The sequence below is a fragment of the Anoplopoma fimbria genome, chromosome 10 (assembly GCF_027596085.1).
Source record: "Anoplopoma fimbria isolate UVic2021 breed Golden Eagle Sablefish chromosome 10, Afim_UVic_2022, whole genome shotgun sequence".
NCBI classification, from domain to species: Eukaryota; Metazoa; Chordata; class Actinopteri; order Perciformes; family Anoplopomatidae; genus Anoplopoma; species Anoplopoma fimbria.
Window position 1 is genome coordinate 407530 of NC_072458.1, and position 288358 is coordinate 695887.

A 288358-nucleotide genomic window follows, 5' to 3' on the forward strand; every position below is an offset into this window, starting at 1 on the left:
ACGGAAGAACATCACCAGTAACATGCCTTTGACTCTGAATGGGCTATTTTATATCGATCAGCGTGAGGCCTTTGTGCTTGGGTTGTTGAGGATCTGATTCATGCCCAGCAACACCAACATACCATGGGCTATTTATATGTATTGAAAAGGAAAAGGACGTAATGTGGATAATAACAAGTTGAAGATAACAAACGCACATCTCAAAGGAGTGTTTGAACACGGTACATGCTTGTGCAGTTTTAGAGATGGGCTGAAATTGTGTGAAAGTGTGTGGGTGGCTTTTTTTCGGGGGGAGTGGGTGGCTGTGTTGCAGGTCGTTTTGGCTGGCATGATCATACTGCTGGTTAAATATGACCCAGCTGGAAGGAAATGCCTGGCTCCCTCCCTCTCTTCCTCCCTGTCTGAGAGAACACATGCTCAATTGTGCCTCTTTTGCCAGCCCTGACAACAGGAGGAATGTGTGCATGCGCTCATGCAAGAGTGCGTTTCTGCATGCGCGCCTCCTCGACGTGTTACCATGCAGCCGCTTGCTTTGACGCTTTAATCTTTGGCTACATGTTTGCGCGTGGGTGTTGTTTATTTCCTAACCTACACATTTCACCTTCCGGCGATTTCGCTGTGACAATTTATTTTTGTGCATGAGTGCATGTGTTAACTATTCTTCGCCGTAGGAGTCTACAGACCCTTGAAAGGAATGGCAGACCCTGAGATGCGGCAAATGCTTTTACGTAAGCGTTCGCCTGAGTGCCCTCTCCCTTTGTGTTTACACAGATCAATGTTTCATACCACACATGTATGCAGCAGGAAGCATTTCCAAGCTTCATTTGTGCACCATTATGGAAATGCAAGCTCCATTTTTCTGCCCCTTTTTCAGGAAACGGCTTTTACCATTCAGCCCAGTGGGCTAAGTGGGAGCAAGCCTATCGCAAGTGCCTTCCACTGCATTTGGCTTGTCTGTAATGGCAGACGGTGTCGTCCTGGCCCGGGCATTAGCCTAATGTATGGAGGCGAGCGTGATCGCTGAGCTCATCCATTTCCATTTTAATGGCGGCCATCTAGAGGTTAATTCGGATATGATGCGGTCAAGGCGCGCCTATGCGCTGACACGTCAAGAGACAAATAGTAGTGCTGAGAGGGATCTATGGGGCGGAAGAGTTTATCTTGCCACCAGGGAGGCAGTTAATGGTACACACACACACACACACACACACACACACACACACACACACACACACACACACACACACACACACACACACACACACACACACACACACACACACAAACATTTGGTTGTTTGAAGTTTACTCATGGGGTAGGTTATATGTGATGGTTGATATCTTTGTTACTCGATAAACCCAAAGGGACGCACTCATTTGGTTTGAAATTATTCAGTGTTTGTTCCGATGGGATGCTCATTTTGGATATAGGCCCTGATGGACCACGTGTACGGAGGCTTTATGGTTTCTCTGGAGAGTGAGGGAAGAGCGGAACTCTGTATTTTAGCTATATGATGGGAGAGACATGGAGGAGGTAGTTTATGGTCCAATTTAATGGATGAGCGCGTGGTTCTTGTGACCTAGGTTTCCTTAGATGAACTGTATATCATTTCAAAATTTTCCAAGCTGCATCCTTACTTTTATTAACAGTTTCATAGACACCGTGCCATGCTAAGAAATGTTGTAATTCTGGAGGGCCTTTCTCAAACATCAAACAAAAAAGTTTTGTTCTCGTCAGTTGTTTTCATTATGCGCATAATGGGACGTAAAGCATCTCTATTATTGACTGCAAGAACAGGATGGTCCCTGCCTCTTTGTCTCTTGTCCAAAGGCATATTTGAACTGATATGAAGAGATCAGACAGAGGCAGGGGGGATAAATAAAACAGGAACCAAAAAATATTGGAGTCCAGCTAGCAGATTTGCAGTTTTGTATTGCAAGTATTGTTTGTGTCTTCATGGTATTATGTGAATGTGATGTTGGGATTATGTTCGCCAAGATGAAATTTTTCTGCCCCTTGAGAGTTGCTGGAGTTGTAATTGCATCTCAACAGAGGAATTACATGCAGATATGTGACACTATACCCACACAGGGTATAGGGATTACATGTGTACATGTGCAGACAACTGAGACCTCCATGCACAGACATGTGTATCTGACTCCACACTTACATACACAACATACACACGTACAAATGTACTGATTAAGCATCCCTCCAAATAGACCTCTAATTTCGCTAACATTGCAGATTTAGCGCTATCTTCCTGTGAAAGTCACACCGGCTCAGCACAGAAGGGCAACAAGATGCAGAAAATAGCTAAAAAAAAAATCACTCCCCCCTATATACATTGTCTCTCTCCTATTGGTTGTTAATCTTCCTCTTGGTGCCCCTCTAACACACTCCTTTTCACACACTTTCATTCCTTCCACTCTTTGCCCTCACCTCACCGTTGCCTCTATTATTTCTCACGTCACGTCTTCCCGATCTATTTTCTCATATGTCCATACATTCAGTCAGCCAGTCAGCCTACTTTGTGTCTGTCTTGGGTCTCTCACTGTCTCCTTCCTCCGCTCTGATCGTTTGCTGTCCTGCTCCAGTACAGCACAGTGACCATCGATTCATCAAAGTGTCACAGCGCACTGCCGCAGCTCTGTATGCCCGCTACTAAACAACTGCCCTGGCAAAGCAAACAATAGCTCCCCCTCACACACACACACACACACACACACACACACACACACACACACACACACACACACACACACACACACACACACACACACACACACACACACACACACACACACACACCTGCATGAAGAAGCTGGAGTGATGCCCCGGCAAGGTCATACCTCTCCCTGTACACCCATTTGGCAGCGTTCACACCGGAGTTTGTTAGAGCCAAACGGACGCTGCCAGTGGCAGAGCGGGCTAAGCAGCGGACAACGTATCTGTTGAACATCCACAGATATCAAGCATAGTTAACACTCCGGTACAAGCCAGTGCAAACAGTTCCCATAAACATGCCAAGGGATAAAATACACTATCCACTAGAACCAGTTGGCAATTTTCCTAATTGCTGAACCAGCGTATTTCCTATTACCCTGATATTCATAATGGTTCACCTGAGCAATATGACCTTCTACTTTACTGGTGGACTACTGGGCCAAAACGGCCCGGCCAGCAGTCTCTTTATGGGGTCTTTATGGTGTGTCAGTGGGGTCAACTGCAGGATGGGCTCTTCCCTACAGATTTACACTGAGGGGCTTCAAAAGGGGTCACCAGCTCCCAACAGCTCCAAACAGCTAATTTCATAATGCACCCTGGGCGAGGCTTTAATAATTCAACCGAGCCCAGAGTGAAGGATCTACTTAATCAAAGGACACAGAGAGTAGACTCACAGCAGCTCGGTTTACCTCAAACACACTTGTAAGACTACACAGTGCAGTAAAACCATCTGGCAAAACATGCCCGTTATTACTGAGTAATGCAACAGTCAAACTTGATGATGTTATATATCGGTCCTTAATGCCCACAAAAGTGCATTCTCAAGTGAACTGTGATGTGTCTGCTTTGTGTCCAATTCAATTCTGACCATCTATTTTTTTCTTTTTTGGCTGCAGCCAAAACGTCAGGCTCTCTAAAAGCATTATTTTGGTCTTTTATCCCAGATTGTGTGCGTCATTATCGATTTAAGAGTTGGTCACTTGGCACAGATGCTCACACTTCAAAATAGCATTCAGTCGAGCTCTGGCAGACTCAGTGGGCTTATTCTCTGTCATGATGTTTTCGCTTAATTGTGCCCATAAAAAACAGAGCCTGCTTTCCTGACTGGTTGATCACCTGTCATAAATCAGTCTGTATATAGCGTCTTCCGTCCACTAATAACACATGCACTATGATGATATGAAGCGCTTTAATTCAGCTGCAAAGACTCACTCCTTTGGTAATTCTTTACATTTAAGCTGCTAATGAACACGCTGATACCTAACATGATGGATTTGTCCTTTAAATCCTAGCATTTGGAGTGAACAATTTAGCCACTTGAACCCCCCTGGTATTGTTTGGTTAGTCATCCTAGCCGACACATTCTAACCCATTGCATATGTTCATGAGGCTCACAGTCCACTCTGACCCCTATCAAGCTCTGACATTAGCAGCTGTATGAGCCATTGATTGGCATTTGTCTGATAGAGGCCTGGTAATGAAGGAGATGATGAGGAGATTATTGACCAGGCTGTAGGTGTGAGAATCAGGTGGGAGAGGTTGGATGTGGAGGTTTTACCTGGATATTAGTATCGACCTGAAGGTAATTGGGAGGGTGGATGCTCAGTTGCTGGGCCTATTTAAAGGCGTTAATGAAAAATCAGATGGAGATAGCTTTAGCTTGGATCCTTTTTTTTTTCTTCTCTGTCGTTACTGGTTAAAGATAATGACTGAGAGAAGACACAGGAAAAATAAACATAAATACACACTATGTTGCAGAGTTATTTTCAGCATTCTATACAGTATATAGGTCATATTTACTTCATGTTCACGTCACATTTTACACTATTTATATTCATGTCTTCCCACATTTTTTTCCAAAGGATTCATTGTAACACTTGCAGATCTCCATAGCAAACAAAGAGCTGAACTCAAAGTGCATCATTATACAGCTTGCTAAAGTGTATTCAAGTGGCCAGGGTTCAAGTGCACAGACATTAGCATCTTTTGGAAGACATCGAGTGCTTATGAAGTGCTGAAAAGTGACAGCTGAAAAGAGATTTTTGTTAGGGTAGACAGGCCCCCGGGGAGTAAACAGTGGCATGATGACTGGGGACGCTATTATCATTCCGCTCCTACTGATGCCATTCAGACAGTCTGGATCTTTACCTCCTGACACTATAACCCTTTTTTCCCCAACTCAAGACACATATTGTGATACTGTGTTGTTTTGCTGCTTGAAAAAAAAGAAGCTAATATTGGTTTTGTTTGTGTGCGTTTGTGTGTGTCAGCTAGTGTTCTCCAGCGGCATTTCAGAATTCATAAACACCCCGATGTGGCATGAAGCCCCTGAAATCTTAAACACCGGACTCGGTTATTGTTGTAAAAACACATGCAGCATTCCCTCGTCTGGCTAACCAGGGATTATCCCTCTCCATGCATAATTTTGGGCAATTTATTCTCTTTTTTTCCCCCTGTACCTTACTTAAACAAACATGTTTTATTTATTTTGTTTGATAGTAAGACTGAGAGGAAGGCAAATTGCCCATTTCTTTTTCTTTCTTTTGTCTTGTGTTGATGCGTGGTGCCTTATTACCTGTAAATCCCTGCTGGTTTTTCAGACATGAGGCACTTTCAGAGTGAACATTTGGACAGAATTTTAGCTCTGGGATTGCTCTTCCCATCAGAGAGCGCATACAAAGTAGCACAGAATCTGTATGTTTCACAAGCATTGGATAAAGGATACACATTCCCCCCCGGAGTGATTTACATGTTAGGAAACTGCAGTGTGTTTACTCAAGATTCTTCTTTTCTTTTATTGCCCTGTCTTAATGCAATTTACACCATTAAGAGTATGGATGCAAATGAACCAAACACAAAAATCATATCTCATGCGTGTGTTTGTATTGTTGCATAATGCGGGTTATGCACATAACAGATGTCTCGTAATTATATTTTAATCAGGCTGCATTATCATTCAGGTTAGTGGCTGAAGAAAACAATACACATCATTTGTATAAATAGCCTGTATTCTTGCACGTTATTGTAATTCAGTCCCTCTATAAGGATATGTATTTATGCAGGGTCATTTTGTGTGATCCTAAGGTTTCTTCTGCAAAGGGAAATTAATTCAGAACATGTTGCATTCCTGCTGTCTTGGTTTAAAAGTTCAGCACATTAGGCTACTTATATGGAGTGTGATTGTCCAATGTATTCACATGTTATTCACTTGGGATCCTGCCACTGACAGCTGATGTCTGGAGGACGGAAATTTACTTTAACATTCACCTTTTTTCATTGGAGGAGATAAACTATTAATTGAGTGTGTTATGATCTGCAGGGTGACATCCATACATCCATACACATACAGACACCAATTAGTACATCAACACTTGCAACAAGCTACACGAAAATATAGCTGTGATCACACGTCACTCCTCTTCAGCGATTAATTACAACAAAATCTTTACAACATACTTAAAAGTCCCGGGTGTGCTCAGATCAATCGAAGACAGGCCATTTTAGCTGGGGGATTCAAAAAACACACTCATGGCTCACACTCCACACATCCACCCCGAGCTCAGTTCTGATGCATGGCAACATACACAATTAGAATTTAAGATCAAAGGCAGTTTGAGTGGCTGCTGGCGGAAATGCCCGATGAGTAGAATTAATGTAGTACCCATGTGCGCGCTTCCTCTCTCCAACTATGTCTTATATTGGGACCTATTACCAATGTGCTGATAGGGCCAGTGAGTGAACAAGTGTGTGATGTCGGAGGTGGTAGAGGTGGAGGAAAAGCTGGGATAGGGTGAGCCATTTAGCACCGCAATACTAATGGCTCAGGCTGCACGCTGTAGGTGATAATGGATGTTGCAGAAATCGGTGCTGTTTGACTGTGCGTGTGCATTTAAGTGTGAGTGTTGATTTATATAATTTCTATTCTTAGATGTAGAGGCGTATCTTTTATTTGGTTTAATACTTTCCACACTCTGCTAGGAGTTCTAACACGCCTTACACCCTTTTAATAACTGCCTGTTTCTTTTTTTCTCTCCGCAGCTCAGAACTGCAGTTACACACTACACAGTCCCAATGGGACGATAGAGAGCCCCGGCTACCCTTACGGGTATCCTAACTATGCCAACTGTACATGGGTGATCGTGGCGGCGGAGCACAACCGGATTCAGCTGGTGTTTCAAGGCTTCGCCCTAGAGGAGGACTTTGACATCTTGTCTGTATATGACGGACCACCCAGCCCGGGGAACCTGCGGACAAGGTAGAGAAAGCCACATTTTTCAAATGCGTCGTCAACCATTTGACATTTGAAGGATAGTATGCATAATTTTCTAGGATGCAGCATGTTAAAGCAACAAAGGGTAAGGCTATGGCAAATGTCAAGGATGATTCAGGATTATTATAATATTTTCCTCTTGTGGAAATTATTCTTATTGGTAGTAATGACAATGTACTCAATAAATTAACCTCCATCCCAATTGCAATAAATGACATGAAGTATTTACTGCATTGTTGGCCTGCCAGTATACGTTGAAGCTCTGGAAACACTTTATTTTTTTGAAGGTTTCAGTTGTATACTCTGCTACTGGATTATTTTAACTCAGAGGGCATTCATTTTTATAATAATCACTAAGATCAAAAAGAAGAGAGTGTAGTCTTGTAAAAACATGTTAAGTCTACATATTCAGATTCAGACTTTTTGCAGCGCTAGCAGTTCCTGAAAGTTCTACATAGTGCGTGAGTCCCACAGGCTGAGACAGTCCAGAGAGAGGGTAAAGGGATGAGATCTGGGAACGCTGTGATCTTGCCAGTAAATAAGCAGATAGGCCAAGACACATGAGGATTCAGACAGTCAGACAGGTTTCAAACAAAACCCCCACAATAGCAAAAAAATTGACGAAAGAAAACATTGATTTTTTCAAACCGTTTGTTGCAAAAATCCATCAAACTTAAGAGATAAACATCCTGATCCACAGAAGCTGAGCGTGCACATAATTTAAGCTTATTAGTGATATTTTCATTCAGTTTTGTTTGTGTCTCCATAGAAAGTGATGACTAATCTGACACAAAATCCCCACTATCAGTTTGTTTTAGTGAGGTCAATGTTTTCCCAAATCTAATTGATTACTCTAGTGACTTCTTGTAACCAATAAAACAGACTGCCAAAACCTTTCAATTAAGACCCAATTTGTATTAAACTGAAAATGTCGTTTTATATCGTTGTTTGGAACAGAAGCAGTACTGTAAGCAAAACTGTAATAAGTGGTGCATTCAGACGCGGTTGAAGCAGATCTTCCGCTGACAAATACAGGGCTGACTCTGCTGACACTGTGCAGCACCCAAGGTTACGCACCGACTCTGAATCAACAGTCATCAACAGTTAATTCACCAGCCTCAGAGAGGGCTGCCTATGTGCTAACATCAAATACTGAAACACGCTCTCTGGTTCGCATTTTTATCTATTTTCACATAAATATTGTTAGGCTGAATGGCCATCTAAAGAGACATACTTCTATTTGTAATAGCTGCAAATATTAATATACAGCCACCGAGCTGCTATTCACTGATGCATTTATGTAATTCCGGATATTATTGCTTGGAGCCTAATATCTTTCAGACCTCTTGGCAATCCCTCACTTACAGGCTAACTTAATTAGTGGAAATGTCTGCATCTGATCAGTTGCAACTCTAACAAAGCTGCTTTTAATTCCTGGCACCTTCTGGTCAAATCTCAGCGCTTGCAAATAGTGAAATAGTGTAAGTGATGTGTTATGCGAGCCCTCCAGAGACAGATGAGAGAAATATTCGCACAGGCTTTTGTTATTGAGACTGTTTTGAGTCTCTCCGACGGCCTCTGTTTCTCCCCGCCGACACCGCTCTCTCTCTCTCTCTCTCTCTCTCTCTCTCTCCCTCTCTCTCTCCCTCTCTCTCCCTCTCTCTCTCTCACCTCATCTATGCCCCCTCCTCTACCTGCGTCTCTCATTCTGTGCCAGCGGTCCCTGCAGAAAGCGAATGAAAGAAAGAAGAAAATCCATTATGGATTTGTGTTGCGCTGCTCTCCTCAGCCTTTCTCCTGTTTGGACCTCTGGGTATATTGATGCTCCAGCGGGACAGGGGGAAGCGTTCCACTCTCTCTGTCTAAGCGCTTTGAGAATCAGTGAGGGGAAAGAAGATGAATTTTAAGAAAATGGGGGGGGGGGGGGGGGGTTGTAGGGGAACACAGATCTTCTTTAGTCTTGCTAGTGTAGTCTTTGACAAGATTTCCTCTCTTTTCAAAGGAGGCTTTTTTTTGCATTGTCTATCAGAGAGTTTGGAGATGCTGGGAATAATCTGGAAGCAGCTTTCACCTGCCAACAGCAGTCTGTCAGGACATGCATGTATATTTACATTCACACCCCCATCTACACCACAGACATATTTTTAGAACATTTTCCAAGATGAAAGTCTGATAATTCTGCCTTACCTGTGCTCTCGTCAGCCACTTGTGTCAAAAGTATTTTTTTTTCCATCTCTCTTGCTCCTCTTCCTCCAATTTCTCTCAACCTCCTCTCATTTCCTTCTCACCTTTTTTTTTGTGTCTTATCTCTTCTGCCTGTTCTCCATTTATCGTCCCGCATGCTGCTTTTGCTGAATTTGATCAGCCTTTCATGTATACCAGGCTATAGGTTGTAGAGCTTGGAATATTTCGTTTAATCTCAAGCAGTCATTACAATTGAAGCGATTCCTCTCTTTACATTCAAATCATCACCTTTGATTTCTTTTTCAAAGCAGTCACTTTTCTTTAGATTTGTTTATTCATCCATTCACTTATTCCTTGCTGTCACAGCTAATTTGTTGTTATCAGGTGAATGCTGGCTTACAAATCAGTTCAGCTCTATATATACGTATGTGTTTTAGCTTCACAGTATCTATATGCAGCGGTCTGTTAGTTTGTGTGCTCCTGCAGCAGTTGCTTTATGAGTCACTGTCACTCCTTGGGAAATGCTTATCTGAGTCAGTCTGTTGCTGCAGCACTTCATTAAACTGCAGATCCCGACTGACGCCTGGGAAGCAGAGAGAGAATTCGACAGAAGTTTTAACTGTTTGAAATGGAAAAACAAGAAAATGTATATGCAGTGATATATGTTCCATATTGCGAGCTTGAGCCGCTGCCGGTATTTGATTGCTGTTAATTAAGCCTGGCATTTCAAGCAATGGCGTAGTGATTAAATGGTTAAGTCCATCTTGCTCCCTCAGTGCTGTGGGAGCTATCAGTGACTTCACACCGTGAGAAGTTGAACTGCAGCGGAACTAACCGCAGGGTTAAATATTTTTTGCTGACCTAAATTGTTCATTCATCTACGTAAAAAAAAAAAAAGGCTTATCCATTTTTCTGCAAAATGATATTATGTATATATGAAATTATTTTTTCTTTTTTGCCAATGAGAAATTGTTTCTGATGGCCACGGTCCTTTCTGACACACTCTTGAGTCTGGATGTAAAATCAAACCTAATAAACTTATCTGGATCATTCTCACTTACCCAGCCTGGCAGCCTCACTGTGACAACAGAACTCAGTGAAGGTCACACTGTGCCTGGCCCTTGTTCATCAGCACATCATTTTCTGTTATGGCGTTTATGATTGTCTACGGCAACTTGTAAATTGGATTTTGAGAAGTTTTGGTCATTGTATTCAATTTCCCCTGTGCCCAGTCATTACACTAAACTAAACTAAAAAGCTTACATATTTAAGTTACTCAAGAACATGAGAGCCACATGGATCTTGTTATCTAACTCTCAGCTAGAAAAGCTATTTCATATTTCTTTAAGACCCTTTCATGCATAAATTATGACAACCTCAGTCTGGATTTTTGAAGTTTTTTTATTCCTCTTTAGCCATTAAACAAATTAAATTTTATTTTTGCATTAATCAGAAAGTTTTTCATGTATCCACTTGGATGGACAGCTTGCGTTCGAGTTTTCAACCGAAGAAATATGTCTTTATTATTATTTTATGATAAATGATGTGTAAAATATAAAATAATACATATTTTGAATGCTGTTATACTAGTGAGTTCAGATATATATATTTTTTTTTCAATACTGTTCAATGCAATGCAAACATGTTGATCCTGGTTCCTGACTCCTCCCCCTCTCCCCCTCTCGCTTTTTATTATCTTCTTCACAAATGCCATGGAATTGCTTAATGTTTGTCCAAATGGAATAATTCTACAACATACAGCTTATGAATGGGATGATGGGGTATCCTTGAATGCATCACTGGAATAGACCGTTTAAAAAGAGGTCCAACTGCACCACATGACAATAGTGCGAGCATACAAAATTTAATTTTCAAAAAAAATAGTTTCTGCTAGATGATTTTAAGCTATGGAGATGTGGGCATCTTTAAAAAAAAATAAAAGTCAGTAAAGTATTGAATTGAATTAATTGTAGTTGCAGATTCTTGTTGCAAATCCCTGTTGTGGTCCTAAATATTTCCTCCTTTCAATTTCCCCTCTAGCATTTTAATATTTTTACTGTCAAAATTGTTATTGCTAGCAATAGTTTCTGATAAAATGATGTAGTAAAATGATTATCTAGTCGTAGTAAAAATGAACTTCCTCTGAGACACCAGTAACCCCGGTGTAAACAGGGCCTGTGGTGTAACAGCAGTCAGACAGACTTCCCATGACTAAAGCAACAGCCAACTTGACCTAAAGCGAGACACTGAACCTCTACCAGCTTACTCACTCTCACTCTGTACAAGAGCGCACATTTCTTACTTATTTTTATTTTGTGTCACATTTCACCTTGTAACTGCCAATTGGGAAACACTTAGTACATTTCAGCAGAGGGAAAAAGCTGTTGGAGTGTGTGAAGGCATCTTTCTTCACATGCCTTCCTCTCAGTAATGGAGTGATGGAGTGATGGAGTGATGGAACGGAGGGACTTAAGGCCTGGCAGTCTGGCAGGGGCGGGGAAGTGAGAGAGGGAGGAGGAGGCGTGAAAGGGACAGATTTTCAGCCCACGGGCTCGACAGGACCTAAATAAGGAGCACTAGTGCATGGTGCTGGGAGTGGCGTTAACACTACAGCCGGCCGTCAGTGCTGTGAGTGTCACAATATGAGTTTGTGTGTGGAGGAGGAAGAAGAGAGGCAGTGTGTATGTGTGTTCGGCTACGCTTACAAAAGGGGATCTAGAATAGTGTGCAGGCAATCCCAGCGAGCTGAATCAGTGTCAACAAAATCAAGGTTTATTGGAATACAGATAAAATGAAGAACGCACTCGCAGACACACAGATAAACACACACTTTTAAGCATGGATTAAAAGGCAGTGGGCTGGAAAACTGTAATTTTTTTCAGACACATAAGGTTTCGGAGAGGTGTTTGCTTTTTGGCAAGCACTGTGGTTGTACAGTATATGCATGGGAGGGAAAAATAGTATTTATGTGCTTTCATATTGCTTCTGCTTCACAATTTCGATTTGAGCCGGGCAAATAGGCATTCCACAAAACAGACCTTGAAAGCAGATTGTAAAGGAATACTCACAAATGTTGGGAAGATTCTTTGACTGGCCAGTTGAACCTTAAAGCAACAAAAACATAGACACCTGCAAATTTCCCCGCAGCGGGACTAATAAAGGATTATTATCTTATCTTATCTTGTCTTATCTTACACCTAAATGAGACTTGGATGATAGTCGATTAGTCCATTGTCAGAAAGTTGTTTGAAAAAAAGACTATTGTTTTAGATATTCAAGTGAAGATGTCAGACATTATCTGGATACAGCTTCTGAAATGTGAAGATTTGCTGATTCACTTTGTTTTATATATATATATATAAAGCAAAATTGATTCTTTTTGGATTTTGGACGTCAAGCAAATCAGAGATTTCAACTTGATAGGTGAGATGCGATGGGAGTTTGTTTATGGGAGCTATGATTTTGTATTTATTCACTTTTAAGTTAAGTTCATGCCAGTCTTTTTCTACAGATTATTATTAGTAATGACTGGATGGATCTAAAATCATATGAACTCAGTTTCCAGTCTCCTTCAGCATTTGGTATGCATGTATCATACTACATGTGTGAGCGGTACAGTGTTAGTTAATGAGTCAAGCTTGTAAAGAGCCAAAGTCTGCTGCGGATCATGGTGAGATCGGGTGACGTACAACAGCACTTCCTGCCTGAACACTTGTCTCGGCAGTGATTCTTCATCAGTGACAGCATCGGCCATCAATCAACACATACTTGGCGGAATGACTCCAATACGTGAACACTGTGGTGAACATACATGTTTCTTCTTTGTCTGTTCATCCTGAACTGCACGTACTTATATGTTAGCTTATATTTTTTGTGCGATATCCTTTCAAAGAGCACATATCCAAATGAGTAGAAGGAGTGTTTGACTGTTTGTGTGCAATAATTTATGGCTTGTTTGCGCTGCTCTCGTTTGAGCATCTTATTAAACAGCATCGACACACACATGTAGATACACACCCCCAGACATGTGCAAGCAGACACATTCACACATCCACACACACAAACACATACACACACACACACACACACACACACACACACACACACACACACACACACACACACACACACACACACACACACACACACACACACACACACACACACACTGTAGGATTTATGGTCCCTGTGAGTCTGGGTTGTTAATGGAGAGACTGCCACTTATCAACGCCAGCTTTAACGACAGTCTGCTAAAAACAGGAGGAAGAGTGATAGTTTGTTTTTCATCATCTCATGCTGGGAAAAAGTGAAACGATGTTGAGATTTATGGCACCAACTCACCTGTGAGGCAGAATTATTAGGCCCTGTAACCCCAGATTAGAGAAATAATCAACTAGATGGCTGTGAATTTATACTCCACATCCTGTGTATCACTCATTGTGTGTGTTGCTTATTGACATTCCTCCATCCCCGGGCCTATCAATGTTCTTAACAGGATCCACTTCAGCAGCGGCATGAAATGAAATGTTTTCCTGCCCAGATAAGAGATTGAATATGCAGCGCAACACTTCTAAAAGGATGTGTCATTTTTAGCCCTTCTGGGCTTGGCGACCCACTTGAGTCAAAAGGCAATGCGGCAAATATTTGGGAGGCGAGCCTGTTGGGTCCGTTTAAACCTTCAGGGATGAAAACATAATCACTAAAAATAGACATATGACACGCCGATGTAGTGCTCCCTGCTATTTTTTTAACCAATGTGTGTGCTCAAAAAAAATAAATAGTCGAAAACATATTATAAACGAGAACCTCTTTTGACTGTTAAGAGATTTTAAGTGTTAAGAGCATCATATGAAAAGAGAAAATATCAGAATTAAGCAAATTAATCTTAATTTATGACAGCAGGGCAGTGCAAGAAATATTATACTTAAATCTAATTTAACTTTTAATGGTTAACGGTTAATACTTGCATAAGTAAACACAAGGTCATCTTTAGCATTAGTCCTGTAAACAATAAAGCCTATGACGTTATTTATCTCTCAAGTTAAACAATTTATATTGTTTAACTTGAGAGGTATTCAATGTACAGAGCACTAGCACATGCTGCATACTGTACTATGACAGGAAATAAGCCAAAGCCAAGCATTTCATGATAGGAATTGATGAACACCACCTAACAAAGGGATGGTGGGAGGCGGATGTTATGCTTTTCTTACTGCAGGGAATTCATTTTGTTGATTTGCCTGACAACTTATGCAAATCAAGTCAGTCAAAATTTAACAATTGCAATACCTAAGGCGCAGTACAACTCATTAGTATGTATGTGCAGCTATTTTAACATGTAGGGCATGTCTGGATTTAACTTTGTGGAGGGAGAAGAGCAGACTGGGAAGCAGGTGTGGCATAGGTTTTTAACTCGCATGATGTCCCTTTGTTCCCTGTCATTTTGGATTGATCGAGCTGTAATAAAATGTATCATTTTCAACAATGATGATAAACATTTTTTTTTATGAGAGAGAGAGAGAGAGCAATTCTAAAATGAAAACTGTGTCTGCTGTGCGTCTGAATAAATTTGCACGGTAGCCAGCAAACCGTGCGTAAACACCATGTTCCATTTTTTACATTTTCACATTTCACCTCAGTGGAGGTTGATGCAATTCAGAGATCTTATTTTTATTATGTGATGCTATGGAGCTACGATAAGGGCTACAGAAGGTTTCACTGCCAATTAGATCCCAATTTAATCAATCATGGACAACCTGTTTTAACTAGAATCCCAATACTGCAGGTTAATGATGATTACATGGTTAGGTCAATGCCTACTAGTTGAATGCTGCATTGCAAAATTAGTGATTGTTTAACAAAATAGTACACAAAAGTACACAAAATGTTTAAGTTCTTGCAGAAACACATTATTGTGTGTTTGCTGTTCTCTCCATAAATCATAATACCAAAGCAGTCGTTTAACCATTGCTCTAAGATGAAGCACCCGTATCTACAGTTCATCAGGGTGATCAGCATATCAGATAAAAAAGGTACTTCTTTGCTTTTTTGTTTTCTGCAGGGATTTATAGTTCTGGGTTTGATATTCAAAGATTTAAACTAAAGTTAGAGGTAATATGCTTTTGCTGTTTATATTTAAATGCTTTCCCTCATTCATACTCATTTCCCGCAGCACTCATGTCCGGCAGCATATTACTTTATATTACTTTTTTTTCTTTATTACTTTTTCCAAATAATATGACAAGCATGTATGATTTTTTCCTTTGAAAAGTGTCTCAAATATCTGGTGCTCTGATAACGGACAACATCATTGTGTTCTTGTTTTTGCGTACGACATTAGTAAGGGAACCGTAGTGACTGGTTCAAATAGGGTTTGCCTTCATGAGACAACATTCAAATTTAACATGATACATCGATACAATGAGGACGTGTCTACCTGCTGGGCAATTTCAGTCTTGATGGAGGGACTGCTTGCGGACCTGCAGCCCACTTCCTGTTTGTCTTCACTGACGACTTTGTTACAGCCAAACAGGGTAAAATAAATGACATAAATCCACAAAAAAACCTGAAACTTTGCTGAAATTGACAATTGACCTAAATAACTGTAAAACCATTGATATGGCAAACATCCTATGGCAAACAAGACTTAATTGCCAAAATCTGAATTGACATTTGTCCTTGTGTTGCTCCGTCTGTGTTTGTAGTAGATATGAAAAACGTGTTTATTCAAACTACCAATTTTCAAAAACATTTGGTTCTTTGGGCTGCCACAGACCCTCACTGGAGGAAACAAAGAACAAACAGAAGCAGAAAGACAACAAACAAACCCAACACGGGTTGCATGGTGTTTGCCCCCCTTAACCACAAGGCCAAAAACCAGAAAGAATACATTCCCTTTAGCTGCAATCTATGGGACTGTGAAGCACAGGCGTTCTCCTTGTGTGCCATTTGTTTCCTGGCTTAAACAAATCCCTGGCATATTTTTTGTAGCTTGTGTTGATTTCGCTGTTTTTATTATTTTTTTCCCCAGTGTTGCTGCAGTCACGTTTTTATTCCTTGATTTCACCCTTTCCCTTTGTTTTCTCTTGTTCATCCCTGGGAGACACGGAGCATAGCAGTCGAATTAGTTATCCAAACACCTTGTGAAAAGTGATAAAGGATAAAGCGCACGTATCGTGCACACACACACACACACACACACACACACACACACACACACACACACACACACACACACACACACACACACACACACACACACACATACACATAGACACTAGCCAGGCTGTGTCAAAAGGATTTGCCTGGCATGTAATTAGACACTTGTTGCATGTGACCAGTTGCACTCGTGCTTATTCAGTTGTTGGAAAGGTGAAAGTTATTACTCTATATTCTGCTGTAAACATGGTCATGGATTCCATCATAAAGGATGTAAATTATATAGAAATGACATACAGGACAGAGCAGAGAAAATAGAACAGATTGATCTGTTCTCCATACCAAAAAAAAAGGCCATAAAAAAGAGATGGGCATTAAAGACGAGCTCAACAGGCAGAGAGGGACTGAAGGAGATGACAGTATGCAGAACAAGACAAATGGAATATGAGTAACTGTGTGTTTGTGAGAGCCTGCAGCTAATTCTAGCTCAGTACCAGCGCTGTACTTCAGTAACACACACACACACACACACACACACACACACACACACACACACACACACACACACACACACACACACACACACACACACACAAACACACACACACACACAAAAACACATCGTCGCCATCCTCCCCTCCTCTTCCTCTCTCCCTTCCCCTCGCTGTCTCCTTCCCTCTGCTGCTCTTTGATCATCATTGCCACAGGAATGAAAGAAGATCGACGGGTAGAAAGTAAACGGTATTGGTTGGGCGCTCCATCGGTCACTGTGTCCCTGCTAGCCCTGCTGGCTAATCAGATCTTCTGCCCAACCTTGTTTTGGAGTTTATTAGTGGCATCCCTCAGAGAGAGAGAGAGAGAGAGCGAGAGAGAGAGAGAGAGAGAGAGAGAGAGAGAGAGAGAGAGAGAGAGAGAGAGAGAGCGCGAGAGATGTCAGTGCAAATGATGAAATTTTGAATTTAGACTCAGAGCCTTGTGCTGTGTATTGGGAAGAAACCTCAATGGTGTAGATTTTGCATACATGCAAACACGCTCCTTACCCATAGAGACATTAAATGAACAATCAAAACACTACACAGTATATGACCAAATGCATGTGGACACCTGAATATTACAACATCTGGGATTCATGAAGATCTCATTCCCCGAAAAATTAGCAATAATATTCTGCCATGAGGTGTAGGATCTGTACAGGACAGGCCTTCAAACCAAACTCAAAAACCCATTTCTGTATGGACCTTGCTTACCACCCTAACAGAGAGGACAGCCTGATTCGTGAAACAGGTGCCTTCTCAAAACTGTTGCTAAACAATGAATCCCTGCTACTGTCTAAATTGTATGCTTTGGTATTTACATTTCCCCTTACTGCAAGGAAACACTAAACCATGGTCCTAGACCTTTGAATTGCTCCCCACATCTCAGATTTATTCTGTGACCCAAATAGATATGTTGATGTGCCTATTAATGACTATTTCCCTCCAGATGGAGAAACAATATTCTAATCAGAGCTTTGCAGGCAGGGTTTCGTTTCTCAACGTCATCTTTCTACGTTGCTGGACATACTTTTGTCTGTCAACAGTCATTGAGAGGGCAGAAGGCGGAGAGGATGAGTCAGAGAGGAAGATACAGTTTCACAATGAATAGCATCAACTGGTGAAAGAGGGATTGGGTGTGTGCTTCACTAATTGGCAAATGGCTGCACTTGAATAAATGACAAATCTATTCAATCTGAGGGATTCTGGGAACTCAGCCGTTACATTAAGTGTACATTAGTGGTTTGTTTGTTTGTTTCTCCATCGTGCCACACTCCTCCCAAGACTGCCTTAAGCCAACTCTGTCTGTTACTCATCAAAAAGTGTAAAGCTGACTCATCAACACATTCTTCATTCTACTTTGTGGTTTGTGTTATAAAAACCTGTTTATTTAGTCATAACTGGATTTTCGGACGACTGTTGCTAGTATTATTTTTGCAAAGATTAGTCTACACAACAGCTATGATTACTGCTACAACTACCAGTAGGAGTGGTAATTATTCATCTGTTCAGCACACTAAAACTAAAACCAAACACCCTCTAACCTTTATTAATATTTAGAGATAATAGACATAAGTTTCAAGGTAATATCAATAGTAGACACCTTTAAATACAACATATATCTTGTACATAACTAAATATCTAAAATGTATGGCAACTTTTTTTAATATTTGTACTCATTCTTGTCGGATTTATTTCGCCTTGTTTCCTGTTCGCTCACAATCGTCTCTCTTACATCCGTCCTTCTTCTCTCCTTGATCAATGACTACATCCTTGTGTGTCATAATTGCTACTCTCAACACACATACACACACATACACACAAACAAACAGACCGACCAGCACACAGTGCCCCGAGTAAACAACGGCATATCTCACGGCTGCCATTTAGCTTTGTCACTTTCCTAGGGCCGAGAGGCACGACATTGAATTACTTTTATTCTATCCCTAATTGTTTTTCTGCCCGAGGATTATTGCAAAGCGATTTGAGCGGAGCAGAGGGAAGCACAGCGGACTTGTGAACGTCACCTTGTTTAATTTGTCAGCCTTGATTTGTTGGCTGTAAGTGTAATTGACTTATGTCTCTACAACGGGGGAACAAATGAACAAAGAATGCAGCATTTGTTTCACTTCCTCGCCTCCTTCTGTCTGAGCTGTTATTTTGTTCATATGCACATTCTATATCGAGACATCCGATTATAAAACTTTTTTTTTTGTTATACATGTACATACAAGCATATCGGTCATCAAAACCATCATTGTCAAGGATTGAAGTATTTATATTGTAATTCAGGCGCTATGTATGGATTAACACTCTAGCGTTATCGGCTGAATATTCTGTGTGTAATCCTAAACCAGGGGGATTGTGAAGCCCTCTGTTTTGCCTCGCAGGTATCTATGGCATTGATGCAGATAGCATCATGTCAATGTAGCACACTGTTAATGGAGTGTAGATAGCCTTAAGATAAACCAATCACATCACTCACTCACTCACTCACTGACCGGCAGACACTCTGGGGGGAAATAAAGTTGTGTGCAAGCGTGTGTGTGTGTGTGTGTGTGTGTGTGTGTGTGTGTGTGTGTGTGTGTGTGTGTGTGTGTGTAAACCATGACTCCATACTTACTCCAACCCTTAGGTAGAAATTGATTGCTGTAACAGATACGATTTAAGAATATGGAGCACTTATCTCTGGTAAAGCCATTGGAAGTGTTCCAAAGCTCCTCCACTCATTCACATGTACACATCCCTTAATTCTGCACAGCAAAAGACAGCTGTAACAAAATGAACACAGCTGATGAGTAAGGCATTTGATCACTGTTTTGGATACAGTGTATCATCAATGCGTTGGTTTTCTCTCTGTCACCGTTGTTTCTCCGTCCACTCAGAAGTTCATGTTCCATTATTTTGCTGTTTAAGTTTTCACATATTTGTGTTTTTCACAGCTGTTCTTACTTTCTCTGGAGTTCTTCTTCCGTTCAAATCTCCTCAAGTCACTGCTCATAATTTCTCCTCCCTCCTCCCTCTCTCACCTTCCCTTCCACTCTGCCACTTTCCCTTATATCTGCCTCCCTCTCCCTCTTCCTCTAGAGACGTTGGTTTGTTAATGACTTCACTGCGGTTTGTCTCTCAGTTGGCGCTGACTTGCGGTTGATTATCCCACCATCAGCATTCAGCATCAGTGACATCTGAGAGACTCTCCCACACATGCTGTTCAGCCGCGATGCGCAAATACTTTGTGATGTCACACACGTATGAATATTAACAAGCAACTGCACGCCACCGCCAGTTTTTTTTCTTCACGAGGCAGACATAAATAATTAGCCCGTTCTATTCAAAAGGGATGTCAGTTGTGTTTGAAATATTGTTGAGTTCTGGGATCTTCGTGGAAGCTTTGTACAGTATGAGATTTGCAAATTGCTGCTGCCTCTGGTTTCGCCTTTGTTGTGGAATTCCATGCTATTTGGACAATGTGGAACAGCTGAAACTAGCAGATATATGTTAAAAATAGGCAAATGGTGCCACATTATAAAGTGCACATTTGCAGTTATACACTATATTAGAGTTTGCAATGTCTTCTTCCCCTGCAAGACCACTAAGATTACTGGTAACACGTTTGCAGGCTTTCAGATTACACAAATTTAAACTGAAATTGAGAGCACTGAAGGCTTACCATAAAACTCCATCAAGGCCAGATCACGCCCTTGGGCAAAGTGACGCGGTACATTACAGCTTACCAAAAGTAGAAAGGATAAGACGGCTGATAGATACACAGTCTAATTGCTTGTGAAAGTCTCTCCCTATTAGCTGGAGGAATCAAATCATGTGTGTGGGAATGGAGTGACATTTTAACCCCCACTAGGCAACACGGTCAGCTTTTTTCCCTGTGTAAGTAGAACCAGCGATGAGTCATACACAGACACACACACACACACACACACACACACACACACACACACACACACACACACACACACACACACACACACACACACACACACACACACACACACACACACACACACACACACACACACTCTGAACAGCAACAGTTTATATCCAAATGGTGCATTTTTTTTATATACAACAAGAAAAAGAGCCTTAGCAATATAATAATATTTTCCGTTTGCCAAAAATACACTGAAGAGCTGGAACTGGAACAATATGTGTGTGTGTGTGTGTGTGTGTGTGTGTGTGTGTGTGTGTGTGTGTGTGTGTGTGTGTGTGTGTGTGTGTGTGTGTGTGTGTGTGTGTGTGTGTGTGTGTGTGTGTGTGTGTTGCAATGACTGGGCAATAGTTCTCAGTGTAACTGTAAGTATGATAGGCAGTCAGTGGAGAGTTGCAGCTTGCAGAGCACAACGGAGCATCAGCCCCTAGCCTTGACCACTGACAAGTTATAGCTGCAAAGGGTTCTTATAAAAAGAGTGCTCACACAAAAAACACATGAAATACACACATAGTTCTCAACTCTGCACTTCAACTCCCTCTCTTCCTGTCTCTCCCTTACCACCCATCATTTATTGGCTAATGTCTCTCCTCTACTCAGCCATCAAAATCTTGCTGCTGTATCTATTCCCCCCCCCACACACTCCCCCTCCCTTCCCTCATTCTGGGGGAAAATCAGCTGCATCAGCACTGTGCTTACCTTCCAACCCTGAGAACATCCACACTCTCACACACACACCTACACACACACACACACACACACACACACACACACACACACACACACACACACTCCACACACACACATGCGCGCAAACATTCACTGAATAAGATTAAAGGATGAAATGACCTGATTTAGTCTGTGTCTGTTTACAGCTGTAAACACGCATACATTTGGTGGGAGATCACAAACACACGCGCACGGAAAACTGAATAAAACCGCGCGTGTGTGTGTGTGTGTGTGTGTGTGTGTGTGTGTGTGTGTGTGTGTGTGTGTGTGTGTGTGTGAGCGTGAGTCCCATATAGCCCTAATGAAGTGGTTTCTCAACGTGACTCATCCTCACTCAACTAAGGCTCATGGTTGGAGTTGTTACCTTCCCACGTACTGATGTGTCTCTCGCACCTCCCTACTTTTCATAGTCTGCCCCTCAACCTGCTCTTCAACACCGCCATCTCATCATTACAATATCTCCACTCTTTTCCAATACAGTCATCTGTCTGCACATATGCTTCGTGTACCTCTCTGTCTGTCTCTAACTCTCTCGGTCCCATGGGTAGTGGTGGGATAATTGGAAGCAGAGGTTCTGCATTGAGATGATGCTGAGGCCAGTCAGGTGGAAAGCCCTCTTAATAGACCTATGCTCTCCCCATGCACACACCATGCTTATGCAAACACTTGCACACGCATAGACTGTTCATTGTGGATGCAGCCATGCACACCAACGCCCATTCTTCTCCTCAGAGGCCCTCATTCCTGGGATTACGCTGCTTTCCATACAGAAGCGACAGCCAATGATTTCCCATAACCGTGCTATTCTTCTTAATTTCTCTATCTCTCTCTTCCTTTCCACTTCTGTCCATCACTCTCTTTCATCCTCCCTCCATCAATTCCCCCTCGAGACACCTACCCTGCAAATCCATTTTTTTGTATCGTTCTGTCGCAATCATAAGTCACATCTTTTTCCTTGATAACAGGCAATCGCCCAGCTGGCTTTTCCACAATACCAGCTGCACGCCTCAGATTGCCACAACCCATATCACATTGCAATATTTAATCTCTCTTCGCATGTGAAGACAGTTTCTGTGTGTCTTCTGAAAGTATCCATTTTGTTTTCTCCTAGCCTGGAAAAATGATTCGAGCCGGTATTATAATTTGGATGCAGAAAGAATCCCTCCCAGTTTGTGGACCCCCGTCACTGCACTTTTCAGACCCTCAATCATACCCTCTATCAATCCCCCACTTCCCTGCAGTGCGCTGCTGAACCAAGATGGCTGCCTTCCAACTCAATTTGTGGTCAGCGAAGGGGCTATTTGCATGAACATGTGTCCCATAGTTTAGCTGATATCCCACCGTGACAATCTCACAGAGTGGAGGGAAATCATGCATATATTGAAGTCGTCTTCCCTTTTTCGGTCAATTCATCTTTCCCGTTTTGGTGTTTTGCAATTTTCCTCACCTCCACTGTGGTACTTAAGGATTAAGTGAAACGCTGAGGCCTCTCTTAACACTGAGAGATAAAAGGGAGGGAAGTAATAGATTGTAAAAAGTGGGATACACATGCAGTGAGTGAGTTCATGGGGGAACATAAAACGGAAATTTAAGTGGCACTTGGGAAGGGAAATTTTAAGTATTAGATAAAAGTCAGGTGAACAACAGTGTCCTTTATTAAGATCAGTAAATCAGAATACTTTAGCGTGGACACACATTTGTGTCTATGCACTGATGAATCAACCTGTGGAGACTGGCAACAAATGATAAGTGGACACCTGTTTTAGTACTGCCACTATGCGTGACGCAAACATGTTAAATGGATTTATTAGCTAGTAAAGCTGCTGCTAATAGCTGGCACAAGGCATTAAGACAAGGCTCTATACTCAAAAGTATTGTCGTGGACCAAGCAGTCAAGGCACAAGGAAACAGGTTTTAAATTCAAAAGTGGGTTCATTTCCCCCAAAAATTATTCAATGACAATCAACTACAAATAAATTAATTAACAGAGTTATAGGGTCCCTATAAAAGAAGTCAACAAAACATAACTCTATTAAAGAATAAGGCTTAAATAACAAGACGTTAACTCCATTAACAGACCTCTCAGAATGAAACTGAGGGAAACCTATATACTAGCTGACCAAACCAACAAAAGCATAGGAAAACACAGACAAGAACTAAAAGGTAACACAAAACGCCCAGTTTACTTTGTTAGAAGCCCTATTAAATGTACATGCGCCTTGGCACAATGACAGTCTAATTTAGGCACTGCTTTAGTGCTGCCTTTGGTCTGCTGTCATAGACTGGGGGTGTCTGTGTGTCATGTGCACCTGGGCCACTTGGCCACAACATCAAAGATCATGCATGCATAACCAATGTGTGGTGATACTGTGGTATGGATTAAATAAGCAATTGTTCTCTTAACCAGTGCTCGAAGTAATATTCCAAGACAACCACCACATTGCATACAATGATTTATTTTACATTCATTTTTAAAATGAAGCCATTTTTAAACATCTCTGTCAAAGGATCTTCCGTTTGCAGAAAAGACAGTTGTAGTGTCCCAACTAATCACTGCTGTAGCTGTACTGTCATGTTTTCCACTGAGTGAAATTGCAAAAATACATTTTCCTACAGAGTGGCTGCATTTTTATGGATTGACCTTCAATCAGGTGATGTTTGAATGTTAGTATCTTTGAAAAAGATCATTTATATTTTAAACCAAAAGTCTCAATTTCGTATTCCCACACCTGTAGGAATGTGTTTAGATGTTTCTCCTAACATTGTTCACCTGTTGGACACTCTCTCCAAAATCTTAAAAGAGTTGATCCTAATTCCAAGTCTAAGGAAGCTGCACAACTATTTGTACCGCTATGTCTAAAAGTAGGATCAAATATGTGGTTATCTGATAATTTGGGGGAAGTTGGGAGCAATTGCATGCTCTTAGATGTTTGATAAATACAGGACCAGATGAGAAACAATTAATTTTTTTATTGATTTAAGTCATAGTAAGTAAAATGGAAAAATCCACAAAGGAAAATTGCCCTCATTAAGAACTGTGTTAGACTGATGGTCAAACAAGCCATAATGACCTCCAACATAAAAAAGAACATTGAGTACCTAAGATACCTTTAGACTGATAGATGGTGAGATGGAAATAACAGGTATGAGTAGAAAAACTAATGTTTTCTTGTAGCTGCTTGTTCATTCGAAACACTGGCTGCTGCGTTTCTAATTTACTATGGATACATAACTGCAGTTACTCTGTCTGTTGCTGATGGAGAAAAATCTGTTGAAGGTTTCCTGTACCGTTGAGGTCTTGGCATTTTAATAATTTGTGGATGATTCAGAGCCTCGTTATACAAAAAGTTATCCTTGAATGCTGAAGGGAACAGCTGGCTTGATGGAAGTGGGCTTCATACCTGACCTTGCAACCAACTGTGCTGTTGATTGGATCTTTTTTTTTTGACTGACCGTTATTGTCCTTCTGTCCGTTTGTTCTCAGGTTAACGGGATTCCAGCTGCCTTCACCCATTGTGAGTACAGGCTCCAGGCTCACACTGTGGCTACTGTCTGACTACGCCGTCAGCGGGCAGGGATTTAAAGCCGTCTATGAAGGTAAGACAACTTTCATGTTGTGACATACTTTTTTCCTACGGCTAAAATGTGGATGTGATGGATTCAAGCTCATTCTCAAAGTGCTTGTGAAGAACGCCACATGTCTCTTCTGAGATTGTCAAATCTTCGTCAATTAATTTCCACATTGCGCTTATGACAGTTATTAATGCCATTTATTTTTCACATGGTTGGATCTTCCAACCACTCTTGGTGGCCGCTGTTAGTGTTGCAAAGGTTAATGAGAAAGGGCTTCAGAAGCTACTGAAGAAAATCTCTCCAATTCCCTAACAAATGGCTGAAAACAAAGCGAAGAGGAGAGGATGCGGTGTATACCGTGACTCATGTTACAATAGAAAAGTAACTAGTGTGCACTGAACTATTCCAGGACGGTTTAATTTAAAGCCATTATATCCAGCTTGGGTTATCGTCTCTCCCTTCCCAGGCCAGGACTGGGACCTTTATCATGGTGACATGGAATGCTTTATGACCCATGGCGTGATGATATTAATGATGGCACTCATCAAACGCACGCAGGAGGAAAGACGAGCCTAGGGAGGGGAAAGAAATACATGGGAGTGACTAATTAGGCTAATTACCTGACAGGAGTTTGTCAGTCTTTTTGAGATATCGTGAATGTGGGGAATGGGGATGTGGCTCGATGAAGGCACATCAAGCGACTCGGGAGGCATAAGAGCACGTTGCGTGACTAGATAAAACCAAAGACAAAAGAGCAAAGGGACTGTTTGTTAATTCCACTTCCACAATTAGGGCATCGTGTCTTTCTTTCTCACTAGTGGAAACAAAACTGTCATACTTGTCTAGCTTCTGATCTAAGATGAGGTAACTGGTTCATGCTTCAAATATGTTTGCAAAAACTTGCAAAGCTATAGTAAATAACACTGTAAAGGATCATTTTGGGGGTTTGAAAACTTTTATACTTTGGGCTACTACTTTAATTAAATTTTTTTGTGCTACATGCAGTCATACACTCGTGTATACACTGTGCAGTCACACATATACATCAATATGGCTAAGTGACCAATGGAAAATAATGTGAATCTCTACTCTTGCGGTGACTTTGGTACCATAGAGACATTGTCAGGTGTATAAAGCCTGCTGAGCACCATGGGAAATGAGTGCAGGGCCATAATTACCTGCCATAATTACCTCACATGATAGTAGTCGGACCAACTACAATGACCCAATTCACATGGGAAAAGAGAGAGGCCCCGTTGTGCTGACATGTTGCGTTGCCCTGTAGGTTAGGGTGAATTTTAATTGTTGAGTGAGAGGTACAGGAGAAATCACACAATGTGACCTAATGGATGTAAGATCATCCTCAGATGGCCTTTATACAATGATCAGAGTATGCACACAGGACACTCTTGTAAAGGAGATTTTTAATCTGAATGAGGCTTTTCCTGGTTAAATACATTTTAAATAAAAAGAAAATCTTAGCTCCACATTACTTATTCTTCAGACGAGATGAAACTGCATCCCTTTTCTACTTCTCTTTGTTCTATTTTCTTATATTTCATTCTGCTCTTCCCCTAAAACTCTTTTCTCATGCCACACATGGGTTTTTTGACCTCTCTGTGTCACTGAAATTCCACGAGGGCTTCCTGGCACGGACGCCAGAGATAATGAAACTTCACCTTTTGGCTATTGGTTGGAAATATTTTATCTGGTTACTGGTTAAAATCAACACAATGCTTAAAATGTGTTTGATGGTAAGAACAGCCGAGGTAAACAAACAAAAAAAATAATTCTGTGTAAATTTCATGCAAGCCAAAGCAAAACAAATATGCCCCTCAAGCCTTTTTCCATGATGTCGGAAGCATTTAGGGAGGAGATCAAATTAGATTTAAAGTTTCAATTTAAGATTTGCCTCATTAGGTTCCAGAATATATCTTATCTCATTACTTGTTTTATTTGGCTTCCTCATACCTACTATCATTAGGAGAATGGGGATGTTTCAAATATCTTTTCTGGTATTGAACTACCCAGCAAGTCGAAAACACCAGGGAGATGTTGCAGAGGCTGACACACTGCTTTGTGCTGCTTTGTTTGAAGTCAGTTTGACCAGAAACCGCTGGCAAAGAACCACTGTTCTGCTTTGATTTGATTAGTTCACAGTTAGAAATTGTGCACAGTCGTCGGCAGGGGACAAGTTTAAGAGGAGGCAACAACCAAAGATTATACATAATCAGAGATCCCACTGTGTATCATCTCAAGAAGATACAAGTATCAGGGTGGCACTTTTAAAGCTTGCTCATGTAGAAACTGAAATTGTCCTGTATTAAACCCTTGGGTTATTTGCACAATAGTAATTGTTCAAAGCTGTTTGTTGTACTTAATTTGAGCCAAAGATACTCATGAATAAATAACTTGGCACATGGCCAATCTTAGTCATCTTTTTCTAACTCTGCAGAAGTCATCCTTTTTATAGCAGTACAATGTGATGGACACCCACAAGACTAGGGATGACTAGAGATGAACTGTTTTTTGCCATTTCTGTGGTTATATAACGTCAACATTTCATAACCTTAAGAATTTAAGAAGCAACAATATCTATGGTGTCATGGTGACTGCATTGTTGCTCCGTTAAAACGAGTCTTGCGAGACACTTTGTTTGTGTCTGCAGTGAAATCTCCTCCCATGTGAGTCACAAAACTTGTGTATGTGTGTGCACCGGTTTGTTTTGTGTGCGTGCGAGTCCTGCCACTCATTATTAAGAAGAAGAGCTGCAAAAATGGCAGAGGGAACCGACATTCCAGCCTTATATCCTCCCAAAAAGTGCTTCAAAATGGTTAGTATAGGAGTATTTTGGATAAAGAAAATCACCAAGGTGTCATATAAACTGCAGATAATTTACACAGTTAAACAATCATAGTGTGATTTGTTTTACTGCCGACCATTATTTGCCTATAATCACCAGAAAATTGCAATATGGAGCTTGGCATTAAATCTTCCTAGTTGCACATCCCTAAAAATGCTACATTGTGGAATCGGCAGGAGGAGAGCTAGTAAACGTTGGCAGCAACAGAGGTTCCAGTTCGTCGAATTATGGTGCGTTTATGCTCCATTCAGTAAAAATGGCAATTGGAAAAATGTAAATTATAAAATAATCATAACGTGTACAAATTTATTCTTGTGAATTGAAGTTTTGGTGAGACACTTGAATAAATACGGTTGTTTGAAGGGGATACTCTGAATATAATACATTATAAAAACTGCCAATGCCAAGATTTTTTATCATCAAAAATACCATCTTTAATTTACTTATCACTTAAATTGTGTGTTTTTATGCAAGTAACCACTATTACTAGATGACTTAATCAAAGTATAAGGAAATAGTTGATGATAATTAATATTTAGTGTGTATATGCCTATTAGAAATATTCTGATCAATAATCGTGAAAACATGAAACTGACATATCTTCCCTCTGACAATAATCGTAATTTCAAATATTCATATCATGACATCCCTACAAAAGAAATTATGCATTATGCCATTTCACATGATCTCATTTTATCGTCTGACAGAAATCACTCTACTGCATGCTAATAGCTCATCTGGCATATATCTGCGGTCCTTAATGGACCAAGTTAAACCATAACCAGCCTGTCAAGTGACTTCATTTGTTGATTTATTGATATTTTTTAATGCTATTTGGTAGCAAATGCTTTCCACTGCCAGATTTTGTTCCTTTTTCCCCACACAAAACAGTAAGGAAAAATGGAGTGTGTTATGTTTACCTCAGGGGAAGTATACTCGTTAATATTATACTTTAAAGTATAGAATGCCAGCTGTGCGTAGGTGGGCATTTCCCAGTATGCAGATTGGTTGTGTGACAGATGTGGTGCAGCTGTGTCCTGCCTCCACCATGGTTCCAGTGAAAGTGTGACAGAAATGAGTAGCAAGATGTTCAGTTTTGCTCATTTTTATACATCGGCTTGCATCTTTTCGAATTCAATTGTGAATATATACACATGCCAAAGATTAAATATTAGTCAGTATAACTTAATGTAGTTCAGGGGACATTCCAGGGTTCTCACTTTAAAATGGTGTGTGGGATCCATACTAAAACGGTGTGCACCAAAAGAAAAAAACCAGAGTAAATCCTTGATGAATTGAAATTAAATGTGGTCCAGGTTTAACAGCAAAACTCAATCAAAAACTCTGTTAACAAACTCTCACACATTGTGTACAGCATAATCCAAGTCTCATTTTTCTAGTTGTGGATGTGACAACTGGACCCTGATCAGGATTTCAATTCATTTCAATTCATCAAGGATTTGCCCTCTTTTATTTCCAATTCTCCTTTCAACATGGAGGCCTGCAAGAAAACCAATTCAAGGTAGCGAGTGGTTATTAATCAATATACAAATGGTAATTTTATGGGAGAAGTATTTGTTGAACTGAAATTGAATCTGTGAGAGGCATCATTATTCAATCTGTTATCAATTCACCACCACACTGTCTGACGCCAATTTACCCTGTCTCCAAAAGTCTCCTGTCCAAATTTAGATTTTTTATCGATCACAACCGTTGCTTGGGAAGTGGAGTCTCTTTCAGGCCCCGTTTTGTGCATATGTTATGGTTATAACCAAATATTGTTTCTTAATTTGGATCTTGCTCCTGTTGTATTATGCTAATGGTAAATAATAAAACTACTGTCCTATCTTTAGCTGTTGTTAGGCCTGCTCCTTACATATGACCCACTCCCCAGCCAATGATATCAACTGTTGTTCTTGGCCTTGTATTCATAGAGTTGTTGTACTTCGCTGTAGTGGGAGAGGATCAATATAGCCGTGATTCAGTTTTTTTGAACAGCTGTGCATACTGTGTCTGTGTGCCTTCGTATGTCTCTCTAGACGTCACTGGGTATGTGTTTTAAGCTTTTACTCTCTTGTTGTCCTTCCATTTTCTCAAATTGGATAAATGTCTTTTTCATGATTGGCTTTTCTCAGCACAGCTTTTGGCTGTTAAACCTCAGTATTCCACAGCCTCTTTTTATTTGGACTGTGCTTAACCATCCACCATTTTGGTGCGAGCCCATCTCGTCTATATTAGATATCTGTTCTGTTTCAGCCCACACTGCAATAAGCCTAAGTGCTGCACAGTCCATCTCCCCAACACACTGCGTAATGGCTGAGACCACTTTGGAATTTCTCCCCTCTCATCACCATGGCAACCACCAGACTCCTTTTTCCTGTCTTATTCCTCTTTTTCTCTTCCTTATCGCTTTGCGAACTCTTCATTCATGTTTAATCGGTAGCTATGGAGAAGGAGTCTAATGGAGGCAAAGGGAATTAGAAACATTTGCAGAGCCTCTGAAAATATCTACTGGGAATAAAAGAGAGCTCCTATCTCTTCATGTCTTACTGCATTCCTCCATCTTTGCCTGTTTTCTCTCCATCTTCATTCTCTTCTCTCTTACTCGTCTTCACCCTTTTTGTCTGCTCTGCCGCGAATCTCAACCTGCATGGCCCCCTCATATTTCGTTGCCTCTTCCTATCGCTCTTTCTCCCCCTTTCTTGAATATTAAAGCGCTGTGGTGTTTCTCTTCCGTCTGTGTCTTAGTTGCATATTCAATGTGCCTACCAACTGGGTCAGCCTAAAAAAAAAGAAAACAGGCAGCCCTGCCGCACGACTCACTCAGCCTGCCTCCTCAGCATTAAGTCACTGCAGGTGTCTGAAATAGGAAAAAATGTCATGCACATAATCTTTCACAAATTCATTTAGTATTCTTTTTTTTTTTTTTTAACCGGTTTTGCGTGTATTCATATCTCCCACTTTAGAGACATTGCTTACTACCTAAGATCTGCGTCTGAGTCTAAGGTGAATTATGAACACATATGGGCAAGAATTTGGAAGAATTGCATTACGAAGAGGGGGGGGTTCAAAACAGAAATCAGTCAGTCAGTCGATTGATAAATGAGGGGTTTTGTGCATCAATTAGTCATAATAAGCAATCACATGTTTTTCCGAAAGTGAGTAGAGGAGAAGCAGAGGGAGTCCTTCCAGCAACACAGCCTTCTCCTTCTGCATCCATCAGAGCTCATCTACAATAGCGTCTCTATCTACTCCCCCTCGACCACCCCGCAGCCCTCCTCCCCTGCTCCTTATTAGCATGAGAGAGGGAGGTGGGGGCAGAGTTAGATGCGGGTGATGCGAAAGCAGTGAAGCATGAGTGAGTCTAGTGCCTAATTGAAAAATGAGGCTCGTCCCCTTAAGTCGGGGAGTCGGCCAAATGAAAGTGTGATGACAGAGGCGAAAGACGAGTACAGACCTGGATCAAATCCTACAATCCTAATGTTCTCTTTTCCCCTTCAACAGGGACTAAGACACATTTTACCAAGGGGTACATTATGTCCCCTGTTTGTGTGTTTGCATCTGTAATTTAAAGGGAGGGGTTGAGGGGGTTTATAACCTGCTAGACTCCTAAGGGATACTTTCCTTGGATGTTGTTTGTTGCTCGCTCTGGTAAAATTGGCTTTGATTAGGACAAAAGCACAAAAGTAATTGTTTGCCAAAGAGCAATTTACATGGATTGTTTGAATGATTTTGATTACATATTCAGCATTATTCAGTAGCGTTATTATATTCCTGTCCTTCTCTATTGATGTATTCTGCCGACTCGCAATATTAGCAATGCAGTCTGCTATTAAGAGATTACTTTTTGGCTACAAACAACAGTCCATTTATTTGATTAAATGACCAGAAGCCTCCAGCATGAAAAAAAGCAATCATTGTGTAAGATAAACAAATAACAGAAACAAACATAAAGAACATGCTGGTAACTCATGTAAACAAATAAATGTACCAAAAGTCAAAAAGGCTTTCAGTTCAGCTGCTAATGGCTTATTTCTTGTTTCTTTAAAAAGAAAAAATGTACAGTTAAGTATTTAAAAAGTGTAAATATTAAGTTCTTCTTGCTTGAGTTATTCTGAAATTTGAGGAGCAAAAGGACTTAAGGATTACCTTATGTGTCTGAGTGACATTGTCTGTTATTTGTCTTATCAACGCTCCTTATTGTAAAGCGACTCAGAGTTCTTGAATTGCGCACTGTTGAACACTCTGGCACACAACAACATAGCGCTGAATTTCTAACTTTTGATAGGCAAGTCGCCGTTCTTTAACTCAAACACACTCATACTGCTCTTCAAAACAAACTTGTGTTTTGACGCTCTATACAACAAATCTCATTTAATATTATTATAATAATTATTGTTGCCATTACATTTTAAAACCGGTAAACTTGTCCCTGTCTTATGTTAAATGTCTAATAACACTGTTATACATCACTAAGATTACAATAGCCACAGTTGGAAATATGATATATTAATTAGGGATTTACCAATATGTCTCTTTTTCAGGCCAAGTGCAAATACTTACATTTGAGTACTAGCTGATACAGAGTACCCATATGAGTATTTAATAATAACATACAGTTTTAAGAACAACTTTGAAAGGATGGTTTAATTTCATCAGATGTTACTCACTTTCTAGCTTTAACAAATTAAACATAAAGCGTGATGCTTTTGCTAACATTTTAAAACTCAATGTTTACCTTCAATTTGCCTTAAATATCTCATGAGAGCTTGCTGATGTTGGGTTTAATGGCTTGTAATGGAGAATAATTGAGAATAGGCTGACATCACATTGTGAGCTATATTATTATATATAATTGAAACATTGCTTTTTCACTGCTTAGTACAGCAATTTCTGTATACAGAGCTGTGCCTATAATATAAGAACATAAACTAGTCGAAAGTAGTAGTTTACCCAGGTCAGTACATTATTTGTGCTAAAAAAATTGCCTTAACATTTTTACGGTATGCGAGCGTGCTCTGGCAGAAGGTCAGGTACCGGGGAAGGCCACTGACAGAATTTAAATGTCAACATGGTTTCAAACTGCTGGAAGCCGCATTAGACATGGAGTCTGTTCTGATGCTCTACAAATATTGGTGAATCTATGCCGTGGAATATCATCTATAATAGAATAGATATGTTCAAAAGCTATCTTCGTCAAGCTTTGATATCATTTTCAGCTCAAACATCGCTGTCTGCTGACTGTCATTTTTCCGGTCTGAATACCTTTACTGCTCTGTCGGCTGGGCTGGTTATGAATGCATTTCATCAGGTAAATGTGTATGTGTGTGTGTGTGTGAGAGCACTTACCTTCCTATCTAACATTGGACTTTGGCTCTGTTATACATTCACCAACGGGAGACTCCTTAGTGAACAGGGGACATTTTGGAATTCCCCTGTTGCTCATGCTTTAAATTATGCTGAAACCATTGACTTAGACATTTTTTTTCTGACTGAATATGGTACAGGCTTAGTGAAGATAACCAGTCTTTATGAAACATGATTTGTTAATGCTTTTGTAACAAAACTTAACGGCTCAGCTTAGTGTGTATTTTGAGTTTGCTTAAAAGCTTAAAATGGTTTTAAGTGTAGGGCAGGGTAATACACAGTATTATAGAATCTAAAATAAGGTAACCAAATTTGAAAAAGTGACAAGTTTGTTAGCACTGCCTAGCGCTTACTTTAATTATTTCTGGTCTAACTACCTTGACTGCTCTCTGGGTTGAGACGGTTATGAATGCCTTTTATTTGGTGTGTGTGTGTGTGTGTGTGTGTGTGTGTGTTGTGTGTGTGTGTGTGTGTGTGTGTGTGTGTGTGTGTGTGTGTGCGCATAATTCACACATGCACATCAATCTTTCCTCAGCTGTGAGGGGCTGATGTATCTGCATGCTAGCCAGTTTTTCTCTCTCCCTCTTTCAGTCTCTTTTTCACACATTGTAGCAATATTTTCAAATGTAGGTTTGCTTTATCACATTAACTTGAATGTTTCCAAGGAGTCTTTTTTGTTTGTTTGTTTTACCTTCAACTCAGTATACAGGCATTGCAGAAAAAAATAATCATTTATTGGTCCATTTGATTGATTTATCTCTGGTCATAAAGTTTACATTATATATTATTAATAAGAAAAGACATTAGACCATGAGCCCAATGTACGTACCAGGACCCTGTCACTGGAACACCCATCTATCATTGATATGATTCAGTCAAAATGTCTACTATGTGATAGGTCTGTGACTGTGAGTATGTGTTTTATCCCAGGTAATACCAAATGGCAGAACATGAATAAATAATAATAATCAACTCTCCTAACTTTTTGTTTGTATTGTAAATGTCAACCATGCAAGTGTTTGATAGAGCCTTCACCAGAAACCTACTGTAAGAGATAAGGGCCATGTAGCCTGGATGCCTCCAGACTTGGTAACGGATCAGTTGTGTTTTTGCAGGCATATTAAGATTCATTTTTTTCTTTACTGTTGTCAACTTTACCACAAGTAGTGACACCATATGGTTGAAAACCTGACCTAACCTTTCAGCAAATAATACGAGTTTTCTTTTGTGCATTTGTGTGTCGTTGGTGACCAACCAGGTCCAGTAAATCTCAATTCTGTATTTTGCTCAATTATATGTGACAAACCCAGGCCTTGTAAATTACTCTCATCAACTCCCTCTATAATTTTCTTTAGAGTATTATTTCAACAGGGGAACCTTGCAAGCCTTCTGTTAAGCTTCATTACAAAATAGTTAATGACAGTTATTATCTGTGAATGTGTGTGCGTGTGAAGTAGTGATGGAAGTTATAAAAGGTATAGAAAGTACACCTGTATGAATCTGTCCTACGGTATAAATATTACTATACTTTGCTCACCAGCAGAGACGCAAAACGGGATAGTTTTCAGCTCATCATGACCGGCAGATCAGTTTTGTATTTCCATTTTCTTTGTCACAAAATGTGTGCCGCCATTGAATGATAGATTTAAGATGGCACATGGCGGTGCAGAGTTAAAGTTCACAATTTGTCACCAAGTCCAAAAAAGACAATCCAGATTTTCCTTTTCTTAGAATTAGACAGCAAAGCTCCAGGCTTACTTTTTCGCTTCCATCCTGAAATATAATTTCAACCATCCAGTAGTTAGTTTAAACTATCAAAAATGATCCTTTTTACTGTGTAATGGTGGGACTGTTAATTACACACCTGCCATCACAACAGCAGAATGCGTTTCTAATTTTGTCCTAGAGAATGCATGTCAAATGTAGCTGCTCCATAAATCTGCACCTGCTCATAGCAACAAATGATTCCCTTATTTATATTGGATTTATTTGTTGACGCGGTGCAGCTTTTGCTCCATGGAGAATACCACACTGACAGGCAGAGACATTGTAAGTGCTTCTTATTATAGTGGGGTTTAAGAGCCTGAACTTCCTGAATGTTAAATGGATGCCCAGCTATTATGGCTGTAATCTTAATGAATGTATACTAATTTTCTTGGAAAATGTCTGCTGTCTGGCACGTCAGGGTAAGCACAGCTTCTTCTCTGGCAGATTGTAGCTGTTATTAGAGTCTGGCATGGGATTTGGCCACCAGCGTGTCTGACCGTTAAATGCTTCTGACACTTAATTAATGGATGATTGTTGTGCGGCAGTTCTCCGTCAGCCTAATGAAGACTGTTTCTGCTCACAACCACTCTCATATACTCATATACTCCCAAATATATTACTATGCCTGGCATTCACACTGACTTTCACCAACAAACACTCAACATTCATATTCCAGTGCACCAGAAACATTTAGACTACACTCTAGACGTGGTGATGGAGTTTGTGCAACTTACTCATAGTGCATTAGTTATTTTTTTAAGCTTTGTGATTCATCTTAACCACTGAATTAGTAAATTGCCTTTTTTACCCCAATAATTTGAGATGATTATTAGGAAGAAAAAAAAAATCCTGGCTCCGTCACACTCAATCTTGTTTTCTCCAGAGACGGTTAAATGTGTTTGACTTCTGAACAATTTTAATTATTTGCCCAGCTCTTTAGAATGTATGAATGCATTATATTGTTCTTAACTTAAAATGACTTGTGCCCTGATGTAGTTGTGAAATCCTTACAGCAGTCACTTTCTTTGCTTCACATTATGTTGATATTTTATACTGAATCCCACATCTAAGCCTTTTTTGGATTATTTTTCATATTTTTCTTTTTTTAATTTTCTCTCTTTTTACAGAACTGACATGAGCTGAGAGAGCTTTTGACAGTTCCCGTTGCCCTACAAGTCATTGCCAGGCACGTGTGCTTTGCAAAGCACAGCGAGACACACTCATCTTTTGGGGTCTCTACGCACATTCCGTCTTGCCCTCTATTTGTTTTCTGGGTGAATGAACAGCAAGACAGGGTCTAGTCTGCAGTCAGGACATGTTGTTGTTTTGCTCTCCGGATCAGGAGTGGAAAACAACACTCCCACACCATAGTTGCACACAGACACATCTGCACAGAAGATATTCAAGCGTACACATTCACACAAGTGGACACAGGAGTGCACACTCAAACCTAGCATGATGCATCCGCTGTGCAGTGGAGCATGTACAGAAAGGTCAAGCTTCCCTGTGAACCCACTGCTGAGGTTGAGTTTGTTTGCAGTACCTTAAAGCAGCCCAAGAAGTGTGTGCATTTGTCCATCTATAACACCACTATATAGCTGTCTGCGTGGGCGACTGCATCTGCATTTCTCTTTTGGGAGGAAACTCTGACAAAAGTAATAATTAACTCACCAAAAATAAAGGCTGTTTGCAAGGTGCAGGCTGTTTTTATATGAATCATAAATTTATTTTGTTATACTTTCCCCCCTTGAGCTGTTCTTGAAACATGTTATGCAAATGTTCCTTTTTAGACCATTTATCTTGCAGACCTATGCATCCAGTTATACAAAACTGAATATCATTTACATTGTAAGGAGCCTCTAATGAAATATATACACCTTTTATAGAAAAGACAAGTTGATGTGTGATAAAACAAGAAAAGTAAGCTCTTGAACAATGTCAAACTCAATAATACAATTTTTAATAAATAAAATAAATCAATTATTCCAGACCTAATTATTCAACTACTGTGATTTTGATTTGTTGGGTATTAGATTTTCAATTTGGGAAACTGTGATTGTTTTCTTTTTTTTTCTTTTTTTATGACTTCACAGATCAAGCCAATCCTCTATTTATTTTTCAAGGATTGCGTGGTTCTCTGTATTGTTTTGATAGAAATGATCCATATACAAGTAAATATATAATATTGACGTGTTATTAGCAAAGCTGTGACTGTAATTGGGCTTTATTTTAGAAATAAATCTTGCTCTCCATTATTTAAAGGGAAAAGAAATGTTGAAGCAGTTTTTTCCCCTGTATTGGACCTCAGGGATGTTATTTATGGGCGGGCGGCCAGTTCCAGTTACAAACCTTCAGATGAAGATTCATCACTGGATCCAAACATTTATCAATTACACCCAGTTTGTTGTTTTAATTGCAGTCTTCTTTATTGCTATTTGATTTTAGTTGTGTCTCCACAACTTTCCGGTGTTTTAAATAAAAAATAAAAATAATGAAGATGATAATGATCATGATGATGAATATACCGAGGCAACCCTTCCCCCTAAAGCTTTGAAAATTTGCTGTTTCTCTGGTGTCCAAAAAATGCCGTCCCTAAAAGCAATCCACGTAAAGAAATGAGCTAAATTCTAAAGATGACTAAAATCAATTGTTAAAAACATGCAATCTCCATGGAAATGTGATTATTAGGATGATTGACTGAGTGCTCTTGAGCAAACAGCCTCTGTGGGTGTGTGTTTTGCCTGTATCAGAGTGCATATGTGTGTGAATTAGTAACGAGTTGAACACATGTTGGTGGATCGCAGCACAGGGAGCCTGTCCCTCTGTGGGGAATCGGCAACGGTGTGAGCGGTGTGACAATGGCACAAAGTGACAGACGGACTGCGGCGAATACTAGGGCAGTGGGCGGGATGTGTTGACAGTGTTGTGTATCTGTTTGTGGGTGTGGTTTCTGTGCATTTCTATAAGGCACATACACACAAAGTTGTCTGTTTTGCAGTCAGGAAGAGTGGACCTGGAGGTGTTTCTCCCATGCCTGTCTTTTATTTTGGCTGCTGTGAAAGGCTCTCTGTGCTCCCTCCTGCTTCCACACTGACAGGCTACATACGCAGTGGCAGGGCCTACCCTCACTGCATCCTAACAAAGGGAGAGGGAGATTGTGTGGAAGACAAGGGGGGAGACACAGAAAGGGAGACGTCAACTGGTGGAGAGGGGTTATCCACAGAAAGAAGTGAGAGAGAGATGAGACAGATAGAGCATTTTTAATAGGAGATGAGAGGAACAATAGGAATAGACTAATAGACATAAAATAAGAGATGATGAGGGATAGAAAGACAAAGATGACTCACAGCTGTGAGGTAATGGATCAAGATACGAGGTAATCTTCCTCCAAAAAGCAGGACAGAGGAACACAAGGAATGCCACATGGCACATTTGCTGCACTGTTACTCATGCACAGTGCTCATCCTCTCCAAAAGCCATGCATTTTTTAAGTGAGTGAGCTCATCTTCCCAAAAAGCACCAGGAACTCAAACTGCTCTCACTTCTCCTCTGACATCACACGTTATTGGGTTTTGACCGCATGAAATGTCATCCAAAACACTTCCTCCTCTCTTTACTTGTTCTGTTTGACTTCTCCAAAAAGTTTACTAATGTTGTTATTCCTCCACTGTTTGGGTGTGGTACCAGCTTTGCACACTAATTTTGCCACTTTATGAAAGCATGTAATTAAGTGCATTGGTTGGCCTCTTGTAAATGTCATCTGTTCAGTCCTCTGGATCGTGGACTTTGATGAAGCCTAATTAATTCCGGCCTCGTGTAACCCTTAGCAGTGAGGGGTATTAGGTTAAATTATATTCTTTAATTGTATGTATGATGTGCACACTAACTTTACTAACAATAAGGTTAGCAATGACCGTTTTTTTGACTAGTTTGACCATAATTATTCATTCTTTTGCGGTTTTGCTTTTTCCTTTCTCATGCTAACGTAGCTGAGCAAGATCTTGTTCTGTTATATCAGATAGGTGATGTTGTTTTGCCCTGATTGTTCTCTGGGAAGTTTGCTCTAAGTAATTGAATTTGGCCTGGGGCATTTATGTAGAGTGAGCACTGTGCCAGATTATTTATTTACAAAAAAATACACTTTTAAATGCTACTTTGCTTGTCCTTTACCAGTCATAAAATAATTTGGTCCTTGTGTGCCGTCATTAATCTGGCATGCAGGTAACTCATCCTTCTTTCCAGTCATGAGGGGGAAATCAGCAATCCACAGGTTTTTCAGCCTCAGCCAGCAGCCATTGACTTTGAAAAGGCCATTGACATTGGTAGGTTTCATCAGCTGTTGCATATTTGATTACTCCGTGAGTTGAACAAACAACTAAATCAAATGTTCTTGTCTATTATTGTTGACCATATATCTCTGAGCTTTATCTCGTCCCTCTCCTTTTTCCATACTTCCATTCTCCGGCTTTCATTTAACTCTATCTGTCTTGCCCTCCCTCACAGTCATTTTTATCCCTCTCTCCCATCCTCTATCTCTCATCAGGATTAGCCTCCTTTGCTTGTTAGCGTGCTGACTCTTTCTCTCCCTCTCTCCCACGTTTGTCTCTTCATACAATCCCTGTTTTGTGTGGATTAATGCCCGTATTGTCCTTGGATTAGGGTGTCATTGTTTTCTGATCTGGGATGAGTTAGGAACTTGCTTCTGAATATGCGTATGAGTGCGTGTGTACAGTATGTGCAAATGTGTATCCCCACTTGAGACCGCGCTGATGAATCTCCTTTTGAACGCGGAGCTTTTTTTACCACATGCAAGCAGCACAAAGTAGGATGCTTTGTAGTGCCTGATGCAAAGCTCCATGATTTATGTGCTTTGTCTTCTTCACTGCCAAGAGTCTTTGCAAGAGTATGTGCTAGGTGTAAGCAATAAGGTTGATAAAACTTAGGGTAAATTAGTGTTCACTTATGCTTTGGTAATTGAAAGTCAGACTGACTGGAAAGGGAGCCCTTGAGAGTGTAGGGAAGAGGAGATGTGCTGGTAGTGATGTTTTCATGTCACGTTCAGTCACTCATCACAGACAGGCAGAGAGGGAAAGGGAGAGATAGTATAAAACTGTTAAGGGAGATATCTGTATTGATCGCATAGTGGGGTTTCTGCGTTAGCTTGGTGTGACAGAGACACTCAGCGGGTGGGAGGCAGTGGGGGTCTGTGGATATGCTGTGACTATCGAGATTGCACAAGAAATTTCAGTTGGTATCATATCAGACTTCTCATCTATTGTTTGTTACAGTATAGGATTTATTGGCCTTTTTATTCTCTCCTCTTGCAGGTAAATTGATTTAACAGTTTATTGATCCAGAAAAAGTTCAGCTGTTGGAGTTAAAAAAGTTAAGAATGTATCGTCATCCTAAATCCGTTGCGTCGGGTATTTGGTTCTCCTCAAATGCTTCTGACCCAATTACTGTGATTGGAATTCAAGGTTTAACAGCATTAAGTGTATTTACTGAAGTCTCACGTATAGGCAACTTCAATAAACCCAAATTAATCATTAAGCAGTTGTGTAATCTAATGCATCATTAAGATTGCCTTGCATGCGTGCTACCATTCATGATGAAATACTCAGCGACAGTTATGAACAGTAACCATTGCATTCTCTTCCATTTGCTTTAATTGATATCAACCAAGCAGCTCCCTCTTGGCTGCTGTCTTTAATCATTTCTCCGTTTACTAGGCTGCCCTAATGTGCAGCCATTCATCAGACCAGGCCATTGACAATTGCCTCCACTCATCCCTTTCAGATCTTATCAACTGTTGAGTATTCACTTGTTAGCCACCTAAATGTTAAAGGTCAGGTTTAAGGTCTCTGGTTAGTTGTGACTGTAGTCGAAGCTTTGTTGACTCGGTCTTTGTAGATATTTTTCAAGTACATTTTTTTAATCTGTCAGTGTACAAATGTTAATATACACATATATTTGAAGTCATGGTCACTGACTGGGTATAGGATTGCTGATTGTTCTGCATCGTGATGAATCGCAGTGCTGAATCTTTTCAAATAGTCGCAGCAGAAGGGATGGGAATCCCCAGAGGCTCCACAAAATCATAAAAGTGGTGATTATCTTTCTGAACAAAACATGTAAATATTTTAAACTTGTTTTTGCCACAGAGCCCATTTTCTTGAATAATCCAAACTCCCATAGAAAAATCCCCCGTCCGTTGTTTTCGAGTGAACCAGTGCGATGCTAACTTCCTTGGTTCGCCCACGAAAAATACGTCATCCCTGCACCACTCTACTCCCTTTCACTTCCATTTCATATTGCTGGTAAAACGTCTACTGTATTTATTCAGGTTTCTTGACAAAAATACATTTTAAAAGATTAAATTTGAACACACCACGATAGTGTTGCGATTACCATGGTAATAACTACAATAAGTGTCTGAATAAGTTATTTGTTTCAAATGTTTTTGAGGTTGTTCTTCCACGGCTGCTTCCAGCGACGTTACTGTCTGTGCCTCTGTGTGTTTCACATAAAACCAACATGTGGCACTGGCAAGTGTGTTTAAATGTGACAGGCAAAAAATCTGAAATCTGAAACTGACCAGCTGGTCACCGGTTATGTCCAATTGGCAGCTGATTGATTGACAGTGCATCTCTGAACATAAGCCAGGAAGAAGTGGCCAAACATACAGAGTTATATACACGCACAAACACTGCATAATATCGTTCCCTAAAACACACAATCACATGGGTCAACTGTTTGTTCTACTTCTTCTTCACTTATAAAGAATCAATGTTTGCTGTACTCAGTTGGATTTCCAGTGTTTCGACACCAACAGCGGAGTAACTGGCCTGGCCACGTACGGTTGATTTACTGGAGAGAAGAGGTGTCATGGAGAAATATAACCTTCCTGCCCAGACTGCTTTGAAGGAGACAAATACCTTCACAAGTTACACAGAAACTGGGCTTTTAGCTGATTTGTGTTTACCCTTGTGTTGATGTTTGTCCCTCTCTCACTGCCTGACTCCGTTTGTGCCTGACGAGCTCTTGCTCAAGCCCACGGTGCAAACTCGCCGTCACTGAGGCGTAAAGTGAAGGCACACCTGCTTGTTTTGTGTTTGTCTCTTACCCATCATTTGGCATTGCTGTGTGCTCTATTTGAGGCCTTAATTCACAGCTGCAATTCAGTGTAATGAGGCAAAGACTGGGAACAAACTGAGGTGTTCTGTCGAAGGGAGGAGCTGGTAGATATTTTTGGGGCGAGCGATCTCTGTATGAGTGGGTGGGGAGTAAAATTGCATCTTTTGTGCAAGATAAGAGTGGGAGTGTTTCCTTTATACTCTGTATGCACTGTTGTGTACTTCCTGAATGCGTTTTGACTGACAAATTACATGGTTATGTGCTTTACTTGGATCACCTCCAGATGCCACTTGATTTAGCTGCAGCATTGAGAACGGAGCTTTCTTTATAGAATTGTATGTGTATGAATTTTCAGCACTGTTCATTTTCATTGGAGTTTGGTGGGTCTAAATAATGTATTTGATTATAATATTTCCTTCTAGACCAAAGTTATTGGTGTCTGTTACAAAACAATCATCTTTTTAAAGACTGGGCAAGATGGCTTATAAATAGTATGTCTACTTTTTTAGGTCATGGCGCACTTTACCATATATATCTTAATATTTCTTATTTCCTCTAAAATAACAACTGATTGAATTAATCCTTTATTGCATTATGTTTAGTGTGATCATTCCAGTCAACTAATCTGAATTAAGAGGAAACACAGCTGGTATATTACTTTTTAGAAGGCTTTAATCTTGAAATTTCACATCAGAATGTCCTGATATTATCAAAGTGACACTCCGAGGTGGCCGACATTCAGACAATCTGAGGGGGCCTGCTATCCTTCTGAAATGTAATTGGTCTTTTAAATAAGAGGTTTCACTCAGATACTCTGAGGTGGTGTATTGTCATTTTAAATTGTATTTTCTATTCCTTATCAAGAAATTTGGAGCATTAAATAGCAAACTAATATTTTCTATGTGAAGATAAAGTGGAGTAATGGTGTCCTGAGCAGCAAATTAAGTCACTGTTTTAATTATTGTTTCTGTCCAATGGAATGAAATCCGTTAACTATAGGGGACTAGTAACTGCAGGAAGCATCCGCGGTGCGGAGCTCCGGTCTAGTGGCGCAGCCTTTGGCCTCGTTGTCAGCGGCCTGGGCTGAACCCTTGGTGGGACTACGCTGACATGCGAGAGCTTAACATTCTGCTGCACTATGTTCCCCCAGGACTAGGTTATTTTGATTTCGCTTTTGTACAGTGGGTGGAAGTGGAGACGGGTAGTTCATCTGTACATGCAGTAAGAGAAGTCAAATGCGGAAGCACCGACATGAGAATCTTATAGGTGAATGTAAAAGTTTGTCCTTGATGTTCACGATAAAGTCACTTGCTACATCCCATGTGGAACATGTCGCAATGTATACAGAGTATATCTGATATATCAACCACCCCTATTTCTTTTCGGTCCTTAAGTTGAAAGAAAACATAAAGGATGAAGATAACATTGACTATAGGATGGTACATCCCTTGGGCACTGTACCCCTCCGGAAGGGCTGGAATCAAAAGAAGAGACTAGCTTGGGGAATAACGGGTAGGATTTGAAGGAATGAAGGAAGCAGTAATACCAGGAAACTTCTGCTTTAACATGAAGTCACCCTGACTCTTTTGGGGCTGGAGGAGGTGGAGACATAAAAGGAACACTACAGGGTATTTAGATAAGATGATTGCATAGTATGCAACTTGTAGAAAATGCCTGAAATTTAGAATACTAATACAAAAGTTACAGATCTTTGGGGGAAAGAAGATACAATGTTGAACAGAGGGGAGGAGGGCTTGTTCTGATGGATTTCCTCATTGTGATAATAATAGTGAGTTTGCAACAGACCACTAGGCATGTACTGGAACACAGCAATTTATGATTGCATGGTTCATCTATAACTACAGTTAAATATTTAGCCACATGTTACTAATTATATTGCAAAGGATCTAAATGTAAATGAATTGATGATAATTGTAGGCTGCTAATGGAACAGAAGATCTGAATGGAACCAGTCAAAGCACATGTATTGCAGGTAGAGCAGTCCGTTCAAAATGGGAATCTTCTCAGAAGCTATATATAACAACATATAACGTATTGATTTAGAGGTCTTTTTACAGAGCCAGATTTTTTGCTAATTTATTTTATGTCCCTAGTTATTTTCTCATATGGTAGCAAAGGCATCTGAAGATTCTACTCTATTAAAAATAAACTGTAACGCATTGCCAGCTGTCATAGAAGAAGATCAGGCATTTGGTCTAAAAAAAATGCGAGCATAAGAAATAAGGATGACAGGATGATTTAACTGGTGAAGTGGAGCGTGCAGACTAAAGGCAGTGCTGTGAGTTAAGAGTTGAGCCAAAAACAGCTCTGCATGGAGTTAAGAGGCTTCACTTGTGCACAAGCTACCCGCTCTGTAGGAATAAAATAAATACTCTGACCTTTTGTCCATGAAGCTCCTTATCAGAATGTCCGCCATTCTTTACACGATCTGTATTATTCATACATTTATATCGATCAGTTATCAACGGCTTATAGATGCAGTGAAGAGGCGTTTTTCTTCAACAGATCTTTGGAGCAGAGCACTCAGCCAGTCAGAGCCAATAAAAGGAAGTTCACAATATTTTATGGAGGTCAGTAAAAGTCCAACTCAAATCACATTTAGTCGTCCCAATATTTTGCGAAATATCAGAAATGCTCCTGTTAGTCTCAGCTTGAGGGGCATTTCGTGATTGTATTTGATTGACAGACGCTTGCAGGCTGCCAGAGTGCCAGTGTAACATTGTAGAAAATGAGTAGGAAACCAACTTACGCTGTAGCTACATGTCATAGACAGAGAGTGTGTTAGTGAGAGGGTAAGGAGTAGAAGTAAAGACTACATCAGCATCTAACTGGACTGAAGTGAAGTTTACCTGTTCTTGAATGTGCAGCAGCTACAAGCGATGTTGGTAGCAGTGATGATTCCCTGATGAATATTTGTTTGATCACTAGTTCAGACCTGGTTTCATCTTTGTAAGATGGGTAAGAAGGACACTCAGGCAGAAAAACTAACATGCGTTGCTGAGGCTCTTGCATTGCAGGCAGCTGTCCGGCTCAGTGTGACCGTCTGCTCTGACTATGATGGAATGCGGAAGTTACTGATTAATGCAATATTATATTGACTGTATTGCTATAACGTATCCATCTACTCGCACAGACAACAGAGTGGCATATGAATCATGAAACCAACAAATATAAAATGTATATTATATGTATATACAGGAATGTTCTTTTTTTCACAATTCATATTTATACATAAGGCCCATTGTGAATTGGGTCGCGATGATTTTGTCATTTTTAAAAAGTTGGTCCCTAGAAAAAAAAGTTTTGGGAAAACTGCAATACAGTTTGCAATGTGACAACAGAAAGTAATCAGATGTCAATATTACCCTCAGAAGACAAATCAGTAATATCACAGATCGATATGCTTTTCATTTTTCAATGCCTATAGATCTGGATCAAAGACATATTTTTCACTCGCATGGTTTGAAGTGGGGTGAACCTGGGATTTTCTTGCCAGGGCTTACACCATAGCAGGGGAAGGGGGAAGAGAGCAACAAAGTGAAGTTTGTCCTTAAATAAAGATAATGATTAATCTTCCCAATGCACCTTTGCTTCATTAAGCCACTGCTGCTCTATTATCTGCACCAGTCAGATGACTAAACTGAACTGAGAACGGAGACACCTTTTAAAGGAATTTCAGTATGAATTGGCATTTGACCTGACAAAGTGATGAATTCTTCGATATGATTGTTGGGAGGATACTTCGTCTTCTTTTTACGTATACGATGAAGGCTTAGCTCCATATTTTAGTCATGTGACGTATGAAATGACAGGATTAACTTGCCAACAGTGGCTGGAGGACAACAAGGACAGTCAGTATATGGTCAAGTGGACTGCATATGCTGGGAGGATTTACAGGATTACTGCATTCTAAGAGAAGAGGTGCGCTTGTTTTCTAACATTCCCCACAAACCTGCATGTTTACGCATCGACACGTCCCCTTCCACAAAGTCCTCTCTGGTGGGCCTTTACTGTTTCCAAGGCAACCTGCTGAGCGGGGAAGAGAGGATTGGCTGAGGGAAGGGGGCAAAGCCAGTCAAAATGCAGGAAAGCAAGGTAGCAGGGTAGACGGCAACAGAACCGAAGGATGAAGATGTTGGTCTGACTGTGTATACGTATTGTGTTTTAGTGCACAACAATATGCTGACAACTTCTGGTCGGTTTTCCATACATTTTGGTATTCATATGTCCTCTCCCAGAGGATGAATGCCATTTTTTTGCTGACCCTGAACTTTCCTTAATCATCACTTTTGCCACAAACTTCCAAATAATAATCAAAATAATGTAACTTTAAAATATAAACTCTAATGGGCAACATGTTATCGAAAAATGAACTAGAGATGCACTGATCTCTTATTTTCCTCTCCCATACAAAAGATGACACCATTCCTTTAACACATTTAAATTAACTTAAATTATGATAATTTGTATTAACTTGCTATTGGGGAGGCTGTGGAACATGAGGTAGAGCGCTTGACCCGCAACCACTAGGTCGGTGGTTCGAACCCCTCTACAGGCAACATGCCGAGGTGTCCTTGAGTGAGACACCTAACCCCAAAGTTGCTCCCCGGGCGCTTCATTGCAGCCCACTGCTCCTCCGGGATGGTTAAATGCAGAGAACCGAATTTCCCCATTGTGGGACTAATAAAGGCTTAATTATTATTATTATTATACTTTTTTTTCTGAAATTGATTTGTCTCTGATTAAGTGGTTGATAGACTCCTTCCTATTTTATCCATATAGTATTCTATTGTAGATGAGTGTTTGCATTGTATAGTGTAAAGCAGAATCTACAGCAATAGCACAATATTTCAAGCCATCAGCTGACCCTGTGATAAATTGACAGCTATTAAGCAAACCAGTGCAGTTTGTGTTCAAATACAATCTTTTTGATTTTGGATAAATAGTTCTGGATTCACCTGTGTACTTGAGCTTGCGGGTGTGACCACAGGATTTCTGTGATTTATGTTTGAAAGAGTCATGTTAGTGGAGAGATAAGCCGGAAAAGCCACAGGGATTTGGATGTTTCAAGCCAGCCAGTCTCAAGGCTGTACACAGATGTGTTGATCTCTCTTCCCAGCAGCCCCGGCCCTGTCTCTCATCTGTCTTCTGGCTTCCTCCCTCATGCTCCCTGATCCCTCCTAGTTTAGTCTCATATATAGTGAATGGCTACTGAATGGCACATTATTCCGTTTTGCAGACATTGTCGGTAGTCATAAATTCTGTATGAGCTCTTTCACACCTCAGCGCCTCCCACACAGCAACTGGCCCTTTTACTGCACCTGCTGTTGTGTGCGTGGGAAATGAGGATATCTAGAGTTCATTTCAGTCTATTTTTTTTATGCATGTTTGTGTGTGTGTGTGTGTGTGTGTGTGTGTGTGTATGTCTGATTGTCTGTGTGCCATGGTTCAAACCCTCTTTCTCGCTCTACAATTTCTCTTGTTGTCAAGTTAGCGAAGCTTTATGTGGAAGCTTAGTTCAAAATCAGACAGGGATTTTTCAAAAGCTGCATCTCTAAACCCCAAACCATTCAGGCAGCGACACTCAGTGAAACATTAACTATTACCCGGCCGCTCAGGGAACACATACTCTTTCACATGCATATAAAGACACTCAAAGTTGTTTACACTCAGCAACGTTGATAAGGAGCTTCCCCTGCGTATCTCAATCTAAGATGATTGGGCTAAGTGTTTGTTTCCAATACCTTTTAAATATTTGTTTAGAAAATAAGCTTTACAGTAAAGTAGTCCTGCAGATAACACAACACAGTAATTATAACTTATAACTTGTGTTAAAACATATGATAAGCTCTTGAATTGATTGGTCTCAAAAACCATGCAATACATCTAACTAGGAGAATAAATAGGGACAGAAACACTTTGACAGCAATAAGGGAGTGGGAAGTTGATTTCATTTATCATTATATAAGATGAAATCCCTATCTACTAGACATATTTCACAGTTTTAATCTGCTATCCCTTAAGAATGATGAAAGAAAGGACTGAGAATTGCTCCATGGGTGTTTTCAACACCATGAGCTCTCTTCTGTCAGAATTCAAAGGTGACCTGTGGAGTTATTGATATCATAACCACTATGCAGCAGTTTTTCTTCGTATGGGTCCCCATTTTGCTTTTCTAATGCACGAGCAGCAGGATGTATGTGCACATGGTTGATGGGATACCCTTTTTGTTCAATGGTGTCACATTAATTTACTGATCTACAGGTGGCTGTTATGGGCCAAGATGTGCAGAAATGTGCCAACAAAGGCAGGAAAGAAAAACACTGCTTGCTAAAAAAAACATTGATTTGATCAATGCAGGTCTCAAATAATAAAAATAAATTAAAAAATCAGAAAGAAAGACCATCACTTTCGCTTGTTATCAAGAAAATTCCACATGGGACCTTTAATTAACAGAAGTATTACAGAGAGAAGTTAGCAGATACTTTTAAAATGCACATTACACACACACACACACACTCGCACATGCACACTGTCAATCTTAGGATGCTGTCTATATCTCGGATCTAAAGGAGAGTTGATTTCTGCATTCCTCAGCCTCTCTAACCAGAAGTGATGGGTGTTGCCAGCTTTTGTTCAGCCCATGTGTAGGGAACAGGAGGCATTGATTGAATTGCTGCTTGACAAAGCAGAAACTGCTTATTGAGCTAATGCACCTGTGTTGGGATCGATCTCGCAATGTCACTTCCAAATGCACAGCAGGAAGAGGCGAGGAAAAAGGAAGAGGCCCAGGAAGAGGGACGGAAAGAGGGAGGAAATCAGGAAGACGGATTGGAAAGAGTGACGTGGGAACATAAATACCTACTGAGGGTTGAAGGCAAACCCCCCCCTTTCTCTCTTACTTTAGAATATAAGTCATTCTTAATCACTCTCCCTTCTTAATTGTTTAGCTCATTGAAAATGACAGATAGGAAGAGGATTAAGATTTAGGATACCTAGTCATGTTAGTGAATGTAATCATAATTGACGAAATCAAACGGAGGTAAAGAAAATTTCTTGCCTACTACATTCATTTTATATTTAACCCCTACATTAATTTCCAGGACTATTTATGTGGAAATACTTCACCTGTTATTTCACACTCTCAATCTTACATCTTCTGCAGCTGTCCCATACATTCTTATACACTGATAGTGGATCAACTGTATAAAAACAGGTTTCTCTCTCCAACTGTCATCTATACATTTTCCTCTGTATCTCAGACTTTCTATATTTCTTTAATTCTCCTTTTTCTTGCCCTTTCCCTGACCTCAGTATATTACTTCTGATTTACTTCAGATACTTGGTTCCTTCTTCGACTAGAGTCGTATAACTTAAGAGACACAATAAATAACAATAAATCTGCTCTAGTAGCAGAAATCCATTTTCTATCCTTCTACCATCTCATTGTCTACCATTTGCAGCAACTTTATTTATCTTTCTATTAAAGATGGCAAGACTTCCTTATACAAAACCGTTTGGTACGAAGTGCCAAGAAATGAATGATCGCTTTATTTTGCAGCATAAGCTTTTTTTTAAAGAACAGTTTCTTTTTTTTTTTTTTTTAAATATGGGTTTTACAATATGCAAGGGTATACTACTACTATTCCCTTTTCCTGAGGAGAGGAAGACAAATTGAGGAACAGGCTTGAAGAAACCCCAGGAAGAGAGAGCATCAGTGTTATTGGGGTCAAAGGTCATCTCACAGGAGATGCTCTTCATAACTTCTCCTTCTCCACTGTCCTTTGTCCTAGTCACCTGGAACGTGAGGGTATGAAGAGAGATTGGAAGGAAGAAAGGAATGTAAGCAGATGATGTAAGGGGTGGATGGTGTGATGGATGGCATGGCTCCTCGCACTCAGCGCGTATGTGTGTGCGCACGTGGTTTGTTCGCACTTGAGCTTGTTCATATGCTTCTACCGTTAGCCAGTAGAGCGTAATGCATTGATGGAGGCGGAGATTCATTCACCATTTCAGCAGTGGAAGTGCTTAAAGCCTTCGGGGCCCCCAGGGGATGGGCCGCGTCACAGTCTCCCATCCTAGTGACTTATGGACCTGCCATGACGAACACCCAAGGGCTGATGCAGGTTTGGGTGGGGGGGATATAATAGCCCATGTGATGACGACAGAAGCCAGACCCTCTTGGAACAAAACCCACCTCTCTGTTCTAAAACAGAAAGTTTTCCCAGCTGTAAAGCATTCAGAATAATTTGTGAAATAATTCTGATTTATGAAAGTGTGTGCAGGGGAGGAAATTAATGGAGAGTTATGTGAAGTCATCTCGCAAATATTTAAAATTGTTTTCTCATTATCTCTCTCAAGCTCCTTGGTGTGTGTGTGTGTGTGTGTGTTTGTTTCTTTGTCTTTCGTCCTCTCCATCTCACTTTTCATACTCTCTCTGTTTAGGATTTTACCCTGCAGAAAGAAATAGAATAGATTTTGATAAATGAGTTTAAAGCACACAATGCAAAAAAAAGGTGGGTGTTTTTTTATATACACACCTGCCTTGGATTCTTTATTTTGGCTATAAAGATACTCAGCTTTCAGCAGGTTCTCCTTTTTTATTAGGCCTAAAGACAGAATTTAACCTTTGCATGAATTGTATTTTAGACTGCTGCAAAATGATGGCACTATCAAATCCGTTTTGGAGGAGAAATCATTTTATTGGAACAAAGTGGGGTAAATTGTGCACAGGTGTCGCTGCCTCGGTGCAATACTGTCAGTGTTTTTTACTCTTGATGTTTACTGATGACAGATAAATTCACACTGTGGGAATACAGAGAGTATAGATTCTCAGCAGGTTAAAAAAGTATTTGCTGCTTCATTGCACCAGACATAGCCCCTTTCTAGGGATCGCCCCATTAATGGCAGTTTATGACTTAATTTACTGCCCAAACTAATAACCTGAAATGGAGAGCGGGGATGAGAAAAACACACACACACACACACACACACACACACACACACACACACACACACACACACACACACACACACACACACACACACACACACACACACACACATAAAAAAGCTCATATAGAGCACATGTATGTCAGTGCTGTGCCCTCAATCAGTTCTAATGTAATGAAGCTTTCACTCTGACACGCATATCTGTTTCCCCTGTCATTCTCCTAGCCTTGAGTACACCTCCTCTTTCTCCCACATCCGTGTTATCTATTCCTGTAACTCACTCCAACCTTCTGTCTGAGCTGACCCTCCTTCAAACTTTTTTTCAGCTACGTTGATCTAGCCTTACATGTTCGTAACCACATTGATGAAGCCGGTACCTGCATGCCACCAGGGGCCCCTATGGCCATGCTGCAGAACTGACGCCTGAGTCCCGGTAGCGAATACTGTATGCTAATCAGACAGAATCCTTGTGTATATGTTAATGTCATAGTGATGGAGGGGGAAGCTGTAATAAGGTGGCCTTGGCTGGTCAAAATAAAGGCTATGGCACAGTGGAGCCTGAAAGTGACAAGATAGTCTGTCATCACTTTATAGCATTATGCCAGAGGCAGAGTACCCAGGTAGTAACCAGGTACTGCAAAAGATAAATCAGCATTGAGTCATTAAGGGCAGAATCCTTCATGTCTGAGCAGGTGTTCTATCTTCAATAGATGATAAAAAACACCTGCTGCAAAATCTCTGATTGGGATGTTTTTAGAAGTCCAACATGAAGCTGCCCTAAGTGAGCCACTGCTGACTTTACCCTTCAAGAGCTTCTTTTGAAAAAGTAGGGATTTAAAGTGACTTTGTGCTTGTGTAGTTTTACGGTTCGGAACCAATGTAAACAAACTAGCATTGGATTGGCTTAGCCGATTAAGAAAAATGTATGACACATTTTTTATTAAAGCTGTATGCATGTTTTACGTCGAGAATAAATCAAGGTCCATTGCCTCCAAAATCCATCTATACACACACATTTTAATACATTTATTTAAGTTTAATATTTTTGAAAAACTAACAGAATATAAATACTGTATGATCCAACTTTTCTCCTGAATTTTGATATGTAAAACCAAGTTGTATTTTCTCTGTCAATCAGACTTTTTCCCTAATATTAGGACTGACATTGTGTATTGGCTAGACAGCAGTACATTGCCTTTGTTTTGGACTTCTCTGTCATCTGCAACCCGCTCCACACGCCATCTATGAATATATACTACAGTCAGAATTCATATCTAGGCCGTGAGAAAGCATCACTAAAGGCTTGTGCTGTCTCATAACGCACAGATTCACAGCTAAAGTAACCTTTGTGACGGGTACACACACACACACACACACACACACACACACATTCGAAACCAAGCACTTAGAGGTCATGTTTGTTGTCCGATGGTGGACTGGACACAAACTGTTTGCAGTCTATTTATTTACCAGCCAGTTAATTCCACAGCCCAAGCCCTGTGGAATGCACTGTTGGATAAAATGATTGATCCGTCCTTGTTAGACCTTGCTGTAAGGAAGTCTCAACTTACCGGGCTGGAAGGGGAGAAGATAAAGAAACAAAACATTTATTTTTTTTTTAACCAGAAATGAACTCTCCTGTAAAGCATTGTGTGTGTGTGTGGCACACATTAAAAACCAAAATATACAAAAAGGACTATTGCGAAGGCGACTCCAAGCATCTTTTTTTTTTTTTGCTTAGTTAAAGCTTTTTTTTTTGCTTATCTTAAAAATGAAAAACAGTTTCCAAACTCAATATAGGGCTGCATTCCTTGTTAAGATAAACATTGGACCAAACATGATGCAGCCAAAAGGAACTAATAGCCTTTGAAATATTATAATATTTTGTTGTATATTATAAATCTGGATATATCCGATAGGGTAGAAAAGCAAGTATACAGTGAGTGTGTTTGTTGAGGTGCCAGGAAGCTGTGTTGCTGTATAGGATCCATTCTGTCCTTTAGGGAGGTCCCCTGTGGAGAGACTGAGTTTCATCCAAAGTCCAGCACATGCTCTGGCCAGCTCCCTCACTGTGTGGGAGTGTGTGACTGGGGCTGAATGACATAGTTGTGTGTGTGTGAGCAATGGATTTTTGGTCAGGCCAGGTTTATTCAAACTCTGAGGATTTATTGTATAACGCAGCAAGAACAAAGCCATCTACCCACAACACACCTATTTAGTATTTTTAGCCAATGTACTTTAAGCTTAGGCGTCCTTCTGTATGTCACCAAGGAGACCAGAAGCTACAAACGCACGTTTTGTAATTGCAAGACTGAAGCAAGAGGTTCAGGAGCAAGATATTGGACTTCCTTTGAACATGATTTGCATAATAACGCACAATTAGACAAGGTTCTGTCAATACTGGGCTCTCTTGCTTATTTGCATGCAGGTACATGATTGAACAAGCCGAGACGGTTTAACATAGCATCCATGAGTGACTGAGTGACTACTATAGTTCATTTGAAGCATTTCAAGGAGAAATACATTTAAATGTAAATTATTTAGTTGATATACAGTGTTTTCTAAAATAGCGTTGTGTTAAATATGTTAGTAGTTTTACAGACTGTGCTGGTTTGAATAACTTCGTCTGGTTTGTGGCACTGTATCAGACCTTTGTGTGAGTATAAATGTGTGTGCCATTGATTGTCACCACCAGACTCTTTCTGTGCTTTTCCCCTGATTTTCTGGCTCTTGTCGGTACTAACATGACGCAGTGCCACATACTGCCTCATTAACTCTATCCTCTCCCCCCCCTCTCTATCTCTGCAGCTCTTCCCAGCTACACTTGTGGTAATCCTGGACAGCTGCTCAATGGCCACCAGCAGGGGTCCACCTTCAACATTGGGGACAAAATCCGCTACAGCTGCAGCCCGGGCTATGTGCTGGAGGGTCACACCAGCCTGTCCTGCCTTGCCACTTCAGCGGGTACTGCTGCCTGGGATTTCCCCCTTCCCTACTGCAGAGGTATGTAGGAGGGACAGTGGACAGCTGTCGATCAGAACAGGTCTTAAGGCTAAATCTGTAATACCTTTTTGTCCACAAAGTAAATGTTTTCTTCACATCTAATTTAAGTTCTTTGAAGGAAAACATGTTACCCTGAGGACTGACATCCAGCTCAGAAATATGCCATCGATAATAAAATCTGGTTTGATTGATATTTGATTAATGACTAAAGTTATTTAAAAATAGATACATATGAAAGATACAGTAGAACATAGGGAGGTTATTTTGGCTTCAACTGTAAAGCTGGATAAAAGGGTAAAACCAACTAACGGAATGGCTTATCCTAATGTCCTAATGAGCTTACAAAAAAGTAATCCTTCCATCATTTAACAATGAAACATTAAACATGAGATTGTATCCATTAACTCTCTGAAAAACATAAAAATCATAGTATTGTAAATGACGACATTGTTTTTTTAAATGTGGACTAATCACCCTTTCTTAATAAGTCCATTATTCACCAGTTGATAGAACCCAATCCTCCAGCCCACACACACTCACATGTATTTACACATGCCTCCACATGACCTGACAACATTTTTTTTTGTGGTTATACTGATATCTTATTTACCATGACAGGACCTCATGTGTTAGCTCCCAGTCTGGTGCTTGTGCCAGTTGTCCTTCCCTCACAGTGAGCAAGCCCCCCTGCGGCAGCGACACCTGCCAGTGTGTGCTGTCTGACCTGGCATGACACTGTTCTTGGAAAATGGTTCACTGTAGGCAAATGTGATGCTATTGTACATCGTTTTTCAGGATTTTTGCTTTGGAAATAAAAAATAGATTCTCACACGATTAAAAGGCAACCACATGTCGTATACATGACAGTCTGCATGTCCCTGTATGTCCATTCATTGTGTCCATGTGGCCAATGGTTTATGTCAGTGTGCCTGCTGAGCGGAGCGCTGAGACACAGTGCCATCTGCAACCAGGCTGGGAGTCAGGAAGCCCACATAGGAGCCCACATGGCTGGGCACAACGCGCCAGCACAATCCCCACTCGCCCAATCACATTCAAACACAATCACATGCCTGTACTTCACATCCAAATGTGAAATAGTTATGTGCGCATTTAGTCATTTCTTACATTTTATGTCCAATTGTGAAGGACTCTGTCACCTCCCCTCCCTCTCTTTACCTCCATAATTCACGAACAATTTGCTGTGCAGGTATAAACGAAGCTGTTTTATTCTCCCCTCTATGCCCAACCAAGCTCCTTCCTGAAAAGGGAGGAAAAAGCACTAAAGGATGTGATTATGCTACCTTTTCATCAGGAAATTACATGCCAACAAGTTTCCGAAACAAGCAATTTTCCCTGTGATTAATTGAGTTGTCCCAGTGCCACACGGAAGTCTATGTGTACACCTGAGTGCTTCTTCATAATGTACAAGTCTAGAGTTAATGTCACCCTAATTATAGAGCCTGCCCATATGTGTAAAAGCAGAACACTGTACTTTGGGAACAAGAGAGAACATTTAGGCATGGTCACCATTCTGAACTCAGGAGACAATCATACAACCATACAATGATAGCTGGATATTGATGGCACAGATAATGTTTTACGTATCCTGTCTTATACTCGTCAATTTGTTCTCTTAGTTTAATTTCTTAAAAACTACATCCCTTGTCATGAGGATACTTAGAAGTGATTTAACATCACTCTTTTATTCAGCTCCTGACTCTCTCTGCTAACCCCTTAGCATATCTTTCCAGAACAAGCCTTACTACTGTCAAGTTCTAAATGTCACTGCCTATAACTTCAGTACAACACACACACACATCTATTTATCTGTGGTTTGTGCACATGCTTTATTCTACCTTGTACAACGGCTTTCTGATTTTGAGTGGTATTGTGTTACATTTATTCATCCCATTTAAAAGTCCCTGATATAGTTCTCCAAGCTTTAGCTCTGTGAATGTGTGGTGCATATAAACATGCCTTTTTGATGGCATGAATGATTATTTATTTTTTATAGCTTGCATGCATTGCTTATGCTTCCACATATCTCGGTTACCATGACACTCAGAGGAATCGAAGCAGCTCTTTACACTTTATGGAAAACCATGACATCTTAAGTGACAGCCTGAAAATATGTACTGTGCAACCATGGAAAACATCATGACCTCTACAATTGACTGAGGCAAAAGTTTGAGAAGTATGCACACCACACATATTGCACACATTTTTTTATGGTTTCATACGGTCCATGGTAGAGCCATTTAGTTTCCCATTGTCATAGAGCACTTGCACCGGCAAGCAGCAGCCTCAAAATGGAGCAACAGAGAGACTCGAGGTGAAGGGGAGCGTCAGAGATTTCCCTTCAAGTGTGAAGAAACTGTCTTGTGTGGAATATCAATGCACCTCCTCATCCTTTAGTCTGTCTACCTTCCACTTCCTGTCACTCCCACTGCAACAATCACCTGCCACCCCTCTCGCCCATCTCTCTTCCCCTCATTGTCCACCCTCCCTCTGCACTTTTGTCTCGCCCATCCTCCCTTGTCACCTGTCATCCTCTTCATCCCCCTTCTTCTTGCCCTTCTGCCGTGGTTTCCCTCCCATTCAAGTTCACACCTCACAAGTTTCTGCTCGTCCGTACACTCGCTTGCCCTCCCTCAGGGGGGGTTGCCGTGGTGACAGGTAGGGTGGATGATAGACAGGGCCTGGCGCCTCTGAGCTCCTCCACTCCCCCTTTGAAACACCTCACACACAGCTAGCTGGCCGCCCACAGATTAATGCCACAGCACAGAGGCTCACCAGTAGACCCACTTCATTTCATGAACATTAATAGTACGCAAGTGTCATTCATAACTTAATTGATGTGTCTCCTATTTTCACCGGTACATACTGTAGTTACGTATGCACACAACATTTTAAAGTCTGTATTTCCCCAACTTCCACACAAGAATTCCATTGCAGATATCACATTATATTTTTTTGCTCAAAGCTTTAATGAACATATCAGAAGCTTGGAAGGGGAGCTATCCTGGCAACACATTAAATGCATGCTTTGTTATTTAATGATCTCCTTCAAGCAGTGTTGAGGATGGAAGAGTTGTGTTGATTTACACAAATCTGAATTAATTAGACTTTAATTACTCCCCCGTCCTACATTGCATTAGGTTGCATCACACACTCTTCCCTAGTCTGTGCTGATGGTAAACACTCCAGGGCATTTTAAAATCCTGTGACTGGTGTCTCACTGGCCTATGGCGAGAATTGCAGACAAAGGAACAATATGCTCTGAGTCATTGCACATTTTCGTGCTCCCGAATTAAAAAATCTGCACTTTGGCTAGTGGCAAAAAGATAATTTGCGGCCATACATTTTTTATTAATATTACATATTTATAAAGCACACAAGGATCCTGGTATAACTTTACCCATAAGCCTATGTGGTGTAGTTTGGAAGACTTATCTTGTTGAATCATTACATCTGCCTCATTGGTATTATCAGTCATCAGCATATCTGCCATCTTCATGTGTTCTCAAAGCGGTTTATTAGCTTGATAATAGTTGAGCTTTATCTGTATCCGTCCAAATAAAGCATTCATTTTTGCAATGCCTGTATTATCCATATACAGCCAATGTATTTCTGTTTGGAAATTCTGGAAAATGATATAATGTTGTTTGTTAGTACATAATGTACCAATGTGTTTATAACATCAGAAGGTCTATTTTGGTTGAGGGAGTTTTAGCTATTGTGTTACAGAGAGTGCTGTATTATGGGTCGGTGTTTGAGTATGACCTACCATAACATTGAGTGTTCTTTTAATCCATGGTGTCTTATAGTAAGCTTACAATAGCCAGTTAGAATCTAATATGACTGCTTTATGTCAAACCTGACCTTTAGCTGCAGTTAAGCTACAGGTTGTGTTTAATAGCCTTTTACTACCTTGCCTCTCCTACTGGTTCTATTTGTCAGTACGTCTCCAGTTATCTCTGCACCACAATTCTGTGATAATATATTTTTTTAACATTTCCCTCCTCTACACAGCTTAACACCACTTTCTTTCTCTTGTGCTCCCTGCAGCGGATGATGGGTGTGGCGGTACACTGCGGGGCCAAAGTGGGGTGATCACCACCCCCAATTACCCAGCTGAGTATAACAACAATGCCGACTGCACCTGGACTGTGCTGGCCGAGCCAGGAGACACCATTGCCCTGGTATTCTCTGACTTTCAGCTGGAGGACGACTATGACCTGCTGGAGGTCAGCGGCACTGACGGCTCTTCACAGTGGTGAGTAGTCAGTCTCTAGCAATTTGTCTTGAGAGCGAGCTGAGCTTGGGAAAGGAAGGGAAGGGAAGTCCACTGGCGCACCACTTCTGCAGATCAGGGAAATGGGCTGGTTCAAGTATGGTTGGAAGTGGATGGGTGGTGACCAGGTTCATTGGAACTAACATCTAGATACATAGCTGTCTGAGATGTCTTTTGGGTGTAGCAGAGGAGCAGGCATTGATTCAAACATCAAGGGAATCAAATATCTTGTGCTACTGGTATTATCATTAAAATGGAAATAATATATAGAGAGGAATTAAGTATTTATTTGATATTTAGTTCTTAGCTTTTTACCCGTCGGGGTGTAACAAGTAGTCTGTGGTTTTAAAGTTTAATTTGAACACTTAATCTTGGTCACGCACCCTGGTTCCTCCTCTCAATAACTCAGTCTCACACAAACACACATGCTCAGCTCTAATGATGAAGAGGTAGGGTATCCTGGTGTCAGTGTGGGTCTCTCACCATCTGTGGCAGCTCCTCCTCTCTCTGACAACTCTCTCAGCTCAGGAAGTAATTAGTGAGCTCGATTACCACCGCCAGCCGTATAGTGTTGTTTCACCCCCACACACACACACACACACAAACGGTTCAGTCCATATGGGCACAAATGGACATGTGCACATAAGTATTCACACTTTCAGCTAGACGTCCCTATATCTGTGCTGGCACTCTAAGAACTTGTGCAAACAGATGTACTCATTCACACTCTCTCTGCCACTTTGTCCCTCCCCTTACTCACAAGGCTAATGTTAGCATGGAAAATATACATTGGTTGCATACAGGTGCATGAATGCAGCTGTTACCAACCAGGGAATTCACTGCTCTTTCTTTGTCTTCGATGAAATATATAAATGCAGGTTTTAGTTTCAGTTGCATGTAGGAGAGAGGCGGTTTGGATAAACAAGAAAAGATTGAGGAGACTTTGAAGTTACAGCCACAGGCAGTTGGCAGGAAGGGACGAGGGGTAGCTTCGGCTCAGCTATTAAACACTTGAAACACACAGACGCACACAGAGAAAGACAGAGGGATAAAGTAACGTTGATAGAGGAAAGGGGTTCAGAAGGAATATCTGAGAAGTCAGCTTAGAGTGAGATGGCCCCTGGAAACTTGTGTCAGTTTCACTCATTCACTCAGTAGTTAAGCAAAAACACTTCCCGAGAAGAACTTGATTGACTCTGAGCGGTCCTAAAACTGAGAACTGTGCCTTGTAGCCTGATATTAAAGTCTCTTTGAAATTTCTACATGGCCAACTGAGAGTTGATCGCTTCCCAGACTCCCACAGACTGCAGTCCGACTATGCTTGTTTTGCACATTAAACGATGTCATTAGCTTCTTGTCCCAGTCTTTTGATTTTCTCTCCGTGGTCATATCGGGCATTCAAATCTCTACTGAGTCTGTCATCTTTGTGGCGCTAGTTGCCAGCGGCACCTATGGTGGGGCACCTGCAGCATGGCTCCACTGCCTTAAAGAGCGAGGGGAAGAGAGTGAACATGGAGAAGGGCCTATGGGCAAGCAATGCAGAGTGCAAGTCACAGTAGATCATGCACATTGCAAAGAAAAGGCAGCATGGGGGACAAGGGACACGGTGCAGTCATGCTGGCTTGCCTCTTTTGTTTAAATTTATATTTTTTTCTAAACATGCAGTGGGTTTTAGGCACAAAGTGTTGACTTCAAAACTGTCTGTGTTTTTCTTCCAAATCATAAAAAAAAACCGGAACAGTTTATTTTCAACACTCTAACTTCATCTCTGAGGTCTGTTTCTGGGTGGGTATCTATCATTTTAGAGTTAGCAGGGAGGGTTCAGGATGGACAAAGGGGGCGACAGGGTCAAACAGTAAGAAACAGCAGACACCAGAGGCGAGAAGTGGAGGGGAGGGCTGGACCTTTTGGAAGGGGAGGATGGATGTGGGAAGGATGTATAGGTGGAGGGCTAACAACCACCCAGCTTGTGGCCAATTAGAGAGGTCAGGTGGAGGGCTATGATGGTGGTGGTGCTGACCTAAAACACACATCTTCTCTGTGAATGGCTCAGTAAGCCCTCTACTCAATGGCGCTTTGAGGATTGTGCTCTCACTTTCACCATATAATTGGACTGGTCTGTGATATAATCAAACTGGTTTGTAAAGGGCTAACTTCTCTGAGTTTAAAGTTTGTTTTCTCTATTTAAGGTCTACTATAAACTGGGAAATAGAGTTTACAAATCCAGCCCAGAATCGAAGTATTGTCTCATTAGGATGATGGTACAAAGAAATAAGCATTACTTTCTGTAAGGAAGACATGTAACTTGTACCTTGATTCTTGTTTTTGTTTTTTCTAACATCAAACCCTTTATTTGTTGCTTTCAAGGGTGATATCTCTGATCTGAAGTTAGAAAGCACACAAACTGGTATATCTGGGTGGCCTGATCAAATGGCATGAATTGAAAAGTTGGTGTGCTCTTATTTCACAGCTGTAGAGTGTGTATAGAGTTGGCATCCCACTGGCTGCTTAAATCAAACTGTTGGGAGCTCTAAGAGCAGTATTGATCGATACCTGACGGACAGGTTGAGTGGTCCAATGGAAGAAGAGAGGCCAGGGATCAGGGTCAAAACCATGCTTCCCCGATCGATCCACAACAGCTCAAATGAAAGCGGGTCAAGTTTGCGTGTTCCCAGCAGCCTTGATGTGTGTCCGTGTGTGTTTTGAGAGGAAGAGAATTACCCAGAATAAACAACATCAATCACCATCCAGAAACGTCACCCTGTGCATATGTGGATCTGATCCTGTTCCCCTTACATTCTTGTTTACCGTACCATCCGCTGCTTTGATTGGCGGCCCTGCAGAGTTAGCATTCTGAAGAGGCAGCCGGCAGCCGGAGTAGACAGCCTTGAAGACTGACTTCAGGAGTTGAGGTGTGCATTTGGATTGAATGTGGCAGTGGGGAAGGGCTGGTTAAAAAATAAATAAAAAAATAAATAAAAACACCAACTGAATACCGCCTCTACTCTGCATAACCCCTGACAGGACTTCTTCGTTGTTGCGTGCCCAGGGGAACACATTACCCTGCCATTACACTGTTTGCATCCACATTGATTTTTCTTCCTCATCACCATCCACTTTGAGACAATGTAAATAACGCCTGACGCTCGCCAATTGCCAGATGCTTATTTGCCCGCTTGCTACTAAGTGGAACTCGCATCAGTTTGACTTGTGATTTTGTTTGGCACTCAATTGTTTTTCAAAGGGCCATAATGCATTTTGATCCACCAGTAGTGTTCCCTCGAGATGTTGAAAGAAACACCTGCAACATCTTGGATACTGTAAATAGAGTCTAACGTGCCTGACACTGGAATGAAACCACTCAGAATATTGCCATTACTCCCTCGGGTCTAAAAAGAAAGAAAAAAAAAGAGCCATTCTGTTGAAAAAATTGCAGCATCACAGTTCAATGATTGCACCATTTTACTGCAAGTGTATTCCCAAACAAAACTTATGTCTTCGTTTTTCCGTTCTGGTAACTTTTGCAAACTCTATTTCCCTTGAGGGATATCTGTTCTTTTTGTCTTTTTTTTTTCATGCAAGCCTTTGCTGAAAACACAAAGCATCCTGCGTAAATTCAACTTTTTTTTTTCCCCTGTTAGGAGATCTGAGAGCCTGACGACTTTTGATCCCCGTAGGTAGCCTCCCATCCTTTGTCCTCTCTCTTTTAACCTTATACCTTATGGACTTGAGACACTGACATTTAGCAAGCCTATGGATTATCCCTGCAGTGCTGATATGTGTCAGCTTGTCCCTACCCGTGGAGGGGAGCACGTCCGTACGTGTGAGTGAGTCAGAAAGAGATAAAGAGTTGTTGCAGGAGTGTACAGAACACTGGATATATATTGATTGGCTGTTAGGTTGACTCACCTGAGAGCGAGTGAATCATCTTCGGAACAGCTTTTTAGGCCCACGGGCTGTTTTCTCCAGTTTCCGATGGGAGTTAGAGCAATATGAGTACGTTTCATTTTTCTGAAGATGAATGCCTCAACTTTTGTTTTTGTGTTTTCAAAGAGAGTGATAGATTTTTTTCATGTTGGGGCTCCTGAGATTTAAGTTTAGGTTTACTGCAGAACGGATTCTGTTATAATTTACCTTACATGATCCACTGCCGGAATGTTATGCAGTTGTGTATATGTATTCATAAAACCATGACAATGTGTATATTTGTATGTGAATGTCTTTGTGTGCATGCCAACTGCTAGTTAGCATGTGGCTAACACACTCGTCTCATACTACCTGCTAAGGCTCCACGGCAGTCCATCATTTTAAGCTATTGGCTTTTTAAGAATTTTCCTTTACTAATACAGTCACAGTGAGAGTGAGTTTGGAAGTGATTGATTACGAAACATATCCTCCGATCCATTGTTTGCCTGGCAGCGCAAGAAGATGTGGCTGCCTACCTGTGATCCCCAACGTCCCCTGCTTGAAAACATTATTTATTGAACGTTTGGGCACTATTGCGGTTATTTTCAACAAGGGAATGCAAAGTTTTGGCAGCGTACGCAGGGGCACTTTGCATAGATGTGTTTTTAAATGGATGCTGTGTGCTGGTTGAGTGGGCGTTTATTGTCTGTGTGACTGTTGAATACATTTTCTTTCCCCCATTTCTTATGCTGTGGCCTGTTTCTCACAACACGGGACTGGTGGAGTAAAGGAAGTGTTTTGCTATGGAGCTTTACCGGTAATTCATCACAACATCAGTAGTCTGGTCACGTATAGGAGGGTCTGAGTCTGGCGTTTCTCTCCTTCTCTTGCTGTGTCTCTTTATCTTTCTCAGTCAGTCTCTCCCTCTCCTGCTATGTGCGTGTCATAAAGCATCTGAGTGGATAGTTTGATCTGATTGTCTAATGAAAGTCTGTAGTCTTCCATCATACATCCTATAGTCGTTTACTGTAAGTGGTGCTACCTTCATAAAACCCACATACAAATCATCCAAAATGAGAAGTAAACTAAGGATAATGAACAGCGGGCTTGGCTTACACTAAAGTTTTCCAGAACTCCGAGTTTGAGACGCAGCCCAATGTATTTGTGAAGTGCATGACAGAAGATCTGCTTTTGATTTGTGAATTCGCAAACAACGGTTACTGTTGACTCATGTTTTCCCCTAACTTTGCATGCCTGTTGCAATGGGAATGATATGCATATATCTGAAAGCCCACAAGTACAATTCTCTAAACTTTACAATGGAGAAAGCTCATGCGGAGACAAACATTGGTTGAGATGGAAATCACGGCTGATGTGAGGGATGGTAATGAAGCTGTGACGCATGTCAAGGATCATCACGTCAAAGACGATAAAAAATTAGTTGTGAGGGGCTTATATATATCTATATATCTATATCTATAATATATATATATACATATATATATATATATCACATCCTCTTATCTTGCTGGATCCCTGTCTGTTTTTTTCTGACCTACAAGTTTATTTCTATCTCTACCACCACAGACTCTCTAGACTCATCTACCACTTCACCTCTCCCTATTCTCCACCCTGCAGATGACTCAGACCTGCAGCTTATGATGTTAAGGTTCTTAGAGGTTAATTGTGCAGACCCCGAAAGTTTAGTTTTTTTACTATTGGAGTTTGACATAGTGTAAATATTTAACTTATATTTTGCAAAGTTGTGGATAGGAATTAACAGTTGTTTTTGACCAATTCGGATAGTATTCAGCAATCGTTTCTATTTTCAAATTGTCCAAAGCGGCATTCTTAATCATTCAACTTGTATTTTTCATCAGATAATGATATGTTGTGTGAAATAAGTTTGACTAAAATTATATATATACAATTATATTTGACTGGACTGACTGAAATGTTCAGCATAAGCTGATGACTAAAAAAGTATATTTGACACAGCAAATAGACGTAAAATTAGTTTGCAAAACTAAGAGGAAACATTTGACTAAAATGTAATGACTTTATGGTGACTAAAACTATGAAGGATAGAAATGACTAAAATGTGACTAAAACTAATAAGCATTTTAATCTAAAGAGTAAAACCAGATCTAATATAAATGTCAAAGTTTACACTGGTCCATACTGTATGTATTTTGGAATAAATACTGGGTTAGCCTGAGGATCTAATCAATGTCAGGATTTATTCGAATATTATATATTCTGAAAAGGTGCAATGACTTGCTGTCCTGTAAAACCAGGTTTCAATTTGCCCTATTAATAGCTTTCAAAATACATTTCAAAAGTTCACCTCTGCTGTCTTCTTGAATGTCTTTTGCCCCATTTTTCACTCTTTTTTCTTTTGCAGTGTCAGCTTTGTACATCTAAAACCATAGTTTGGCTTATCGGCCTGTGTTTGACCAAAAGATCAATAGCTGTCTTTGCCAGTCTCCCCCCCGCCCCACCCCGGCTACAGCCCCTTTTGTCTGAGTCAGGATTTATTAGCTGCAGCACTTGGTTGAGGACTCAATCTGCAACTTGCCATCGATCAAAACTGCAGTTATGATGAACTTTGCGCCCCACGCCAAGAAATGCTCCAGCGGAATATTATCTCCAACACCTGGTGCCTTGCTGCAGATTGGCTCACCCCAGCACTCCACACTTTGTTACTCCCTCTGTCAAAATTGCTCAGGCTAAGCGCTGTGGAGGGGAGGGGATTAGGGGTAGCAGAAAGCAAGGTTAGTGGAAATGGGCCAAAACATACCCATGGACTCTAGCACACTTCCAAGCTTGCTTGTGTGTTTTCAGTTAGGCTATAATGTTAAAATTACACCATATCAGATGAGTAAGGGAATTCAATTCAATTCAATTTATTTAATATAGCTCAAAATCACAAATTACAAATTTGCCTCAGAGGGCTTTACAATCTGTACACATGCGACATCCTCACATCGGCACAGGAAAAACTCCCTTAAAAAAAAACAACCTTTAACTTGGAGAATGCATTCTAATCTTCATTATTACACGTTATTGTCATTGATCATCCGTGTTATGTTTAGCAGATGCAGCAATTTACTAGGCAATATTTAGTCAAACCTATAAAGCAGCTCCCTGAGGCAAGCAGCCTGGATAACAATGTGTTTGTGTAAGCATGTCTAGCCATGTGTTACCTCGCCCCCGTCACAGTGAGACCAGAGAACTCGCAGAGGTTAGACGTAATGGCCCAGATCACTGTGCCCTGACTGGGTGTCTCTTTAGTTGTGTTTACTAAGCACTGCACCATTGGGATCCAATCTGTCGCTTTTTTACAGTCCCACAGATGCACTAATGGCTTATGATTTGTACACAGAGACATATTTGAAGTAATGCACATTGGCGCCTTGGGCTTGCAAATGGATCGGAGGCGAGATTTTTTTTTTTGGGGGTGCCTTTTTAGATGCAGAACTTTTAATACTTTAATAATGTTGATATCTCAGTAGTACTGTAATACGTTAACTCTATGACTGTTAGAAAATACATTTTTGGAAGATTATCTCCAATGTTTTTCTCTTGATCTGAACACTTAAACCTGGTCTTCATTAGAGCAAGGGGTCTGAACATCCTCTTTATGTAACAGCGCCGTATGTCTTCCCACGTAAACTATTTGATTAATTATACCAGCTGTGATCTTGTAAGTACAAGGATCAGCGTAGTCAGAACTACAATCAATCTCGTGTTCCCCCTGGCTTTTATCTTCTGTCTATCTTCAATAGTTATACACTTTCGTTCGTTCAGCAGCTTCCACTGATGATTCATCCTAGAACCCGCTTTGATCCCTTAATTCACTTCCTGGGTCAAGGGGCCAGTAATCCAAAGAAGGATGGCATGCTTCAGTGGCTTTTTGTTATGGTGTGATCAAAAGATATAGGCTGTATGGAAATTAATTTTTGAGTGCCTTGCGTGGTCAACATCACTGTTTTCTGCCAGATTTTTTTTTATACCTTTTAACCTTGGCCTCCCTCAATCTTTGAGAGTGTGATTGGTGTGACACGCTGAGTTTCACAGGCCTGTGAGGGACGTCACACCAGTCAATTAATCAATCACAGTAATTAGCCAAGATGGAGCAAGAGGAAAAGGAAAAAGGGAGGGCTGAGAAGAGAGGCTTAGAAGGAAAGCAACATATGAAATCAATCGGCCCAAAAGCAGAGTGCACTGAGTGGTCTGTTGTAGAGGACACTGGGTATCGCAATTAGATTGTAAAAGCAGGGCAGTGAGGACAAGTACACGCATCCCTTTAATGCCAAGTCCTTGCATTGCATCTGACTGTGTAATGGCGCACACACATGCACTTAACAAGGTTCTGCTGCACTGCAAATAACAAATCCTTTTAAAGTAGTCCAGAATTCAGTATTAAACTCTAAATGTAAGTCATGTTGTAAAAATAAAACCCTTCAATTGATTGGAGGGCTACATTTTAGCTAGGAGTGGCAGTTTAGCATGGAAAGGGCCTTTATTAGAATCTACTTATTAACCTTGATAGTTTTATTCACAACTCAGACTATTTCTTATTAGCTACGGACAAATTTCCAAACCAGGCAACAATGGAAAAGAAAAAAGAAAGACATTTTAAAAAACATTTCCAAAATACAGACATCATGACAAAGCAAACATTAGTGATTTATTCTATGTGGCACTGTTATACATGCATAAGTGAAATGATCTCAGTGGTATACTTGTTTTTGGTTTAATTTAAACATATAACTATATAGTCACTTCAAAAAATGATCTTTTTCTGCTGCAGTAACAGCAGAACATATTGTTCCTGAGCACCCCGAGTGGACGTAGATGTCACTGTCTGATCTGGGTCACTGCTCATCCACAACACATCCCTATTCTCTGTCTTTAACCTCCCTTTTCTCACAGAAAACAACTTGCCAACATAGGAACAAAGGGGCGCAAACACAAAAACACTAAATATGTAACGCATGCTTTGAAAAACTAGCCCACTTGACAAGTAATTCAACGTGACAACATCAGCCAAGGGCGGTAGATGATTCCTCTTTTTTCCAGTGCACATCAGCTTGCTTTTGTTGAATCAAGCGCCATTGTGTTGATACTAATGGAGTGATCTGCTCTTTGTAGACAAGGGCACTTGTTCCTACTGTACTAAATCCCTAAAAAAAAAGTAAAACTGCATTGGAAACCAGTGAAATCCACCAAGGAAAGAGTTTCTGATGTTTAAATGAATAACCTAAGGATTTATGCATTTGCATTGGCATACAGCCAACTTTACAGTTAGGTTTCAGCCATGTTTCTTTGGTCTTAATGGCTGACTCATTCCAGACTCCTAAGAACATCTACATTTGAAGCAACTGGCATACTGACTAAGTCATTATCATCTTTGATGACACATCACTCACGCAGTGGGGGGGCCTTCCTCTACTCTTTGAAACTCAGGTTCATTCACAAAATATTCCTGTATTTTAGAGGTTGGAAAGCTCACACTTGTGGCTAGTAATGTAAGAAGAAAAGAGGGATCGAGAGAGAAGGAGGGAACCTGCAAGGTGACGTAAAACAAGGACGTGGCTCGCTTGTTGAGTGTAATATGTCTTAATCTTCTTTGGGACAGGTTGGTAATGTGTGTATGTGAGTTTGTATTCTCAGTATGCATTCAGTTCTCACCTGTGAATGCGTTTGTGTGTGCGCAGTGTGGCAATGAGATACCTCCCCTCTTCCCATTCATCTGACAGAGGCTGTCTTTTTTTTGTATGAGGTGATACTAGGCCAACTCAAATATATTTACAGAGGAACCTTTATTAACTCTGAGCCTGCTTTGACCGGCAATTATAGTCCGCACAGCAGCGTGCCTCCATTAAAAACTCCTCAACTGCATCAGTAAACGTGGGTCAGCAAAGGATGACAGGCGAGGCACTGTAGGCCTTTACCTTAAAAAGCCTTAGCAGTAGTGTTGAACATCGAGAGGGACAGTTGGTGTCTTGATTGTGAAGTTTGTTTGCCGATTTTGAAATAAAATCATAATGTTTAAGTGTGCATATTATTGCATGGAGCTCTCGAAGTCCCGAAAAGTTAAAACATATGTATTTTTCCTCCTGTGAAGATAAAAAATGATTAGCTCAAATTTTCTTATTATCCTATATTTATATATATGTTTGTGTGTGTGTATATGAAAAAAATAAAACTGACCACACCTATACATTCTCATATTTCACTTTGATTCTTACCATGAATTCATTTTTTCATGAAGAAATGCCACAAACCATAAAATGTAATAACGTTTTAATTTGTAGGTAACAAACCTGATTACATTATGTATCACAGGAAGGCTATTAAATTGATTTTTATTGCATTTTTTATTACGTTTTTCGAAAGTTCTTATATAATACGTTTTTTTCGAGCTTAAAAATTGAGTCATATTTGTCTTTTTGAATACTCATACTCATTGCAGACAAGGCTACTGCTTTATCAGAGGTTGAGTCAAAGCTAAAGTGATACAGTGGTTATATGATCCATTAGACCCACTCTGTAAGTGGGCTTTTGCTTGGTAGAGATTTTTGGAGAGTGCCAGATAGGTGTTAGCATTATATTGATCCCATAGCACTGCAATCTGTCTTAATCTCACTTTCCCAACAGAGAGAGTGAGACACAAGCAAAAAGAGAGAGAGAGAGAGACAGGCAAAAACAAGTTTTTATCTTAACAAAGCTCAAACATTGTGCATCCCTGATGACAGGACTTGTATTGACATTTAAATGTTGAAATTAGTGTTGGGGCACACCAACACATGACATGCAAGTGATTTTCATATACCTTGTAGCACAGGTTATCAGTCTCATCCTCTACCAACATGTGAACCTCGTCATGTCTTTGTCGGGGCCGAGGCTGTCTGCTTGCCACTCTTCTTCTTTTTTTAATTAGATGGTTCGATTAGAGAACATTGACAAGAGGGATGGGCGAGGAGGAAAAAAAATAATTAAAAAAGGGATTTGTCTGGTCTGGGGCTCATGTAGGCAGAATTAGCTCGCACTGCCTGCCTCTATCACTTGCAGATCAGTGTTGCCAATATCAGTGTTATTAGCTTCACTATCCTCCCCAACTGTGTGATAACGGAGGATTACGGGAGGTGATGTGGCCAGTGAACCAAGAAAAACTGTGTGATTTGACTTAGCATGGCTAATTAGTGCGCTCTTTGCATGGATGATAGGGATCAGCGAGGAAGCTGATCCTTTGACACAAGTCCAGTTTTAGAGGCTTTATTGGAGCTCAACACAAAAATGCATATATAAACATACAACGGTGTCTTTAACTGTTTTGTAAATATGCATATAAATAATTAGAAACAGGTATGACATTAGATTGTTTGGTTAGCATAGTATAACATGTGCAGGTTGGTAGCATGTATTATTATGGATTTGACTTGGAGTTTGGTGCAAGCTTTTAGAAATGTTGGGTTCTCAACACTACTCTTTTTTTTTTTTTTTTTTCATGTACGTGTGAATATCAAGGGGCATATTGATGAAAATGAACCCGACCAGATCTATCCGCTCTCATATTTCACTTTGATTCTGTGCTGCGGTTCCCAAGTAAAATGTTGCAATTACTCATCATATCTTTAGTATGGCATCTACAGCACGCTATCTGGGTGTGTTTACTAAGCAAACCTTGGTTGATGAAACTGCCTTATTAGCTGTAACAGAAGCACAATGTATTGCATGTGGGACAGGGATATCTCTTTGAAATATTATTGGCTGATTTTCGTGTTTTAAAAAAAAGAGCTGTTGTGAACTGGGTCAGCATTAAGTATTGTTGGTCCTTCTTTAAGCTATGTTTCCTCTATATGGTTATGAATTCTCTTTGCAGTGTTGATTAAAATTAAATCTGAAAAAAAAATGGATTTGAAGAAAATGTTTCTTGACAACACTTGACTCAGAGATGTGTTCCATCCTCCCTTCTTGTTTGAGCCGTCGTTGCTTACACACTTGATCCTGTTAGTAGAGCTTTAACTTTGAAGGGTTTTTAATGTTTTGTGTCAGAGGTGAAAAAAGGCGTTTTTACCCCTTTTAATGTGCTATAAATAGCACCGTCAGAGCGAAGCAGATGAATAGTGTTGCTGAGGGATTATTCTGCCTTTTCTTTTCTTGGTATAGATGCCACGGGGAGGGGAAGGGAGGGTCAGCCATAGGCTACACCAAAGCTAAAATATTTAGTTCCTCTCTGGCATCCTTCCTTTTTTCACACATTGTGCCGACAGTCTTTCTTTGGACTTTCCCTCCTTCAGTTCTCTTATTTGCCAGTTCATTACAGCATATAGCATTCTCATGGTGGTTTTTCATGTTGTCTCCGTCCTTCATAACAATGTTCCCCTGACAGCAGACTTTTCCTCCAGGATCCTTAATTGGACTACTGTAAGCCATTCTATGCTCTTCATCCCCTCATTAATGCTTCTATAAACTGTATATATTGTGGCTTCCACTTTACATACCGCCATACGGCTCTCTCAGCATTCCTGGGTACTACCTTCTTGCCATTTAAAATAAACATTATACAGATATATATACGTCTGTAACTTTATTTTTTTTAAATATTATTCATCTAAAAGTGATTTAAATTGAATTAGTAATACAATATGTTTAAAACAAATGATTCATGAATGTTTTGCAGTGTTTTATCTCAGTCCATTCGCCCTCTCTTCCTTTTGCCACCGTGCCATGTTCTTGGTTCCAACCCTTGGCCTGGTTAGTGGTCAGGAAGCCCCACAGCAGATTAGCTCAGGCTTTAGCTGTGGTCCTGACATCAAAGGTGTGAGGATAGAAGAGGGAAGCAGCAGAGGAGCAGAGACACAGGACAGCAAACACTGGCACCAATGTGGAAGGGGTGAGAGGAGGACATGGAAAAAGGGCTGAGCAAGAGATGCGGAGGATGAAGGACCTATATGAATTAATGGTGCAGAAGGTATTCAGACCAGAGAAAGGTCAAATAGTGTTTGTATAGCTACATTTCATTTCTTGCATAACCCTGTCTGCTATGGCGGCCAGACCAGATTGATTTTTCTCCTCGAATTCCTCGGCAATTTAGAATTGGACGATGAGTTTTGTTAACTTTAGTGTCAACATCTTACCCTAGCCGAGTCCTCAAATGAGCCCTAACCATTGTGTACTGGTAGCAGATTCAGAGCAGAGTTTATTAATTATTAACATTTAACAATTTTACCCTGGTCTTGTGGGGTACAAGTGGTACACAAACACTACATGTGCATTACTCCCCAGAGCTGAGCAATTGATGTTCCTTGTCAGAATAAACTTAGAGGGGATAAAACATTAATGATCCCATGGGGAAATTGGATCATTATAATTGGAAAGACAAACACTATTTGCCAATTTAGAAAAAATATGTAATGGAATATTGTGTAGCTAAAGGACACTACAATCACATATTTACAGGGAATCAGATTCAGTATTTTGACCAGATTTTATGTAGCTAACTTCACCTAAATTAAAGGTAACTTTACTACCAACTGAAATATGCTTTATAATTTTCCCATGGCCTCCCTTTGATTGTATACTACTGATTTATGGAAATGTAGAAAATCCACAGAGGCAGTAATTGAGCTTCTACTGTCTCGTCTCTATCCAAAGCAGCTAGAGCGTCATGGTCCATTCCGCTTTATAGGCGGCCAAGAGAGAGTTATTTAAATACACAAGAAATAAAAGTATACACAGACATAATGACTAGATTACCCTTTAATTATCTTGTTATTTCATGACTCTTGGGGGCCCTGACTTTATTTTACACTTTTTAAACATTACTTCCTGTGGGTAATGTTCATTCCCGGCCAAATAGGATGATTCAACCGGGACCAAGTAACTGTTTCATTTCTGCTTTGTTCCACTAAAGAACTCTTTTTAAAGCGTTTTTACTTTTTGCTTGATCTCAAACAGATTGCTGTATTATGAAATATTGAATTCTTAATTTTCACTCCCTCAATTGTTTGATTTGCCATGTTTGGTTAAATAACCGAACCATTACGATAGTTGGTCAAAACCAGTTGAGTTGCTTGTTAATGCTTGTATGCTCACAGGTTGGAACTGTTGCCCTTGGTCATTTATACTCTACTCTATAGCATGTGTTTTGTCTTGTTATCACCTTTAACCTACACAGAAGCTATCTCAGAAGTAAGCCTGATTAAATGAAAGACCAAAACAGATTTTTTTTTTTTTTTTTTAAAACTTGATCTCTATTAGTTGTCACTGGATACGGGTAGTGGATGATACTCACTCATAGCGTTCACCCTTCCCTTAGGCAGCCCTCCATCAGCCAACCAGCGTGTGTTCTCTAATTATCAAACATACACTGCAGCTCAGGGAGCTCCGTGGCAGATCCCAAGACAGAGGAAATGTGAACATGAAGTCACACACACATGCATGCATCCCTGCACACACCTACACAAAAAAGAAATATATTTTTAGTTGGAAGATATTTGGGTGCTCATGGGCAGGGCATTAAAGTCACACCATTTATTTAACTGTATCTAATTAAGTCCGTAGGGATTGTTTGTTGTTATGAGCTTTCTTTATGAGCAAAGAAAGGGTGGAGGAAGAAAGACAGGACTTATCTTGTGCATTCGTGTATTTTATATAATGTTGTTTTCAGTTCATGGGTCTCAATTCTAAAAGAGTGCTTAGGACCCGCAGTTAATGTTTGCATATGTAGAAATGAGGAATTGTACGTACGCCATAAGAAGTTTAGATTAATAAAACCATATATCGTATATCTGCCAGTGCACATTTTCCTTTCATAAAACACAAAGCGACTTGGAAATGTCCGCACATGAATCAGTCACATATCCCCCGCCCTGTAAATGCCAAACATTCAACCATAAACTGTCACTGTAAAGCATGTCACGCATGTTTCTGCATATAAATGAGCCTGCTGTTCATTAGTTCTTCATAGTGAATCATGGCATCTACCGAGAGGACACAGAAATTGAGATGCTTGGGGATGAGGTGGTCCCTGAACACTCCTCCCTTCCTAATTCATCTGACTTATTCCTTAAAAACTTGCCGAAATGGTCTCGACAATTTAGTGGTAACACAATTTATTCATTTATTTATCTATGTTTTGTGATGGTGAACTTGGCTGGCATTATGATTAGGACTGATAATGAGGATATGGAGTGTAATGAGATGAGATGCAAGAGTTGTCACTGGCTTTATTTTTAGACTTTGTTTGTTTAAACAATCCATATGTGCAATTGAAGATGTGCCGGGTGTGGTTACTTAAGTGTATGTCCACTGCAGTGTCTCCAGTGTTTCAGTTTGTCTATGTATTCTGTTTCTGTCCTTATCAACAGTAGCTGGATAAATCGCTAAACTATTGATGCCCTGTTCTGCGATTATTTAATCCTATTTGGTTTATCTTGGCTTTCTTCAACCAATGATGATAATTTCATCAGCTGCAGTCCGGCCCTCTCCTCTGCGCTCTGGTGTGCAGACAGCGCTGATGCAATATTGAGCGGAATTTGATTTGAGATTTGAGTTAGCTTATATATTTTACATTTGAAAGGTGCTTATGGAATAGGTATTGCTCACTAGCACAAGCACATATAACACTGCTGCTTTGATTTTTTTATGATGACGTTGATCTTTAAATAACGTGTCTAGCTTCAATTTATAATAATAATAATAATAATAATAATAATAATAATAATAATAATAATAATAATAATAATAATAATAATAATAATAATAATAATAATTAAGCCTTTATTAGTCCCACAATGGGGAAATTAGGTTCTCTGCATTTGACCATCCTGGAGGAGCAGCGGGCTGCAATGAAGCGCCCGGGAGCAATTTTGGGGTTGGGTGTCTTGCTCAAGGACACCTCGGCATGTTGCCTGTAGAGGGGTTTGAATGGGTCAAAGTTTCCGTACAGGTGCACACATTCTCCTTACAATTGTGTTGTTGTGTGAAAGATCACAACTGTTGCGTGGTAAGTGGCCTAGACTCCTGCAGGTCCTATTTTCTGTCTACGGAACTGTAATAACCCCCCTGGTCTGTTTCCACTTTTTCTCTCCATTCCAAGCCACAGGAAATATATAGTACTTATTTTAATTACACATTTATTTGATCCTCCCTCCTACGAACAGGCGTTACATTACAGCGAATTGTCAACGAATTCCATGCTTTTAGATTGCATTTCTGCGAAACAGCTTGACATTGGAAAATTAATGTCAATGGTTTGATTTTTGCCCTGAAATCACAAACTGAAATCCTGCTGTTAAAACACAGTACCTCTCAATGGTGGTTAATTGTGTGCATTGGGTAATACTTGTTGGATGTCATATCATTTAGAGGTGTAAATACTCATACATCAGTCATTGTTTAGACAGTGTAAATACTCTTACCTTTGCTCAAACAAACAGGCTGGCATTGCCATATTGTTTGTCTATATACCTTGTTTACAGATTATTGTTTGGCATCCTCACAGTATGAACCAAAATGTAAAAAGGGAAACTTAAAATCTTAATCTTAGAAACATAGTGGAATAACTATAGAAGTAATTCAAGTTCCTGTGGCTTCAAAAGAAGTATTCCCTATTCCCAATCTTATTCTCCACTCATAGAAGTGCTTTTATTGTGTAGTCTTCCTTTCTTACTGATATACTTTTTTTTTGTCATAATTCATCTTCTGAAGCCCAGTATGTTTGCAGAAAGAACCCATGGTCTTTTCAGGCAATAACGCCAAGAGCTCCTGAAGGAACAGAGCGTGACTTAACCAGATTTCTTTTTTAAAAGTTTTGATTATCTGTAAATATTTTACTTCATAAATGATTTCTGACCAAAGGAGACATTTTTTGCAGTTTTTCCTTACCAGAGTCTTAAATACCACTTCTCCAATACACTTGAAAAAGGACATTCATTACATAACAAAATAATAAATTACTACAGATTTTTATACCTTCCGCCCTCAAGGGAAGTTTTCCTGACCATTTTGTGGTTAATAACGGCTATGTATCCCAAGGAACAGTTGTCGGAAATGCACATGTCAAAGGCAAATCATTAACACACTGGATTTTTGTTGAATATCCCCTGGTGACTTCGACCTATTTCACTACAAGGTAGCAGAGTCAGGCCTGGCTCCTTGGCCCTCTTAGTCTGCATAGCATTACACAGTACTTCACTCTGGGTGACTGTGTTACTGCAGGCTCTCTGTCTGTCAGGAAAGACTGATGCTGATTGACAGCTAACACAAGGTCTCTGTCACAGCTACTGTAATCAAATTCACCACGGAAATACTGAGGCATTGATGCCCTGATGGCCTAGAGGTATCATCTACATGAAATATATTTTGTTCCAATAATGTATTATTGATATAGGGGAGCTCAATTAATCTGTTCCATGGGTATCGTGTGCAGTGCTTTCATAGCTGCTTCTATAATTTTACAAAATGACTTTTTCTTACAAATAAGGTTTTCTGATCTGCTTTTTTAAATGACCAATGGATTTTTTTTTTTGCCACCCTTTGGAAGACCTTGCTGTGCAGCAGACACCATATTATACCATGTCTTTGCATTACTACTGATCAATGCTTAATTTCTAGAGCCACGTAGCCATGCCTCCACACAATGCCTTCTTATAGTTGTAAAAAAAATACTCTCCTTGAAGTCAGAAGATAAAATTGTTTAAAGAAATAATAGCAATACTTGTTCTTGACCTGATTCTGGTCTTTGCAATCATTTTGGCTCTCAGCTGTCAAACGTGACATGCCAATAGACAAATGCAGCCTGTATAGAAATATGCTGGTTTCTTTGCCACGAATTAACGAGTTATGAATGCTAAATCTTTGATGTATAGTTCAGCAAGTTTCCTCTGCATGATTCATACAGTATAAGCCGATAGATAGCATACTGTATGTAGATTAGTTTCCATGCAACTATACGTTTCTGTTTAGCCTTTGATTAAAAAAAGGGGGATTTAGTATATTTGTTTTCTTTTAATATCCTGAATACTGATTTAGTTCCAGTCAAAGCCACTCCATCCACACATCCACCCACACAACCTATTTGATTCCTTTTAAGTGCTTCCCGCTTGGAGCGACAATATTAATGAAAGAGAAATTAGCAACAGCCGCCACTGTGCTGCCATTAGGGTACTCCTGTCCCAATTAACTGACGTTACTGCTGTCATTCTCATTAAGGTGCCTTACCATTTTGAATTTTGACGTTGAAATGGATATTAATTATTGTGCATTTGGAGCTATTTTGATGGTGGCAAATAAAGTTTGTTTGTTTGTTTAGCAGATGAGTGCTGTGACGACTTAAAAGCTTGCTGGGAAACAAAAAAGTCTGCGTGATTGGAATGAAAGTTGAGTGGCGTAGAGTGCGGCAGGCAGACAGCTGTCACCAAACACCAGTTCAAACAACTACAGCTGTACCTGCATGTATGTGTGCATCTGTGGATACATTGTGCGCGTCCATACACACAGCACCTGTGTGTATGGCGATGTTTCTTTACAAATAATTGGACCTGTAGCAATGGATTTTGTGGCTTCAAACAGTCTTGTGAGATTGACAGACTCCATATAAAATATGGTTCATGGCTGCCTAAGGTTAATAGGTTTATTTATAGGTAAAAGGTTAATATTTAATGTTAGTCCTACCTATAAAAACCAAGAATGGTAAAACTGGAAAGACAGTTTTACGCCTAACCCAGAAAAAACAAGTATCTAACTGTGAGCCCTGTGTTGTGAATTGTACCAGATGGTTAGCTGACTGTGATTGCACCCCCTTGTTGGCAAGTTGATTGAGGAAAGTTGGATGTGATGCGTATACACCAAAAATCTCTCATCTTTCCTGAGAAGGACAAGGAAGTGACGTCTAGATACTTTCCGTTGGGCGGAAACCGTTCGCGGCGTCCAGACACAAGTGTTGCTGAGGGCCGCAGAAGGTTGGTGTGGGTTGCTCAGAATAATGAACAGCTGATATATTCTTACACTTATCATTTTCTCTTTCTTATTTTATTGCCACTTAGAGTAGCATGAACTTTGTTTTGATGTCACGGAGAAAAAAAACCCACTATTGTGTTTCTCTCCACTATAACACTTCATTCTTTCTCCAACATCCCTTGCTCTGCCCGGCATGCTCACTTCTAACTGGTAGACACGCTGCTGATTAATGCGTTCATAATCACCACGGAGACCAAGAAAGGTGATTAATACTAGTCATTTAACATAGTTAGACCCTCCACAGAGAGTGTTTGTCTGAGTGTTTGTGTGCATTCCTGGCCAAGGTTTTTGTCAAAGAATAACTGTACGTTTGCACGTAGACACTGTACTGCACATGTCAAGGGAATGATTTATACATTTCCGCTGCAACGACTCTCTGGTAATTGTTGTGAAATGAAGGCTTGTTTACACCTTTTTTTGATTGTCATGATATCAGTGGCTTGCAGCCTTCGGATGGAGATGAAATTCAAGGTTGAACAGGCGATGCTTGAATCAGTCTTTTTAAAATGTCCACTTGGATTGACAGATATCTTCTTTGAGGTCCTTTGGGACAGGACAGAAAAACATTTATATGTTGTCAGCATCCTGACTTCACACTCTGCTTTATGTCTATATATTGGCCAACAGTATATTATTGTGAAAAAATCCCCAGGGTTTTGGAGACCAGTTAGTGGCCACCCACCCTAATGGCATGGGCTATTAAGGCTTCATTAATCCACACACTGAGGTAATGAGAATGGGGGTGATGTGTCTTCCAACATACTGCAACCACTGCAATGTCCCCCATGGACCCAGATTCGTATAAATATCCTACAGTGGGGTGTAACTTTGTCAGTGACAAAGAAAGAGCATTATGTTTCCCTCTGAGATTGGCTGAAAGTAGATGCATGCAGCATTAAAATCATGTAGACACATGTACAGTGCACATACACAAGCATGCATGAATACACACAGGCATTGTGATTATCATTATGATCATCATTATCGTCTTCATTATCAGCAGGCATACCAAACCTGTGAAATATTTGCCTTATTAAAAAAAGCCTGCAACGAGCCCAGGGTAAAAATAGCTTAAGGGATGCAGTCAGTGTTTTTTATCCTGCATTATGTACATTTCTTGAACTCTTTTACAGTAGTGTGTGTGTGTTTGATCATCAAAATCTGTTTCTTTATTTTCACCTTGCATAAACCATTCATGGTAACCTTTTCAAAATGGTACCTCATGTCTAATGTGTGGTTAAGTGTTTTGTGTTTATCTCAGAGTGGGTAATTCATCTTTCAAAATAGGAGCGACAAATCAAATGCTGACATTGCACCATTTTTCCTTTAAAATCCCTGCAAGGCTGGAAATTGTCCCAAGCTGAACTGCGATTGAAGTCATTCATGCCCAAGGCAATTTTGTTGTCGTCGTGAGAGGGGTGAATATAGATAGTGTAAACAAGCAAATGGCATGTCCCAGAAAATATTGCTGAGAGGCAAAGTGACCCAAGGTCAAGGTTTTGCATCTTAATTCCTTGCCGGCAATTACTGCTAACTCACACAGAGCTGTGTAACCAGTCAAGAACAGCAAAAATAACCGATAGTGCAGTATCGACTCAGTCGTTAATCTTCTACATGCAGTAACCTTTTGTAGTTGTAGCATTGCTGTGTTTTTGTTCCACATATCTGTGACATAAAAGGTTTTTATATAGCTTAGCTGTACAACATAACTCTTCATATTTACACCGCCTGTGAGAACACTGACAGAGTTATGACATTCAGGTATGACTAACTGTGGCTTTGTTTCATTAGATGTCAAACACGCACACACGCACACAATTACACATAAACATCTAAAGTTTATACTGCAGTACAGTTACATTTCATTGTATTGAGCTTCGTTCATATGAACTGTTAGTTTAATGGTTGCTTTCTATCAGTTGTGTGTTAACACCTGCAATGAGCAGTGGATGCATCATGGCTAAGGTGGGAGTGGGAGGGTGAAAGGTCAGCGCTGACTCAGGAGGAAGCAGGTGGAGAGACAGCTTTTAATTGGATGCTGTTTTTTACGACAAATCGGTCACGATCATGGGGGATGTATGAAAGATAGCTCTTCTCTTCTGCCTCAAGGTGTTTTCCATCCTTTCTCTTCCCACTTTATCTGATTGATGACTTTAATATTTACCTGCAATCTCCTTCTGTTAACATAGGTCAGGGCGTTAAAAGAAAATAAAGCATAAACTCGTGAAATACTTTGATTAATACCTCTAAAGCCGAATAAAGTATACAACCATGAAATACTATATGAGCGCATGTTATCTCCCTGGAACGGTTTTACACTGGAAGACCAATAAAGGCTAATGGAAGAAGAGACCAGGTTCTATCAGCTAGGGTGAATATCTCTCCGCTCTCTGCTATATAATGGAAGAAAACTTGGCCCACTTCCACTTTGCCCAGATAACTTCGAGGCTTAATTCCACCTGGTGTTTTTATAGTATAGTGTGACATGTTGAAGGAGGATCACAGATTGCATTAATCAGATTAAGACCAAAAAACACCCACAAACCCAAATTGAGCTGATGCCAGAAGTGAGAATATGTTCATCATTTTGTGTGTTAAAGCTAGGCTGGGAAATGTGTGGGAAATTGTCTTTACATCCCGACAGCAGTCAATATATTAAATGCTCTGCCCATGCACTCATTGCGTGTCACCGGAGTCTTCCACAAGCCGCTAGCTTGGCACTTCATGTTCATTGAAATCAATTTGAGGGAGTGGCTTTGGAGCAAGCCCTGATGTCAGTGATCCCGACTTAGGAACTTTCTCGCTGGACTTAGTGATTTTTGAACTTTCTCCAGTGTTGCATAACTAAGCTTTGATATTCATTGTTTCATAATATGAAATGGTAATTAATCCAGTGTGATGCATTCTTTTTTTAACTACATTTCATTGAACATCTGGACTTTTGTGTCCCCACATATCCCTCTTTATGTATCCGTATGTGTTTGTGCTTGTTTAATGACCAAATGTGTGATAACACCTGCCTGCATTCAGGTATGAATCTGTGGTCAATTTACTCAGTTGTCTTAACTTCTTAAGATATCCCCATCAAAGAGGCTGTCATCAAAGCTCACATCTCAGTCACCTGATAGCCCACAATAGTTGTTTGAACACTCTCATTTAACCACCTCACTCTCTGCTGGGCCAGCCATCTGGTTTCGGGATGAGCATTTTCTCTTAGGCCACCTGTCTGATCAAACTTTAGCAATCTGTCCCCTAACTGTCTGAAAGCATACGTACTTTCACCTTAATCGTTCACGGCCCCTAAATGTAGGAAACAACAGGCACACTGTTCCCTGTCATTTCGTTTTTCCTCCTCTTCTCTCCTTTCTTCTGATTCTTGTGTTTGAGAAAGAAAAAGACGGAGCAGATAATACTGAATGTCGCATCCACTTGGATTGTATATCGTCCCAAAAGAAGCCATTGCAGCAGCAGACTTAGGCAGACGGAGGGATTACAGGGAGCGATGGCAAAAGAGAGAGAACAAATGCTAATCTCTAAAAAATGAACTGTGAAAGCCAGACAAAGGGCCATTGAACACAGTGGTGGAATAAAAGCCCTCGCTATCGTTTTTGCATCCCATGCTGTTGAGGTCATGCATTAGGTAGAATCGTTGAATGGGTTACAATAAAATGGCACTGTCAGCTACCCTTAAACTAATTAAAAGAAAACAAGTACACAGAGCTTTTGGGGAAAAACAAATTCTGAGGGCGGACAACAGGAAGGACAATGCGGGACTGAAAATACTGGTTGTGGTTACGTTTTGGCAGCTCTTGGTACCTGGATGACTCATTCCCTATGTACTATGGAAAATATGTTGCCTGCTTCTTCCTCCCAGCATGTTGCCATTTAACTCTCACATTTGCCATTCCCACATCACGGAAATCTCAGAGCCTGTATCTATACTCACAGACTCAGTGAGATGTTAAATTATCAGAAAAAATCTTGACAAACTAACTAAAGTTATCTTCTTCATAGAAACATAGAGAAAGAGAGATGCACCATTACATGGACAGATGTTGAGTGAGCAATGCCACATGGGACGGAGGAGTCTATATGAGATGAGAGGGGAGCAACAGGGCCACCAGATGTCCACCTCGGGTTCATCCTCTGTCCTTTTCCAGCTAGTCCGAGTGGCCCATGACCACTTGCAGGATAATCTGAATGGGAAAATCCATTTTTCTCTTTCCTCAGCTCAAGCTAGAGTCCAAATAAGCCTTTTCACACATGGAGGACGGGAAAGTACAAATTAGAAAATCATGGAGAAATATTAGCGGAGCCAATTTAACCTTTAGTGGCTGTTAGCGTCACGCTGACATCAAAACTGAAGTGATTAATGATTAGATTTTCCATCTGAAAGACCATCACATGAAGAATTTACTTTTATGAGCACAGTTTGAAATCGTGCCTCAAGGCCAGAGTCATACACAAATGTAGATGAATTTGCTCATGCATTTTCATTTATTGTGGCTGTGCTATGCGATCCATAGGGAGTAACATTGAGATTTTTTACTTGTCTTCATGCCATAGCTGTGTAATAATCCCAATGCAGAGGGCTTTTTCTTCATTGATTTTGGCTTTGATAGCTAACTGTATTCTGAATATTGGCTCATTTCTCTAGTGGGACCCAGCCCAAAAATTGGATTTGTAAAGGAGTTAGTTGAGTGGTTATTTCATATGCGGAAAAAGGTTTCTGTATATGCAGCCAGAGTGGGTAACTACTGTGTCTGCTATGTTGGCTGAAACTCAAAGAGTACTATCTGCATAAACAATTGCAAGCACAAACCTAGAACAGAAACATAGAAGTGTGATCAACTAATTGTGTAGATTTGGTGACTAAAGGCACAACAGTGATACTGGAGCAGCATAGCACAAACTGGAAAAGAGGCTGAGAAGGATGGTCAGCCTCAAAATCAAATCAACTCCCCTCTAGTTTGAAATCTAAAGATAGTTTCCTTATGGGCTAGAAGGAGCTGAAGAGAATATACATTTTATACTCAGAAAGCTGACTAGCACAACTATTTCTGGAGACACTGCAAGTCATAGCCATGAGTAGGGATGCACATATTTAAAGGAATACAGGACAGACAAAAACTGCATTACCTAGCAGTACGATAAAATGTTTTTCCTTATTGTTACATGTGGCTCGTGTGCAGTAATGCATAGTGCATCAGTCAAATTAGAGAGTAGAAGTGCCTTGCACTCACGTGACTTCTGCATATATCTATTGTTGTTGTCGCCATGTTGGGTACCAATAATACCAGTGCTCTTCAACAACTAATGTCACTCAATTATTACCTAGATGGCAAAGAAGAGAAAAGCAAAGAATGCAGAGAAAATATAGTTAATTGGATGTGAGGGAATCTCCCCCGACCATTTCCGGCTACTGATATTGTCAGAGACTGCCTGATTTTGCATTTCATGACATTTTATATTTACATAGTAATGGAATACCTGACTTAATATCTCAACATTTCAATACCATGAAGTCTGTGGATGGTAGCCTTGGAATTCAAAAATGATATAAAAGTATACATTGTAGATTTTTCCAAGCATTTTGCTGTGGTAAAAGGTCTCTTTGTCATTGTCATTAATTCTCTGCTAATCCATTTTTGCATACTTGCTCTTTGCTAAATCAAGCAGGCTGTTGTGTGAGGATTTGTGTCTGGAGTTGAGAAAAAGAGGTCAAATGAAATAGGAACCTGTTGGATTCCTCACATATTGCCCTTGAAAATAAACGTTTTAATTGCTGGATTGGATTTCGATTTTAATGGTTGTTATTACTTTGTATATTTTTCCCACTTGTAGTTAATTAGTTTGCTTTATACTTTATGTCGACCTTTATGTACTGTACTACCCTTTAATACGTGGGAGCCTGGGGGCTTATTGTTTAAAAGGGAAAATTCTGACTCTGCACTATTCAGTGCCTTCATTATAAAAGTGCACCGGGGCAGATTGTACAGCAACAGAGGTTTATAAGCCATTTAGTTTTATGAATGCCAGTAAGTTGCTGTAATGGGCTCCTGTTAAATCATGCATGCGTTTAATGACCATAAGAACCTAAAAAATGATTTAAAAAATGATGTATATGTTTTGCATTTTTTCGAACCAAAAGTAGCCATTTCAGGCAGGTAAATGTAAAAGAGGTGCATCATCAGAATTAGGTTATAGGATATACTCCCTCACATCTTAAAATAAAACAAAATGTGCAAAATAAAATGCCTTTCAGTCACCTCCACTTAAGCATTGATGACATTTTTTTAAGGAGGTTTTTGGAAAGGTAACCAGTGATATTTGTTGGTTAAAATGTGAACGCACTATAGGAACACATCATGTCTGAGGTAATCATTTTTTCCCCTAATGCTTCTAACTATCACAAGCTAACGTTCCCTATCAAACTAAGCTAGCTAGACAAATTGTCAGCAACTAATCGCAGAACCTATAGATCCATACCTTAATGCTGCCATCATTCTGTCGCTGGTCCGCACTGGGCCCAAGGCAAAAGATCCTTGCCACCGACACATAGGCATTTTCTTGAAGAAACCCTGCATACTTTCTATGGACAAGCAATCCCACACATTTCACAAATAACTATGAACCAAGATGCATGCAAAACCCCATAGATGCTTCTCTCGTAGCATAACACTCGAGTTATTTCAGGATTCTCTGGTATCAAGGGAATACAATGTGCAGGCTGTGTTTGGGGGATTTGACAGTGTTGCCAGGTTCAATATCATTAGCATGGTTTCACCTGTCTGCTCGCATACTGCGTCATCTCAGACTCTGAAAAACTAACAGCTCATACATACGAACCACAGGGGGGTAGAGAGGCATGGACATGGAGGGAGAGAGATAAATTGTCCAGGGGAGCATAGATGTCCACCTTTACCTTTGACTGATATTGAATATTCAGTTCTTAATATTATTACAACAAATGAAAGCAACTGCAGGCTATTACAATTTCACTTGCTTATATTGCAAACAAATATTTTTTTTTAAATATAAAAACGCCTCAACAATGCCATGCACTCAGCTGAGATCTTTAATTGGTTGCTCATGCAACTTATTTTTGGAAAATTGATATTCTTGCAATACAATTAATGCAACCCATTTCAAGATACAATCAGACCACAATCAAGCAAAACATAATTCTAAAATTGCAGTTACTCACTATGATGCCTCATTAGTAATCCAACAATCGATAACATTGATCGACCTGTTACATTGGCAAAGGTCCAGACGATACAGTCCAGAAATATATTATGTTCAAAACACATCATTACAGCAACAAATGCTCACAGACTGCTGTTGCGTTAATTAAAGTCGCCAGCAGATATGTGTTTTCTACTATAATAGCAGTTCGCTTGCCAATATCATGGTATCAAAATGGTGGCTGCTCTATGACCATTTGATTGACACCTCACTTTAGCCAAAAGGAGCATCCAAAGCATACAATAGCCATTGAGAGTCTGCGTTGAAAGGAAGTACCTGACCCTCTTCTTTTGTGTTAAGACTGAGCCGGTTGAAAACAATTGTGCTGACGATTACCGCTTCATATAGCCAATTAAATTCCGAACACTGCAATATGCTGCTTCAGTAGCTTTTCAAACATAGAACTTGTTTTTGTCTCTACCAGTACAACAATAAAAACACACTTCAATGTGTTTATGCTTCAGTTTCTCTGTGTCAGCAATTCTGATAGTTGATCTGGACATGTGATGCCTCTAAGTGACACCTTTTGTGAGAACCTCATTCTTTTTTTTTTTATGATTTTAAAATTTGAACTTGGACTAAGTTTAGATTGGCTTCATGTTGTGGCCCCACTGCATTTTACAGCTAATAACTCCCATCTATAGCCATCTAAAGTTTTGGTCTGAAGATAATATTCAGACAGGAATAAAACCCCTCAAGTTAAGTGTGTTCAAACTTCTGACAATTGGAGATACCATTTCACATTGTTACTTTTCAGAAGAGACCAAAACCATGCATGTCCGCATTTAAAGCTATAATTGAACTTTGGACGTGCCTTGGATAGGAGATTTAGGCTAATTTAACAGTAACGGTAAGAGGTTAAGAAGTCCACATTTGCTTTAAAGCTGGAGTTTGGGTACTACACTAATTTGCTTAGAAACTGGGAAACAGTTAGCCTGGCTCTTTCCAAAGGGAACAAAAATCATCCTACCATCACTTCTGAATCTTACTTATTAACATGTTATATCTTTTTTTTTTGTATATTTCTTACTTACAAAAAACAAAGTGTTAAAACAAGTTGCGGTTTTACAGGAGGTTAGTCTTGTTGTCACCATGCAGTCGCTAGGCAACCAGCAAAAGCCTCCAGTAACACACCTTGTCATTTTTACACTTTGGTTCTTTAAGAATTTGTCAAACAGGATGAAATTGTGTTAATTGATGAGCTTTAGAGATGCTGGTTGGCAGAATATGTAACCTTCGGACAGAGCCAGGCTAGCTTTTTGTTTTTGAAAAAATTCAAAAGCTAGCTTCCGTTTGCTGTGCTTGTAATGCAGTCATTTGAACTGGTTCTGTGAGTGACTGTAGACTCTTCTTTGATGTTTAACAAAAGCGATTTGCTTCTGAACAGTTGTTTGTCATGACTTTCCAGGTGGGAGAGAAATTTAACTAGTTGAACATTAGAAGTGCTGGTATCACAATCATTTAGTGAGCTTTGATGGTAGTGGGAGGTGCTATTTTAGATTCATACCTACTAAATCCAGTCACTGTACGTTTTGACCTTGGGCATGATTTGTTTAATAATTTTTTTTCTACGTGTATATCTCCTCGAACCTCCTGTAAATGATAAGAAAGATGCCCTTGCGAGCGGCCCTAGGATATTATAGGCATTTGTTTATTGTTGTGTTTGATAGATCCACAGGGAGGGCTCAATTATCACTGCCGCTTTTAAAAGTGACCTTGGAAACTCATTAGTTTGTCTCCCGTTAACCACGGATCCAATACCGCCCGCAGGCGATTACACCCATTGAGAAGTACACATTTTCTTTTTCAGTTGTATGATGTGATTGATGGCTTGTTTGTCTGTGTGTTTGTGTTTTAAGGGTGCATGTGTGTATTCCGCAACCTTGCTCGGTGATGATAGCAAAGTACCATTTAAGCTGGGTTTGAGAGAAACCAAACAGAAGGGGAAAATGGGTTGAACGGCCACTGGTTGGACATTGTCTGTATTTGTCTTTTGCTTCATCTTAGTCAAACCGGTCATCTGTGCCTGTGTATGTCATTTTGTTGAATGCAAACATTCAATAATCTAAGCCATTAGGCTCTGTATGGTTTCCTCATCACCATTGTTCCACAGTCCATTCAATAGCAGTTTATTCCTATTGCTTTGCTCTCCGTGACTTTGCCTACATCTACCTTGACTTTTTTTAAGAAGAGCAATAAATCACACTGACACTGGAATCAATTGCAGAACGAGTGGCACTAAATTCTTTACTTCCATGAATTGAGCCACTTTAGTTTATGTTTCTGCCCCATTTCATCTGCTTGTCTGTGTGCCTTTTTGGCTGTGTTCAGAATAACTCAGAAAGTCACTTTCGCCTTAATACTACTAACTCGGGTACTCATTGACCCACGGATTATACATTTTCTCATGACCTCACATCAATTATTTGTTCCTACACAATATGCAAATTAACTGCTATGTTTGTGAAATAATAATAATAATATCTATTTTTTTCAAGATAAGTAATAATGTTTGGAGAAAAAACAAGTTAACGTTTTGCTATGATCATAGTTTCTCACAGTAGTTTATTCTAGGAGTCCCCGGGGACCCCAATCTGTCCCAGCATGTTAAATATTTTGGTGGGATTAGGGTTAAGCAGTGGAAAGATCATGGTACAAGAATATGTTTCATTGGTGGATTAATTATTTGGGTCACCCACTTGAATTTGGGTAACTTATTTTGGAGAATGTGATTTATTTTCTTCTTTTTTTTTTAACGCCTTGGCATATAACAAATGTGTTACTAACATATTTTAACTGAACCTAATTTAAGCAAAACAAAATACAGGTATCATGCAAGGCATCAGTTTAAGTTATGGGTAAAGTTTGCTTTTAAAATGGATATTCAGTCTTTGAAGCCAGCTCTAAACCACTGTTAGGTCTTAAGTTGATCACAGTCACTTCTAAGAGTTTTACTTTGGTATATTTTAAAAAGGTTTAAAAACTGTTGCTGACTTAAGTTAAACCGATATTAACCTGACAGTCTTTCTTGACACACAGCCGTTGGTTAATGTGGCAGATCATCAGCATTACCTAAATTATGCTTATTATACATATATGTCCCGGACATATATGTGCCGGCGTGGCTACTATACATTGCTCTTCGTTGTAGGAAAAAAAAAAAACAGCAAGGCAATCGTCTTTATATTTTATTGACTTTGATAAAGAGACCTCAGTTGGGATTGAGGAGGAAATATGTGTATGATGATTGGTTATGAATGACAGTCATACCAACAGAGTTATCCCCAAGCTTGAGGTGGGTTTAGCAATCTACTTTATTTACACTATCTTTAAAATGACGGAAGTGCCGAAGGATTCTTAAAGATAGGCTTGAAGAAAGATGAAGGCTGCTTTGTTGTTCTTCACGAAAGGAGTTTTTTCTTTCAATCAGTGTCTATATTATGTGTTCTGTGAGCGCAGAAAATGAGTTGTGGGAAGAGGAAGAAAGGAATCCCTCAGAAGATTTAACAAGGCTTTCTGATGGGGCCAGAGGTCTGCCCATGAATAATACATAAGGGCTGAGAGACGATGAAGAACAGACATTTTGGCTCTGTTGGACCAGGGAGTCCAAGGGAAAACTAAGCATGCTGGCTCTGATTTGGCCAGTTGAGGTTTCAACCACCTCTGCAAGGCCTTGTTTTTGTGCAAGTATCTCTTGATACTTTGGCCTTAATTTATAGATTAGGTTGATGGTTTTTACTGCACTGGGTGGTTACTGTTTGAAGAAATGAATGACCGGTGTTGAGGGTTCTCTGTTGCTTGGAGCATGGAGGCTCTGGTGGTTAATTTAAACCCCTTGTGTAAGTATGGTCTCGGTTACATCTGAAGGTCACATATACAGCTCTGCTGCCATTGCTTTATACTGCCTTTCTGGACTTAAGGGTCTTCCACACTGATTAGTTTTACCCCAGAAGTGTGTGTGTGTGTGTGTGTGTGTGTGTGTGTGTGTGTGTGTGTGTGTGTGTGTGTGTGTGTGTGTGTGTGTCTGTGTGTCTGTGTGTCTGTGCGTGTGCGTCTGTGCGTGTGTGTGTGCGTGTGTGTGTGTGTGTGTGAGAATTTGTGTGTTAGTTAGGTAGAATGACAGAGTTAGAGCGAGATCATTTATTGATATTTGCATACTTGTTTGTAACCGTGAATGTTTGCTAATGGTGGTTTGCAAGCCTGCATGCACATCTGGATGGACTGGCCTGTGCTATAATTCACATAGCCTCATTAAAATGTTGAAAGTTTGGGCTTTAAAGTCACTGTGACCCCCGGTCTGCTGTAAGCACCAGGACCTGCATACTGAGCAGAGCTCTGATTGATCTGCCTAAGTAGCTGCAATTAATAGGGACGTTATTCGTCCAGAACCTACCCACTGTATGCCACCACACACACATGAACACATATGTGGTCTTATGATGCTACATCACCATGAATTAATTCACTGAACAGTGATTTAAAGCGTTTGATCCTAATGTGGAGTAAGTCACCTTTGACACCTAAACTCCGCCCATCACTGATTATGCATCGGATAATTTGACACCTTCGGCCCCTTGTACGGAAAAACAGATGACATTAAACGATGAATATAAAGCAGAAAAAAAGACCCATTCCACTGGGAAGGGTTGCTGGATTGCGTGATGACAACGACCTTTGTTCCGAATCCTGAAAGGCATTAACAATTTAATGAGTCACATCTCATCAGCATAGAAAGTATCTCCATGCTAGTGTGCGTAAATGTATTCTGACTGGTCTTGTGTATTCCTAAGACCCTCAATCATAACATGTCAAGGAAAGGAAAGTCTGTGTAATAAGGATTTGCGAATCTGACTTAAAATACTCTGAAATTGGATATTGCCTGTGAAGTTGTTTAACCGTTAAACCATTTCAGGTCTTTTATGAATGTTAATAACATGCTATTGAAGTAAAAGAGCTGCATGAGAACCTAGCTGTATCGCAGAAAGCTCTAAGTGCCGGTGTGTGGTTCACAGCTCAGTCCTCTCATTCAAGAACACCACTGGCCGCCTCTATCACCTTGCCTTGCCGAAAATACATTTCTTGGACAATCATCAAAAGAATGACTCAGACTGAGAGCTTTGGGGCCTGGAAATGGAAACTGATTTAGCACTGCGCTCTCAAGACAATTCGGCATAAAATCTAATATGGTCAGGCGGACAGAGAGAGCGCGAGAGGGTGACGTGAAAAAGGAACTATAGAAGCGGCCACACTATCCTTCAGGAGACCTCCATCAGCCAGCTCAGGACTTTTTTCTGTTGCTCCCGAATGGTCAAGTTCACCCTAAAACTTTGATGTTTTCCCTAGAAGGAGCGGACAGTGAAATGGGGAAAGGCAGAGGCCACACTAGGTCAAAATGGCTATTATGGTGGTCTGTTTATCCCTCATCCTTCATTTCATAATCCCCTTATTCTTAATGGTTTACACATCAGTTCCTTATCAAATTTAATTGCCGCAGTTTATCACAACCTTAACTCAGTCTTTAGCTTTAGCCAGTTTTGTGTTCATGACAGTTGATTCCAGCTCATATTGCCCTTTAATACAAAGGGACATTTTTAAATTTGCCCCCATGGTGAAAAATAAGGGTAACTCAAATTTTTGAGGCCTTCATATGTGCATGTGGACTGTGTGGATCACATACTGAAATTCTTTGGTCTGAGATTAAGTGCCCAGGATTTTGAGCTGTCTCAGAACCCAGCTATGTATTTAGAGCCAGAGATAATTCTGGCGCGCTCCATCCTAGTAGCACCAGTCCAAATGCACATGTGCCAGACACTACATGTCCGACCCCCCTTAATGCTTCATCTTAAAGTGATGAAACCTCTCCTGATGCATGCCGTTTCTCTTTATCAGGCTCGCACTTGCCGTTGTAAATCAAGGCCGGTGTTTTACAACATGGCTTCACATTTCCGCCTGATTTTCATTATGTCATGCAGCCCCCTGGCTGCACTGAAATGAAGGAACAAATAATACTCTGATCAGAAAAGTAACTTAATATATAAAAAATAAAAAAAATAAAAAATAAAATATGTATTAAAAAAAATGCCCGTGAAGACTGAGTGTGTATTATTGAATTGTTGTGGGATATTCATATGGTTGAATTGGTTTACCCTGTTCTCCCAACCAGTATGATTTAGCATGAGAGTCACGCTTTAAGTCAGGGGGAGTTGTGGGATGTTCGGTGAAGGAAATGGACAACCAAGTTTTATCATTGAATCAAGAATTCAACATTGATAATGCAACCTGTCTAGTTTGAAATCATGTTTGCTTATAAGGCATATTAGTTAACAGCAACATTTTGTATTTTTTATTTGAACTATTATTCATATAAGACAGTATTGATAATACGTAAAGCAATTTTATGACACTGTTAATTGCATTGCTTTAAATGCCCAGTGTGTAGAGTTAAAATCACTTGGTTCATGGACAGTGAGCTGTTATTGAAGTAGCAAAAGTGGTTTGTGTGGAGCAAACAGAGGATGATATGGGAGGTTAACAACTATGTCTCAGAGGTCGCTTCATTTAACAAAGTTGCTTGAGCAATTGAGTATGTGGCATATGCATACAACCCACTTGTTGCAATCAAACTGAGATCAACACTTTAACACACACATACCTTGCATAGACTCTAAACACCCACACGTTTCATCCAGGCCTCTCTGCTTTTCATCGAGTACGCATTGAAAGGAGCTCCTTCGCCTGGTCAGGACACACGGTCAACACAAACCGTGTTCCCGATGCTGACCTTAAACTTTTGTGACTTGAACATAACCTTTTGATTAGTGAAGCTTACATCAATGGGTTGTGTTTGCTGAGACCTTCTACATCCTGAAAGCAGAGCTGGGAGAGAGGAGAAACACACCGTTCTATCAGTAGCATACTCTCTTTTCTGCACTCTGCTCCATCTTCCCCGCTGGCTGCGTGCAGTGTGGCTGAAAAAGCCAAATCACTGACATTTTGGTATGCCATCTCTCTTTCCCATTTAATCAATGTCCAAATACTCTGTTGAAAGTGATCCGGCCTGTTGCCCAAAAGCTCTTTTTACTCTTTTTTTTACTCTTCTCCCTTCAGTACTTCAGGTGAGCTTGTGTTCAGCTTAACTTGCTACTGACTGAATCTGAGACTCTTCTGCAGCAATAGTTTACCCTATAAACAGGTAGTACTGTTTTCATCAAAAATAAAAGCTAATTATGTCTACATCTAGAAACCCACATGCTTTTAAATGATCCTAAGAGAGATCTATAGAGCAGTCAGTCACATATCTCAACCAGATACCGTCACTGGACTAAGTATCACCTCATGGTAGATCCCTGTCTTTTTTGGGTTGGAGCAGTACGCTTAAAGCTGTTTTATTCTTTTGTATCTGCGGCATCAGTACATTAACAATGTTTTTGCATACAAAAAAGAAGAATTATTAGCTTGCATAATACGTATCTTTCCAGTCTTTTTTTCAGATTGATTACATCATTTGATCACTCTTTCACTTCGCTTTCTCTTTGCTTTTTTCCTATCAGTTTTTTTCCCGGTTGTATTAATGAGAGCCAGTCGGACGTGCATCTCAGTATAAATCTTCTCTATAGAGTGGAGCAGATATGTAGGTTGGGGAGATGAGGTGGACACAGGTGGGGAAATGTAATTTACAGATGGGCAAATGGAATTAATGCGTGCTCTTGTGGGAATGTGTGCCTGAGCATATGGGTGCACGTACTGTATGTGTGTAAATGAGTGTGTGCATGAGATTGTGTTAGTGTGTTTCAAGATAAAAGATTATGTTTTACCAAATGACTTTGGCGTTAACAACTGAAGAAGTGCCTGGTAAGCAACATACCTCATTAGCATGCACAACAGGAGGCACTATAAGTGTGTCTGAATTATAACTCACTGTTGCTTTTTCCAAGCAGTAAAAGGAATGTCCTTTCTCTGCAAATGCCAATGCTGATCTTTCCTTGTCCCAATTTTTTTATCGGGTCACAATTTGGTTAAGAGTCGTTAACATTAAAGTTTCCCTTGAGTACCAGACCTTTCCTTTAATAGATATTTAAGTTGTAACATTTTAAGATCTCGTATTCAAGGCCACATTAATTTTGAAACATTACTATAATTAGTATAAACAAACAAGACAATCACCGGTTAAGAATGTCAGGTTCTGCCAGCCTCTGTGATGTATAGTCTGCCAATGGGCTTGACTTTATTGGAAATCTGATGAATTACATAATGACTTTATGGCAGAAAACATAAGCACAAGCAAGCTTTGATCCTTTCTTACAATATAAAATGATTGATGGAAAAGATGAAATTTAAATGACTTTGGTAAGAGTTACAGTTAATCATACAGCAGGATATACCCAACACAATAAAATGTTTTACTACTGGTTGATAGTGTCAATGAGAAAAACAGACAAAATAACAAATAAATTATTACATCAATAAAGTGACATTGAGATTATCTATAAAGAGCCTCAGGTCTGTCAACACAAAACGGTCCACCAGGATATTTTTAGGTTGATATAATAACTATAATTTGGAGCAGGAAAAGCCAATAGCCATTTAATCTGCTGATACCGGAGTTATCACATGCACACAGATATGTTTTCAGAGAAAGCGACCCTCAAATGATCAGCTATGACCCATAGTTATAATGAATAATGCCATACTATTACCACCTACCTTATCATGCTCATGATTTATTAATAAAACTATTTAAATGAAGTTAACTTTCATCAGGTGCACATTGGCTCCATGTATGGAGCCTTCGTCTGAGTGCTTAAACTGATGCCACAGATAGCACTGCTACATGCCTAGCCTTTAATCTTAAATACATTTGCGGGTGTACAGGATATGCTAAATACTACCGCTGTTTGCAATCTGCTACCTTCCCATTTGCTTATTAAAACAGTCACGTGGTAACATGTTAATAATCAAAGGCACTCTTCTCTCCGTTTCTTTATCTACAGGTTCACCGGCCCAAACCTTCCCTCACCCATCATTAGCAGCAAGAATTGGCTTCGGCTGCACTTTACCTCTGACGGCAACCACAAGTTGAGAGGTTTCAGCGCCCAGTACCAAGGTGAGATCAAGAGAGGTTTTGATATTACAAAAAGACAATCATTATTAATGTGTGCCAGGTGTTACTTTGTACAGAGGGATAAGCAAATAATTGCTGGATTTTCATGATATTTGATTCAGATATTCTTGGTCCTTCTAAGGATGATGTTTTTATGGTGACCTAATGGACTTTTCTTTAGTGCCAAAATCTGAATATAGTTTCCACTTGTTCGCAAGAAATAACAATAATCTAGTCACAAATAGCCCTGAGATGAAACCTATTTTTAATCTTCCATCATGAAGTGTCCAAAATATATCTCATAATCTAAGCGGAGCGCTGCAATGGAATTTTCTGAGCACATTGTTGCTCCTTCGGGAATGGCCGTTCCCAAATGAGACACCAATGCTTTTTATTTGCACCTTTGTCAATACAAAATGAACAGGAAAGGCATCAATGTGTTATAAGATCCAATTAAGAAAATTAGATAGTATACTGACATAATTATGTTTATTGCGCAAAACATTTCCTGAAATTTGATCTGCCTTATTTTAAGATTTTGACCATTTTAAATAAAATTTGCATTAATTTAAATTATTCAACAATTTTGTCAGAACAGTTGGTTTCAGGATTTGAAGACTTGGTACTATAGGGCTACAAACACACACACACACACACACACACAGCCAAACTCTCCTGTGCATCCATTTCAGGTTCAAGGATCAACTTGGAGAAGGAATGAGCAGGGAATAATTATGAGTTCATCCACAAAAAAGGTGATCTCTAAGGACCTCACCTCCGGCCATCCTCTGGAAATCTCAGAGACGATGGACGAGAATATGAAGAGAGAGAAATGAGAAAGACAGTGGGAGAAAGAGGGGGTTAGGCGTGTTACAGGTTCAATTTCAGATAAACATGTTTAGAAGGCTAATACTTTAATTAGATTAAACACTCATTCATCCCCCACCAGCCATTTTCATAATGACAGTTCCCATGATGCCACGGCAGCGGTATGTTGGAGTAATGTAATGACTGCCGGCTTTATTTATTTTAATTGTTTTCCTTAGTGTCCTTCATTTTATGTGGCACAGGAAGCAGCCACACCACATCAAACCTGCCCTTTGTAGCTTAGTTCCCTCACTAGAAACATCAGTTTCCCTCCAAACCTGAAAACAATTCTGTATTGTGATTTTTTTTATTTTTTTTTATTCAAGACACATAATGAACCAACTTTTTGACACATGACTCAGATTGTCTTTGAAATAAAATGCAGCTGAAACTGAGCAAAGAATAAAACGCAATTCTGCAAAATAAGTAAAGTTCCATTGTCAGTAACCGTCAAAGCAATTCAATAGGATGAGTGTAAATGCTGACGGTGTTTTTTAAATTCATTTATATGCGCTCCGTACTTTGCTACGATGTCTTTGTTTTGTTGATTTTTACTTTACAATTATTATGAATAATCAATAATTTAAATAAATTTATTGTAAAAAACTTTTTTCTCATATACCCTGCCCTCTAATCCTCATAGTGAAATAGTGATTTTACTCCCTGCACATTTCTATCCAAAGGTTGCAAAGATATTGTACACATTGTACACTCTCTTCTTCTATCTAAACTAAATGTATAATTGTTATGGACTAACATTACATATCTATGTTAAAGATCATTTTATGGTGGAAAAGTTTGGTTTAATTGTTGAAAAAAGTTCACTTATTTTCTTTTGTCAGAACTACATTGTTGTTCAATGTCTTTGTTAAAAGTGCTGTGAACATATCTGGGTGGGTGTGAGCAATGGTGTATGGAACATTTTATATGATATACTTTATCTGCTGCCAACCTTTGGGCTCTGCTGAAATGAGTGGGCGTCAATATTGCACTTTCTGCTGTCTTAGATGTCTTTCTGCTCTGCTTTCCTCTACAGTGAAGAAGATGACTGAACTCAAGTCTCGAGGTGTGAAGATGTTGCCGAGCAAAGACAACCACCACAAGATATCAGTGTGTAAGTTACAAACATTAACTGTCAACTTTGTTTTGCAAATAAACTGGTGTGACAGGAGTAGTTTCACTTACTCAGTGCAATGTCCCCTGAGTAGACATGGGAGAAAATCACTTGACCATATGCTCAAAATATTACTTTAAAGAAAAAACTTCAATATACAAGTGTGGACGGATATTTACCTGGAACAGTGTGGCAAAATGGAAAGCACCTCTAAGTCCGCATCATGTCAATGTCTTCCTTGCCCTTGTTAAGTCTCACCTTCTGTCTGATCCCATTTAGCTTTATTTGAACATCTCTAACATTAACAATTTGACAGCCTTGAGTCACCTTACTGGAGTGACACTGAGGAATGTCGAAGGATTTAAAAACAAACTGTCGAACAAAATAGAGCTGCATTAATGGTAATCCTGCCTCAAGGCCGTTTACAATTAAGTTCATCCACTTCTACTTCAGACTTTATCGTTTGCTTTTAATCTGTACGTCTCTCCAAAAGTTCACCTTTTTCATCTTTCCTTTCAATTGCATTGCTTTAATGCTTTTTATTTTCACTTTGCCTGCTTCCACTTTAAAATTCTAAAAGTCTCCCATACTTCATTTAATTTACATAATTTTACTGCCTGTTGCCACAAATCAAAAAAATATGCACATGCTTATTCTAGTAGAAATAAAAAAGTTAATTACTTAGACTCTCCCCCCCCTGCATCTTTAAAAGGAATATAGACTTCAACAATCTTCATAAGTCTGTATAAATACATCAAAATGTCAACTTGAAACATGCAAAACCGTTGTATTGCTATTTATTTTACACAGTGAAAGCAACTTTCTCGACAATATTTATAAACCCCCCCCACACACACACACACACACATACGCACACACATACTACTGGAACGCTAGACTGGACTCCTGTAACCACATCACTGGTTGCTGCTGTACTGAAATATACATTTTGCATTTGAATTGCATGGAAAAAAAATTAAGTCTGATCTAAAGATGAAATATAAGCTCAATCAATTGTTTTTATGAATACAAAAATACAGTATTGCATAAAAAAGATTTCAGTAACGGTCACATATTCCTGAGTTAGTAAAAACAATCCAACTGAGTCTTCGGTTTTCTCTGCCATTTTTTTAATCGCCTCTGCTGACACCAGTGAGACTTGTTTTAAATTCATTGCTGTCTCGCCTCACACTGGGATCCTTGCCAATGAGCAGGTGTCACATTGACTTGACCCTGCAGACCTTTGACCCCTCCCAGTCAGTCAGATGGGCTCTCCGGGTTGGCCAAGTTTATTTGACCCCTTCTGGCACTTTACCTTCCACTGTTTTGCACCCAGTGACATGAATAGACAGAGCACCACCAGGAGCGGTAAAGGTGTATGTCGAATGAACTGATGTGTGCAAAGCTAGTGCAGGGTAAATATCAATCAATCAATATCAAATATCAACATCAATATTATCTTTACATTTCCTCTGTAATGATAAAGTGACTATTGGCCACCAGAGGGCAGAAAGTAAACAATACAAATTCCATAACAATGAGCCTTAATATTCTTTATCAGGTTTTTTATCTTTTTATGGGAACCATGCTTGTAAAGACTTTTTGCATAGACACCTAGCCAAACTTGAACAACACAGGTAAGATGGGGTGTCAAACAGAAGTCCAATATTTCCTCTAACTGAAGTCGGGCAGTAGTTTAAAGGACTGCCACTATTCATCATGCTCACAATGGCCACCAAGTGCAGTGGAACCAGCTTGTGAAAACGCATAGGCATGTTCATATGAATGGAAAGCTTCTGTAATGCATAAAAATGGAACATTTTCAGAATAAACAATTTTTTTTCGACTTTCTTTTGTTGGACAATCTGTAATCTCATTTTCTTGTGTTCTTCCATCAGTGTCTCAGATGGGTGTCGCGCAGGGACACAACATGTGCCCAGACCCGGGGATCCCTGATCGAGGAAAAAGAAAAGGCACAGACTTCAGGTAAAAGCGAGCGGAGAATTATTTCAGGAGCAATTAATTAAGTGGCAACTGTAACTGAATAGATGAAATGTTCCTGGACAAGAACAGGTTGATTGACACAATGTGACTGATAGAATATACATTTCGTTAGAAAAGATGGTTATTAGGTTTCTAATAAGACTTGCTTTCCTTTAAGAAAAATGATGACCCTATTAGGTTTTAACACCTATATTAGAAATGTTGGCCTGTGCTTTGCAGTATAAATCTATATGGCTTCTGAAAAAGTTGCCAGGTAATCTATTTCTGTACTTTTTTGTAGATATTGCATTCATCTGCCTACTTTCTCTTGTCATAATTCTTCAAAGAAGTAGCTTTAATACAAAGTTTTCACCCTAATTGGGTATGAGTGCTCTGTGACAGTTTGTTGTTAAGATTTTGTTCTACATTTAATGTTGCCAGTTAATTTGTCTTTTAATTTGTGTTTAATATAAGAGTTTAATTAGTTCCACTTCCAATTTCTCTTGGAAGTACAGAAGGAAAGTTAACTGTCGTAATAATGGTTCTACGTTAATTAGTCAATGAGTGTCAGAAATGCCACAGTTTTGACATTATGCTTTTTTAAAATTCAGCTGCAAATTACTTCCAAAATTATCTCCCAGTACACCATTGATTATCTTAACTCTGTTCACCGTTGAGATTGAATTAACGTTGAGCTGGGAGGAAACTACTCGGTGCTATAACCATCAGGGACTGCATCTTGAAATGTGCTTCAGCCTACAGCACATTAGCCAATGGCACGCCCCATAAAGCCACTGCAACCAAACCTGATACAGAAATGTGTACACTATAACAAATGCCCTACCATTTGATCCACTGCACACTAATAGGCTGCCTCTGTGGCACAGTCATATAACCGGTGGGATTATTGAGTTTCATTCCTGCGAGAGCTATTGTCTCCATCAGTGGTCAACTGTAACACAGACAAATGGGTAACAACTGCCTCCCACAATGCAACACTTTTAGTAATTACACCTAGGGAGTTTTAGAAAATATATTTGTTCTTGGTACTCTAGGCTCATGTGCACTCCCACTGCTAAAAGGTGATTTCTACAGGAAGGTCTGTTATGCTGATGTGTTTCCCCTGTATGCAATCTGACTGCAGGCGAGGAGCCACGGTGCATTTCTCCTGCGACGAGGGTTATGAACTGCAGGGCTCAAAGAGCATCAGTTGTCTCAGAGTGACGGACAGCTATGTAGGCTGGAGTGACGATCGGCCCATATGCAGAGGTAAGGATTGACATGTGGTTTGTCCATCTATGCACATTATTACTGCTGGTAGTCTAAATGTGACTGACATTTATATTTTCATACTGATTTGTATGTTTGCTTGTGACCGTGCTGTCCATTTGTGCAGATCCCCGAGTCAATTTCTTCTTGTCTCTTTTTTTGTGATTAAGTATTCATCATTTTATTGTGACTGCCCTGACTTTGACCTCTGGCCAGCATCCTTTTGCTTCCTGCTGTTTAGCCATGCCGGCATGGTGCTGCCCATCAGTCAAATCTCTTCACTTCTGACCATTTTGTGACAGGCAGGAAGAGTGGTCAGACTCCCTGTAACGGTGTTCCTGTTGCTCATGTGCTTCTCGGTTTCAGTTTTCAGCCTCAGTGAACCGAATTAATAAGAGTTGATTGGATTTTTGACTTTATTTTGTGTAGAATAATTGGTTTAATTGATCTGACTTGTAAAGCTTATTCGTTGGAGCAGGAGTTATCCATATTTAACTTACTGGTAGTTTTCGAGAGTAGAAGTAAAAAAAACAAAACTATTAGTGCCCAATATAAATTTTAGTATTTTACAAAATGCATATCAACAGTTTTAAATTATTCTTCTCTGGTCTCAATTCCACAGAGTTCTGATTGTGAGTATTGATCTGAAAGCACTCAGGCAAAGCAGAATAGTCAAATGCAGTATCTTTGATCAGTGCAAAGCTGCATGTTTATATGACTCATGTTTATATGAAAAAACAAAAAAGGGCCTTAGTATTTTCAATTCTGTATGTTCCACCATCACAAGCAATGTCTTGTAAAATACATAGTTGAGAGGACATTTGGCACAGGCCAACAAGAAAAAGGCTCTTATCAATATGTTATATAACAATGTTTAAAGTGACAATGTGAAAACAATGTGACAACATGAAGGGGGCCCTCTGCTTTACAGAACTGTTTGCAGCAGGCAGCTGTTTCAGTGAAAATGTTGTAAAAACGACCTGTGCATGACCGGCTCAGCACCAATGGCAGACACTCACAGATAGTGAGGAAGTGGATAATTTAGCAGGAATAGGTAGAAACTAAAAAATGTAAAACAATTTTCCACAGTTTAAAAATTGAGGTGTTAAATCACAACATAAGATATTGCATTAACATAACATCTCATGTAACATTTTCTTTTAGGTACGAGTATAATCTCAATAAACAGATTCTGCATTCATAACCAAAATCTGTTTTCATCAGGTTTTTAAGGTGTCGGAAGCATTCTAGTTTTGGTTTGTGGTCCAAGTAGTATTGACTGATGAGCAGTCTTTGGTTGAACGTTTAGAGAGCAAAAGAGGCGGAATACAGTGGCCTTAATGCTTTCTCAGAAGCCACTATTCTGCCCCTGGTTGGCTTACCTAGATGTTTTTACCCTATATCTAACCAACCTCACTCATGCCTGAATCTAAAGCAACAAGTGCCAGCCAATCAGAAACATGCCTTTGCCATAGCAAGATTTGTAATTTAGCATCTACAGCATCAGCCATTTTATACCAGTTTGTCCATTAGGGCTTTTGAACACCCTAATCTCTAATGGCAATGTATAATGTAATCACCTGCAGTATCCCCATCACCTATAAGCCATCGTTGTTACTTCACTTCAGTTAATGCGTTTTCTAAAATCTTGCTTACCACAGGTACCTATATATTTTTCTTTTTGTCTTTTACTAATCCAGTTTCGTACCAAAATGAAATTACAGCACTAAGGAGTGGGGGCCATGATCTCAGAAGGATTATATGGGTAGATGCTAATAGATCTTCGTTTATTAAAGATACTGTACGTCATCTGCATTTCAGAAAATGAATAAAAACATCTTTTTTTTAACACCTAACAGTGATGAAAGCCTTGTGCTGACACAATCTGTCTTTTGTTCTTCTTTGAACTGAAAAAACCCACAAAAAAGTGATTAAGCCTTTTTGAATGCAGGCCACAGTATCACATTCAGTCGGTTCTATTTATTATGTAAAGATTGACAGAATAACGTCAGTGGAATTGCCCTTTAAGAATATCTAATTCCATCATCCTCATTTAACTTTTGATACTACGCCTTTGTTCTGCTTCAATGGAGATTAAACATCATCCGGGAATAATTGAATATCTGTATCCTAAATTAGCATTAGTCATCATTAAATTCTACATCTCTATCATTAGTGGAGAAAAAAAAAAAATCATAATCTCTGGCTGCAAATTCATTCTCCTGACATGAAATTCCCGGTTCTCTTTGCGTTCATGCTTTTATGTCTATCACTGCTCACACAGGGAGATGTTGTATCAGGCACGATGATGAAAAAGAGAAAAAGATTGGTTTGGATATGACAGTTTCAGTGGACATCCTCTCTTCTGCATTATTTTCGTTAAGGTCACCCTGACTGTCAGCACAGCTCACATTAATTACTTTATTCTCCCTTTTAACTTCTCCAAAGTTCTTTTTACATTTTAATAGGGGTGATTTGGGTGGAGAGTGGTGGGGTATGGAACCACTGAGTGGGGCTTGAACACCCTGAGGACCTGTCTCAGACATAACTCATTAAATCAGGGTAGCTGGTTCAGGCTCTTTCAAATTCTTTCAGGTTATCCCCACATATGTACACACTTACTCCACTTAAAGTACTCATTTGAAATTCTGCATTAAATTAAAGTGGTGTTTAACAGTTCTGCCATGTAGGCACCCTTGTGCATCGAAATAAAAAGTCACACTGTCCTTTAAAGCTTGGTTTACTAACTGCTCACCTCTTTATTCGTGAGAATATCAAGTGTGGTACTCGATTTGATATATGTATTTTCTTTACCCATGATAAAGTCACCCCCACATCTTCTACACCATACTCGGGCAGGACCAAACTACTATATATTAATGGCTGCCCAAATTTATTTCAAAACATTTAGCTATGGCAGAGGATCAAAAAGACTAGTCTGATGTCATAGTCCTTTTTTTTTTTATTCTTATGATAAATTGCCCTGATAATGTTTACTCCCCAGTGAATTTTAGACCTGTGTGAGAACTGTGTGATTTATGGGCTTGAGTTCGTATTTAGTCTATTCTCCAAGTAGCACACTATACTGGCATGTCAAGTGTTAAATAAAAACAAGGACAAGCTATCATTGCCAAGACAAACAGCTTCACCTTTCAAAGGTGATGTTTCCTTACAGTTTAGTCAGAAACACTGAAGTAAGCTCAAGGTAAACAAATGCATTTGAATTGATACATATTTGGCATATCTGCCCATTAGTATTCTCTTTAAGATGCTATCCATGTCGCCCAGTAAAGATTGATTTGGGAGGTTTGATCCCCCTAGAGTTTTTTTTTTTTTTTTTAGAAAAATCGGCAAAAAATAAAATGATTGATTACACATAAATGACGCAGGTGGAGGCTGAGGTAGTTGAGGTATGACTAGCAGTCAAACAGCATAATGACTTGTGGATTCAACACTTCCAGAAGCCGGTTTTACGGATGTTTTTGTGGTTTACAAATGAGAATGTGTGCTTTTAAACTGTCAATGACTAAATATTTACCTCTTTCTGTGTCTTCCCTCGTAGCACCAATGTGTGGAGGTCAGTTGAGAGGACCCAGTGGTGTCATCACATCTCCAAACTACCCGGTCCAGTATGACAACAATGCCAACTGCACTTGGCTCATCACAGCCACAGACATATCTAAGGTAAAAGTCATTGGATGTGGGATTAACGGCGCAGTGCTAATTTAGCTTTGCCACAGTAATCGCCTGTTTCCAGCAGTGTGGTAAGTGGTGTGTTTAGCTGCCAGCAAACTGAAAAGCCGTCGACTGGTGTGTTTGCACCTGTTTAAAAAAAGGGAACTCCAGAGGATGTTATTCTGTCACACATGACTTACTTGATACTTTTCATAATTGCTACAGGACATTATGGGGGGCTGTTGAGCACACCATGTGTCTGAAGTTCTCTCATAGAACAATGTGGGACATGGGGAAATGAAAGAGGTGTGTGAGAACAGTGGAACTGATCCAACAGAAGACAAAAAGGGTTGTTAGAATCACCTGTGGTGAGGAAGAAGAGAAAATAGTAAAAAAAAGGACAGAAAAGTAATGGAATGGATCTGAGAGCATGCTCGGAGGATATCATGAAAGTGTCATAGCCACTCTGTTCAGACTATTGACTTTGGAGTTGTGTTCAAGGCCACCCAGCTGCTCTCCTGCCAAATATCCTTCTCTGAACTCCAACAAAATGGTTTTACAAATCTGTTCTCTTATTGCACTTTTGCCGAGTTAAGGAGAGGCTATGTGAGGTGAGAGTCACGGCAGAGGGGGTAGTCAGATACAATATACATCTACCCAACCCCACCCTTTGCTCGAATGCGGCCATACACACACATATAGACACCTCTGCATATATATACCCAGCAGGCAGGAAGCTTGCTGAAATATGATATAGACAACGGTACTTTGGGCTGTCTCTCGCTCTGTTGTCTGGTGCAGATGATGATGGAGCGAGGCAGTTTTTTCTGTTTAGAGATGTAATGGGCTCATATTCATGACCGTACGCATAGGCCCATCCAGAGGAGACGTTAGGTCAGGCAGGAGACTGAGGCGGAACTGCAAATGGAGGTGGGTAGGACGTGACTCTGCTCTTCTAGACCTAAATGCAGCCTCGTGCCATCATGACTAATGTGGGTTCTTATCAAGTGCTGCTTCTTCGGCATTTGTCCTGAAGGTACTGAATGCAGCTGCTTTTGGTTGGCGATCATTTAAGTGTTTATCTGCCACTGTCAGGGACACTGGGGTCTCTTTTCTGAAACAACCAAAATGTCAGACATGACGTCAGAGATGGGAAACAATTGAAAGTATATAAGTGGCTGCTGTACTTTTTGTCCTTTTCTTGTTCATTCCACCTTCACTTCCTGCATCACCTGTTGGCTTGCACATGGGAGATGAGTTTGTGGTGTGAAACTCTATTTATCTAGTGATCTGACCTATTTTGCCTACACACCATCCATCTCTTCTCTCCACCTTGGCAATTTTCATTAGGCACTGGGTTTAACATAGAACAGAATGCAATTTGCATTTATATAAGCTTTTTCATTAGGCCCGGCTCTCTCAGCCCTCTGAAAACGTTAAGAATTTGGCGGAAATCATTGGCAGCCAATTTTAAATTGGAGATAAAGACGGTGCTTGTTTATACTTTTTATTTATTTATATTTTAGTCTCGAACATTACCCTGTTGTTTTGTCTCTATGTATCAACATTTTGCTCTATCATGATCAAACCGTATTTGTCTGTCAGTCTTTATTAGAGTTGCCCCTTGCTTCCTTCAGCTAGGGCACACTTATTGATTCTCTTACCTTGTTCCACCTTCTCCCCCAAACTTCCACCTGCAGCATAGATATGAGATGAAATGAATATGTCTGCTTTTTTTACTCACTGTTAAAATCCAATTCATAAATCTTTTGAAACTTGTGTGTCACCTTTATGATTATATATTCACCTTGTGGATAACCTCAAATCCCCAGCCACATCTCCTGATCTGCTTAAAGTGATTGTAAGTCTGGATAGATAGGCCACAAAGGCATCTGCAACCTGCTGATTTGATGAGCCAGCGAGTAGGGGTCATGCAGACCGTCTGGCAGGCAATCAGATATTTGATTAGTGGGTGAGGTTTCTTAATCACTAGATAGTGAGTCAGATGTAGAAAAATATACTCACACAGTCATAAATGCATCAATAAAACTCTGTGGACATAACAGACTGAAATAAAAATGAAGATTCATGAAGGTGTGTGAGAAAATAAACCAATTGACGGCATATGTGTTAAAGAAATTGCGCCAAAGAAACTTTCAAAAGAGGATGATGGATGGACAGAGGGATGGGAAGTCACAGATGTGAAGGGGCCTCTCCTCTGCACACGGTGTCGGGAGCATTCAAGCATCTGTCGTTTACAGTTGTCTTGGCAATGTCCCTGCTGTTGTCTAGGTGATCAAGCTGACATTTGAGGATTTTGACCTGGAGCGAGGCTATGACACCCTGACGGTGGGAGACGGCCAGGTGGTGGGAGACCAGAAGACCATCTTCCACGTGTGAGTGACTCCGTCGACCCCTATCTTTGTCCCTTTAGTCTTCCCTCCGTTCTTTAACTTCTTCTGGCTTCACTTTGCACCGTAGTCTCCGTCATAGTCATTTTCCTTTTTTGCCACTCATGACCCATGTAATCATAGTCTGCCTTTTTCTTTCCTCTTCACCTTTCTTCTTATTGCCTTTTCTCCTCATCCGCTTCCCTGCAGCGGGCAGCATCCCTCCCTTTTCCCTTTACCCTCCAGCACTTATTTCTCTCTGTTGTGCTGTTTCTCTTTCATTTCATCACTTCCTGATGCAGTAGTGTATGAAAAATAGATGCTGCGCCACCTTGTCAATCATCACTCTTTTCAATGTTAAAAAACAAGATCACAGCCATGTGGTTCAGCATTGCGAACTGCATATTGATGCCCCATAATGGAGTTTGCTCAAGCTGATGCTGCATAACAATATAGTTATTAATTGTGCTGAAATTTACCACCTTAATAAAGTTTTTATATATCAATTATAATGCAAGATGGCCTCAGTAGGGTGGGAACTGGAAGGAGGTGGGCGGTAAATGAGGGAGAGATTTGTGGAGGAGGGGTTCGTTGTTAAGGCGAGATCTTCCATACTTTAATATTCTTGCGCATATACTTTCAGAACACAGAACCACAAAAAACAACCTAATCTTTTCAATTATGGACTCCGCTGCCCTATGGACAGCCTCTTTATGATATAAAACTAGAGTGAGCAGTTTGTCATTGAGATCGGATGCACTCTTGCACACAAACAAACTGGAAAAATATAGGAGCTAATACCAGAGAATATACTGCATCTATCTGCACAGTTTTATTTAGGACTATATTTGCGAATCAGTGGTGCAGGCAAGTGTGTAGAGCGTGTAGGGAATTTGTTTTTTGTAGCTTTGAGATCAGAAGCGTGTAACCGTCCTGCACCACAGTCATAAATGTGGTGGTTAATAGGAAATGAGACACAGACAAACAAATCCCCTCATTTCATTTGAAAGACACTGTGCTGTGACAGTTTCATAGTGGAAGATAACAATTTGTTGAGTCTACCTCTATGTTTTTACCACAGGGGAAATTATGTCCTTGTGTGGGAAGAATATCATTTTCATGAGCAAGTAGACTACTTTAGACAACCCACAAACAAGGATACTGTTTTATACAGTGGTTTGCTTGCAGGTCAATTATTACACACTGACCAAATTTGTTAGGTTGGATGTTCCATCCATAACAATTGTCCATATCTGCAAACCTGTGTTTGTAGGTGATATAGTAATGCATGAAATTCTATTGGTCAATCAGGCAATGTATCGTCTAAAATATTATTACTCAGCTTTAGTTTAAGTAATGCAAGAAAAGTGGAATGCCCATAATCTGGTACACTGTGGTGCTTTTTAGATATACTTCATATTGCATCTTTCCTACCACTTATTCATAGACAAATTCACAGAAACTCACCACAAATTACCAAAAAGGGAGCAGGAAAGGACAAAACACAGTCCCGACCTAAACGACACCACTTCTTTACTACTCCCACCATCCTTTGTGTGCCATCACTAAAATTAGATCCCCTAATCACTTACTCCACAGCTATACACTTCCTAATTAGAGTTGGGGGAATTACTATTCTAACAGGATTAAATTACTTCTGTGGCATTGACTGATCTTGCCTTCATTTTCCACTTTCTTGTCCCAAACTGTTTTGAATTAAAAGGGTTAGGGTAAAAAAAAAAAAGAAGGCTTCTCAGACTAGAATTGCCTGCAACCATTTTAGAATACTTTTCTTTGATGAGAAAAGTCAGATAGTTTAATATATAACTTCAGGTGTTGTTTTTTTTCTGCTCACATGGAAGTTTTCTTTTAATGATGCAGTAGAAACGGGGCCTTTGGCTATTAAAGTGACACCAAATTCTGCAGTAAGTGCAAACACTGCTTATAATAATTTATCCCAGTTTCACAATTTACACACCTTTATAGTCACAGTATAGGTTGCACAACACACAAAACATTCATAACAATCTTAAAGGAACCTGTTCTCTTGTCTCTTTTTTCTTTAGCCTGTCTGGAACCACCACTCCAGACCTTGTGGTTAGCACCAGTCACCTGATGTGGCTAAACTTTAAAACAGATGACACCAGCGGCTCCCTGGGATTCAAGGTGTCCTACGAAGGTAAGGGTGCTTCAAAAGTTGTGATTGTCAGTCAGTGGGCTGTGCCGGCTTGCTGACAGCATTTCAAATACCTAACTCTTTCTCTGAAATAGAATTACATGTCTTTTTTTGGTCATTTGCCCTTGTGCATTGTAACTCATTGATCAAATCTGAGAACAGGAGATATTTGCTTTGGCTGACTGTAGCACTGTTGTCCTTGTCTGTATGGATCAAAAAAGGGGTCAGAGGTGCGCCATCTGCCTCATCCAAGACTTTTGCAGTATAGCTAAATAGCGTCTTAAAATACTAGACGTGGCCCTCGCTGCCATGTGAGCTGCGACTTTTGCATAACATGCTGCAATTCCAGATAACAACTAGACTACAAAGAAGTACTCAGTCTAGTCAAGGGTTATCAAGGAATTCATTTCCAAATTGCTGTTTGCATTGCATATATTTGCATTGCAAATTATGCTTTGAGATTTATTGTTTATCTCATGTTTGATGCCTTGAGGCAGGACAATGAAGGTACTTATTTTGGTAAAACAGGCAATGGGCTGTTGAGTGTGTGTGTGTGTGTGTGTGTGTGTGTGTGTGTGTGTGTGTGTGTGTGTGTGTGTGTGTGTGTGTGTGTGTGTGTGTGTGTGTGTGTGTATATATGTGAGTCTGAAGAGTTTGCCAGAGTCCTTCTTCTAGTTAAGTCTGCTGTTTGCCTCTCAAAAGCACAGCGAGTCTTCTCCCTTGCCCACAGATGCTTATTTATTATCAGTAAAAATAACAGAAAGTGGAGCAGCATGCTAAAACCAAAGTGTAATTAAAACAATGAGTTCTACTTAATGAAGGGGAAGAAACGCTTTGAACCACTTCACCTCCCAGATTGGAGCACCCAAAATCTAATTTGCATTCTCAATTACTTGTATTTTAAGCCTGATCATCAAGTGTAATTGCAAACACAGTCATTCTAGTACACACACTCCCACTTCTTTGAGTTTGGATTGCACACACTCTGCAGTGGCCTCAATCTTTCATCTGAAATTTGAAGTGTTTAACAGTACGAATTTTAGTCCACTGACCAGACAGCTTTTAACGGTTGAAAGTTGGAAATGTGCCACATGTGTGTAACTATCTGGTGACAAAATGTTATTATCAATGCTTGAATAGGGCTATAAGGGCGATAAGATATTTAAGTACTTTTGCTTAACTGCACAGTTAATGCGGTTAATCTATATTGTCGACATTGTCCAAAGGTTGTAGATAGACCACTTCACATAGCCTCTAAGGCTCTGATTTGATGGTGGAAACACGGGCCGGTAATGCCCAATGAGATATTGTATGCGATATTGTGTTTACCACTAAACTTTACTATTAAAGTCCTCTTGTCATTCTAGGCCTTAGGAGATAGCATTGTCGTTGACAGTAATGCGAGTCTGAGTCCCATTACAATGCTTGGATTACTCCGGAATGTCAAACAGACAGGAACAACAAATATGCTATTACGTCTCTTCGCTTATTCATGAGAATCAAATGCTGTTGCATTCACTCCTGCCTGCTCTTATACACAACAAACACAGAGATACACACAAATGCACAAACTCATGTAAAACAACAGACAGTCCATGAAATGCATGTACGCGCCAACTTAAACACTCACTTGCCTCGCTTTTTCCGTCAAGTTCAAATTGTAAGCCGTACTTGAGAAAAAGCACCGCAGGGAGTTTTTAATTCCTTCTGTTATAGTGACAAACAAGTGTTTGTGTGTGTGCTTGGATGCATTTGCAAATGTATGGATGTATTTTCGTGTTTGTTCTATAGCTGTCATGTTCTTCCAGATGTTGTTTCCGTTGGATCTTATACATTTGCTTAAAATATTTGAATTATCTCTCAGACCCAACTCAAAAAACGCTTTCAGCATCCCCCCTTTTAAAGGTGACTTCCACGTAAGATCAATGAGTTGTCTTGTGAATGAGGCGGCCTCAGGACAGCCATACATCCAAAAGCGCAGTGAGCTCTAAATATGTGTTCTAAATGATGATCATCATTAGGGCTGAGTATGGATTTATACCCAGCACCGCCCTTGGTGCGATTTAAAATCGTATTAGACCCTGCCATCATTTCCTGGATGGATGAGCTTATTCGTTCTCTGTGTTCCCCCATCCGGATGCCTCGATAGGATGCCTCAGCATTCCCATCTGCAATCTGCAACCTCGGAAAAGTAGAAAGAAGAGTGAGTGAAAGAAAGAGGGATGCATAAATCTTGCGATAATGAAATTGGCGTGTGTGGTTTTAAGGAAGAAGGGTGTTCATGGAGGTGTGCGTGTGTTTGTGTTTGTGTGTGTTTGTGCATGTACCTTAAAGTGCGCACGTCAGCTTCCAACACAAGTGAGAAGGTTTATCTCACAGTAAGGGGAAAGTCACATCTGCATAGGGAGAGAGAGACCGATGTGAAAGTGGTATGCAACATAAGTGATTAACATTTTCGGAGGATAAAGAGAAGATAGGACTACTTGTTGAAAAATGAAAATATCCTGAACTTTAATTCCTGTAAAGGGGCAATGGGAAAATCACATTGATTTTGGAGTGTTGAATTGTGAATGCTAGTCTGCCTCATCAGCCCCGAATGAACTCATCACTATTTCAGTCATTGCTAATATTCATAAGGTGCCAGACAGAACTGTCTTTAATGCAACATTGCAATAAAACTACTGAAGAAATTAGCCCCATCGCTCTTTGGCTGGAGATGCAATAACCAACTGAGGTTACTGTTAAGGACATGTACCCTTAATAGCTAGTACTCTAAGATGTCTCACTCCATGCAAAACCCCATATCTGATTAAAATGCAAGCTCTAATGCTACACTGATTCAAAACAAGCAGAAGACCTGAACATTTTTCTCTCTATTTTTCAAGTATTTCTTCCTCATTTTGCCCGAGGTCAAATGTGTCCGACTAAAATCGAAACCCTAAGCCAGGTTTCACTGAGGCACCACCACCTTGACATACTCCAGCTGAGCAAGCACTTACACTTTTTAGTCAATAGAACTCTCTGCAGATTGTGTCGCTAACAAAACAATTTAATAAAGTAGACTTAAAAGTGTCTGAAAACGGATACAAATTGGCACAATGGTCCTGTAATAAGAGCTGGTAATATTGAACAGTGCATCCTATTCTGCATGTAACGTTCATCTCATTGTTTTCCACAAGTTGCCAATTTATTTTCCTCCTTGACCTTGTGGGAAGAAGGTGGACAATGTGGTGGTGGAAAATTCCAACATCCAACAGTTGAGAGTTGGCTGCAGAACAGCATGTATAAAACGATAAGGGAAGTCATTTTTTCTCCAGACTGCAGACTACATGATTACACTATTTTTGCAGGCTTCCACAGTCAGCAAAAGAAAAAAAGATATATGTAAATGGGAAATTAAATGAATAAATTGGTTTTGGGGGAATATTTTTCAACTGGCCATCCAAGGATTTTTGCCCTGTCAAAATCTATGGCCAGACCAAATCGGAAGTGATAAGCTGAACCCACATTTTCCTGAAACAGGAATTAATGAGAAACTGTTCTATCTGTTTTGATTTGGTGTCAGGTCCTGCATCTTCAAATCCCTTTTCACCCATGTGGCAGTATCTTGTCAATATCTGCTGGAGGCTACAGTCAGTAATAACCTTGAGTGGAGAGCTCTCGTTTTCTCTCTCCCCCATCCTCCTCTTTTTGTACTAATCCATCTAGCATTTGTAAGTCAAACTGTAGAAATGACCTTTCTCATTTACAGGGCCACCATGGTGGTCCACGATGCTAAATACATAGATAAATAGTATTTTTCAGATAATATAAAAGTTAAAGAGAGGAAGGTCAGGGAGGGGGCTCATGTTAATTAAATTGTAACCTTTAAAGGTATCTCTATTATCATTTAAAAAGGGGAAGGTCATTATTTGTATAACTGGGAAATATGTTTCCGCTTGAAATACATTTTTATTATGAATGTCTGATTTGCATACTTAATATTCTTGCCTACGTATTTATTTTTACCCAAACAGAAATTGACCAAGGCAGTTGTGGAGATCCCGGAATCCCAGCTTATGGCAAACGAGAGGGAGCAGGTTTTCGTCACGGGGACAGACTCTACTTCGAGTGTCTGCCTGCCTTTGAGCTGGTGGGGAAGAAGAACATCACCTGTCAGAAGAACAACCAGTGGTCGGCTAAGAAACCCAGCTGTGTTTGTAAGTTCTTAAATACCTTGTGTTAGTCATATTCTACATGCAACATGTCCATAAGAAGTGATCAGATTATCTGAACAGTTTGCCCAGTAGAGGCTGTGGATTTTGAAACCGTAAGAGTACTTATTATCTAATTAAAGCCATGCAAGACAAAGACAGAGAGTGAGAGAGTTAGAGAGTGAGGGGAAAAAGGAAAAGAGAGCTGACCATGCAGACAATGGCCACTGTTTGTATTATTGATAAGATAATAGGGTGGACAAAAAGCTGCTGTCTCAGGATATACATCACTGAGCTGGATGACTTGCTGGTACAATCTTTTGCCAATAATTCTGGTAAACATTGTTTATTTAGTTAACATTTAACAAACTAATTTAGCCATGTCAACACAATGCAAGGTGCTTGTATTGTTCAGTCAAGATGATAATGTGTTGTTCATAGCCTACTTGTTTATTTTTTATGTGCATTTGGTATAAGGGATAATAACATCCTGCAGCTAATAGTTTATAAGGGAAAATGGAAGAATGAATCCATAAGAAATCACACATGGATGTAGAATTGAGTGAAAATTTTGAGATAAAGCAATTTACCGTGGCAGTGCAAAAGGAAGAAGTGTTGATGTTGACATCGGATTCTAGTTTAAAGTCGTCTGGTCTGGTCTTCATCCTTTAAATGCCTACAGCATCATGTTTTCTAGATTTACTGTTAAGTGAAACATCCTTACACAATCAATAGATCCCAGCAGTTGGAAGCTGGACCAACCTGCCTTTTCATGGCCTATTTTTCACCTCAAATATATTTACACACCAAAGGATAGTTGAGAAAATTGAAAAGAATGTTTCTTGAACCTTTGCTTTGTTACAGAAATGGGCGCAAGTTCCCATGACAGCCCAGTAGTGATCTGATTTATCCCGTCAGATGTAGATATCTCCGTGAAGGACGGCATCGTCAGTGCTGTCATTTTCATTCCCAGGCATAAACTTGTTTAGCCTTGATAGACCGTCATGAAGAGAGCAGAAATTGTGAGCTGACTTTTCAAGGAAGGCTGTCCCGTAACATCCAAGTATTGTGCAGTTGGTTTTCTAAGCACATTTATTGGCGATACTGGGATCAAGTGACAGCCTTGACAGAAGTCAGGGAGGGAGATGAGACCATCTTTCATTTTCATTGCTAACACATTCCTTTTAGCAGGACACTGCTTGAAAGCAAGGGTTTTTCTGGTCTTGTTGTCAGATTCTGTTCGGCTTAGGCTTCCTCTATCCTCATTTCATTCCACAAGGCTTACTTAAATAAGATTTTGTTTCTAGTGGGTTCCTCTTCTCATATAATGCTAGATAAATAGTATAAGTTTGCCACACAGAGCCCCAAAAAAACATCTTCTAAAATAATGTGAAAGGAAGATTTATCACACTCTGACATACTGTATTTCCTTCAATAACAGCATCAAATCATATTGTCTTGTAGTCAGCAAAAGTAAATAGAATCATCCCTTTTTTGTTTTTCAGCTCTCCTAAAAAATTCTCAGTTGCTTTGATTTATTTGTATTTCTCTCTCTGTCTACATCTCTGTATCACTTCTATAGTTTCCTGTTTCTTCAACTTTACAACTCCATCCGGGGTGCTGCTGTCTCCCAACTACCCTCAGGAGTACGGCAACAATATGCACTGCGTGTGGCTCATCATCACCAATCCTGAAAGCCGCATCAATCTGGCCTTCAATGACCTCAGCATGGAGAAACAGTTTGACTTCCTCGCGATCAAAGATGGTGGAAAGGTAGAACATGGAATTAGAACATGTTGTTCTCAGTTAATTTGAATAGTTGTTTTTTTTGTGTCATCCGTTGGTTTGCATGTCAGTAGGAGAAGCAGACTGTATACATATGTGTACTAGCTAAACCCATCTGCCAGCATCATTGGACTTGTCTTTCTGTCTACCTCCCCATAGCAGCTGTTTACTCTCTGACTTCTTTTCTTTTTAAGCTTATGATACCTTGAATTTCATCAAAAAAACTTGTTCTGTTTTTTGTCAGGCTGAGTCTCCTATCCTGGGTACCTTTTCCGGTGACGCCCTACCTCCTCCTATAACAACTAGTGCCCATGTGGCCCGGCTGGAGTTTCTGACTGACCACACCTACACAGACAGAGGCTTTAACATCACGTTTACAAGTAAGTATTGAATGTTACTTTAAAATATATAAAGGGAAGTCTTTAAAGCTTATCACAAAACCCTGCACTGACTGGATGTTTTGTATTCTATATTGTTTGTGAATACTGTTCACTATGTGTTTCTGTATATGTATGTGTGTTTGCATGCAGAATCATCTGCCATATCTATGCATAAACCCTTCTAGCCATCAGCAACACATTCTTTGCACACACACACATAGTCACAGAGAGAAATGACAAAAACCCTGTCTTTATTGTCTAAATAGAGACTTGACATCTAAATAAAACCCAAAGAAAGACGCAGGATCCTTACCTGACAGATACATTGCGGCAGTGCTCATTATATTCTATTCTGGGTAGTTGCTGACTTGTGAGGAAATTCCAGATGGGTTTTGTACTCTGACGCAGTACACGTTGGCGGCAGGCTGGTAAGCCCATTTCTTGGATATACTGTACCATGAGGGTTTGGTAGTGCGGTTATTGCATTCATTGCATATGCATCATTTTGTAATGAGCCCGATCTTTGCATTCTTCCACATCCCAAAATAGATTTCCCCTTCCAGGGTGTCTAAACACGTGGATAGTTAAGATGCCTTTGGGAGGTTTCTCTCAATAAGATGTGGCACTAAATTTAAAAGCAGTGACTCACTTTAATGTAGGCATTAATGTGTTATTTTTACTTTTACAGTTTGATGCTTTTGTTTGGTCTTCTTTGTACTTCTCACCTTGAGTTTACCACATCATTATATATTTTTCATTAGTTTATTGTATCATGCACAGACAACTGTCCAGTCCACATGGACCTACCGTATAAGAAAACAAAAATACTGTCACTGTGTTAAAAGACAAGAATCTAACTTCTCACAATCAACATTACTTTTGAAACAAATAACTTTTTTTCTCGTCCATAGCTTGACGACTAAAATCTGCCACAAAAATATCCCTTACCTAAAATGCAGTTCACGGTTTTTTTTCGAATCATCCAACCAAAAGAACTCATCTGCAATGAAGGATATTTTACTTAAGCATGTAGCCCTTAAATCATCATATAATGAGCAGTAGAACATGAAATGGACCTCATCTTCAATCTCATCTAATGCTGTCTGTTTCTATTACTAATGGTAATGTACCTGAACGTAACTGTGCACACAGATATATCCTTGACTTTTGGTTGACTGCTTCACATATGGCTCTACTCCAGAGCCATATGTGAAATGGTTCATCATGAGCCTGTATGTTCGTGGCTTAGGTTTGTACCAATTATCAACATCCACCTGTACTTGTACATCACAAACAATGTGTGCTGAGCATCATAGTTATTGTAACCTTTACAAAAATATTAGTAATAGATCCAGATATGTCAATGCAAATTGTCCCAGTAAAATATTTATCTTGTGAGTCCATGTTCAGGCTTCTAAAAAGTCTGATCATTCTCACACTGGTGTATGATGTTTGGAAGTGCATTATAATAGCAGTAAGGTCTAATGGTTAATAAGGTATGACAGTTTTCTGGGCCTATATACTACATACTACTGCTATGTAGCTGATAAGGAAACTCTTCAATACAGGGTTAGTAATTAACTGAACTGAATGTTTTATTTGTGTCATCATTTGATCCACTGTGGAAGCTGGTATGTAAAATTACAATGCACTGAGAGGACTCATCCTGTATTCTGTTTCTAGTTCCTAAAACTACTGGAGCTCCAGCTTAGATAAAATATGTCAGCCTACCCAGAGTGCTTTTGGGACCTTGCTCTTGCTCATTTGCAGACATGTCATCAAGCCAACCCAGGTGCCTCCGTAACGCCGCAATGTGTTCAACACACGGCAACTGATGCGTTAATTAGCGAGTTAGATGAATAAATAAATTACCAACGCAGCATGGTGAATGAATGTCAAGCTCAGTTAATTGAAGATGACGGTTTGTTCCTGAGAACAATGTCATCTAACTGTTTTTTTTTTGTTGGGGGGGGTTGTGTTGCTGAGCGGACAACTTCCATCATTCATGTTAATTAAGCACTTGCCAAACTGTATTGAGGGGATTTTTGGCACTTTAATAAATGAGATGATCATGATGGATGAGGTGTGGCTGGCACTCTGTTTGGGTCCAATGGATACAGAAGAGGGATTCATCTACACCTACACGTGTCACCTAAACGCGTGCATGTACAAGAGTGCGAGAGTAAGTGAGAGAGATAGCGGTGCAGGTGATGTATTTGTTTACATGCCTTGTTCCAGGGTTATACCTCTTCTTGTGTGACTGAGTTTCCTCGCGCCCTTTCTAACTGGTTCCTGCTTGAAATTACTTTGAGAGGATTGATGGATAAAATCTGGAGGACGTACAAGTTTGTTTACTCCACGTACATTTCACCAGTGTCATCTGGCCTGATGATCTGCATACGGTGTTGTTTGCCTCCCTCCGTAATCACTGCAGCATGGTGAATCAATGTGACTCACTAAGTGAAACAAATTTCCTCTCGTTAAATGCTGGCATTGCTAAATGCTGACAGTAAGGGAAAAAAGTTTTGTCCAGAAACTAAGGTAATTATTTTAGAACCTCTATGGAAATTAGTGTCTTTGCACGGAAAATGTAATGTGTGACAAGGATTAATACCTGCAGAATTACAGGTGAGCTGTTCTCTCTCTCTTGTGTTTTCAACAAGAGGGCGCTTAAGGTTTTGTAACAGCATTCGAACACGATCACCTCACGCCCTTGTCTTCTCCTTCCTACTAACCCCGTCTCCTCTCTGTGTTTCCAATAGCATTTCGCCATAACGAATGCCCAGACCCAGGTGTGCCGGTTAATGGGAAACGCTTTGGTGAGAGCCTTCAGCTGGGCAGCTCGATCTCATTCCTGTGCGAGGAGGGCTTTGTTAAGACCCACGGCTCGCAAACCATCTCTTGCATTCTCAAGGATGGCAACGTGGTGTGGGATAACGCAGTCCCCCGCTGTGAGGGTGAGTAAACAAGCAGTTACCCTTCATGACAGACATCTTACAACAGGTTTTTGACACTTGTTACCTAACAGGAACATTTTAATTACACTCTCCAGCAATTTTGTATTTATTTCTTTCAATAGGTGGCATGAGCTAGAGAAAAATAACGTCTTCAGAATTACTGACACAGTTTTTCACATTAGTGGTAAATATTAATAAGATGAGTGGGATTTATTCCATGCTGTATTCCTTATCCAATATCACACATTGCACAGTTATGTTTGAGCTGGCAAAGCTAGCTGTGTGGCTCAGAAAAACCAAGATACAGCCAGGGTAAAGATGCAAAAGGATGCTAAGTCATTAAGAGGAAGATGTGCATGTCTTTTTGATTAGAAAGTGTTTATTCCATGGTGGAGAATCTCTTTAGCTCGGTATGTGTTATAGGTTATGTACAACTGTTTTAAACCATGATATTGGAATATCATTTTTTTTATGTTAAATTTAGCTAGTCATTTCTCTGCATTTCAGGATCGTGAAGAGATTATATCTTCTGCAAACCCAAATAGTGGGTGGATTGGTGTTGATAAAAGGGAGGACAAGAAAACAATCTAAATGGATTTGCTGCTTCTTTTGGGATGCATTAATTCTATGCCTTTTGCATTCGTCCCTGATATAATTGATTATTATCACCAACATTGTCTATAATAACAATAATAATACACTCTTATGGCAGGGATAACTAAGATCTGACTAACAGGTGGTGATTACAGAAGCTTTGTTCTTGGAAGTATCTGTTGCCGCAGACATGCTGTGCTTGCATGCAAGTTGCTGATCCATCCATTTACCCCTCTCTGACTCAATATCAATAAACAATTTCCAGGAAAATCAGAAAAGGCCTTTAGAGCTGGCAAAGCTAAGATGAAGCTAAGCTGGTGTTACCCAGCTAAGGCTCCTGGACACCAGCAGCGTAGCACATTTAGCACAGACATGGTGAGGGCGCTAAGGGGGCCTAATCAGGCTCACTATTCAAAATACGCAAAGCATAAAACCATTATGAAAACATGTCACTTCCCCCTGTGCGCCACAGCAGCGATGTATTCCTCTGAGACCATCTATCATACCCCTGCGTTTGTAGCGTAATGCGTTTTATAGATGTCCTTCAGTATGCTGAGTTGGCTGATTAAATCATTCCACTTCAAAGGGAGCGAGGAGCTGGCACTGTAACTAAGCCCTCCACTGTGCCTGTGTGTTCTGGTTAAGGATAGGCAGTTACAGAGCTGCACAACAAAGTGAGCTGTAACAGGGGTGAGGGTGTGGGAGAGGGTTCGATGTGCTCAAGTGTCTTTTTGTGCTGGCGATCAAAGATCTTCTCTTTTTCTCTGATGGGCGAAAAACGGCAGATCTTATGTAGGAGGGGTTTGATGACAGATTTAAGGACAACGGGATAGGGGAGGAAACATGTGCATACACATGGATGTGTAACGCATGCCCTTGTGCACACACGTACAAAGAAGAGGTGTGTTCCTAGGAGAATTGGTTAACCTTGAAGTGAGCTGTCACCAATTCACATTAGATAGACCCTGGCACTAAAAGAAATGGGATGAGCCCCGGCTGACGCATGGGATCATCTGTGGACATTGTCATACATCAGCTGGGAAAAGACATGCATAATTAAATCTCTATCTGTTTCCTTTTCTCTCTCCGTATCTTCCTTCTCTCCATTAGCCCCATGTGGAGGGGATCTGAAGGCTCCCAGTGGAATCATCCTCTCCCCTGGCTGGCCAGAACTCTATAAGGAGGCCCTTAACTGCGAATGGATCATTGAGGCTCCTCCAGGCTACCCCATCAAGATCATCTTCGACAAGTGAGTCACCCAGATAACTCCTGCTGCGTCACAGTTTTGTCTTATTTTTGTTCTCAGAATGAGCTTAGACTTTTTTTTTTTTTTTTTTTTTTTGATTTTACCTTAGACTCGCAAGTTTGTAAATGTATACGTTCATGTATATGTAATGCATAATTAAGTGGAGATGGTCTGTCAAGGGGATCCGGAGAGATGGGAGTTGAGTAGATTTGTCCTGATGTTTCAGTGGGACATACAGTCCTAGGCTCAAACGCTACGTTAGCATTCCACTAAGGTTCATCCTTGCGAGCCCATCTCATCCTAGTCCCTGCCCCGATAGCACACCATGCAAAATGAATACAACATAAATGTTTGTTGCTCTTTAATTTTTATGTAACATCAATAAAATATCACAAACCACTTCATTTAGATGACACGGTTCTGAAACTAAGCAATTTATTCATGGCTTTGAAGTTGAAGTGGCTCTGGCAGCAAAGGCAGAAACACACAACGAGCATGCACACACACACACACACACACACACACACACACACACACACACACACACACACACACACACACACACCACACACACTAACAGACACACACACACTAACAGATACATACATGCTACATTGATGCACTCACCAAATCGTGCCAAATGCCAAACGATTTTTTTTAAACTCAGCAAGTACAAATTAGAAAGGATTTGATTTTGATTTGACCTTCCTAGTTTTAGAATGTTAGTTAAAAGCAAAATGTTGACAAAATGAAATTCATTCTATTGTCAAAATCTTTTAAATGAATGTCTATTCATCTGAAAAACAAAGCATCATTCAAGTAGTAATCTCTTTTCTTCAGTTAACACGGAATGTAAAAAGCAAATTGTTAGAAACAGACTGAAACAGAAGCTGTCTGTATGTCATCCAGCTCTTTACCTCAGTTTTTAACACCGTCATCTACCAGAGGAACCTGCAAGCAGTGACGTCAGCAGCAGCAGAAGGAGGAGGATAGAAAAAAGCATGAATGTCTAATACTGACTCATGTCTGTTTTTTCCATCCTGCTAAACTTTACTCAGGAACTGGATTTATTTTATTGACATTTTAGATTTGTTTCCAGTGAGATATTAACGATGTTTTATAGTGACTTTGCCGTTGTACACACCCCTATTGCTGCTCTAGAAACAACATTCAGTTATATGTAAATACATTCTCATCCTATTCCTAATTATTCTTTTTAAAACAATGATATATTCAAAAGCAATGACTTGGTAATAAAAAAGAGACAATTAGAGTAAAGATAAAGAACCGAACTGATAAGGAGTATCATTAAGAGTAGTAGTATTGGTAAAATCCTAATGATCCCCATCCCAAGTGGGAACTTAATGTTACATATGTATTTGCATCTCTATACAAATACTTTTTCTTTGTACAGTACCAGTGAAAAGTCTGGACACACCTTCTCATTCAACTACTTTGAAGAATGTAAAATATAAAACATATTCTGGTTTGTTGAGCATTTGTTTGTTTACCACATAATTCCATATGTGTTCCTTCATAGTTTGGATGTCTTCAATATTAATCTACAATGTAGAAAAAAATAAAATAAAGAAAAGCCATTGAATGAGAAGGTGTGCCCAAACTTTTGACTGGTACTGTATGTGAAGAATAAAAACCTTTCTTCAAATTCTCTGTTCTCAGGTTCCGCACAGAGGTCAACTATGACGTCCTTGAGGTGCGCGATGGACGTTTTCCCTCTTCACCTTTAATTGGTAGTTACCAGGGTACCCAGGTTCCCCAGTTCCTCATTAGCACCTCCAGCTTCCTGTATCTCCTCTTCTCGACTGACAAGAGCCACTCGGACATCGGCTTCCGCATACGTTACGAAAGTAAGGGGCTTTTTTATGTTTGTGAGCTTAATAACAAAGAATCCAAACCTACACACACAGATACGGAATAGATGTACTGTTAAGGAAGGGCTGACTCATTTACCCATGCTTCACAGACCCTCGTGGAAATTAATCTATTATAACAGGGGACCCAATCGGAGACAGAAACAATAAGACTTGTTCACCGTACCAGTAGAAGCTATTCAGTTTTGGTTGTAAATACAATCTCTGCAGGCTCTCAATTTCAACAGGAAGTTGTTCTTATTACAACACCTATAATTAGAAAGTGAATGGGGTGAAATTGTTCTTTCAGAGATCTCTGCCTCGATGCACAATATAATGCTGAATATTCCAGAAACACTATCCCTTCCGTGCACCCACGCACACCGGTCATCACTCATGCTCTAAATCCAACCCTTAAAGTAGTCCTGTCCTCATTTCTACCTGTGTGGTTCACACTGGTAACCTTTTGCACTTTCTCTGTGATGAATTGCTGCAAAGCTTCAATAATTCACCACGAGTGTTACTTAGGCAGAAACCATGCAAGGTGGAGCAGGAAAAAGGGGTTCTGAAACTTCTCATTGGTTTATTCCTGTTCAAAAAGGATGTTCAAGTTAATTATTTATCAGGATTGCTTTCGCAGAGCAAACCGCCTTTAGCACTTCTCGACTTTAACTTGACCTACTGAAAACAGGGTAAAAGCCTAATTACACTGCAAGCAGGTTGATTGTCAGTGTCTGTGTTTCTGTGTCACTCTTCTTTTTTTTTTTTTTTTTTTTTTAAATCTCTTTTGTCTCGCTCTTTCTAGCCCTGCAGTTACAGTCGGATCACTGCGTGGACCCTGGTATACCTGTCAACGGACAGCGACACGGAAACGACTTCTATGTGGGCGCTTTGGTGACATTCAGCTGCGATGCGGGTTACACACTTAGTGACACACAGCCTTTAGAGTGCGAACCCAATTTTCAGTGGAGCCGGCCCCTGCCTAGTTGTGATGGTACGTTCCATAATATTGACCTAGAAATGAATAGTCTCCTGCCAGATTCCATCCTATTCATAGATGGGATTAAAGCTACATTCATTGTTGTATGTTATTCCAGATGGAACGGGCAAAATCTTTTTTGAGCACTTTGCTTCATATTGCATCACATTTAAATTCATATATATGTCTGGGTGATTATAAAATCCATTTAAGATAACGTTTCTTTCAGCAACTCTTGTTTTAGGCTTTATAAGTTTCGGGCTCATTTCATCATAAATGTTTTATATGTAGAGCCTTGAGCGTCCCCTTTGATGTTTCCCTTTTTCCTCATCTGTAAATGCTTTTATATTTAAGGACAGTATTGATTTCTGCCCACTCTGTAATGATATTGATGATACCACTCTCTTTTTTTATTTTTTTTATGCCGTCTTGAAGGGCACCTCTTGTAAAAAGTATTTTACCGCATTGTAAATGCAGACAAGTTTTGCTGTTTTTTGGGGGAAAATTTTATTTGTCTTCATCCACTTTGTTTTGTCCTCTGATTTTGCCTCTCCTCTCATTTTTCTCTCCCTCATCCATCTCCCGCTGTACCCGTTCGCCCTGTGTCGTCAGCATTGTGTGGAGGTTATATCCAAGGCAACTTTGGCACCATCCTGTCACCTGGCTTTCCAGACTTCTACCCTCACAACCTGAACTGCACATGGTTAATCGAGACCTCCCATGGCAAAGGTTAGCAGAGAAATTCCGTGTCAACACATGCAGCAGTCAAATTCAATTTCCCTTACAATGTCATTTCCCCCTACTGAGTGGCCTTTTTATTTTGCCGAGCATGCTGTCTCTGTTAGTCTGGAGCGCTGAGAGGCTGGCCTAGGGCTACAGTGCCAAGGGACGGTGCTCCAGTCATGTCACCTTTGGTAGAGCTCTCACATCAAATTGACACAGCCTTATTTGCAGACGCTCTATCTGCATGGCTGTAATGTTTCTTTACAAGTACTAGAGAGGGAAGACATGGAATTGGTCCTCTTTGCATTATGAAACTGAGAATATTTGTGTTGACTTCAGCCTGTTTGTAGTGCAAATAAGATTTAGTTGTGCTGTGAGTTTTTTGCCTTTCTTGAATGCAAATTAAAACAAGTTTATTCTTTAGCTATATATGATCAGGAAAATACCAAATATCCAAATTCTAATTTACTCCTGTAAAGTCCATGAATGAAAATATAATATTAAAAGCACATTTTACCAATTGATCGTTCTTCCTCTCTTATTCAGGTGTCCAATTCAACTTCCACACCTTCCACCTCGAGAGTCCTCACGACCATTTGTTGGTGACAGAGAACGGCAGTTTTTCTCAGCCCCTGTGGAAACTGACGGGCTCCACGCTGCCTCCGCTTCTCAGTGCAGGCCTGTTCGGAAACTACACCGCTCAGATCCGCTTTCTCTCTGACTTCTCTGTTTCCTACGAAGGATTCAACATCACTTTCTCTGGTAAGAATGGATTTAGGATATACAAAATGCTGAGAGATGAAAAAGAGGGCTGATCACAGTATGGAGCCATGCAAACATTTAGGCATGGCTACAAAGGATCTGTCTTGTTCTAGTTGTAAAAGTAGCGACTAAAGAAAAAAAACTCTACAGGGAATTGGGATTCCTATGTCGGTGGGATGCCCTTCGCTGGATAGAGAATTTTTTTCTTTCACTTACTTTAACTGGTTATGAAACACACCCAGTTTGATACCGATGCCTCTATTTGATCTACACAAGTTAAAGATACCATCAGTGAAAGGATTGGCCATTTCTATACAGTTATTCTTAATACTTGTCATCCATGCCGTCGGGTCTGATTATGGCGAAATCTGACAAAATCATGAAAACGAGCCAGAACCAGGACTGTGGGGGGCAGACTGTCAGATCCTTCTGTAGTCAAATGAAAGGTTTTCTAAAGGGAGTCTGGTGCTTGGCAACGTTACTGCTTTTGTCCACAAGGACCACTAAAATCAACACACAATGAAAGTTCATTGATTGAACTTTAAGATAGAAAATAGCCTTAACATTGAACTTGAGTCATGACTTCATTACTTTATTCCAAAGCAATTTACACTCTGCACTCAAATTAGGGTTCTAGCCATAACCCATTTAAAGTTCATGTTAAGAGTGGACATTTCAGGCTCCTGACTATGGAACAGAGACTTGCCGTAACCTTTTAAATATAAGGGTCCGTTTTAACACAAACAGCTATGCTGAGTTAGGAGGAGCCCACCATAACCAAGGAGCAAATACTTTTCTAAGTACGCATCCTAGAAACACATAATTGCAGCCACTCGAGAGTGAATAATGAAACGGTTAACATCAAGAGAATTGATTCATTTTAAATGAATCAATTTGGATAGAGCACAGATGGGCCTCTACCCACTGAGAGCATCATTTCACCTCCTTTTGCTCCCACAGCATCCCTTGATATGAACACCAAGACTCAGTATAAAGGATATGGCAAAGTCCAGTAGACTGACAGTTTGAAATACCAAATGACACCTATTGAATGGAGATCTAGACTTTGAGCCCTCAATGGCACATGATGCTATATTGATTTTGATGAATGACACGTTTAATCATTTAAGCATGGTTCACCTTCCTGTTTAAATGCTGGGGAAAGTTCTCAACCTTTCAAAGCATGACAGAAGTCTTTACCAGTTATTTTTTTTAGTTATTGTGGATTTTTAAAGTTTTTTTTACTTATTTATTATTCTTTACTGTTATTACTTATTTACCTACCTATGATACTTGTTTTGATCTTGTTATTTTGTACTTGTTTCTCTTGTTTGCACTATCCACTATGCCGCTGTGGGACTAATAAAGGATTATTTTATTTTATTTTATCTTTACACTTTCACATATTGAAAAGTCACTGGACATGGTAGTAACTGTGATGTTATCTTCTAGAAAAAAACAATACAGACATATAACAGTTTACCTGGAATCCTCTTTGTACCGATACATTTGTGGAGACAGTTCCTTTACACCTTTTTATTTTTATTTTGCCAGAGTATGATTTGGAGCCATGTGAGGATCCTGGAATCCCACCCTACAGTACCAGAAAGGGCCTGCAGTACGGGGTGGGTGACTCCCTCATCTTCTCCTGTTTCCCGGGTTACCGACTGGAGGGTCCGGCGAGGGTGATTTGCTTAGGGGGCAGGAGGCGGGTGTGGAGCTCCCCTCTGCCAAGGTGTGTTGGTAGGTGGTCACATGCTTTATTTTGGCTTTTGTCACTCCCCCCTCTACTCCCCTTCACAATGCCATGTAACCTCACTAGACCCTTCACATACACCCAACCCTCCAATGACAAAACTGTCAGTCACGTTGGAAGACGAGGCATTTCCCTTTCAATTCTCCTCATTATCAAAATCTCTCCATCCACCCACGTTTTGTCTCTTTATTGGATAGCTTCCCAGAAACGGCCTTTTTTGACTTTGTCCTAATTATATAGAGCAGCAGCTCTAATTAGGATGACATTAAAGAGCTGAAATATGTTAATTATTGATTTTCCTTGTTGCTAATTAACGGGAAACATGAGTAAAACTGGACAGATTTAGGTCAGTGTGTTGATTATATGATGCAGCATTCCTTTAGAGTTGCATTAGAGTGTTTGTATTAAAAGGAATGGTATCATAATGGGCCTAATGATAGGTAAAGCACAGACCATGACGATGATTGATCTATTTTTGATTGTCCTTAGCATGGCTCTTTTCTGTATATCCATGCACTGTTAAACATAAACTGCATATGGGATACAAACTGTGAGCAGCTGGTATTCTTTTCTGGGAGTTTTTTTACCACTTTCTTTTTGTCTCCAAAGTTAGTAAGTAATGTGTAAGAGATTTTGACACTCTTTTTTGGAAACAAATAGTTACAGTTTAGCAAATATCATTTGGTGAAGTTACATTTATTTTCTTTACCCACGCAAATTATATCAGATTTTCTGTTTCTAAATGCATGTTGTGAGTGTTTGGGTATATATGTTAAGTAGGTCAAGCGATTTCAGTGTAATAACTTTTACTTTACTTGCGTCTTTTGCTCTGAATTTCATATGGCCTCTAGATGAATCCAAATCCTTAGAGGTTGACAGTGATAAAACATTTAGTTATTTTTCACACTTCTGACAATCCTATTCAAGCTTGATACTTCTCTATACACCTTGTCTCTCACCTCATCTTACCTCACTGCACATGATTATACTCTGGGTACATTTGTGGTCATTTAAATTCTAGCAGTTATTCTTCTATGGAACACCTTGCCTTCCTTTTTTTCTCTCTTCCTGATGTGATTTAAACAAAAAGCAATTTTCAAATAGAGCTGAAATTACCGGTAATCATATTCAGATTGTATCGTGATTATGATGATGTGCCACTCAACATTCAGGTATAGTCACTGACTGTATCACGTCTCCCATCACCTCTCCCATCTCCCTCTGCATGGCAGCATGAATGAATACACTTTGAGTTTCAAGCATATAGCGATTGACATGTCCTCTGCTCTCTCCAACACCTCCACCCTCTCTCCTCCTCTCTCCTTCTGTCTCTCTCTGTCTGTCTCCACTCCCTCTCTTTTTCTCTAGCTGAATGCGGCTCATCCGTGACTGGCATGCAAGGGGTGCTGCTCTCGCCCAACTACCCCGGTTACTACGGCAACAACCACGAGTGCATCTACTCCATCCAGACGCAGCCTGGCAAAGGCATCCAGCTACGGGCACGAGACTTCAGACTTGAGGAGGATGACATGCTCAAAGTGAGGGGGTGCTTTGGGGGAAGTTGCAGCCTTGTGAGCATAGCTTCGTGCGCAGACCTGATCATCTTAATTCAGATGCTTCCTCCCACTCCCCCCTCATTCCCTTCCAGGTCTTTGATGGCAGCAGTAATCAGGCTCGTCTGCTGGGGCTGTTTACAGGCAGCGAGATGCTAGAGACCACCTTGAACTCCACCTCCAGCTCCATGTGGCTGGAGTTTATCAGCAATGCGGATAACACCAGTAAAGGCTTTGAACTGCACTTCATTAGTGAGTAACACCCAAACCGCCACCTTTTTTCTTTACATTTTAATTTAGTATGTTTGCTTATATTTCATTTTCCAACCCTCATTTTTGCCGCTATCACATTAATGCTTCCTTCTGAAATACCCTCCTACTCCTTGTACTGTCCTTACTCAACTTTCCCTCTCTCTCTCTCTCTCTCTCTCTCTCTCTCTCTCTCAAGGTTTTGAGCTGGTGAAATGTGAAGATCCAGGTGCTCCCCAGTTTGGCTACAAGCGGGAGGACAAGGGTCATTTTGCAGGAAGCGCTGTGTCGTATAGCTGTGACCCAGGCTACACCCTGAAAGGCCCTGAGGTGCTGACCTGCCTGAGGGGTGAAAGGAGGGCATGGGACAGCCCCCTCCCACTCTGTGTTGGTGAGTCGGATGCTCCTTGAATGGGTTCGATATCAACTGTGTCCATGACGTTGGCAGAAATATTAGTTTATTTGCCTATATAGTTTTGGGTTCTGCTGATGTCTTCTTGCTCATTGCATTATATTAAGTTTAGATTTTTACCTAACTTTTTTTTACGTCATGCTTTGTTAGAAGCAGGAAGTACTCAGATCCTTTATTGGAGGAAAAGTATTCATAACCACCATGTCAACATAATCTGGTACAAGATTTGAAAGGGATAAATACAGATGAGGATTTTTCAACAGGTAATTTTAGTAATTAAAATAAGGTATAATACAGAATGCCTACTCTTTTGACTGCTATAATATTCCATTTATATTATATAATGCTAATGAATTTGTGTAATGATTCAGTGGTTTATTGTTGCAGCTCGCCAAGTTGTAGCTGAAGATAAGTTGTAACATTAAAACCTATGAACAGTTAAATTAAGCAATCTAAGCATAAATAAATAAAATGTATTTAGTTGCAGCACATGAGTAAATGGGTACTTGGGTACTTTCACTGCTGTTTGCGTCAGCTGCCTGATGGGAGGTTACCGAGTGCAACGTAATGTTATGCTATTCTCTGCTATCCTGCCTTACATTACATGTGTTATTACCTTTTCTTTCTCTCACTATTTGTTGCATTATGTTAAAAGTTGCGTAAAACAGCGTTGTGATTTATTACATTATATGAAAGTATTCAGCAGGTGCTGCTAATCCTAACCAGTTTTTATTTTTTTCTGCTGAACTAAAATGTCTGACCTAGTTCTTCATCCTAATAACAATGTGAATATGACGGAGCAGGTTCAGGAAAGCTCTCTGGTTTGTTTGAGCGCTGCTATTTTGGGACATCCATTTGGTTGCTTTTCCAGCACCTTATTCAGTGCATTATCTCATCGGAAAATGACAGTGCTCTACTCGGCTCCCTATATTCATATTGCATCATGATTGCAAACACCCTTTTCACATGATTTATTTTTAACAAAATAAGATTCTCCCCATATCAACAGCACACCCGATGACATAGGCAGACATTTAACCTCTCGTTGTCTTAGGTGGGAAGACTTTCCAAATCATTTTTATGGAGATCATTCCTCCTGTAGCTAGTACAGCCATCCCATCGTTTTTTTTAATAGAGTTCACCTTCAGCTCACCTGTCTGTTGATGACACCTGACACAAACATGCTATGTGTTATATTTAAAACTATTAAAGTGACATACATTCACACACATACTGCTTTATGATGACTTGGTAAAAATACCAAAATCATTTTTGGGATCTTCTCCTGGGTGACACTTTGACAGAGTCTCTCAGAAACCAGCCAGAAGCTCGGTAAGGAAAACAGGCAGGTTGGTGTTCTTTGACATCAGCCGAGATGATTAGAATAATATTGCTCGGCTCCCATTTCAACCCAACCTGACAGGTAATTTCATGACTGGGTATAAACAACATTGAGCATACTGTATATGTCTGAGCAGGTTTGTCCTCCTCATGCCCCTTTCACTGCAGCCAGAGTGAATTTGGGAGCAGATGAGGGACTGCTTCTGTTTGTAATGGCGGGATTATTTTCTAGCAGTGGGGACACACCGAACACAGATGAGAAGGATTTAGCGAGTAGGGAAAGTGATGAAATTTGAAATTTAGTTGAAAACAGTAGAGAGTTCATATCCTGAAAGTCAAAGAAGAGGAAAGTTGCAAGATAGAATAACTGAGCAGCTTTGGGTTGGACACAGAGTTTAAAAAAGGGTTACATTTTATTTACACTTAATATTACAGTGCACACGCTTGTGTCTGCATGATTTGGGTGTCAGCTTGATGTATTATTTCCATATATTAAAGAACACTCCTTGTCTCCACCTGACAAATATGTCTTGTGGAGAGGGAAAAAATACAAAAAGAGAGGCAGAACCTGAGTTGATTTTTAGAAAGGTGTATGTGGAGACATAGATTGAAGGGGTAGAGTAGCTGAGGGAGTTACACTGCCATGGCGGCACTGAGCAGTAGTTTCTTAGGTCATAAGGCGAGAAGAAAGAGATGGATTTGTCGCACTGTGATAGATCACCCTCTTCTCTTTTCACTCCATGAAACAGCAAGTTTTCTTTCAACAAGAAAAGCATAACAGAGGGGTAAAGCTTGAAGAGAGACTAAAACCTCAGCAATTGTTTAAAGATTAATATGTTCACGCTTTCATTATTTTGCATTTTTCTTCCGTTTCCAAGATAGTGAAAGCAAAAATGACAATCAAATCTTTCAAAATAAATTTTTTTTGCAACCAAGCATAAACTCTATTTCAAGTATGTGTGTATTGTTTTGTGTGTTTGTGCTTTGGCAGCAAAAATGATCAGAGGCCAGCTCTGGTGATTATTGCTGTTTAAATGTTTAATGCATGAGGGAGATGGAGAGTATGAAGGAGGGGAAAAGGAAGGATGTATTTGCAAACATTAGGAAAGGCTTGCTTGTCAAATGGAATGTGACGAAATACTTATGCCTGGTGTGTATGGAGAAACCACACTTCGGCAATGTCTGATACCAATTTCAATGCCTGTGTTGTGTTATCCTAATTTAGTTTGGTTCTTACTTCCTTCTTCCCATTCTGTCTCCGCTTGTGTATATCTGCCAATTTATTGTATTGCAGTACCGGGTCCTTTTTGTCAAGGATGGATTTTGAAACCATGATCATTACCATCGCCATCAGTATGATTCCTTGAGCCCGTTTATCTTATTCGAAGGAGCTATTTTCCTCTCAGCTGAAGGATAAGAAACAAGAACGTTTTTACCCTTTTCCTTGTCAGTTAAAATGCCCTCAAATCTGAACAAAAACACTCAAAATCTGGTATTGTTGGAGAAGATTATTATTTTTCATTCACTTTTTGGAATAGAGTCGGAGATGGTAATTGAAGCAGGGCCTAAAATTGCTTTCAGTCAGAATATTTCTAATGGAAATTCATGAAGATGGAAAAAAAAAATCTTCCAACTGCTCTTAACAAAATGTTTAGGCCTCTGAATCTGCTATATGAAGAGACTGACTTATGTTTGGTGTAGGTTGTGCACCTCAGGTGGGCTTATGAACCGTGATACAATACTAAAACCATCATATTTTCTATCACTATTATTACCACAAACACAACTTTGGCATGCTCAATGACATTTCTCTAACTGATGAAAGATTCAAGACACTCTCTAAGTGTGATCTATTGCCTAAGCTGTTGCCCAGCAGATGCTCATATCAGTGATTCTGATTGATTCTTTAAAAAATATCTTCTATATTTTGTCATATCAGTCAAAAACTCTCTTTCAAAATGACCCTGAACTTAATACGTTAAGTGTTGTGTTGTGCAGTCAACAAGTCCATCTTCTTCCAAAGGCAACGGGATGAGGTCATTGGTTGCAATGGTGGATTGCTTTCGCTGATCCAAGGAGATACACATAAAGTATATTGAGTTGGCTGCTCTCCCTTTTATCATTCAAATTGCAGGCAAGATGGTGAAGCCCATCACATTTAAGCATATGAATGCTATATCAATAATTAATAATGATTAGAGGAGACTGATGTGATGTACTTACTGCAAGTGGGGTGATTCGGTTTCTGGCATCTTAAGTATGTTAACCTTGCTGTAACTTTTTAATAATTTGATTTTCAGAACATCTATGATTATTTTGCACTTTCTTTTATTTTATTCCTAGTCTGTGCTCGCCTCCTTAATCTCTCTCTCTCTCTCTCCGTCTCTCTAGCGGAGTGTGGAGGCGCCATCAAAGATGAGCCTTCTGGTCGTATCCTGTCTCCTGGCTACCCAGCTCCATATGAACACAACCTGCACTGCATGTGGACCATTGAGGCCGCCCCTGGAAGCACTATAAGGTCTGTTCTTGCCTTCTCGTTTTCTGATTACATTGTTCTTTTCAGGCTTTCTTTCAATCTACCACCTTTCAATATACTTCCAATTTAGCCCCCCTTTTTGCAGTGGTATTCATCACTTTCACAGACTGCTGTGTAATCAATCTTCAGTGAGCTGCTATTGGCCAATAGTTGAGTTTCTACTGGGTGAGGGGAAATGCCACTTCAGAAAGTCAAGTGTGTGTTATATGCTTTACTTTCCTGAATTTCATTAAATTTAAGTAAGAACAAATCCTGCAAGGTGAATGGTTTTAGCTCGAGGTTTTTCATTGTTACCCTTTTCAGACAATTTAAACTTAGGTTTTTCTCCATCCCCTTATTGTTCCTGTTTTGCATATTGTATTGATCAAACATATTTTTCTGCATAATTTGTCTATACATCTTTGATGGTCACATTTTCTTTACAGTGTGATGGAACTTTGGGAATCATGATACTTGATCAAGCACTTAAGCTTAACTTAAGCAGAACATCTTGACCATATCATGGTATCGTCAACATGTTTACTCATTCCATGACCACACTGGGCAAAGTTGAATAATGGCAAATGCATATATCACTACTTGACACCTTAAAGGCAGGGTTGGTATTCTTCAGAAAATAAAAAAAGAGTATACTAGATTTAGAAATTATCCAACTGAAAAAACCCCACCAAGGGTTGCCAACTCTTTCTCAATGACAGTAGCTAGCAGCATTAGCTCCAAAAGTTGCTAAATCTATTGATCACTGACAGCCTATCAGGCCTCCCTCTAAAGCCACTCTATTTGTCTTTCATGGGCACATCCTCGCCTATTTTGTATTCATACAATAAATTAATAGTAAAAGTGCATAAATTCATGTATGCAAATGTTTGTTTATTGGTGGGCTCATCCTGTGGCTTTCAGACGTGACAACAGAGATGTTACGTAAACCCTTTTTTGCCAATCTTACTGACGCTTACAGCCAATTATTGAATAAGATGATATACTTGTATAACACAATCCAAGGCTGTTATCCTTTCCCTTCAAAAAATACACATCTTTGCTCCGTTGTAAAATCATCCAATTTGGCATGCTTATGTACAAGTTTCAACTGTCCCTCCATTATAGCTATTTTAACATAGATAAAAACATTGTTGTTTAGACACCAAATGTATTATTAACATTTGAATAATTTTGCCCCAAAAGAAGAATTTCACTGATTAAAAAAAAACAACCTTTAATTTTGTCGATGTACCCACAGTGTTACACGACGGGAGAATACAGTTGAAACCATTTTCCCCCCAAATACCCTTCTGTTTTATAGTTGTTACCCAGTCCAGATCAAGGTGCATTTGAACTCTAAATTATTTCCGTCCTGTTTTTCTTTGGGCCCCTCTGTAGTCTACTCAGTGCTAAGATTGATTTAACTCTAAATTGTCAGTCCATAGTATGTCTGTCTTATATTTATTGATCCAGTTGAATAGTTCTAACCCTAACTAACCTTTTCCATTTCTATTGTGCAGTTTGATGAATAGCTGTTCTTATACAGCACACGTGCTAATATTGCATCTTTTTATTATTGTGCACTTGACACTGAAACAAGAACTTTTTGAAATCAGCAGACATTTTGATGCTACGCTTTCAATTGCTTTTACGGATCAATGGCGGTTCTTTCTATTCTTATTCAACTGTTGCTAAGAGGGATCTTTTTCTCTTCCTGCCCTTTCAATTGTCAGTGCGGTTGAACCATTGTACAGCGTTTTGTTCTATGTACAAAACATGCCTTTATTTGAAAACCCTTTATACAAAATATAATATGTTTGTAAAGAGGACCTTTTACAACCCAGAAGCATGAAAGACCATTAATAAAAGAGTAGTGCTCTCAGCCATCTTGACTGTAACAAATCAAGCTGCTCTGGAAGATGATTCATTTTCTTCAACATTGGAACAATAGTGTATGTATGTAGATGGATTGATGGATAGATAGATAGATAGATGATTGAAGACATAGTTGGACTCTTTAAACCAAAGTATCTGAAGTGGATATTAAATATTTTTAACCGCACAGTGTCCTTGTGACATTGTGCTGTTAGTTATATTCTCTATCCATTAAGCTTCTTAGGACTGCAGACAGGTGTCATATATCAGCATGCTTACAATAGCTTCCTAAGTACTTGAAGGAACAGTGCTGCTCAAGGACAAAACTGTTAAATCCATAAGTACATATACATGTGTATGTATATGGAGGAACATGTGCAAGAGGTAGAGAACACAATAGATGATTTAAGTAAGGGGGCTATAATATTTCTCTTCTCATAAATTGGATTAACTTTTCCTAGACGAACACATGCTCATCATAATCCAACATTTATGAATCCTCCCAGCTCTTTTTATAAACATTTTATGAACCTAGCTTTTCAATTTAAGGGGTCAGGAAGTAATTCACAATTCAAGATGCACTTACATGAAAGTATTAATTTTGATATTTGTCCACAAACATCAGCAGAAGTTTAGTATCTGCCCGGGTGATGCTCACAACCACTATTTTAGTATTCCGGACACTCTTAAGCCTCAGTTTGGTCACTATCTATTTAAAATCCAATGCACTAGAGTAAATGCAAAACTATGAAAAACATGTCATGATATTTTCAGACTGCACTGTATACTTGTTTGTTCACTGTGCCATGTCATTAACATGGTAGAGTTCTGTGTGTTTGTCTTCATGGATCTATTTGTGCGTGCATGCTGCCCCATAGCTTGCAGGTCTGACACTGCTAGGTCCCTTATGATTGCTAGTTTATGATCATTAGTGCCTTCGCATCCTCTGTCTGGCTGGCATTCCTCTGCAAGGTATGCTCCACATCCTTGCCTTTGATCCTACCCACGCAATTCATTATGGAGAAAAATTTGCAATGCATTAGCCCCGAGACTCATGGGATATCAAATAGTGTAGCTGAAGGTAGCACACTAATCAGACGACTGCACTGAGTTTGAGAGACCAGGTGTTGTGCCGAGTGACAGCAGACATCAAAAAGGGCCCACAGACTAGTTTGTCAAGAGTTATTGATGGAAGAGAGAATAGGTGGCGGGAGAGAGTGGAATACAGACATAAAGAGATAATAACAATATAAAAGAAATAGAGTTGATAGGGGTGCAATGAGCCATTTCACCAATGGAACGTTCAGTGGTTACTGCTACAGAGATCAAGGGAGGGATATAGGACACATGGTACACTGAACAATGAAGCCATAGGCATTCATTTTAAAGTCGGTATTCAGCATTTAGTAATAAATATTCCATTTAATTTGAGAGCTCCACTCCTGTAAAACACAGTGTACTCTGTGGGTTATGATACTGTACGGTGCTTTTGTGAGTGTTGTCAATAGGACAAACACAGTATGTGAAGAGCAGGGAGGCCAATGTAATAAGGCCCATAGTTGAATTTTGCCCAAAGTACAGTATGGCTCCAGTGATTTGGACGGTCAAAATGATATCTACAACCATTGACGGCAGTCTCATGAGAGCTAAGTTGCAAAATATCAACATACCAAATTATATCATAACTGGTGTTGTCATAATGTCTTAGAAGCTGTTCCATCGTTCACTGTCTAAACAGCAGCTCCAGGATTTGTCTTTAAATCAGATCATCAGTAAAATCTGCTCCTTTCAGCTTCAGGGGAGATTTTAACTACAATGAAATCTGAGCTCAGAAATAACTCTTTAGATAGCACACTATATTAAAGTTATTTTTTTTAGGTTGGATTTACCCTTAAAAGAGCAGCATATACCACTTTTCCAATTGAATGCATCCCCCCATTCGTCATGCTCTGTCACCGAAATAGTGCCCTGAGTCTCAAATGAATATGCACATATATTTCATTGAGTTTGCATAGCCCTATTCAAAGTACCATATATAATGTAATTCCAGTTTGTTTGTCAGTATGTATGTGTGTGTGTGTGTGTGTCTCTTTGCTTTCGTATCATCCAGAGAACCAATTTGAGTTTTGGACCATTCAAAATAGGGATTCTTTTTACACAGTGAAGTTTTTCAGTCTTCCTGTACTTTTTCAGCGGATGTTTTTAAAATATTGTGTTGCGTTTTGGTCATTTTAAATTTGAGTCAGGTAAGAGACTGATTGGATATGGTAAAGGATAGTATCGAGTGATACAGAATAAATGTGGAAAATGGACGGTACTGGTAGAAGCATATATGTGTGTGTTTGTTTGTGTTCTTTGACCTTTACTTTTATCACACTGATTCATTTCACAATTTCACCCCTTTTCCTAGCTAAGAAATAATGTTATTACGTCATGTGCCCCTGCAGGACATGAACCTGGCAAGCTTGGTTCATGTGTCAAGAAAGCCCCCGTGTGTTGGTTGACCGACCTGATGTGCTTGGTGACTTTTAAAGCTCACGGTATGGATGTGTCTCCTTGACAGATGATCCCACAGGGACAGTCACACAGAGGCCACATCCAGACATATTGATGAGGTTTGCTCTCAGTGTGACGTTGCCTTTGTACATACGATCTCAATCAGTTGCTAAAAAGCAGACAGCTCCAAGTGTATGTTTGCTCTACATCTCCCTTCTTCCTCATCCATTCGCAGTGCCCTACCCACACACACACATACACACACACACACACACGCACACACACACACACACGCACACACACACGCACACAGCCATTCACCCCCTACATACTTACTTATTTATCATCTTCATGCACACATACACATACTCTGAAGACTCCCCACAGGACTAGTGATTGCAGCTAGACTATTTTGTATTCGTATGAGTGCGTCTCAGCACTCTCTTTTTCTCTCGTATGAATACAAAATAATTTAGGCAGAATCAAAAGAGACCTGCGAAATCTTTTCCATCCCTCTCTTACCCATCTCATCTCCTCGCGGCAATTCCTCTGACACTTGATTGAGCTACTTTATCTCGTTAAGAAGGGGGACAAGTGTAAAGGAGAGCCCTTAGCCGTAAACTTCAAAACATGGCTTTCTTTGATTCCACAAAACATTAGCTGCACACACATTTCCTATTCCTTGGTGAGACAGTAATTCCACTTCTCTCACCCTGTAGTTTTATTCATCCCTAATGTACTCTGCCCACACCCAACCACTCCGCCTCGCCTCCCAAGCTATGTGTGTAAAGTGGAGGAAAAGTCTTTAAATGGACTTTCCCAACTGGAAGCTAACACTTCTATTCCTAGTTCCTCTGCAATAATGCATTTGTTTGCATTTAAGTGCAAACCTGTGCATACACTCTCCAGCTGTGGCGGCAGGGCCTGCATCACAAAGCACACTTACAAAGCAAGACAAATAGGGAATGGCCACAGAGAAAGTTATTTTCTCTCTACCTTCCTGCATCACTCTTATCCTCTCACCATCTTCTCTTTTTCACCATCTCCTTATCCCGCCCCCAGCCTTCACTCTCAGATAGTGACAAGGAGAGATAGGCTATTTAGATCTTGTATAAAAGGAACCAATTATCCTAACATGCAGCCCACGTCCATCCTTTCCATCCGACCGCTCAGCAGAAATCCCTCCATCCTTCAGAGCTTCCTCTGCTCTCCATCAACCTCTTATCCTGCTGCCATCGTCCTCTTCTTCCAGCAGCCAGGCAATGATTAACGTTGGTCTTGTTTTTGTTCCCTCCCTTACCTTCTGCTTTCCCTCAACGTACGTCTTCCTTTCCACCCACCTTTCCATCTTCCCTTTTAACACATAAATCTGGAAGTAGAACATGATGCCACTCGGTGTCTGACAGCCCTGAAGGTTGCATTAGCACAAAGGGGATCAGTCAGCACACGAGCATGGATCCAACACGTGACCGGTGCTTGATTCCGACATTGCTCATGCAAATCCCCAAAACCATCTGATACTCAGTCTCATCCTCAATGCTGTCCTGATAAACACACATGTGCAAACATGCTGTACATACTGTATGCACATTAATAGTCTATGCAGGCAGGCACACACCTGTACATACATTAGAAAACATGCTCTTTTTTTTTTTTAATTAGGCTGGCAAATCCTATGAAACGCTTCAGCATCTCCTATCTAGGGAAGGGAGGTGTAGCATAAGTACAAAGGATGGTAGTGCCTAAGGGTTTTATAACAGCGTTTGCATAGCAATCATCCAACTGCCTGAGGCGCTTACATGACGGGGATGGAGGCCTTTCAACATAAGCTTTGGTCACTGGAAGAAGAAGGAATAGCCATGATGGTAGTTGGAGATCTACACCTCTCCAACTATCACCTAATCTTGTTTATCATATAATGCTTTAGAATACCTGGACAGGGATTAGAGTTTTATGCGAAACGATGCACACATTTGGTAATGAGCATGGTGGAACAGCAAATGTGGAATCTGCAAAAGGTACGGCACCTTGTATTTGAGAGCTGCCCATGAGAAGCGCTGTCTCTGACTGGTGCATTTATTTTCTCAAAAATAAAGATCACTTTTACAGCCATCAAACCGCTGAGTTGTTGACACCGATGTCTCCGATCTTTAAGCTGCTGCCACCGTAAACAAAAGAAATGGGTGTCTTCTCTAACTCTTAATAGACTAAACACTTAGGGGTTTGATTATCTGTGCCACTAGAGAAAAACAGAGATATGTGCCTTGTAATATAATGTTTGCTACCAAATCAACATTGGTTGTCTGTGAGGCCGAGAGCACTGAGGAGAAGTAAACAGGTTTAGTTTACTTTCTTTTCTATCTCCTCTGCAGCACATATGTATTTATTTATTTAGTTATTTATTTGCAATGTTTCATTCCCAGCTTTGAATGATTACCATATCTCACAGAGGTATTACTTATGCTTCAGTGACTATTAGCAAGAGAACTGTAAGCAGAGGAATGGCTACAAAGAATAGGATTAGTATTTACGCCATTTCTTTGAGGATGAAAGTTGGAAACATGTCATGCCCTGTTTTGCAGAGATAAGGAGGTTAATGTGTGTACTGTATGTAGCATGTCTCTCTCACTTAATCTGTTTACCAGGCGGGGATGCTTATGTACAGCCATGTAAAGCACCATGCATGTCTCTCGCACTGCATCTATTTACCAGGCGGGGATGCTTATACACGGTCATATAATGCATCATACCCTTCAAACATACCCATCAGTGTGAATTTGTGTGAATAGATACGGGTGCACTTGTCGGCGTCTGTTTGTTTTATGTGCACTTCTTTCACAGGCATTACAACAGGACTTGTCGAGTGGGTTATGTACAGTATCCACACACACAGCACATTGTTGAAAAGCCCCTGGCTGCTGTTCACACATCAGACAGTATGGAGATCGGAGTCTGACACCAATTATGCAGAAACGGTAGAAACTTGTTGCTAAACCTGACATATCAGTAGGTTGCTGTTTCGCCTCTTTATCATCGGTAGCTCAAGGCTGTGTATGTAAAGGGATGGTGATACTAAAAGCTCAAAAGGTACCATGATTTCCTCTGGATGACTGGGACAAAGGTAACCATTCAGCGTGTTAAACTTGAAATCATATTTTGAGAATATGACTACTGGATAGGATAGATTTATAATAAGTTAAGCTCAAGCTTGTGGACAAAATAATAGAATAAACAGAGCTCTGCAGACTCTTTGAGCATTTCATTAAGTGGTGTTTGCTTTATATTAAAACTGAAATCATTGAAATATATATGCGAGAGTCAGGATTCGCTTTTGGGCAAAATGAGTTTTCGTAATGAAACCATTTTCATAATAGATTTTTATATCTTTGAATCTTTTAAATGTATTTTGAAGTCACAAATATCATTTATTTTCATGAGGTTGGGATACCTTTGTTAAAACTTACAAAGTTTTAACTGCATCACCAGGATGTTAGGGGTGTTCCCCATTGAGCTTATATTCACCCAGTGCATTGAAGTATCATGCAGACAAGATGCCGCACATCATCTAAGAAGAGCATTTAAAACAACATTAATCGGAGATGTTTTCTTTTCCTGTCATAAATCTGGAGATAGAAAAAAAGTATTGTTTTGATAAACGCTTTGTGTGTGAATCAGGTGAGTCAAGTTCATTTCTGTGACTAGCTTTCCTTTATTTTAAGTACACCTTCATCTCAGTGCATTCCACTGTTTTCTCTTATTTTAAAAGGATGCAAGACAGCAATGTGTCTCAGAGAAGAGAGGCCTGGATTGAATGAGCTGACATACATTTTAATAATATCTTGTAAGCATTTGAGACTGTGCAGCAGGATAAAGCTGCTGAGAATACTGATTGTCTTTCAATAAGTTATTTGTATTGAGTGGCCCATGTCAACATTACAACCGATCTCTCATTTGTTTCAAAATGCCATTTTCTATTCTTTAAGTCCTGCGGAACCTGTCAAAAACACAAAGAAGAATCCAAGCAATATATCATTAAAAATCCACTGCATTGAGGCTGGCGCACTAACACACACAAACAAGTACACAACAACAGTGCATTTCACATCCAGTGGACCACCAGCTGGCTGACAGCTGTCTGTGCCAAAGTGAAGGGAAGATATTTTGACAGCATCATCTTTCTCATGTCTAGACTCAAACTATTAAATGCTGTGGCAGATGGTTCTGCTTGACTGACATTGTGGAACATCCATTGAGTTCTCTAGATCTGACGTCTGAGATTCACTTTTAAATGCTCTTTGTTTCCCTCCTTTTATTCTTGACCTTTACCTGCTTTCTGTCTGTCCTTTATTACGAACGTCTCCTTTAATCACATTAATACCTTGTGTGTATTGATTCTTAAATAAATACTCAGTAGTTTTATGAAGTCCATTTAGTTCCCCTTCCTCGGCTCTGATTCATGCTCACTCACAGTTTTGAAACTTTGAACTTACCTCTGCTTTTTTATAATGACTTTTATTTTTGCATCCATATAATACAAATAAAATACTGAATATTGATGGTAACCTATTTGAAAGATGGGGGATTTAAAAAAATCCTTATTAATGAAGATATTGCTCTGGAATGAAGCTGATAATGGAAACACTGCAAGATATGGACTTCTGTTACAATTAGCTTTCATTAAAAGAACTCAGGTCTGTTTGAACAAAATAGAATATTAATATTAGGTGGGTTAAAGCCTATATGTGTCAGAGGGTATTTCATATTTCATCTCACTTTCTCCTGAACTGGACTCATGTGGAATATTGCACATTGCACACATGTAGATATACTGTACATTGCTGTCTTATAGTTCTATTTCTTTTGTTTTATTTTATTGTATAATACATTTTATTTATTATCTTAATCTGTTTCTCTGTACTTGAGCTGCTGCAACACCTGAATTTCCCCCATGGGGATCAATAAAGGAATATCTATCTATCTATGGCCTCTAATGTATCTTGTCTTTGTCTTTAACAGTCTACATTTCCTGGTTTACCACACGGAGGAGGTCCACGACGTGCTTCGGATCTGGGATGGGCCCCAGGAAGGAGGGGTCCTTCTGAGGGAGCTCAGTGGCTCGATGTTGCCCCCGGACGCCCACAGCACCTTCAACACTGTCAGCCTGCAGTTCACCACGGACTTCTTCACCAGCAAGCAGGGCTTTGCTCTGCAGTTCTCTGGTGAGGAGAAACAGAGGGAGGTTCATGTTTGATGAACTTGGGTTGAATGGCTGAGTCGTTTCTCAGTTACTCACAGGTTTTACTCAGAACTATGACAATAATACCACTTTTTTCTCTATGTGACTGAGGATAATTTTCATTCTGATTACTGAGTCTCCTGTTGCTCCTTCAGTCTCCACTGCAACCTCCTGCAATGACCCGGGCATGCCTACTAATGGGACCCGTGGCGGCGACAGCAGGGAGCCCGGAGACCATGTGGTGTTCCAGTGTGATCCTGGTTACATCCTGCAGGGGGCCAACAGGATTACCTGCACAGAGATCAACGGTCGCTTTTTCTGGCAGCCAGACCCTCCTACATGCACAGGTATTAAAACAGCATGCAGTCATCAGTTATGGCTAATCATGCTGGAGGGATTACGCCTTCATAACTAGAAGATAGACCACTGTAACTCCTTGCTCTCTGGCATCAGCAATACAATCCCTCTACTTCATTCAAAAGTCTGCTGCTAATATTTTGACTAGAACGAGGTAACACAACCTCGTTTCAACAATCCTGTTGATTTCAAATTGTTGTCAAGCTGTTATTGATTATGTACAAAGCCCCGGGAATCCTTGCTCCAGGTTATCTATCAGATCTCCTTCTTCCCTATGTCCCCCAACACCCTGAGATCAGCGGATACGTCATTCCTTGTTGAACCAACATCCAGAATATTATCAAAGGTGATAAAGCCTTTGCAGTCAGGGTGAAATATCTATTGCTACTGCTGGGAATTAAGTTGTTTTTATCATATATATACACCAATTTATTTAAAGACAGAAAAGAACAGCACAAAGATAATTGATATATTATGCAGTGTATTGCAGTCTATGTCTATGCAGTCTTGCTGGTCTGAAACAGGTAAGCAATACAGATTCCTAACATGATTACTTAACAGACTCCTTAAGTGAATCTTAAGTGGAAAACCCGATAGCTGTGTTCCCTAGATGTCTCCTGAAGTCACTGCAGCAGACAGAGATCTGATTATTCTGTCCCTCAATAGCAACACAGACCTCTCAGTCAGACCGCCACTCTTTCACAGTTTGTATTTGTAATATATGATCACACTTGGTACTCTACAAAACAATATGAATTAACAGTGGTGATTAGGACCTTGTAATTGGCTCCCATGTTTAATTAATGCATAGCTTAATTAGTTTGATAATTGATTTGGTGAGGCAAGGTAGGACAGTTATCTGGCAGTTACAGGTGAGATCATGGTAAGCAGTGTCAATGGGCAATAGTTGCGTCTCAATTAAGCGGCTGTCACTACAACTTGCAATGTAGAGCCATCTGCAACATACGACAGGAAAACATGAACAGCTCAACAATGTATTTGCTACTTTGAAAGTGGGTGTTTCTTAAAACCTTTGGAAACTTTGCGTTGCTATGCAGATCATTTTTTTGTGTACTTTCTTACCACTATTTCACTTTTTTTAAGTGCTGTTAGATTTTTTTAATGTGAGCATTTCTATCAGTTGGTTGAACATTGAGCTAATTTCAAGATGTTGCTACCCAAGAGTTTTAACACATTATTATTAACAATTTCATGATATACCATTTTAAGACTTTGGATGAATATACAATAGCTGAAAATTGGTGTTTTAGTTATGTTATGTTTGCTGCTGCATTTACTTATCACTTTCTCCCTTTCTGTAGCTCCATGCGGTGGGAACCTGACGGGTCCTAGTGGGCTGATTCTGTCTCCAGACTATCCTGAACCATACCCGCATGGAAGGGAGTGTGACTGGACAGTTACTGTCACACTGGACTATGTCATCGCTCTGAGCTTCAACCAGTAAGCTTCAGTAGCACACTAAATGCAACATTTAATACATTTTATTTATAGAGCGCTTTTCAGAGTACTCAAAGACGCTTTACAGACATTTAAAAACAGCATATAAAAGCTACACACATTTCTGTCTCTGGCATATTTTACACAACAAGACACAATAGATGCACTATGAGTATCCATGCATGTTTAATGATATTCTATCCTATTACCTCATGATACAATTGTGAATCGTCTTATTTAAATTGATGCCAGTGAAGTGTGTTTTTAGCCTACTAAAGCTCATGAATGTTTTTTTGAGTTTCATTTATACTTCTTTAACCAGGTTCAGCTTGGAGCCCAGTTATGACTTCCTACATATCTACGATGGACCGGACTCCCTCAGCCCCTTGCTGGGTAGTTTTTATGGCACGGACGTTCCAGAACGCATTGAGAGCAGCGCCAACACGCTCTTCTTGGCTTTCCGCAGCGATGCTTCCCTCAGCAGCAATGGATTTGTTCTACAGTACACAGGTGGGCATCTTTTTTGGTTAAATGAGGGTAAAAGACAAGAGTATTTAGCTAATTGGACAAAACTATCAAACTAGTGGAAACTCACATTTTGTGTATCTTTGTGTCGGAGCTTTTCATCCTCCGTTTTTCATCCCCAGCGACTTAAGATCCTGAACAAAACTGTGAATTTTAAATAGTATGTGAAGCTTTATCCCCCTAAACAATTCATGTTCTAAAATTCTCCGCCTGGCAGAATGAGAATGGATTTACCCTCTGCTGCTTATCGACCTTGCATATTGTTTCTTTTTAACTTTCTCTTGTGTCTAGTCCAAAGCGAGTGAGATTAGTGGTGTAAAAATTGCCTCAGCTGAAGAATGGGATGTGCTGCAGCGTCCTGATCACCAGCCTCCCGTTTGTGCTATAGTCTGCTTTGGCCTCGTTATTGATCCGCACCTCCTCTAGTAGCCGGGTAACACATTATGAAAATGAAAAGGCGAACAGCATGTGTGCTTTAAATTTTTCTAATTCTTTGTAGTACACTTCTTGAACAGTGCTTCACAGCTGAACAAAATAAATCCTCATAAATTGGTCCAAACAATGTTTTGTTGTCTCCTGTCTATGCTTGGCTGACCACAGCATGTTGTTCGGGGGAACCAAATTTTGCTCACATAAGGTACTGAACTATGGATGAGAACGATCACACACAAACTTGACGGACAGGAAGTTGGTTTAATTATAATACAACACATCTGGGTTTTCCGCTCTAGTGTTTCAGCCTCACAGGATAACGCCTCAGTGCCTGTATGTTGAAGCCTTTTTCCTAACAAATATACAGATGCTGAACAAGCTCTAAATTAGACTGGGCATCTTCGTTAAGGGCTTTGCTTGAGAGAACAGTGTTAAATCTCTCTAAATCTCCCAGCCTCAATTAGAGCTGTTTAAGGTATCAGACGTTTTACCAATTCCTGATCGACCCTGAGCTCTCCGTCTCTTGACTCGTGTTGTGGTAGGATTTGATCTATATGAGCCATTCAACTGATTTCCGAACGTTACCTTTTCATGCAGTGCAGCGCCGTGATTCATTCGCGAAGTGTACAAATATGTAGTGAAGCCCAGTGTTTTTGTTAAGACAGTGTTACAGAGTCTACCCCTTAACTCACTCCCAGCAATATTTTCTGCAGTGTGTGATAGAGTGTGTGATATTGTATGGCCGATCTGTTGGGGCAGATGGACTCAGTGTGTGGCTCAGAAAAATTCCCTCTCCCCACTTCCAATTCTCCACACTAATGAACCATAACCAAATAATACATAAATTACCTCCTCAGTTTCAGACAAACAACGTGGCACAAAAGCATGTTTGGCTCCGGGTTTGGATCTGGTTGGGGAGGAAGCAAGCAGGTTGACGAGTTGGCGCTGCTAGTATTTAGCGCGCCCGCCACTGAAAATTGCATTACAAAAACTGCCCGAGGTGCTGTCAGCCTCTTTACCAGGCAATCGTTATATCTTTTCTGTTTTGCCGTGTTTCTGGCCATGTCGGATTAGGCTCCCTAGAGAAATATGTGGGCAAAAAACCTGCCATGCTTGAGCCACTTTTGAATATCACACATAGACACAGACATGGACGAGATACACACATACAAGTACCCTGATACTCACATCTGTCTCATCCAATCCCTTCACTATCGCCTGGGCTCATTTTCGCTTCGCATCACATCACTTAAACTCCTTTGAGTGTTTTCCAAAACAGATGATGCCACTTCCACATTTCCTCTCACACCTACACACGTCCTTGGGTAAAGCTTGTTAAATTGCCCGTCTTCATTGTGGTAACCGACCTTCTCACCACTAGCTGGGGGTCCAGGGCCGGTCCACATCTAATGCCTGCTACATCCATCATGCCGCCACTTTATCTTGCTAGGTTTGCTGATTTAATGGACGAGGCGGCGGAAGGAAAGGTTCAGGTCCACATCAGACTATGAAAGGGCTCAACCTGTCTAGAACAGGTGCCCTGGGAGACAGACTGACTGACCACATGCTTGGCCCCAGCACTCTGTTCAGCCATGATGGGCGGCCTCCTGTCTGGTCAGCAGGTCCCCAGCTTTCATCTTAGAAACTAGGCTTTTAGCCAAGGTGCTATGTGTACATTTTATCATCAATAAATCATGAGAAGTCTTTACTTAGACAAAGGCTCTGCTATAATGACTGTACACAGAAGATTGATTTTGCATGCAATATGCTTGATGGCGTATATCAGGAGGAGGTTTGCAAATTAGGCCCCACTGTACTGGCAGACGATGGAACAAGAAAGACAAATGTAAAAGTCATCTGCAACATGTTGGTCATCTTCAGTAAAGATAGACAGAAAAGAAGTCAAAGGTTAAGTTGAACATAATTAACACATTACCAGTTCTATGGATGCCCCAGAATAGTCGACTATTCAATGATCCGATCTAAAGAGCCTGATATGTGCCAAGCTCAAAGTCGTCTCCGTGGCAGGAAAGTGTGGTGATGAAACAAAGGATCATTCCATTCGGGCTATAGGAGGTTTCAAATGTATTTAACATAGAATTGCTTGGTGTCCCATAATAAATCATGATATATAGCCAATCTTGGTGTAAACATCAGCCTATTACCACTGTTATTAAGAATTTGGAAATTGCGTAAATACATAATTTTGGTGACAATCCAATCCAGTTGTACAATCCAAATTTGCTGGAACATAAGAGATCATCAATCAGAAATGCATGCAATAATCAGAGCGTCACAAAACAGCGTAGCACTATCGGAGGGCAGAATTGATTTGGATTTCCTGACGGATTCTGTTAAATCAGCAGAGGGAGGCACGTAGAAACAGCTGTCTGCAGCATTGCTCTCTCTCTCTTTCTCTCTCTCTCTCGCGTTGACTGTTCCATTGCTTCCCTGATGTTACCCCTCCGACTGTGGATTGCTATAAAAGGTGAAAAATGGGCCTGAAGTTCTGTTCACAACCACGAAAAGCAATCTTTCTGAAACCGAAAATGCTTCGTCTCAGTGCTTTGGACAGCATTGGGTCTACACACACACTAACTCAAACACAAAAAAAAAACAGCACAGACCATTAATCTGAAACAACATCTGGGGATAAGTCGCACGTTACTCAACCAATCATTTTGTTGATTTTACCTTTTTTTCTATAGATTAAAAATAAGCTTAAATAGAGGGATGATCAATAGGCTTTGACAGATAAGTTGAAGTTTTCCCAATAAAAGAAAACATTTGACTCACCTTCCCTTTTTGTATGTGCGTGTTAAGTCATTAAATATTGAGGTCTGCTGTGAGACGAGAGTGAACTGTGTTTAAGAATCAACTAAATTGCTTTGGGCATTTTTCCTATGTCTATTTTAGCTGTAAGGGTGTGAAGAGTGCCAAATTGACAGGCCTCCTCTCACATGCACATTTTCAACCTAAGAACAATGTGATGGTATATTGAGCGAGACATCTTTCTTACGACCTCAGGAGTGGTGATTGATATGTGGTTAGATACAGTGTGTGCGAGTGTGTTGAGGCTGAGTGTTTGTGTGTTTCGCGAGAGGAAAGCTTGCGTATGTGCATTGTCTTCTCTAGTTGACTGCACCGCGAAGCGTTGCGTGAGAGGGCGGTTGTGTGCAGTCAGCAGACCTTGGGCCAGAGCGTGCCACTCTCAATCAGCTGCCTGTCTGTCTCCCCAGCCCATACATGCCTCCAGCAGCCACAGATGAAAGGGGCACCGTAAAGGGCTCGAGAGAAAAGTGGCAGTGAGTCAGTGAGATCTATTTACTGAAAGAGGAAAGCATAGGGTTGCGGGGAAAAGTGGGAATGAGCACAGGAAGCCACAAAGGCAGGAAGCCACAAAGGCAGGAAGTGAGAATTGTGAGAATATGAAGAACCTGAGGCAGGAAACAGTTTCTATTCTAGTTTCAACCGCTGCAGCTTGATGGGGGGAAAAAAACAAAAACCTTTTTTGTTGAATACCAACACACGTTCCTTTCTGTCACTGATTTTCCACCGTGTTACCTCTCTCCACAGAGAACCCCAGGGAGTCTTGCTTTGAGCCGGGCCTGGTGCGCAATGGGACTCGGGTGGGCACCGACCTCAAGCTGGGCTCCACTGTCACCTACCGCTGCGACAGTGGCTACACACTAGAGGGAGACCCAACCCTCACTTGCATCATGGGGGGAGACGGCAAGCCGAGCTGGAACAAACCCAAACCCATCTGCATTGGTAAACACTGACATCTGGAGACAGCTGTTAGGAACGCAAACCACTTATAGATTCATCACGTGCAAACATGCCTGTATGTTCATGTGGATTTTAGCAGAGGGCTGATGTCCTACAGGTATATGCGTATGAGCTGTGTGGGTTTTGCTTATGTTAATAAATGCGAGGGTGAAGCTTCAATTTAATGAGCAGCTTGAAGAGAGCATGGTATTTTGCATATCTGCTCTTCACACACACGGCGAAACCTGCGTCATCCTGGCTGTTCTCTGACATTCCCACGACACGACTGACACACGCTGTGCATATTACTCTGAAAAAGCTGGTAAAAGATCCGCGCCGCCACCATATCTTGCTCTCACAGTGTGTGGCCTCAGTTACGTGTCAGGTGGAATACATGTACACACCACGCATGTTTTTTTCACACAAGCAAAGCGCACTGACATATATAGGAACAGCACTTGCACAAAGATGCAAGCACACATAGAGCATTTTTAGGGGCTATAAGCAGGAGAGGAGATTCGGGCCTGATCTCACCCAGGCTAACCCAGAGGGACACTTGGAAAACATTGCAATTTCACTCTGGCAAACACCAGGGACATCTTCCACCCGAAACCCAATCAGACAAGAAAAGTAATTTAAGAGTAATAGAAGAGGCAGGTTGGGAGAGATGGAGGTAGTGGAGAAATGGAATCTTGCACTCCTTCTCTGTCTGCCCTGTCTCTTCGTGTCTCATCTCTTTGTCTTTCTCCAGCTCCATGTGGTGGACAGTACTCAGGTTTGGACGGAGTGGTTTTGTCTCCTGGTTACCCTGGCAACTACAGCAGTGCACGAACCTGTCTGTACTCTGTGGTGGTGCCCAAGGATTACGGTAAGCCAAGGAAGAGCACTGTATTACTGGATTTATTCATTTTATCCGAGCAGATTTTTAATTGTACACTTTTGTCTGCGAGTGTGTACACGGGGGATAATTATGTGTGTTTATTTAAGATGCAGTTATCCTATAATGCACAAAATGCCCATATCAAACTCAAACTATGCTCAGGTGCCCGACTAAATTCCTCATATTCTTTCACTGTGCAAACTAATAAAAGTAAGTAGAAAACTTTTGAGCTTTTTTTTTTTTTTTCTCACGCCTAAATATTCTTCGTGGCAGAGGTGTAGGTGGCAACAAGTTTGTGGAAAACTTGTAAAGATCTCCCACACACATTGTCTTCTTATATTGCAATTAAAGTGCTCTAGTCTGAGGTTTACTGAATGCAATTGTTTTCATATTCTCCTACACACAGTAGAATCATGCAGTGATTGATAGTTTCAATATCAATTTTGTCTTATTTCCATAGACAAATTTTCACTTTACTTTGCTAGAGCAATTTAATCACTATCTTTTTCACCAGGCATACAATATGTCTGTCTAAGATACACACACACACACACACACACACACACACACACACACACACACACCCACACCAAAATATAATTGGTGTCTGGAAGATCCAGAGTTCCCAGAGTTTCACTACGTTTTGGCATTTCCATCTTAAAGGTCACAGCTTGCTTCCAATATGTAATCTGATTCTGTAGGAGCAGCAAATTATTCAGAAAGCAAAACAATGCAGAAGTTTGACACAGCTCAAACATGAGAAAAATAAATAAATGCAAACAAGTTTCACTGAGTTGCCCACGAAGTCTTGCGGCTTTACTTTCTGTCTGTCTTTCTCTCTTTTCATCCCCTGCTTCCTTTTCTCTTGCTTCGAGTTATCAGTATCGTGCCTCTCTAAGGGGGGAAGCTCATGTCCTATCAGTGTTAAATTACACCATCCACCAGAGGCCAGCATGTGTTTCGGGTACTTCACCCTGGTCTTTTGTATGTCGAGGTCATGACGCCCGTTCAGAAGTCTGGCGCTTCTTCAAAATGACTGGGCACCCGTTCTTCTTGGACCCTGTCGGCAACATATTTCCCTCAATGGATTAAAAAGCGAGAGAGGAAATTAAAAACTATGAAAGTCCGCATTTGCATTTTCCTGGAAAATGACAGGGAGGCCCAAGGCAACACATGCCGGGCCACAATTATTCTCACCTCCATTCTTGCCGCTTCTCGTTAGGCTGATGCACCAGCTCTAATGAAAGGTTATTTTCCCCAACGCAGCGGACAGTGCGGCTGTCACTGCAACCACTGGCATCTCTTATCATTAGATGGAGATGGAGGTGAAGAGGATGATCGGATAAAGGAAACCACCGAAGCTGAGTAGGAGAAAAACAGACGCTGAGTCATGTTCAAGAGTAGCTTCCATCACACCTAATGGAGAGCACTAGTACTCTGTCCCTTCTGCCCTATCCCTCATCCTCTTCACGCTTCTCTTCAACCTGCTATATATAACTAAACTAGACAAAAATTAGATGTGAAAGGGCTAAATATGTTCAGCGGTAGCGGTAGAAGGGATGAAAGCACCATCATGGAGCTTTAGCCGCACATTGTACAACAGTTTGGTTGTCATTGCCAAAGCTTTTCATCCACTGACAAGCAATCAAGCCCAGACAGGATTGTTGATTTAGTCGTATAATGTCATTTTTTGGTTGTGCTGTCATAACTGGCAGTATTATCCACCTCGCTTTAAAAAAAGACATTTTGATCGAAATTGCTGTGGATAATATGCTTTTGAATGAGAATACTATGGGGTACTTTTTCATGTTTTCTCTGTTTTATTTCAAATTAATTTTACAGTTACCGGTGTGATTGTGATGCAGAAATACATTTTAGCTTATTTCAGTTTGGTATGAAGTCAATTTTCTGTCCATATTTGTCTTTTCCAGTGGTCTTCAGTCAATTCGCCTTCTTCCAGACAGCTCTGAATGACATTGTGGAGGTGTATGATGGAGCGACACAGCACTCCCGTGTTCTTAGCTCTCTTTCTGGAGCCCACACAGGTACTTAAAGAAAAACACACTGGGTAGCTACTGTGGGGGATATTTCAGTTGATACTTAACTTTGGGGGTTGGTTAATAGAAGCTATTTACTTTGAACTACAGGTGGGCAAGACATGAATCCTACACGCTTTTGTTTTATATTCAGCACCAGTATTTAACAAATCAGCAAATGTGATTGGACTCTTTGATCTCCTGGCCATTCTTTTTTTTACATGACAGGGGACTAAATATAATGTTGTCTAGGCCTTATCCCTTTCATAAGGATCCAGTTAAACTCGGAGACAAATTGCTGACACAGGCAGAGCTGCCGTGGCTGCATGGGTGGGCTCCAGTGAGCTGTAAAACAATTCAACAGTAACAACAACTTAAGAGTCACAGAGATAACACATCAGCAGACAGGCTCAAGAAGACTTGCATGCAAATACACCAAAACTGGTATTAAACAAACACATGTTAACTCTCAGGATATGTGCGCATGCAGATATGTATGCAAACAAGTGTGCTCACATGCACACACAAAAAAACATCTGGGTTTAAGAGGGGAAAATGAGATAGGGGAAAGTGACATTTTTAGCACAAGGAACTGAAAGAAATACACCTTCCCAAAACAACATTAACATAACTGCAACTGTCATAAATATGAAATAACATCCTTAAAGCATGGGTATTAAGTTACAAATAGTGGGTCAGCTTTTTTTCAGCTTGCATGCAACAGCCTCAGCTACAATTTTACAAATCATCACTTTGTGGTAATACCATTATATTTGACTATTTGATTTAAAAACAATATAACAATATAATCTAGCAAACATCAAATATATATTTTTATGATTATTCACAGTTTAAACTTCAGTTTTCATAATAAAACCCTGTTTTCCAATGAAAAGCAATGATATGTAAACATCTGTTGACTACTCTCTTTCCTAAACCAATGCTGTGACCTTAATTCTGGCCACAGAAATTCAAACCTTAAAGAAAAAAGACTACCTAAATTAACATAACTGGCTATCCAAGCATAATCTTTAGTTTTTTCCTTAAACCTTAAGCGGCCCTTACTAATTGAAGTAAGGGCCGCTGAAATTTTCCACAGAACCGAAGTACAGCTCATATTCACAATAATTAGATAAAGCACTTATGTATGAGAATGACAAAAAGTGTAGCCTCAGAAAGCCCAGTTTACAGCTCAATAAACAGGCCGCTATATTAAATGAGGACTCCTGGCGGCAGGTTCACAGAGCTCTCTAACCAGGCATGGCAGAGCAGGGCTGACACAGTTTGGCGAGGGAAGAGAGAGTTTAAGCTCACACAGGCAGTGCAGCTGAATAACTAGTGCATGCAGCCATAACTAGCATGAATTAGTGTGTACCTGCATCCACTATACAGATACATTGAAGCTCAAAAATTGACTTACTTACACTTCTGCAAGCTTATAAAGCAAGAAATTCACCCCATACTGTCTTATATACCAGCTGTCATTTTGTGCAATAAACATATAGCCGGTAATTGGTATTTTGGTGCCTGGAAGGATATTATTGTCACGCATTGTAAATCACAGTTGTCAAAACATAAAGGAAGTTTCCTATGATTATCCTGACCCTGAAAATAATATTACATTAAACCAGTCTCAGTAAATCAACCAACAGTAAAGTTTCATTATTGTCATGTGTGGTGAGACAAATCCCTAGTTTTTAAAAAGAAAAGGCAATGATTGTGATTTTTTTGGAGGGAGTGGTGACTGACAGAATAAAATGAGAGGCAATAGAGAGTTGAATAAGAAAATGATGAAAGGTGTGAATTAGAAAATAAAAAGGAAACAGCATGAAGGCAGAAACAACAAAGGACTGAATCAAGAAATCAGTGATTTTTATCTAAATGCAAATTTTTTAATTAATTTCCAAAAGAGGCAATTCTCGCTCTCTTGGTCATCATTTCAAGTGTGACTAGTGAGTCTTCTTTCAACTACATTTTACTTCACTTTTGCTTTTTTTTTGGTTTCAGTGCAAGCATACTGTTGAATAAATGCAAAACACTTGTTCATAAGATTTTACTAAACCGGAATCCACACAGGGCTGTTTGAACTTTAGCAGCTTGTGCATTAATCTCTGACATCGGTTCACCATGACTCCTTAATCCACACCAGTTGCATACCAACAACTGGCACTGAATTTTGGCTACTGCTTCCAGCCAAAGTCATATCTCTCCTTGTAAGTCTTTCACACACCTGCGTACAGAATTCTTTTTTAAGGTCAAAGTGGTTTGGAGCTGCAACGTGGTCAGAGGGTTCATAAATTACATGCTGACACATGTTTGATATGTCTGGATGAATACCTACCCCGCAAAGCAAATTATGAAACACTGTCACCATGACAGCACACAGCAAGGGCTTCTAATAAACCACCCAGCATGCCTTGGGGATCCCACAGTGGAACTCAAACAATCATGGTGAAGACGCATTAGGAAAATAAATGTGCCATTGGAGCTATCTCAGCATTCTGCACTAAAAGGTGCAGAAATATTCATGCACAGGAAAAAGAAAGCTAAACATGCATGCACAGGATAGACTCGCTGACACAGACACACATATGTTGCCTCTGGGGTTAAGCGCTACTGACATCCACTACAGTGTGACAGCAAGCAGACAGAGTAATGAGATCCACTGCAGAGAGCCAGTCAGCAACACACTGAGAAAAAGAGACAGAGGCGGGGACAGAGATGCTCACACTTTGTGTCATGTTCTACGTCAGTCAACAAACTGTTTTGGTTTTTTTCCCACCGCAGTAGAGACATCATGGGGCGGTTTAATTACGCTATGAGCTGATGAGGATAGCAGGTGATCATAATATTGCAATTTCAATGAAAACATATGAGGATTTGATTTATAGTCGGAGGTTTGACATTTTGGCACAGATACATGTTGAATGATTTGAATGAATGAAGCATATTTCATTGTAAGCATATATGCAGCTCTATGTAGTATTAAACCCCTAAATGTATCAGTGAATTGTCCACAATTCAATGTTAAATTTATGGATATGGTATATTGTAGAGCAAATCTCGTTACATTTCAATTAAAAAACAAAATTCAAACACAAAGAACAAGCAAACCACAAATGTCTGGTTTTGTTTTCATATGCAATTGAAAACAAAACCAAACTGACCATATTCATTGTTCCAAAACCTGCCACAATGACAAAAAATTGACTTTGGTCTGGAATTTTGAAGGATTGACTGCCACCAAGCACTTGTCGGGTTTGTAGAGTCCTGCCTGCACAGTATGCTGTTAAGACTTCCTGAGTGTGCGCAGGAGCTTGATTGTGGAGGGCCTTGCAGGTGATTAACCCAACAGAGAATTTGATTCTGTATTGATGCACAGCCAATGAAGTCAAGTCAGGGGAGTTGTGATCATTGCAGCTGGTTCTTCGGCACTTAGGAGTCTTGCTGCACCATTTCAAACCAGCTGCAGATTATCCAGTAATGATTTGTTAATTGGGTATGTGAACAGAGAGTCACAATAGTCCAGCTGGGACAAGACAAAGAAATTAACCATAATTTATATTCCTGAGCTGGGAAAAACAAGAACATGACAGTGAGCTAACATACCCTTCAGGGCTCATATGCTAATGACAAGTAGCTTCTGAACTCCCAGAACACGCCTTGATACGGGCAGACTGCGGTCAGAGGCTCGGCTGTACATGTGATTCAATGCTACCAGTGCCAATGATAAGGACTCCCATTTATTCACGAGAAGTGGAAGGAAAGTTGTTGCCTTCCAATAGGCATAGCAGATGAGCGTAATCATGTTGGACAGTGAAATAAAAGGATGACCTTAATAATCTCCATGCATTTGCATATTCTAATATTCTCAGTGTGCCTTTAAAGCCCTATGAGCATATTGTACTTTGATCACAGTAGGTCCTTCTGTGAAAGGCTAATGTGGCCCAGCAGAGCTTTGCTTAAATATCTTACAAACTATGACTTTTCCACATCACAGGCGAGTCGTTGCCATTAGCAACCTCCAACCAAATCCTGATTCGCTTCACCTCCAAAGGCCAATCCAGCTCTAGAGGATTCCACCTGGCCTACCAGGGTAAGTGTGTACAAAGGCAAACACAAACAAATTCTACTGTCTTGCTTATTTTGGATTCCCTCTGTTCTAACAGCCCAATTACCAACAGCGAGTGCTCTGGAGCATCAACGCTGTAGAAGTGTAGCAGTCAGTTAAACTCTCCTGTTCTTCTCTTCCCAAAGAGGGACTTTTCTCTTGTTTTTTTTTACTTAAACAATGCACTGTACAAGAAATGACATTTCTTGCAGATATCCAAAGGCAATAGCAGCTCCGAGAAAGTTTAGTGAATACATTTTTAATTTTATATTTGTATTTTATTTAAAGTAAGCTGAAGGATCCACAATACAAAGACTAAGCAAAATGCCATATTTGGTATTATTTATTTGGGTCACAGGCTGATTGTTCCGAAAGTGACAGCCACAGTAACTTTTAAAGTAATACTTTTCAAATAAATCCCTCAATTATTCAAGTGTTGGATTCTTAAAATGATCTGCAAAAACTGAGTGAAAAATGTATTGTTAAATCTATCGTGAACTGCCTGCAATCAGCAACAGAGACGGGCGATACTGCCCAGAGACGGGCGATAATGCCTTATTTCTTCTTGGAAATGTCTCAGGTTTTGACTTCAATTCAACACCTCTAATCACTCCTGTTTTTTCACTCTCTTTCTCCAAAGCCGTGCCACGGACCAGCGCGACGCAGTGCAGCTCAGTCCCTGAGCCCCGGAATGGCCGCCGTATGGGTAACAACTTTGCCGTTGGTGCTGTGATCCGCTTTGAGTGCAGTCCAGGTTATATGCTGGAGGGGCCGAGTGCCATTGAATGTTTGACGGTTCCCAATGCCCTGGCACAATGGAACAGCTCCATACCCAGCTGTATAGGTAGGACATGAATTCTCAAACACAGACACAAACACTCGCCATTCAGTCTTGGTGTGTTGTTTTTGTTTTGTTTGTCATGCTTTCTTTCCTCATTCATTCATCGTTTGTGTCTTTTAATTATGTTAGACACTCTCTTTCTTTCCATCTCCTCTACTGTCTCTATGTCTCTCCCACTCGAGGCCTTGTCGTTGAGTGTCAGACTCTTGTTACTACGACACAGATGCGAGCTGCCAGCCGTTGCCTGTAGCGATAGAGCGAGATTCAGCCATGCAGTACACAGGTGGCAGGCTCTGCTGAGGGTCACAATTACACACATTCACACACACATTCACACACATTCACACACACTCGTATGGAAATATCCGGATGTGCTTAATATACGAAGACACACTCTCACTCACTAACCACATTACATACAGCTGTAGCAGATGCTGTCACCAGATGTGTAAAAGTGCAGAATGAGTCTAATTTAATGTGTCAGTATATTTTTGTGTGGAATTGTGTGTGCTTGCATGTCCAGGTGGTTAAGACTCCTGTCTTGCTGTTGGTTAACAATTTAACTTTAGTAAGTCCTAAAATCAGATTTTTCTTAAAACAAACTGAAAATGTACCAAGTGAGAAACTTCTATAATGAACTATTTTGTCATTATCTTATTCCTAACGTGTTGTGTGATCTTCATCCTGTTTTTAATACTGACGGAAAATTCCATAATCCTACTAGCAGAATCACATCAATGTTTGAGGGAAAAGATTAAGGAAGAAGATTAAGCAATATGAACATATTTATAATAGCATTTTAGTGTGCACATGTACTTGTATGCTTATACCTAATCTTACTCCTGCTGCAATTTTTTACATCCAGTCTGTTGCCATTGTTGGTACACTGCTACACTTTTGATACATTGCAATATATATTCCTTTTCTCCTGCAGTTCCCTGTGGAGGCAATCTGACCCAACGAACTGGCACCATCTTATCTCCTGGCTTTCCTGAGCCGTACCTCAACAGCCTCAACTGTGTCTGGAAGATCACTGTTCCTGAAGGATCAGGAATCCAGGTTTGTTTAACAGAGTTTCTCCCTGGCAACAATGTTATTCTGGGTGACAGAATTGTAATAATTGGATTGTGCAAGACTTATTTAAATCTTGAGTAAGTCAGAGACATATTCTGCTATAATCAACCACAGAGTGTAAATACATTACATCTCTTCTAACTCATCCCAAATACAATCCCATATTTCCAAACCACATGGAACCCAAATGAATTAAAGCAACATTCGTATTCTACAAATATTGAAAGTCAGGATAATAGCCAAGTCAAAAACTGGTTTTGGAAGGTATACTACATAATACTACATCAAAATGAAACCTATCTTCATGCAGACTAGATAGGAAAATTGTTATGATAATAGTGCAAATTAATAAAACGATACAACAATTGACTTACAGGCATATATAATAAAGAGATTTAGATTTATGTTTTTCTATCTGCCACTGTCAGCGTATAAGTATCCACTAATGAGTATTCTGAGGCTAATCTGCAGTATATTGACTGACCGTTTCTTTGAAAGCTGTCTCTGGATTTTAAAGGAATTAGCAGATTGTTTTTACCTTTAGCCTGTAGCCTTTACAGCTATGCATGGTCATCAAAACAAGCTTCTGCGTGATTGTGTTTCCGGCTTGCCAAAAGCTAGTTAATAGAGTTACCCACAGTACATCAAATTGTAGCATTTACAATTCTCAGGGTACAGAAAAACTGCTGGATGATAAAGTATATAGACCTACGGAGGCTCAGAATTGAATTTGGCATATCACTATACTAGTAACTTAAGATTGCAAAATTGGCAAAATGAGAAAATGAATTTGTACATAATTGCCTGTTCCATAACTTTACTTTTCTTTCTTGAGAGTTAATTTGGTTTGCATATTCTTATTCATTGATGCACGTGTGATGGAACTCTACCAGGAACCTGTGCAAGGTCCCTGTGGATTTGCCGGAAGGAAAGTTTTTAGGCTTATGCTTCAGCCTCCGTGGCTAATGACCTCAGTGCAGTCCCTCGGCTATTAGCTCCTCCACCTCAGCTGGCTGTCCTTGCAGGTCAAATACACGAGATGGCCCACAGGCGCACTTAGCATGCTGCACTACACACTGACATCGCAGTAGTTTGGAGGTGAAATAGACCGAGAATAAGAACAGAGAACAGGCTGCGCGCACACTCTCAGGGCCAACAGCATGACACTGGAATGTATATATAACAGAGTGACAGTGGTGTAGTTTAGAAATGATGTATGAGGGATTGTTTTCTTTGGACCTCCACTGAACACCCAGAAAAAACACTCTAACTTGTTGCAAAAGGGTCACAGCCTGCCCTTCCGAAATCTGACATGCTCACTGCAGAGGGTTTTCTGCTCTGTGTCTAAACTCCCTACAGCTGAATCCTCCTCATCCCCACTATTTCAAGTCCACCTTATCTCTTTCACACCGTCATCGTCTTTCCCTCTGTTGCTTCCCTTCCACCGGTTAGCAGAGACGCATTAGATTGGAGTGTCACGATCCAGAAAAGAACTTAAAGGAGCGAGGTGCCTTGCCGGCACATTTGCCGTGGCCCCCCTAATGAAAGATCAATCTGTGATCTGCGTTGTCTCCCCAGAATGCACCAGAGCCCCTACCGCCCCCTTTAATTGGCTCGTATCTGATCTATAACCATCAGAGGCGGAGGAGAAGGCTGAGTAATGGAGTAAGAGGGAACAGAAAGGGAGGCTTGGAGAGTAAAAGAATGGAATGACATAGAATGTTAAAGAAATGGATTTTAGCTTAAGACAGAGAACAAAGATATAGATGCCAGTGTAGCCCCTTTCACACATTGGTAAATGGATAAGGGACTTATCATTATTAGCTCCTTTCTTGTCTTCCGACCACTCAAAGTGCTGCAAACTACATGTCAACATTCACCCGTTAACACAGTAACATACTGATGGCAGAGGTCGGCATGCAAGGTGCCACCTCTCCATTAGGGTCCTAACTAATGCACATTCACAGACAGATGGTAAAGCCTTTGGGAGCAATTTGGGGTTCAATATCTTGCCCAAGGACACTTTGACATCCGGACTAGAGGAGCCGGGGATCAAAACACCAATCTTCGGATTAGAGATTGACCCGCTCTACCTCTAACTTCACTTTCATTTCTTAGGGAATTCTATTTATTTGTGTGGTCAGCCTCCCACTTCCTTTGTTTGTATTCAAAAGGCAAAACAAGTTGTATAATCCATGTTTTAAAGCAGTCCTTGTGAGAATTCAGAATGCTATTTTAAAAGTATGTGCTATCTTTTTTTCTTATTAAGTGTTGTTAGAGGACACAGACGCCCTTATTTAGTAGTCCCAGTCTGCCTTTCTTTTGAAAAATATTATTCAGCCTTCTCTGCAGCTGTGTTGCCGTTTTCTTAAATTCAAATCCAATGCCCACCACTTGACTGCAGCCTTCCCAAAAGGATGCTTGAAATGTATAAAAGCAAGAAAAGTCATACTTTATTTCACAATGTTTATTGTTCTGTTCTATTGAGAATTCTGAACTTATTATTTGTGATGTCCTCATTGCTTTTTTAAACTACCTTTTTTTTTCTGTGAAACACTGAAGATCTGTGACTTTTGGATGCTGTTTCGTCTATAGAAATAGCTTTGTCATGCTGGAGATAGCCTTTATGTGACATTTTGACAAGAAGCTCACAGTGTCAAAAAGAAAATCTCTAAGGGTGAGAGAAGTAACTAGCCAAATGGCCATGTTTTTCGGTTCTTTACTGTGTATATTTTTCAGATACACCTTTTTTATGTTGTGTTCTCCTACTAATTTATCTTCAACCCTTCAAAGTTATTATTAATGTTCTTCTATACACACCCTTGTTCCTATGTTACTGCTTTGCTCCTTAAATCCTATATTCTTTTTGTGTTTCGTCTTCCCCGTCTCAGATCCAGGTAATCAGCTTTGTCACAGAGCAGAACTGGGACTCGCTGGAAGTGTTTGATGGAGGGGACAACACTGACACCATGCTCGGCAGCTTCTCAGGTATTGCTGTATATTTGTTCATATGTGTGCATTTATTTTATTGCACGTTCTTAATAATGTGTTCAATGTTTATTCCCACCTCAACCTCAGACATAAAACACGTTCTTTTTTTTTTTTTAAATCACTCATCTGTACCTGCCAAAAGCATATTCGAAGCAGCATTATAGCCTAATCAGTTTTCACAGTGCATAATATAACTGGAACACATATTGTATTTGTTAACCAACACGTACAGTACTAAAAATGGGGGCCTCACGTGGCACAGTTGGCATTGTAACGTTGCTTAATCAAATACAGAGTGGGAACAGGCAGCAGATGTAGTCATGGGAGAGGTTCAAAATTCCAAACTGGTTAAGCTACCCCTGGAAAATCTTGGTGTAATTCTACAAAGCTTATCCTGTTCTGTGTTGAATTGAAGTGAACCTTTGTTTACAGTATCTGTTGTACTCCCTTCATAGTGCGGATACAGCAACAGGGGATTTTTCTTTTGTTTGTGCTTGGAACCTGACCAATAGTAAATGTCCGATGCACCCTGAAATAAAGAGATGAAAGAGAAATGCCAGGTCCACAAATTTGAGTTATTAAACAACCAATTTTAGGTCATATAGTATTTGTAGAACATGTGCTTTTATTGAGCGATTGTTTAATTCCCCTTTTTTTATAAATTGCTCTGTTATTTCTTTTATTAGTAGGTCATACTATTATGCATCTGCTTCCCCAAATATCCTTACACACCTTTACACAACCATTCATGCATGCATCTTTTGCTGCATACACGCACAAACACACACACACACACAACACACACACACACAGACATGCACACCCTACAGTCAGTAAATGTAAAAAGAACGAGCTTTAGAGCTATTTGCCAGTAGCTTATACAGTTAGTTATGGTGGGTCTATGCAGGAGAAAGCGTTGCTAAACTACACTATTAATCTTCTCCCCAAGGCACCACGGTCCCAGCTCTCCTCAACAGCACCTCCAACCAACTCTACCTCCACTTCTTCTCTGATATTAGTGTGTCTGCAGCTGGATTCAGGCTGGAATACAAAAGTAAGTGGGGGGAAAAAAACAGGTCATGCCTCTTGATGTAAAGTATCAATGCCCCGAGGACAAGTGTGTAGCATTTCAGGGATCTGTGAGCAGAAATTGAAAATAATATTCAAAACTACATTTTTATAAGAGTATATTCACCTGAAACTAAGAATTGCTGTGTATTACATAGCTTACAATGAGTCGTTAATATCTACAAAGGGAGCTTGTCTTCTACACAGAGTCTGCTTTGTTGTAAAGTGAGCAGCAGATTGCAAAATGTTGTTCTGCAAGCTGCCGTCTGACTTAATCTGCTTCCAAAGTTGGCTTGTGTTTTTTACAGCAGGATGGCCTGTGAGCGATGTGAGCGACATTAACACGGTTTTGCACATGGCGGCTCTAGTTACCGCTGTCTTTCAAAGGGAGGAGCGGGTGGATTGGTATTTAGTTGGTCGCATTCTGCACAACACGGCTAGATGCAACCAAATCCTACTCACTGTCCCTTTTAAACAAAGGGTAGCACATCTATTGACTTACATGTTGTCTTTCTCCCCGAGGTCAGATGTCTCTCCTGCTATATTTAAGTCAAATTTTTCATTGTACTTTATAATCCTGTCTCTCATGTTTTTGTATAGTTATTACATTTCCCTAACTTTTCCGCTGTTCATGTTGTCTTTTCTATCTATTTCTTAGCGGTGTCTCTGACCAGTTGCGCGGAGCCTGTTGTCCCTATGAACGGCATCAAGGTTGGGGAGCGTCTTCAGATGAATAATGTGGTGTCTTTCCAGTGTGAACCTGGATACACTCTACAGGTAATATCTCCTAGTTTCTGATAGGGTTCAGTCGTAAGTGACCAAAACACCCATTGATGCTTATCCTTTTTCTGGCCTTTGTCAGTGTCACATCTGTCAATTTCCCTTCTCTTTATTTAAAAGTTATCTGTTCATTTTTTTCAGCCCCATTGTCAACATGTTTTGCCAGTACTGTGCTTTTAAAATGAATAGACGCCAGTTAGGTTATTTTTCCAACTTTTTTTTGTGCCAAATGATGTATGTGCTTAGCTCAGTATTTTTGCACAAATTGTTTATTTCATGATTAAGGGATTATTATTTTGATTTATCTCTGTCCTCTACCCTGGATGTTATGATGCATGACAGTTTTCCCATTAAGTTGCTCAAATACGTATAGCCAAAGGCAGGGTTAGTCTCAGGACAGGTTTCCTTTATCTGCTGCCTATAAGATGTGGTGCTATAAACTATATCTGCACATCCTTAATTTGACTGTATTCTGCACATCCGCCAGAACTTCCACTGTAGTCATCTGGGCTTCAGTGGTTTAATCTTGGCTTAGTTCACACAGATATCATTTAAAATGTCCCTCTCCATTCTACACTGCACAAGTCCAATTTGACATGTCAAATTACTGTGACAAAGAGTTTTGTTTAGTTTAAACGCAGCAGGACAAGAATCAGATAAACAAAAAAAATTATTTGCAGGAATTATTAAACAACATTGTTCTTCTTTCTGGATAATCAAATAATAAGTTCTGCTACTACCTTGCAATCATGTAAATAGACAGAATATTGCTTTGTTCTCCCAATCATTTTAGTAAAGCATTATCTAGGAAAAGTTCTGTCAATAAACCCAGATATTAAAAAAAAGTAGTTTAAATTTGGCCAACATTGACTACAGAATCGCGTTTTAATGTAGAGATTGCATCAGTCATACTGTTAAAACACAGATATATTCTCCATATTATTGTATGCTGAAGCGCGTGGTTGTTTCCTACGCTTATCTTCTTGAAAGTCTAAGATTAATTATTGTTAAATCTGACCTAAATCCAGGCTGCAGGCTAGGGTAGATAGGCTAAAGAGGAAATTAAGCTTAAAAATATCTAAAGTCTTTATGAACCATTGCAGTATCAAGCTGTTCAGAAGTCTTCACCAGCATGTTGTCTTTGTGTCCATTTTAAACTCCTGCAGAGTCTTATGGCTCATTACAGTGTGTGCCAGGCTTTCTCTGACTGAGACACATTTTCAGAAAAGGTCAGCTGAGTCAGCCAACAACATCATTTTTTTTTTGTTGTTGAAATCAAATGGTTTTAGCTTTGAATATCAGATGCAAAGCTTTCATACAAATGTTGTAATGCTTATTTTAGCAGTGCAACAATATGTGATTAAATATGCCAGTGATGCTCCCCTTCTATTATTCTCTCTCACTTCATTGGATTTAGTCATTACGTCGCCACATGAAGTCATGTGGAGACAGGCAACAGGTTCAAATAATTGGAGCGACATTTGAGTGACAGAGGGGGGAGAACATTTTAATTCACTGCCTGTTCTTTGTTGTTCTTTGCCTGCTCCTTGCAGGGGAACTCGCATATCACCTGTATGCCTGGAACTGTCAGACGATGGAACTACCCACCTCCTCTCTGCATAGGTAAAAATATCCTCTTTTCCTTGATTTGCCTCTGTGTCTTACCTTCCTTCTGTTTCTTCTCTACATCTTTCTACATTCTTACTTTTTTCTTTTTCAAACAACTTTTTCAAACAATATACCGAGCATGTAAAGACTTAATGTGTGTGAAAAGGCTTTAATCTCCAGCCTTTGAATGAAAGCTGAATTGAATAACCATATCACCACATACTATAGGTGATAAATAATTATTTTTATTATCTTTTCAATACTGTTTCACAGCTCACTCACAGAAGCAGTTTATAAAGCAGGCATAAGGTAGCCCTTTAATACATCAGAAAATATGAAAAATAAACAATAAAGCAAGGATTATATTTCCCTACTTGGCACTTTTAAAATGAGTTTGATATTTCTACATTAAAAATCTGGGTGTACACACTGGATGAAACTGCAGTCGGTTCCTTCTCTATTCTCCACCTCAAGTCTTCCTCCCTGTGAGAGTGCCATGACAAACAGGTTCAACGTATTGCAACAACCTACTATTGCCTAATTAGTTCCATCTCAGACCATGATTGGTTGAAGTCGAAGGAAGATTCATTGTGTTCACGAGCATCAGCAGTTTCCTGATTACCTCAGGCTTTTGGTGCTGCTACAGGATTACATTCAACACAATGGTACAGCACCCTGGTTCTCTTTGTTCGGGTTCACCCTCCTTTGACTTATGTTGGCTGTTTGTCCCATTTCTTTCTTCGTCTTATACGCAGTGTTTGTGTTTTGTTATCCTTGTAGTACCTCTGTGTTCTTTTTCTCGTTAGTCAGCTAATTCTTTTACCGTTACTTCCAGCAACCTTTCATCTTTTTATTTTTATTTTGGTAACAGGATCTCTTACTCTTTCATCTTTCTTAATCAAATCATTGCTCAGTATATTGGTACCTCATTTATCCTCACCTCACTTCTTCAGTAAATAAAACATGTATCCATCAGTGGTTTTAAGATTAAAGGAGAATGATGAAAAGCAGCAAAATATACAGAACTAGTTTCCTAATAGCGAGATAGATTTCCCCATCTGTTGAAATGCTGTGTCTTTGTATGTCAATTTTAACTTTTCAATCAATTTTACAATTTTGGTCATTTTTGAATTTAACTCAATATTTAACATTGTTTTCAAATTGTATCTATATTGATTTGATAGAAAAAGGAGACATTCAATGTCATGAAAGAGTATTCAAGCATTTAAACAAGAATAGATTTGAGCACATTGACCTGCATTAAAAACAATCGCTCCTTTCTTTTATAGCACTGCAAACCAATTCTTTCTTCTTTAGTTATAACTTCAGCTTAACAGGCTTTAGTATTTAGGTTCAAGATGACTAAATATTTAAACTCCAAAATGGACTAACTCCAATTATTTCACACTTTAAAAAAAATATTGTATATAAAGTCAGTAAATATTTTCTATTAGTACTATAGCTGTTCAAGACTCTTAATATCACAAGCAAAGAATTTTATTGAACCATGCTTGTGGTGTTATTCAAATATGTGAGGATCACTGTTTGCAGATGCTAATCAAAGTGCTTTTTCTACCTTCTGCCAGCTCAATGTGGTGGAATCCGGGAGGAGATGGAGGGCATGATTCTCAGCCCTGGTTTCCCTGGCAACTACCCTAGCAACGGTGACTGTACCTGGAGAATATACCTGCCAGTTGGTTATGGTGAGCATCATGAGAGCCTCTTAAAGCATTTACACTGTAGTTGCTGGTACACGTGTCTGTACTACCTAAGGAGTAATCCAGGAGGACAATGGCATGGCTCTTTCAATTTCTCCTCTGTCTCAATATTGCTTCTTTTTTCTTCTTTTCCCAGGAGCCAACCTTCAATTCCTCAACTTCTCCACCGAGGCCAACCATGATTTTCTCGAGATACGCAATGGTCCCCTCGATACAAGCGCAGTGATTGGTCGATTCAGCGGCCAGGATATTCCCTCCTCCCTTCTCACCACCTCCCACGAGACCACAGTATATTTCCATAGTGACCATTCACAGAACAAACCGGGGTTCAGATTTGAGTACCAGGGTAAGAGACCAGGAATATATTTTTAAGAAAGTGTACACCTAGGCGGAGAAGATTGGGGCGTGAAATTTTGATCAGCCTTAGGATTGTCTCAGACAAAAATAGTCTCTGCTAATATATATTTATAAAAAAGATCATAATCACCAGGGCAAAGATTTGCAGAGCTGAGCCAGTATCAGTATTATGAGTTACATTCTTCCGCAAAGCTTGATAAAACTAGTAATTACTTCGGTGTCACTGGAGCTTTTTGGCTGCTTCAAACCATCTTTGCTGTCACTGAAATTGCAGGGGCGCAGACAATGTATCTATAATGATCAGAAATGGATCCTGAATTGATACAATCACATAATACTCTATAAAGTCTGAGATGAATTATGTTTAGTCACAGCATCAGTGATGGCGTCACCTAAGTAGGAAGTCAATGCATGTAAAGCCATAAAGCCTGAATCGGCCCTAGAACTATGTCTGCCTAATCAGCCCAAAGTCACAGTAAATTCCCGAGATCTATAAATCTCTGTATATAAAACTGTTGATCACTTAAAAGATTTCCTCAGCATGTGCCAATAAAAGGCTTCACTGTGTATATGTATGGCAGCAAGGAATATATTGCCATTGTCTTCAAATGCAACACAAAGTTTGGATTTTGTGATTCAACAAACGAGCCAGCAAATCGAAAGGTAGTACTGTGCATTTACATAATTATGTCTACATTAGCATATAAATCAAGCATTATATTTGCAAATACCCCCCTTATGCAGTATTTGCATGAGTTATCTCCTACAAAGGGAAGCTGTGATCCATAGAAATCAATTTCTTTAGTAATATTTATATCCTGGCTCACTGCCTGCTTTGCTTTTCTTTCCAAGAGGAAGAAAAAATAAAAAAGTAGGATAGAATTATTTACCCACAACACTTCTGATGACTGCATCATTCTCCTCCAGCACAAGTCAAACCTTCCCCTGGCATTTCTCTTTCCCTCGGAAAACTCTCTAAGAGTGAGGACGAGGAGGAGGAGTGAGTGGGAGGTTGAGCAAAACGAGGAACAGAACAGGATCAGAAAGCAGAACGTATTGAGGCATATCCGTAAAGGTGTGAATTGATTGCAGGCTTCAGGTTGTCACAGAGAATGAGCATATGGGGGCCCGCTACTTAATGTTTTGTTATACCTGTATGTTTTTCAATTTTGTCTCAATGCTATGTGAATGTTTATGAGTCTGAATGACAGTGTCTAGCTATTTTGGAAAAATGAATACCGATTTGAATAGACTGATGTATGTGACCTTCTCTCCCCTTTAGCTTACGAGCTACAGGAGTGTCCCGATCCAGAGCCTTTCCGTTACGGCGTGGTGGTGGGTGCTGGCTTCAATGTGGGCCAGTCTATTTCCTTTGAGTGTCTGCCTGGGTATCAGCTAGTGGGACATTCCATCCTAACCTGTGAGCACGGCACCACACGCAACTGGGATCACCCTTTCCCTCGCTGCGAAGGTAGGGGATGTGAAATTTGTCATATCAATACACAAACATTACCTTAAATTAACACATTAACTAGTCAGACCACTAAGTAGTCTTCCAAACAAGTGGCCCACTACACTGCCTCGTGAACGCAGAGGCAAAGTGATAACAGGACTTCCTGTTTAGAACTTTATGAGCTATTAAGCATCATTAGTGCGAAGTGGGGCTATGGAGATAATGATTATCTATTATGAATAATGCAATTAAACTGAATTATCATCCCCCATTAATGAAGCAAAGTATTATTCAATGAAAATCAATACTGTGCTAAAGACGAATGGAGGCAAACAAAGGATGAATAAAAGAGGGGCCTGAATTGAAAAGAAAAGTAATGGGTGCTCTTTCTTTTGCCTCGTCCTTGACCCACATTCTCACGCTCTAGCTGTCGATTATTTAATAAGGCAGGCAAAATTACACAGGGAGGTGATGGCCATGACACTGGAACTTTGAATGGGTGAGCAGGGAGATAAATGCAAGTGAGAGAAGGAGCAACGGAGTGAAAAGGAACAGGGAACAGGAGAAAGTGTATTCTCTCATGGCAATTTTCTTTTTTTATAGTCATTTTCAATATTCACATGACGTTAAAAGCTGAAAAACTATTATCTGAGAAAATGATACCTGTGTGAGTGTAGATGTGTGTGTGATGTGGGGGGGAGGAGGCAGAGGACTAGCCGCACATCATACGGTTGTGTGATTATTTACTAAACATTTGACATGTGCTTTTGTCTGTGATTAGTAAATCCCTTTTAAATATCTCCTACCCTCCTGCCAAGTTCTTCTGCGTTATCAGAATGTGGAAGGTACTCAGGATTCCTCATGAATCTCTAATTATACGTCATCCAAGGTCACACATGATTTCTTGAAATAAATATCGACATGCATGTTCACGGAACAGAAGATATTCAGTGTTAAAGCACTGCCTTTAGTTTGGTCGGCAGGTACCCAGTTTACCCATTTATGGGACAATATTCATTTAGGACAGCAAATTGACTAAATAATTCTAAATACTGTTTTGTTTTATTAGTTTTTTTACAGACATTTTCATGCATGCACACTTACAAAAACATGCATTACTGCCTTTGATTGCAAAGTAAATGTGTTGATCATGTATAGCTTATCTCCTCTCAGCGTATATAGCAGCAAACCATGTTGTTGCATCTTTATTTGACCCAGTTTAGTCTGCTCTTCACTATCACTGTGCAGTATTTGCACAGATTTTCTCTGAGGGGGATGAGAGACATTGATTTTTGTTACTTGGCCTCTACTCACCTACTTGTCTTGGCATTCAAATAATACAGTATTCTTACAGCACTTTACCCTCCCTATTTTGGTGTTTCCATTTCTCTCTACACTTAACTTTCGCTCATTTCTTCCTCCATCACCCCTTTAACAAATTCCTGCATATTTATTTGTTTGTATAAGGCACTGAAATTGACAGTGCCGAGGGCTCCTACAGGAACATTTACAGCAGAGACTTAGTACATTAAAATCAAATTTAGTTCAGAATTGAATCTGTGTACACAAATAATTCTAAATCCTTAAAAGATGTGCTGTTGCCATATTTTCCATTCATTATTTTAATTATTCTTATCATTTAACAAATTAAATTATAAATAAACTAATGAAGACAGATTAGAAATGTTAAAAGTCAAGTTTTACCATAATTCATCATAATTTTAACAAATAGAGCTTTCATCCCAACATACGCTTTACTGTTGTGTTTTTTTCTTGTTTATTGCCCTTACACTGTTTTTCCAACGTCAATATATTTTGTTGAACTGTGTTTTTTGTCATAAATACTTTCACACGGAACGTGAATATTAGAAAAAAGAAAAGATGAATTAGTTTTTGAACAATGCCGTTTTTTTTTTTTTTTTACAGCTTTTGTACTGCGAATAAAGGCATCACGTATGAGGAGCAGGTTGAGTTGCGCCTTGTTTTTTTTGTGGAGTTCTGTAGTTTGAGCCGAGACCCAAACTTTTTATTCAGTTCAACCTTGACAAAAGTCGTTTCAAACAAGATCCACTCCTTCTGTTCTCATCTTTCACAATAAAAGCCGTAGACATATGATACTCGCAGGCGAGTATTTTGCATTTCCATGTAGTTTACATCAGTCACGCCCTATGTGTGTAAAGGCCTTTGCACATAAGGTTTATATAGATTGCCTGTTAATGGCATCAGCCATATGTGCAACTCCATAGTGTCCAGGGTTTAATCACTCAGTCTTATTGATTGCTTATTTAACAGGTGAGCCAGCAGCACAGGGGCCTGTCAACCGCAGGGCTAAAGCAGACGGCTATATAACGTGAACGCACACATAACCTGAGAGAGAAACAGAAGGATACAACATGCAATCTCTGCATTGGGGAAGATCATATGCCCATAGCCGTCGACGGGTGTGCCGTTAAGCTAAATACTCGTCTGGGTTGCTTAAGACGCCTGCACCACTACGATTACCACTCCTTCCTGATTTTTCATGCTTCGCCATAGCGAACATGGGGTTTCTCTGAGGGCACCAGCGGGAATGCTAAGCTTCGTAATCGTTAAGTTGGTTAGAGCCTCCCGAGTTCCTGAGGAATGTTTGAAATATAGTTGCAATTTATATGCATGCAGATTGGATGTCGGGTGCAGGGTAGTTTGTATGTGTGTGAGTAAGTGTTTAATGTATTTCAGGATATCAGGCATGTGTGGACTTGTGGGGTTCTATAGCATTGTCAGCTCTGACACATAGACATGCTATTTTAACCTTACCTGTCACTCAAACCCACACGTTTACACAAACATATCCACGTCTCATACACTAACTGTTTACACACAACCTCAAAAGCCCAGTCCCCACTAACCCCCTCGCCTCATCTCCGCACTCTCTCTGTTCACCCCAGTGGGAAAGGGTTGAGGCCTTATCTTAGCAAAACACTCCATCCAAGTCCCCACTTGCTAACAGGCTTTACCGGCTAATCTTTAGCTCAGACAAGCGCCTGGGCACTAGACGAAGAGTAAAGGAGAGGGGGGAGAGAGAGACACCGAGAAGGGAAGCAGAAGAAGCAGGGGATGAAAAATCCCCTTTTTCAACCGATTGCGTCTGAATAATGGATGTGTCCTGTTGTATTCTTGGCCCACTGATATATATACTCTGCCTCCCTTTCTCCCTTCCCCTTTCCTTCCTCAGTGCCTTGCGGTGGGAACATCACATCAGACAATGGGACCATCTTCTCCCCGGGTTACCCAGAGGAGTACCCTAGCTCAGCTGACTGCTCCTGGCTGATCACTGTGGCTCATGGCTTCGGCATCAAAATCAACTTCACCCTGCTTCAGGTTCATGGGCCGCACGACTTCATCACTTTATGGTAAGACTTGACTGCTTCCAGGAGCTACAGATATGTGTAACTCCTTTTTAAGAAATACTGTATATGTAATGTACCTTGACATTTCAGCTAATGTTTATTTATATTTTTGGGTAAACTGATTTTCTTTTTTTTACCAGTAATATAAACTGGTAAATAACCAAACCAAAATCTCAAGGCCATCTCAACAGAATATAGAGCTCTTTACTACCTTCTTTAGGATCTCCAGTTGTTTTTTTCCACCTGATATCCGCCCTGTTGTGTCATTTATCCAAACCCTCTCCCTGAAGCACAGGTAGTTATTTTAAGATCTTCAAGATCCTTCTCACTTTGTCTATGTTTTCTAACGTATGCTCAACCACATGGATGTCTATATAAATGTATTAGATAATAATATTGATATTGTTTTTTTTTTTTAAACAGCAGGAACTATAAAGTGAACAAACATGCAACGGCAAAACCAAACACTTTATTCTTGATACATACTTATGGGTTTTGCTTTTAATGTGCAGTCTTAAAGAAAGGAAAATATATGCTTTTTTTATTTCATATTTCCTAAATACCAAGCAGTAACATATAAAGAATGCAAGCTGTTATATTGGTCTCACTTATGTGTGAGAAAAGAGAGAGATCAGGTTTTGGCTGGTGGAAATGTGTGTGAGCTCTTTTTTTGTGTTAACGTTTGTGTTATGTCAGGTATGTAGTAGGTGTGCGTTTCTCTTTGCCTGACTGAGTGTCGCGGGGGGTAATGCTTCCTTTCATCATCTCCATAATGCGCGGCTGGGCCTGCCATATGTGCAACCGAAGACAGGATTTTGCATGCATGATGGTTGCCAGTCCCAGTTGATCCCCTCTCCCTGAGACAAGCTCCAAAGGTCCCAGCTCTCAGTGAGACCGGAGATCTGAGTGCCAGTCAACCTGGCAACTTAACGACCACATGAGAGGTCCACATGGCGTGGGGTGACATCTATGTGAAATGGGCTGCTTGTAGAAATTTGTGTAAAGATTGTTTTAGTGCATGGGGAGTTTATGTCAGTAGGTATGGCTTAGGTGGGCCAAAATGCCAATTTCTTTGCGTATTGTTGATCTTCCATGAACAGCCCTCACTGTGCTGATCTTTACCAACAAGCTCATGCAGAGGCCAAGATGGGGACTATCATGTTCCCCAGTTTCCAGTTACCACCGCTGTGTATCTATCCGCTGAACTACTGAGCCAAGGAAATGGGCCCCGTAATGGCGGCTTGGCCAGAGTGCTGTCAGGCAGCAGTCCCTAGCCAGCCGTTTCCAGAGCTGCTTGTAATCTCCCATGCCCAGTCTGACAGCCAAAGACAGATGGTTTTTAAGCTGAATGGTTGTGGCAGGAATCTGGGAGCTGGCTTAATCGGCCATGCCCACGCCAGGGGACTGCCAAGGCTGGGCCACGGCTTCCAGAGACACTCCCATTTGATGGCAGTTAGCAGGAGCAGCGCAATCCAGACCTGTCATTCCACGCTTATCTGTAATTTTTACCTTATTTCAACGTAATCACCCAGAGCAGCCCAGAGTAATTGCCTTTGGGTGTGATGAAGTGAGAGCAGCTTGGTTGTACTCTGCTGCTGGAAACTGCTTGACAATAATCTGGCGTGCGGCTTCGTTTGGTTTTGTCACAGATATGCGTCACAGAGCCTCAAGGTACTTCAGCGTGGGAGCAACGTGAGCATTTAAGCAGAGGATGCTGACAGAATATCCTCATCGTTAATTATCATCACTTCACTCCAGTGAATTGTTAAAGTTGAATTTTGAGATGACCTGTGACATTTTACATTTTTTCTTTTTTCTTTTAGGGATGGTCCACAGGAGACAGCCAGGAAACTGGGAGTGTTCACTGATGGAGAGCCGAATGACCCGCCCAGTAGCACATCCAATCAGGTGCTGATACGTTTTCGTAGCAACACAGAGAAGGGTGGACTATTCCGTATCAGCTATCAAGGTATGTAAATCACTCTCCTTACCTGATCGTTATTTCTACAAGACATTTTCTCTACGTTCTGTGTTTGACTCCTTTCATGTCTTTGCTACTCTCAATAAAGCTTACAGATTGCAGTTCTGCCTGCCTCCCCCCATCATTCCGAATGCAGAGATATTGATGGCAAGCAAAGAGTTCAAAATCGGTAAGTAGAAATGCTGTCACTGAAAGGCATATTCATACACATGTAGCTATCTATGCACTCCTGACTTTTTTTTGTTTTGGATGTCGATCCCATCTTGACTTTTAAATAGTTAATCCCACTGTCTGTTCACATTTTGGCTTTGAGAGTTTACATTGCCCCAGGTTTACTGACTCTGATACTGACTATATGTCCCGTAAGGCAATTGAGTGCAGACTCACCCCATACAATAAAACCCAGGGGTATTTTGAGGCAGCATTATAAATGAATGATTATGACAAAATAATCAGAAAGCCAGAGGGATTTGCGGAAGGTGCTCTCATTCTCCCCTGAAGAAGACAATGGAGATTAATTCTCCTTATCTGTTTATTTTGCATACCTCCTTGCCGCATTATTATTCAGAGACACAAAGGCAACACTGACATAGTGTTTCATCTATAGGATCCCCAGTGAGGATTTATTACGGTACTCTTTCCCCCTGTTAACTTTTGCTTTTACTGAGACACACAATGGATCATGATTACTTCTGTATCCTTACTAAGGAGCCCTGGTTGGTGTCTGAAGATATTTTGGGGTTTTTATTCATGGATTCTTGCCACCAGCTCTGATCCCTCATTAACTGTATCTCTCCCTCTCCCATCTCTCTCTATTCAGGTGATATAGTGCGCTACCGATGTCTCCCAGGCTACCAGTTAAGTGGGAACAGCATCCTGACTTGCAGGCTAGGGACACACTTGGAGTTCGAGGGGCCTCCACCCTCATGTGATGGTGAGTGAATGCCTTAGGCTTGAAAACTTACCCGAGGAAAGGCATGCTGTCTTTTTCAGTCAGGCCCTGTTCACACTCACAGTTGGACTAAGCAACTCCACTTGAAAGGTTTGTTAAAGGTGGAATCAGGGATTCTGTAGAAAGGTTGTTGATATTTGAATACCCCCCCTCCAGATTTACCATTCTGCTCGCTCCCACTGACTTTCTCTTTATACATCCATGGCCACTGCACCTTTGGGCCTCGCTCAAGAGCACCTTAGTGGTGAGAGGGTGGGTCAGGCAAGTACTGCTCTTTTACTATCCATGCCAATTTATCCTGCAGTTCCAAGGATCAAATCTACGACCTTGCACTCATAAGTTCTCCCTTTTCATATCTTGATAAAGCTTTCCCTCTTAGCTAAACTTAGTGTGTTTTTCTCCATCTGCTTTATCTTTTCTTGTTATCTCCGTATAACTCTATGGAATATACAAATACTGTGAAAGGTTTTCAGAAATGTCTGTGTGTTGAGTTATATGCCCGTCCGATATGTGATTGAATGCTGATGAATACTGCTATTTTGGTGTTCTTTAGCTCAACAGTCTCAAAACGCTTATCCTACTATCTCTAAAACTTGTATTTTAGCTGATCAAATAGCAGCAAACATCCCCAAAAGTCCAAATCATAACGTCAGCACAGTCCACCAGCGTAGAAACAATAGGTGCTGTTAAATGCTACATATTGTGCACATTTTATTGTTTACAGTTGAAGCCCCTTGAGAGGCATCGTTTAATTTCCAAGAGGGTATACCGACAAGTGTCATTGTGTTACACAAATATATCACAACGCAGGTGAAACACCGTTTTCCTCTGCCAAGGGATCCTTTGTGACTTTCAGCAGGGTCATAGGTAGCCATGATCATTTCGCACTAATCATAGACTCGTGCACTATTTTGAGTTTTGCCTTATTACTGGCTCCCGTGGGTTCTCTTTCTGCCTGTAGTCATGGAACCGCAGCTGCATATCCGTTTGGTAGCACTTTCCATCTCTGTGGATGATACTTGGCTCCCATGAGGCTGCGGGTGGCTGTTGTGGTGCCCTCTTCATGCTGAGATATCGTCCTCCCAGAGGAATCAATGAGTGCAGTGTTCCAGAATACCGCATCATCATAGCACTGTATGTTGTGTGCAATACTTTTCCTCTGGGCAAGAGACTGGGTGCATAGAGGGGTCCCTCTGTTTGTTTGTTTTTGTTTGTTTTTTCTTTGCTACAAATTACCAAAAAAGCATACATCTTTAATTCTATTGCTCTGTGTTGGACAAGGGAAAGTAAGTGGAATTTGATAAATGCAACTAATTTGGAGTGCTAAATAGGAATAATATGCAAATGCTCTCAGCATGAGATGAAAAAGGAAGAGGAGTGAGAAAGAGGGCAATGAAAGGGGAAAAGGAGTTACGTGTAGTAATAATAAAAGTGGAACAAAGTACCCAGGATACAGAGGAGACTGAAAGTATTAAAATGCAAGTGAGGAAAAGAGGGAGTGAAGGAAATCCTTTTTGTGTGTGCATTTCTTCTTTCCCTTTATGAAGTTCTGCATTATGCCAGCTAACTATTGACTGCACCTGCAGACATCTGCAGCTAAGAACATGTACTTATGGTCATGGTTTGTGAGGGACATTTATACTGGGGACCAACCGTTCCACCATACTAAGTCTTCCTGCAAGCTGTCACGTTGCCTGCACAGATAGACCCGGTTGATGGAGAGGAGAGCCACAGATAGCAGAAGCTGGAAGAAATCCGGAGTAGAGTGAGAGGAAGTTGAGAGCAGGGAGGAAAGTAAGACACCAGACTCCTGCTGGTGTGGAAGGAAGAGGAGAAGATTGGATGTGGAGAGAAGAGCGTAGGATTGGAAGAGCACAGTCGAGATTACTCTGAACAAGCAGAAAAAGTAAATATGTCTGGAAAAGATAGAGGAGAGACTGCTAAATGGACAGGCGAGAAAATGAGAGTATAGGAAAAGGAGTTAAAAAGCGAGGAGAGACAGGGAGAGACTAAGTTGGAGGGCAGCAAAGAGACGAAGTGCACAGCTCATTGAAATGCAAGGGACATGCCGGCTGCAGCTGCACCTATCAAATCACCACTTCTAGCTCTGACAAGCCCGGCACCTCCCCGCGTGTTTGGCTGCCCCCACCCCCCACACACATACTCGTACATATACTGTATAAACACACACACACACTGGTCTAGCATGTGTCTGGGTTCCACAGCGGTGGATGTGGTCATTGTGAAACCAGAGAGCGGCACTGGATGGAGCCTCCAGGCGGTTCTGCAGTGCTGCTTGCCCCTCAGAGCCAGAATCCTCTCTCGTCCTCTGCATTCCCCTCCGTCTGCACTCCCTCCTCCCTCACCCGCCACTTCTCTCCCCCTGACTTGCTAGCGTCAGACTCCTGTTCTTATGTAACGCATATGCCCTTTATTCCCTGTTTTTTTTTTTTATTTGATTATTTTTATCTTTTCTCTGAGGCTGGTTCAAAACAGAACACAGTGAACGGTGTTGTCACACACTGTTACCCACAGGTGTCTATCAATACCCACATCTGTCTTCTTTCTTTCCCCCCAACACTGACAAACAGGCCAATAGATAAAGTCACCCACACTTTATTTAATCCAGAGAATTATTGCCAGTCACAATGGCAAATGGGTTTAGCCTTTCTTGTATCTCCTTGCCATTGGAGCAGCCAGTTCATTTGTGCATTATTTGATTTCCCTGCTATTTGATTTCACTGGGTTGTATTGGACCCTCAGCCCTTAACTACATCTGCCGCCTGCGACCACAGGGAGTTCAAGCATCACACACACACACACACACACACACACACACACACACACACACACACACACACACACACACACACACACACACACACACACAGAGAGAGCAACCGCATCAGTACAAAGTGTTGCTTGAATTCATTATTGGAACACAATGAGCTCTGATGATCCCAAATCCCTGTGTTTATCCCCCCAGACAGATTTCTGGTAAAAACCTGCATAATCACCCATCACATTAGTTTCCCAGCTAGCTTGCTTTCTTCATCCCACTCGGTCCCTTCGCCTCCCTCGCCTCTCCGTCTATCTCCTCTTTGTTCCCTAGATTATTATTTCTTGCCCTAGCCCCGTTCTTTTAGTCCTACAGAATGGATTACAGCTGCCCCCTTTTTGCACGTCTTCATTGTCATCCCTGACTTCCCAGAGTTGTTAGGCCCTGATCCACGCTAACGCTTATGTTGTGGCCCATCCCCTTCAATCAGCCTGTTATTGCTCTTCAGCTTATGCTAATTAAATACCAACATGAGTAAAGGCAGCTCAACATCACCGCAGCACTTCAAGCTTGACATTTTGCGGATTTATTCCAGCCATACTTTTATACTACAGTGCACAAATGTTCATGTATGGATGCAGATGCACATCTGTGCTTGTCTGCACGGAAGCCTTCCACGGTATTTTTTTATTGGGAGGCTGTTGCACACCGTGAACAATTTATACACAGGCACTGCTACCAGCTTATTCCATTCCTTGTCTCATTACAGGGAAATTTCATTTTGAGCCCTATCAATGCTGATCTCACCTTTTGTGTCGGCTGCCTTTTTCCAGCTGTCAGATTTGTCCCATAATACCCTTTTGTTTACTGCCAAACAGAGCAATGCTTCATTTCAAAGTAGATTAGTTTTAATAAGTAGCAGCTATAGATAAGAGCCCCTGCCTGCCTCTCTCAATCAGCTCCAAGACAAGCTGAAGGCAGTTTTGAAGACACGTAGGAGCTTTCTGAAAGGTCACTGACAACACACATCTCATCCTCAGAGAATTGATTGTTTAATGAACTTCACTCTCAGACTTTATATGCTACTTCCCGACACAATCAGTTTCACTATCAATGATGGATTCAAGCTTTTTGACTCAAGTCCACTGAAGTGATTGATGTTTTAAATGACTTCACAGACTTGGTGAATGTCTTTCTTGAATTTGGGATGAGAATAGACTCACTGTCCCTTCTACTTCCAAAAGTTAGATGCTAAGAGACCTTTATAGATTTCTGACTACGTTATGCAACATGATGGCACTGTTATTGTAGTATGTTCCATTGTACGTGCTGCAGGAATTTGATTGGCTGAGATGTTGCTCTCAAACAGCAATTTTACCCTCTCGCCGCTTTGCAAAATGTTCCTTTAATGTTTTCTGTTAGCACTATAACTATTTTAGCTTAATTTAATCACAAGCACTATTATGTTACTGAGAAACAACTACTGTTTCCTGGGGCACCGTGGTGGTGGTGGAGTGGTTTGATCCCAGCTGGAGACTTTTGTTGCATGTCATTCACCATCTTTCTCTCCTCTCATTGATCGCTCTACTGTTAACTATTCAATAAAGGCATACCCCCCCCTGCAAAATAAAGGTTCTTGACCTCTGGTTTGTTTTTTCCTACTTGTAGCTAAATACTGTAATACCAATAAAATAAACGGCAAAAAGAAAGTTGTCAAAAATATTTGACTGGAACCTGCTTAATTTTAACATGCCTGGCCTGTGAGTGACAGCTTACCTGACATTATCTGAAATTTCCTGAGGCAATAAATCCCACCTAGTTGACATGCCAAGCAAGATTAAAGAAATGCTAAGGCGTATTTGCAAATGCTGTTTAACCCAGGCTGTCTGCCATAATGTTTTTCCTGCGAATTTAATAATCTCTTCCCCCATGAACACACAGAGAGAGGAGGTTGAACAAGCCAAGAAACGCACACACACACACACACACACACACACACACACACACACACACACACACACACACACACACACACACACACACACACACACACACACACACACGTACACAACAGTGCATTGACAGAAACACACAGCCCAACCACGTACACAAAAACAAGTTCACACATTGTCCCACAAAGGAGTCGCTGCTGGAATGTGATTCAGAGCATTCATTATTTCACCACTGTAATGAAGGACCTGCAAGTGCCAAGTGCTGTCCTACCCCGAGGCAGAAAAGGTTCAAGTATTCAAATTGTGACAAACAATAGGGGCATTGAAGCCCCCAGCTAGATTTGCTGCTGCACTTGGTTGATAAACACACAAATACACACACACAAAATATGTCATGCAAAAAACACCTGATCACGTGCACTTTGAAGTTGTTTTTAATCACATTTGCAGCATCTTATATGTTTTGGTTTGTGCTATGAATGTAAGTAAAGCATCTGGCTGCTGTTTAACAAGAGAAATGTATGTTTGTTTTTAGTTTTTTCTGAAATGGTCCTTTGTTAATGGTAAAGCTCTTATCAAGCTGTCGGGTTCAGTTCCAGCCAGGCTTTCAGTGTAAAATCAGTTCATTCCATTATGTATGCCAAAGTAGGCCATAAGGATTATTCCTAACTAAGAATGTTTACTAACTATGTGTGTTAATGGTATCTTCTTTAGCTACAAGAAGCAATCACGAGCAAACAAGTAGAACTCATGTATATCTTTCTCTGCTGTGGAAAGAGTTCATTCATATTCCCCTTCTTCAGCACTCGGCCCCATTAGGTGAGCCGCAAAAACAATGGGGCGGTTGCATTTTGACATTGTTAAAGCATTGGCTTCCTGTCATGTTGCAGTTTGTGTTTTCCGCTGTGTATACGGATAGCTCTGGCAGATTACAGCATCACAGAAAAATGAAACAGACAGGAGCGCCATGAAATGTCTTAAAACAACTGAAACCACTTGAGATTGTCAAAGCATGTCATTGAGATGTCCCACAACAATACTAATGGCAGGGGGGGATTTAGAAGAGTGGATGGATGTGTTCCCCAGACGTGCCACAGCGATAGGACTTCCAGGCAGATGTGAGCATTAAGAGTTAAGTTAGCATCACATCTGTCACATACTGACAATGGGCAGAGAGGAGGGAATATGCTTGTGGCAAGTCAGTAAAATTACATAATATATAGGCTGCTTCTTGGACTGACTTAGCTTGGACAGCTTTGTTTACTGCGACAGCATCAGGACCAGGATGACAATTAGCTTAGCTGTGCTTTTAGTCACGTTGAGTTGCCCTCCAACAACAACATGGGTGTAACAAATCTAATCCGTTCTTTCAAGGTAAATTAGATTCACTTAAAAGAATGAGCAACCATGATAAGTGCCATGCATTTATGAAAAAGACTGAAAATAGCATAACATGAACAAACCATTATTCCTGTAATTCAAATTATTGTTTTGTTTTTTTCTCTCAACAGTGACTTGTCCCATGAATGAGATACTGACAGCTTCCACAGGTGTCATCCTGAGCCAGTCACCAGGTAGCGGTTTCCCCCATTTTGAGTCCTGCTCCTGGGTGGTCAAAGTAGAACCTGGCTACAATATCACCTTCACTATAGAAAACTTCCAGACCAGCCGTCAGTTTGATGAGCTTGAGATCTTTGATGGTGAGTCACTGCTTTTGTTATGGAAGCGAAGATATGTATACCAACATACAGTACAGTATCATGTCATTTATTGAGCAGCATTATGCCTATATTGACCTTTTCTTTATCTGAAAAAAAGAGCATCATGTTACATCCCTGGCCTTGGTGATGCCCCCTACATTTACTGTTCAGTAGACTATTGACCCAATAGCCCTTCCCACCACATTGCCTTGGACAAAGACTCATTTGCACTATTAAAGGCTGAAATGAGCCAGACAGTTGGATTTACTGCCCCTTTCAAAACTCTCCCTGCATCTACTTACAGAAAATCACACACCATTCCTCTCATGGTGTCAGTACGTCTTTCTTGTACATTTGCATTTGATTAGAGGAACAGAGCAACTCTGCCAGGCTGCACTGAGAAAATGGCAATCGTACACACTAGTGTTCCTGATTAGTGCTTTTTATCTTCTGCCGAGTGGAGGGGAACAGACAGTTGTTAACCTTGGGGTTGCCATGCCGATTATGGAGAGACATTTTTTTCTTCTCCATAATTAGGCTTTGCAACTTTCGATTTTAACTTTGGCAACAAGTGTTACAAAATGTACAATCTCTCAAAAGTCATGATTAGTGAAAGTTATATCCATTTCAAAATTTAGACTGAAAAAAAAAATCAATCCGTACAAAATGAGAATTTCTATCAAATTACATTTACAAGGAAAATGCAATTCAAATTACCGTTCGGATTCAAGTGTGTCGATGATGGAACAAAATTATTATTATTATTGTTATTATAATGAATATTTTAAAGGTCCAGGGCCAGTGGTGGCTTATATGCTATTATTAGTGCTCTTATTCTTCTGCACAAAGTTATGAGACTTTCAAAATTAAATTCTTCTTAATAATAGTATTTTCTCTCTTTCTATCAATCCAGGCCCATCCAGACAAAGCCCTCTTCTGATTACTCTCAGTGGTAACTATTCGAACCCACTGAGCATCACCAGCTCCAGTAACAAGGTCTACCTGCACTGGTCCTTTGATCACACTACCAGCCACAAAGGATTTCGCATACGCTACTCAGGTGAGTCATGACCAGTCATACACTAGCCTGAAGTTATAGACTTTTAATATAAACGTCCATTTAGAATTGATTTTCAGAAGAACTTTGTTACTTCTATACATTGTTGTGTGAGAGATCTTATCAGAGGTGCCTTTGGTTTACAATGCCAACAAAACCAACAATGTGGCTGCCAACTGCAGCTGAACTAACTAGGAATATGACCCATCTCCATGACAACCTACTGGGGGCGTCAAGCATCTGCAGCACGTCTTGCTCTGCATCACAGGCCTGGGAATTACTAAACCCTTTTTCTTGTATTGCTTATTCTTCTGTCCTGTCCCGCTCCCAAGAAAGATCTGTTGGTATACGACACCTGCATATCTTGCTCTGAATTATGACTGTGTAAATATTTAAAAGGCTCCCTCCGTTCTGTATCAACACCACTCAGCCAGATTGACTAATCGTCTCTCTCCTCTCAGTGGAGCTCTGTCTCCCCAACTGGATGTTCTGTCGTTTCTCTGCCCTTTTTTTTTTTCTTTTACCTCTTTGCCATGATGGATTTTGCCAAAGCAGACTTAATGACAGACGAACTAAGTGATTGCTGAGAACTCTCAAGTTGCCATGGTCAATATGGAGTTGCCTTCTGTACTACCTTGGTCGGGAGGAAGAAACAGATGGCACAGGCGGATTCATGTATTCGGCTGTGTCCTTCATCAATCCATCTTTTTACTCCATGGACCGCTCTTCCATCACCGACTTCCAGACATCTCCTCTAGCAACCCACCATCTCATTTTTTTCTTTTCCTTCTCTCCTTCCATGGCTTCCCTCACTGTTCCTCTATCACATCCTTTCGTTCATCTTTTCCATCGATTCAATCAACTTACAATCTCCCTGACTCTGTCACTATCTTCCTCGCTATCTCTTTATTCTCGTATGTCCCTCCCTTTTTTCTGTATCACCAACCCCCCTCCCTCCCTCTTTCTCCGCCTCTCTATTATCTATTCCAATCCAGTCACCTGCCAATGTAGATCGTATTCCTCTGAGCTGCAGGGCTGATTGCAGTGAGACAAGCTGTATACTACAATAGGCAAAGAGAGGGAAGAAGCATGGAACACAGAGAGAGGGGGCAAATGAGTTAGACACAGATAGAGGTGAAGAATTGAACTCAAGGGTGGCTCGGGAGCCGCCAGTCACAGTGACTGACAGGAGAAGTGCATGATAAGGAAAATGGATTAGCTCAGTTGGTGTTTTAAATATCATTGAATTTAAACATTGGGTTTGTGGGTGTTCTATTAATTACCTTTGAGAGGGAATTTATTAGAATGTATCCCTTTTATGGTTGTGAAGAGGACAAGAGTTTTTATCTTGAATGCTATACTTCACAAAATGTCCAAAGGGCACCAACTGTTTATCATCTACCAAGAAATCTAACATCTCATAAATGCTGAATACATATGACAAGGGGAGTCCTTTCTAATTGTCTAGCGCTAGAAATTCCCACTGACTTGAAAGAGAGGCCATTTCCATTACTTTTATAGAACTGTAATGTGGTGATAGTCATCAAGCGTAATGCATAATATGCTCTTTTGTGTTCAAAGTCCACTTCCATTCTAATCTCTCCCCATGATGAGCACAATCTTCTGTGTCTCATAGCCATACACTGTTGCATAACAATATTCAATATTTCTTAAATGTTTTCACAATGCGTACTCTTATTTAGTCTACAGCACTGTTTGTGTTTAGTGATGTCACGTTATTGTGAGATCTTCAAACTGCAGTTTATGGATCTGTTGCTGGCACCATTCTGGATAATACTCTCCGTGATTATTGCAGCCACCAATTTAGTCAACAAACAAGAACAGATACTCTGTTCCTGTTATTATGTATCTATCACTTTTATGATCCTCCTCTGCTGCCGCTGACAAACTCCTGTTTTGCTTTGCAGAACATTAGTTTCCCTTAATCAATTTTTCTTCTCTCTAGTCTGCAGTTTTTGCCTTAAACAGATTGCTTTGTAACGCTTGTATTAATATATCCTCCTTTACCACGTCAGGCGTGGAAGACTGATGCAAAAGAGATCGTGGGCTCAGTGCTATTGAAGGCGCATTAATCCTTCTCCTCAATAAAAACTTGCATCATCTCGCATCATTATTGGGTTTTTATGCCTGTTGCACTCAATTCTATCGGTATGCATATTTATATCTTTACCTTTTTTGTTTTCTTTTTTCATAGTGGCCTACTGTAGCCCTCCCAACAACCCTGTAAATGGCACAGTGCACAGTCTCACAGGCACTAAGCTTGGCAGCACCCTGCGTTTCAGCTGTGACCAGGGCTTCCGGCTTATTGGTCAGAGCAGTGCCACATGCACCCGGACGGCACAGGGGATCTACCAGTGGAATGCACCAGTGCCACTTTGCCAAGGTGTGGGCCCAATCAAAGCAGCAGGTCACAAGTATGGAAGAGAAGGTTGGAATTTGTTAAGAAAACCAGATTAGATAGACTAGATTCTTATTTATCTGAATTTAAGTTAGACAGATATGCAAAAATAGCTGGGCAGGATTATTTCACATTGCTAATACAAATCAAATTATGCGGGAATCATTTGTAAATGAAGTTGCTTTTCGTGAAATCAATGTCATTGCGAATGAGCTCATTCAGCATTTATACTCACTTCTCAAAAGTAATGAAGTAGACCTGAAAACTCTGGCGAGAAAAAACAAGATTTTAACATTCATTTCCTAACTGGCATGCTGAATTAAAGAGCACATTTTTGTGGCAAATGTATTTTGTAGCTTCAGTCATTTGGATTTAAGATGCTTGAAAAAAAAAAAAAAAAAAAGAAACATCACTGGATCCATTTGGTTTGGATCAAAGTATGATTTCAGCTGACAGTGTGCCATCACCAACAGCACCTCAGCCTCAGGCATGCTTAAAGGAAGCTCACTTAACCATTCCTCAGATTCACTCTGAAGATAACTTTGCATCCGATTAATGAAATGTGGTTTACCTGAGCTGAATTGTTTAAAATGTCAGTAATTTGGGTTGTAGTCACAGCAGTTACTTATACTTTCAACTGAGACTGACACCCAAAAAATTAACAAAATTAAAACTATAAATAAAGGCAATGCTGTTGGGACTATTGAGGATGTATCTGCTTTTGATTTAAAAGTTTTTTTTGTTACTTTATTTTTATTACTTTATTATATTTCTTATTTTTACTAGATTTTAGAGGGCTGGGATGCTGTTGAAGCGTCTTTATTGTGTCCTAATTTCCGTAAATCTCTCTATTATTTTGTTTTCAAATTTTATTTTATATGCCATCACAAAAGCATAAAGTCTAAAAGCTCCACTTCCAGAGTCTAGTTTCCAACCAGAGTTATTCATAGTATCAGCTGAAGTGAAAGGAGAGCAGCAGGACTATTCAATGCCTGGTCAAATCTGCACCAGGTGTAATCTTCACATGAATTGCATGCGCCCTCTCTAGACTTGATTGTTTACTATTGTGCAGATGGCAGCCCGAGCTAATGTTTACCTCACATCAATGCCGGGAAAGTGTTTGTACAGGAAGCCAATTGTGAGCTAGACACTCTGCATACTAAAATGGTTATTAGAATACACTTTGCTACCTGCGCTTTTAATTCTACCAACCACATTTTCTTGTCTTGACTTTCCGCCACACCTTTAATCTCCTTCTAGTCACATCCTGTGGAATGCCAGTGCCTCCGGTCAATGGCAGTATTGGGGGTCAAGACTTCTCTTTAGGATCCAGGGCCACGTACGAGTGTAATCCCGGATTTCGGCTTTCGGGGCCTGTCACCACCTCAGTGATCTGTCAGGAATCTGGGAGGTGGAGCCCCATTGAGGCCCCGCCCAGATGTGTTCGTAAGTATTTCTGTTACTGTCAGTTTATTTATTTGTACTATTATTAATAGAACAAACCCTTACACTTTGCCATATTTAAAGATGTCCCAATTATTCCTGACAGTTAACTAGAACCAAGCACATATAAATGTTTAATTTAATAATGTTTGTTTATCCTCTGACCTTCCAGCGGTGACCTGTCCTGACATCGGCCACAATGCAGTGGAACATGGGAGATGGAGGCTGATCTATGGTACTCAAAACCAATATGATGCTATAATGATGCTCATATGCGACCCTGGATATTACTACAGGGGTCAAAGGGTAATTCGCTGCCAAGCCAACAGCACCTGGAACTACCCAGATCCACGGCCAGACTGCGACAGTAAGTGTATGCTGCACATCCCATGGTCTAATTTTCAGAGTTTTTATGAGTAAACGCCCTCATAAGCAATTTGCCAAGCATGAATAGCAATTGCTTCCAAATGTATGGCTATTCCACTGTGATAACTAAACGGGCACTAATCTTCTAACCAAAACAAAATGAATGAAAGCGAATCAAAACCATTTTCCAAACAAAACAAATTAGTATTCTTGTTGATTGTATTTTGACCCGATGGGATTGGAACACATGATATTGTTTTCTCATTCAGTCATCTCCTGCGGGGACCTTGGGACTCCACCAAATGGCAACAAGATTGGAACTCTGACTGTGTATGGAGCCACGGCCATTTTCTCCTGCAACACAGGATATACCTTGGTGGGCTCTCGGGTAAGAGAGTGTATGTCCAATGGGCTTTGGAGCGGTTCACAGGTCCAGTGTCTAGGTGAGATCTACAGCATCCAAAAATGAGTATAACTTCATAAAGTCTTGAAATTTGATTCAAGAGTTATGAGAAACACTTATGTCTGACCTTTACTCTTTTCTTCTTTACTCATCCATAGCTGGCCATTGTGGCAACCCGGAGCCCATCGTGAATGGACAGATCATTGGAGAGAATTATAACTATCGAGGCAGCGTTGTGTACCAGTGTAACCCAGGATTTCGTCTAATTGGGGTGTCAGTGCGAATCTGTGAACAGGATCACCGCTGGTCAGGACGTACTCCTGTCTGTGTCCGTAAGTGCCAACAGAGAACAGTTCTTTATGAGTAAAACGTGTTGAATAGTATATAGTTAAAAACTTCTTAACTGCTCAGTTTAGCAGGGAGGGCTTAATTCTAATATTTTGTTCTAGGAACACTGGTAAGCAAGCTAGAACAAAGTTGCCACATCTTAGCTAATTGTGCTGATCAATGATTTGTAATGACTGCTGACATTTCTTAGCAAGGGATGCTCTTACCAGGTCCGTACCGACAACCAAAATAAACTGTAAAAGCCACCAGTATTCCAAAATGATAAACTGTATTCCTCTATAGAACAACTCACTTGAAATGATATATAGAATAGAGCCATGCAGTCAGTGCAGCTGCAGCGGTACCTATGGCTTCAGAGTTCTTTACTCAGCATTTACATTAAGGGACAAATTCACAAAGAATGGATTGCGGCTGCTGATAGCAGCATTAATTGCGCATCACTTGCAACCAATACCCTGTCTCAAGGTCCAATTCACAAAAGATAGAGAAGTTAGGCTACCACCAACTTTCTGAAGATGCTGGAATCTGAAGATGAATAACTGTTACTGCATCTGGATATTGGCACTGATCTTTGTAAATTGGACTGTGTGCAATGATTTTTATTTAGAGCCAAATTGGTGCACATTACATAATTTAAATGTGTGCATAAATCTTTCTATGTGCAGGTTTAGTGTCCGCAAAAGCCGGGCAATCCTTTGTGAATTCAACCCTCGGTGTTGTGTCCGTATAGCTTTGCTGTTGTGACATTACCTTTTCTAATCCAGGCCTTCCATATGCATTTATTTGATATCAAACCTTTATATTTCATTTAACTGCTCTGCAAATGTGTAACCGTGATCTTCTTTCTCCTTGGACTCTCACAGCCATCACATGTGGTCATCCTGGTAACCCTACCTTCGGTATGACCCAAGGAACCCAGTTCAACTTGAATGATGCTGTGCGCTTTGTCTGCAACACTGGCTATGTTCTGCAGGGGGTTGTAAAATCTACCTGCCAGGCCAATGGGCAGTGGAGCAACACCCTCCCCAAGTGTAAAAGTAAGTGTCAGCAGATGCCAAAGCTCCTCAGTCTATATATATATATACCTATAAACGGAAGGACAAACCACTTGATGCAGTAGAGTCTTTTGAGCAAACAAATAACTAATAGAGAGAACAATTTATCAAATCATTTTCGGAATACAAAACTTTTACGAGCCAAATGTTCAAATGAGCAGTTTATAGGCATAGCATAGCAACCCTCACATTGGTTTATATTTATTTGTATCATGCCATGTGAATAATACCTGAGCTAAATAAAGCCCTGTCATCAGCTTTGGTCATACCTAATGGAGGACATTTTCAAAACCTGTGCTCGTTTCCACACATTTGTCTGTAGTGGTATCGTTTGTGTTCTTATCCATCTGTGTAGGCAGGTATTAAATTACCTATTGTACTGTGCAAGGTCATATGTTCTGTGACTTTAGATGACCCCAATCATTGAGAGAGCGGAGATGAAGCGTAGAGACACCCGGAGGTAGAAAGAGTTTAAACGACCCATATTAGGGGAAATTGAAATGAAAAGTCAAAGAGAAGCCTGGATTATTTAATTACCACGGTATCAACCATTTGGTCCGTGGAGGATCCGGATAATATTTACATTTGATGTTATTTCCATTTACCCTTAGCTACCTCTGTTACGCCCTAAGGCTCACCTGTCTATCAGTGAAGCAAACTTGGTTGATAACCATGCAGAAAACCCCAAAAGGGCGGCTGAAGACCCCCAAAAGGGCGGCTATGGCTCAGTGGAGAGCAGGGTCGATCCCTGGCTCCGGCAGTCCATGTCGATGTGTCCTTGGGCAAGACACTTAACCCCAAATTGCTCCCGCAGGCTGTTCCTGCGGTGTATGTATGTGTATGAATGTTAGTTAGGGTCCTGATGGGCAGGTGGCACCTTGCATGGTAGCCCCTGTCATCAGTGTATGAATGGGTGTGAATGGGTGAATGATTAGTAATGTAAAAGCGCTTTGAGTGGTCAGAAGACTAGAAAAGCGCTATACAAGTACAGTCCATTTACCATTTACCAAAACAATCACAGGATCCTTGAGCTTGTGTGAAAGTCGGCGGCCTTATGAGACCCGCATCTCGTCTTTTGCTCTGAATAAGAAGTACCCTGCTCTGCTTTGAAGCGAGGCAAGGACTTTTAATTTGGCAGTGTGTTTGTGACAGGCGATGTATCTCGCCACCCACATCTGTCTCTAAGTCCCCGCTAACTGAGGGCTTTGTGACAGGCACAGAAAGGGGTGGCTCGAAAGGTCGTGCCTTGAACGTGACGAGGCGGTGACAGAATCAGTGACGGATTGAGTTATTAGTTTGTTTTAAATGAGAAGAGAACTGATTTTTTTTTAAGACATTCATCAAGAGATGAGGAGGTTGCAAGCATCACAGGAATCTGTCTTCAGTTGTTTAAAAAAAAAAGAGAGAGGTTCATTTGGCTGATGCATACATAAGCAGATGTACTCATTAAATCTGTCCGATGTGGTAGTGACATCATATTAGCTTTGGCCTTGTTGCGATGCAGATGCTGACTCTGAGATGCATTTTGTGTGAGGCTGTGTGTGTGTGTGTAAGGAGCGAGTGGGTGTATGTTATGATGGCACATTATCCTCACTGTTGATGTGGAGACATAAGTAGCTTAGGGGTCTTTTTGTCAATCAGATTTATCACCTTAATTGCAGCATTCTAGACATATTTGGTGAGGCGCGCTCTCCTTGTTTGCCATGTACTTCCTCCCCTGAGTGGAAAACTACAAATGCTGGGATGACATCCACTTCATCCATCTCCTCTTTAGCTAAGCCGAACCATCGGCTTTTCTTTTAGAGGGAGAGATAGTAGTGGGTAGATACAGAAGGTTGGGGGGGAAAAAAGGTAAGGGTGGGGAAGTAGGAGTCACTCAGACAAAGTAATGATTTCCATGGTCCAGATTTTAACTACCCGAGTCCGTAGGTCCATCGACTACGCACGGAGCAGGAGAGCACCAGCGGCCCAGCCAGTCTCCTATCCCCCTCTAATCACCACCAATTTGAGTCACAGCAACAGAGCCACAACACCGCCTTCTTTGGATGACTCGTTTGTTATTTGTCTTTCGGCGATAAAAAACTAGAGACACAGGACGGGAAAAAAACAAGCTCTGACACACCACTTACAGGGCCGCTGCTTGGCAGTGGTCCAGGAGGAGGATAGGTTGACTGGGGTCTCTACTTCTGAGTGGAAAAGAGATGAATTACCTCAGCCCATCTTCCACTTTTACTTCTATTCTTCTTTTCCTTTCATCCTTGCGCTTCCTCTCTTCATGCCTGCTGGGCCACACACACACACACAAAAAGTAGCTGGAGGTCAGTCGCTTTAGATGACTGTTGGATCGCTTTTGATCCTGTGATGCCCGAGCAACATTTAACCAAAGCTGAAATTCCAAGCTTGGAAAGTCTCGTGCTGAAGCAGCTCCACTGCTTCAAATACAGTTTATTACGGGGTAAGTTGTAAATGACGGTACCATGGGTCAGCACTCTGCTGGAAGGAATACATTATAATAGGTATTTGGGGGGGGGGGGGTGATTTAGCTGTGCTGGCCAACTTTGGAGCATAAAAATGAGCACACTTTTAGACACATTAGCATACAATGGGTTCATTTTGGCAGTATAAAATGCACACTCATGGGGCAAGACTGGCAAGGCAAACTGGGGCATAATGGCTACGTGGATAGTGTTTTAAAAGCCATTAGAGTTTTGGCATCATAATACATAGTAGGTTGTGGTTCACAGTATGGACTAGACAGCAACTGTTACTCACTGTACTCTGACTTTGTAGAGGCATTGTAAGGTTTTGGTTTGTGTCTCGTATCTGAGACTCTCGAGATGGATCGGTGCTGGTAGCAGTCATAGCTTGACATTCTGTCAGGAATTTTAATACATTCTGCACCATCAGGGCCTCTTCCTCTCTAACTCTGTACAGCACCCCTCCTCGGTGCCTTTCGCTCCTTACTCATCCCACATTCTCCCCTACCCTCACTCTCTCCATCTGGTGCTAAACTGACATGGTGCCTCTTCTCCTGTGAGCTCCCCATCCATCACCATCTCTGCACCACAGCGGCCAGCAGGAGACTGGCTCTAATGAAGCAAATGTTTATTTCCGGAGTCTGCCTCCTACTTCATTTGGATCGGGGGGTGGGGGGGTGGATGCTGGATGGGTGGAAGTAGTAGATGAGGAAGGGAATGAACAGAGAGAGTAAAAGCAAGAATAATCTGCAAATGAAATAGGCATGTCCCCCCTGTGTGTGTGTGTGTGTGTGTGTGTGTGTGTGTGTGTGTGTGTGTGTGTGTGTGTGTGTGTGTGTGTGTGTGTGTGTATATAACTATATTAAAGTATATGCTGTAATATCACAAAAAAAACTAGCTACATGTCTTTATTTCCATTAACATTTAACATATAATTGTCAAAGAATATTTAGACATAATTTCCTGGTTAAATCATTTCTTAAAACGATCATCAAACTCTTACACAAGATGTGTTTTTTCTTTCTGGTTGCTTAACTTTCTTTCCTCCCCTTTGAATCCTTTTCTCCAGTTGTGAACTGCACAGAGCCGGGTCACGTAGAGAACAGCGTTAGGCAGATACTGCCCAGCGGACCGCATCGCTACACTTTCCAGACCACTGTGTCGTACCGCTGTAACCCGGGCTACTACCTGCTGGGCACCAGCTCCATCTCCTGTCAGGGGGACGGGACCTGGGACCGCTCACTGCCCAAGTGCCTGTGTAAGTACCTCAGTGATTGGTTGTTGGTGGCGCTGCATGTTTAAATATTATTTTTTTTATATTCTGAAGAAAAGGACAGTACAACTGCGTAAACTCCTTAGTCATTCTTTAAAACAGATATCTGAAAAAAAATCCATTGTTTTCCTGTTTTAGACTTTTTGTTGAACAGATTTTTGTGACAAATAATCACAACTAAACAGTGTTAGTGAAAAGTGACTAATTTTTATTTTTTTTAAAAGATCGTTGAGTCTATGAAATGTTAAATAATAATGGTAAATGGACATCAGTTTCTCTGAACCCAAATTGAGGTATTCGAATTACTTATTAGGTTTTATTATAACAGTTCAAAAAGATACTAACCAAGGATACTGTGAACAAAAAATAATAAATCAGTAGCTGAAAAACGCAATTTTTTTGGCATTTTCCTTAAAGAATTACTAAATAAATTACTAAAATTACTAAAATGATTAATTGTTCATCATAGTTATTTTATTTATTTCATTTGTTGAGCCACCGAGTGATAACTCAAAACTCCTAGCTTTATTTCTGTTCAGAGTAAGAAAGTGTTTTGCATCTAAACGGGGTTGGTGCATTAAAGTGATGTGGCATTCAGACTGACCTAAGTGTCTTAATTGTTTTGGAAAGTTTTCTTAATAAGATAAGGTCTGACACTGTGAAATTTAGCGCAAACATAAATTCAATGTTGGCAAACATTTTTTAACACTTTGATTTTGTTAAATCAAGGTAATCTTTTCAATATGTGATGCATTTATCACTTCTTCACCATTGCCCTCAGAGAAGTTCCACTTGTTCATTGTCTCTTTCTATCATCTCTGCTCTGATTGGACAGTGGTGTTGTGTGACCGGCCCAGCATGCCTCCCTACGCGCAGATCTCAGGCGACCGTCGGACAGTAGGCTCAGTCATCCGCTACAGCTGCATCGGCCAGCGTACCATCATCGGCAACACAACGCGTATGTGCCAGCTGGACGGCCAGTGGAGCGGCTCGCCACCACACTGCTCCGGTACGGAAAATTACACCCAGATTGACTGTCTGACAGCTTGGAAAGATGCAACTGAAAATATTCTAATTTTGTGATAGCTTTTAAAACTTGAGCTGAAAGAACCTGCACGTTCGGAATTATGATATTTGAAAGTATGTGCTGGTGAAGCCCCTTTTTTCATCCTCTTTATGGCTCTCTGCTTGTGATACCTGCTTCATTCAGATGTAATATCACCTCACACCAGAGTTTAAGTGTTTTGGTGGAACCTGTTAGCAGGCAATGAACAAAGTAGGTGGACCAAAGATGGACTGCCTGCCTGATCCATAGGCCTCAAGGGCAGAGGGAGAATGTCCTCTATAAAATGGTTTTAATCTGCTCGTATTACACTGAGGGACAGGGGCGCCCACACCTCAGCTGGGTTATGAAGCAATATAAAGACATCAGCCCACATGCTCTCTCTCCCCATACAGTGATTTGCCTCAGAGCTCCTGGTATCTCTAATACACCTGAGAAAAGCCGCAGGGGTGTCCACCAATGCAAATGTGCATAGACACCAATACAAGCACATTCACAAAGATGTGACAGAAACACGCAAACTAGCACACACACACGTAGACCCACAAACCGACAGTATAATAGCATGCTGACAGTTTAATGTCACAATTCATGACATTCATATAAATTCCTGGGATTGCTAGTGTTCTCTCAACGGGCAATGAGCAAAACCTTTTCATAAAGATTTTCCAGACTTTCTTAGCTATGCACTACTGAAGCGGTGTCGCCCAGCGCCTTTTTAAAATGAGGAGAGAGAGCAACACGAAGAGGAACTAAACGGTTTGTGATTGTTTTAAATGGAGGACATGGAATTATGAAGCAAGTTGCAAAATATATGTTGGGTCATTGGAGTAAGAAATCACATTTCATCCCACATGTTCTGCATGTTGAACAAATATAAACATATAATGAAATCTTAATAAATTTGGGAGGCTAGGCAATCCTTAGGGAGGTCAGGGAATGGTATTATTCTGTCTGGGTTATGGACCCTAATCCAAGTATTATAATTAATAATATTATTCAGGTTTTTTTTAAAACATCACTAGTACATTTCTAATGTGTGTATCCACATGAAAATAAATATTATATTATTATATATATATGTGGAGATATATGTATATATATATATTATATATAATAAATAAAAATATTAGCTTTTTCTACATTTTTCACAGAATTGTTTTTGTTTTTTTTTCTTTTTCAAGGTGAGGCAGCCGGGCTGTGCGGAGATCCAGGCATTCCTGTGCATGGTATCCGTCTGGGGGAAGATTTTACAGTCGGCACTGCCGTCCGCTTTAGCTGTGAGCCCGGCTACACGCTGAAGGGTTCTCCAGAGAGAACTTGCCTGACCAACGGGACCTGGCTCGGCACCCAAGCTGAGTGTCACGGTAAGAAATACATACAAGTGCTTACTGTGTGTATTTATTATTTTCTGGCAAACTTGGACTGGTAGACTGGGGGGATGGATCCCAGTTTCACTGCTCTGAAGGTTTTGTGCCAATGTGCTTGGAAGGAGACTCTGGCCAGTTGTCAGATTTTGGTTTCTGGAGGATGAATACTAATTTCAACCTTTTCTCATCACTTCACCATCACACAGATACTGGAGGGGTAATGGTAGTTCTGCCTCTAATATGCATGAGTTGTCCTGTGCTGGTAGCTGTGGGAATATTAGCTACTAAGATAATTACTCCTGGCCATCCAGGTCTTACACAACCTAAGGGGAAGTCGTGTATGCATACTTGGTCGTAAGTCAAGAACGTTCACAGTTGGTGTTGTATTCCACAAAACCTGGGCGTAGTATCCAAAAGAGTACAACCGTTTAGGGATAGGGTGAGCAGTTTATCTGAAATTTTGTTTCTGATTTGTAGAGACCAAATCACAAAGTTCCTCTCCCAAGACAAAGAAGTGTATGTTAGGGTGTGGTGAAGTAAGGGTAGGATAAGATCAATATGCAGATTGGTGTGGCATCCACCAGTTTGTGTTGAAGAGAAAGCTGAGCATTAAGGTGAAGCTGTCAATTTAGCAGTCGATTCAGGTTGTGGCAAGGGAGCTTTATGAGCTTTGGGTAGTGACCAAAAGAGAACAACCCTTTAGGGTCAGGGTGAGCAGCTTGGATATCAAGGAACAGCTTGGAGTAGAACAGCTGCTACTTTCTGTTGAAAGCAACCAGTTGAAGTTGTTCAGAAATGTGATCGGGATGCCGTCCCCTATGCACTGTGGAAGTATATTCTGGACACGTCCAACTAGAGACCCCAGAGCAGACCCAGAAGACTATAGAGGGATTGCTTATCCCATCTGGCCTTGGAACGCCTTGGGATTCCTTATGAGGAGCTGGAGGACATCGCTGGGGAAAGTCATGTGTGGGCTGCTAATTAAATTGCTACCACTGCAATCTAAACCTGGATAACTGGTGGAAAATGACTGCATGGATGGTTTGACAGACTTCTTCAGAGCAGAAATGAATGAACACAATATCTGACCATGTAGTAACCGAAATAACAGGCCAGCTGTTGAGTTTTGATTGTGCAGTAACTGAAGTTGAATGTAATGTTCACTGAACAACTATGGACATGTTTTAAGACATCTTCATTTTATTTAATTAACTTGTATTTATTTCAAGCTGTCTTTTTTTTCTCTTTTCCACACTACCTTTTGTCATCCTTTCCTCAGAAGATGAATGACTCCCACTGCATCTGTTAATAAAACCTTTGTATGCACATATTGTATATGGACACCCAAATGATATTCCTCAATTGGAGTTTATTGTGGCCTTAGTGAATGTTTCAGAATGTGGTTATTTGCTAATGAGTATTCATAAGTCATCATCTTCCCCTTAAATGTTTTTTGAGATCTAACTGATCTCAACAAACCCCACCACTGAACTGCAAACTATAAGCTCTAGATTGTAGATCTATACTGTAGTCATTGATCGTGTAATTAGCTGCTGCCTTTGCAAATTGAACGAAAGGCACATCACACATTTGCATGTATTTTGTGTATGTTTGCAAAAAGCAATTGAGCAAGAAAGAATGGAAGAAATAATGGAGAATGTTTTCTCTATTGATTAAACCTTTCAATTTTTTGTCCTTGTGCGACCATCGCATCCAGTCTGCTGCTGACACCTGAAAAAGCAGATTCTCTGAAAGTGTAGTGAGGGTGCGTCCAATCGATCCGGGTCTTAAGGCCCTACACTATCCATTATTATTGCTGAGACTGGCCAAAGAAATTACACACAGTGGGGAAAAAAACTATAGAGTGCACTTCTTCTTTTTCTACTGTCAAACATCTTGCATGCAGGAGCAAGGGTAAAATAAAAAAGAAGCTGTTAAGGATGAAGTTAAGAAGTGATTTTGCAAACACTTTACAGTAGTTAGAATTATTTGAGCTTGACAAATAAAGTACTATCAATAGCATGTATGGTTTATTTTTGCTTCAAAAATGTCCTTGCAGCTTCATCATCTGTCATGTTTCTTGTCAATGTTCCTGTCATATTTGGTTTCATATCAACTCTACAAGTATTAATATTGTGTGTTCTTATTTTGTGGTTTGTTTTTTAACCTACATTATTGATACTGCATGAAAAAGTTTTGTCCAAGGGTTTGTACTCATCTTCCAGCAACACTAAAATATTAAAACCACCCATAAACTGGCTGTTGCAGTTATCCATCTTCAAGTTGGAAAGTTATATCTGCAGTTATATTGTATTTCCTCTTTCCTGTTATTTTTCTTACTTTCCATGAACACACAGCCCCTTTTATTCCCTCATCCTGGTAAACAGTTTGTTATTTCCAGAAGCTTCATCCTGTCTGCCAGGCTGTTTTCACTTGTGCGCTTAACACCCCCCCCCCCCCCCCCACCCCCCCCCCCCCCACACACACACACACACACACACACACACACACAGACCCCTCTCCACCACCCACCACCCCACCACCTCTCTCCCTCGCATCGCTCTGTCTCATTCCCTCTCTGGTGTGTGGTATGCCCACTAGCTGAGGTCGCCCACCTGTTCTCGGTTGGCACGGACTACAAGGGCCAGGCCACATCTGGTCATTACGGGAGGGCGAAGCCCGTGGGGCTCTGAGGGCCCGGGGCAAGCTGGAGACTGTAATGAACAGAACTATCGCTGGCGGCCGGACAGACACCAAGGGACTTTGTGAGCAAAGGATGTGTCAATCAAAGTTGGAAGTAGAACTCAGAAGAAGATGGGGGTGGATGATAGGGTGGGCGGATGAAGAAATGAAAAAACAGGGAAAATAAGAGTGAAGAAACCGTATCAGACACATGAAGTAATATAAAAGGAATGCATTAGAAAACCAATCTACACACACTAAATCTTATGAAACAAATATGAGAAAAAAGATCAAATCTTAGTCAATGGCGGTCATTTTTGTTGGCAGTTGATTGCCTTCTAGTGATCTCTGAATAGAACTTAGAAATGATTTTTATCAACTGGTACAAAAATATAATCAGAAGTTTTAAGCATTTAGGTTGGAGAAATGGAGTGAAATGAGAAGACTTTTCCACAAATGCTTGCCAACACTCCCTTCAACCCCGCCCCTTACACATTCTCCTCTGGTCATTCGGGATTTTGTCTGTAAATGAATATTACCTAATCCAACTCTAAACCCTCTCTCTTTCTCTTTTGTCTTCAGTGATCTCCTGTGGAAACCCAGGAACTCCACGTAATTCCCAGATCCTGATCCACGATGGCCTAACGTTTTCCAGATCTATTACTTACACTTGCAGAGAGGGCTACTACTCAACTGGCCTGCTTACCCGACACTGCACTGTTAACGGGTCCTGGACCGGCAACATGCCTGAGTGCTCTGGTAATTAACATCCCTTACAGAGAAAGAGCCTCTATAGTGCTTATCTTTTTGTCCATACTTTAATTAAATGCATGCTCTGGTTGAGGCTGCACGGTGGTGTAGTGGCTAGCACTGTAGCCTCACATCAAGAGGGGTCCAGGTTCGATCATGGGCTGGTCAGGCAGCTTAGATGGTTGTCTGTATCTGTGTCAGACCTGCGATAGTCTGGCCATCTGCGTAGGGTGTGCCCTGCTTTTGCTCTGACATCCATCCAATAGTCAGCTGGATCGGCTCCAGCCGCCCAATAGGATAAGGAAGGATAAGCAGTTATGGGTAATGGATGGATGACTTGGCTTATACACATTTCTGAGTTGTCTACCAGTTGGTCTCTCATTTAATTTGTACTTTAGCAGTAGTTTACCCTTTGATATTTGCATTTGTAGAATTCATACCAAGATATTGTAGGGGATAGGCAGGCAGGTAAATTGCTAATGTTTTGAACGATATTTAATGGTGTGCGAGAAAAACCGTAAAACATGGAAGATGTGAAATCTCTTGTAACGGCAGTCAAATATTTTTTTGTAACGAATGACTCATGTGGCTCAGTTTGAGGAAATTGGTTTCCAGGATTGGTCCCCCCAAATGGCACAGGCCTGACTGACAGCCCTTTATCATCATGTCTCACAAAAGATACACAGCTGCTATACAGAGCCAAGAGACCCCGGCAAATAGAGGTCACTAAGAGAACCGGTTTCTCTTGAATGGAGTGGATAAACCCTAAGCAGCACCATGATGGATTTCAGAACCTTGTAATCCATAGGAGTGAAAGGGTACATGTTGACGCACATCGGTAGAACATCTTTAGTGAGGTAAGGATATGTGAATAGGACCACTTTTGGTTGAAGGATTTCTACTTATTTCTTGTATAGTGTATGCTGAAGGGATTTATTTGTCAGAGGTGGCTACTAGTAGTGGATTTGTTTGTAATCTCCTCCCAATTGTAGCTGTAACTTTCTAAATCTAGCTTAAATTCATATTCATTTAAAAGAAAATGACACTTTTAGTATCATGTACCAAAGCAGTGTATTGTTGGCCGATGACAATCTAAGTATATTGTTATGCAAGAGGAGAAATCATCTCACTGTATCGCAACTCTGTAGGTATTGTTACAGGGTGCACAGACTTAGATAGACATTATGGCTGCAGGTGACACACTCTTACCAGCCCGGTGGGAAATGAAAATGCTTGCTCAGTCAAGGGGAGACACTATACCACCAAAAAAAGGCTGTTTCCTCACCCTACTGGGAATTCTGCTGCAATGTTGGTCATATGCAGTTAATAATTCCTTTTTGTCCCATGGCAACTCAGTGCAAGTTGTCCTTGTGTGCCCTGGATTTTCTATCTTAGACATTTACATTGGAGCTGGCCAGTGATGCTGCTGAGTCCCACAGTGAAAATCTTCCTGTCGTTACTCAATCGCAATGTTTTCCCTACAGGATGTAGACGTATAATCAAAGAAAAATGTGGTTCATTTTGGGGCTTAAGGGAGCTACTGTAGAGGGATACCCATCACAAGATTTAGTCTCTCTGCAACCCTTAAAGCTATAAACTGGAGATAATCGAAGTGTACAATCAAATGTAAAACACACTAAATCATCAAATTACATGGCTCAGACATGACGAAATACCGAATTTGATCAACTCCTGCATTGATTTGTTTTCTTTCCTGAACCCAAACTCTCTCTCTCCGCATCTCTGTCCTTGTGTTCCACTACGTCTGTCTTAATCGTTGATTTGTTTCACTCATTTTAATTTGGTCTTATTTCTTCATCCTCTATTTGTCTCTGCAGTAATCAACTGTGGTGACCCTGGAGTGCCAGCCAACGGGGTGAGGCTGGGCAATGATTTCATTTACAACTACACAGTCAGTTACCAGTGTTCTCCTGGTTTCACCATGGATGCGGACCGGGCCTCAACTCTTATCTGCACCAAGGACCGTACCTGGAATGGCACCAAACCTCACTGTAAAGGTAAAGTTGTGTAGAATGATCTTAATGACAATACAGTGATGAGATTCATCTTTATAATGGCTTAGGTTACATGAAAGGAAGGAGTGATTATGGAAAGCTAGAGCTAATTAATTGTACATTAATTGTTCTTGGAGTAGTCATTTCATTAATACTTACTTAAACTGGAACGCATTACATCATTAAAACTAATATGCAGAATCCATGACGTCCTGCAATGCCTCTTTGTCTCCTTGTAGCGATCGTGTGTGGTCCACCACCTATCATCCCTAATGGACAGGTTGTCGGTACAGAATTCACATGGGGCTCTAGCATCAGTTACTCCTGTAACCAAGGTTACCAGCTGTCCCTGCCCACTGTGTTAACATGCCAGGGCAACGGCAACTGGAGTGGAGAGAAACCTCAATGCTTCCGTAAGTGGCACCACGCTGAAATTCCAAATAACATTATATGTCATGTATGTCTTTCTGATATTTCTTTCACCCAAGTATGTGTGTCCCTTGTGTAACATTTCACCCCCTTGGAAGATATTGAATTAAAACCTAACCTCGCCTCACATTCCCTTGTCTCTCTCTTTTTTTTCCTCCCTCTTCATCTTTGCAGCTGTGTTCTGTGGAGATCCAGGGATGCCTGCCCAGGGGAGGAGGGAGGATCGAGGATTCACTTATCTCTCCTCTGTCTCCTTCTCCTGCTACCCTCCACTCGTCCTGGTGGGCTCTACCAGGAGATATTGTCAATATGATGGCACCTGGAGTGGAACACAACCCTCTTGCATAGGTAAGATAATTGTCTGTCCATTTACAGTATAGGCTCACATATTGATGGAATAATCAAACCAATGATGTTCAAAAGTGGGTATGGTGGTTTTACTTCCTTTCACCCCCCCCCCCCTTATGTTCTCCCTTTTAATACTGATTGCCTTTTCCAATCAAAAAAGAATGCATGCAAAAAAACAATTGACCCAGCTAACAAGCTATATTGATTCTGTTCTTCCATTCCTGTTGGTGTATTTAATCAAACCAACCCTTAACATTTCTGAATTACCGTGCATGTAGACATAATGTGGAGAAAATGTAGGTCTGGCAGTGAAAGACTGCACCAGAGGGCCCGTTTCACCAAATTTGCAGCATGCAACCTGCGATTTGCAACATGAGATAAATTCCTCGCCAGCAAACAGTGCACTTTCCGAGTGAATAACATTTGTGAAACTGACACCATTTGCGAACTGCATGCAAGCAGTGCTTGCAAAACATTTTAATAAACTTTTATTTTGCCCCCTTTTTATCTGAAATATTGTTCAGTACTGTAATAAAAATATCATAAGCAGTAAACTTAAACAATGAATAGCAGTACCATTTTAATTACCTGGTATAAATTTGGAGGCTGTAGTAAGAACCACTGAAAGAAATCGCATAGTGGTCTGGAACGAATTGTGAATAAAGTAAAATGTCTTGTATTAGTCCTTAGGTCCTCTGTGGTATTTGAAGTGCTATAACATAAGCACACATGCCAAGTCTTTGACCCAATAACAGTTAGTTTAAACATTTGATTCATTATAGCCAAAAGTCACCATTAACTCCTCCACCTTTGAATCATTTATCAGCCTTTTTGTTTAGCCACTGTTAAGAAAAACATAATGCCTGGCATGTGGGAAAGGTTAAACTAAGATTTAGTGAGATGTAATCAATTACAAATAGAACCTGTGTTGTACATCTACATTACTTAGCTACCGCTGACATGGCTATACATCATATATTGTAACACCTCTTTGTTGCTATAAATTCACTGGAAAGACTGGCCTCTTGTAGCTTTTTGTTCAACTTCAAGATTTGACAATGACTATTTGAAACTGATGTAGTCCTCTTGCTGGCATGTTCCATTCATTCTTTAACATTTTTGCACTGAACATAAAAGAAAAATGTTTCTGATCTCTTTTGATCACCCAGTCTGTTACATTCAAGAGCAACAGAGTGCAAAACTCATGAGTTGATTGATATAATAAATTTGTTTTGGGAGAAAAACATCCAAAGAAACACATTCTTGCAAAATGTCTGTTTACTGATTAACAATATTTGCGAACTGAAAAGGCCTGACACTCTTGAAAAGGAGATTTTTAATCTCTATAAGGCTTTTCCTGCTTAATGAAATTTTGAATAAATAAAAAAAAAAGTGTCATTCTGTTATTAGCGGCTCTGAGCAAGGATAGAAGAAAGTGGGTTCAGATAACTAAAAAGATTGTGCAGGATGTATGAGTGTTTGTGTATGTTCTCTCAGGTCTGTGTACTGTAAGTGTGTGGATACAGTAATGTATAGCCTTCACTCCTAGGGTGAGTATTTCACACCAGATATGTGAAAAATGTAATTTCCCATACAATGTCTCTAAGGTGATATATCCATTTGTTGTGGGTGGCATATATTAGATGGGACCTGCTTTAACATGACAGCAGTTATCACAGAATTGCTGTGTCTGTGTGTTTTTCAGATCCCACTCACACTACCTGTGGAGATCCTGGCACACCTCTCTTTGGAAATCAGAACAACAGTCAAGGCTACCAGGTGTGAAAATGTGGTCACACAGGAAATTGAATCTATATTGAAAAAAAAAAAAAAAAAAAAAGCTTTCCATTAAAGCCTGGAAGATGTTGCTTAGTTTTTTTAAATATCTGTGCTGCACTTCTTTCAAAACTGACTGATTTCTAGTTTCAGCCCTATATAATGTGTAAGGAGGATGCTATCTGCTGTGTTGTTCTTCAACTTCATGCTTATACAATAATTAAATACAGTTTTAAGAAAGTAGAAACTAAGTTGATGAATTAATCTCAGTTTTAAACAACAAATACAAATCATTAGGACTTATTAAACAATGGATTTTAACAATAAGTATCTCTTCTTTGTGCAAGATGTGCTTGCTGTGATGTAAAATATGTATGCTCATAGTCCAGTCCACATTTTCACATGCTCAATTGTGTCCTCTTACAGATCAGCAGCACAGTGTTCTTCAACTGTAGAAAGGGCTACTTACTTCAGGGCTCCATTTCTCGCACTTGTCTGCCCAACCTCACTTGGAGTGGTTTTCAACCTGAGTGCATTGGTAAGTGCACAGTCTGCTCATATTGACATAAAAGCGTGTGTATTGTTCGATGGAAATCTTAACATTGAGCAAGTGTCTGCATTACTAAAAATGTGGCGCCAACTTTAACTTGTTTCTCACAAAATCCATCTCTTTCTCTTTCTCCAGCCCACCACTGCAGCCAGCCAGAGCTGCCAGCCCAGTCTGATGTGAGAGCCATTGAACTACCATCCCTTGGCTACACACTGATCTATACATGTCAGCCTGGCTTCTACTTGGCCGGAGGATCAGAGCATAGGACCTGCAGGTCCGATGGGAGCTGGACAGGGAAACAACCTCTCTGTGCAGGTATAAACACGGTCACATTACGTCCAAAAGGGAAGACTGAGAAATACTTGTTTTTATATATTTTCGCTACCGCTGCTGTTATATCTCTACAATACTACTTTCAAGACTGGAGTGAATGCTAACACATAATTCATTCTCCGACGTTGTATATGGGAACAAACAAGCACATTCGCCAAACCTCATGAGGCTACAGATGTGTGCACTTGGCCACCCACTTTCCCACACAGATGTATCAAACACTTTGCCTCATATTTATAATGTGCAGTTTCCATTAGCAGCCTCTTTAGAAACCACTGGGGTCTGTGCAGACTCGGGATTCAGTGGTGACTTCAGTGGTTGGGAAATTGGGGATTGAGCTACCGTTGATGAATAGCCGTGTTATCACTTGCTTTTTCTCAGGCACATGCCAGGATAGGACGGCCCATCCATCACACAATTGAACTCTATGTAATTACACACTCGGAGTCAAACACACCCACACACACACACACACACACACACACACACACACACAGACACACACGCATGCACTCAAGCTGTGAAACATTAACAAGGGTGCAGAACCTGATTAGGCCAATGCATCCCATTGATTAGGTTAGCAGAAGTACCTCTTATAAATGGTGAGGCAGTGTTAACAAGGTCTAGCAGACAAATAGACTGCCATTAAGACACCCCCTAAGCATTGGCCTAAATATATATAAGACAAAAATGGAGGCATCGACACACAATTATCGACGGTAGATGAATGCTAATAGCTTAAAGAGAAAGACGTACAAGAGTGGGATCTCCGTGTGATGGATTTCATGCCAAGCCGTTACTGAAATATAAAGGGGTGATGGGTTTTTTTTTTTTTTTTGTTTTTTTAAAGCCATGTCATTAAGACTGAAGGGAAAGAAAGAGAACTAGCCTTAGCACATTCTGGATATTAACAGCGCCTGTGGGCGCATTGATGGAAGGGAAGCTCAAAAGACTGGCACCTAATAAAGCACAAGTCTGCAGAGAGAGTGTGTGTGCATGTGTGTTTGTTTCTGTCTATATACATTTATCCAAGGTGATGTTTGTGCTCATAAACTACCGTCAGTATACCTGTCTTTGTTTGTAGTTGCATGTAAGCCCCTTTTGCTCTGTTTGCCTGTGTGGGTGTATGTTTACTACTGTGGTGTAGTCCTGCGGCCCCGTGTGAGCAGTAAGGCATTATTAAAGTGCTTCCCTTGAAGCTGCGAAACTGCATGTCTGACTTAGCAAAAGCCCTACAGGGACGACCCGGGCTGCTCTTTGAGGCACGGCTGGAGTCCTGTCGCAGGCAGACCTCGCTCTGTCCATCACATGGTTTATTAGTCATGAAAGTGGAGAGGAAGTGCTGATGGTGACATCTTCCAATTACCTGAGGGCTTTTTAAAGAGAAAATTGTGTCTTCCGATTTAGCTTCCCGGGGCATACAGTGCACCGGTTCACAGGATAAACTGGGAAAATAGTTTTTAAGTAAATTCTGTTTTGTTGTGCTCCTCAGCTGATGATCGCCCAAGTGGTAAGAGCCCAGTGGGGACAGTGCAGGAGCCACCCTCCAAATTACCAGGTAAAACATCTCCTTGTTATATTATAAGATGATTTTAATTATTATTGTTTTAATGTATTGGCTTGTCTGTGGTTCTCAGTTGGAATCCAAAATTGTTTTATATTTAACTTCTGTATAGCGCATGGGGAGCCGTACAAAAATAAGTCAAATTTTGCTCTATTTTAATGCACTTGTATCCAAATGACAGTATGTATGAGGTTTCAATCTCACCACTGCTAACTCCTAATCTGTTAACGGATTTCATCGATTATTTCCTCTACTCAGCTTGCAGGTATACTAACCAGTAAAGTCACCTGGCACATTGAACTTTTTTGTACTTTTCTTTGTCTCCTCTCTATCCATCCGTTTCCTCTTTTAGTCCCTGGTGGTGTATTTGCTAAGAACTCTCTCTGGAGGGGATCCTATGAGTACCTGGGGAAGAAACAGCCGGCTATGCTCAGCATCACTGCTTTTGAACCCTTTAGCAACCGGGTTAACGGGACACTCATCGACCACAGCGGAGTGGAACTCAAACTGTCCGGTTGGTACACCAAAAAGCAGAAGTCACTGTCAAGATCTTGAAAACCTTTACACACATACGCACAAGGCTTCACTGTGTTTGGGTTTTATCCAAATAGACAATGTCGGATAAGATCCAGTGAGGAGCAAGAAAACAGTGTGGTCCCTGCATGGGATATATCACTGCTGCTGTTACAGAACAGCAGACATTTAAGTTTGTTCCCTGTCGCATAATCGCCGTGCAGCTGTGATCATTACGACCCAAATTTGCATCCGTAACGGCTTGGACACTTCACTCCTCTGTACCTGGGCACTATCAATCTTCATCACAGTGTAGTAAAACATATTTGCTACAGCTACAAATTGCCCCACTCTCCATTGAAAGTAATGTTGCTGATGCAGATTTTACAGATCATTGTTATATATATATATATATATATATATATATATATATATATATTCACAGAATATATATATATTTTTTTCTTTTTTACAAATACAACAGCCTTTTTGCTAGCATTTCTGAACTTATTATTGTGCCTAACAATAAAAAAAAGCAAATTTTATGTTTTATGAAATCATCACATAAAGGATACATCTTATGATACCATATAGTTGTCTAAATGTGAATGAAAAGACCAAAACGATAAAGAAATGGATCCTGCCAACAAGTATTGCCAGTGTAGCCAAAGCTTAATATATCTGATTTATCTGTGCAATAGAGCTAGCCAGTTAGACTGTTTCACAGGGGGACATATTGCTTCATTAAGTAATGAGATACGTTAAATTAGATAACATTTATTATGCAGTTTTTCTGGATTTTTTTCCTATTATGTTCAACTAAGCTAATAAATTAACATGATCTATATGTTCACTGGTGTGTGCTGAAATGTTGATGCTCATGTACTATCTTAAGTTAAAGTTTGGGACTGCAGTTAGACTTTCTGTCATAGATAACAAGCTGCCACACTGAGAAAATAGTTAACTTAACATGACGGGGGAAGGGGATGCCATGATTGGATGAATCAGATTTAGTTTTTGAATTCTTGCCTGTGTTTAGATATATAACATAATCCCTTTTGGTTTGTCTAACTCTGACTGTTGCCCCAAACTGACTGTTAACATGTATTTCTCCTAGGTACATATAAGAAGGAGGAAGCTCAGCTGCTGCTGCAGGTCCACCAGATCAGAGGCCCTGTGGAGATCTTTGTCAACAAGTTCAAAATAGACAACTGGGCCCTGGACGGACATGTAAGTGCAAGTACAGGGTCAGGTTCAATACAGAACCTCTCTTTCTGACCGCAAAGATGTTCCATCACACTCACACACACACACACAAACACACACACACACACACACACACACACACACCTTTAATGTGAAATATGCACGCGCACACATACACACTAACCTTGTCACTCTGGGGAGATGGAGGGCCCACCAAGAGTTTTCTCTTTAATTAAAATGTCAGTTAAATCATTGCCTGGTAATCAGGACTCGACAGACCCCCTCCACTCCTCTCTCCAGTATTATCCCCCAACCGCAGGCACCTCTAATGCACATCCACTCCAGATATAATTTAGAAAAGCAGGTCACAGTATATGTGAGTGAGCCACTGTGGGTTTTTCTGTATGTGCGTGTTTCACAAGCCTCACAGCCCTTGTGTGTTTACGTAGAGGCAAGCAGAGTATTCCTCTTGTGTGTAACTTGGATGAGTGTGTTTATGTTTGTGCTCTTGAGCAGAAAACCGTCATATTAAATGTCAGCTGTGAGAGCGCCTCTCAGCTCCTTTGACATGATATTTCATTTTCTGCGTGCACCAGCTGCTGACACTCTGATGAGACTCTCCTTTGTAAAGCCTGGATGTGACACATAAAGTGTCTGTCTCCCATTCCTCTCTCTCCCTAGGTGTCCTACATCTCTTCATCCAACTCCTTTGTGTACCAGGGATTTGTCAGAGGAAAAGGCTTCGGCCAATTTGGTCTCCAAAGACTGGGTGAGTGAGCTGTCCACTTGGTTATAGAAACCACTGTGACCAAGCTGTCTCCTGGGGAATACTGTATCTGTGTTTTTTTTTTTTTTTTTACTCTCTGGATTTCTATAGTACAGAAAGCTTTCTCTCAAAATATGTCAAGCATCCTTATAGGTAGCTGCAAGTGCTTCCACAGGATGTAATTTGCTGTGTTGGATTTATAATTTATGCTACAGAAAACCTCTCCTCAAAGAGTTTGTGGGTAGTGTGCTGATGCTGGCGGAGTCTTTGCCATATCAAGTCGCCCCACATCTTGCCGTTTTGATACAGTAAATATCATCCATTCGATGCTGTGTGTCATTCTGTGGTTCCTTTAGCGACTTTAGCTATGCTGTCATAGATATTGAACATTTTCTTCAAAAAGGTGGCAGCTTTCCAAATATTCCGCTTCATGTTTGTGACCTAGAAATCCCACCCATATGATCCTCCTCGCTACAGTTTGTATACAGCAAATGTTTACACCCTGACTCCATGAATATGAATGGCTGATGCAGGATTCTTTTTATCTCATGGTTTGATTCAACTGCAAATACTCCCAACTCTTCTGCCTGAACTATATAAGGCACATGGAAAGAAATAAACATATGATATATAACATATACAGAATATATATACAAGGTTCTCCCTATCTTCTGTATGACGATGTGAATTATAATTGGAACATTTTAAAAAGATGCTGGTATTTTGACACTTGGTATTGGTATTGAAAAAAGAAGGGGAATTTATTCTTCATGTAAGATTTTTGCCAGTTTACAACATTGGTTTACTGCTGTTACAATCCAGATAAAAAAACAACCACGGTATGTTTGAATTGGGAAACACATATTTATTGATTTAGTAGCTGCTAAACAAAAAGTTTTGGATGTTAAAACCTAATTTCTTCTCCATCTCCATCATCAATTTCAAGTTTTTCTATTTCTATGAAATCCCAAAAGCTGGACTTAATCTCACTCCTGAGTGGACATACAAGATTGCAGAGTGATCTGATATGCATTAGCTTATATATGTACTCATGTGTTCTCCCAGTACGAAACCCTTCATCAGCCATCAGTGAAGGTTAATTAAAAACTGTCATTTTTCATGTTGCCTTGACAGCCCTAGCTTCTCACTAAGTCCCTGTGGCACACTGCGTTCAGGTAGGCACTCTATACAGGAAGGAAATGGCAAAGAAACGCTATGTTTGTGTGAGATATGACTAAATTTACATTTATATATGAGCCAAAATTCTTTACATTCATATGCGTTTTTTTCCTTATTCCATATGTGGTAAGCAGATAATGTTTTTTCAGGTTGAAAGATTTTGCAAAACTTTGGTAGCTTTCAAAAAGCAAAGCCCAGATTGGAGTGAAGAGCAGCAGTGTAGGTACAAATATGGAATTGGCCAATTTGGAATTGGTGCTAACACAGATTAAGTGAATGTATGTGCGGTGAAAGTTGTGTGCACATAGTGAAAGTGGATGTGAAAATCTGCTGTAATGAGAGAGGTGCTTGAACAGCAGGTGCAGAACCTCCCCCCCCGCCACAGCACACTGATTGAGCAAACAGCTCTTTATTAATACAGAGAGCTGGGGCTGCTGCCAGGGCATTCATGTGGATGTGTGTTTAAGTGTGGATGAGAAAAAGCGGATGGGGGGGTGGGTTGTACGTCTTGGAAACAATCCTACTCAAATTTGTCGAGGTTTTCCTGTTTTGTCTTAACTCAGCGGTGGTGTCACTGCGAGTGCAGTTTGCTCCACGACCGTGTTGCATGAGTGTGTTTGTATGCTCGCGCTCATGCAACGGGGGGGGGTTGATTTGCAACGCCACAGATTCTACTAATTCAATTCCTTCTTGTTTGTCACTCGTCCTTTATTGGAGCTTTTTTGGCATTCCGTGGCAAACAGGTGGGCTGTCACTCCTCCAATGTTGCTGTTGCAGACACACACACACACACCTCCATAAATTAGAGAATGACTTTGAAATGACTTAATAGCTTTTGGCGTTGGATGTCAGTAATTAAGACTCATTGCTAGGATAATGAAACTTGACATTCCCAGGGGTGGGGAAATGAAAATAAAGCATAGTAATAGACTTTAAAAAAGTCACTTATCTGCTCAGTCTCTTATGTATAAGTGGAGCCTTCCTGGCAGCCATCTTCAGCCTTTACAATTCATTTTATTTCACTGTGCTGTTGTTACTGTTCATTTGTCGTGTATTTTTATCACAAGTTTCCTTTTTCCCTTTTGTTTCTTTCAATTGTTGTATTCATGGGATATAATTATAATGTCTACTGCTAAAGTGGTATTTTACTAAAGTGATGCTAAAACAAGGGCACAATGTCTTATCTCTTTTTCTTCCAGAGAGCTTAGATCCCGGCAGAGACAACACAGGCTACAACTTTGCATCCAACAGCAGTTCAGTGGCGGCAGCCATCCTAGTGCCTTTTATAGCTATGATCATTGCAGGCTTCGCTCTGTACCTCTACAAGCACAGGTGAGTCATACCATTGATCTATTTCACAATGCTCCTCATCTGCGATCAACATTATATCATTACTTTGGTCCGGATATTTACAAAGAAGCATCTTAAGTCAAGGTTTAATTTACCTCTGCAAAGTTTGCTGTTGTCAGATAGGAATCTTGTGTGATTTAATTTGCATTCACCCTTCAGAATATATTAACTTGACATGGATGATTTTAATCCACTAATGCATAAATTGACCTTAAAAGGAAAAAAATCATCGTCTGTGATATTGAGAGAAAACTACCCTCCCTGCCAAATAAATGAACTGGTTCATAACAGTGAGACAGACTAAAGTAGTTAAGACACACTGTCCCATAACTGACTGAGTGAGTTAGTTAGTGAGCGAGTGAGTGAGCGACCTAACTACGTATGGTACCTACTTTAATTTGCAAATGGAATGCCCCCCCCCCTGCAAATCAGTATAGCTATATTAGTGTTGGACCAATTAGTTGATTAAAATATTAACCAATAATCCAAAAAGTGTTTATCAAAGTATTGATAGTGAATTTAGAGTCATTTATTTGGCACTAATGCCAAATGTTTGCTGGTTCCAGCTTCTTGAATTTGATTATATGCTGATTTTTTTTTCGGCATTTCATATCATTTCAGATTCTGTGTTTTTGAGTTTTGTACAGTTGTTCAGGCAAAAACAGATATTTAATCATGTCAAGCACTAGACTAATAACTCATTCATTTATCGATAAAAATACTCCATGGATCAATCAATAAGAAAATATTTATTGATAGCAACCCTTAACCATATTTTAACAAATATCTCTGCTTTATACTTGCTGTATCCACCCGTTATGGAAACTGATCTCATTGTTTTAATATATTGATTTGTTTCATTTCAGGAGAAGACCCAAAGTCCCATTCAACGGTTATGTGGGCCATGAGAACACTAACGGACGAGCTACGTTCGAGAACCCTATGTATGACCGCAACATCCAGCCCACTGACATCCTGGCCAGTGAGACAGAGTTCACAGTCAGCACAGTGTGCACAGCTGTATAGCAACTGCTTCCTCCAGAGGTAAGAATCAAACAACACCACGTCATGTGGCTTTATGATAAAGTAGGCATCTGAAAGTAGAGGAAGTTATTACCTTGTGGCTAGCTTGAGTCAATCACACGTAATAAGATGGATACACAGATTCTCAGAATACAGTTCCAAACAGAACCTCTCACATCCCTCTAGAATCTTCTGAGAATAGAAAAGTGGATTTCCTTTGATCTGTATCTCCATTGTTAATGATTTTCATTTGGTTTGTTAATGCTTTATTAAAGATATAGAACATGTATTTTTATATTTCTACTCTGATGTAAATATAACAATAATCTTTTTATCTTCTCTCTTCTTTGTGATTTCCCTCATCTTTGTCTCCATTCTTTTGGTTATTGATACCCTTTTCATTTTCTTTTTTTGCCTATTTCCTTTTAACCATCTTCTTTTTTCTTTTCTGTGCATATTTTCTTTTCATTTTCATATATATATATATTTTTTTCTTTCTTTCTCCTATCATCTGTTGCTTTGTCCTTTTCCCACACATCGCCTTACATCCATCCATTCATCCTTGATTCAGTTAGGGGAGGAGAAGTGCACCACATCTTAGCTTGCCCGCCAACAGAGGACATCCATAGTTCCTCCAGCAGAGGGCAAGACAAAGATTATTTTTTTTGCTGTAAAACATTCAAGAAACATCTCCAATGGCAAAGGCTCTGACCCGCAGGAGACGAGAACAAAGAGAAACCATGCGAAGACAACAAGGACTGTAACAAAGGCGAACAACAAAATGCTTTTTGTAACTTTACATGGTTTCTTGATCATTTTCCATATTTTGAGGAAGAGCTTCAACCTGAAACTGCTCCCTGCAGGAGTAATGCTGGAAGCAAAGCTGTGATGACTTTTTTCACCGCCCTCCGCCTAAACCCAAAGGGAATTTTATGGTCAACTTTAAGTCTAGAAATTGACCTGTAGCTAACAAAGAATTCTGTGCAAGTTAACTATATGGTGGACAGCCACATGATGGCCTGGATGAGTCAAAGAGAGACAGTCTGGACTGTTTCGATTCAATCTTCTCTCTGTTTTCCATTTTCTTTTTTTTGGTTCTCTTTTTATACGCTGCTTGCTTTCTGTGATGAGTAATTGGGAACCCTGTTATTCCCCAACGGTCTGTTCCTCTGACTGTTGAAAGTTTTGATTGGAGGCCCCAAGTCTCTGGCTGTGGATGAGTTTTGAAGGCCATGCTAGAGACGAACATTCTATCATTCCTTTATTTTCTTTTTTTGAAGCAGGAATGAAATCTGCCTGTGGAGGCGATTTGTGTTCAGAGGACGGATTAAAAGGTAGCTAGGGCTGCTTAAAAAATGCACTTAGTGAGGTTGGAGAGAGAATTTATGTGTATATGTCAGTGAGAGAGGTCGTGTGTGTGTGTGTGTGTGTGTGTGTGTGTGTGTGTGTGTGTGTGTGTGTGTGTGTGTGTGTGTGTGTGTGTGTGTGTGTGTGTGTGTGTGTGTGTTTCTTCACACATTTTTGGTTGCATCTGCAATCTACCCCAAATATCTTTTGTCTGTTTTGGCCCCAAAGATTTCACAAAACACTGGACGGATAATTCGCTAAATAATTCATTTTTATTTTACTTAGGATCATCACCATACCTGGGTGCCATGGACATCAATAAAACAAAAGGCTGCCCAGAACAAATGCTGACAATGTATAGATCCACTGAGTAAAACTAAAGGCAGTGTCAGTCTCTAGTTCAAACTGTCATCTGCTTCTCTTTGTTTGTGGTGATTCATGTGCAATCACTTTACATTTTGATGTCTGGAAGAGACTGAAAAGAAGGCGTGGAAACAAAAAATCCACCTCTCTAACCAATGCATCTAAAACAAAATGTTAAACAAGAGGCAATTCTATTAAATTTGCTTCATATTAACATCTGTTATAGCTTTCCTGCCACTGTCGCTCTGAGCCACTTGAGGATCAAAAGACGTTGGCTGGGTCAAAGTAGGCATGGCAGCTAGGATACAGTATATTTCAATGCTCGGGACCACATTTCTATTTTTATTTTTTTTCATTTTCAGAAAAAAACTAAACACCAATCAAGTTACAGAGAAACACGTTGCACATTTTCTTTGGAAATTCTCCACTTTTGATTTTCGTTTAATCCTGGATCACATGTTTCTGCAGCTTGAAGGTGGTACGTAAGCTCAAGATGCAGTATGAACTCTCTAAACTTGGCCTTAGGAAAACAAAGATCAAAGTGTGGCCATGTTTGAACTCCCTCAAAATGTACAACTGAGGGCGCTTGAGTCTGAAGAATGGATGAGTCAGTGATGTGTTCCTCCTGGATTACATGCAGGTCTTTCCCTCCAAGTTAACTTCTGACAGCTCAGTCCTTTTTAAAAAAAACAGAAGCTTTGCTCTGTTGTTGTCTTTGCTCATCATGGAAATGCTGCAGACGGTTTCCTCAGAGTCGTGACAGCAGGGGAGTTGCTGGCATACTGATTACTACCATGCTTTAAATTTAAAGTGATGAATATGATAAGAAAACAGTGCTTATGCTTTCTAATGCTAACATTCCTCAAATCTGTGGCAACTGGGGAGTGATATCCAGACATGTTGTTTTGAAAGTGAGACACAGGAGGGAACTGTCATCAGCTATAACAGCAGGACTCTAGCTTGGCTGGTGAATGACATGCCCTATGAGAAACGTTTAAAACTTTAATGCATTTGTGACCCTTATTTAGTGTGTGTGTGTGTGTGTGTGTGTGTGTGTGTGTGTGTGTGTGTGTGTGTGTGTGTGTGTGTGTGTGTGTGTGTGTGTGTGTGTGTGGAAGCGATGGAGTTGAAGGACAGTGACCTACAGGATTTCAAACACCCTGCTCCCAGCTATTTACCACTCACAATCTATCCCCATACCAGTGTATCCTGTGGATGCTGAGTAGGGTGAACAGTGCTCAAATTTTACCGCAGCAAATTGAGCCATTACATGCAATTTGCTTTATTTTAGCCATGCTTCATTGTCAAACCAATTTTGAATCCTTAATTCACCTTTCCATTATCGTTGGCAGGACAGACAGTCAATTACATAGTGTCCAAAAACATCCATAGTTTTCTACAATGTAGTCTTTTAAGTGTTAGAAACTGGGATGGAATTTGCCCTGCCTCGATTTGTTTTTGTACGTTAGCGTATACACTTTATATATAAATGCAACAAAGGGGCTTTCGCAGTCAAAATCAACCTCCGTACTGTACCAACAGGTTTTCAAATGAAGTCTTTAAAGTCACCTAGACTACATAGTTTCCCTTAGAAATCTAGGCCTTTGAAACCAATCAGTGTATTGTTACTTCAATTAGTTTTGCTCTCGGTCAGTAATTGCTTTTAGGATTTTATTACTTTTAAAGCTCTCGCTTATCTCAACAAGAAAGATAGAATATTGCCCCTTGCCTGCTCTGGTCGAGAATTGATGGAAAAGTAAACGATTAAATTATCCTGGAGATTTCATGTGGAAAGGAGCAGTTGCACCCACATTATCTTGAAGGCATTGTTACTCAGTTCTCATAGTTGCATGTGGCTGTTGCATTGTGCATTTCATTTTCTTCTGAAATTGCTCAAAATATTTCAGCAGAGTCGCTTCATTACGTTCAAGTTAGTTGTTTGTTTCCCCCCTCCGTTCATTCCTCGTCTGGCAACATTTAGCACACTTATAATCAACACTTTATTGAGCTGCGTTGAGTTTTAAACAAACTAATGTGATTAGCTGGAGAAATAGGACATGATGCCCCCACTTATTAGATTTAGACTGTAGATTTGGATAAACATAATACAGAAGTATAAGCTCACACAACTATGATTGTTTTTACCAAAAAGGGCTCAATCTCAAGACATTCAGAAATGGTTTTAAAGGGCCAAACTAATACCTTTTCAATGTTTTTCTAACCTCCTCCAGGCTCCAATAAGCACTTTACATTCATTATAGTGCCTTGGTACACCCTCTTGATATTATGAACCGGCTTGAGTGGCTCTATTTTTTTGACCAGGAGTTTCAAACATCATAATTTCTTTACTAGGATTGGAGGGATTAAAGTGTTTTTATGTCAGATATATATCTAATTAGAGCTCTTTTTTTCAGTTTTTTGGTCCTTGTTATTATCTCAACCTGGATATCCACGGCACACGTATCTACTTTGCATCTGTGTTATTGAACTGAGCTTTTTAGGATCATTTTGGTGAAATCATAAATGTACCCCCTTTCTTGCTTTTCCTTAGAGAGCGATGTGCTTATTAGTACTGTAAATCTGTGTGCAAAAGTATTAAGGTCCTGAGTTCTACGTGCTAATGTTTGAGTAAGTGTTTGTATTCCTGAGACTCACCTTTCCAACCAAAGTCTGGCTGATAATTAATTAAAAGTCCACCAAATTGGAATTGATTGTTTCAATCAGTTCTTGATGTTGCTTCGTTTAGTTCCACTGGTTGTAAAAGTTTTTAATGAAAAAAACATTTTCAGGAAATTCATGCTTGTAATTTTGCAGAATGGGGGTTTTTCACTTAATGGGCGCTACATCTATTGAAATACTTTCTTTTAAACCCATCTGGGTTAGTCCAGAAAGTTCTCAAAGAAAGTGCAGCACAGTCATGAAAATGAAGATCAGTGAGTTCTGGATGGAGCGGCGCTATAAGAGTTTGAAGAGACTATTTCTTGATAGCGGCTGGCTACTTCCTGGTTCTCTTTGCATATTTTAAGACAGAAACTCTGATTATCCGAGGTTCATTTTCGTTATCAGCCAGACACAGCTCTGAGTTCTCTCCTGCTCACCATCTCCTCTATAATGAAACGCACCGCAGCAATGGTCTTTGAGTTCCCATTGAGTTCACTGAATTTTCTCACAGTCTGGGAATAGACCAAAAGCTTCCCATTTCTTTCTGCAGCTATCGCTCTCACTTCTCAGTGCAGGTCACAGTGTACATGCATTGGAAAAAACAAGCAATCCATCAGTCACGCTGTGTGCATCAACTATCATTTGTAATCTCCCATCTTCCATTGTCAACCCATATTGACGGCTACGACGAAGCCAAAAATACTGCTGTGTTTTTCAGGCCCATTCCATGCAATTTGCCTCCACTATTCAGCCCATTACAGTGTATCTAGTGGCCTCGAGCATCGGGGGGAGAGGGTAAGAGGATGTTTTTTCGAAAAGTTTTGGAGCTTAGATGAATTTTATTCTAAAAATGGAGATAGGAGAGTGGACCGGTAGTTTCATGATTTAGGATCAGATCACTGGAGTTATTACGGAAAAACTGCTGAATGTATTTCATTTCACTGAGTGCATCAGAATTTATCTATACAGTGTGTAACATCTGTAACACTACAACTGCTCCTCTGTTTCTGTGCAGTGATCCGTCATCTTTGGGATAAAAAAAGAATGTTAAATTTATTTATATTAAGTATAATATAGCAAACATATTTACAGAGAGCTGCTTTTTATTACCAGAGACTTTACATTCCTGTATTTTTGTTAAGGCTACAAAGTTATTACAAGGTCCCATGTTTTGTTTTTTTCTGACATAATTTCATGCCAGCCCAGTAGATCTCTCAACTGACCTCTTATTGAGACTTAAACTCAGAAAATCCTAGCGCTGAAGCAGAAACAACATGGCCCTTGAACGCCACAACAAAACAGTAAAAGACAAAATTTTAGTGTCGATGTCTTGCTGTACACCAAAAGGGTTACCTGTGAAGAAATGGACAAACATGGACTGGAGCAGACTGTGTGCAACTATAGAGGGAAAGTGTCTCTAAGAAAAGAGAATATGTTAACGAATAAAAAACTTTTTTGTACAGAGATATATTTTTATGAAAATACATTTGTAATATAAAAAAGAAAAAATGGATTGACATATATGTAAATGTTTTTCTTTTTCATTATTGTAGTACAAATGCTAGTGGGGAGTATATGAAAAATCTCTATATATATAAATATATATATATATATAAATATATACAAAGAAAAATACAAACAAGGCTTTTTGTATATGTAAAAAAGATTGTACATAAAAGTTTACATACATACTGTACATATGTAAGACCCACCATGGCTTGTCTGCAATATATAAAATGTATTTTATCCGTCTGTATATGATGCTTTGCATTGTGTCTAAGCTTATTCTACTTTCTTGAACTTGAAACTTATTTTGAAGGTTTTGGAATAAAATATAAAACCTACTTTTCCATTGGAGTATTTATTGACTGCATGCGTTTATTGCCTAAAGCCAAGATTCCATTAGCTGATGATGCACAGTTAGCCTCTGGTAGTTATATTGATAAGCAATAGCATATATAACCAGTGTTCCCGGTGCAGTTCCTCATAAAGGCCAAGGTATCTGCCTCCTCTTGTTATGCTGGAGTTTAATATTCCTCCAAATGGCATCCAAGCATAACGTCCTTTGTGTATAGTATACATGCAAGTATAGTTTGATTGTGTTTGAGAGCAAGTCCCAACCACTCTCTTGGATTTATTATTTTGCCCTTGAAAGTTCTCTGGCACAAAAAAAATACGTTCTGACTGCAGAAAAAGTGGCCCAAATTCAATCCTGATTTGTTTTGTTTTCATAACAGTGTGAAGAGCCCACATTTCATGGAATCTGATTTCTTCAGTTTAGATGTAGGCCTCTTTCATGTGTTCTCAGATAGAGGTCAGTTCTTTTCACAATGGGACTCACGTCACTCCTGGGTCCAACTCCACATCAACAAACACATCAGGACAGACGTAGCGGCCATTGCTTCAGGGACTATACTAAAAGATCTGGCTCTCCTCCTCATCTTTCTTAATCATCTGCTTACAAATGTGCTTTTGACTATAACCCATCGGCCTGTATCACTGAAGACTTTTAATGATGGCTGATTTCAGCTGCTTCAGGTCTTAGTATTTTGCATTGCTGACTCACTGTTGCACCATCATTGTTTTTATAGGAACTCTGAATAGAACAGAGCCATCATGCTATCAGTAAATAACTTTAAGAATATTTCTGTGTTTTATGACAAATCTAAATTTCTGCTATGAACTAGGCCTATTACCGTACTCGTTATGGACTTCTCTCTAAACGGGTCTTATACTAGCAGGCTAGTATTAGTTTTCACTTTGCACCATAACATAATTATTTGTTCAATAACTTGTAATTTAATATTTCGAAGTAGCCTACAGGAAACATCTTATTGGCATCACAAACAAAGTTAAGGAAAAAGGTGTGACTTTGTTGGTGTTTGTTTTTAGAGTTAATGAAAGTCATATATCTCTACCTCTGCTGGCAACACAGCAGTTAGTATAGAAACGTTGCTGAGCACACTGTTCACTCATTGACCTGCGACACAACCCTTTATGGGTTGCATGCGCAGAACAAATCTGTAACATAACATGCAACAGTAATTTGAAATATTGATAAGTGATGGGAGCCTAAATTGGACAATATTACTCCACTGTCTCACTTAATTTAAATGAACTAATCTGGTTAAAGTGTTTACACAGCAGATGCAGTAATCTGATATTGCCTTCATCTTTGTGTGGTCAAATTATTTATGTGAACGTTAACACAGTGACTGTAACAAATCTAAGGCATAAGCTATGTATGCTACTAGAAAAATGTATGAAACCAAATCGTTAACAAAAAGGGAAATGTAAACTACTTCATAAGCAAACTATATAATTGTCTGTTGCTTTTAGGGTGAGGATATGTAAAGAGACCAGGCTTTAACTAGCAGTGTTATTGTCAATGTTTGAGTTTCTGAAAATGTTAAGTTTTCAAAACAGCAGAAGGCAGAAAATTTGATTAGTTTAGAGTCCCAAATCTCAGCTGTTACCTTACTAAATAATGCATTGTTGATCTCAATATAGACCATAAAACTGTGTGGGTTTCTCTGTGTTCCATCACTTAATGTATTGTATATTGTGACAGTACGGACATAAAAGCACGCCTCCAGAACTGCACTTAGTTCTCATTTTCACTGCAGTAAAGTTGGTAATGGCAGTGGGAAATGCCTTGCAGCTTTTAGAAGTACTAATAGACTGCAGAGAAAAATGCTCTAATCTTGTCTTTTATACAGAGGTTGATATTGTCTTATAAAACAAAAGCTTTTTTTCCCCCTCAAACCATCATAGGGCATTTTTGCATGTCAGGTACATTTAATCACTTTGAAGTTAAGGATGCAGGCAGCCTGTGGTGGAACCTCTCTGTGGTTCCAGTAGAGCACTTCATTTCAAACAAAAAATGTTAATGGCTACTCATGCTGGTTTGAATAAGTGAGTGTGTATGATTGTGTGTGTGTGTGTGGGTGAGAGTGTGTTTCACCCCAGTATTGGCAAGGTTAGAGCCTTTTCTTGATTGATTGAATCAACAGCCATACACGGGTCATTAGTCACTCCTGTTCTCCACCAGGTTTCCCACGGCGATTAATCAAACCTTGTCAAGTAGCCCTGACCTGCAAGAGTGTTCCCTCACATCAGCCAGTTAGCCCTTTGTCCTCAAGACCGGACTTTAAAAAATGTTCATAGCCTCAGTGTTTGTTTCCGAAGTCGATGTGCGGTATTAACTAAACGGCTGCTGTACTTTATCACCGACTGGCGATGCGGATCAAAAATAAGTTATTGATTTCATTTTGCAGGCAGATTAATCACACATGCTGCCATTTTATGAACTCAAGCTGCTCTCTATGATTGCCTCCTCATCAGATTAAAATCTGATACTGCTCAAATGCACTGTATAAGGGTTTATCCTCATCTAAAGTCATTTGTAAGATAAAATGGAGCCCTGTGGTGAGGATTCACTCATGTTTCTTGTTTGAGAAACTGGAGTGCTTCTTCAGTTGCTTGTTGCTCTGGCTCGTTGATAACTCTCCTGTGCATCATTGATTTTGTGAATGTCTGTAAATTCTCTGATCAGTTTGCAGATACTGTATCATTGCTCCGTTGAGTCCATGGGATAGCATGCTTATTCTGAGTCACACATATTATACCATCTGGTATAATGTCAACATCAGTTGTAATGCCTTTCTCCTACTGTGCCACCCAAATGTCTCCCTCAGGCCTTTTTAATATCAATGAGTGAAATTCTGAGAAAAAATAAATGGGAGAGAAAAAGCTTTTCAGAGGTCTCGAGAGTTTCTTTGAGACTGGAGATGTGAGGCAACAATTAGCTTTGTCACTTTTATCTCTGCGCAGTGTCTGACATATCACACTGACAGCCATTCACTCCTGCGTCTTGTCTGAAATGACAGTTTCCTCCAATTACCCAGGTGTCCGGCAGCCATGTTCCCTTTGTTCCTTTTTTTTTTTTAATAAGAGGAGCTTATTATTCCTTGCTGAAAAACAAGACTCTACAATTCACTGCAAATATCATTTGGGACTAAGCAAGTCCCTTTCTCATTAATGTTTAAATATGACCTATCTTCTAGAATACCTCATAGAGGCTGTGTAAGAAATGATGGGTCGAGCCATCACACCTTTAGCAAGGTGATGAGGTGTTTGAACAAACACATGTCAATGTCCTGTTTCTTGTTACAACTGCTTTTGCACTGATAATCCCTGTACAGTGCATATGTAATAGATATGTACATTTGGATGCTCTAAACACATTCCAATGTGTGTAATGAGCATTGCACTGAATTAAGGAAATAATATTATATATGTATCTTTTTAAAATCTTGTTTTAATTACTTTACATGTGTTTTGTTGATAGCAAGGTCAGATTGGCCTTTGCTTTTGGATCAGTCCACTCAATGTCCTGCTATCCCTTGTTTTACTGCGTCAAGACAGAATTTTTGAGGAGATATCAAAGCAAGGGGTTTACCCTCGCAAATCCCCCCCCCCATTGGCTGGCCTGGGCCTTGGATAATATCAGGCAAAATCCACCCTCTGCTGTCCCAGAGGACATTGGACCAAGGATGAAGGGATTGACTGATGAGAGGGAGTATATATTTGCTCTGTCAGTTGAATTTGTCAGCAGGGGGTTGGCTTACTTACTGCAGTCAGCTCACCATGGGATGGCTAACTGTGTAATTATTAGAAGGAAATATCAGAGAGCTCTGGCATCACTGGATTTGTGTATGTGTCATAAGCCTATAAGACTAGAAAGGTACACTATAACCAACTTAAGTTTGAGAAATCCTTTTTTTAAATTAAATTAATTTAGTCAACTGATCTAACTCTATACTTCACCTCTGTGTTTCAATCATCATCTGGCTGTAGCTGCCAACATGGATAAGTAAAAAAAAAATAAAAAAATGCCCATAGCAGTAATCTCCTCAACCCTTATTTGTTCCCAATAATGCAGTGGATTAATAAAGAAATAAAGCAGAGACAAATAACAGACTTATAATGTGCTTGTGAGTCTTAGAATGTGAGAAAACTTCTCATTATCTCGAATAATGAATGAGTGAAAAGAAAATCTGAGCTCCATGATAACAATCAACTGTGAATCTCCAATTACCACCATCCTTGGCTCATAACAATAGGACAATAACTAATGGGGAACTGTCAGGGCTCTGTGGCATGATGGGATAATAACAACTAAGGCTCATCAGAAGGAGATGCACAAATGTGGAAGCAGACTAAGAATCAACCCTTTATCTCTCCCTCAGTTTTTTCTTCTTCCTTTTGTCTTTCCTACTCTTTACGATTCATTTTCATTCAACTTGAAACATGTGGGCTTTCCAAGTCTGACTGTCAAATTGATTCATTAGCACATTTTGCGTAATCATCAGGGTAATTACTGTTGAATCAGTGGGTAAGGAAGCCATAGATGAGGCCACTAAGTGAGAAGTTTTTATTTTGATTATTTCACACTGAGCTTGTTATGACCAGCTTGAACAGATGTTTACTTTTACATGTCATTAACTATGCATGGGAAATAGAAGGCTTATTCTGAAATAGCATTTATCATGTTTAAAAAGCATAACACTCAAATGTATGCATTGTTGTTTCAAGCTTTCAAGCTTTATTTCACTGTTTGTAGGTTGGTAGGCACTGATACCCAAATGTATCTGCACAAACATGGAAAACATATGTTTTTCATGATATTTCCCCTGGAAATATACAAAGAATTATTATTTTTCAATAACATGGTATCAAATGTCAATGAGAAAATAGTTTGACAAGGTGAAAGGGGTTGCTCGTAGTGATAAACCTATGAAGAATTATCACCCAAATCTGCAGCTCCTCTCGGCTCGGTTACAGCTCATTTGTTTAACTTTACTGTTCTGGTTCACTATCACCCCTCTTGTAGCTTCATTCTCAGCTTTTTAGTGAAAAAGCTCTTAAAACCCACTGTGCACTGTCTGCTCTGCACGAAACAAGAGAAAGACAGACAGTTAGAGACCAGTTGGTGAGCATAGTGGTGCATTTAGCATCTGAAGTCTCAGATATTTCCTTCAAGAGTTGGACCCAAAACAGAACAAAAAGAAAGTGCTTTTTTAATTAGCCAGGAAACTGACTTCAAACGAATGAGAATTCAATTCAATTCAATTCAGTTTATTTTGTATAGCCCAGAATCACAAATTAGATTTGCCTCAGAGGGCTTTACAATCTGTGCACATGCGACATCCTCTGTCCTTCCCTCACATCGGCACAGGAAAAACCCTAAAAACCCCTTTAACAGGGAGAAAAAAGAACCTATGGGAGAAACAGAGGAGGGATCCTTCTCCCAGGATGGACAGAATGCAATAGATGTCATGTGTACAGAATGAGCAGCATAACAGTTCTTAGCACTTTTATCATTATGAACCAGAGGCAATAATCTTTAGCTCAGAAAATGTATATGACATAAATGATTCATATAATAAGACTACATATAATAGAATAGAATGTTACTCCATAACTGCTGGATGTGTAAAGAACCAACTGTTTGCTATAACATTTGGTATAACAACTTAAAATTTGATGATATGCTCATTTTGTGTTCATAACTTGTTCCTGCTGCCCCCAAGTGACCACTTCAATTGATGTATATGCTGCTCTTAGTGCAGTTGAGATAACATTGTAGGTTAATGCCTCATTACTTAAATGATAGCCGTGGTGAATAGGAGGCCTTTAAACACATTAGAGATATTAACTTCATGTGTATAACTGAATCAGCTGTTAAAATGAGTTGGCTGCTCAATGTCTAGTACTGTTTTTACCAAAATATTGGATCAGATATTGTTGTATAAAGTTTGTGTGTTCTGTCTAATTAGCATTAGAGTTTCATCCACCAACATCCCTTCAGTGACTATGTACCAGTCTGACTTGTAATGCAATTAATATCATAATAACCTCACTAAACATTTAGGTTAATTCGGAACATGTTTTGATTTTTAAAGACAAGTTCAGAATGTGAAGCTCTGAAACAGAATTGTGTCACAGAACAGAAATGTCATAGAATAGAATGGAGAACGCCCAATCTGGAGTGATCAGTGTCAGTGTTCAGTATCTTCAGAGAGTAAAGACACATCAAGACATGAGATATTTCAACATTGAACTTTTCACTTTTGAATTTTGAGGCGACAAAAGACTTGTATCTGTCAAAACCTGTTATATAACTTTTTGTGGAGAAAATCCCAACAAATCCCAGTAACATCAGCTGCCTACTTAGTAAGTATATTTAGTTTGCTGATTGTTTTCGCACCATAAGTTTAATTATGTGATCAAAATGTTATTGTGACAGTGTAACATATGTGATTAAATGTTCCTCTGCTGCATTCCTCTCAGCTTTGAGCTCCCGCCAGCAGTTGTCACATCTTGTGATGTCTTCAAACATGTCCTCCACTCTACATGCCCAGGATGACCCGGCAGTCATCAGAGACCGGCTCTACTCCAGTTCCTCCAACTACCTGGTGGAGTCTTTCCTGGGACAAGGCACCTTCGGCACAGTTGCAAAGTGCACTAGGGTTGGCGACATGAAGGTAGGAAAGGAAACTGGGCTTAATCAAAGTTTGAATTGTACCATTTGTGTGACAATGCTTTGTACAGCTGCTCAATCAACTGTACAATACAGCATTCAATAATGGTTTGTTAATGAGTCCAGCTAAAATTGAATCTGTCTATGATATTTCATGTTTCTTCAGGTGGCCGCCCTGTTAAAACTTAAATTACTGGACTTGGACAAATGCAACTTAGTCCAATGGTACCAGGTTTTTACCTGCAAAGGACACATTTGTCTTGAGTTCGAGCACCTGGACAAAAGTCTTTTTGACTTCATGAATGAAAGCTATTTCCGACCTCTCCTTCTGAAGGACATCAGACCGATTGTCCAGCAGGTATGTTCTACTGCATTTCTAAAGAAAACTGATAAAATATTGTTGCCATTATTATAAAATGATTGACTTTAATCTTTCAGCTCGCTAACGCTCTCAACCATTTGAAGGCTGACGGGATAATCCATGCAGACCTCAAGTTGGAAAATGTGATGTTGGTGAATCACTTACGGGAGCCTTGGAGGGTCAAAGTGATTGACTTTGGCCTGGCCTGTGACGTGTCAACTGCTCGCCTGGGCTCCTACATTCAGAACCGTCCGTACAGGTGAGTGACTGGAAACATGTTTGATCTGTTAGTTGTGGATTGGTAGTTGAAAAAGTGTGTATAATAAAGAATATAAACACACTCTGTGTCATAGTCGTATCATCACAAGTTAAGGGAAGCTTGTCGAAATATTGGAAATATTCATCCTGGCCAGTGTGATCTTAACTGTTTTTCCTTTCTCGGGTCTCCAGAGATTATTTTGGGACTTCTGTTCACAGAGGCCATAGATGTGTGGTCTCTTGGCTACATCGCTGCTACACTCTACCTCGGCATCCTACTCTACCCCGGCATGAGTGAATATTCTATGGTAAGTACTACGCAAAGTTTGAGAATGTGATTTACTTGTGTGTAGATGTTATATATTTACATGTTATCCTTTCTTCACTCTTAAACCTCTTTTAATCAGGTATTTATTTATTTCCCCCTGTTCTTGTTGCTTTAGGTTGGGATGAGAATTATTTTCATGGGATGATTTGCTCCCGCATTAAAGGAAACTAATTTAGTAATGAATCAGTTTGAACTTGCTGAAAGTCCTCGACCTGGACTCCCACTTTGACTTGATGTTGTGTTTTTTGTTTCTTCAGATGAGGTGCTTGGTGGAGACTCAGGGTCAGCCACCAGACAACCTGCTCACACTCGGAAACAAGACTGTCTGTTTTTTCCGGAGAGACGACAACTCCACCACCAGTCTCTGGAAACTCTGGTACTCTGGTACTCTGGTACTCTGGTACCTGCCACTTTACCTCTAATGTGATCTGACCGACCGACTCTACAACTTAGTTACAATTATAGCAGAGAGACAGGGATTGAGCTTTCTTTCTTTTCTTTTTCTCTCTTTGATCATCACTGAAACAAAACTTGAACATGAACATATTTCTAAAGCATTTTCATAAAATACACAAAAAAATCTCCAGAAGGGCTGTTATTCTCTCCGAGATGTGGTTGAAGATGACCCCTGACCTCTGTTGTTATTGCTTATTCATGTTCCAGATCCGTGTCATAAACTCTGTGTGTCTGTCAAAGTTGCAGAATTGAATGACCTGCTGATGTTTGTGGACGCCCTATATGGAATGCTTGAGCTCGATGCCGCCAAGAGGTTTACACATCCGTTCGCCATCATGCACCACATGGTCAGCTTGTACAACCTCAGCTCCCAGTAGGTCAATGCTGTGATTTCATTATTTTTAACATATTATGAGTTATTGTTACTCCATGAATGTATCACTTGCACTTTTATTGATGTGTGCAGACTGATTTATCTCATCTATTATACTTTATCTGAATGTATTTGTGTAAACACTTGGTAGATGAAGTTTACTTATGAAATGATGAATTTATTGTAGTGTTAGGCCCTGTTTTGAAGTAATGGACCTCTGTCAGAACAAGACTCCAGCCTCTGACAATGAGAAAGCAGGGTGTGGGTCTTTGCAGCAGCCGTCCTCTGGGACCACCCACCCCGTGCCTTGTTTAGACAAGGCAAGAATGAAAAGGATGGTTGATAATGAAAATGAGATGATGAGCAGAAGCTCTCATCTGTCCAAAAGGGTTAGGTCTGGATTGCACAGGTAGGCATAAGTCTTATCATTATCAAACATTTCAACAAGTATTTTAAGAATTTAGAGACTGTTGGATCAGTTTGAAGTCTGTTTGTGTAACAAATATTTTCCATCAGTTAACCTCCTTTTTATAAAATAACAGAGGACACTGTGCAGGTCCATCCACATCCGCCAGGATTCTAGGAATCACATCCAGGCTATCACAGCTGTGAGGAGCCCCTCGACCCAGAAACATCCCTCCACAATCAGCCACACCCAAATTTGCATCAAGCCAGGGGTTAAGAGAAAGGCTGAAGTGATGATGATGATGATGACAGAAACAGGTCCCGGAGAAGCCATGCAGGCCGATCCACCTAAAGCAGTAGCAGCCAGACCTAGAGTTGCGTCTCATCAGGGGTAAAGAGGAAGATGGCTCATGGTAATGATTCAGATCATGCGAGCAAGAGGGTCAGAAAAAGCTACGCAGATCCATCCACCTGCAGCAGCCATGACTCTACCCGCACCCTCCATGTACGACCTGATTGGAGAAGCGTCCCCTTTGAGCACCACCACCACCACAGCGAACATGCTTCTAGTAGAGCCCAGAACGAGAGCTTGGCTTGGTCAGGACTAAAAAGAAAAACAGCCGATGATGAAGACGTGCTGCATAGAAAAAATGAACATCTGATCTCAGGTCAGATAAAGAAAGAAGAAAGGTCTGCTGTGTGCTAAGAGGAGGACTAGAATAGGAGGAGAGGTGAGTAGATCTCATGTACGGTAGCTATATTTGAAATAGGCAAAAAAGATTTTTCTGTAGCCATGCAGGTCCATCCACCCGCAGCAGAAGTCATGATTCGACCCACACTCTCCACGTTCGACCTGATTGGAGGAGCGGCACCAATGAGCACCATCGCCACAGCGCACGTATTTCAAGCAGAATCCAAACTGAGAGTCGGGCTCGGTCAGCACTGAAACGAAAATCAGCCCATGACAAAGCTGTGCTGCAAGAACCTCTGATCTCAGATCAAATACAGAAAGAAGTCTGCAATGTTTTCAGAGGAGAAGAGGTGACTAAACAGTTTTGAATTGAGCATATGATATTTCTCTGTAGCCCTTCCAAGACGTGAGTGTGTCTAAAATCTGACGGTTGACTTCCAGAACCTTCCATCAGTGAGAGGAGGATAAGCAAGCACTGCTCTTCCAGTTGGACTGCGGCCTGGTCACGCTTGCAGGCTTTCACTGCTTCTCAGATCAGTTTTTACTGCTTCTGTTAATAATGATAAATACAACGTTACCCTTCTGATCCTTACAATCATATTTATAACAAAATGTAACCCATATACAGTATTTGTGTTTCAGGTGTATAAGCTGTATACACACGTTATTATACGTTACACATGTCTGGCATGATTAATAATTATTAACATGCTGTAAATATGACAGGTACATAGATTTGTGGCTGTTTCTTAATTTATTTAAAGGTATTTAGGGTAAAGCAAGGAAACCTAAGTTGTACACTGTTCACAAAGACATAAATTATGTCTGACAGTAGGAAATAATGAAAGCTTTGCTCGCAAATATATTGTATTATTCCCAAAAAAAGGAAAACAAAAAAACAAGATCAACAGGTAATCCACTAACAAAGTTACCTGTTGAATAAAAATATGAACTAATGCTAAATATCATAGTTTAGTGGCTAAGCTTCCTGTTGAATCTTAAATCTCTTCTTACATGCATCATCAGCCATAACAGTTTGAATATTCTTCATTTACAAATAGTAACTCCTCCTCAATCTACACGTAAGCATTCACATTTTAGCACATGGCTGAAATTATCAAGTCAACACACATATTTATTTTTTTCAACATTATTTAAGTTGCGTGTCGTGGTCTTATATTTCCCAAACCATCAGGAAACTTTTAAATGGGTTCAACGCTGTCACACAATGCCCCGATCCAGCAGGTCTTGTTCTTTGTGACATTCCTGACATGGCCAAGGCCTGTTCATTCAGTCAGGTAATAAGCACTCTGACGGGGCGGCAACACACAAACCGCTACGCACCACTTCACTGTGGGATTGAAAAATAGCTCCGCAAACAAGACAGCTTCAAAACCCATGTTTCCATAGCGACAGTGGAACTCTGTCACCTCTTTTTAATAGCGGCGTTTTTCTCTGATCTTAATCGCAGTACAGGAACATTTTTACATCAGGAGGATAAATAGGCTACCTGTTTCCTTAAGGTATAAAGAGTGCACTTTGTTTCTTTGATAACACAAATCTGATTATCTATGACAGTCAGGTGTCTAGTGCTTTGCTTTGCATATCACGTTAACACTGACATGCTGCATTCACTGGTGTATCCAATGAAGCCTGTCAGGGAGGATGGGAAATCCTTGTTTCTGCTATGATAATCTTTGACATTTCTCAGTGTTTGAGAAAATTAAAGTTTTTTTTTTTTTTATCTTGTAGATGCTAAGTAATAACTGCAGATGTTTTGAAGAAAAAGAACCATACAGTTTTTGGTAAGAAGTCAAGAATCCATACTGATATTCAAATCCAGACATAGCTAGATACAAACAGCGTACCAGATCTCTAGGGATATAAAGGTTTACCTGATTAAAGAGTCTGGTTGAATCCATACATGACCAACTGACCTTCCCACTCTAATTCTACATGAATATTGGAGAAAAAAAACAATACAGCTGTCAATAACAGATTTGTTACAAGTAACTCAGTCTTTTTCTCTTTTTTACTCTGTGCCTGTAGCGCGTATGTGTTGTGTGTGTGTGTGTGTGTGTGTGTGTGTGTGTGTGTGTGTGTGTGTGTGTGTGTGTGTGTGTGTGTGTGTGACCCTCTTGCCCTGCTAGCTCGGTCAATCCCATACCTGCTTCAAGTCATCTAAGACTTTCTCACACTGAAAGAGATATCAGACCACCGTGTTCAACGCTGCAGACAGTACCACACATCACAATACCAATTTACAAGGGCGACATGTGTGCTCAACACTGACCTCAACACAGGGCCACTAACACTAGTGTTGGCCTCTAAAATGACTCTAGCTCCATCAGTTGTTACCGAAGCCATGTGATATTTATTTTATAGGGACATGTACCCAGCAGAGTCCTGCAAAGATCAGATTTTCAAGATTTGTTCCCGCCCCGACACCGCAACATGCAATATCAACTGCCCCGCAAGTGGAGGCTGTGGCCTGGAGGCATGATGTTTTCGATTTGCACCTCCATCTATGTACGTTCATTCTTGTGAATGTGATAGTTCAGTAACCCCTGGAGGGAATTTGTGCAATATTGGCAGAATATGTACCTGGAATGAAAGAAGAACTGATTCAATTTTGGTGGTCAAAAGTCACTGTAACTTCACAAAACATGTTTTTGGGCTCTAAAATGAATAAGCAAATTATGAAAATTAAAAACAAAATGTCTATCAAGATAAAATAATGACAATTTGGATGGACATACAGCGGGTAAAATAAGTATTGAACACGTCACCATTTTTCTCAGTAAATATATTTCTAAAGGTGCTATTGACATGATATTTTCACCAGATGTCGGTAACAACCCAAGTAATCCATACATACAAAGAAAACCAAACAAATAAGTTCAGAAATTAAGTTGTGTGTAATCAAATGGAATGACACAGGGAAAAAGTATTGAACACGCTTACTGAAATGTATTTAATACTTGGTACAGAAGCCTTTGTTGGTAATGACAGCTTCAAGACGCCTCCTGTATGGAGAAACTAGTCTCATGCATTGCTCAGGTGTGATTTTGGCCCATTCTTCCACACAAACAGTCTTCAAATCTTGAAGGTTCCGTGGGCCTCTTCTATGAACTCTGATCTTTAGTTCTTTCCATAGATTGTCTGTTGGATTCAGGTCAGGTGATTGGCTGGGCCATTCTAGCAGCTTTATTTTCTTTCTCTGAAACCAATGGAGAGTTTCCTTGGCTGTGTGTTTGGGATCATTGTCTTGCTGAAATGTCCACCCTCGTTTCATCTTCATCATCCTGCTAGATGGCAGATTTTTATTGTCTCGGTATATTTTTCCATTCATCCTCCCTTCAAGTTTGCCAGTGCCGTATGCTGAAAAACAGCCCCACCATTCCATGCCTTTTTGCACCTAACTTTCTTCATGTGTTCAATACTTTTTCCCTGTGTCGTTCCATTTTATTACACACTTAATTTCTGAACTTATTTGTCTGGTTTTCTTTGTATGTATGGATTACTTGGGTTGTTACCGACATCTGGTGAAAATATCATGTCAATAGCACCTTTAGAAATATATTTACTGAGAAAAATGGTGACGTGTTCAATACTTATTTTACTTATTTTAGATTCAAACTGCAACATGACCGAAAGTTGGAGGTATACAATCTTGAGGCGATAATTCTAGTTATTATAAATTTACTCTTGTAATATCGAGCAGCACAACTCCACAGGTAATGTGTTTGTTAGTAACACTCCTGATTGAAGCGGCTCTTATATTTCAGGTGGCTCTTAAGTAAGAGCCGACACAAACTAATCAGAGGATTAAAATATTTAATTATTATTCTCTTTTTTTTATTTTTTAAATAGCCTATAAGCCTATTTATTATCCAACACACCTGATCCGTCCCGCATGTTCTTTGTTTCAACAAGAAAGGAACCGGGAAATAAAATGAAGAAAAAATACCACCAGCGTATCACCTTTTTTTGGGGTCCCGGGGCCGATTCAGGACTCTTTTAACCAGAAAGCATCACTAAAAATGGAATCCAATGTAAAAAATGGTTTGCAGCATTTAAATGCTTAAGGACATGCTAAAAAGATATCCAATTAATAACTATTTACTGATGTTTCGATTGCAGAAGACATCATTTTAACTTTCTTTTCTGTATTTCTCAAGCCCGCTGTAAATTTGTCCGGCGTTAACAGGGATCACAATTCAAAACACAAAGCATCATGTAAATGTGCCGTACTTTACACCTTGAATAACCTACAATTTGATGGCCCCTGCTTTTGTTTCCCTCTCAGTATTTTATCCTGTGACAATATCATGTCTGCTCAATTTCAAATCTCATGGTTTTTACACAATAGTAAAACGACTTAGTGTAAATGAGACAGCGTCGGGGGGGGAGTCATCAGCTTTGTGTGGGGTCAATAACATGATCATATGAGCCCATTGTTAATTCTTGATGAGAATTGCTTAGCACTTGTACTCCCTCCCCGCTTAGAGTTGGAAGGAAGATAAATTATGAATAAGGCTTCCATAAAACATGTACTTATTTATGTAGATTAGGGGATATTTAAAACATCGCCAATTCAATTCAGCTGATCCAAGGTGTTTTGCCAGAATCCCTGTAGCTAAGGCTTATTTCAGTTCCTGTAATGAGAGACGAGCAGCAGGGAGTGATAAAAAGGTAGCAAAAGAAATGCGTTTGCATGTACAAAAACATGTGTGCCTCTGGTATTACAAAAGCTCCTTCATGACCCCGTGCAGCATCTCATCGACCTTAGTTATTCTGTCATCAACAAATAATGAATAATATTGATCTGGATGTTCTTTCCTCAGGTTAGTGTCAATTACTATAATTCTCCACATGATTGCTGAAATAGTTATTGAATTAATAAATATTATTAAATCCTTTGCACACATTATTAAATGGTTTCAGGCAGACAATATTGATTTATTTTTCTTACATATTTGCAGATATATAAAATAACGTTATTTCAACCCGATGACCATACAGTTATATAAAATTGCTCTAATATGTATTCCCCATGTTGCTCTATGCATTTTTTATAGCACAGTATATATTTTTTTCAGAAATGTACACAATGTGCTCATACATAAATCTGTAAAGCAAAGAGAACACACACTGCAGGGCTTCCTGTGTCCAAGACTTCGATGGTGAAGTGGTACAGAGTGAGAGCTGACGTTCTCTGGGTAAATTTAAATTCACCATGTTGGGTCCTATTCTGGATTTAAGTTGACTAAACAATAACTTTAATTCCTGCTCAACATTCAGCTTTAGTTCCAGCTAAGAGAACCCAAACTATGCATCAAAATGGGCCTCTCCTTTCTCTTTTTTTCCCTGTCTGAGTATTCACTTTGTTGCATATTACATCAGATTAGCTGATTTCCCATTAAGTATAGTAACTTAGAGAGTGACAGTTTAATGTGTTTACACTCCTCTCAGATGACCAAACCCACATTGATATAGCTAGATGTTTCTCCTCTGCCTTAAAACTGTGATAACGTGTTTCTCTCTCTTTGCTCTCTTAGCACCAGGGTCTAAATGTTTATTGTGTTCAGTCTAGAGAATACTGGGGATGAAAAAGCTCCCAGCCAGCTGCTTTGGTGGGGACCGGCTTGAATGAACACACAATAACCAATCCCAGATGGGTGTGACGCCCGCTGGATATGGTGCTTTTGTCAGCTCCTCAGGTATTTGTAAAATCAAGCTATCAGTCATTCCACTTCAATCACACTCTGCCACCATTCAGACCCATAGTGGATGAAACAGCAGCAGCAACACCCACTCAAGTCCAGCACAACTGTGAGTGAACACCCCATCAATTCACCGGATTTCTGCTTCAAACTAAAGCTACATTTCATCTTTATTTTTCTAAATGGTATTGTAGGTGTGTAGAAAGGGCAGGTTCTGAAATGTTCCCACAGCAAAGAGAGTTACATCTTCGTCTTTCTATACATGGCTCAACATTTGCCCACTACTTACTGACTTACCTGTGAATCTTCTTCTACAGCATCACAGTGTTTGCATTAATGCTGAGTAAAGGCCTCACGTTGTGTGGATTTCCTTCACAAGCAGGGATTGACCAAAAGTCAAAGCCAACCCTCTGAGATCCTAGAAGACAGGTTGGTAAAACCCTCCATTATACTTTCTCTATGTATCCGGCTTACTGTTTGTCTCTTGTGGCCAGCGTGATTACTATTCCTTGTATATATTGTTACTTTCCGTGTTTTCTAATTCTACTTTTTTTGCATTAAACCTCAATAGAGAAAGCCTCAAGGAATACAAAGTAAGCCACATTAGAGCAATAATGTATAGAGTTGAGAAATTATCTCAACGACACTTGTAAAAGTCACAGTTTAATTGTAGTGGCATAAAATTAATCCATACCGTAGTTTATTCTCCTCATGAAATTATTGCAAACCATCAGTCTTTTCAGTCTATATACTTCACAGCCCCAAAAGAAACACTTAAACCTGATGAGCCAACAGCTTTGCTTTCCAAGACTTTTATTGTACTGTATAGTAGTAAGGCGACATGACACCCTTCTGTTATATTGTAATTAAAGCTAGTGGCCAATGACTGCAGCCGAATATGCTTAAAAGGACACACAGGCTTGTGGAAGGAAGTTTCCAGAAGCATCAGCAACTCATCTATAAAAAAACTTAAAGCACTTTTGCAATTAGTTATCTGATCGGAAGTCATTACCCAAAGGGGTGATGACGTGGTTGCTAACTTTACAACCATCCACAAAAAGAGTTTATATGACCCATCAAAAGAGAGTGAAAAGAGAGGATTATAAAGTTAAGCTGATCCTGTGGGTAACATATTTTTTAGAATATTACTGATACAGTAATGAAGCAATCAAAACATTCTATGATATGATCAATAGATATATTTCTGACCAACTACCTTGTTACAGAGTCTAAGGGGGAGTCTGCTATGAGGACAAAATGAGCAATCTATTGTAGTTGGATGTAATGTAAGCACTACAGGTCTTTACATTCCACTGAGGTATTATCTTTTCATAAGATGAAACTTCATATAAAAAATGTAACCCTACAATAATGTTGAAGTCTGGGGGAAAAAAAGTCATCCAACATGTCAGGAGGCATATGTGATGTCAACTTAACAGTTTTTACATTAATACATGTTGTCATCAACTCTCAAATTAAGCCTTAGCTGCTGTGTGATGTATTGTACAGCTGCATGTGGGATTATTGACAAAGCAAATCAATCTTGCCAATTGTCATTGGCAAGAATACATAGGTTGATTGCAAATGAAGGTCAAATGCTAAGCAATGCCCTTTTCATCCATCTTATCATTTCCCAGCTTTTTCTATATAGACAGTAAACAAAAACTCAGCTTGGTTTGGCCTCAGGGGTATGTCTGCAGTCTATGTCGGTGTCCCTGAGTTATGCAGATAATCACCCTCAGTAAAACCCCAGACAGCTCTTTTTATTTACTTCAGACTATGTTTCAGATTTGAAAAGGATCTAAGTTTTATTCAGCAAAGTTACAGATATAACAAATTAATCCTGCTTTGTGAGACAGGCTGCTTGGTTTCTATAGTAACAACACACTGTCTCAAAACTAAGAACACAAAGCGTTACGTGACAAAGATTATTTTGGGGTTTTAGCCTTAAGGTGATTTTCCATTTATACCTTGTTTTATAAAAACACAAGAAATCAATCAATCAACACACAATTGATTGAGTAAGAGTCCTGGTCATGGGTCATGTTAGGATTCTACTCATCTCTCCTTTTACCTCGGTTAATAGTGCCCACTAGACCTGCTCAGTTCTCTGCTCTGTGTGGGTCCACCCCTCTTCGCCACGGATCTTTCATAATGGAAGTTGAGAAGCTTAAACCTAGATATCAATATCTGTATGTGTGTACTTCCTGAATGTCGGTTGAAGGTCATTCAGTTGTCAATGAAGCAGTCGATGCCGGAGCAGCGCAGTTTGGTGAAAGCTCAAAATGTTCCATGTGCAGGCTAGCTACAGTTTACTTTGCTGAATGTCAACCTTTTGAAAAACTGACAATAGCTGTTTCTTTGCTGTTTCTTGTTTTTGAACTGCCACCTGTTGATCAAGAAAGAACACATACAATATACAACCTGAGTGTGTGAATCTATGAAATGCCTCTGTCCACTGTGGTTCAGCTGTCTGTCATACTGACATGCTTGTATTTGTCAAAACTGCACATCTCCTCACCTTCACTTCCCTTTCCCCATCTTCTCTTTTTAATGTGTTGGCCACTGTCAAGTCCCCTTGTGTGTCTGTCTTCTCTCCAATCTCAGGCCTGTATATTTTATTTCTCCCTGTCTCCTGAAGCCACAAAATGTCTGTCACATTCCACCTCCCCACTTTTTCTCCTCTTACCCAACATCTCATCCCACTTTCGTCTCATCTCTGCCTCTCTGTGCCGCCATCTTATCATCTTTGGCCCCTATATTTGATTTCCTACCTATTGAGATGCCATGGATGCCAGAGGGGAGGGTTTAGCTGAATCTTGGATGACTAGCACACACACATAGATATTGAAATTGAGCATGTTGCACACACAAACACACACACTCACACACACCTGCCATTTTTTATACAGACGTGCTTTGCCAGGGGTACATTTGTCATTCATGTATTCCTATATGGCCAGGGGCCAAACTGTTAAAGTGCCTTGACACTGCTCATAATCTGGGAGCCTGAAAAGGCTCACACACATACAGTACCAGTCAAAAGTTTGGACACACCTTCTCATTCAACTACTTTGAAGAATCTTATATTCTGGTTTGTTGAGCATTTGTTTGTTTACCACATAATTCCATATGTGTTCCTTCATAGTTTGGATGTCTTCAATATTAATCTACAATGTAGAAACAATAAATAATAATAATAAAGAAAAACCATTGAATGGGAAGGTGTGTCCAAACTTTTGACTGGTACTGTACACACATACACACACACACACACACACACACACACACACACACACACACACACACACACACACACACACACACACACACACACACACACACACACACACACACACACACACACACACACACACACCTATGTTGTATTTCTTCCTCCTCCATTCCCCTTTCAAATAGTCACTCAGGACACAAGAGCATCTCAGACGGATTAGAATCAGTCATAATGATGAAACCTGGTTGTAACACCTCCATCAGTGTGGCCGTTGTCATTCAACAAAGCAGACATGAATGAGGTTTTTGTTCATCCTTTTATCTGACCCTAACTAGAGTTACTTTCATCTGGAGTCAAGGCACACTAGACAAAAGACCAAAGCGGCAGAATCACGAGGCAGGAGGAGGAAACAAATTCCTCCAAAAATCCCCAAATGAACCCCGGTTATGTTTGCACAAGTTTGAGCCATGGCACAAGATGACATTCTGGATGTGTAGCTCCATGTCAAGTTGGTCGAAGATGAGGAAGCCTGACTCCATATGAACCAAATGTTTCATTTCACAGTAAAGATCCATTTGGCAAGTGTGGAGCTGCTGTGCGAGAGTCCATCCCAGCTGCTCTGCAGAGCATCAGAGGGAAAGAAGCCACATCAGTCTCTCAGGTGATAGATTGGAAATCAAAGTTTTAATCATACACTCTGGGCTGTTGCCTGGCAACAGGCTTCCCCTAGCTGAACTTGTCTTGTTGGCTGAGGAAAAGCAAAGATGAGAAGAAGATGACGAGCCAAACGAACAGAGAGCATGGGGACACTAAGCAGAACTGTATCACATGTCTAACTGAATGGCTTGCAGTGAAATGGCTTGCAGTGAAATATAAAAGTATAGACACCATTATAATATATTGCATTCAATTAGCAACAAAATCAGTAAAGTACAATTGAAATAGATGCTGTTCATCTTCTTTTTGAATGGTGCTTGAAAAATATTTAATCTGTGCGACCTAAATCAAGCTCTCTGCACAGCGCTGCCTTCATTTTTCTTCTTAGTTCCAAAGTAAAGGATATATTCAGAGACCTCATTTTACCTTTCAGAGCAGAACAGCTAAAAAAGTATTTCCTCTGTTAACAATAGAGCCCGGTGTCTTAGGAACTGCAGCATAAACCACAAGCAGAGTCCCACATTAATATGCATAATGCTGCCAACACAATTCTGTGCATAATTCCTCCTGTTTATTTAACTAGTAATGTGAGCAGCTAACTCTGCACACTCTGCACACTCTGCACTCACTTACACAGTTCATCCATGCACAGAGAATCAGACCGAAAACATCTGTTAACCTTTGAAACCACCAGTAATCAAGATAATAGTGCTCCTGAGTCGTTACTATGTTGAGATTTATTGTGCATGATTTAGTTTTAGCGATTTGTTGTATTAATTAAATGCATTAATTGTTGTTGTTTTAAGTGTCTTACCCTTTGCCAAAGTGGCCCAGCTGTCTCGTAATCATTAATCCTTATCACTCTAGTTTTAAAGAATGGACGGGTGGTTGGGAAAAAGTCGCAGCAAAGACATCATCTCAGGGATGATTTTGAAGCATTAACTTAATTTCTTGCTTGGTCGGCGAATGATGATCTCTTTTTTTCTGCTGCAATGAGACGAGACAGCATCTGAATCAGTTCTTTTGTATGTGTATGTGGCTGGTCTCCCGTGTATTGTGGAGGATCGTGGTTGAATAATATATCTATTATATCTAGTAATGTCTATTACTGGGATCTGCAATTTTAAGCCCATTTGTTCCATGACGTTCCCAATTATTTTAGAGACCCCTTGATCCTTTTTGCAACACTGTTGAGTTATATGTCCCTTTGACCAACATTGCTATTTATTACAAGCTGTCTCGGTACCAAACAAAGTACTCTATTTGTACCCGCATCCCTTTAAGGATACTGGAATTGGTGCTGGTATAATCATTTTTTTAAACGAAACCGACAACTGGCTAGATGGTCAGTAAATCCCTCCAAATTGTAGGTTGTCCTGCTTTTAAATCAAAATGTGTTGTTCTCTATCTCTACACATGTAAAATATTAAAGCCTTGTGTGAGGGTGGATGGTTTGGAGTTGTTCATATGCACCTTTACTAAGCTGACAGCTGTGTAATGAAAGTAAAGTAGTGACTAATGATTGCTCACAGTTTTTACATAACTGACCCATCACTGTTTCTCATTGATCTGAAGCTGAATAACAGTACTTTCGCATAAATTATCCAATTTATTGGTTGCCATCCTAGAGACCTGATAGTTGGTTTAGTGCTTTCACATCTTTTATTTTTTGTGAAGAATCACTTTTTGTGTGGAATTATTTTGGGGTCTTTTGCGTGGGTGTCTGTCTGTGATAGAAAATACATAGTTCTATATTACCTGACAGGATTTAGAATCTATAATATTATGAGCAATACAACCCAGTTACATAGCATAAAATAAATATTGGACAATTCTGAAAATTACATTACATTACATTACATTACAGTCATTTAGCAGACGCTTTTATCCAAAGCGACTTACAGGAAGTGTATTCAACATAGGTATTCAAGAGAACTACTAGTCACCAGAAGTCATCAGTGCATCTCCTTTCTTAAACAAGCATCTTAAAGCATAAACCAGAGCAAAAGTATAGTGCAGAGGCAGATTACTACGAAAACAATAATTGCAACAAACTGATACGAATACAGTAAGTGCTACGAGGAAGGCTCAGGGTAGTGCTTCTTGAAGAGGTGAGTTTTCAGCCTGCGCCTAAAGATGGGCAGCGACTCTGCTGTCCTGACGTCAGTGGGGAGTTCATTCCACCACTGAGGGGCCAGGACAGAAAAAAGCTGTGACCGGGTGGATCGGCCGCAGGGACCTCTGAGCGACGGGGAAACCAGTCACCCCGAGGCAGCAGAGAGGAGTGGTCGGGTGGGGGTGTAGGGCTTGACCAAGGCCTGGAGATAGGAGATAGGAAAATCCCTAAAATATTTATTTTCTGCAAGATACCATGAGGTATGGCTGAATGTATGCAGTTAGATTGTTTCATTACGTTAAGGATAGGATTGCTTAATGGTTGAATATTATAGTGTGCCATGACTGACTTTTCCTGCTTATAATATAGATACACATACTTTCTCGATATCAACTTTTTACTGATAGACATTTGTTACTACCCATAATGAATGTTCTTATAAATTATCCCTTAAGCACCTTAAGCAATCCATCATGGATCAGGCTGTGATATCACTTTTTTTATAAAGCAACATTGGATTTGGCACCTCAGTTGTGCACACTATCTCTACTACTGAAACATATCCGTGTAAGATATTTCGGAACAACTAAATGATGACAAACCTGGATTAAATTAACAATTAACAAAGGATCCCATCATTGATGTATGGTCAGTCAGTATGCTATAGAAAACGTTTAGTGGCCTTAGATTGGAGGACAGAGTAGCTTCAGAGAACATGCCAGGAATTAGGTTTTGAATAACTCTTTGTTTGGGTATCTGACTTATGAATAAGGTTGTTCGACTTGGTTTTTGTGAGAAAATATTTGCACTTTCTTAACTCTGAGGCTCAAAAGTACAAGGACAAAAAAAAAAAAACCATCTCACCCACACTAAACCTTTCAACACTGCTTGTTTGAAAGGCTTCACTACTAAATATATTTTTCTAATCATGGCAAATGGTTTCATTACCAGCTCTAAATCATTTCTCACCCTGCACTTCTTTCAGAATACTATACTTTTCATATGTAAATGTTAGTCGTGTGCAGCTAAGATAATAGATATCAAGTCTTCTCTTGATATATAAAGCGACTAATGTAGCTCAATTTCCTTTCTCTAATATTTTACTCTTCACATGCAGTAAAATGCAAGCATACTTCTATTTGAGATGGGTTGAAGGCTGAGCAGCTCACTGCTAGAGCCTGTGATGTGCTCTGTAAATGGGTTTGTATTTGAACAGATGGATGTCTGAATTGCCCGAATGTAGCGACAGCCCATGCAGTGAAGACTTGAGCAATTTGTCTAACAGTGGATCACAGCATATTTACTGCATTCTAAATGCCCCCGAAATAGTCAAGAGTTCACATGAAGTGATCCTGTCTTTCAAACTTAGTTTGTACTGTCTTTTGTCTTTCCGCAGCTCTCACAAAAAGCTGAACTTGAAACATCTTTTCATCTTCCTGCATTTGATAAAAATATGGCCAAACTTTATTCAACTCTCAAACCCTTAAACATCCAAGTAAGCAATCAACACTTGTTAAACCAGATGTTCCCACACTTTTGTTTGTTACTTCATTGCTTGCTGCTATATTGTTTGTTTCGAAATGTGATTAGCTTACATTTTTGATTTTCAAGGACAAAGAATGCGCACATCATCATGCATTAGTAACTTGAAGGATTACAAATCTTTGCTGGCTAATAAGGGGTGTTTTGTAGATATATCTTTAAAGTTATTTTGGCACCATTGTTGCATTTAGTTTTTACGTGAGGCAGCAAGTGTAAAAGACCTATCTTTCCCCCTCTATAAAAGCCTTGTGGTTTACTCAGTACAATCAAATTGTACTTATTTGGGTTATCTTAGACTTAGACATATTGGCCCATCTTAGTCTGACAGTTTGACCTAACAGGGTTTTTAATACAGTGATGATAATGTTTATTTCTTGCTTTTTTTTATAACTATTGAAAATATTATTTGAAAATGTAGTTTATTTAAATGTCCTCTTTTCTAATTAAGTGAACTGTTATTAAAAATGCACAAAACAATCTTCAAGGCACCCGTTTAGAAACCACAACCTCATCCACAGAGCTTAGGAACCATAAAGTAATACAAAATATTTGACTTTTAACCCTGCATTTTCTATAGGTACTGCACAGAAAAGATTCTAGATGACTCAGGCCTGATAAGTTAGACCTGTCATCGACCCCGTTTTGTAAACACATCCCTCACATCAACAGAAAACTGACAGGGTGGGAAAAGGGCAATAGATGAAAGTGCAGATGCAGCAGCCCGAGTTGACGTACTCATTTCTTCTCCCCCGGCCTGTTTGATTACAGAAGTGTCAGGGCTGAGCCTTCTTAATTGTATTCAAGATCGCCGTGTCTCCCTTTGATGATGCGCACAGAGGGGAAACAGAGGGAGAATCAATCACAGGGCAGCCTTCTCTTACTCTGCTATACAGAAAGCCAAGCACGGACATGGAGAAACGTGCAAACACACACATTTTTCTCGTTCTGCCTCGCCCATTCACATGTAATCCCTCACACAAAAATCACACAGCTTTTTTTTGTCTCAGGCCTAACATCAAACAGCAAAAAGCTTGAATTCATCCCCTGTGAGAACCCACAGTCCTCCTTAACCCTCTCTTTTTCTAGAACACACATTAACTCACACACAACCGCTAAACATGCATTATGTTTCTTTTTCTCAGTGTGAGCCACAGTGGAAATGAAGCTGTGCAAATGTGATCCATCTTCTCTCTCTCTCTCTCTCTCTCTCTCTCTGTGTGTGTGTGTGTGTGTGTGTGTGTGTGTGTGTGTGTGTGTGTGTGTGTGTGTGTGTGTGTGTGTGTGTGTGTGTGTGTGAATGAGTCATATGTCCAATGTGAAGTGTTTAGTTAAGAAAGAGAGTGTAATGAAGGTGGCCCTGTAGGCAGTAAAGAGGATTCAGTGCAGGGTGGAGGCGCAGATTCAATTAGCTTTGTGGGCGCCATGAAATGCTGATAATGCAGGCGGGTAATGTCAACAAGCATCAAATCTTTCTTTATTTTCAGAGAGAGTTTCTTCCTCCCCCAGTCTCTCCTTATTCTCTGCACCCTGCATGCTTTGTCCTTCACGTATGGTGATAGTTAGGGTCACCGAGGCCTTAAATCGCTGCTAGCGGGACTCGCAGCCAACACCATTTATCAATGTAATTAGCGTTCGGCATACGACCCTGCTGCTACGGACATGGCTGCCTGCTTCCTGACAGGCTATCCAACAGTCTCTCATCCTCCTCTTCTCCCTTTCCTTCTCTCCGTCCTACAAAAGGGGGTGTGTATACCTGTCACAGCCTTCCGCTGCTCCGTTTCGATTGCCTTCCTGCAGTAAAACTTTCATTATTTGTGTGTGTGTGTGGATGAGCTAGAAAGAGGATTTCGGGGCCCTAATGGGTGTGTATGCAAGACTGTTGAGGCAAAGAAGGAGCGAGCAAGCCGTGGTATTGTGACATTTGTTCATTTGTCATGTCACTTGAGTGGTGCAGTAATTACTGCCACTGGAGGCTCGCTCCTGTGTTCGGGGCTCAGCCGGAGAGCAAAGAGCGCTGTCAAACGAGAAAACACAGTGGGAGAGTTCAGGAAAATGCAAAGTCCCCTGAGGGAGCGCTCTGCTCCATCCTCTTATTGTTATCACTCCCAGCTCTTTGAAAAGCTTGATATGTTGCCATAATTACAGTTATTTTTTTGTATAAATTCAGGTGAAATAGGATCTGCTTTTCTCTTATTTGAAAAGCAATAGACATACCAATTTTCAGACGCCCATTCAAAATCCGAATTGACACGGACACACACAGTAACACAGCATAAAATAGCACAAAGATGCAAATCAAGAAAGACAAAAAGGAAACATAAAGCTACAGCGGATTAGAGCACAGAGGCACGAGGAACAGAGTATGAATTCTTCCCATGGTCTCCATCCACAAAGCCTCTTTCATATGGTTGCGTAATGACACAATGCTTGTTCTCCCATTCATCCATTTCCTCCCACATCCTCATCCATTACATATCCCTTATTCCAAGTAGGTGCTTGTTAATTGCAATTGGTCTTGGCTGGAGAAGTCAAGAGTGTTCCAGCTCTCTACAGTGAATGAATGTGGCTTGTTGACTCCAAGTCGCGCTGGAGCGTGCGTTCAGAATACCAGAATGCCAAGTCCATTAATGTGAGAAGGGTTCATTTGTCACGGTTTTCCATTGGTGCTGCTGTAATGACCAGGTATGGTGGGTGATGAATGGCCTGACCTTTCACTCCCCCTTATAATCAAGTGCTCCTACTAGATTCCCGTGTCTAATTTGTGGATGTCTTGGATGCTGACACAGTCCGGTATGAAGCTCAAGAGTTGAGAAACTGATACGGATGTGAAGATCTTTCTTTAAAATATGAATATGTTGTTAATTGGAATATTGATGTCTCTGTGGAGTTTATTATGTCTTCATGCAGTCCATCAAGGATTTCTTGAAGGCAGTTTGATTTTGGGCATACCTGACATATTCACAGCCATATTCACAGACAGACAATAACAAGCAAAATAGCTGTTTTGGACTGTTTTCAGCTGATAGTGCAGTTGCATTTTAAAAGTAATGAAAGTCATTTTAAAAAAAAGAACTCAAAAAAGAACTCCTCTTTCTAAAGGCCTTTCTCTTGTAAAAGGGAAACGGTACTGAAATTACAAACAATAAAGCATGCCTTACTGCATAATGTTCTGAATACTTCTTCCACCACTGACTATAAAGGCTTTTATAATGAAACATGTACAGAGAGTTTTTCACAATTTATCTTTTGACACAGTATTTATTTTTTCTTTTGGACAAACTGCTAAAAAATACATTTGCAAAATGCCGTCATGCTGTGTCTATAAGCTCGGAAAAGATGACTTGGTTTAAAACAAGTTGTGTTTTTGCCTTTTAGCTTAAATGCAAGTGTGTTCAAGAGATCGGATTTTACCACCAGGAGTCAACAACAAGGAAGAGGACATTTTAAAAGGAAAAAACGCAATTTGTCAAATCTAATGTGCATGCTGTGACCTCCACACAAATCATGCGTCACCTCCCCATCGCTCCATCACCAACCCGTGTCATGAATGGATTTGACGGCTGAGGTTGACTTACTGTGGTGTTTAGGGCAATCAATGCACATCATGGAGTAAGTTATGCTGTCATTATAGGGGGGGAAGAGAGTGGTCGTACAGAATGGGCTAAAATAAATGATAATAACTGGGAGATAAATAAGTCAGAAAAATCCTGTAAAAGAGCACACACAGTGTTAAGGCTGACATACAGGTGCTATGCAGAGTTACCAGGCTACTGTTCTCCCCTGCAGAAACAAGGCTTTGTCTTGTTCCTGTCTGAATTCCAGATGATTGAGCCGAGAGCGAAACACACAGGAGGATTATAGCTCCTCTTCGATCGTGAGTGGGCAGAAAACCCAGGAATCAGCGTGTATACAGGCTGACTGGCGAGTTCACCATCATCCTGGGAATAAAAGTACCTGGCAACAGCACAAAAAAGGAATGATAACAAATAAATACATGAGAACAGCGTGTCTGTCCATGTCATAAGGCTCTGCTGGAGACAGTGGAAATCAAGAGGACGTAATAGAGTAGCTCCTTCTCTTTGCATTTAAATGTATGTAATCTCTCAAATGCTGACACTGTGCTGAGCTTCATGTCTGTCCGACCCGTTCTTTTTAGTGTATTTGTCTTGTATTTGTTTAACCTTGAATATGTAAACACAGCATGTAAGCTACAGAGACATACTCACAGCAGTAGGGGGTGAGTAAAGTTGCAGGAAAAAGAGCTGACAAGCTAGGGTATGATAGGGAGAGAAGGGGGAGGAGAACTAAAAACTGAAGAGACAAAAATAGGACAATTGAGGATGTACACAAATTTGAGATTCTTTTCCCATCATAGAGACAAAAAGAGCTGACTGAAACCTATTTTTCAGCCGTTCCCTGCACTGAGAGTAAAAACCATTTGCATTTCATTTCAATAATATCTTGAAAGCTTTTCCCATACTCAGTTATGCCCAGGCATTCATAAATAATTAAATCATTATACTAATGACTTCAAATACTTCAAATAGCATTCATTTTTTTTGTACTCGCTTTAAGAATAATTGGAATGGAGCACAAATGTTTCTTGTATGATTTTTTTTTTTTTTTCATTAAAGTCAGCATACGGGGCAGCTGAAGGGAACTTGAAGACGAGTGTTGCTGAATCTCCACCAACTTGAAAACAGACCTGTAAAAACTACAAAAGATGCTCATTATTATTGGCAGAGAGAAACAATATGACTTTGCAACGTGATTTTCAAATTTCATTTATTCTAGCTCTGCAAAGTGCTGTGATGTGAATATCTAACTAGCATGGATCCAATTTCAGACATAGAACCTCTCCTTCCCACATCAACCCTCTCCCAACCTTGTCAAGCACACACACACACACACACACACACACACACACACACACACACACACACACACACACACACACACACACACACACTGTATACACACCTTGTTGCAGATATTAGCTGCAGCAGACTAGGTGACCTGCTGATTTGCACCCTGGTGCCAGCAGCGAGCAGGAAATGGAGGGAGCAGAAACGCGTATATACCAATATTTAGGTAAATGTTTCTATAAAGCGATTACCAGCACTTTGGCCTGATTACTCATATAATCTCTAACAGTAATGACAGAAGATCTGCTAAGGTCAGTAAGTGATAATGGTGACTAGGAAAGCGTGAGGGAGAGAGATACTAGATGGCTTCCTGCGGCAAATATATTGGCATAAAGCTGGAAGGGAAATTACATTCATACTATATTCTGTATAGAGGATTTTTTATTAATAATCCTTATGTCATTGCCATAGACTGTACATAAGAAGTGGATGTAGTCACTGTTATTGTCACTCATTGATTTGTGGCTTTTAGCCGCCGCCATCTTGGTTTTTAGCAACCAGAAGTGACACAAGAGGTTGGAGCTATAAGTACAACTAAATACTAAAAGAGACAAAAACACAGACAACTCCCAGACTGGACGACACAATGTCAGCAACCGGTCAATCACGAGGCAGCAGCTCCCTTAAGCACACCCTGCTATGTCATGTTTGCGAGTCCAAGTGTGAAGTGGGCTCATTTTCTCATAGACTTCTATACAATCTGAATTATTTTTTGCAACCAGAGGAATCGCACCGTGCTGGCTATTAAAATGAGTTTTTAGCATGTTAGCATGCTCACATTAGCATTTAGCTTAAAGTACCACTGTGCCCATGTACAGCCTGGCAAAGCTGCTGGAATTAATTTAGAGGCCAAGTCTTGTTGGAACATCTAATGGGAATAAAATCTTTTTTTTTTCTTCTCTTGTAATGTCACCTTCCCATCCTCCTTTCACACTTCTCTTTCTTCTGCCAAGGCAGGCAGAGGTTTGATACAGAACTGACTTCCTTCAGGGCACTAACCACTCATACTGACCTTTGCTACCAATGCTCGATAGATTACTGTGCCAAGCTCTTTCCACCCCTCACAGAGACACCCCTCAAGGGGAAGAGAGGGGCAAGCTCTTTGGCACTATCAGCCTGGCCAGTGCTGGCACAGAGCTAGAGGGGCGGGTTGGAGGCCTGGACGGACTTGAGTCCACCATTTTGCCCATCTGCTGTTTCATAGCCCATCATGGCGGGCCATAAATGTGTTTCCTCTGTGGTTTGCATTCACCTGCTCGCAGTTTACAAATTCTGCAATGCAGATAATGGGATGGGGAACTAGACCGTATGAACTGAGAAAACACACAAACCAATGGCAGTTTTGTCAATATGAGAACAACAGTGTCCTTAATTAAACACTAGATATTGATTGGTCAGTTTCATTGATTAGTCAGTTACCTCATGACTGAAGCTATAATATATATATACACAAAATTCACTTAATTCTTAAGTAGTAGTTCTTAGTAAGGTACACATGTTGTTTGGCCAAGTGTCATATCATTGTATAAAGGGTTATGTGGTTGTGTAATGTAACATGTAGAGAGAGCAGGTATTATTCAGAACGTCATTAAAAGGTGGGTACGTAAAAGTGCAGGAACTGAACCAGGCAACCGTTCCGCAAGAAAAATAGTTCCAGCCCATGACTCCACAAGAAATATTTTCTTCTAAATCATGTCTGTTTGTGTAACAATTAAACAACCGTACAGTGGGTGCAGTGTGCAGGATATGGCAGTATCTAGTGGTGATACTGCAACCATCTGAAACATTTCCCAAGTGTCAAGCATGTAGGTGAACTGCAATGATGGACGTGAACACGCAAAAGGCCATTTCTGAGCAAGTGTTTGGTTTGTCCGTTCTGGGCTACCGTAGAACATTTTGGCTGGATTTGTGAAGAAGAAAACAACAATTCTTATTTTCAGATGATGATACACTAAAGGAAACATGTTTATTAACATTATGTTCAATTTCCACCAATAGATCTCCCTAAATGCTACACACTGTTCCTTTAAAAGACATACATTGGAGTGTTAATGATCTTTTAATCTAACTATTTGTAAGAAAAGGAGATATCCATACTGTATGATGTTGAACTACTTCCTTAATGTGACCCTCATTACTCTCACATAATGGCCATGTGACCTTGCGCTGGCCGACACAACCTTAATGGTTTTTCTACCTATAGATATCCTCTGACCTGAATGACTAAGAATCCTCAGACAGTCTATATCTATTTTACCACAACCCAAAAGTAATTTACATGATAATTAATACATGTGGTCTGCATTAACATCCAACCAATTAAAACAATGCTAAACCATGCATGAAATCTATATCTGCTCCCTTGTGTATTTGAACACTTACGTCATGTCTCCGTGGTAATGGCCTTTGGACCACAAACAGTGTGTCTCAGCTCTCTACGAGATCTGTCGCAGCACTTGACAAAATAATGGACTGGGCAGAGGGAAAATAAAACAAAGTAGAATTTGCATTACAAGAGTTATGCATTAAATATTCATATGTAGAAGTTTTATGGACCCAGAGCATAGCTGCTGGAGAGGAATTTGTTGAAGGGTGAGACGAGGGGAAGGGAACAGCATTCACATGCGCTAGCTTCCCTCCCATGTAATGCATTTTCATAAAAATCTATTATGGTGTCTTATTATCTTCCAAAGGTACATTTGATGCATAAATGAGCATTTAAAACATGAAGTGCCAGGGTTCAATTGCCCTTGTCCCATTGGTAATGGTGGGGAATTACTCTACAATACTGTATAAGCTCGGCTGGCCCCATACACACACACTGAGATACATTTGCATGCTGGTCACTGAAGTAAAAGGCGACGTAGGAATAAAACGCGTCATGTTTGAGAACGTTTAAATGTAACAATGACTCAATGGGCTTTCAAATAGCTGTTAACCTGCTGGCATACCATAAAACGCTTTTGCAGAGAATGTCTCTGGTGCCTTTTAAATGCAGCCGCTGGGAACATCACAGCACACCATTAAACTGTGAGATACTTGCTGAATCATTAGACCATCTATTACTTTAATCAATGTATTGTAATACCATCATTATAAGGATTGGTGTCTGCAGTTCAGATTACAATCAATTTGATAACAAAAGCCTGCACACTTTTTAAATTTCACATCCCCTGACTTATAGTGTAGAACACCATCTCCAGTACAGACTATGTGAGGAACCTATGAAATAGAATGGAGTGAATAAGTGAGTTCTAGTTTGCAAACCAATAAATGTACGTATAAAAATGGTTTCAAGCTATAAAAGGAATATTGAGGATAACAAGGATGAAACCTAAAGGCAGATCTCCTAAAATATGTATGGTAGAGACACAACACCTGACAAAAATAGTGTTAAACATGTCCAAAAAACAGAGGCCTGAAATTCTAAATTTGAGCAGCAATACAGTTTTTATATTCAATTTCACAGTTATGATTTTGCTTTAAACAGAAAATATGCCTTATTGTAAGTATATTGCTCCACCCTTTATTTATCACTACCAGCAGTACGATATGCTCATATTTAGGGAGTGAATTTCTCTTATAACTGGAAATAAAAATAATACAACTCAACTAAACAGAGCATATGCTAACATAAAATGAGCACCAACAATTTGACTATGAAATGAACAAGTAGAGTACACTGTGTACTGTCTATTTCACTGTATAATTCTCACTCATGGGAATTTACGTTAGATTTTTTTTCTTTTAACTGTAAAACCCCTTTAAAGCAGCTAATGTTTCCCTCTATAATAATTATCTGTGCTTCACAGGCCTCAGTAATTTTTTTTGCACCTGTGTGACTGTGTGTATAGTGTGTGTGTGTGTGTGTGTTTGTGTGTGTGTGTGTGTGTGTGTTATGCCTCATCCTTCAGTAGCAGGTGTGTTTTAACAGGCTAATCAAACTGTGTCCACCTGTTTTTAATTCGAGTGAGACGTTTCTGAAAGACCTGCGGGCAGCTGGTAAAGGCCGAGGATTACACTCAGCAACTGTAGAACACATGGCCACGCCATGGCGGACGCACGCCACCTCATGCACACAGATTTGCAGATCTGATAATTGTGCCCCATTACGCTGCAATCCAGCCGATTCAGGGGATCTGCAATGAGCTGAGATGTTGCTTTGCTAATGCTTATTACATTGTTGTTTTTTAAATCGAAAATATGAATTGAATTAGGTGGGCTGATTGGAAAAGTAACATCTTATCACAATTCATCATTATCACTAAATAAAAAGTTTGCAGTTTAATTGAAATACCTTTTGTGAATTGTTGTTGATACTGCAGTGTTCATCATTACCGTTCCATTCAGAATGTGCTGTCAGATGTACTAAAGTTCAGGTCAACATAATTGTGTTGGCTGTGGTGCATTTCAATTTTTTCTATGTGTATTTTTTAAAATGAAGCAGCTGACATTGAAGAACACCCTTATTGTATTTTCTATTGTTTTTTTACACTTCAAATGCTCATTTAAAAAGTTTGCTCAATGTAAGTGTGAATGTGTGTATGTACATAATTTAGATTCTTTGCATGTGTCTATGTGCGTATGGGAGAAAACCGCAGACCTGCCCAACACTTAATTCTGTGCCTCTGCTGTGCCAGGCCATCTCTTCCTCTTGTCTGCAGTATTGATTCATTCATTTCTTTTGCATTTGTTCCTCCATTCTTCCTGCCCTCCTCCTTGCCCAACCCATTCTTATTATTTTAATGATGACAGACTTATGCATTGACTGGGCGCATGTAGAGTAATTATGGGGAAATGAACCTGCGGGATGCACGGGCCATTGACCAGCATATTGACTTTGACTGCCACCACAAGCAATTAAACTTAAGCTTCTCGGCGTCTATAGAAGCCCCCACCTTTCTATATTACCCCCCCCCCCCCAACACACACAAATACACTGAAACTGGATGCAAGGTCGCCAGAGAACGGTTAATCAGCATGTTTTTTCTATGGCTCCAGAATTGTGCTTTCTACGTGTCAAAACAAAACATCCATTGCATGTTATACTGTGCTTCTTCTCCCCCTCCTTTTTTCTCTCAACACCTCAAGTGAACGCACAATCCTTTACCATGCATGAGACAGAGCCGGAGCTGACATGATCTTGGCCCTCCCCCAGGGACGGCTCCTTAGTCCAAGAGCTCTTCAAATGTTTTGACATGCCTTTATCAAAGACTTCTGCCCTATGGCCGTCAGCAAGGCACCGACAACAGGGATATAATCCATCTGTCGAGCCATCTCTGAGTCACAGAGTGCTCGTCCAGTGGGGATGGGTGTGGAGGGATGTGAGTCTGCACCTATATGGTGGTTCTCTTGAATCAGTTTTATGAGGAGTATTAGTGAGAAGGCAGTCGACCCGAAGCTGGAGAGATTGAAGGTTGGAAAAAAAGAGGGGAAAAAAGGAAATATAAAAAACTAGTGAAAGTAGAAAGGCTCGGTAGAACCATAGAGGGTGCTTTAACTGATTATCATAGATGGAAACATGTTTAATCATTTTAATTCAAGTCATATTTTGCTTAATGGTAAATCTACAACAATCCTGTCACATTTGTTTAAACCCAGCAATAACTTAATTGTTGACCACTTGGGCCCAACAAACAATCTATAAACCCAACATTAATATTATTATCAATAGTTGATTTTGTGAACGTTAACAAGCAGTTGCCTATTTACACATTCAGCAGATACAGAGCAATATTTGTATTTATTTAGAGTTGTCTTTGTGTCTCAATTTCAGCATTCACTCTCATTTAGCTCTGTTATGCTCTCCACTCATTTCTGAGGAAAATCCCTGTCTTTAGATGCAAAATATTCAATGCTTTGCAGTTGACGTATAATCGTTTTTTCAGAGCAGCCGTTCGCTGTTGTGTCTGAGTATTAGTTATTCTTTTCCCCTATTCCCCTGTAGTGAAGTGCAAATTTATGGAATTTTACAATACATATCTTTAAAGGATGTTTTCTCAAAATAAAAAAAACTTATCTTACTCTGAGCCAGAAATCTCTACTTCAGTAGTACTTTCATACCCCAAACTTTCAAGTTTCATCCCTATCTATATTCTGTGGGGGTTTCTTCAGAGGGGATTGTTCATATATCATTCATAGCTTGATTTATAGAACATTTTATTCCTAAAAGAAAGGCAAAAAAGTTTTTTTTATTTGGCTGTTGACAGTATTTCTGTTTTAAGGAACTTTGACTCTCATTGAACTCATATAAACCTGGCTTAATCCAATGTTAACATTTCTTTTGGCAAATATTGTGCAAATTAGCACATATTTAATATGATAATGCATTGTGTGCATACTCACACATGACATTTAAGAAAAACAAACACAAAAAATGATTGTCTTAATGTAACTAACCAACTGGGGAAGTTTGTTATCTGTTAGTTAGAAAGTTTACCCTATGCACCTGTAGTTCTCCCATTGACTGATTATCTATGTGGGATATTTTGCAACTTTCGTATTCTCCTTTGCTATATGGGCCTTTTTATGGAAGACGTTTTGATATGTCTGTGTAGGAAAAAAGTGTACCTTACAGGTGTTAATAATAAACTAAATTAATGACTTTATTAAATTCAATTCCATTAAGCTGCTTCAGTTTCAGGGTCCTTGTATTGTGCATGCTTGCTCACTCACACTGTCATGGCTCACATGGAAACTTTAATAGAACACAGCCATTGTTAAAGATATTAGTCACACCTGATGTGAAAAGCATATTGTCTAAGCTGCTTTGTTGTATTAGCTTTCTTGTTAGCTGTTAATGCATCTGACTGGGGGATAAATAGTGTGGTGCATTTGAAGAAGCAACAGTAAATGTGAAATCTAACGGAGCGGCGGTGTTTACAGTAGCTGCTGAAAAGAACATTTTAGGAAGTAAAGTGTGTATGCTAATGGTATTAGTACATGCTTGTAGAGCTGCTTGAAAAGATCTCTTCTAAATTAGCATGTGAATGTCAACATGGATACATTCACAATCCATTTAATTGAATCTGTTTTTACCACTTTTCCTAATTGGCACTCAAGAAGATGCATGTGTGCCTCCACTTCTTTCACTGAATGACAGTGACATAGCCTCCGTCTGTGTGGACACTCACGATGTCCATTCATGTCCTCTGTAACGGAATGGGAAATTCTCCCTGCTGGGTATGCATGAAAGATGTAAAAAGCAGGAAAATGGGGCCTGCAGAAAAAAATCTTTGCTTACATTCATCAGATGTGACAGATGACAGGGAGCTTTACAAAGCTAACAGCTCAAACATCAAAGCTCCTGTTCTGTTTTCTCATTTCATCCATCAAATTGGACATTGGGACATGATGTTTTTTCTAATATCTACACATTATGTGTTGTTTCAACGTTTGGGTTTGGGTTCTGTGGGCTTAAGTGAGCACATTTCTTGTACGTGGTTGCACATGTTCCTGTGAAAATAACAGAGTCTCACTGGGACTATATTTGAGTGCGGAATTGCATATTTTCAGGAGTTGGCCCTCTAGCCATTTCTTCCCCTCTCCCCATGTGTAAGTGATTCAGAGCAGTGGATTAGTGTTGACTGTCAAACAAACAGGCCTACTGCTAGACTGGCGCTGTGGATGTAACAGACCCTTCTTAGTATCCTGGGGACTCAGAGCACATATTGACTGAACAACTGTAGGCCAAGGTTTTAACTGGCTGCCGACACTGTGTCTGAGAGGAGAGGATTTTAGGCTGTCACGGCACCCACAGGTCAGCTGTCATGTCAGGCCTGCCACTCAACACAAGAATGTGAACAACATCGAAATGATATTAAAGAGATTTAGACGTACTTGAGCTGGTTCTCAATCCTTTAGATAATGAGAGATTTAGCAGTAATTCAAAAGCAACTGAACTTAAAAGATGAATTAGTAAAAGATAAATCCCAGTATTATTTCACTTTCATTTATTTGGTACTGTAGTTTACTCTGATTTTACTCAGATTTGCAAAATGATTATTACTCAAACAAGAACAGTGTCAATCCAGGCAAGGAGCACAAGTATCCTTCAAATTGTAAATGCTAACATCAGCATGCTAACATGCTCACAATGACACATGTTAACAAGTTGATGTTAAGCAGATTTTAATGTTGTTTACCATGATCACCATCTTAGTTCAGCAATTTAGCATGGTGACATTTCCTAATTAGCACTAAACACAAAGTACAGCTGATGGGAATGCCAATAGAGTAATTTACAGGTATTCGGTAATAAATTGTATACATGAATATTTTGAGCAGATGATGGTGCTAGATGCAAAGTGTGGGGTTAACCAAAGTTAAAAGAAATCATCTTGAGGGGAACTAATGTGTCAAAATGCAGGGTTGTATATGTAGTAGTTGTTGAGGCATTTCACTAAAAGCCCAAAACGTCAACCTGTTGGTGGCAGCAACCCAAAAGAGAATTTATTTTTTCAACATTTCAGTAAATTCACAGTATTTCAGGGCCAAAGTGGTCGGACTGACTGACAGACAGACAATGACAAACGGCTTGCATGACCAAATAAAAAGTAAACACAGACAGTAGTCTCCTAGAACCTGCATTAAACAGCAGGATTCGCAGGGTAGCCAACTATCTTTAGGTTTAATTCAGTAGTGCAGTACAGTGGAAAACCATTGTGCAAGACAATCCTGCTTTCATTTAAGTTAAGATCAGAGGACCAAAACATGTAAACAACATGCCTATTGCCCAATTAGCTAACTAACATCATAATCATCATTAAATACATACATTCACCCTAGCAAGTCTTATACAATATGCCCAGTAGAAAAAGGCATACATACATGTTTACCCAAAGTTGTGTTGCCACCATTGCCTTTTTTTCCGGTCGTTCTCTCTGGTTGCGACACATAAGAGCCATCATTTTAATGTAGCTAATATCTATTTATAGGACAGAGGTAGCAAGTCAGAGAATAATCACACTGGAAGAGTAATTAAAGCTAAGGCCTGTGCTAAAAGCACATTTAATTGATTACCCTGGATTCTCTCTGAAATAGGTTAAATACTCTCCTAAAATGAGTTCCATTAGTCTCTCACTCACTATTTATATTCCCTCGCTCCTCTCTTATTATCCAGCTGAGATGGTTGTGATTAAATTGCCCTATACTGTACTTCCCTCTCCTCTGCATCTCTCCATTTAGATCATCCCCTCGCTCTCTTTCTCTCTGCTGCTTGATATAGCCCATTGATCATACACCCAATGTAGTTTATAGTGTCAACTCTCTCTCCCCCCCTCTCTCGCTCGCTCTCTGTCTCCCTTCATGTACTTCTCTAATGATAATATGGTTACTGTAATGTATTGGCTGGCTGCCTCCATGTCTGCAGAACAAGGCCCAGCAACCTGTACTGATGGCTAAACGACCATGGACCCTCACTAATCACCATGGAAATGGCCCGATCTGTTTATTGACTTTTTTTTTCTTCCAACAAGCCTTAAAAGTATTGGACTCCTTTTTCTAACTTTTTTCAGAAATGGATCACGTTTTGTCATAGCGCGTCCCTACACGCTGGCCTAACTTCAAGCAAGTCCAACAATCCAATAAAAGCCAATAAGGTGAATGCCAACTGATCCTATAGGCATCCGTTTCCAATTTGCCATTGGCAGCACTTTCGGGAGGAATTTCTTTGGGTTTTTTTTTTCTCCCATACCTGGCTGCTACTAGTGTGAAATTCCCATTCATCATAATAACCAGTGTTGAGTGTCCATTTATCAAGCCCTGAATGCCAGTGCTTTACCCGGGTAAGTTGAGCCATGGGGATATACCTTCTAATGACTGTTCGAAAGCCTTGTAGTTATGAGACAAATTACACGACAAAGGAAGGGGAAACAAGATGGCGAAAAACCCTGACCTCCTCTTCCCTTGTGGGAATTTCATACTCCTTAAGCAGTATTTATTACAAGACAGGTGCTGCTTTTCTGCATGCGATTACCATTCACTCTAGCAACCAATACCTTCAAAGAGGACAGGGCTGTCAGAAAAGGTCAAAAATCTGCAAGTTTCATATCTCTGACTCCATTTATTGTATCACAATTTCTTTTTCATCTCATAAAAACAATCTTGGATCTTTTTTTTGGTACAAAATTAATTTCTGTATTCACTGTCAAACTTGCCATCTCCACCAATAGACACATAGTCTCTCTCTCTTGCTCTTTCTCACTTTAGACCTCGTGACTAGGGTAATATATTAATGCGATGAGTCTCTGGCAAGGCACCTTCACAGGCAGACTAAACTGAAGTGCATGCCTTTTTTAGCTTTATGCAAGCCAACATGAATTTGCCCGAAATGTGATTAATGCAACCTCTGTATCCCACAAGGTACAGTTCTGATGAATTAACAAATCCTGTGTGAACGTCTCCCATTTAATCACACCAGGAGATGAAATGCTGTACTAGTGCGGCAGGCTGGGTGAGTGTAGCTGCATTAAACTTATTCTATACATATCCCAGCTAAAGAGAAGAGCATGCAATGACTCGACACCCACTTTGACTTGATATAAATCCAAATGGTGAAGGAGAAGATCTGGAGGAGCTGGAAATGGTTCAAGCATTGGGTCAGGCAGGTGTAATCTGTTTCCTGTCAAACTGAAGTCTATACCTTGTTTGTGCCAACCGGAAATGTATCATTTGTAATAACTCTGCATCTTTACAAGCAGAATAGGAAAAGCCAAATGTGAAGAGAACAAAATTCTTATTATTCCAAGATCGCAGCAGTTCAGAAAGTGTGATTTAGAGTGATGGAATTAAAACTTTGTCCATCTATTTTATTTATACTGCGTGTGATATTTTGAAGGACAAATACTGTAGGTACATATTTAAAATACCACAACTTGATAAATAAATTGTATTCAGTGTCATATTAAGAAAAATATGTAGAAGAAGAAGTAGGAAGAGAGGAAGAGGAAAATATAGTGTGTTGCATAGAATGAAAAAGAAAAAGTCGAAGAGAAAGAAAAAGAATTGGAAGTAGAACAGTTAGTTGGTGAAATGTGAAAGGCAAGTGAAAATGTAAAAGAGGAATTTGAAGTGGAGAAATAAGAAACATGTTTGGACTGAGAAAAAAATGAAAAGAGGATGAGGAAGAAGAAGTGGAATGGGAAATAAAGAGGAAGTGAATATGTAGGAAGAAGAAGAAAAATGGGCGAAAGAAGAGAGTGAACAAGTTTTAGAAGGAAGTCAAAGTTGAAGGAGGAGGAAAGAAAATGTTAGAAGAATTTGTTGACTTAGAAGAGAGAAACAAAACTAATTAAGGAGGAAGATTTGGTAGAAACTTGAAAAGGACGTAGGAGTGATAGAAAGAGAAGAAACAGAAGACGAGGGGAACAATAAATGGAATGACAAAAAGCTTAATTGAAGGAAGACAAAAAAGAAAAGGTATATTAAAACAAAGTGCCACAGGACAAATAACAAGATGGAGCAATAAGAATTTTTATCTCATATTTAAGCCTTACCAGTGTTTGACATCATGCCACCGAGAAATTAGATTGATGTTTTGCAGAGAGGAGAAAACTTTTTATGAAATAAAAGTTCCTCAACTAAATCAGCACTCTGTGTTTGACCCTGAATTATTGATTGCTGCAGATAGTTCTGAGGGTCCAGCCACTTTTAAGAACTCTGATGAGTTTTTTTAATGTAGGGTTGAATTTGCCCACATAAGGGCTGTCGAGGCTACCAGCAAGCCTTTTGATTTACCTGATGTAAATAAGTGCTTCTCAATGTTAAGCTTTCCCGACACTCCCAAAAGTAAAGCTCGGTTATATTCTTTCTTTAACTGCATCTGTCATTCTCTTGTCTTATTCATCTGTCTGTCTGGGCATGTAAAACATTTATATTCTGTGGAGAACAGAATGAGCACTGGATAGTGTGAAGGGAAACAGATGACAGGGATACAAACAATCACACCAAGCCAAAACACTCCTGATCTGCCTTTCACTCACAGTTTTTCTCTAACCAGCTACATACATGTAACTTAAAGTTATAAGAGAACAAAAGATGCTGCCCAAAGAGTTATGGCACCCCAATTAGTTTGACTTCTATTTAGAAACGGGATCTCAAATGCTTTGAGGCTGCAGAAAATGTGTTGACAAATCTCCTTTTGCTTTAAGTTATGATCCTACACAGAGCTATGGAAGATGTAAAAGCCACACAAGCTATTATATACCATTTATTGGATAAGCTTGCATCAGAGCTCACTTTACTCGTAATGAGAGGTGATAATGAGTTTAACAGCTGAAGCAGTCAAGGATCAATCGTCGGTTAAGATAACGTCAAGAGCTCTGTGATTTGGAAAAGAAAAAAAATGCAGAAATCAAACTCAATTTCCATTTTCAGATTACCGCAGGAAACCTGTGCTATCAAGTCTAAATGATCTAAATGGACTTGCTCTTACAATTAATCTCCTTGGATTTCTTCAGACACATACACTCATGAATCAACATTCTTGTGCACTTTTGCTAATTTTCACATATTTCCTTTGTGTTTGTCACTGTAACATAAATTGTAAGGATGTCTTTTTTTGAGTACTATTCTATTTTCTATTCCTGCTTTACAAAGCAAATTAATATGAACAATTCATCCACATTTTCAAACTGTTGTCCGTATAAAGTAGCATCTATGACTGGGTCTATGGGATCCTACTTTCAGTTTTTGGGGGGGGGGGGGTGTCTGCGGTTGGAATTAAAGGAGACTGTGCTTTGCTGGTTGCTCGTTGTAGATACCTCTTCTAATGCTGGGTTATCTCTCCGCACACCATGGGTATTTTTAGTGGCCCTTATCTCTTTATGAAACATGAGGCGCACTGCAGAGGCTTACGTTACACACCTCGGATGCTTTGGCTTAGGATAATGCAGGCATGTGGACGGGGGGGATGGAGGATGGAGGAGTGGGTGTGGGGGGGCGTCTGGGTGCACTAAGAGCAGAGAAATAAAATGATTGACTCCCTCAGCTGCAGAGCTTTTGGATGAGTCAAATCCAGCTGGGTTTTTTTTTTTCTTTCTTCCCACAAACTGTTTCCACGGGCTGTGAAAGATGGGTAAAGGGTGGATGGGGAATGTGGCAGTAAGGAGGATATTTGAGAGGGATGGAAAGACCGACAGACAGACGGATGGATGGATGGTTTGAATCTTCGCAAAAGAAAGCTCTGAGGACGGCCTCAACTGTCACCTGTAGTTTGCCAAGCTTGAGCTCACAGGTTAAGTTCCTAAAGCCAAAGTTTTTCAGCTTAAATGAGAACTGAGGCTTCAACTTACTTGGAGCACGAACTGTTACTGTCCTAATTACAACATATACGCTATGAGTTCCTCTTCTTACTGCTGTTTTATAACATGGTAAGCAAGAAATGACCCTGTCACGGGTGAACGATAACATTCAGCCTGTGAAGATAAAGTGCAGAAAATCTCTCCATAAATGAGATAAATGTCCCACAGTACAAAGAAGGCTTTAAAGCTGATATATCAAAAAGCAGCATGTGAGGATGCTTTTCTCAACTCTCATCTCCGTGAACCAACAATCCTGTGGAGCCTTTCAGAAAAACAGATTCACTTGTTAACCCCATCCCTTAATCAGCGCGGCAAGGCCTGACCTCGTGTCTCTCGCACAGTCTGGGCTGATCTCCAAACTGACATTTTTTTTTACCAAAGATTTTAAAAGCTGTATCAACCTAATTACAGTCTGTTATGAGTAATATCTTTGAGGAATTTTAATCTGGTTTTAGATAATTTATAACACAGAGTCTGCCCTCCACAGAGCGACTAACAACATTTTTTAGCACCAGATGTGTGTATTGCATTTTGATTATGTCAGATTTCAGTTCAGCCTTTGAAACTGATACCATCTTGTTAGATTGGTCTCATGGATAAATTGCTGTTTATCGCAAATGAACATTTACCATCATTATGATAGGCAGCTCACCTTCATCTTTTATGAGTGGGGTTCGGTCAGTTAATCTAACCGGGATAGTAGGTTGCAGTAGTTAAAGCAATGTTGGTCAATCTGTCACATTGGTCAAGACAAAAATTGATTGATTGCTGTGACATTTTGTTCAGGCATTCTTGGTTTAACCTGCTAAACATCAGCATGTTAGCATTGTCATTGTTTTGCATGCTGCCAATAGCATTTTGTTCAAAGCACTGCTATGTATCTATGTTCCCAGGGTACTATTTTTCAAAATTCAATATCCTTGGAGAGCACATATGTAGAACTGGGGAAGAAATGACCCTGGGAACATAGAAATGAGGGAACCCTCATGGACCTGCTAGCTTGTTTTTAGTTTTAGCACTACGGTGCTACTGTTGTGTTAGTATAATAATAATTAAGCCTTTATTAGTCTCACAATGGGGAAATTATTTCTCTGCATTTAACCCATCCCGGAGGAGCAGTGGGCTGCAATGAAGCGCCCGGGGAGCAACTTGGGATTAGGTGTCTCGCTCAAGGACACCTCGGCATGTTGCCGGTAGAGGGGTTTGAACCACCAACCTTGTGGTTACGGGACAAGCGCTCTACCTCATGTCTTTACAAATGGTGTCTTTAAGTCCCTACTTTAAAAAAAGCTCACCATGCTGTATGTTTTTCTTGTAATGTTCACTCGTCCCCCAGCTGTGCAGAGAGCTTTCAGATGTAGCTATTATCCTAAATTGATTTATTAACAGTAAATATTAAGGGAAATATTCATAATGCTTCATTGACTTTTACATGTATGTGTATATGTAGAACATGTAAAAAAATGAACAGCTACCTTCTGCAGTAATATTCCTTTTTTTTTAGGCACCTAGAAAAAAAAACAACACTTCTTGTCAAATATTCCACTAGGAGAGGGGCTTATTTTACGGTTCTCGGCTCTATGATGTGATCAGCCGACCCCTAATCGCCATTGAGCCGGTGCACCTCAACACTGAGACAAGCCAAATGAGGTAGCAAGTATGGCTGCCCGCCGTTTCCCCTTTGGCAGCGCTGGTGATGCAACTGAGTAGGAGGGGGACCCCAGGGCAAACCATTACCCACTGGAGAGAGGACATCTTGCAGCTGACCTGGAAGTGCTTGGCTGTCCCCACAAAGAACTGGAGGACACCGCTGTGCAGAAGGATGTCTGGGTTGCTCTACTCGTCCTGTTGCCACAGCAGCTATGCGCTAAATAAGCAGATTGAAAAGGGATGGGTGGGGCAGGATGAATCCCACAAAGATGTACTTATCTCCTTTATTATCTGTTTAAGAGGAGCTGTTTTAGTAGTAGTATAGTTTAATTCATTCATTGATTATTTAGTCTCTGCCATTTGTTAAGGCAATGTAATTGTTGTAGATGTTGGGCTAAAATTGATAAAACAATCATAGAAAATTGAGCGTCAAGGTTCATTCCTGACTTGAAAGCAGGAGCTTTACAAACAATTCTCAACACATTTCACAGAAGTGAAGAGTAAGGCCAGACACATTCATAGTATTGAAGCTATTTAATAAGATGGGACAAAATGAAAGGTATCCTGTGGAGGTTGTGAATACCAGTTGCTCTATGGAGCAATGTTTTTGAGAGTGGGGTTTTGACAGTGAAGAAGAAGACTGTTATGAAGTAAACATGAAACTATTTCCATTTACAAATGCTTTATTGGAAAGAAAATGCATTCAACATGCTTAGATCTCAACAATACAATATAACATGTTTAAGTGAAAAAAAACACACAAATTCCATAAGAAACCTTAAGAGGCTAAATGGTAAAATACACAATTTATCTGAAAAAACATGAAGGTTTGGGTTTAAGGATAAGTCATCAAAACACATGATTTGATGCAAAGTCAAACTCTTATTCTATTTTATAGTCAGGATAAACGTTTTATTTTAACCAAGACAGATCAGCATTTCCTTACTTTAACAAAATGGTGTTTTTTGGGCCGAAAAACAGTTTTCACTTCCTTGACTAACCCTAACCCTGAATCCTAACCCTAGAAATGGCAGATCATATGAATCACGTTGTAACGACCACATTTATAGAGGTTTTGCAATGCAGGAACAAAATGTAATTCCGTTGATTAAGTTGTCAGATCATCAAACCCTCAAATGCCCTCAAATTTTGGATGGCAATTACAAATGAGTTATTTTGTCATTTAGTTTCAAGGACTGTGGTCAACGTTGCAAACAAAACTGAAACTTATATCAGCAAGGGGCCTTTGTTGCATGTTATCTATGTCTTTCCTACCCAATATTTAGAAGAAAGACTCAAATACATTACATCATATGTTGTTGTTTGTAACCTCTGAGCCAACAGCTATTCCAGTCTAGATTTAGCACAGTGAAGATTTTATTTTACAAAGTAACTTCAGCAAACAAAATCATCAGAGGAAATGTGAACAATTTGTGGATAGAAAAAACTGTACAATAACTGTAAATAACACTAGTTTTCTTCATTCAATTCGTTCCAATAATAGTACCAGCTACTTCACCTTTAGCTTTATTTCTTTTTTTTAACCCAGATCGCAGCTCATGGGGAATTCTGGATCAATGTCGTGCTGGAAACAAGAGGGCAGAAAGTCCAGTAGCAGAGCAGCTTAACAGCTCCACAAAGACCTGGATGTATGGGCTGCGAGGCAGGAGATCAATGGTGTAAAGTAGGAGAGAGTTAACAATTGTTGCAGAGCAAGGGGAGGACAGTCTGCTGTGACATGTGTGTTGAGACGACAGGCTTCCCCTGTTGCCCTGATAATCGCTCCACCGTAGAGGGATATAGCCAAACAACAATGGCTGAGAAAAGAAAATAATTGGTTATTATGAGGACTGTGAAAGTCGAATAACTCGAATAATTAAAAAAAATCCTGTGTTAATTTGTTGTTATGATTTTACAAGAATTTTTAATTCACTACAGACTACTGTGAAAGTTGCATATTTTTTAATGTATCAACCGTCATTTTCTAAAAGATTTACAGTATTTAAACTTATCGATTAACTTTTTAAAACTCATCCTTCTCCACAGTCTACCTTTAGCTTGCTTCCCCCCCCTCTTTTATTCTGCTCCTTCATTAGATTAGCATTGATATTCATTGACACCTGATCTACCCTGTGTGCCTTTGCATCGGGCCTGGCACTGAGCCTTCATAGGAAATCAATGGTATTTTCATTCATCTAGTTGGGAGGGTTCTCGTGTTTGCTTCCACATGCAGATGTAGCGGTAGTGATTAACGGGCTAGTGAAAGAGGACAGACAGTGATTCCTAAGTAAAAGCTGTGACTGTGTGCCCTTAAGACTCCTTAATTATCTGTGTCGGTATGATAGCTTAGCAAGAGGAAGAGAGACTTTTAAGTTGAAAGGCGGAGGACTGGTGGAAGGAAGAAGGGATGAAGAAAGAGAGAGAGATAATGCATAGGTTATGGTAAATCATGTCTATCATCTCCCCTCTCTTCCATTACCGATCAGGGAGTGAAGGATGGTGACGAGTTGGCCAATTTTGCCAAACTCCCAGTGGATGCCCTTGAAAGTGACAAATTGCCAGGTTAATTGTGTTGGGGTCATGGCCATTCAGAGGGAATGAGCCACTTTATTTGGAGCAAAAATCCATAAAGGGAGTTCATTCCCAATCCGCGCTGTCGCCATTCGGATTCAGTGAGGGATTGCCTCGGTCCTCATGGGAAGAATCCTAAACCATCCCAAGTGAGCACCTTAGGTACAGTATGTGACAGCCATGGGAGCCTAGAAATCAAGTTAATTTCCCGCATTTCAGGGCCATGACAACAGCACTTCCAAATCAGCTGCCTGACCGGAAAGCAGATTTTCTTTTTTTTTATCGTAAACTATCTACCCCAGGGATCAATTTAATTTAATTTTCTGTCTGATATAAACGACGTAGGGGACATCTCCATCGGAGAGCTATTGGATTCCTGGAACAGCACTCATTCCCATCCAGCCACCTGCTTACTCCCTATCTGCTCTTCAATCCACCTCTGAGCACCCCGGTGCATTTTCAAATATCTGCTCTGCAAACACAGACGGGAGGCCAGACAAACAATTAAAATTGTCATCTTAATAAGAACATGCAAGGTTGAGCAGGGTCTGAGCTGAGCCATTAAGAGGGGGCAAGCGTTGGGGGGCTTGTTGGGCCGGTGTGGAGCGTGTGTTGGCATACTGTCAGTGGTATATATTTTTCTGGGCAGAGGCAAGTGAGCGGGAGTCTGTGTATCTAAAGCAAAGCCAGCTCCAGCCTCTCTGCCACGCTGAGATTAGGGGAGAAGAGGAAAGGCTTTCACATAACTGACTCTCCCTATGGCATGACTGCAGAGAGGCAGCAAGCAAAGGCAGGCGAGCAGGCGGTCGGGCTGGCCGGCTGGAGGGATGAGGGAGGCGAGGGATTTAAAAGAAATAACATGGGAGCCGGTGCTGAGGAAGAAAGTGAGAGTGAGCTCTCTTTGTCTCTAACTTTGACAAGGATAGGTGGGCGCGTCCTCCAGGACTCTGATAATAGGTTGCAGGGCGCTGACAGACCTCATTCTCTCCCTCCACCCATTCCCTATCTGTGTTCCCTTTCATCCACCCCGTCTCTTTCTTGCTTATTCACCCTCTCTCTGCCCGACTTTCCATTTATCTGGCTCAGTTTCTATGGGAGCAGCCAGCCCGAGGAGCCTTGAAGTGAGAGAGAGAGAGAGAGAGAGAGAGAGAGAGAGAAGAGGAAAAGTAAAGCCAGGTGTGCAGGGGGAACATGATGGGCCCCAAGGTTGGGCTGAGAGGTGGAGGGACAGACACTGGAGTGTGTGACAAAAGGATGAGCTTCACTGCTAATGACTCCCACAGGGGAGACCAGCTGCTCAGTTTGCACAGGCTTACACATGCTCTGCTACCATGTGGGATTGACTCGACGGTGTGATAGAGCGTGCGCACGAAAAAAAAAAAACACAAACTTTACAAGACTTGGACATCAGGAAACACAGGAGTTCACGCACGCAGACGCAGTCACATAGAAATGTTCCATCTCTCTCTCTCTCTCTCTAATACACACACACACTCACACTCAAAAAAATCACCTCCCTTTTTCTCTTTTTCACCCTCCTGTCCCCTTCCTTCCTTCTAAATGAATCTAAATTTCTCTAATCCCCCCCCCGTCTTGAGTTCACGCTGTCCTCCATTTGCACTCTGGTGTCGTGAGACAGGATGCAGTGCTGCTTATGAATTCAGATGTTAAATTCCCTCTACTCAGTAGATTTTCTGTCCGCCGCCATAAAGGGGGGTTGTTTCGGCACAATAAGGAATAATCAATAATACATTAGACAGTCATCTGTGTGATAGCAGGAGATTTATAACACCTTCCCCGTCCCCATGCTTTAACAACGAGACACTTTGCTGTATGGCAACGCATGTGAGCCCCCTAGTGTGAGGCCGTCTGGTTTCATGTACTTGGAGGGGGATAAAATAACAGCAGCAAATGAGGGCTCAATGCCATGTTTGGGGGCTTTTTCATTAGACCGTCCACTGTGTATTTGTTTGTTTTGTAGCAATGACCTTCAGTCATTAACTTTTAGCCGAATGACTGAAGGGTCTTTATACTTCTCTATAATGTTACCCACAAACGGAATTTTTCATTATCTAGGCTGAAATCTAATTTTCCTGGATTAAAAAAACAACAAAACAAAGCTCATATTTCCTTCCATTCGTAGAGCATTTTAAAAAAGTACATTAGAAACAGCATTTAGTCCTCGATGCTCAATATACAAATGACCATTGAGGTGACATTTGCCCACAGATTTTCATGAGAGACGGTATTTTTTCTCTGCTTTAGAAGGCATGAAAAACCTTAAAGGCCTGGACTCCATCTGGTGAATAATGTGATATTAAGTAGATGTGACATTTTAAGAGGCTTTAAAATCCGAGCATTGATCAAATGCAGGGTGACAAGCATCATAGCTAAGTTAATGGCCTTCTCAGCGAGACCTTCCAAAGGTTTGCTTATAGACTGTGGGTATGCCATGGCAAGCAGCCACACATTTCTCTATATCTGTATTAACATAGACATAAGTGGTCTTCATTTTGCTATTCATTGTCATGTTTGCGTTACAGTAGGTGAGCAATGGCCCTACGCATTGTACACAAATCACGCTCAGCCTCATCGCCAGGGGTCAAAGCGATGCATCAACGGGGAACGTTAATTCTTCAGCTGAATGTCCTTGCTGGGAAAACAGTTTACTCAATAATAGTGAGCTTATGATGCTGAATGTTGTGATGGTTTGAAATGGAAGCTCTTCTATATCTGGAGGTGTGAAATATAATTCCACTGTTACATAACTGACCTTGGTTTGCTGGCTTTTGAGTCCATGCTCATATGTAACTGACATTTGCCTCTATCAATCTCTGGATTCACATTCTACACCGTTTTCAGGTATTTGACCTGTGTGCAATGCAATTTTCCATACAGAAATGATGCATTGAGACATATTCTGTGCTCTGGGGGTGAGACATGTAGGCGTTCTGCGGAGTGAGGGTCGAAGATGCTGCCGTATTATTACACACAGACAAATTATTTTGAGTCAGGCTTCCAAAAGGGTTTTTTGATACGATTGGTTGATGTCAACAGGTGTCAGTAACTATTGGCAGGCAGAGTTACGGACAGAATTCAAACAAAGAAGTAAACAGAACAGAAAAAAAGAGCCTCATTTGTAATCCAATGCATATGAATAACCTTCTTTTCTTTTTTTAAATAAATGTATAGGCATTTGTACACATAGTTGCCATTGGGAATAAAACATCTATAGAGTTATATCAGAGGATTAACACCTCTCGGAATTCTAATAATGGAGCCACAGCCAGCAGCTTGTTAGTTTAACTGGCATAAAGACTGGAAGCAGGGAGAAACAGCTAGCCTCCCTCTATCATAAGGTTAAAAAAAAAAAATGTTATTATCACCTCTGAAGCTCATTAATTATACATTTTGCGTCTTTATCGTATGTGTTTACTCCGGAAAGTCACTGTGGACAAAGCCTTCTGTCTCTAGCTTTATAAGGAGTTATAAATGAACTAAGTTGAAGACATCTTCATATTGACTATTCTGGTTTCATATTAAGACATTTACTGTAGCAAGATAAAAGACTTCTGCAATGATGCATTATTTTAGTACAAAATATTAAAATTAAATAATATAACATGATTATGTTCCAAATTTGGTCCGTCAGATAATATTTTTTAAATGTAACTTGTTGCTCACACATGTCAAACATTATTAAAATCAGAGTTCAAGTTATTCTACCATGTTTAATGCTAGAGTAAGTGGAACATTTTGAGTACAACACTGCCATTTTTTTTGCAGACTTGCATCCTTACCAGTACCCTCGTGAATGTGGGAGTGTATTTGCACACGTGCATAAAAGTACTCTAGTCACGCGGGGGAAATCAGTCCTGGCTTGAACATCGAGCCTTTAGAGGAGTGAACCCACTCAGGCCTGATCATTAATCATCGTGTGTAAGAATGCGTGCATATACAGTACCAGCATGCAACAGTGTGTTTGTATGTGCATGCACTCAGCTGCCGTATCGCCTTCCTATCTATAAATGAGTTTTGAAAACAGGGAGGTAATTGATGGATTGGACAAAAGGTCAGAATACAAGGGCATGGTGGGAATGCAATGGAAAAAGACTGTTTCACCTCTGACTGTCTCTACTGCTGACATACAAATCAATCACCTTGACTGAATTATAAAAAAGCATGCATGATGAATTTTGGTCTGCCATTCAGTATTAATGTAGACATGTTGTTATATTATGTTTTAAGCTAATTGCATTTGAAGAACCAGATTTCAAGGCTTCATTATGATCAGTGTACCTTAAATATAAATGTATACTCCAAAATAGTTTTTTTAATATACAAGTAGAATGATAATAATATTTTTAAAATGTCTGGGCGGTACTGTGGGCCGTGCGTTTTTAATTTATTCTCATGCTTGTGTTGTGTTTGAAGGTCCTGGTTGGAGATGTTTCTTGTGGCGTTGCGAGTTTTGACATTGTAACTCAATTTGTGTTGGCAACAAGCAGAAGAGTTGGCCAACTGACCACAATTAGTGGCATGTCCAGACCTCCTGCTCTGATTGGTTGGCTGGCAGATGAAACATTTTATGTGTGCTCCATGAAAGCCTAATGAGAGACAAAGAGGACAACAGATGAAGCAGATTGCATGAACGAGGGAGGGGTTGAAATGAGAAGAAGAAACCCCTAACTGTTAAATCAACCATCTTTTGATAGTCGGTATTTTGAAACAAGACCCCCCCTCTGCACACACCATCTCCTCCACCAAATGTGCAGTCGCTCACACAGGCTTTTGCAAATCAGTGAACTCCACCGGCGAGCTGAGTGAATTTGACTCTCGGCACAGTTTGTTTGGCCAACAGCCGCGGTGTGTGAGTGTTGTCCTAGAGCTGCTGTGGGCTTATGCTGCCCGCATCCCTCTCTGTTGAGACCGGCCTCCTCTTTGCTTCTTAGGACCACTACTGGCAGCCGGACTAGGCACTCAGTAGATGTGGAGGGAGACATAACAGACTGCAATTCCCCAACTCCCACCATGAAAGTCACTCTAAGATTAATGAGTGCTGGGATGTCTGCTGGCTACATGCTCGGCCATCAAATACCTGGACCATTGCACCCGAGATGACTTCAAGAGACCCGGTGGGTTTTGTTGAAGATTTCGGATGGAGTTTTTCAAGCTATGTCAACAAAAAAACATCACTTTTTTTTTTTATCCTATATGGATATCATTGAAGAACGTGTTCTGCATTCATTTGATTTATACAAAACATGAAACACCTTTTGTATGCTCCGTCCAGCGACATGATATTTCAGCAGAAACCTAAGACAGATTGAATAGGGTAAAGAAAAATAATGAGCAGACGTAGAGTGCTGGAATACTGCCATAGGTCAGGGTTGCTGATTTATTTATTTTCCCAAAACAATCTTGTAGCTGTGAATTCCTTATTTATTTCATTCCTAGGCCCTATGAAAACTGCCTCATTAGGCATCTAGGCAAAATAAACATTCCATTTTGTCAGGAAGTCACCCGGACAGACAAGTCCACGGCAGGAAATGAAATAAATAACGGAAAGAGTGGCAGGAGTGAGTGGCTGGGTTGGCATTTACTGTGATTAGCATTTGTAGTGGTGTATGCATTTCTGTCATCCTCTCACTCACCGTCGTTGTTTTGTTCTCTTCCGCGACCCCTCACGTTCAAAATCTCCGCGCTGCATGCAGATAACTGTGACCTTTAGCTTTCCGGTAGGAAATATAATAATAGAAAAAAGGGAATTGAATTCACTGAAGACCACAGGTGCACCACAAACAACATGGCTGGAGACTTGGGCTGGTGCTGGATGCCACCATTTCTAAAAAGTATAAAAATTCAAAAAGGTTGAAAAATAAATCATGAATATGAATAAATACCTAAAACCTCCATAATGTGGATGCCTGCATAATTCATGTGACTGTGTTTTATGCATATTTACCTGAGGTTGCCCACTCCCACACCTGCTTGTGGTTTGCCTGCAGATTTGCAGCACACTGCGACCATTTTCGTTCTCCTCCAGACACATCCAGAGTTCCCCTCCATCACGGGCATAATGGTGCGATCCGTCGGCTGATAATGTTGGTGTGATCCACAGGTCAGCCGGCCCGGCGCCAGAGCAGAACAGCCTCTCATGGCCCATTACAGCCTGCTTAACGACCACACTGATGACCCAAACTCTGTGGCAGGCTGTCCTCACTCTGCCTGTTTAAAACAACATTTCACTCCCCTTACCAAGGTTCACTACAAAATGGTGGATTTGTTTTTCAATCTTTGTGGTATTGGCCCGACTTTACAACTATCCGATCAGAAAACTATACGTTGTAGCATACACTTTCTGCTACTACTCTGTCCTTAAAAATGAATAAATATGTTTTTTTAGAAAAAATGACTTACTTATTGTTGCTTCTTATACAGAAGATTACAGGACGTTGAATTTTAGCTAGATTTTGATAGTGTTGACTCAGGTGCATGGGCACCCTTAAATGAATACATTTTTCTTGGGTTTTATCCTTCATTATGTCAACTTTGTAAAATGAAGACTAATCATCTTTGATAGAATAGCCATAATAGAAAAATAAGTTTGATGCCATACAGCTTAATTTAATGAAACATTTCAAAACTGTTTCAGATATGCAGTCCTACTAATAATGCAAATAATGAATTAATGTGACGGAAAAAAACTATAGCAATTCAAATAAATGAAAGGGAATGTTAACATACTGGGTGAGGCAGTAAATCAAAACTGAAATATAGAAATCGATCGACAATGTGTTCAATACCCTATGTTTTTTTATATATATATTTGTTGTTTGTGTGACTGCCATGTATGAACGCAATCCAATAGAAATCAAGAAATTAGGTAGGCCTTTCCAAGTAATGAACAAAACACGAGGTACATTTGGGCAAAGTGGCATGTTAAATGAGAGAGCATTGGCTTAATGAAAACCTGACGTTTATCTAATCCACCCCTGCTAGTTAGTGATTATTACATAATTGACCACCTGATCTTTCATCCCTGAGTGTCCTCATGGCCACTAACTAAAGGCCTTGACTTGAATGCAAGAGGCAGCAATCATTTGGCAAAACAGGGACTGTAAACCATCAATCCCAGGAAGTCCTCCTACAAAATACGTGGTTTGTCCGTGCCCTCTAAAACGTTACAAAGAAAGCGTACTTCTGCGGATGTTTCTATTTGGAAGGCAGTCTCCTCAATCCAAGGCAAATGAACAGAACATTGCATATGCAGACACACAAATGCATATATGCCGGAATGGTGCTTCCATTGCATGTTATTATGTATGTGCATGTCCAAACTTGGCTTACAAACTCCTGAACACATGTTCAGGGACAGATGGACATGGAGAGCAATATTCTCTGAGCACAATCCTCATGTCTGTGGAGCCAATTGCATTTCAGACACGTCGAGAGCGGTATGATATCCAGTAATTATATCCAGCCTGTGGGGCTGAGTGAGGCACAAAGGATGTTTCTCATGTTTCTTCACACAGAATATCCACCATGGGATTCTGCCTTGTGTCACATTTCAAACTCAAAAGTTATGAGGAATTTGTGGTCATGGACAATTAGTGCAGCAGGGGTTACATGGTGAAGAGTATTACAATAACTCCTTCTTAGCCAGAATCCTCAGATATGGATTCAATTTCTGCTCTTTCTTGGCCATTTCCAATTTCCCCTACGCTCCATCTCTTTTCCCTCCCTTTCTTGTTCCTGGGCTGTTATGATATGCGGCCATGTTGTACGGTGACTGGAAATGACGGATGATCTCTCTGAATGAGTAATACAATCAGAGAGAGAGAGAGAGAGAAGCCAGGTGTGCAGGGGGAACATGATGGGCCCCAAGGTTGGGCTGAGAGGTGGAGGGATGGACACTGGAGTGTGTGACAAAAGGATGAGAGAGAGAGAGAGAGAGAGAGAGTAGTGTGTGAGGGAGAGAGGAATAGATCAGCCAGAGATACGGGATTGAATCTGGGTATCTTAATTTAGTGGGCCATAATTAAAAATCTGTTTGCCAGTTTTTCCTCTCCCTGCTCTTCAGTCCCGCCTTCCCATGACAATTAAAGATTTAATCACCATCTGCAAAAAAAGGGGCTGGGAAAGAATGCCTGACCCAAAACTCGAAATGCAAGATGATGCTGTTGAGGGACATCATTAGGAGGACTTGGACACAGTTTATGTTGCTGCCCACTCTCATCCAACTATGAATTTGTTTTATAGACATAATTACTTATTGAGTGAGCCACTAGAAGCAGACACTTGTAACAGTATTTGCTTTTTGTATTTAAAACCTAAACCTGGGGTTATAGACATATGCACTCAGACTAAAACATTAGAGGGATGGCTCTTGTCTGTCAGTTAAGTTATAAAAGCCTGACATTATCTAAATTTAAATTCTGCAGCAGCACATTTTGTCTGTCCAACAGACCAATCCGCACACCAGCTCAAACAACTAGAATATCAAATACGATTCTGTAGTGTGCGCTGGAGACACTGTTCCACATCTAGCTCCAAGTACATTTTTTTCATCTTCTTTCTGAATGCAGCTACAGACTGACAGCAAACCTTGATAGATAATATCACACAAACATAGCGTTTCCACTCTAAATTTGTTTAACTCCCTGTGTATTCATGTTGACGATTACCATTTTTTGGGACTGGAGCCTTCACATAAAAAAAGAGTGAGCTTTTTATTTGTGGAAATGAGTCAAAACGCAGTTCTGTTAGCCAGACTCTTGCAATCTCATGTACTTGTTTGAATATAATCAGCCTCCTGGAAAGTGTATTTTCTAGTGATATTGAGTCTTTCTTTCTGATCTTCTTCACCAATTACTGTAAAGAGGAAAATGTGCTTTTGGATAAACATACATACAGAAAAAACTAACATTTTAGTTTGTATGTATACTTGAAATCTTATATAATTTCTGATCAAGTTATTCCATGGCATTTATTGTTGGCGTGTGATTGCTTAGAAATCCTTTAGAGGATAAAAGAACTGAAGATCTACTGTAAAGTGTTTTACAGTGAAAGAAGGCAGGAACATTATTTTATAAGAACAATTTAGGGAATAGGAAATAAACAGACATCTTTGTCATAATAGCAAAAGTGTTACTTCTTTATAGTCTGTTGATAATTTGAGATACTTTTTTTATGTTTTAAACTAAACTGTTGTCAATATCTTATATAGTGCACATTTAATGGGAATTAACTCATGTTAGAATGCTAACTCGCGACACGAAGATGTGAAACCTGTTATTCTAAACATCAATAAGCATTGTCATTAACACCATGCTGGCATTGGTATTTAGCTGAAAGCACTGCTGTGCATAAGTACAGCCTCAGAGAGTGGCTAACATAGCTGCAGACTCTTTCTTCACAAGGCGTTATTGTTGTCAGCTTCTTATGTTTTCCTTCTGTATTTTTTTTAATCTGTTTTCTATTTTCCAATCAGACGTGTAAAATGAAAAAATGACCCATCCAGCCTGCTGCGTGCCTTTGTCTGCCATTATCATAAGGTGTTCCACATCTGCTGAAATGTTAAACATCTTTTTAACACATACAAAACAAGGTCATGCCTGGCAGGAGGCATCTGCACTTTGGCAAATAGGCTCTTTGGAATCTTTCAATGCACTAGATATGCTTCTTTTCACAAAAACAGACACTAATTAAGACACAGACTTGGCAGGGTGTGACAGTTTGAGGAAATAAGGCACAATTCTCTATCAGGTTAGTGGATGATAAAAAAGAAAAAATCATAAAGGGAATAACGGAGAAGGTGCTTCTGTATTTTTATGCCAACGATTATTATTCCAACAAACAAAAAAGTCAATAGGTACATTCAATATTTGTTCGACCTCTTATTTTTGTGATTTAAGTCTGTAACAAACTGAACCTCCTTGTACAAGATGACTTTATCGCAAACTTACCACAGTCTGTGTAATTAAGTCACAAAGTACAAATGTCTGGAGTTATCTACGGGGAGAAGGTAGGCAGAGAAACTTTGAGACGGTGACATATCATGAATTACAACTCAGTCTATTTCCTTGCCAACTCTTATCGGGTTCAGAGACCTGCTCTAAAGGGGAGCTTTAGCTTCGTGTATCAGGCCAGTACTTAATGGAATTGATGGCTCTGTATCAACTTTGGCCCAACAGAGAAGGGTGGATTGGAGTTGGTTGGACTGAAAGGACCTGTGCCAAAAAAGACAGAAAGTCTCCTCTGCCACTTTGACTGAGGTGGCTGATATCAGTTTGGGAGTTAAGTAGCTAAATTATGTGGTTTATGACTGTTGGGCAGATCATTCCACAGGAACATTTCTGTTTTGTAGACTTCCATGTTAGATGTTGGAAGATGAACCTTAATAGCACGGTCATAAATGCATCTGCCCTTTGATTAACGGCCATGGCAGCCACAGAGGAAAGATAAAAGGAGAAATGAGAAGATGAAAAATAAAGATTCATGAGGACGTAGATGAAAAAAAAAAAGAGCCAGAGAGAGAGAGAGAAAGAGAGAGGGTTCAAAGGTATGTTGTCAGCCATGGTGACCTGCTGACTTCTCTCGCAGCGAGCTAACAAGACAGCATCTCTGGTAACCCAGTGCACAGAGCCGGAGGGAGTCGGTTCGGGTAAGGAGAGGCAAATTACATCCTCAATCTAGCCACAGACTTGGGTCTCTCTGATGCCTTGCATAAAACTCTCATAAATGTTTGATTTTGTTTACTGGGAAACATAGTAAGAAAAACAAGTCTCATCACACTGAGTAAGCCTCGCTTGTGCTGAGAGCCTCAGGACAGGCTTCCAGTTGCACACTGTTGACAAGAAGAATGAGGTGCAGTCTGGAAACACAATGAAGAAATGGGAAGGAGGTTTTGCTTGAGGAACGTGCTTTTTTACTAAGTGTGTTAAAGTCAATATGAGTCTGGAGGTAAAGTAATTACATTCATGAAACAAAGTTGTGAATCTGCAGAGGTTTATTTTTATGCCCTAACAGAATGCCTCGTAGTTTGGTGTTAGGTATTATAGTGCAATTATTTATTTATTTTAATTACACTTTGTTCTCTCCTCAGTGTAAGTCTATTCAACACATGGGGATTTCTGCTCAAACAAGATGAAAGGCTTCCACGAGGCCCATCAATTTCCCGCCGGCTGACCAAAAAGAGGTGTAACAAAGTAAGTGTCACCAATTTTGCAGTCCAAGAATGCAAAATATTCAAAACCAGGGAGGACACCGTAGGGCATGGATTGGCTTTACAAAACTCTGAGGTACCTTGGAGTTATGGGATTTTGCAAAAGAAAAAATATATTTAGCAGAGAGATGTATCAATTATACATCACAGATTAAATATTCACGATGTCTGGGGTCATTCATTTTGTAGTTGATCTAACCTGAGAAAAGATTCACCATGTTTTCCTTTTTAATTTCATTTAACTTTCTTACATCATTTGTTTCACTAAAATACAATGTGCTCAAATGCATGTGATTTAAAACGCTACTTCTTCTGTCTGAAATAATTGGGATAGACCCAACCGTGTTGCAACTTGACATTGGGAGTATAAAGTTCTATAAAGTACAACATTTTCTTTTTTAAACTGTGATAACTGAAAAGGCATTGGCCCACCTCCACTGTGACCCAATGTGGTCAGAACTACACAGCTACACAACACCTTTGCATTATTGATCCATAGGCTAGTTGATACAATCAGTATGACATGAGTCAGTCATTATCATTTGTCTGTCTCATCTAATGAACTTGGATAATTGCCTCACACTAGAAAATAAATGTATGCATAATGCACTCTTTAAGTTATTATACCTGTCACTTAAACAGCTGGTATTATTTCTACACTGTTTGTTATGTTATAATTAGATTAAAGTGTATATTTATTGCTTGTGAATAAAACCTGTCGCACCATGTGAAAATCAAAAACACATTAGTGTTACATTTATTTATACTGAGGTCTCTCTTAATAGCTGCCTACATGGCTTTCTCCTCGGGTGCTTGGATCAGTTCAGTTGTAAAAAAAAATGGAAAAAAATCTATAATAACAGAAATTCAATTTTAGCTGTCTTCCACTTTGCAAACGACATCAACAGCAGTGGGACCACCAAAATAAGTAAAAAGACAGACGATAATGAGTTTTCATCTGTTTGAACCAACTCAAAACCCAAACAAGCCAAATGAGTAAAATAGTCTGTTAAGTTTCTGTGTGAGTGGTGAAAACATTTCGATCACCATTTGTTGCTGCTGACCTTAAACCCAGACTGTGCCTCTGCAGAAGCTCTAACTCATTGTCTGTGTCTGCATTCCCATTCCATTTGTCGAACCTCTTTAAGGACCTCTGTTAGCTCTGTCGGACCTGCATTATTTCCTTCTTTGTTAGACTCACTTGATCAGAGTTTTTACCCTAAATCGGAGTTTGGAAGAGTTCAACACCTTAAAATTTAAACAATGTTACGTGCATACACACTCGTATAGGAATCATACAATTGCTTGCACAATACTAGCACGTATACTGTTATATAACATCAACATAAATGCACTTTTTTTAAATTCACCTTGCCAACAGCTCCATTTCACATTCTGCTTAGCACTTGCTAAAGCGACAGTTTTGTTCATGAATATATCATGGCCAGACATTACTTCTTTACTTTTAACCGTAAAACCATTGAATAATTTTAAGAAGTTTTTGAACAGTGATGAAAACCAATGGATGTTAGTGATGGATGCCTCTGCACCTCCAAAACAAGTGTGTATAGTATAAAAAATGAATCACAAGCACTAAACCAAGCTGAGCCAAGCAAGGACAATCACAGCAAGCCATCAAGCTCAACATTTCAAATATGTAGCCTGCCTCATACTGACCACATGGTCCAGCCAGCTGTGAATGTGTAGTAATTAGTGATTTAGTGATTCAATGGAAGAAATGCTATGAATCTAACTGGCATGTTATACAGTTAAGTCTTTTTTTTTATTTTACAGGGGAAGCCAGGTGTATGTGTGTTGCCCCACTATTGCATTAAGAGATAGATATTGTTAAGTCTCCTCTCATACCTCTCATGGATGGCCAAGTGAAAGAAGTGCCCAAGCAGTATAGTGGTAGTGCAGTCAACAGGATAACTCTTCAAAAGGACAAGGATTGCTGTTGTTTTGGGGCCCTCCGGCATGGCTGCAAGGCCTAAGAGGAGCATGTCAAACTGGGATTCCACTAAAACTGAGATTTGTATGTGCGTATGGAGTTCAAACACACAAAGACAAATACACACACACGGTCTGCCCTGTGTCTGTGGGCTGAATTTGCAGTTGAAAAAAACAGGATTGAACCAATTTTCTTTTTATATAGTGTTTGAATTTCAATTGAGGATTCAGCATTGCGCCCATATTCCCAGAGTTAGGTTTGAAATAGGGGGCAAAAAAGCCATTTGTAGTATTTTCGGGGTCAATAATGAGAAGCTCAGTTCTGTCAGAATTAAGTTAACAAAAGTTGAGTCACATCCTGTCCTTTATAGCGGCGAAATAGTTGTAGGGGCTGTTGAGGTTGCTAAGGGTTATCTGGTTTTACTGAAACATATAGCTGACTGTCTTTTGCTTAACAAAGCAACTGACTGTCTGGCCCAAGGGAAAACGTATACAAAGAGAATAGAATAGTTCCGAGGTTTGACCCCTGAGGCACCCCCTATAATAGCGTAGAAGATGAGGAAACATTGTAACCCATGGAAACCAAGAAACGTATTTGACAAATATGACACGAACCACTCTAGGGCTCTCCCCGAGATACCAACACAACTTTAATCAACTTATGAGAATGTTATGATCTATGGTATCAAAGACAGTGCAGATATCAAGTAAGACTAAGTTGGAGTGTTCCCCCGTATCAACGTGCACAAGGGTGCCATTTGTGACTCTCAACAAAGCTTTTTCAGTACTGTGTTTTTGGCGAATCCAGATTGAAATTAATACAAAAATGATTATTCCCCTCAATCCTTACAAAGTGGAAAAACTAGCCTCAAAGTAGTGGGTGTCCTGTCACTCAACACAACATGGAGAGAGGGTTGGATCAGCCTACAAACCACAGGGTTGGAGCTGCCATCTTAGAGCAGAGGTGTGTTGCCAAGGCCTGGGTTGGCAGACAGAGTACACAGAGTTGTTTTTTTTCTGCTGTTGATTCCCATCTCATTTCTTGTTTCAGGCAAACATTGGAACTTGACAGCGTGTGCGCACGGACCTGCAAATGATATCTACAGGGGGTTGGACTGGAATATTGTCAATCAGAGTGAGCAAGAAAAAGACTATTGTTATATGTTTGCACAGTGCACATCTTCATGCCTGTGCTTGTGGGTCCTGATATATTATGAGTATGCATAGGGTGTGTACTGTCTTTCATGTATGTGTATATTAATTTTATATACAGGGGTTATTCATCTGTAAGGTTTAAAAATTGGATGGATATTGTCTAGTTTTGACGTTCCTTGCTGCGGGATGTACTTGGCTGAGTTAAACATTTATGTGAAGCCTCTCAATGAGGAGCCAGAGTGGAAAAGCAAGAGAGAAGTGTGGAGTGGAGAGGCAGAGCATGGGCATCCTGACCTGCAATGAACTGTTGCTGCCTGTTGAGCTTTAATTTCATGGTTAAATGTGGAGTTAATGGCTGGTCTCACATGGTCGTTGGTGGCTTCAGTGTCTCTGACTCAGGCCTCCATTAGTCCCCGTGGCTTAAAAAAAGAATACTGCCTCCTCTGAGCGACAGAGCAAACAACAGCATTCTTGTGTAGAGGTTATGTTTAGTCTCACTACAGGATGAAGAAATGGCTGACTTCCTTCTAAAATAAGCTTTGTATTTAATGAAATACCACACATTTCTTGTGCCAGTATGCAATACCATTATCAGTGTGCCCCCTCTCTGTACATCTGGCATCCTCAATGCTTTGCAAACATCAGCAATCTTTAATCCTGCAAACATTTTATGGGTTTTATAGATCACTTTTAACTGCAATAGTAAAGATTGCATAAATTACGTATATAGCTATGTACAAATAGGAAATTCAGTAAAGAAAAGTGCACAAGATGATGTAAAAGAAAATGTTAGCTCAACTTTCTTAAAACTATGATTCAGAAACATTATCTTTCAAGTACAATGAATGAAGGAGCCATGTTCAACATTAAGTCATCAGGTTAGTTAGTTTTACAGATCTGCATGCGCATAAAAGTGAGACCTGAACCCAGCCTGTAGCTGCTTCTTCAAAGGAACAGTTTGATATTCTGTGATATATGTGTAAACACCTTCTGGAAGATCTATAGCACTCTCATATCTGTCTGTTGAATATATGGTAGTCAGTAGATAGTTATCCTAGCTAACACAAATACTGGAAACAAGAAACAACTAGACTGGCTTAGTCCAAAAATTGACCTACAAGCACTTTGCACATAATCCACAGTGTAAATACGTTAACTTTACCACCATTTTATTGGGTGTTATGTGCTGCATCAATTCTTTGCTGGAAGCAGTTACCAGGCAACCAGTGGAGACTCCAGGAAGTAACTGCTCCCTGTAGCATAGCTTCCTGTGTTAGTAAGTGAGCTTTTTCGAAATGTAGGCAGGTAGACTTTGTTACCCTGGACAAAGCCAGGCTACCGTGTTTCCATTGTTTGGTTTTATATTTAACAGACAGATATGAATGTGGGATAATTCCTACCATCTAACCCTTTACCAGAAATTATTCTGATATTTTCTAAAATGTTACATTCCTTTGAAATTGAACCGATTTTACAGGTCTCAGGGAGTAGGCTGCTATTTGAAAAAAGTCTGCTATTTTTCAAACTTTAATTCTTCAAATCCAACCAACGCTGGACTTACATAGAAGTGAGCTTCCTCAGCGTGTTCCCAATTTCTGCTTAACACTAGCAGCTCAAGGCTAAATATGTGGCTACTAGCATTACACACCTACATCTCCAACCAACTGTTATTCTCATTAATGTGGGCCACATTGCCAACTATTCATTTGGGCAAGAAAGAAGAATGTGTGAAACCAAAAAAACTTGTGAGACTCTTTTTATAACTGTATTTCTCCAGTCCAACAATGTTACAAAAGTTTATGGCTAAATCAGTGGAGTTTTAAGTTTAAAGACCTGACCTGCCCTGATAACACAAACTGCAGTCAACTACCAGCACATGGCAGTCCTAATTTCCAATATGACAACCCAGAACTTCTTTACCATCTGTGCTTTACTGTTAAAAGAACAATGCAGACATGATTATGTCCTACAAAGCGATAATGTTCCCACGATGAAGAAGAATAATCAGAATCATTGAAGAGTTTAAGAAGCTATCTTTTTGCAAGTTTTTGCTTTATTTCATCCAATATTGACTGTTTGCTTGCCAGGCTAATGCAACACGCTGCCTTTGTCTTTTCCTGCAGTGCATTGCAGGCCTGAGCCCAAGGCAACAATTTGGTCTGAACCCAACCTGAAAGCTGACACACTGTTTGGGGATGTTGGGCAGCAAGAATCTATGTCCTACCATTTGCACAAATCCAATTAATACACTTGGTCCACTTTCATCACATCGCTCTTCTTTTAAACATCCACCAATGGTAAAGGGAATGCTTGGTAAGCACTTTGAGCTCCCACACTGTGACTCCCCTAATCACTCACCACATGCCGTAGTCACCCCTAGGTAGAGCGGATACATCTGCTTTTTAAAAGTAACCTAAAAGATTTATTCCATGATTTTCATCAGTGAGGAGGGTAGCAGTTTGGCAGGGAAAATGAGCGGTGAACTCACAGTGAGAATATGGTTTTGAAAAGGATATGCATTATGGATACATCAGATTTGTTGAAATGGAATTGTAGAGGTCTCTGTGTGGGAAGTATATAAACCAGACAGCTGGTGGTGAAGGAAAAAAAAGAAGAAAACAATGTGATAAGGGCATGGACAGAGACAGTGAGAGCCGGGGGCAAGAAAAAGGTTAATATGACAAATAATTGGAGAGAGGTACAGCCACAGGCAGTGCTATTAAATTGAATCAGTGGTGGATGTGAATACTGTTGGTTAGATTAAAGCTAATATGAGGTGTCTAAAAGTGTTTTACAAACATCCTGTGCTAAATCTGAGAGGACTGTAGGTATCTGAACCAAATCATTTCTACAAGGACCCTTGCATCTATTGTACCTAGAGTTCCATTTCTTTCCCGACACGAGGAGAGCACTCCTCAGAATATGAGAGGAGAGGATCCTGAATTAGATATTGAAAATGAATAATTGATGGCGCCACAGTCGCACACAGACACACATGCCCAAAACACACGCTCACACCGTCGCAAACGGCTTACAAAGTATTAAGGATCTGCATCCTAAGGGTCAGGAGGGAGTTAAGGTTAAGTTCAGTTACTTATAGTCAAATTAAATCTTGAGTTTCTCATGCTCGATAATATTCGGTTTACTGCAGCGGGGACTGAATTAGACACTCTAAAAGAAATGACGTAACCGCTGGGAAATAGTTTGCCTTCATGATGATTAACAATAAAGAGACCCACTTATAAAATCTGTTTGAACATTTTAAGTTGCCAGTGAGCGACATTAGAGAGCAGAAAATGAAATGAGCCCCATGAAAAGGTTAAATATGTTTAAAATGTGGAGCCTCGCCGCAGACCATTCCTGCATATGACGAATGCCAGTCCTAAGCCTCGGGTTTATCCGTCATACACATCATAAATCCAGCCTGTGTGGAGTGGGTGTGATTTAGTTGACCATGGTTTACCCAGCTCTGCATATAATAACTTGCCTTTAAGAGTTTTAAGTAGACCAAAGAAATCCAGAGAGTGGAGCCCCTGCCTCTCATCCTTGTCATCTCAGCCGGGGCGAGGTGTGACTGATTGCGCGAACTTGATCGACTACTTTGCGTGACGTACAATCAGATAAAATGGCCATCACTTGGGCTCTATCACGCCATAAATCACCACTGAGATATGGAGGAATATGTATTCTCTCTCTCCATAAATCATGGTTATTCCTCATCTAAGAGTCAATTATCTAACGCGCAACAAATGGCTCGGCAATAACCTTGAAGATAGGGGATACATGCAGGGAGGCCAGCTTGCGGGTTGTTGAATCTTGTCTATTTTGTAACCACTGGCCCACGCATCGCATTATGAAAAATTGGATTTATGTGCATTTGAAAACATTTTGAAGTTTTATTTGGTATGACCTGTCAGAGACTGACGATTTAATGACTGCACGTTTGCCTAGGTGAAAAATTGATGCCAGCTTTGATGGCTAAATGGATTCTATTTCATCCCAAAGCTCTTGTAATGATAGCACAATATTTTATTTTCTCATTTGGGACGGAGTTAAGGAACAACTTGATAACATGAAGGCATACTGCGATCAGAAGCCACCCTTGGACGTTGCACTGCTGGTGTATCTACTTCAAAGACAAACACATTTTCTGTTGTAAATCAGCCTCATCTCTTACCAGAGCCGTGCAGACGAGAACCCAAGCCACATCACAGTATATATTATACGTCTATGTCTGGGTGATCCTTATAATCGCAAACATATGAAAGGATTCACAGGAAAAGAGATTGCTTTTGTTCTGTTGCACCACATAAGTTTCATTTGAACTTCACTGCATATGTATGTCCACTGACAGTCCCTGGCAATAATTGGGTGCTTTAGGCAGAGGAACTTCACAGGGGCACAGACCCAACGTAACAAGCTGTGATGCAGAAAAATAAAATAAAAAATACATAAAGTCCACAGAGATAAAGTAGCAGGGGTTGCCCACACACAATTATTGTACTCAGGCCATGACTTTTTACTTGTCAGAGTAGTGTACAGTGAAAGACAAACTTTCTGATCTCTTTATATTCCTGCTAGTTTATTATATGTATCTATTTAATTTATATATTTTTTTAATTAAAGCGTTTGCTTTGCAGGGAATCTGTATAAGTTTCAGTTTCAGTCTTTGGCAGAAAAGGTATAAAGAAAGCCAGAGCAGAACAGTAACCAATCATGAACCACAAGTGAGCATTTTGTGCACTGCAAGAATGCAAAACTGTACCATTCATCATAAATACCAGTACTGGGATCCAGTTTGTTCTTATATATTATCAAATTAAAGTGCACATGTGGTTTGGTCACTCCTAAATATTGGATGATTGGTGAGGTTTTACAATAACTACTGAGGGCAGTAGAAAATCTTCGAGTCACCTCGGGATGCTTTAATTCTTATCTCTGATACCCAATGGTTTAAAAGAATGTCTGTTTTTCTTTCTTCTTGGGTGAGAAAACTTTGTGTCTTTCATAAGATTTTCCTTGTATTCCTTCCTTTTCTCACTCCTACTCTAACTCTGTCTCTCTGAGCCCATTTCCAAATGTCTTCCCCTGTTCCAACGCCTCTGATAAATGTACCTGTGCAAAAGGAAATTCTCAGCTCTTTCCAAGACAGGTTTGCTCTGCAGATTAAATCTCAATGCCCGTCCCTGGATGCTGACCTCTTCTTTGCCATGAGGGATGTTTATCAGCGATCGTGGGGCACTGATTCGGAGCCGAGGTCACTCTCTTCCCATCTCCGCCTCATGTCCATTTTCTCTCCATCCACTTTAAATCGAAAAGAGATTTCCGCAGACCGGTCATTGTAGTGAACTGCCGTTTGATGTCAGTGACCTTCCTATCAATTTGGTAACCTTACAATTACTGTTGCTCTTCCAGGTGTTTTGCTTAGCATTGAGCGAGTGAGGATGCGTGTAAGTATGTGGGGGGAAATTACACACAGACTGATTTGCAGAGCAACAAAAGAGTGTGAAGCAGACTTGTGCAGTTGCAGATGGATGGTGGCCAACTTGAGAGAAGACTGAGAGAAGGTTGGAAGCAGAGAGGGAGTTGTGTAAATGTGTCGTGCATCATTGAGGTGAGAAATTGCGAGAGCTGCACAGATGGCACGCTCTCACCTTCATCACACTCTCCCCTCCATCAGTCTTCTGTGCCCTGGCACCAGATCAACATGACATGACCTAATGAACGCGCCCTTCATATCAGCATCTATAGTTGTTGTATAGCATTTTCTTAACTAAACATTTGCATGTACTGGGACTCTCCAGGGTTAAATATGTTGGTGCACAGGAAGTGATTCAATGTTTTGTTTCATGTTTGGAACAAATAGGTAAACTCTGCATTGGAACAGGTGATGAGCAACAAAAACAGCATCACCTTTGGAAAATGTTAGGAGGAACATCGAAGGTATGGCTTTTTGGTTTTGACAAAAAAAAAGTTTTCTTTATCTACTGTAAAAAGACATTGATCACTACATCTCACAGAAAAGGTTATGTTGCTATGAGTACAACTCAGCATATGGAGAAAACAAATATTATCTGCTGATCATGTCCCTCAAGGTAAGTGATTTTTTTTAAAACACAATTAAAATATATTACTTTTTATCTGATTATCACAATCTTTTTAATGATAAAAATAAACTGGATGTGTTTTCTCCAATTGAATCCTTTACACTAAACACTTTACAACACTAGATATTATAACAAAATTCAAAAGTCTACCACAGTGAGAATAATAGAGGTAAATGTGGAAAAGAAGATGTACTTAATATTATTTATAAAACATTAGAAAGACTGTGAGATACATGTAAGGAGCACGTTCTGATACTGTGTAGGAAGTTCAGTGTAGAAAGAGAAAGACTGAAGGGAGGGTGGTATAGGAAGCGAGGGGGCATCAAATGACCGTCAGAGACAGGTAGCTACAAGTTCAAATACCTTTAACTAAATATTTGAACGGTGTAATATCCAGAATACAATTTCTTTAATTAATTTATTGTCCTTCTAATAATGTTACAAACTCCAGTACAGCAGGTGGCGCCAAGCACCTTCAAATGGGTTTGTAATCCGTTGTAAAATAAAACCAAAGAAGAAGAAGGAGCGCGCTGCTGGAGGTAACCGTACGGTACACATGCAGCCCGTTTTAATGAGCCCAGGTGAAGTTGCCATACCTTACATAACCAACATTGGGCATTTCAGGCCTCTACACTTAAATGTAGATGGCAGTTACCGCACTTGTGAAACAGTGAAACCATTTAAACACAGTAACAAAGTAAATCAAATAATTATGACGGAGTGTTGCCCTGTTTTACTATTTCTAACAGTATTAACAGTTACCATGCTTCATCGTGGAATCGGTTAGAAAGCCTAGCTCACGTTCACTGAAACTGGGCCTCCACCGGGGTCAACGTTTGAGAAGAAAGCATAAAGAGGATATAGTACCAGAAGGAAACATTTCATATATTTTTTTAAAGGGCCTGTTTCATATGGCCCACTCACATTCCCATGCCACGCCACTGTGATTCTACTGACATGTCCTCTAACCCAACATGAGCGTCATTTTGCAAAAAAATATGCAAACGCTCATTATTGCTCCTCCTATATTGTTTTGATTTAATGCTTCTGGTCTTATTTTCTGCAATTACCTGTGTTGAATTTATATCATGAAAACCTTGTGTGTTGTGTGTACGGTATTGGGGCTACTCCAGTCATGCTTTAATTTCTCATCATCATTAGCAATAATCACTGTAAACACCAGAGTGATATAGAAAAAGTGAATCACTAAAGGAGAATGTGAATTTAAAGCATTACATTTTAAGCTGAGGTGGATGATTTACGATTGACAATAAGCCGATGTTATTATGAGCCATTTGAAAGGGTTTGCTTTCATTTAATATAACCCTTAACTTCAGGATTCAGCCTCCTGCCATGGCTAAAATCCGCAGAGCTTTGCCAAAAAAAAAACTCTGTCATCCCTCACTCAGTGTAGACACTATCTATAGTGCATCTACAATGCAGCGGAAGCCATAGATTGCCCCAACTCTCTCCTTTCTCTCCTCCTTCACTCTCTCTTTCTCCCCGGGAGAAGAACAGATGCGTAGGCAGCACTAAAGCAGCAGCTGATTGTGTTTGTGATGTTTATCGCTCCCCTAGCTGCTGAAGATTTACAGTAAATATCTCTTTTATTGCTCACGCAGGGCCCTGCATTTACACCGGTGCACCAGTTCCCCTCCAATATACCTTCGGCCACCCACAGTCGACTCGAGGCCCGTAACCACAGCTCGTTTCCTTCGGCCATATGCAGAGCTGGCTTTAAACGAGGCCTCCTGCATGTGTATCATATCGTTAATTGCGGGATCTCACAATGACTCGTAAAATCCTGTTCGTTATAAATGTACCCAGCAGTAAATACAGATGCCTTTTTTTAATAGTTACTTTGTGTGCAAACAAACTTTGAGGTAAAAGTCAGGGTTAAAGTGTTAAATTATCATATTGTTATTCTTCATTGTGACTATTAAGCATGATCTGTGGAACGAAAGGGAGCCGTTGCCTCGTTTCTCGCAAGCATTCATCCACTTCCGTCAATAATGGGATGCATTTGAAATGGTGTTATTTGTATTCTCAGGAGGTGTGAACTTTTACCACAATTTGCACATGAATGCAATCTTGTTTTAAGTGGTGGCCAATGGGTTTTTTGTAAAATGACCCGGAGGAAGGGGAAACATAAGGAAGCAGACGAGAAGGTTATTAAGTCTTGGTTGTATGTGTTAGCATGTATGTATATGGGCATTTGGAATATGTTGTGTTCCAAAAAAAATTCCCTATTAGATTGCGGTGTGTAAGCACTCATTGCTGTTATGCCTTTATTTTGAAGTCACACAGAGTATGTTTGTACTGTAGCGGTTGAACTTTATGATCGAGGCACCTTGGTGATGTCTCATTGTTTTATTGTCTCGAGAATGTTAATGCACATTTGTGCCATCTATTGAAATACAGTATTTTTATAATGCTATCTGGTAAAGTGAAGCGATTGAGGATTATGTGGCGAAAAATCTTCTTGACATCTGTTCAAGATAGATTTCTTTTCGTGGATCACCCTTGTTTTCATTTCATGCTTGGGGCCACACTTCTGTTTCACCATTACCCTCTCAGCCAGTCAGTTTTCATACCTTGCAGAGCACAGAGGGGGGATGAGTCGGGGGGGGGGGGTTGTTCACATAAAGGTGAATGATACAGAAACCACCCGTCCGGAGGGGAAGAGGAATGGTGGGATTTGTTGATGAAGAAAAGGATGTGGGGTGATGGAGGGATGAAGTGATAAAAGAATGCGAGTCGGGAGAAGGGGAAGGGGGTGAATGGCGGCCTCCCGGAGTCCAGTTCAACTGCTGAACTCTAAAAGCACCCATTTGATCATGACATGTCAAGGATGTGAGTAGAGGGAGAGAGAGAGCGAGGGGGAGAACGATGGCACAACAGCCAGAAAAAAATCCTCATCGTTTGGCACCAGATTGAGTGATCCGTTTCAGGAACTGGTGAGCACATATGTGTTTTTGTGTGTGTGTGCGTGTGTGTGTGTGTGTGTGTGTGTGTGTGTGTGTGTGTGTGTGTGTGTGTGTGTGTGTGTGTGTGTGTGTGTGTGTGTGTTACCTCCATTTCATGCACTGTCTCGCACCCATCACTCCTTTCGGGTAGGTGGTGTATTGCTTAGCCCATGGATTTGACGGACGGCACATCAGTGAGCCGCATCGATCTGGGAGGTTTGGGGGTGGGGGGGGGGGGAGTTGGAGTTAGGTTGTCACACACAGCGAGATGGAGGATAGTATCAGGCATGCAATCTCACTGCCAGGGACCCCGGCGTGGAGGGATAGGTCGGGGCCATCCATCTCTGTGCATTACCCCAGCCACAAGGACATTAAGCCAGAGGGATAAGGGTCTGTCTGGGGGTGTTTAGAGCTACGGCTGGTTATCTCTCTGCGGGGACCGCAGGGCTAGAAGCCAGTGTTCCACCCAGGCAGATGTGCACTCGCTCTGCTCTGAAGTCTGTCAAAGTATATAGGAGGCGAAGAGGGCAAGTGCATGGTTACAAGGCTTTTACACGCCCGGTGTGCTCTCTTGGACCCATGTTTATGCTAAATGAATTCAAGTGGACGTAAGATCATGTGTTTCTGTAATGTTTTAGAGAGCCTTTTTTTTTAAGTGAAACATTAGATAAATTAATAGAGATGCAATGACTGATCGGCAGCTGATCAAAACTGGACAGTTTTCAGCTGCCGGCCCATGACTGGTGACCGGCCAATCACTCATTCTGGTATTTTGCCGGTCACATATACACACATGCTGCATGATAGTATTACATGGGCACACAGCAGCACAGATGGTCATGTGACACACACACACACACACACACACACACACACACACACACACACACACACACACACACACACACACACACACACACACACACACACACACACACACACACACACACACACACTAACACACAACATGTCATTGGTGTTCTTCAGTGTAAGTGAAGAAGATGTAAAGCACACAATTTGTCACAACTGAACACAATGGGTGGATGACCTACCTTAAAGCGTTCCAAACAACTAACTCAATTACACACTTATTATATTGTATCCCATTCTCACTCATGCTGCTCAGAGTTATTGCAGTGACGCATTATGATGTATTCAAGCTCCAGCAAGCTCAGTAAAAATTAACATTTTAGAGAGAAAATGAGTGGAGGTGGATTAGCCCCGTGGATTCTCTACAGTCTGATTGTCTCGACTGTCTTAACGAGGAGCAATCTCGTCAAAAGTGGGGAAAAGATACAGTATACTGGAGAGAAAGGTTGAAGTTTTACAAACTGAGACATAGTCTGTTGTGTCACATTTGATCAAACATCAGTCTGTTAGTCATTGCTTCTGACAGCATCATGCATTCCAGTACTGCTTTTTGTTTTACGACCACAGAACAGTCCAGTGCTTTTATTTTAGTGAATACCACACAAAGAATATAAAGTAAGAATATGTAGTAGTCTTAAGTTTCAGCTGCTGAGTTTATGTTGTAGCAACTATTTTGCATTCAATTTGATAAGTTTTGATGAGTTTTTTTAAAAAGTCACAAGGTTTCTTTTTGAGGCTTGTCAATGAGGTACTCCTAACTGAAAAAAGTCCTTCAAATACATAAGCCGACAACAGAAAAGCATGATGAATGGAATTCGGGTTAGGGCTTTATTCATTTTTTATTTATTTTTTCTGAATTATTTGCAGAAATGCCAACTAGAAACCATCTAGCAATGGGATCACAACAGCCACGACTCCAAATCGGGCCAGTGACCTTAAGTGTGTGCGTGCGTCCTGCACAGTTGTGAAGCTATTGAGAGGAGGAAACCAGTCCATAGATACCTGGCTCACACACACACTCGCAACTTGAAAGCAAAACTATTTTTATGGTTGATTCCATTTTTGTTAGCACCTTCCGTGACAGCATCCATGTTGTCCGCATTGCAGAAATCACAGGGCCGTAGTCAGTGGACTAACAGTAGGGGCAATTGCTGATTCATCTAGGCTTATACCTGTAGCAGAAAAAGTATATGACTTCTATCATCCAACTCCCATCTGCAGTCCCAAAGTACTAAATAGCTGCAGATATGCACAGGCCTGCCCACTATGTTTACTATATAGGCCTATCATACAATGTATTGACATAACCTCAATCATTTTTGCTGACTTCAATATTGCCCGTTTACATGCGCATTTGTAAGGGATGGGGAATGACTTACATTTGATATCACAGTATTTTTGGAGAATAAAAGAGATTCTCAACTCAAAACATGATTCTACTATTTTTCACACTATTGGCAATGTAAGGGAACGGATAGCTTGAGAAAGAAAACGATATCAAAAAAACAAAACAGATGTGTATATTGGCTCGAAATAAGAATGGAAAATGAGGTAAAGACCTACATGTGTTTTGGGAGGAATAGCCTGCCCCACAATGTAAATGTATGGTGATTCATTTAGATTTAGGTGGCCTATTAACAGCCATTAAGATAATATGGTTTAACTCAGTTATTTTAGACAATATATCGTCCAATAAAATTTTAATTTAAGTTATCGTTAAAGGCCTAGATGTGCAGCTTTTCCTGTCAGATATAAAGACTGTGTAGACAAACAAGCAAGCGAGTAAGACTGTGTGGTGTCCCTGTCACAAATGAGTCTGAGGCCAGTCTGGTGGGATAAGAGAGAGATAAAAAGCGATGCTGATGGGGCCTTGTGGACCGTCTAAATGAGAGAGGGGATACTGGTGTGATATGCACACTGTTTTTCACTCTGAAAGCCCGTCTGCCAGACCTCGCTGCCTGGCTGGACACTCCCCTGGTGCCGTGTTGTGGGACTCTTCAGATCAATATTTCAAGCTATCAGCAGACACACACGTACACACAGGACAACCAGCCAAAACCACATCCTCAAATGCTTGTGCAGCCAAGAGAAAGGCAAACAGAAAGGTGAGAGCCTTTCTTAGTAACTGCCAACTGTCTTTAAATAACTACAAAAGCTTACTCACTGCTAGTCCGTGGATTCAAGTCCAAGAGTTGTGTTGTTGTTTTAACCAGTCAGGAATGAACTATAGTGTTACGATATTAAACAGCAGATACTATGTGGATCTAATGGTGGTCTTTGTGTGTCCTAGTTTTCAGTATTATTTTAAATTATAACAAAATAAAGTGAGTTATTGGATAAAACCAGTTTCTTTTATTCTGAATTTGCATTTGGGTCAACATTGCAGAACTAATGATTTATTCAGTTATAGCTATCTATTTCAATTTGTAAGTTAATGGATAAAGCGGATAAAAAAACAACATATTTTTTGTTCTGGATTGCAGTTTTTCGGACGATTAAAGACATCAGCATGATAAACCTCCCAATGTCACTGCTTACTGAGAATGCTGACGGGTCCATAATAACCAACAGATGTTGATTCTATATTAATTGTCATTATAAAAAGTTACATTGTGACAGCGGCAGCAGATGACCATTTTTTATTTAGCTAACAATAAAAATAAAAAAACTGGATTAATTTGGTGTCATGTGGTTTGGTTGGGTTACTGAGATGTACTGTAAAGTTTAACATCCTGTCTGAGCAGATTGAATGTCTTTTAAAGGCCCAGCTAGGTAACAAATGGGTAAAGGTGGCTATCTTCCTTTTATACTGTTCAAGTCTGATCATCAGTCATTTTTTTCCCCAAATCCTAGGTCAAATTATTTGACCTGACTGGATGCTGAACTTTCATATTTTTTTTACAACTTATTTCAAAATACTATTTTTATTGTTCGATGGAAACTTCCTTGTTAACGATGAATAACTTCCTTTTCACTGTGTCGTCTCCGACAAATGAGGATGACAGTCTCTCTCTCCTGACGCTCTGTCTTTCTACAAGCAAGCCCCCCCAACATGGAAATGCACAAGTACTCACCGCATTCATTCACATACACAGATACACACACACTGTGAGACCAAGGAGTGGAACAGCAGCCCATCCATTCAATTTCATGGTGAATTCCGCTGGCTGTGAAGGCGCTGTGTATTCGTGCTTGTAAGTACTTTTATGTGCAATTTTGTGTTTTTTTTTGTTGTGTGCGTGCGCCTACTGTGTGTATTTACTTACACCAAACTGTCTCGGTAAGCATATGTACATCACACTGTCCTCAGTATGCATATGTACACACAGCTGCCTCTGTAAGACAGCTCGGCTCTGTGTGATCCAAAGGGAGCTTCAAAGCTTTGATATAATTTCATAGAAACACAAGGGGATAGCGAGGCTGTCAAGAGACCCCAACATAGCCAGAACCAGACCTACTTGGTACGCTCTTAGAAGTATCTTTTTTAAACACATCTGCTGTGTCAAACGCTCTTAAAAACATTCTGTGTCATTTTCTGTATCCTTTTAAAACACACATGTGTAGTATGACAGCGGATCAGCCCACACGTGTGTCTTTGGCAGTTGAATATATATAATTTTAAATATTACATTTATATTTTTTAAAAATGAACATATAAAACATATAAAATGTGTATCTTCGTGATACACATTTTCTATTTTCATATCAAACTTTGTTTAGCTGTCTGGGTTCCTAAATTATGTTCTGACCATCATTGTTGTGTGATGTAGCAGTTCATGTTAACAATCGCGAGCTAGCAAGAATTCGGTTGGCCAAGGCGAGCTAGCTAGCTTTGTTTGATTGTATTAATTGTTTGGTCAGAAGTGGCGGGATATGTGTTACGTTATTTTTTGTGTAATCGCTGGATTTTAAAATGACAGTATGGGGAGTTCTTTATTGGCTAATTCAGCATCATTTCATCTCAGGACTGTATAAAACAAATAGGAGTAAAGACTTTTATATGTTTATCTAGGTAACACATGATTTACACACAGAGTGCAGTAATAACTCATTCATGTGTCAAGCTGTGTTTATCCAGGTTTCACATGATTTACACATAATGTGCAGTAATAACACATTTATGTGTTAAACTGTGTGACATGGCTGGTGTAAAAATGGTTTACACATTTGCTGTGTTGGAATTGACACAAAATGTTTTCTCCCTGAGCACACTCTGTAGATGTGTTGACACGTATTTAATAAAACATAAAAAATAGCACAGACAGCCACTACTAAAACCAACACCATCCTTAAAACTCTGTGTGTGTGTGTGTGTGTGTGTGTGTGTGTGTGTGTGTGTGTGTGTGTGTGTGTGTGTGTGTGTGTGTGTGTGTGTGTGTGTGTGTGTGTGTGTGTGTGTGTG

General features: G+C 40.2%; 1 protein-coding gene across 1 annotated transcript; it reads left to right on the forward strand.

Annotated features, from left to right (window-relative positions):
* Positions 1-6543: 6543 nt before the first annotated feature.
* On the forward strand, positions 6544-208173 carry csmd2 (CUB and Sushi multiple domains 2). The gene is made up of 71 exons (XM_054606522.1): positions 6544-6562; positions 6766-6982; positions 25029-25141; positions 54030-54224; positions 58293-58500; positions 93696-93808; positions 95709-95786; positions 97685-97772; positions 98914-99038; positions 102601-102722; positions 105006-105109; positions 107170-107282; positions 111296-111478; positions 113055-113245; positions 113502-113637; positions 116400-116594; positions 118299-118437; positions 120115-120302; positions 121111-121299; positions 121897-122013; positions 122554-122769; positions 124324-124512; positions 125894-126063; positions 126174-126330; positions 126527-126718; positions 130472-130598; positions 139983-140185; positions 140358-140549; positions 141882-142020; positions 142340-142527; positions 146551-146745; positions 147494-147610; positions 149554-149667; positions 153659-153754; positions 154410-154613; positions 155545-155669; positions 158576-158672; positions 159625-159729; positions 160402-160520; positions 162077-162146; positions 163718-163834; positions 163986-164195; positions 165489-165677; positions 168874-169051; positions 170872-171017; positions 171118-171198; positions 171850-171963; positions 178224-178412; positions 179326-179472; positions 181685-181873; positions 183149-183334; positions 183504-183698; positions 183967-184140; positions 184259-184432; positions 185312-185485; positions 189050-189238; positions 190089-190262; positions 191501-191683; positions 194951-195127; positions 196957-197136; positions 197373-197546; positions 197737-197910; positions 199616-199689; positions 200113-200224; positions 200372-200551; positions 202062-202127; positions 202486-202647; positions 203764-203876; positions 204534-204621; positions 206997-207129; positions 208014-208173. Exons 1-71 carry the CDS (start codon positions 6544-6546, stop codon positions 208171-208173), a joined length of 10650 nt encoding a protein of 3549 aa, XP_054462497.1.
* Positions 208174-288358: the final 80185 nt, after the last annotated feature.

Excerpts from the sequence above, each read along its gene's own strand:
- csmd2 (XM_054606522.1), top strand. Across the intron at positions 6,983-25,028 it reads CCGGGGAACCTGCGGACAAG|GTTAACGGGATTCCAGCTGC; the intron begins GTAGAGAAAGCC and ends GTTTGTTCTCAG. Across the intron at positions 158,673-159,624 it reads CATGCTCGGCAGCTTCTCAG|GCACCACGGTCCCAGCTCTC; the intron begins GTATTGCTGTAT and ends CTTCTCCCCAAG.